This window comes from Macrotis lagotis, chromosome 7, assembly GCF_037893015.1.
Source record: "Macrotis lagotis isolate mMagLag1 chromosome 7, bilby.v1.9.chrom.fasta, whole genome shotgun sequence".
Classification (NCBI taxonomy): Eukaryota; Metazoa; Chordata; class Mammalia; order Peramelemorphia; family Peramelidae; genus Macrotis; species Macrotis lagotis.
In genome coordinates this window covers 77,443,569-77,731,926 of record NC_133664.1, presented here as the reverse complement: position 1 = coordinate 77,731,926, position 288,358 = coordinate 77,443,569, and the positions used below count along the sequence as shown (strand labels likewise).

The following is a 288,358-nucleotide window of genomic DNA, read 5'->3' as shown; positions in this document are numbered from 1 at the left end:
AAATCCTGGGGAATATAAAGAAAGGCATAAAATAGTCCCTGCTCTCAAGAAACTTACAGTTTAATGGGGAGACAGCATGCAAACAACTATGATCAAATAAGACATAGACAGGATAAACTGATGTTAATCTCAGAGGGAAGGCACTAAGATTAAGGAGGAAGGGGAAAGGTTTCTTGCTTAAACTAGGATTTAAACTGATATTTCAAGGAAGCCAGAAGGAAAGATGAGGAGGAAGGGATACTTGTTTCTTTCCTCTATCCTCTCATTTGACAAACTCATTCACTGTTATGATTTCAACTATTATCTCTAGGTAGGTCTTTCTCAAATATCTATTTCATATCCTGACATGTCTTGGGAGTTCTAAATTCATATCTCCTATTAACTAAAGCTTCTGACTTGACTCTTTGTGACACATTTATTACCACTCACCCAGACAATTGAAATGATTTTTTTTTGGTGTTTCCCACTTTTTCACCTTTCACTTCCTATTAGTCCCAGTTTTACTAATTTTACTTACCTGTCTTCTCTCCACTCTAAGTAATAATAACAATAATAATAATAGTAACTATTTCAATTTTCCATATACATTTACATATATTATCTCATTTAATTGCTTCTATAATCTCCTGAGTAGCTTTATCAAGTCTATTTTCTTCTTTCTTATGCATTGATGTAGTCATGTTACTCTTCTTTTAAAAATATTTGGATACTCTCAGCTTCCTGTTGAATCAGGTTCATATTTAAAGTCTGGTGTTTTAAGACTCAACTCTCTCCCATTAATTGATTCCAGTTTCTCTTTTCAAACTTATAATCCTTCTGTTCACATCCCCTAGCCAGTTTGAATGATAGCTTCTGACCAAAAAATCATGTATTTTCTCATTTCCATGAATGAATAAAATGAAAGATGAATGAATGAAAAAGCAATGATTAAACAGTACTATAGTAAATCTTGTACAAAAATTGAGTGTCCCCAAAGAATTTACATTCTAATCACAACAAGGATGGGATTCTAATGAAAGGCAGCTAGATAGTACAGTGGATAGAGTACTGACCTTGGAATGGGGAGATCAGGAGTTCGAATCCAGCCTCAGACACTTGCCACTTACAAGCTGTGTGGCTTTGGGCAAGTCACTTAACTTTGATTACCTTGCATCCAGGGCCATGTCCAATTGTCCAGATTCATATCTGGTCTCTGGACCTAGATGGTTCTGGAGAAGAAAATGAGGATGGTGACACAGCACAGTCCCCCTCACTCAAATCAAATTCATATCCTTGTCATGGCATCGCTTCCCCTGATATCATGGTGCTTTTGATCTTGACGGGGAGGTGATTGATCCAGAAATAAACCATTTGACAGACCCTTTCCAAAAACTGTTACTGTTTATTTGAAGATACTCCCCAGAGTAAGAGTTGTAAATAGGCCGACAGAGGGGCAGCAGGGTTGCATGTACTTCTGTAGGGTAGATGGTAAGATGACCTCAAATGTGAAATAGTTTAGTCTGCTCTGGTCTGGAGCCAAGTAAATATGACAAGATAGTCAAGTTTTCCTTTGCTCATATTATTCCCTGTCCTTTAAATGCCCTTTCTTCCCATCTTTATAGACTAAACTACCCATACTTTAAAGGCAAGATCTTCCAACAGGTCAGGATCTTAGTTAAACCCAAATTTTGCATTTTCTCCAGGGTTTCATACAGTGCTGCACACCTGGAAGGTGCTATGTAAGTCTTATTGAATTGAATTGATTTGAATGTCAATGCATTTAACTTTGTAAGAACACTTCATAGGGTTGATATGGATGACTAAACAGGAAGAGTGTCATGAAAAAAGCAGATATGCAAGTCCTTTTGATAATAATAGCATCTTTCAGTATGGGAAACTTTTCATATTCAGAACTCTTTCCTAGTTATAATATTTCATTCTCACAATAACACTATGATAGATGTATCAGTCAAACAAACATTTATTAAGCATGTGTAATCCATTAAGAATACAGAATCAGGGGCAGCCAGGTGGCACAGTGGATAGAGCACTGGCCCTGGTGTCAGGACTACCTGAGTTCAAATCCGGCCTCAGACACAATAATTACCTAGCTGTGTGGCCTCGGGCAAGCCACTTAACCCCATTTGCCTTGCAAAAAAAAAAAAGAAACCTAAAAAAAAAGAATACAGAATCAAAAGTTAAACAATCCCTGTTTTCAAAGATCTTACATTTTTGGTAGAGTAGACAGAAGAAGGAATCATTAATTAACATAAATTTTTATTTTTTACATAGATAATATTACTCGGAGGTTATTCTGTTCCATCATGGCTTAGAATAGATGTGAGCCTGAATTGTCAATGGTTAGGTTGGAAGATCATATGTTCTAGTAGGTCCTGCTAAGTTGGTAGACTTTCAGTGTTAGCTTTGAGATGAAATGGAGAACTGTTCAGCAGCTAGCTTCATCACCAGAAAGTAAATCTGTGAAAATAAAGAACTGAAGAAAATATTTTTAAAAGGGAGTGGAAGTATTTTGCTGTTTCAATGAGAGGATAAAGTCAAGAAATCTTTTGAGGTGAATTATTCATCATTATATAATCTTGGTAATTGTCTTAAGATGTGACGCTCATGTTTTCTGCAACATAATATTGCAGAATGCTCCTATTTCTGAAACAAAATATTTTAAAAAATTTGCTTAAATTCACTTTACTTATTCACTCTCCTCCAGACTATCCCTACTTTACAGGTAAGAAATTGAGAGAAGTGGGCATTTCTTTTTTTGAGTAGTCAAACAAGCAATTATTGAATGAAGATTTTCTTACTAGTTTTTGTGTTTTGCCCATGATGTCACTCTGTATGTTGGTAAAAACCAGAAAGGAAATAATATGTAAATAAGTTTGTCATTTGTTGAATTAAAATTCCATTGTTCAAGGACATTTTTCTGAGAAACGACAAATAGTGATATTGATTCGGTAGGAAACAATTGGGAGAATTTTCTGGAAAAGAAAGCAAGTGTTTTGCCATAATAAAAAAAATCCATAATCAGAGAAAAGCAAGCTGAAGTAAACCAGAGTGAATAAAAGATCCCCAGAAGTAATAGTAATACTTGGCATTTCATTAATAAGGCATAATTACAAATTACTTTATAATTTCAAAATACTTTATATTTATTTTTTCTCGTTTGAACTTGTAACAACACAGGGAGGTATATGGTTCACATATACCTTACTTTATAGATGAGAGATGCTTAAAGAGCTTAAGTAATTTACTTAAAAGTCAGATAAGTAGTAAATAGTAGATTCAAGACTTGAACCCATTCCATTTTCCCACTCCTCTTTGACTTCCTCACTTATAGATTTTTTTGCTTTTTCCACTATATAATGTTACCTTTTCACTCCCAAGATACTTTTCAGGGGTGCTTCATGGCCCATAAGTCTGTGAAAAGGACTACAATATATAGCTTATTTTTTTTTTAATGGGAATCCTTGCAGAGAACCTAGAAAAAATCTGGGAAAGTCCTATGAAAGAAGGTACAGGAGAAGATTCAAATTTTAATTTTATATATATATATTTTTTTTTTCGTTTGTTTTTTTTTTGTTTTTTGTTTTTTTTGTTTTTTTGGAAAGGCAACAGGGTTAAGTGGCTTGCCCAAGGCCACACAGCTAGGTAATTATTAAGTGTCTGAGGTCAAAATTGAACTCAGGTACTCTTGACTCCAGGGCCAGTGCTCTATTCACTGCACCACCTAGTCGCCCCTTAATTATATTTTTTTAATGAACAGAAAACTATTTCTTCCCCCTTTCCTCACCAATATAAAAAAAAATAAAAATAAAATTCTTGTAAGAGGTATAAAGTTAATTAAAATAAATTCTGGTATTGCCCATGTCATCATTTATCTTCTGAATGTCTGTCTTTCAAAGTTGCTTGCTGTTGCAATAGTTGCTAAGTAACTTGTTCTCCTGGTTGCTCACTTCACTCTGCTTCCCAGGTTTATCTGAAACTATCCTTTTTATTGTTTTTTATAATACAATGATATTCCACTGCATTCAGATTCCAATATTTGTCAAGTCATTCCTCAACCCAAGGGCACTCCCTTACTTTCCAGTTCTTTGTCACCACAAAAAGAGTTGTTATAAATAATATGTATATAAATACATAGTTCCTTTTCCTCTTTCTTTGATCTCTTCTAGGGATATCAGCTTAATAATGATATCACTGGGTTTAAAAGTATAGGCATAATATAGTAATTTGAGTGAAGAGAATAATTTCCATTGCTTTCTAAAATGACGATACCTACATATCTCCATCAACTGTGTATTTGTATATGTTTTTCTGCATCCCATGGAAAGGAAGTTCAGAAAAAAAGAAAGATGATAAGAGGAGGGAAAAGACAAAAATGTGCTTTGAGTTCTAGTATACCACTTGGACCCGAGTGATGATGGTAATAAGCTACCTGAGAAGATCTATCAGAGATTTCAGAGATGGTTCAGTTGCTACTGAAAACAGTTTCTTAAATTGCTCCTACTCCAAGAAGTCAGTATTGCCAAGATTATTGTTGCTTCATGGAGGTGAAGAATATTCCCTAAAACTGATTTTTAATATCCTGTCAAGAAAATTTTTCTATGACTTTTGAGACTTTTGTTTTGACAAATGTCTGCTATTAATTTTAGTTCCTTGCCATTTCTCTCGCATTCTATTTTAAATGGATGTTCTCCTGTTGGGAGTAAAAAGCAGAGAAAAGTGCTTGACCTTAGACGCAACCAGGCCTCTTTCTCTTCCCTCCCCACCTCATTCTCACTGCCATCTCCCCTCTTTGATTGCAGTACAACTTTCTAGAATCAAAGTATTAGCCTACACCTTATCCCAGGATGAGTTTGCAGTGTACAACATCTGAACCATACTGTTGGGAACCAAGGACAACTTAAACATGTGGCTCTACAAGGAACCTAAGAAAAAGACTACACCTTGTCTAAGGGGAACTTCTGAAGCACTCTGGAAAAAAGCTTTCATTTTCTAGGAGTTGTAAATGTGATGTAAGATTCTGTATCTATTTGGGGGAAGCGTGTCACAGACCTTTTTTTGATGGGGAGGAAAGTTTTATACCAATTCTTCCTATTGTACCACTTATTAATAATAACCTTTTCTGAAAGTTAAAATAATAAATATTTTGTTTTGTATGGCTATGATACCATATAATTATTTCTAGCTAGTCAAAGAGACATTTGGAGTAAAAAAAATGGAAGGCGGGGAGGAATTATGAGCAGTGGTTTTGAATAGATGATGAAGCCAAATAAATACTAAGAACTTAAACATAGCCTTGAGTGCTACATATAAGGTACAACTTAATAAATGACCTTGTTCAAATTGCTATGTTACCTAGGCACACATTTCACTATGGTTGACCATAAAATTTAATAAGGTTTAATAAGGCAAGATGATGGGAAATGGAAGAGATGCTTTACCCCAAAGAGACTTGAGTTGGAAACTTCATTCCCATAACTGGCAGAGGCATATAGGGTCATTTTCTTTGCAAGGCCCTAAATAAATTAATACTTCATAAGTAGTGACAGTTTAATGGGCCATCTGACCTTGAGGAAAAGACAGGAACTCTGTTCTTGTGTAGTAAAACAAACACCAAACAACTTGCAAATAAAAAGCAGACAATTGGTAGCACACTTTTAAAAAGAGAAGCTTCTGAATTGTGGACATTTTAAACAGTCACTTGGGAACACATAAATTGTTTCTCAAGTACACAGGAATGCATTAAGGATTGCATTGCTTTGCATTGGGTTTGAAAACCCAATGTCAAGAAAATGGAGGATTTTATTTTGAGAACATGTATAATATTTGAATGAAATTTAAATTTCAGTTCCTTAATTAACTACCCTAGATTTGTGGCCATTTCTGAGACATATGTAATGTATTTGTGGTTTGTTTGTTGTTTTATGAGAAGAACATTTTTTTTAACAAAAAGAAAAATTTAAAGGAAGAGCCTTGAATCAGTCCTCAGCATTCATGAAAAGAGGAAGGTAGGTCTATCCTGATGATTCTGTATGTAGACTTCCTTGATGGTCTCCACTTCTACCCTGCTTCCTTCCCCTTAGTCATCTCAAGCCATTACTGCTACCTCCATGTAAGGACTGACAGGCAGAAGGAAGGAATACAATACAACTAAACTTTTTTATTTGTTATTCTTAGCAAAAAGATTCTTTGGGAAGGAGGTCAAACCCACTGTCTGAAATGATGTTTAGAGGTCATGCAATTTAATTTATCTATGCTATTCCTCAAAGTAGTCAAATACTGGTATGAGTGAACTGAATGTTATGGGATTATAAAATATCAAAACTTCTTGAATACTGTAAAATTAACTGATATTTGTAAAAACCATCTAATTGGTCTTCCCACCCCTTAATCTCTGTCTCTTTAATCTATCTTTTGAATTTTGCAAAATTAGTATTCTAAAACATAATTATGAACATATCTCTCACTTAATCAAACATTTTCTATGTCTCCAAGTTAAAAAGTAAACATCAGTCTGATGTTTAAAGTCCTCCATAAACTGACTCATACCTTATTTCATATATATTACTTCCCATTTACTCACTTCCTATTCTAGTTAAATTAGTCTGCCAGCTTCCCCCATATGATGTCATTTCCAGCCTCCGTGCCTTTGCCGGAGGGCTCTTTCCTGCCTGCAATGTGTTCCCTTTTTAACTTTCATCAGAGACCAAATAGCTGCATTTAATGGAAAGTTCAGCTAATCCTTCCTACTTCCATACTTTTCTGATCCCTCCAGTGATTAGTATTCTTTCTTTATTAATTCATGGAATTTAATTAACTTTAATGCTTAAAGTTTGACATATACTTTGGATTTCCATATGTACACCTTATATCGGTACAGAGGAATAATGGCTGCTTGAGGGTAGGAACTATTTCATTTTTGTCTTTATTTCTCCCTCACTTAGCATGATATTTTGCATTTGGGACATATTTAATAAATATTTGCTGAATATAATAAAAAAATTTAGCAATTTTATAAATTAATAAGGAAATATATTTTATATTTTATACCTGGCCTTCCTAAGGGCAAAAATTCTTGGTTATAGTACTATCAATAGTGCTATCAGTGAAAATGGGAATTCACCTGTGGCAGTCTTTCTCACTCAGATGAATTTCTTAGGTGGTGAAAGGCTAGAATTACTGAATGAATGGTTAGAGTGATTTTTCTGACTAAATTGGAGCTAATTAAGGTGACAAGTAAAAGGTTTGTGAAGAGGTTTTTAGAGTGGCAACATATTCAAAATAGAACTCATTATCTTGCTTTCCAAGCATTTTTCTTTTCTCTTCCCTATTTCTCTTGGAAGTCCAAATCTCCACTCAGTCATCTGGACTCCCAGCCCCTGGGTTATCCTTAACTTCTCCTGGCCCTCACCTTACATAATCGATCTATAGTTGCCTTATTTTTACTCTTACAAAGATATATCCCCTTCTCTCCACTCACAAGACCATGACCCTCATGCAAGTCTTCATCCTCCATATCCGGACCACTACAATATTCTGTTTAATATCCTTCCTTTGAGAATCCCCTTGCAACATCACCAGAGAGTGTCCATCTTTCTTTTGTTTGGAGATTTCCAGTGAGGGGGAGCCCACTCACCTCTTGAGACAACCTACTACACTTTGGGACAGTTCTAATTTTTAGGAAGTACTTCTTTTTTATGAAATATAAATATCTATCATTTCAATTTCTACCCCTTATTCTAATTGTGCCCTACAAAGACAAAGTGCCAACATGGGACCCTTAAATCTTTTCTTCTCCAGAATAAGCATCCTCAGTTTCTTCAAATGATCTTTCCATTCTATGATCTTAAGACATTTCAACACCCTAGTTGCCCTCCAGCTTGACAATGAACTTCCTAAAATGTGGCACTGAGGATTGAATGCTGTTCAAGATGTGGTCTGACCAGATCAGAATGTGAGTGCCATTAATATCTGGACTGTATATGATATGTCTCCTTTAATATAGACTAAGATTTTCGCTTTCTTAGATGTCAGGTCAAACAATTAGCTCCTATTGACCTTGCAGGTTCCAGATATTTCTTGAACAAACTTGATTTCTGGTTATCATTCCTCCATCTTGTACATCTAAAATTGATTTTTGGGAGCCAAATATAAGTGTCTTACATTTATCCTTGATCAATTTTATTTTTTTTTAAATTGCAGATCCGATCCATAGTTCTGTCCTGCTGGAATCTTTTTACATCCTGACTTTGTAATTCAAGGTATAATCCATCCCTTCCATCTCTGTGACATTTGCAATTATGATAGATGTGCCTTCATTCCAATCATTGATAAAAAAATGTTGAAAAGTACAGGGATAACGACAGATTTTTATGACAACATATTACAAATCTCCCTCTGAGGTGACAGGAAACCTAAATGACCATTCTTTGGAATTATTCAGCTAGGTACAAATCACTCTAATTATACTATAAGGCAAATGACTCCCAGTTTTTTTTTGAACCTAAAAACTTTAATGTAAAAATAATTTATGGACCCAGATAAGTTAATTGTTATATTACTTAGTAACAATTTATAAAATAATACTTTAAACATTACTATGAAACCTTTGTAATAACTCTAATGGTTTTCTAGATTTCACAGTATATATAGTTGGAAATATTGGTGTAGCACACATTTCTCTGTCTTACCCACAAGAAAAACAAGAAAGATTTGTCACACAAACTATCTCTTCAACAACTCATTCTGGAATTTTGCTCTATCTACCTGGTTCTATTAATTATCTTGTTTAACTATGTGTCCTGCCCCCAACTAGACCTAAGGGTATAGCTTCTCCCTCTTAACATTCCAAATTAGGGATGCTCTTACCTTAGGACATTCTAGAATATTATAATTAATAAAAAAAAATCCCAGAAGAAATCAGACTCATTATTAGTAGATGTTTTTCTCTTCTTTGAAAAATCAGATCATTTGCCCTTCTCTAATCTTCTAGCATTTTTTTCCCTTCACAATCTTTCAAAGATAACTTATGTTATGAATGCAGAGAAGGACATGTACATGAAATGCAGTGAAGATAGAAATGACAAGATTTGAAAACATGTTAGATATGAGAGGTAAGTGCCTCAGTTTCCTCAATTGTGAAATGAGAATAACAACAGCACCAACCTTGCAGGATTTCTGTGAGGATCCTCTGAGATAATATCTGTAAAGAGCTTAAATAACACAGTCTGACACATAATATTCATAATATAAATGCTTCTTCCCTTCATTTCCCATCTACCAAGTGAAGAGTTCAAATTGATATCAAGGTTGTAAGCCTTGGTGACTAGGAGGTGGTGATATCCTTGAAAGGGATAGAGAAGCTAGAATGATGGGGCGGAATAATGAGGGTTTTGGTTTTTGTTTCTTTTGGGGGGAGCTATAGAGATTGAGATGCCCAAGAGAAAAATAATGACGTGACAGTATACCTCAGGAGACAGACTAGAATGTAGATCTGAGAATGATCTTCATAGTGATGAGTACTAAATGCTGATAATTAAAGAGGAGTAACATGTGATGCACATGAATTATTTCTGCTATTTAATAAAAAACAACTTATGGGTGCTGATAATCTAAAATAATATTCTTTTTTATTTAATTGAATAAAAAGTATGAGCAGTCACCCATGATTAAAATAATACCTTAACATTTCCCCAATTGTAAATCAAAATCATGTGATGGTAAAATATTAAATTAAAATATTAAAATTCCCTAAAGAAGTAGTACTATTAAACTGTTTTTATATTTCCTTGTCATTATCTTCACTGATGAATCTATTCTTCCCCTCATTTCTTTGGAGGAAGGATACAGTTAATATTTCTTAACTTTCAAGACTCCAACCCAAAACATTTCTGATTGTTATAATTGTTAATGTTCTTTCCCTATTAAAATTAATTTGTATTACTATGTTTTGCTGACTGGTAACCTCTTTGAATACAGGGACCATTTTGGTTTTACTTTTCTCTCTCTGATGACTAGCAAACGAGCCAAACAGTAATTGATTAATAAATATTTTTTGAATTTTATTTGATTGGTTCTGACCTGGGCTAGGAACAGAAAGAATGATTTTATGAAAGTGTTGGTTGATTTTCTTAGAGTTATGGAAGAGAGGTTAAGCTTCCATGTCAGTAAATTTAGATCTCTCAGTAACTTTTGATATGAATGACTTCAAGAATTATCAGTCTGTTTGTCTCTTTGGGGATATAGAGGAACTAAAAGGCTCTTTAATCATTCTTTCTTTTCAGTAGGTAGAAGAGATACATTTGCCCTCTCAGAACATTTGTGAGGCAATCTAGACTACATGTCATTGTTATCCTAGATATACTCAGATCTATGTCTTCTTTTCAACCAGTTTCAGCAGTATAACTTTGTGCCAGCAAGACATGGGAGACTGAATAAGTGAACTGACTAAAGTTCAGCCCAGATAAGTCTGAGATAATGCTGTCGAACAATTTGATTCAATTTAACAAACATTTATTCAATACTTGTTCCATACTTGTTGGAGGCACTTGCTAAGAACTCAGAATATAAATATGAAAACTCATACAGTGCCTCACTTCAAGGGACTTACAATCTGTTGGGAAAGGGAGGGAGAAAATCATACAAATAAGTATTATACAGAGAAGACTGAGATGGGCAGCAAAGAGATGTGGTCCAAATATTCAATGAAAATGAGAGGACGAAATTTCAGTGGAGCAAGGTGAGGACAATCATAGAAGGAAGATGAGGGGAAATTTGTGTTGGACACAGTTCCAAAATTGATTAAGGTAGGGGAAAAATAATAAGCAGAGATTTGGAGAATTTTCCAAAGCAAGGGAAAAAATGCATTAATACACAGAGACAGATAGGTCAGGACTGGGAACAGATTATTTATCTATTTTTTCTTTTTTTTGGCAAGGTAATTGGGGTTAAGTGACTTGCTCAAAGTCACACAGCAAAGAAATGTTCAGTGTCAGGCTGAATTTGAACTTGAACTTGGATCCTTCTGACTCCAAGGCCAATGTTCTATCCACTATGCCACCTAGCTGCCCCGTTTTTTAAATGCCAAATGTATAAAGATGAATAATTTATTATTATTGGAAGAATATGATAGTTTGGAGCCAGATAATAATAGAGGGCCTTAAATGCCAATCTTTATAAGGAGGATTTTTTGTTTTTTAGTTTTAAAATTTTTAAAGGAATTTTCTTTGCATTATTTTCAAAGAAAAGTCACTGAAGATTTTGTTTAACAGTGGAAGTGATGTTGTCAGAACTGTACATAAGGAAGATTATCTTTAAAGTTGTGTGAAGGATAGTTTGGAGAATGAATGATGGAGCGGCTGGGTGGTGCAGTGGATAAAGCACTGGCCCTGGAGTCAGGAGTACCTGGGTTCAAATCCAGTCTTCCAGTCTCAGACACTTAATAATTACCTAGCCGTGTGGCCTTGGGCGAGCCACTTAACCCCATTGCCTTGCAAAAAAATCTTAAAAAAAAAAAAGAGAATGAATGAATAAATGAGCACTTATTCAGTTTTTGTTTTGTGCCAAATACTAGGAATACAAAAACAAGTAAAAAAAAGTTCTTAAGGATTTTAAATTCTAAGGGAGGAGATCATATATATATGTGATGCCCAGTGGGGAGGGCACTTTTGTTCAGAAAATTACAGAAATTGAGAGTGAAGCCATAGGGAAGTAGATTGACACACTCCTAGGAATAATGACAACTCATTCCAGGAATGGAAGGGGGGTAACAGGAAAATATAAATGTCTGGTAGCCAGGCATTTGGTTGGCAGGGTTATGGATGGTCAGAGAGAAAGAAGTAACCATGATTTGACTATTACTGTTATCTAGGTGAGAGGTAGTAAGGTACTGAAATTACAATTCTAGCATCATCAACAAAGAAAGGGATGGAAGTGATATATTTGCAGGTGGACTCAACATGACTTAGCAATAGATTAGATGTGGGAGTTGAAGAAGGAAGGATCAAAGGTGATCTGGAAGCTTCTGCTCCAGATGACAGGGACGATGATAGCACCTTTAACTAAAGTAGGGAAGTTGTAAAGAAAATTGCATTTAGATTTTAATTTGAGGTTACCATATTGAGTTTGAGTTGATTAAAAAATGTCCAGGTGGAAATAGATGTATGACAGGAGATGTGGGAGATGTGAGTATCTACAGAGTTCAGAAGAAGAAGAAGGAGAGAGAGAGAGAGAGAGAGAGAGAGAGAGAGAGAGAGAGAGAGGATGATGTTTTTTCCTTATCAGGGAGGTAATGCACATGAATTGAATTTGAGTTAGGGGGTGCTGCTAAGTCCCCAGTCTCACTTTCTCCAATAATCAGATATGAATTAAGATGAATGCAGATGGCTCTGAATGCAAGGCAATCAAGGATATGGGATGTTCCCAGGTTCCCACAGCTAGTCAGTGTAAAGTTTTTGAGATCAGATTTGAACATAGATAGATGACAGACAGATAGACAGATAGATAGATAAATAGGTGAGACAGAGAGACATAACTATTGGACCTATATAGAAACACTTAATTATTAAATCATAGGGCACACCTCCTTCCTTCCCCAGACAAGAGATTATGTAGATAAAAGAGAAGAGGACAAAGGACAACATCTTGGGAGTATATCCTTACTTATGGGGCAAGAAGAAGGATGCAAATGGAATCAAAGTTAAAACTAAACTCCTTGTTCTCCAGGGGATCCCATTCTAATGGGGTAAACAACTATGTACACAAAAGATACACACACACACACACACATATATATAAATAAAATATATGCATATAGTAAATTAGATACAATTTCAGAGGGAGGACATTAAGAATGAGAAGGAACAGGAAAAATCTATGTCGAAGGTGCATGTTGAGCTGAAGATAGAGATAAGGAGGGAGAACTTGGAAAAAATCATTCAAACAAAAAAGGAGAAAAAGGTAGGAAAAACTGTGTCATGGATGTCAAGGGAAGAGAAAGTGCAAAAAGTATTTTGATGTTTCAGAATGGTAAAGAAGAATGAAGACTTCCATTAGATACCTTAAAGAAGAGATTTTTGGTAACTTGAGAAAACTTTTGCAAAGTTGGAGATTGATGTCACATTGCAAGAGACTCAACAGAGAATAAAGTGAGATGGAAACTGTCTAGATTACTCTTTGTAGTGGTTTAGCAATGAAGAGGAGGAACAAGATAGAATAAGATTTTGAGGGGATAAATGGATTAAGAGAAAGATTTTAAGGGATGAAAAGTACCTTGATTATGTTTATGGGCAACCCAGAAAGATCCAGGCTATAGGAAAATAATGGTGATATAAAAGAATGATCTAGAGAAAGAATTCCTGGAGCAGAAAGGAAAGGAAAGGACAGGTGAAAGGTTTGAGCACATCTTTGTCTGAGAATAGAAGAAAAGGAAGAAAAGAAATAGTGAAGTCAAGAGATTTTGAGATATGAAAGAGGAGATGAGGAATCTTTTAATGCATGTTCTCAAGCTCCCAGTAAAGTAGACAGTGGGGACAAGAGGTGAGTAGAGAAGATTTGAAACAGCTACTGTAGAAAGTTCAATACAGAATCAATCAAAGATGTATAAAAAGAACATCATTTAGTGGTGAGAGCCTAACATGGGCTAGATCACATATGGTTCTTATCACAATGTTTTTGTAATTTCTTCCAGTATTCAGTGGTTTATGGATGGATCAAAAAACTGATGCAAGAAAGTGATGAAGCCCTGAGGCTAAACAGGACAGGAATAGCAGGGGGACAAGCGAATAAGAGGTTCAAGGTTAAAAGGCCATGTCTTACTGAATTATAAGGTTAAGACTGTGAAGGGTGAGGGTCTGAGATTATAAGGAGGACCAAGAGCTGAGCTAAGAGAAGTGAGAAAAGGGAAATGATGGAAGACCAGAAAGTTGTGATAAGAGAAAATAATCTCAGAGTTCATTAGTTTGGAAGTAAAACAATTTGAGTTGATGGAGAAATACAAAGAGTGGCCAAACATACCTTTAATGTGGTTGGAATGGAGTTTAGATCAAGGAAAAAGGAGTTAAAGAAGTTGATGAATTAGAGTGCCAAATGTTCAAAGGGCCATCAACCATTATATTGAAGTCACCAAGAATAATGATATAGGTGAACTACAAAAGGACCCTGAGTCAAATTTGGGAGTAATGGGGTAGGAAAGAGAATAGCCTGAAGAGATATGCATACATACATACATACATATATATGTATGTGTATCTTTTGGGTTTATATCTATATTTATATCTCTATCTATCTATCTATCTATCTATCTATCTATCTATCTATCTATCTATCTATCTATTTATCTATCTGTCTATATGTGAAAGCAAGAAAGATTTTGGACAGGGTAGTCCAGTTAGACAGTAGGAACTTCAGAAGAGGATATTGAGTGATTAGTTGTAGTGGTAAATGATGACTCCTTGGAAGGGGTAGATGTGGGGAAGACGGTATATTCATGAGCAGGTTTAGTATGAGAAGATGCTGCTTACATTGGAAAAGGTGACAAGAGATGATGTCTTCAAGAAAAAGTCAGCTTTCAATAATCTAATAAGTATAAGTTCAATAAGTATAAATGAAGAAATCTAGTCTCTCTCTCTTGCATCTTCTTCCTTATAGACTTGAAAGTGGCTATCTTGTAGACAGTTTTATTATGCCTTTGTAGCTAGCTGCTTTGTCTGCTATGTAGTCCAGTGCTCTCTCTCTCTCTCTCTCTCTCTCTCTCTCTCTCTCTCTCTCTCTCTCTCTCTCTCTCTCTGTGTGTGTGTGTGTGTGTGTGTGTGTGTGTGTGTGTGATCTGATGACCAAGGCAGATTTTAATTAGTTGCACAGAGCAGTCACTGGATTTTGAAAAAAGCAACAGGAGACAGATCACCAGGTCTTGGCTATCAGTTCTGACTTCCTCATGGATATTCAGTGTGTATCCATACCTAATAGGGTCTCTAAATGCCAGTTGCTTTGGACCCTGGTCGCTTCAAAGCTTAGACCCTGAATCAGGGAATTACAAGAATACAGGTTCTAAAAGAATACAATCTGCTCATACTCAGGTTAACAATTTAACTTTCCTTCAACACCATAGATGGGAGTTTGTTGGGAATCCACCCCACAATTCCCTCCTTGGATGAAATATCCATGAGTATATCTCTGTAAACAATACGTTCTCTTGGTATCACTCTGGAAGATAATTCTGACACATGAAAGTTGCCAGATATTCTCTAGAAAAAGTATTTGGTAAATTCTTTTTTAAATACAGTCCTAGTATTTTGACCTTCAGGTAATAAAGTAAGATGCCTCTTTTAGAAATGGTCCTTTATATCTGCTACTAATGATCTCTTTAATGTATTTTATCTAAATGATTCATGTTTATATTATGTCCTGAGGCAATTTTATCCTGAAGGATGTCCTTTCAAAAAAAAAAAACTAGAAATAAAATACCTACATTTCCTGGTGAAATGTTTGACCTAGTTTTTGAACTATGCATAAATAAAATTTTTGGTGATTTGTGAATGTATGCTTGGTGAAGAGGGGTTGAAACTGGATAAGGGTTTTAAAAATTACCATCTACAGATAATGAAGATTTCAACCCAATTTTTTTTAACCTAGCCATCACTTCTTTCATTTACTCATCTCTCTAGAAATGAAAGCTACATGATGGTATCTGGTTTTATAATGTTAGTTGATAATATTAATATCATTAAATATCACATGTTGAGAAGTAATTCTTTCATAACCCAATGAAATGTGGTAATGTGAAACTTGAGAAATTTAGAGGAACAGTTTCCTCTAATCAGATAACCCATGTAAAGTCATCTATTCATTTACACTATAATTTGCAAAAGTTAAAATTTTAATAGTGATTTGTGGCAGACTTTTATTTCTAAAATTTTAAAAGGGACTTAGTGTAAGAGAAAATGGTAAATAAATGTTCACAAATTATTTCAGTTACATCCTTCACAGTTTAACTTAACTGCAAAACTCAAATGCTTACCACGTGATCTCTTGTTTTTCAAGTGCATGGCTCTCTGTAAAGGGAAGTAAAGGATTGAGTAATGAAAGTTTGAAGGGATAAATATGCACCAATGTGTACTCTAGTTGAATTACTATTTTATTAGAAAAATCTACAGCAATCATGCACACCAATCTGGCTTATAGCAAGACATGTGGTAGTTGAATTTTTTTAATTGTGTTTTTTCTCATTCAGAAATATTTAGAGTACTCTAATTAAAATTGTTCATAGTAAAACAGAAAACTTATAATATAAAATAAATCTCATTAAATAAACGTATTATCTAATTTGTGTGAGGCAGGGACATAATTTTCCTCCCTTTATATTTTGACTGTATAAGTGAGGTGATTCTTATGAATTAGTACAAGATGTCACTTCCCCAGTTGCTTTGTATACCTCCTTAAACATTAAAAATAAAGATGTGCCATCTGTCTCACATCATGTAGGCAATCCAAAATGCTTACTTTTGTTTTCTCGGTATTAGTGAACATATTATAATGCTCTGGTGATACGACATAACGAAGTTTCTTTTCATTTATTTCAAATTAAAAAAAAAAGATATTTCATGAGGGTTATTGATGATCCCATACCACCACTAACATTGACACTTCAAGAGAACTGAGCAAGAGTGGTTGAAAGGTAGAATAGGGAGAACTCTCCCTTGTACAAAAGACAAACACATTTAAAGTTTTGTTAAATAAGGCTGAAAGAGAAGAAAAAATGGAAAATAATAACACAGTTAGCTCCAGATTAAAAAGTACTTCACTAAGTGAAGACTATGGTCTTCTGAGCTGTAGTCCCTTCCCATAGCAGTTAAGCATTTAGTCACAGGTATACTCATTTCTTCCCCACCGGTCTTTCACATCTGGCTGAAACCCGAGGTGTGACATTACATTGGTTCTTTGTGGATCTGAGGACCATTCTTGCAGGTCTGGAAAGGAGCTCATACTTTCATTGCAGAAATGACTGTTACAAAGAATAGAATGCTCTGAGGATAGATAGTATCAAAGACCAGAGATTATTTAGGAACTTCTCCTTTTTTTCATTTCAAATTCAAGGCAATTATCTTTCACAAAAAAAAATTAACAACCACAACAAAAAAAAAAAAAAGGTAAATGTTTGAACTTGTAATCTAAATTTCACCCTAGACTTACAGACCATGGAACCATCAATTTTCAGAACTGAAGGGGAACTTAGTGATTATGTCATCCAAAACCCTCATTTTATACATGAAGAAATTGAGTCCCAGCAGTGTGAAATGACTTGTGATAGAAACAATGCTTATTGAATAGTCCAATTACATAGCTAGTGTTCTAGTGAAGCTAATAATAAACCAGGGCCTCAATATTTTTTATATCATGGACCCTTTTGGCAATCTAGAGAGGTCTGTGGACCTCTTTTCAGAATGTCATTTTTTTTTAACTGCATAAAATAAATAGAGTTATAAAGGAAACTAAGAATCCCAAAATAGTTATCAAAACATTCTTTTAAAAACCATGTTCAAGGACCCCAGGTTAACAGCTTTGGGACCAGAGACCCCTTTCTTCCTTTTTGCTGTGGGTGTATTTTTTTTTTAAGGTTAAGCAAGTAACCAGAAGTGGTATATGTTGAAATGTCACCCCCTTCCCCAAATAGCACTCTGATTTGCCTCTTCTTTCTTGCATAAGTTTTTTGCAATCACCTTCTTTGAACATAACTTAGTTCTTCAGTGCAGTCTTTGTATGACAAACTGGCCCAATCTTAATAGCAGCCCTTTATTTAGATTGTACAGTCATAGCGATTCCACTATTAGTCATCCTGATATGTACTTCAGAATGCAACACACCCAATGAATACTGGAAAAAAAATTTAATCTGCTCTCAACGCTCCCCTTTCTTCCCTACCCCCACCCCCTCCAACTCTGTTCCAATTTCTGGTATTTTTAATAGCAGTTGTAGACAGGCAAAGATTTGGAATTTCTTTATCTTGGAACACATTCCAACTTCTCCTACCTACCATTTAAAGTAAAATCCAGCAACCTAAGTTTAACCTCTGCCTTTTTCACACTCACATTTAGCAAATCAGATAATTTCAATCTTCATTATTTATAAAATGATCCATACTCTTTCCAGAAATGGGCTAATTTAATGTTTAAATTGAGAAATTTCCAGTCTATACATTTTCTCTGACATCCTACAAACTCAGTGCCAGAAACTGATAGTGATTTCATTCACATATCACATCACTAGCCTTATTCTAATTTTAGACTCTTTAAATGATGTCTGAATTTCCACAAATTTATGTAGTATTTTAATTCACCAGAACTAGTATTTGGGACAGCTATAATTTAAATCTTGTTGGAAAATGTTTTTGAAAACATTGATACTATTTAATAAAAAAAAAAAACCATGAACTTTTCTGTAACTGGTGCTGGTTTTTCAAATTAGCCTGAAAATAGTATTTGAATGAATTTTATTGGGTAGGAGATTTTGTCATGCCAGTAAGGGAATTGCTCCCAAGTCATTAGTCAATGCCCATTCCACCTTATACAAGGTGTGGATGGTTCAGGAGATGAATGACTACCCAGTCATCTATTATGGCTTAATTGGAGCAAGAGGAGTGGTGGAATGTAAAGCCTGCTCCATGGAGGATAGTGAAAGGAATCAGTCCACCAGCTTCTTCGGGTCCAGATGCCTCCACAGTACATTTCCCTAGTTTGAGTGATGGGGAATTTTTAAAAATGCCAAGTGTTTTCCAACAGTGGCCCAAAGCCAGCTTGTTGTTTTTGTCAGTCTTATTAGAAGTATATAGTGTTTCATGGGTGCTACCAGGCTCTTCCTTCTCCCCAGATTCTGGGATGGGATAAGCTCAGAGGAAGGGGTGTGTGTTTGTGTGTGTGTGTATATATTTGTTGTATATGTGTGTGTGTGTGTGTGTGTGTGAAATTATTTTGTGTTCCCTATGTCATATTTACCAAATTGGAAGCAGGGCACAATTAACACAGCAGGAATTAAAAGAACAAAAACAAAACAAAAAACAAACTAGACCGGAGTTGCTGATAAGAATTTTTTTTATGTTATTCCAATAAAAAATACATTCATACAGAAATATAACAATCTTGCAAAAAACAATTTCAAATAAAATCTTGTAAAACAAAATTTTACAAAAATCTTACAAAGATTCTTTAGATAACAGGGTGCTTCAAAAAAAAGAGAAATTTCACTAATAGAAATTTTTTTAAATTTCAAGCAAAAATTTCAGCTTGATTGAGGCTCAGTTATCACCTGAACAGAATGTACTTCTTTATGTACTTGCTTATTATGAAAATTACAGGCATTGACATATATGGCACTCAGCTCCACCCCATTCAAACAACTCTGATGGTATTTCGTAAGTGAGACAAGCCAGTGCAAGGGTTTTTTTTTTGTTTGTTTGTATTTTTTTTGCTTTTGTTTACCTTCTTGCTTATCAGGATTGTTATGGCTAAGCAGAGCATGGCCAAGAAAAGGAGTTCTCAAACCCAGCAAATCAAATTTCTGGATTTTGAATTACCAAAAGAAAAAAAAAAAGTGCATTTTCCCCTTAAGCAAAACGAAATGAGTTATTTAGGCAAACGTATTCATCCAAACCAGATAAAAACCAGTTATGTGAGCTCTAGTCATCACTCATTTCTCGGAAGATCAAACAAAATACTAGCCAAGCCAGACTTAAATGTATATGTATATATTACCATATATATACACATACACACACATATATATATATATATATATTTTTAAAAAAGTATCCACACCCAGAAGCAAATAGCTGGATGAAATATTAGCGGTCAATGTTGTAATATGCCAATTTGGGAAAAGTTTACTGTTTGAGAGAATGCTCTGAAGAATCTACATGTTGGAAAAAAATAGATTCATCTCCATACAAAGTGAACAATAACAAAAAAAAAAAGATCCACAGTAATCAGTTTACTGCTCAATCTTCTAATGAGCTAGATGCTCAAAAAAACAAAACCCTTTGGTGGATTTTGCTTGAATCTGACCAGTATGCCAGTATTCAGCCTATGCCATTCTTGAACGGCCAGAGAGTCACTCACTGATCCAGACAGCCAAACACAGTCAGCAGACTGGCCCAGACTCCAGGCCAACAAAGCCTTTAGCAAACCTTTAAACAGAAAAGAATGCCTCCAAAAAAAGAGATTGTAGTTTCTGTGTTTTTGCCTCCTTTATGGCCATATTGAAATATTTCTTCACAGGCTGTGGAATTTTTCTAGCTAAACATTCTAATTTCTCCTTTTTTTAAAAAAAATATTTATATATTATCTATATATATATATACACACATACACATACTGTACACACAAATATACATACACAAGAATTCTGCCCACTTTTTAAAAAAGTATTATACTTTCTGAATTACCAACAGATAGCTAGATATATATATATGTGAAATTTGTGCCTTCTAAGCAATACATTAACATCTTCTTATACGTCTGTATCTTTAATATGTGTGAAAACTTGACATATTAAATACAGTTTGGGGTGTGTGATCTATACAATTGTTGTGCAAGGTCCATATAAAAAAGTCTGAAGATGGCAGAGTTGGTCAGGAATTCAATTCGTGAGTGTATTCCACTTGTAACACTGACAGTCAAGTTGGCGAAAAGAGCAAACAAATACTGACATAGTTGAGGGAGGTTTTCGTTTCTACATTTGTCTTGGTGAAGGAGGACCTCAGAGATGTGTGTGTGTGTGTGTGTGTGTGTGTGTGTGTGTGTGTGTGTGTGTGTTCGGTATTCTACATTGATACAGTACAACGCCAGGTGAAAAAAGAGCCTTAATAAAGCATGCATCACCCATACCCCTGTATGAGACCCCCCCCCACAAGAGAAGGTCACTTGCATAAGGCACCATTATTAAGGTCAACAGTGCATTAACAGCTAGAAAACCAGAAATTAGTCCTCAAGGCATAAATAAGAGAAACAGCTGCATGAGAAATCAGTTTCTAAGCTACAGTGGTTTTATCCACCCAACAGAAATCTTTTTTTTTTTTTTCAGGTTCCATTCATTATGTAACATTAGACCAGTGATTCCCAAAACCCTGGCTTGGTGAAACTCCTCCCCCCCACAATGTATACAATTATCTCACAGGGAGGGGTGGGGGGGGAAGTATCATAAAAATTTTCCAAATTAAATTGAATTTCTATTAAAAAAATAATAACAATTCTGTGCCACCACTGCACTTTTTTGGGGGGGCCGAGGGAGTGTTGTAAAAATTAAATAAGGACAATAACAAATAAAATAATAACAATAATAACAAATAATAATCATAAAAAGGTGTTACAAGTCCAAGATGGCTGGGAATCACTGTATTAGATCAATTGTATCTTAGCTGCTCTTTAACTGGAATCAAAATTGCAGTCCTGATTAAAGAATGGAAAAGCATAGAGTTCCCCGGAACCATGCATTATCTTTGTATTATAATGAAAAGTTATAGTTGTGTTATATTTGTAAATACACAGCTTATACAATGGATTACAAATGAGCTCTGTAGCAAGTTAAACAAGCTACCTCACACATTGCACGTTTAATAGCTGCACCAAACACCCAAAGCTTCTCTCATCCAGGAAAGGGGGCCTCCCCCTTTACCCCAATCTCTACTACTCCGGGGTCCTGACTTCCCACTCCCGCCCTCCATTTTTTCCCCCCTTCTTCTTTTTTTTGTTGTTTTTGTTTTTGTTTAAAAAAAAAAGGTGCAGACCCTCCCCCCCAGGAAATGATTGGTGGTCGTCCCATCTTATGTTATGCTCCTCACACACAAAACATTCAAACTCAACTTTTTTCGTATCTCTTGCAGCGAAGCCTACCACAAGATTAAAAAAAAAGTATGCCTCATCATACAGTCATGAATAGATCCTCAACATACAGTCAGCCCAATCATTATCATTTTCAGTGCACATGCTCACGGCAAAGGCTTACTCAGAAGGTTAGGTACCGGTGAGTGAGTCCGGGAAAACCCAAACCTCACGCACCACGGTGGCGATGCCGCTTCTGACATGACTTTATTAGCCCTCAAAAGACCTGCAAGTTAGAGGTCCTGGAGGCAACTGGGTAGGGTGCAAAATGGCATGCTTTTTTGGCTGGGACACGCATCCCTCCTCACAAGGCTGTCTCAACCTTGCAGCCGCTTAGCCCACAGGATTCACCTCTTGACCCATTTCAGAGGTGCCTCTTCATGTGAAGGGCCAGGTGGTCAGACCTGGAAAAACACCTGCAAGATAAAAACAAAACCAAAAATAAAATATAGATTTATGCTGCATGTTCTGTGAAAAACATCAACAAAATAAAAAATAAAATATAAATTCATGCTGTATGCTCTGTGAATCTAGAATCTAACGGTATCTCTCAATCACCATTCTGAGAAATGTGAAGAGCATCCTGATTCATCAGAATTTTATCCACGGTACCCTAGATTTTCATTTTATAGGAATGACAGTTGTTGCTAACCTCTGATCTCTACTTCCAGTTTGGTGATTGAGCACAAAGTCCTTAGGGATGCTCTATCTTCATCGTTTGGTATGTTGGGAGAGGAAACATGCTTTAAGATGTCAACTGGAAAAGTATTACATTGCAGCACAACGATCCTTTGTTAGGCAGCTAGGAGGTGCTGAGTCAGGAGAATAGACAAAAGTTCAAATCCTGCCTGGGATACTCACTAGCTGGGTGATACAAGGAAGATCATTTAACCTCTCTCAGCCTGAGTTTCCTCATCTCTAAAATGGGGACAATAATAGTCCCCCGACCACTCTGGGAGGTTGTGAAGACTAAATGAGAAAACATATATAAAAAATAAATTTCTAATCTTTAAAAGGGTTGATGAGTGCTAGCTATTATCATTATGATGATGAAAATGATCAATTTTTTTTTGAGATTTTAAACTTTAAAGACTTTGAAGATCATTCAACTTCTTTCAGCCTCAGTTTCCTCATCTGTGAAATGAGGACAATTATAACCCCACCACTCTGGGTGGCTGTGAGGATTAAATGAGAAAGTATTTGTTAAAAAATTTTGTAATCCTTAAAAGTGTTGAATAGGTGCTAGCTGTTTGACATTATTATGATGAAAATGAACAATTTTTTTTGAGATTTTAATTTTTCTGGAAATACCATCTGGATGCAGACCAAAGCTTACTATTTTTAATTTTTTAAATGTTTCATGTATTATAGTTTTCCCCCTCCCTTTTTGATTTGATCCTTCTTTCACAACATAATTAATATGGATATCTATTTGACATAGACATGTATAACATATATCAGATTTCTTTCTGTTGGGGGGAACAGAGGAAGAAGAGAAGAGAGAAAAATGTGAAACTCAAAACCATACAAAAAATGATTGTTTGCAAGTAATTAGAAAAACAAATAAATAAAAAGATTTTAATCTTTGAAGACTAAGGTCAATAAAAATACTGCTGGTAATGAAGAATAATATCTTTACAAGTGAAATTTCTTTAAGACAAAAAAAATGGGAAGGATTTATTTAGGGTCTCTTACTTAATGCACTGAAAAATTTTTTGAGAAGTAGTCTCCATTCACATACCTGTCACAGTGAGTACATTTAAAAGGCTTGGCACCCGTGTGCTTTCTGAAATGTCTTGTTAACTCATCGCTTCTTGCAAAACGCCATTCACACCCTTCCCATGAGCATCTGTAAGGCTTTTCTCCTACAAATGAAACACATCATTGGTCAACTGTGACTTCATTGAAATAAAGATAAACACAGCTCAGAGTAAAAACACACAACCAAGTCCCCAATTCATTCATGACCAAGTTCAGAGCTTCCAACAAGATGCCTTGGGCAGTGAATCCTCAAATACTTATGGTTAAATACGAAATCATGGCAATAAAAATCAACAAGTATAATTTTTGGTGACCTTCTTTTAGTATTCTAGCAGGAACTTCAAATTTTGGCAGTCACAATAATGAAAGTTAGCATCTATAAGACAATGCCAGAGATTGGTCAAATACTTCCAAATACTTACAAATGGACCTGACTCTACCTCCCTACCCACTTTCCCCATGGAATGGGAATGATCCGTTTTCATTGCATCTTCCTATTTCTCTTCAAAATTCAATTAAACTTGAATAACTTTTTTTTGTAAAAAAAAAAATCATTTCTCAAATCAAGTCATGACTGAGAAGCCATCTGTTCATCAACAATGCTACCAGAAAATGTTAAATACAGCACACTATTTAAGAGTAAAACCCAGACTTGAATGTAGTATTAGATGAAAGTGTCCTGGGAATTAGGAAGCTTCTATTAGAGTCTAGTCTCTAACCAGCTGAGTGACCTTGAGTGAGTAGTTTTGCTTCTCTGCGGCTCAGGTTCCTCATCTATAAAATGAAGGGATTGGACACAGTAATCACTAAGGTCTTTTCCTATTCTCAAAAGTCAGATTTTCATTCTGATTGCTAATGATGTTGTTAGTCACTTTTTTCTTCCTTTTCTTTTTAAAATTCTGAATTAGGCTGTATTTAATTTACACTAAAATATACTGTAAGAGTCCTAGTCAAATAATAAGTGGTTGGCGAATGTGTTTTGATTGGTTTAAGTGCAGTCATGTCAAGCTCTCACATGTACCATAAACAACAAGTACAGTATGTCACATCAATACAAATGTACACTATAAGGCTAGGACACCACCTGCTCCAGGCTCTTTAATTAATTAAAAATGAAGCTAAAAGGAGACAATTTAAGACTTCGTCCAATTCTTGTATATGGAGAACGGAATAAGAGGCCCTCAATTAGATGAATGAGAGGTGGGGGTCAGGGGGAGTAGAGGAGAATGGCAGCAGCCAGGAATAGGCTGGGGCTTCCTGTGGGCTTAATTTGAAAGCCTGCCATTCATCCACGACAATCAATCAGTCTTTTAAGAATTCGATGCTGTCCTTTAAAAAGATCCAACGCTCTGCTGAAAAGAATGAGGAAATGATGTCTTGGATGCTGGTAAACCTCTGGTGTGACTACATCATCTCCCAAGCTCTGGGCTCTCACCCAGAACTTGTGTAATGCAGTGACAACATGAAAATTCAGGGTATTCCCTGTTGGTGACCAGGCTTAACTCCTTGGGTCAACTGGGGAGGGGACTGACCTGTATGAGTGCGCTGATGTGCTTTGAGATGCGAGCTTTTGGTGTAAACTTTCCGACAGCCATTGAAATGGCACCGGTGGACTCGTCTCCGGCCATCTGGAGAGGCATCGCCACTGACTTTCTCACCAGTCTTGCCCACTGTCCCCGTACGAATTTTACCCGGTGAATGCAATTCACCAGCCATACAATTCCACAGTTGAGAGGAAGGTTCTCTGCCCAGTTCTGGGGAAGAAGGAGGAGTGGAAGTGACAGAAGAACTCAAATTTCCTGAATTGGCTAAGACTTCACTTATTGGATCAGAGGTAAATTTAGTAGTAGGTGAAAGTTCCTCAGTGCTGTCAGATGATTCACTGCTCACATCTGAATTTAAGCTGTTGGTCTCTAGGCTCTGACTGATCGGACTGTCCTCTTTAGGACTAGAAGAAATTTTCAGTTCTGATTCTTCCTTTTTCTCCCGAGCCAGAATAATTTTGGTCCACAGATCTTCTTGGCTTTCAAATTTAATATCCGATGCAGATACACAGCAGGGCTCACTCTGGAGGTACCTTTCCAACTCTAAACAGGTCTATGCAAAAATGAAAAAAAAATTAAAGTCAGATCAATTTATAAATACTAAAAATGGAAGTGAAAGTAAATTTTAAAAACCATGCAAAAAAAAAAACCCAACACCCAACCCAATCCTGATACTCTAAAAACCAAGATTTAAGAATCTTTTTTTACAATTAAGAAATCATTGTAAAGGCAGAAAATGGATATTACATTAACTGAATTTCAAAGAACGGGGCAACAATTTAGAAAAGCTAAAAGATGAAACTTGGCTTACTTAGCTTTTCAAATATTAGACTACAGATTCAAATGAGTGATGATCTCTAGGCTGATTTTTATTATTGTTACTGATGTTGACATCTCTAACGAGTTTCCCAGCAATCTAGACACACACACACACACACAAACGGCAAATCAGCTTCCCAAACAGACAGGTTTGACCAGATTATCTGCCATTCTAAAGAACTGTCTTTATTAATAAAAGGCAAAGTCATTCATCCTACACATGCGCCTAGCATACATTCATCCAGCCTAGGACAGAAGCACTCTACTGCATCCAGCAGAGTTTGACAGGCTCACTTAAAAATGGAGTTGACTTGTCATAGCACAATGCCACATTCTGGTACGGTGGCAGCTAGCTGACAATCTGTATTCCCGGAGTTGCCGATAAACCACCCATTTCCTGTGTATCAGAGATCTGGTCGACTTTCAAAGAATGTCATTTCAAAGTACTGGCCCATACACACACACACACGTCCATACATACATAGACACACACACATGTAACTTTAACTACTTCTATAATGGTCAGAGACACAGGGAATATCACCAATAGCAGGAGACAAGAGGGAAAAAGTTTCAGAATAGTAATATGAGTTTGGTAAAAAAAAAAAAAAGGATGCAAAAGGGGAAATTACTCTCAGGCCCTGCTGGGAGTCCCACAATGAACAAGAACTTTATCTACTGGCCAAGAGTACAACTGTATGAGTCATCACTCTATTTCTTTCACGCAATGCCAAAGGAGACTTCCTTTTAAAAATCTGACCAACAGCCAAGAAAGTACTCTGTTCAAATATACATGCAGTGTGACATGTACAACGGTCCCCCCTCCCCAGCCCCCAACAACCAACCTTTCAAGTGGCTACAACTGCCGAGATCAGCATCCCCTCTCCCCACCATTTCAAACTTTCTAGCCACTGGAAAAAAAACGGTAGGAAACATTTTAGGATTAAAATGGTTTTTTTTTTTTATTTCTTTTTCCTTCCCCTCTTCTCATTTCCACTATTGCATGTCCATATTAGGTCGCCTTACAGCCGATGCTACTTGGTTGAGTTTCTACACCAAATTCTACTCGATTTCATCAACCTAATTCTCCTTTTGCCATTCTTGTAGCCTTCGAAGCAAAGCCTATTTCCAAAAAAAGAAAAAAAAACCCCAAAAAACAAAAAAAAACACACATTTCACTCTAGAGAGATATATTGTAGTATAGATTGCTGCTCTTTCCCCCTCCTCCCCCTCTTTCTGACTTGTCACATGCCTACTGTGAGCAAGCAAGCAAGCAAAGGGGGAAAATCATCCCATTCTACGTACACCTATAATTAGACAAGCCGGTGCTACAGTGCATACTAAGACACAGCAAGGAACAGAGACAGGGGGAAAAAAAACAACATCTTTTTATGGATCCTTCAAGGAAAGAACATGTATGGAGATCTAGTCCAACTTCCATAATGGAGCTGATTGGGATTCTCCATGAGGGAGATGAGCCTAGTGTGGCTCTCGGGGAGTTTAAATGCCCCCCGACGGCTTCTGGGGGCCAGGTCTGGCTTTGTGCCCAGACCCCAAATGCCTGAAGGAAACTACTTAGATCAGTTTTCAATGGAGCTGATATTTTGAGGAGGAAAAAACACACACATGGGGGGGAGAGAGGAAGAATTACAAACAATTAAACCGGACACGTGAGCTCCGAGCCCCCCCCCCCCTTTTGTATTTCATTTGCTAAAAAAAGCCTCGAAATCCAGGAGAAAGCCGGCGCTGACAGACAACAACAGAGCCTCCATCTAGGGTTAGAGACAATGGGCGAAGAAGCGGGGGAGTCTATTGCGACCAATCCAGAAAGGGAGGAAAAAAAACACCAAAATGGAAAAAACAAAAGCTTAAAAAAAAAAAACCGGGTGCCATTAAGAAGCCCTCCGATATTCTATGCAAACTAAGACTGAAGCAATTAGCAGCACTGGCTCGCTGTCATATGACTGACAAGCCGCTGCTCGGGCAAATTCATGTTTTTTTCCCCCTTTTTTTTTTTTTTTTTTTTTGGCTGATCCACAAGGGAAGCCAGTAAGAAAATCAGCCGAGACCCGGGCAAATCTTGCCGAATCCTCCAAAAAAAAAAAAAAAAAAAGGAGGAGGAATTGGTGATCGAGATACGGAACAAAGCTGGTGGGTATTCGGAACCAGGGAGGGGGAAAAAAATCTGTCTATAGGATATGTATTTCAGTTTTAGAAGTATTCGCACACACATCAACACACACACACACACATACACACACACCAAAAAAAAAAGGCAAAATAAATTTTTTAAAAAAGCCCTAAAAAAAAAAAACCCTTGGCAGTAAAGGCAAGTTCATATGACAAGATCCAGCTGTGGAGTTTGGACCCGGTACAAAAGCAGAAAACTTCTGCCAAGGGCTCCGGGGACGCGGATCGAGCGAGGCAGGCAGAGTCGACAAGATCCAAAATGGCAAAAACACTGTGGGAACGACTGATCCTACGGCTCCGGTCCTACCGAGAATGACAACTCCCCTTCCGAACGTGAGATGCCCTCAAAAAGTGGATTCAAAAACAACAGGCATTTTGAACAAGATATTAAAAAAAAATCATAATTAAAAAAATTCCCCCAAACATTTAAAAAAAAAAGAAAGCTATTTTATAAACACATACAGATAGGCAGCTTCAATCACACACATTCTTAATTTTTTTTTCCTCCATTCACTCCTTTTTTTTTTTTTCCTCAGTGCACCGGAGACACTAGGCATTAAAAAAAAAAAGCTCTGCGCCTTGTAATGAAAATCCCTATTTACCTGTTGCCAATATTCTTCCAGGGATGGTAAAGCTGAGAAGTAACCAGTGTCATGCACAATCTGGAGTTCCTGGAAGATGCTGCACATTGGGAGAACATCCATGTCTGGTTGGAAAATAAAGTCAATTCTGTTGTAAAAAATAGGGAGGTGTGTGGTCTTGTAGTCGGAGAGATTTAGAACTCTCTCCCGAAATCACAAGAGCCAGTCCCTGCAGCAGAGGTGAAAGTTTCATGCAAACTCAATTGCACAGCAATTAGAAGCCTCCGATTCTGATTCTCCCGGATCACAGAGACTCGCTCAGGAGCCTACACAATATTTGCAAACACTGAACTGACTGCAAACGTAACCCCTGCAAAACTTCCCTATTCAAAGCTCTTCTGCCAGCCTCTTCCCCCCTCCCTCCTCCTCCTCCGCCGCCTCCTCCTCCTCCTCCTCCTCCTTCGGCCTTGGCTCCCCCCACTTCTCCCCTCCCCCCCCACGTGATCGGCTCTTGCGCCGGCTCCGCCAGCGGCCCAATCGCCGTCCGCCCGTCCTGGAAGCCGCGCGCCTATGATGTCAGCTCCGACCAGTCGCCGCCCGCGGCTCATGGCCGCCCCGCCTGGCGTGACCGAACGTCTCCGTTACGGCCCCCCCCATTGGAGCAATTCGAAATTTCCCCGAAGCTGATTGGCGGGCGGCCGTGCGGGCTATTTTTAGCAGGGTATATAGGGCGCGGGCTCCCGGGCTGCCCGAGGAGTCGGTGCGCCGCCTTCGCTCCGCGGTGCCGGGCCCTTCAGTGCGGGCCGCGGCCGCTGCGAGCGCGGCGGAGCCCCCGCAGCCCGGAGCGCCCCGGCGGCCGCCGCACAGCGCAAGCAGCCGCGGGGCTCCGGCCTTGGGCCCCCGCGCCTCACCCCCGGCCCCGGCGCTCGGCGCGGTGCTGCACCGAGCCGACGCGGCCCCGGCCTCCCGGGGACTCCGCTCTGCCTCGGCTCTCGGGCTCCCCTAGGGCCCCCGCCGGGGAACCGCATCCGCGCGCCGCGGCCCCGGCACGCGCGGCCCCGGCTGCCCGCGGAAGGCGCCTGCCGAGCGGCCGCGGCCCGCTCCGAACCCCGAACCCGCGCCTGGGCGCCGAGCGCCGGGCCCGGCCGCGGCCGCCTCCGCGGTGCGGAGAGTCACGGAAGGCCGGGCCGCCCCGCCGCCGCGGCCGCCGGGCCCGCTGCTCCCCGGAACGCCTGCGCGGCCCCGGCCGGCGGGAGCAGGGAGGGCGGGCGCCGAGCCGCGCCTGCGGCCGAGCCGGGTGGCGGAAAACATGGACGCGACCCAGCAATGCTACTTCCTAAAGTTAAAGGAAATGCCTCATTCTTCAGTTTGTATGCCCCCCAATGCAAAAACCGGTTTCTATTAGAGGGAAAGACCATTTTGATGACATTTGTTAAGGTATAGGTACTTGAATCACTAATGTATGATATAGACGTGTAAAACATGTGCATACATGCATGTACGTGCACCCATGCATGTACACACTTTGCGCACCACACTCCGTACATACATGTACATGCACACCGCAATGCACATGACATGCATGTGTACATGCCATGCAATATAATATACATATATACATATAAATGCACATTATACATATGCTACGTACATACTATCAATCTGTACATGTGATGCACCTATAATGTGCACACATGCAATGCTATACATATATAATATACAAATCATACACATATACACACTATACATATATAATATATACATACTACATATATGCATAGTATATGCATGTTATGGCATGTACATGTTATCCTCATAAATAATATATACATATACATATATACACTGCGCACATAGCATGCACACATACAGGTGTAACGCATATTCCATATACATAACATGTGTGCATAATATACATGCACATGTAATATGAACATGCCATGCATGTATACGTGCTATACACAACATGCAATATTCCACATATATGCATATATGCATGTATGCATGCTATATACATATGCACGACACTATGCAATATAATATACGTGCTATGCATACACGCACATGCCATGTGCGTTTATACATGTATTATATACATATTATACACGTGTACATAATATAATGTATACATATATTCACTTACATGAAGGATGACGGGAAGATTTAGGTTTCCAGATTTTTTTTATCCCTGCATATTCCAAGAACAATCCCCCCACCCTCTCCTCTCCAGACCTACCTTAACTGGTGGGCTTTCTAAATGAATATGTAAACAGCAAAAATGTTACAAAAGGGAGCACTCAGATGATTTTTTTTTGGTAAAATTTCGGCTAGAGATGATTTTTTTTTAAAAAAGAAAAGATTTAAAGAATGTGTGGGTTTTAATAACACACCAAAAAAAATAGCTATTCTCTAAAAAGACTTGGAAAAAAGATCAAAATAGACTGGTAGCTTCTGATAATAAAAGCTGATACTTCTAGAGAACGCTTTAAAGTTTGCAAAGCACTTCATGTAGCTAACCTGATCCTGACCCAATAACCCCATTAAGGGAAGACTGGTGTTATGATTCCCATTTTACAGATGACTAAACCAAGGCTCAAAGGTTAAGTGACCCCCCTCCGTGGTCATGCAGCTATGCTATCTTGACTTCAAATACAACACTTGAACTTTCAGTGCCAGTTATCTTTCCAATACTAAGAGCCCAGGAAACTTTGGTTTTTATAGATTAACTCCAATATCCCTACTCTTTTTTTTTTTTATTAATTTTAACCATTTTTGCTTTATAAATATAGAGAAAATTGGGCAATAAATTTTTAAAAAAGGATACAGATTTAAAATTCTTGGTTATCACAAATTTTGTGTTTAAAATAACTTTACAGAAAAGACAAAAGAATAAACATACCTTATATGCTCTATAGCTTTGAGAAACAAATTTATATCTGGTTTTGGCTTAAGCCAGATATTCAAACATCCATTTTTTTTAAACTACTATAATTCAAATCCAAATACCAATTAAAATTTTGAATTATTTTAGTAATAACAAAAGAATGCAATTTTATTTTTAAAAAAATCAAAGTAGACTAACTTCAGAATAATGATTTGACACACTCAAATTATTTAATATAGTTGTCATTAACAATTAGAATGGGAATTATGAAATTTCAGTTGTAAGCAATTATATAATTATGTATAGGATGGTGAAGACCTGGATAGATAACATTTCATGTGAATAAGACCTGGATTTCAGTGAGTACAAGTTTAATATGAGCCAACAGAACAATATGTCAGCTAAAAAGCTGCTAGAGGTTGACAAATAACAGCATGTCTAGGGGAAGGTGACCAGAATGGTGAAGGCTCACCAAACCAAGGGAGGATGAAAAGATTTAGCTGTCTTCACCTATTTTAAGGGCTGTCAGGTTGAAGAGGGATTAGATTTTTTTTGCTTAACTCCAGAGGGAAAGCAACTTTCAGTTCAGTTCAAGGAAGACCTTTCCAACAACAAGACCCACTCACAAAGTGAGTGGGTCACTTTGGGAGGTAATGAGTTTCCTGTCCCTATTTAAGGTAAGGATTAGGCTAAGCGATTTAGAAAGTGTCTCCCAAAACTGAGATCCTATAATTCCATAATACATTCATCTATCCATACACTCATCATTCATTCATTCATTTATTTATTTATTTAAAATTAACTTTAAAAAAAACACTTCTCTTCTTCCTAAATCCCCCAACTGAGAATGAAAAACTAAACCAGTTTCAAACATGAGCTATAATACTTTTTAAAATGATTTTTAAATTGAAAAAACCTGATATACCTCATTTCTATATACTTAAAAAAAAGATAAATGACATCAGTATTGAAGAATTTTATTCACAAATAAAAATGTTTTTCATAGGGTGTTTTAATATGGTATTAAAAACTCTGGGAGAATTATAACACTTAATGGACACAATATAAAAATGATCCCAAATAGATTTATATAAAATTAGAAAATTCACTGTCCATCAGGCCTTCAAATAAGATATTGTAACTGGGATACATTAAGAAAGAATATTTTATTAATGTATAAAAAACATTATTTGTATAAAATGAGAATAAATATTAAATTGAAAAAAGAAAAGAAAATTTAATTTTGGGGTAGCTGGGTTGCACAGTGGTTAGAGAACTGGCCCTGGAGTCAGGAGTACCTGAGTTCAATTCAGCCTCAGACACTTAATAATTACCTAGCTGTGTGACCTTGGGCAAATCATTTAACCCCATTGCCTAGCAAAAACTTTAAAAAGAAAGAAAATTTAATTTGCATTTCATGATCTTAGCTATTTGTTGCCAGTAGTTTATATATATTTAAAAAATTTCATTGTCTGGGGTTAGCAATATCAATTTGTAATTTGTAATCATGAAAAGGTCTTTTATTTTCCTAAAGGGGAAAAAGCAACGGACAAACTGGTGAATTGGACCTCAGCATTTTTTTCCCTAATCAAATAAAATCTATATAAGTAATTTTCGATGGAAAAGAAAGACTAGTTAGTATCTGTTAGGAAGTATTAGGTGAAAATCCAAATAGCTTGCCATTTTCAAAACTTTTGCTGAGGCAGGAATAAGGAATAGACGTAATTTCATCAATACAGGGACCTTCTAGTATCAATAAAGATCAGTATTTTTTTTCCTGCAACATTGAGTTTTTAGAGCAGTGCTTCAAACACTAGTGACAAACACAAAAAGAAATGCAGGTCATAAATCTGTGGGTAAGGATCCCTTTGGCTCACATATTGACTTAGTTTTAAAATGTTATCTTAATAATAGCCCTCAAATGTTAGTTATGTTTTTTTGTGTTTTTATTTTGTTAAATATTTCCCAATTACATTTTGTTGTGCTTGGAAAATTTAGGTTCACATGTAGCTCAAGGACTGTGTGTATGATGTCTCTGGCTTAGAACATAGAGAGGTTAAACGATTTACTAAGGGTCACCAGCCAGTTTGAGTCAGAAGTGGGACTTGGATCAAGGTCTTCCAGGATGTGAAGCCAGCCTCAGTCTACAACACCTTTGGTGAGATTAGATTATAATTGCCTATGTTCCTCGTGAAAGCACCATCTATTTCTTCCTGAAGTCATGTGGTCTTCGGGAGCCAAATAATATGGATAATTTTGTGTAATATCAATCATTATTCATTTAAAGAAAAATAAAATTTATCTGCAAATATCCACATTGAATTTTGATTCTTAAGTGTTTTTCCCAGTAGGTAGTAGACCCATAGTAGTAAATTGGAAGGAACCTCAGAGGTCACCTATCTAATCTTTGCCTTAGTTGCCCTACTTTATTTTTGCTTATATTTGCAACCCCAAATATTTTTTTTTCCCTTCCTTCCTTCTTTTCTTCCTTCTTCCCTCTTTCCTTCCTTTGACACTCATTACATTCCCTGATTCTGGTTCTGCTTGCTTAATTGTCTCCAGGGATGATAAATGACTACCTCCGGAAGGGTCCTGGTTTTGGACTGTTCTAATTGTTGGTCACTTCTTTGAACTTAAAGTGATCAGAAATCTGTTTCTCTGAATCCATGGACCCAAGTTCTGTCCTTGGGCCTTTGAATAGTAAAAGACAGCTCTTCTAATTTTTTCCTAGGTCAAATCTAAATAGTTCCTTCTACAGAACCTCTTGTGACAAGTTTTTAAGTCACCAACTTGTAGACATATTCCCATGTGTCGGTGTCCTTTCTAAAATGTACTTCTTTGATACCTCACTAGACCTGTAATGTCATCATTTAAGGTACTCTCACCAATAGTGCAGATAGTAATTCTGGGAAACTTTTGCCCCTCTTCTCTTAGAAATTCCCTAGGGGTCGGGGTGGGGGGTCCCACTGAATGTGTGTACTTTCTTATAGCTATCTTGATTTTGTATGTATACTATTGGAATGTGTGTCTTTTAATTATTAGTTTACACTTGCTTTAGCTGCATGACTGGCCCAACTCTTTTCCTAATTACATAAATTCTCTGATGACAGTCTTTAAGCCAGACTTATTTTTTGTTCAATTCTAGGCTGTTCATAAGGGTGAACAGTCTTCTCACATTCCCCTATACCTACAACTTTACTTCTTCAAAAACTTCTATTCCATGACACCTAAAAATAGAACATTTACAGAAGAATATTGATATTAAAATGATGAGTTTCTTAACCCTCCACCTCCATCAGGAACTGAAAGAACTCTTGAGAACCAGAATTGGGAAGCACTTCATCATACCCCTACCAATCTCACTGTCCCTCATCCTCTTGCTTTTTCATCTTCTCTCCAACCATAGTTCTGAGAAGAGTAATCTGTTTACATTCCTGGTTAGGGATTGTTAGTCAATTATCTCTGTAGAATTATCATTTTATCTGATTCCTCCCTGGCCATCAAATTCCCCTATATGTCCTGACTTCCCCATCAGAATATAAAGTCCTTAATAGCAGGGTTTGTTTTGCTTGCTTGCTTGTATTTTTATGTCCTATTCTGAACATAGTACCTGCCCATAGGAAGTGCTTAATAAATGGTTTTTCATTCATTCATTTATTCATTCATTCATAGAAATGGAAAAAAACAAAAGATTTGTCAGAAACATTGAGTATTACAAACTGGCTGGGGAGTAACTATGTAAAGGAATATATTATTAGTCTGGAATGAAATTGTAGTTAGATTGCAGGGGTCTTTCAATATCATTGTTTGCAGGAGAAGCTTGATGTCCTTATTTTTCAAAGGCAAAAACTTTCTTTCTGTTCAATTCTTGATCAAGTTCATTGTCCATACACAATATCTTTCTGAGGAATAGTTACTTAGTTGGATCAGTTTTTTAGGATCTCTAAGTGCATGTTATAGTGTAAACACTAAGTATTCTCCCTCTACTTCCCTTTCCCTTCTCCCCACAACGCCCCCCCTCCCCCCAGTAAAAAGTTGGTGATCTTTTTGTTGTGATTACAGATCTCACTTGGGGATTTTTAATATTCTGGGGCTTGAGGTAATCAGCAAACACAAAACACACAGAGAGTCCTCTCATCTGTAGGGATTCATTCATTTAACTAGACTCTTAAGTTGTACATTGTTCAGGACACATCTTGTATTATGTCTGATTAAGATAATCAAAGGATCATTGAACAAAGTTAGCTAGCTGTTTTTTGCTTCTCAAGGAATCTTTATAAGATTTTGACATTTAGTCTTTGGAAGCATATTTCTGAAGCTGAAATTTTGCAATAACAATTCCAATGCATTTTATTTCAATTAACAAACAATAGGCAGCGAGGGAACTTGTATTTTCCAGATTTTTCTGTCAATTACTTGCCTATAGAATTGCTATATAACATAGAATATTATTAGGGAAGGTCTAACTACTACTTTCTCAAACATTATTCCCTTAATGTCTGTGTGTATTATTATTTAGATATATGCACACACACACAAATATGTACACAAAATTTTGTTTTGAGTGGTGAGAAAGTAAGCCTGTAAGTCTGTTCCTCTGTCCTTTCTCCTTATAAATAACAAAGTCCAAGAACTTTTCTCAAGAATTCTCAAGAATACTTCCTTTTCGCTTAGTTGCATATAGTTTCTTTTGGCTTATATTTGCAACCCCAAATAATTTTTTTCTCCTTTTTTAGATGGCTTTAAGAATCGATCCCTTTATAAGAAAAAGGGGAAAAGATCTACATGTACAGAAATATTTAGAGTAGCTCTTTTGGTATTGACAAAGGATTGAGAATTGAGGGGATGGTTATCAATTGAGGGATAACTGAACAAGATGGAATGGAATAGTATTGTGCCACAAGAATGACAAGAGACATTTTTCAGAAAAACCTGGAAAGAATTACATGAACTGATGATGCAAAGTGAACTGAGTAAAAATAGAAGAACATTGTACACACTAACAGCAATATTGTACAATGATCAGGAATACAATGATCCAAGACAATTCCAGAGGAATCTTGATGGAAAATGCTAACCACATACAGAAAAAAAACTAGTGGATTCTGAATGTAGATATAAACATACTGTTTTCACCTTATATTTTTTCCCCTCATTTTGGTTTAGGTCTTGTTTTATAATATGTTTAATATTAGAAATGTTTTACATGATTGCACATATATAATACCAGATTGCTTCCTATTTTAGGGAGGAAGAAAGAGAAAGGAGGGAGAAAATTAGGAACTTAAAATTATTTAAAATGAATGTTAAAAATTGTCATTACATGAAGTTGGAAAAAATTAAATATTTAAAAATAAATAAATACCAAAAACAACAAAAGAATTAATTTCTCAATATTCTCAATTCTGTGGGTGACATAAAATGGGACATCTAGATCTTAAGATATATTATTTGCAATTTTAATTTTTTTCTCTTTCCTTTACTTTATCACTCATGTGGTATCTATATTTTTTGGGGGGGTATTATGTTTATTCTTAAACAAGAATATTTTAGTAATGTATAAATAAACATCATTTGTATAAAATAATAATAAATAAATATTTTTTTTAAAAGATAATACTTGGAATTGTGATATAACCAGGGTAGCACTTAATGAGACTATCAGCTCCCTCATACAGTTCTTTCATAATGCAGCCTAAGAATATGTGTTTGTTTTGTGGCTGCCACATTACACTGTTGAGCTTGCATTTCACTAAAGCCTACAGGTTTTTTACATAAAAAATGTTGCCTAGACAAGTCTTTTTCATTCAGTGTTTGTATATTTAATATAGTTTTTTTAGGTTTTTTGCAAGGCAAATGGGGTTAAGTGGCTTGCCCAAGGTCACACAGCCAGGTAATTATTAAGTGTCTGACTCCAGAGCTGGTGCTCTATTCACTGTGCCACCTAGCCACCCCGATATTTAATATTTTTAAACTTAATTGTGAGATTTTTAGGGTTTTTTTCCGTAATATCATTAAATGTAGCTCATCATTTCAAGCCCTTCAGTTCTAATTTTGTCATCCAGGAGATTAATTACTTATTCCAATTGACATCATCTTCAAATTTAATAAACATGTCAATGGCTTAATATAAATCACAAATTTAATTTTTTATATTTATCTATTCATTCATTCATTCATCCATGTATTTATTCATTTATTTATTCATTCATTCATTTGTTTGTTTGTTTGTTTTGCAAGGTAAATGGGGTTAAAGTGGCTTGCCCAAGGTCACACAGCCAGGTAATTATTAAATGTCTGAGGTCGAATTTGAACTCAGGTCCTTCTGACAGGACCAGTGCTCTATCCACTGTACCACCCAGCTGCCCCTAAATCACAGATTTATAAAAATGAAGAGAATACAGCTTTGTACAATCCCATAAAAACATCTCTTATTTTTGGTGAGCTCCTTGAGAGTAGGAAATATTTTGTTCCCTTTCTTTGATTAGTTAACATAGGACCTTGTAGAGAGTAGTCAAATAATAAATGATTGTTGACTTGTTAGTGACTTCTTTTAGGCCCTGGGATCCTAACTTGGGGTTGGGAGGGTGGTAGTTTTTGAACTTGGATAATAAAAATTGTTAGTACTTTTAGTACTAATTTAGTACTTGATGGTTTACAAAGCATCTAATAACAACTTTGGGAAATAGTCTCCATTTTATAGATGAAGAAAAAAGAGATTTAAGTGATTTGCTAAGGGACATACAACTAGGAAGTTCTTGAGGCAGATTCACACTTCTCTTGACTCAAATCTAAAGTTGATTTAGTTGTTTACTTTGGTGGTTTTTCATATATGTATATATTTGTATATATATATATGCATGTGCATAAGTATGTATGTTTATACATGTGTGTATGCATACACTCATTCACTTCCAACTGAAATTTAGCATTTCTTCCAAACATTTAAAAATATTATTCTAAGAAGGATTCCATAGACTTAACCACACTGCCAAAGGGGTCTGTGAAACCAGAAAAAAGGTTAAGAATTTAACTGCTGCTCTTAATGAACAGTCTTTAAGTGTGGCTGAAGTCTTTTAAATATAGAATCATCTAGCCCACAAAGACATCTACCATGAAAGTCTTTGTCAACTATAAGGCAGAGGAGGATACATGTTTAGTTAGTACAGGAAAGCATATTTTAGTTCATTATTTTTCAGAATTTCCAACACTTAGAGCTCTCCAATAATGAAACAGACTGTATCAGGAAGTATGTACTAGAAAACACTCCAAAGTTCATCGTCTACAGATGGTAGGATATTGGTATTAGTTTCATATATGAATGAAAGTATATATATATATAGTAAGTTGTTAAGTTTTGTTTTAATAAGAATGAAGTAACTTAGTTCTACTCTGACTACTATTTTATTAATACCTCTTTCAATTTTCAGTAAAAAAAATCTGCAAATTAGGGATAATGAGGAAGGGTTTATGGGATGAGATAGAAATCTTTAAGCTGTTTTTAGTTTTTGCTATTCTTTGAGACATAGAAGCTATTATTATAAGCTTTAGAGGCTGTACCAAGAATACCAAATACATTTCAACAGTAAGCTAAATAATGTCTGTGTTGGGATGGAGTGTGCTCTCTAGCCTACAGACTGGAAGTCAGTTATTTTCTTGGCTCTCAGCACCAACTTATTGCATATCCCAGGGCAAGTCAATTAACCTCTCAGTGCTTCACTTTTCTTGGTGGTGGTGTAAAGTTTAATGTGTCAGAAAGTACTTTGGAATCTATAGATGACAGGAACTGTGGAAGGGTAAAATGTTCCCATTTAATTCTGATCCTATTTTTAGTATCTTGCTGGTAGCGCTATTTGAAACTTCATCATTTTTTTTTCCTATATAGCTTTTTTCTCTGTAGGTATATATAACTTAAAAAAAATAACAACAGTTACAACATGATTTATATGAGCTGTAAAATCACTCTGATTAAAATGACTGCTTATGTTAAGAATAGTTGAAAGAGAGAAAAAAACACTTGTCAGTTGCTGGTTTTCAAGACACAAAACAATCAGTTTATCTGCCTTATATAAAGTGCTAAATATATTCATTATTAACTTTGGAAACTATCGCCTGAAGAGAAAATTATAATGCATGATATTTGAAGCTTAATTTGAAAGTCTCTCCTTTTTGAAATAATGTTAGAAAGATCTGATAGAAGTGGGAAAATGAATTGTTTCAGAAAACAATAATAAAGAAATATAGCTCTGATGACTCTATGTCATGGATTTCCTGGGACAGCACTGATTTCAAATGTTCTATCTCACTTTCTCTATAAACTATCAACATGATCCAGAAATTGAAATATTCCTGCAAGTAATTATCAGAAGGAATCAAGTCACTAAGCAATACAGTTAAATGGTCAAGTTCTTCAGATGCTCTTTTGTGTGAAGAGTTTTGTCCTGATTTCTTTTTTCAGTTCTTCCATGACTATTGCATTCTGTGTCTTGCAACTATACTGGACTACCAACAGAATATTGGTATAAATAAGTTGGACCTTTGTTTATGAGAGAAGCTCAGGGGCTCCAAAGGAACTTTGCAGTTCTCTAAAGTCAATCTAACCCATTCACCTCCTGTTTAATACTTGGCTCAACCTGTCCATGTTTGTTTTCTGTCTCAGATATACATACTTATGGATAAGCAATATGGGCTGTCCAATCAAACACATGTCCTAATATGACCAGTGGATATTTTTATCTACCTTCTGTTTCTTTATTGATTTAGAATTGAAAATTAATAACAAACAGGGCAATGGAAAGGTACATTTTGTATTTGAGCAGGCCCCAACATAAAACCAATGAGTAATTTCAAAGAATAAGAGTAAAAGATGCCACAAGGGAGATGTATGGAAAGAAGAGAAGATGGGTTAGTCATGTGATAAGATTGGACTATCTTGGGTAGATATTTAAAATTTTTCGCTGGTATCTCCATGATTCAAGAGAGGGAGCAGAAAGTGAGGGAGACCTCCAGTGGATTAGTAGACCCTCTCTCCAAGGCACAAACAAAATTCAAACAAGATAAATAGGTACTGGATGTATTTCAATCTGTATGTGAGTGGTAACATTCAAATTGATGAAGTCATGGGGCTATTTAAGTATTGCATTGGTTATGTGAAGACCAAGAACACTATTGGATTTATTTAGTGACATTCATGACTGCCCAAAAGAGATTAGCCTAATAATTGAATTATATAGAGACTGTCTATTGTCAGAACAACCATGATTCTAGAAATCTGATGGATGATGAAATTATCTTACCTACTTACTAACAAAAAGGTGATGGATCCAAAACACAGAATAATACATATAACTTTGAATATAGCCAGTGTAGAAATTGTTCTTTTCCTTGACTATTCATATTGGCTATTAGGACTTTATTTTCGTTATCTATCTATCTATCTAATCTATCTGTCTATCTATCTATATGTATATATAGTTGGGATGCAATAGGAGGGGGACAGGGAGAGGGTAGCTAAAAAAAGAGAAATAAAAGAAAAAGTATAATTTAGGCATCATTTTTTTTAAAAAAGTACAGAAGAAAACTAGAGCCAATAGAATTACAGATAAGTAGGACAGTTTTGAAAATTGCTAATTATTATATCTTTAAAGAAACCAAACTATATCTATCTATATCCCTCTATATTAGTAAACTTGTTTCATATACAAAATCCAAATTGTCTGTTATAATATGATCTTTTTGATATTTATTAATTTTTTAATTATAAAAAACAATTCAGATTATGACATGCAGTTAAATGATAAGGTCACTGAGTTAATCCAGTAGTATCTTAGATTGGCACCACAGGCTGGGTCCAGAATTATTTAGGAGAAGAAAAATGGGTTGGATTACTTTTTAGAAAATTGCACAAAATTTTTAGTGATCTCAAACTATATTCTGATATAACTTGTCTCTTTGTAATACCATTATTCTTTGCTATTTGACTGTGAATCAAGGAACCATCAGGATTTCTAAAGAAAAAAGAATTCTGAGTCAGAAAGAAGTAGAGATATTCATGGTGGTTCTTAGTTTGCATCATATTACTAAGTAATGTCTGCACATGTGAAGTATTGGGCAAAACATCTTCAAGTTAGTAGGAATATGACTGTAAAGGGAAATAAGCTGGTCACGCAATCTGACTTCTCAAGGGATGACAGATGTGCAGCCTTGGTGCTGCTTTGGTATTCAACCACAACACAAGCTAAATTACTTAGCAGAAAGTCTTCATTGTATTGGGTGAATGGTCAATAGAGAATTTTTGGAAGGCCATTAACTTGAACCATTGGGTGAGAAGGCATCAATAAGCTTCCCTCTATACCACTGAAGCATCCCAGCATTGCTGAGATAATGGCCAGTGAATTACCAAGTTTTCCAAAATTGAGAATCACAAAAGATTTTGAGTCACAAATTAAAGAAATGTTATAATTCATAGAAAACACCCATGCTTTGATCATATTATTCATAATTAGAGATATTTTTTCTGTAGTAATGTATATGTACATATACATGGTAAGAAGGATAACTGATTTGACATTCCTGATTATAGAGTCTGCAATATCTTGCTACGTGGACTAACAAGTCAGAGAAAGAAAATACTTGATCCATTCAAAATAATGGCCACTATCTGCAGGGCAAAGGACCAAAGATCAAGAATCTCAGACAGTTGCATTTCATTCAACCCTTGATTTCTTGTGTGTATCCAGTGAGGTAAACTATTTCATTAGGTCTCATTTTTATTCATTTACAGATTGTGGTCTAATCCTGGAAAGGCTGACATATATGATGACTTGGTGATCACATCAAGTGACCTCAATGTTCTCATTTGTAAAATGGGGGAAGTAGTATGAGGCAGTGAAACAGAGGAGATAAAAATGTGCCTTTGGAATGAATGAAGACATATGATATCTAAGACATTGGTCAGCTCACTTCTCATGATCCAAACATTTGTTTTAAAACTATATATTATAGGGGCAGCTAGGTGGCTCAGTGAGGGGTGGCTAGGTGGCACAGTGGATAAAGCACCGGCCCTGGAGTCAGGAGGACCTGAGCTCAAATCCAGCCTCAGACACTTAGTAATTACCTTGCTGTGTGGCCTTGGGCAAGCCACTTAACCCCATTGCTTTGCAAAAAACCCACAAAAAAACCCAACTATATATCATAGAAGAAATGAACTTCAGACTCAGTAGAGAGGCAATTTCCACACTGAAAGGTTTCCTATGCCAGTGAAATCACAGGTCCAGACCTGTAAAGCTTAACTCATAGGATTGTGGTATGAGGAACAAATGAAATAACGAATGTAAAACTATGTTGTTATTGTTGTAGTTGTTATTTTATCTTCATTATTCAGGGTTAAGAATTCAACAGTATAAATATTCACAGATTGCATGATATGTACACAGATACACATTATAATTTTAACCAGCAAGGCTGATTTTTTAACAGACTTTTAAGTGAATTCATCAATTTATCTGTTTTCCCCCTTTTTTGAAGACAGGATTTAAATGAACATAATTATGGTTGTCAGAACTAACAGGTCAGTAACTACCTTCAGGACTGGCATGAATCTTGGAATCAGGAAGCATAGCCTTGTCAAATGAGCTAAGGGCTTAAGAGTTCAAAGGGATCCCGAATCCAAGTTCTGCCATTTACTACCCATGCGATCTCTAGGAAGAAACTGAGATCAGTTTCTTTTTCTATAAAAGGAAGAGTTTGGATCCCTTAAGTTTCCTTCAGCTCTTAAGTCCTATGACAATGCCTATCCATCTTAGAAAACGGTTTCTGTTCATTATCTTGTAACTTAATAATAATTTTACAGCTCAGTGTTAAACAACTAATAAAGCAGGAATAAACTCTTAACCATTGAAAATAAGTGAGCAAAATATAAAATTAAACTTTTCTTAGGCTAAATTTGTTGGCAAGATAATCAAAACTGTTTTTCAAACTAGCAACATTCAGTCTTTATATAATTTCATTATTAGACAATACTTCAGAAGCCATCCATTCTATTTCATACCTAAAAAAAAAACCTCATAAAACACACATGAAAAGTATTCATTCACATTCTGCTTAAAGACCTGCAATGAGGGGAAGCTTACCGCCTCAGGAGTGGATCAGTGAGCAGCTCTAATAGCTAGAAATTTTTCCTTACATTAAGGCCAAATTTTCGTCTTTGTTCATTCCATGAACTGCTTCCATATCTTCCCTATGGAATGCAGTTAAGTCTGAACCCTGCTTCATGTGACAGTCTTTCAAACTAATCATACCTTCCCTGAATCTTTTCAGTAAAAACATCTTCAGTGCCTTCAGTTGATCTTCATATGAAATACATAGGGGGTTCTCCATTCTAATTATCCTTCTTTGGATGCTCTCTAGTTTCTTTCCTGAAAGGAAGGACATTGGTATCTGAAATGTCCTTCCCAAAATGTGGTGTCCTGAATTAATAATACTTCTACAGTAGTCTGACCAGGGTAGAGCCCAACAGCACTCCTACCTTCTTTTCTAGAAGCTGTGCTTCTTTTAATATAGCCTCCAATTGCATCCATTTTTTTTGTGTGTGTTTTTCTTTTAGCTGCCATACTATACTACTGAATAATATTAAATATGTGAGCCATTTATCCTCAGATCTGTTCTTTTTTATTTGTAGGAAGGAATTTTCTAAACTGGCAGGGTTTTTTTAGAATTTCTTGGTTAAATTCTTCCAGTAAAATCCCCCTATGATGTCACATGGTGGGTGATCAGAGGAGTTCATTATAGTTTTTTTAAATGTAATTTAAGCCTCTGAAGCTTATCATAATAAAAAAGGCTTTGAATATGGGGCTTGTGGTTGACACAGTTTCTCTATCTGACCAGAGCAATGTTTGGAGAGGCTTATCCCTAGAATGGCTACAAGCTGATGAATTTTCCTACCACAAGTGAAGACTACTGCTAAGTCATTGATGGTTTATGATCTTTATGGTAGTAGCAGTACTCTGAGTCCCACAATTAAATCTTTGATCCTTTCTGAAGTAAGCTGAGGTTTCATTGATGCCCACTTTCTTTTCCTTGAGAAGTAATATACACTTAGCATTGAAGGATTCCTTATTTTTCATTTTATCACTTACAGTTTGGTGTCAGGATGGGTGTCAATCTAGCCATTCTTAGCTTCAAAGCCTTATGGAATTATGGCAGAAGTTCTGGAATCAGAGAAACTCAGATCTTGCCTCTAATAATTAGTCCCTTTGTGAGCAGGGCATATTAAAAGAAGGCAAGTTGGACTAGGGGACCAATAACTTCCCTTCCAGGTTTAGTTCTCTATTATCCTTATATAGACATATAGTACACAAGAACTCTTAGAAACTTAACTGTGGATCTCTTAACCAAGGGTTAGTCTGGCATGATATTAAGCTAATTACTATTCAGTGGTTTCAATATTGAATCAGAGAAAGAGTTAGGTCATGACCCATTAAAAATCTGCCACATATAAGATATATATGATATTATCAGTTCACTTGAACCATGATCATACAAAATCCAGATGTCTCCAAATACAAGATTTAAAAAAAATTTTTTAAGGGGAAAAGTTCAGGTTTGAGAAGTGTATTTTTGGATTTTATATTGAATAGAGTAAGGAAAGAAATCTTAATAGAGTTTGTCACTAGCTAAGATCACTAATTCTTTTTAGCAAATTATCAAATAATATAATTGATAGTTTTTCAAACGTTAAAGTTCTATGTAAATATTTAGCTAATTTTTTAAAGTAATTTTCTTAAAAACAGTTTACCTTTTTGTTTAATTCACAGTAGTCATTTTCCAGTATAATTGTATGTTTATCTGAATCATTTTTTTTAAGATTTTTTTTTTCAAGGCAAATGGGGTTAAGTGGCTTGCCCAAGGTCACACAGCTAGATAATTATTAAGTGTCTGAGGCTGAATTTGAATTCAGGTACTTCTGACTCCAGGGCCAGTACTCTATCCACTGCGCCACCTAGCCACCCCTCTGAATCATTCTTGTAACAGAGGAAAGCAGTTAAGCAAAAAGGACCATGACCAAAGTGACCATGCTTGATGACATATATCAAATCCATGTTCAAGGTTCCTTACCTCTCAATAGAGAGGGAAGGAGATGTGTCTTTTCCAAGACTAAGACTAATCATTGACAAATGTGATGTAAAAGCTGTCTTGGTCCATGAAATCTAGTTTCTGGTATTGAAGAATAATAAATGAATTCACTTTCAACTTCCCAAAGGATATAAAATATATGTATAAATATAAGTACTTGTGATATGAGCCTATTTTCATATTTATAACTTTACAGTAAAATAGAATTCAAGTAGCCTCTTTTTGAGAAGGAATTGATATTACAAGTATGGCTATAATAGACCAAGAATTATATTGTCCACATGATATTGAAGGACATTCTTCATATAGCATCTTCAGATATGCACTCTCATGTCTGGATTAATCTTGTCAGCCTCAGATGTTTTGAAGTTGAGAATTCTAGCATAGTCATTCTGAACTTTTTGTGTATCTATCGATCTATCTTTTTCTTTTCTTAGATTTTTTAAGGCAATGGAGTTAAGTGACTTGTCCAAGCTAGGTAATTATTAAATGTCTGAGGCTAGATTTGAACTCAGGTCTTCCTGACTCCAGGGCCAGTGCTCCATTAACTGCACTACCTAGCTGCCCTTGTGTCTATCTTTAATAATAAAGTCAACCTAGGATGATCTGAAATTCAAGGTCAGATGTAAATCACATAGGTGAAGTGATTACAGGTAGAATGGCTTCCCTGGATGGCTATGGAGTTTTTATAGAACGCATATAGATCAAGACAATGTTCAGTTGTTCCTTTCAGACACTGTCAATGTGTTGACACAAGTCAACCTCACCTCTCTGGAATAGCATTTTTAGGGTGATGTCAATAAAATATGAGATTCCCAGAGGTAAGCCCAGGATATAAGGATAAAACTACTAGATATTCTCTCCTTTGTCAAATCTACTATTGTAATGTTACTGTCCCTTCAGTAAAAGAAAATATTCAATAAAAAATGAGTGTATCAGAGACACAACTAGATTACCTGCCCAATACAGAACAATAACAAAAACAACAATAAAACAATTTTTCGGGGAAATACATTTCAATATCCCAGGGATCGTTGACACTCCATTCCTTTATCCCCCCACCATGGCATCTCCAATCTTGTTCCCAGAAGATCATACAATTATTCTAAAAACAATGTCTTTGGATGATGCTTTTTAGAGTGATTTCTGATAGTATTTAGGAGAAAGCAAGGCAAGGGAAGAATGCCAAGATTTATGATCCACTAATTTAGTGGCAATTGAGAATAATAATCCTTTATTTATGTCACTTTTAGGTTTTTTGAAGTACTTTTCATAAATTATCTTATTTAATTCTCCCAACAAGCCTTCGGGGTAACTATTTATGGATATTGTTTTCTGACTATACTGATTATACCAATTATACTAATAAAATATTGAGATTTAAGTTAAATTGAGACAAGTAATTTGGTATACACAGTTAGGAAGTATTGGGGGTAAGAGTCTATTAGAGATCTTTCTGACCCTAGGTCCTCTGTACACTTTTTTTTTAGGTTTTTTTGCAAGGCAAATGGGGTTAAATGGCTTGCCCAAGGCCACACAGCTAGGTAAATATTAAATTTCTGAGACCATATTTGAACTCAGGTACTCCTGACTCCAGAGCTGCGACACCTAGTCACCTAGCCACTCCACCCCCTGTATACTTTTTGCTAACCCATTCTACTTCTCAGTATTAAATTGCTAAAGAAACAAAAAGGAGAACTTGAGTGAAAAGAAGTATGACCATGTTAAGGTTTTGTTGATTGTATTTAAGATTTAACTCATTTAAATTAAATTAATTGTACTCATATATGTCAAACTCTAGAAAGAAGATACTTTTAACTTTGCCCCAATTCTACTATATGCTCACAATAACCAGCATAGGATTACATTTTCTTTTAAATGTGACAATTATCACAAATCTCTCAAGATTTAAATATTTGAGTAAAATGGAAAACTCTTTAAGTACAGTTTCAAAAATTCAAGCTAAATCTTGAATGTTGTAAATTGTATTCTCAAAAGTTCTACTGTTTTGTGGTATCATTTAGAAGGATAAAAGAAAAATTATGTCACGCTACCTTCTTTTTTTTTTGTAAATGTAAGAGCAAATGGGATTCTAAATCCAAGCTGGCCATTAAATGGCTCAGCCCACTCAGCTCTTTAGAGCCCTGGATTGCCTGTAAATAAATGATGGACACTGATTTATAAATAGTACAAAAAGTTCATCCCACTTCAGAATCAAGTGGTTCTGGGAGTTCCTGGGAGTTGCCAGATTAGAATCATTGATAATTATCAGGTAGAATGTAATCTGGTAGCTCTGGAATCTCAGAAACTTTCATTTGGGGATGGGGTGGAGCTTGGGAAAAACTGACAGGACAACAAAAATATAGAAGAAAAATATAAGATGAAGTTGAAGAAGATACTCTATAGATTATAAAATTCTGCTAGTCAGAAATGTAATTTGCTTCTATCTCAATGGTCAATGGTTTGAGAAAATCTAGTAAAAGTACATGGTTAATTTAGGTAAGAGATTTAGCTTTAGAAATTTGAAAGTATTCAGAATTTTTGTAAATCAGATAGAAAAATCCTCTACATAACCTAGAAAAAAATCTCTTTGTACTGAAATAATCTCACTAATTTGTCTGTTTGGGATGAATGTAAATTAAGTTTTCTTAAAGTTCAGAATTTTAAAATTCAATTTAATAGACATTTATCTACTGTACTTATTTGTCATTAGTGACATGAGTAGATTTCTAAACATACAAGATTGATTTGACAGCATTGTGGAAGGGCAGTAAGGAGAAAATGGAATTTATATAAGGTTGACCCTATTTTCAGAAGATTGCCATTTGGTACATACAAATTATGGAAATGCAAAATAATACATGATTAATACATGAGAGATGCAAGTGAAGTGAAATCCCAAAGAGCAAAAGATCATTCATTTCTGACTACAGGAATCAGACATTAATTGCCTGGAGAAGAGAGTGTTCTTGAGTTGGATGTAAGGGAAGGATAGAAAGTCAGTAGGCAAAAAGGCTGGGATTAGAAGAACAATTCAAGCATTAAGAATGTGAGTAAAGGGAGCATCTAGGTGGCGCAGTGGATAAAGCACCAGCCCTGGAGTCAGGAGGACCTGAGTTCAAATCCAACCTCAGACACTTAATAATTACCTAGCTGTGTGGCCTTGTGCAAGCCACTTAACCCCATTGCCTTGCAAAAAAAAAAAAGAATGTGAATAAAGATAGAAAGATAGGAAAATGCTACTTGTATGGGATTCTCAATAAATAGGCTGACTGGTATTTGGAGTATTTGGAAGGTAGCTCATAACGAAATATAGTTGGAAGAATAGGGAGACTCAGTTTTATAGAGGACCTTAAATGGCAGGAAAAGTATTACTACCCTGAAGTTAGTAGTAAGTCTTTAAGAATCTTGGAGCCTTTTCCAGATTTCAGAATTAACAAGATTGATTTGATAGCATTATGGAAAGATAATTTGGTAGAGGAAGAAACTTATGGGTATTGCAATAGGTGTAAGTATTCAGATGGTATTTGTAGGACTAGAAAGGAGGAGACTTATCCAAAAAATAATGAAGACTTAGAATTGATAGGATGTGACTGGTGATTAATGTGGGCAGTTGAGGGAGAAGGAAAGAATTAAAAAAAAGTGAAATGATTCTGATGTCTCTAAGATATGCCAGGCAGTAGGGGAGGCAGTGCTGGTAGGTCTTATTATTCTGGAAAAGCTTCAAATATATTCCTGGCCACAGATGATGCTTGCTTTTCAAGGACCAGTCTGGCTGAGTATAGACAGTGTGCTCACCAATAGAATGGCTATGTGGTAATGAATTCTTTGGCTACAGAAGTCTGTGAAAGAAGAAAAGTTAAAAAATATCATCCCTGTGTTGTCTCGTCCTGCTTAATCAATAGCAATTGCAGAGTAGTAAAAAAGGGAGGTAGAAGTTATAAGACTCACACATTTTTTTAGACTGTCTACAGATATTAACTCAGCCATTGGTATTCTATATGTGGGATCCTTATCCAGTTACCATTCAGTAGACATATTATTACATGAACTAAATCATATCAATCTTGACATATTCACTACAAATGAAAGCATAAGACAAAGGGAAGTCACTGCTAAATGGAAGCATGGTTCACAGGTTTTTCTTGGAGAGGCAAATATAGCAGTTCACAGAGTTGGTCTTATTTTTTGTCCAAAAACAACAAATAAGATTATTTGATGGGACTTTTGTTTCTATTGCATTGCCATCCTTATTAATATCTGTAAAAATATTGCCACGAATATAATAGTAACATATGTTCAATCTTTTGCAGAGGATGAGGAAATAGAGAAAGCCTATGAAGAATTCCAAAATAAACTAAGATTTTCTTTAATGTTCAGTGGAGATGGAGTATAGATGAGGAATGCAAAAAAAATTGAAAATATAATTCATCAGTGAGAGGCCAAATGCCATAATATTTTTAAGTATGAATAAAATTAAGTATTCATACTTATTTTGAGAAGAGTCAAATATTAGACATAGTACCAAATGATTGCCTAAAACTTAGTAAATTTAGTTATGTTTTAACAGTAAGGAAAAAGAGTGGTCATCAATATGAAAATCATTAACAAATCAACTGTGTGGATGCTATCAAATCACTGACTTGCTATAGCTAAAATAAAAATCAATATCAAATGCTAAGAAAAAATGAAAAGAAGCTACATCACTCAAATGGGGCAACTCTGATCCAGTTCTTAATGGGATATAGTTGGAAGAACAGAGTTGCCTAATTCTGTAGACCTTGTATGGCAGGAAAAGTTGTTTAAACTTTTTTTTTCCTGTAGGCAGTAGCAAATCCTTAAGAGTCTTGAGCCTTTATTAGATTTCAGAATTAACAAGATTGATTTGACAGCATTGTGGAAGAAGGATTTGGCAGAGGGAGAAAATTCCATTAGGATGATATTGCAATAGGTGTAAGTGCTCAGATGGTATCTGTAGGAATGGAAAGGAGGAGCCTATTCAAGAGATAGTGAGAAGGTAGCTCTAACTCCAAACTGTTGATTCCCCCAAAATAAGTAATGAATAGAAGAATGGATGTAAACAAAGGTGATAGCTATTTCTTAAAAAAGTATTACCATTGTAAATCAATTGTAATGAAATCAAAAGAGGCTACATACCACCTCAGCCAATAACACTTAATCTTCCTGCCAAGAGAAGACCTGTGGGGTACCAGAAAAATATTGTTTTAGAATATAAAGTCATTTGTAAAATATTATAAAAGAGAATTGTGGAAAATACAAAGCAATATTGCCTCATAAAACTGGAAGACACCATGAAATGGAGGAGGGTAAATTCAAAGAAAGTTTGGTAAGGGATCCAACTAAGTCACATTACTCTAAGGATGAAACTAGAAGGAGGGTAACAAATGCAAATATGGAAAAGATCTGTAAAGATTTGTATAACAAATTCTTATTATTTCTCTCTAAATCTTCCCCCGCCCACTTCTACCTTTTTCTATTACTGCAGAGGGCAATATCATCCACTAGTTTCTCCAGCTCACATCCTTGGTGTCATCCTAGATCTCTCAGTATCTTTTACTTTCCATAATCACAATCTTTTGCCTTGACCTGCTGAATTCATCTTTGCACTATCTCTGGAATGCATCCCTTCTTTCCTCTGACACTGCTCCCATCCTAGTGCAACTTCATCACCTCATACCTGAGCTATTGCCTGAGCTATTGTTGGTGGATTTGTCTGCCTCCAGTCCATTCTCCATTTAGTTACTAAAGTGATTTTTCCTTAAGTAGAGATCTGATCATGTCACCTACTCAGCAATCGTTGCTTCCAAAAGAAAATACAAAATGCCCTAGTTGGCATTCAAAGTCCTTCATTCCTTAATCTCCTCCTCTCTTCCCAGTGTTCTTAAACCTTAATCCCTAACATATATTCTTCCATCTAATCACACTTTCCAGAACAAAATACTTTCTCTTGATCTAGGCATTCTCCCACCTGTAACCCTCTTCCTCTTCAACTCCAATTACTGACCTCCTTGAAGTCCCACCGAAAATTCCACCTTCTACAGGAAGTCTTTCTCACCTCCTCTTATTTTCTGTGTCTTCCCTGTTAATTATTTCCTATTTATCCTGTCTCTAACTTGTTACTCTAAATTTATTTGCTTGCTGCCTCCTCCATTAGACTGCAAGTTCCTTGAGGTCAGGGACTCTCTTTAGCCTCGTTTCTATCTCCAGTGCTTAGCATAATGACTGGAAACTAGCTGGTGATTAATAAATGTTTAGTGACTGATTGATTGAACTACCATGTTTGGACTTAACACCAGTCTCCCATTGAACAGCATGAAGTAGAAGTGCACATGTGTCTCTCTAAATACATGACTTTTTATTCAAAGATAAGATGAACAAGATTAAGAAAACTCAGAGATCTGCTCTGCTGATGATTTTGAGGGTTTTGAGGAATAAATTCTCAAGGTACCTAAATAGAGAAAGGATGGACACCAACAATTTTGGGGGAAGAAAAAGTTCTGATGAAAAGTGACATTAAAAGTTTTATGAAAAGTGATCAAGAGATCATTATTAAGTAAGCATTGATCAATATAATTTTTAATCTTTAGAAAATTTTTATAATTATATGCTATGGGGGCGGCTAGGTGGCGTAGTGGATAAAGCACCGACCCTGGAGTCAGGAGTACCTGGGTTCAAATCTGGTCTCAGACACTTAATATTTGCCTAGCTATGTGGCCTTGGGCAAGTCACTTAATCCCGTTTGCCTTGCAAAAAAACCCTAAAAAAATAATAATTATATGCTATGCATATAGTTAAGATTCTCTTTGTTGAAGGCTTTATCAAATTATATTCTATCCCATACTTACTACCTCTTTACAATCACCTCTTTCCAATCACACAACTGACTGATAGTTACAGAAAATATAAGATCCCATGTGATTATTACTTATTTATTAAAAAATCCATCTGATTCAATAGAACAAAATGCTATTTCAAGGACTTTTTTTTTCCAACCATGTATCTTTTTGACAGATTATGAAAGCAGTAAAAGATTCCTTGGAAGATGGAACAAATGGTTCTGATCTACAATACTTTGGTTGTTAAGATCAGGAAAGACATAAAATGGAGCCCAGAGTTTTGTCACCACCAAGGGAAATGTCTAGAGGAGGGTCAAAAAGGAAGAGCTCTGTCTCTCCTCCTATACTTTGCCAATCCATTCTTCTCTCTCTCTCTCTCTCTCTCTCTCTCTCTCTCTCTCTCTCTCTCTCTCTCTCTCTCTCTCTCTCTCCCCCCCCCACCTACCTACTTACCTATCATGTGCTCTTCTTAGTGCTTTTATTTGTTGATGTTATCATACTGATCACAACAATCCCTGTAATACTACAGTCTCTCCTAAATGAGATTCTTAATCATTCAAAAGAGTTGGGCTTTCTTTTCATACATGGGGGAAAAAGACACAGGGAAAAATTCCCATGGTCTAGACAACGATAAGTAGTTGGCTCAACAACTCACAGAACTTGCTCTTGAATATTTATAGTTTGGAATGACATTAGCTGCAGGAGGCAACCTGGTCCAGAATTGAACAAGAAAGTGAACTGGATGACTCTAAAGAAATGTGCCTTGTCTCAATGACCTTAAGCTTCTTTCTGAAACATGTACCTTTATTTTTAATGACAATATTTTAGAGTGTTACTATATAACTGAAAGTCATAATACAGCACAGCCTCCAAAGAATTGAAGTTGTGGGTCACCCAAAAGGCAATAGAGAGGCACATAATAAGTGTGAGCTGTTTGGAACCTATCACCATTGAAAAATTGCCCTGGAAAAACAGCCTAGAGCAGGGGTTCTTAACATAGGGTCTTTTAATTTATACAGTTTTGCTTTATTAATATTTTGGTAATGAGTTCAATATAATGTTTCCTTTGTAGTCCTATGTCATTCCTTGAAGTAGTTAGAAACAATTTTTTTTTTCTGAGAAGAATTTATAGGTTTGACCATATTGCTAAAATGATAAGGGAAAGGGATCGAGTGTTTATTAAGCACCTTCATATGTCAGACACTCTGCTAAGCTCTTTACAAATATTATCTCATTTGATCCTTCAAATAACCCTGGGAGTTGAAGTTATAGTTGAAGAAATTGGGATTGAATGATTTGCCCAAGGTCACCTGGCTAGGAAGGATCTGAGATAAGATCTGAACTTGGGTCTTCCTGACTCCAAAGTTCTAGATACACTATACCCTGTAGCAGCCTCCAAAAATGGACCATGACATACATGGGCTAAAGAATGCCATTAGAGGACTACATGGCCAGAAAAGGGTGAGCCAGCACTACCGAAGAATAGTCTGGATGCCCCATTGTATCCAAGCAATGTTGTTTGTTCTTCCTTCACAAAAAGGACCTTGACATCAGGGAGGTGATACCATGACATGCATGTGAATTGGATTTGAGTCCAATAAGTTGCAAAGTCACTAGCCACGCTCTTTCCTCAGCTATCTGAGTCCAGCAGTTAGATATGGATCAGGACTGTTGGAGAAGGCCCTGGATACAGTGGGAGACCTGGCTCTTTTTATAAACTAAAGTCTTTAAGATCAATCAGTTTCATTGATTAAGGCAGATAAGAAAGATATGAAGAGGAGTCAAAAGAAAATCACTCTGGGCGGGGAAGATCCTCAGGATTTCTGACCAAAACAGAAACAATTGCTATTTGTATTTACTCTGAAGTTAAAAAAAAAAAGACTGACTCTCCAGCCCTGGTGGAGGATTTATCAGAAGATACAGAATAAGATTACATACCTCAAAAATGATGGATGGCCAGATCTTCTGTGCTGGAAGAAATACAATATTATTCTAGAAAATACAAAGACAAATTGAAAAACATCCCTGCCTTCAGGGAGTTTACATTCTAGAGAGGGAGATATAATATGAAAACAGATAAGTAAATACACAATAATTTGAGATTGCAAAAGGCACCAAAACCCAAGGGAATTAGGAAAAAACACCTGAATTGAGCATTGGAAAGTATCATAGAATTCTAAGAGGGAAATGAGGAGAGAATCTATATACAAGGGATGGAAGCAGGAGAAGGAACACTGTGTTTTATTACTGTGGGAATGAAAAAGGAAGTCATTTTGCATGGAATGTTGAAAACTTACTGTGGTAGACTTAGAATGGAAGAGATCTTAAAGGTTTTGTCCAGTCTTCTCACTTTACAGAGGAGGAAACTGAGACTCAAGGAGATTGGGAAACTTTCCCATGATTATACAGCTAATAACTATCAGAGGTGGTCTTTGAACCTGTCTTCTTGTCTCCATGTCTTAGAGTCTATTATCCAAAGTGTCATGCTTCCTCTAGTCTAAAGGGTAGTGGTGTGAAATAAGTCTGTAAAGGTTGGCTGGACTCAGATTGTAAAGAGCTTTAAATGACAAGGTGAGGAATTTCAATTTTTTATTCTTGGGATATGATGATTCAAAGCCTTGGGACTACAAATTTGGTATCTGAGATGATGTGTTCTATGCCAGTCTCCAGAGAGAGTAGAGGATGATTAGAGAGAAACCACTGAAACCCAGAGCAGTGGAAAATGATTATGGTCACTAACACTTTTTTGCACTAAAGAGAGAGAATAATGTTCAAATGAATGGAATGTGACAGACTTTCTATAATGGTATATTTGATATTTTGGATATTTGTTAGCGATGTATGAGCTAATGCCATTGTAACTTGGAGCCTCCATTGTACTCTAGCCCTTCTGAAGGTGTTGGAAGTGTTTTTCTTCTTCAGTCATTGGGGGACCCCTCTCAAAGGTCAAAGAAGGGCCATGTCTGAGATGCTTAAGCAATTCTGCTCACCAAAAACTAGAAATAAAAACAATCTCAACCATCCCAACCAATTAAAGAAGACCGATGTGCAATCCCTGAGTAGAAGAACCTGCTGTCTCTGTCTAAACTCTTCCCTAGTGTTTAAATATGGTTTCTTTAGTTTGTGCTTTCTCTCAAGGCAAAAGACCAAGGTGAGAGCAGACTGAAGGGGGAAAGAGATCTGTGTTTGAACTATGTCTTATATTCCTTGTAGTTAGACCATCCTCTGCTTAACCTTTCTGTCAGCTTCAGTTTGCAGAATTTGACTCTGCAAAACAGGGAAAATATTTTTTAAAATTTGCAAAATACTTGCACCATCCTTGTCATAGTATCCCAGGAAAATGATTTGTAAACCCTAAAGTACTTTACAAATGTTTGGGCTATGATGTTGGTAGAGAGGCTGGAGAACATTAGATGTTAAGATGACTAAGCTTACTAGTATGCACTACTTTGGGGGTGGGTTTTGCCTTTCAGTCCTGTCCAACTCTTCATGACCCCATTTGGGTTTTCTTGGCAAATATACTAGCGGTTTGCCATGTCCTTTTCTGGCCCGTTTTACAGATGAGAAAACTATGGCAAACAGGGTTTAGTGACTTGTGCAAGGTCACCCAGCTAGTCAGTATCTGAGGCCACATCTCAACTCAGAAAGATGAGTCTTCCTGACTCTTAGACTTGAAACTCTATCCAATGGGCCACCTAACTCCCTTCCCAGTGTTGGGGTAATAGTGGCAGCAATAGCAGACAGGTGTTACACTTCACTTATGCTAGGGTTAGCAACACCTGTGAAGGGAATAAAGGCTGTATGAGCAACCTTTGCTTAAACCAGGGAGAATTTAGCTGTATACAATGGATTTAACTAGAAATGTTGTTGGAGCCCCTAGAAAAAAAGTTACCACTTCCTACATTGTTTAGCATGTTGGCTTGAAGGCAAAGAGACTGTCTTTTGCCTCTTTTTCTCTTTTTGTATCTTCAGGGCTTAACACAGTGATGGGCACATTGCAGGCACTTGATGAATGTTTGTTGACGAAGAGGCATCACATCTTTCATAATGTCTTTAAACACTCATTATTCATAGGAAGTTTACCCATCAGCAGCATTATCAGCAGATCAGTTTTTATTTTTTCCATTCTTACTGTTAATGGAAACTTTTGTATCCTCAGATGCATTAGCTTGACTCATGATCTTATGTGATCTGTGCACATATCCTTCTATCTCCTATTTAAAATTTCATCTTATTTTCCTGACCTAAAAGGTTTTTTTGAAAGTTGCATAAAGGATTTAAAAGTACTCTTCTCTAAGAGTTACAAATAAAAAGACTCCAAGTACCCTTCTAAAATCCTGGTATACATTGACTTGTGGGCTCTCCTCAGAGAATACAATAAATTAGTCAATCCATGTCATTGTACCTTTGGAATCTGGCAGCCCCAAAATGAGTAGTAAGGTAGTATAGTGGATAGAATACCTTGCCTAGAGTCAGGAAGGTTCATCTTCCTGAGTTTGGCCTCAGACACTAGTTGTGTGACCCTGGGCAAATCACTTAACACTATTTGCCTCGGTTTCCTCATCTGTAAAACAAGTTAAGAAAATGGCAAACCACTGCAGTATCTCTGCCAAGAGAACCTCAAATGAGGTAACAAAGAATTGGACATGACTGAAATGAATGAACAATAACAAAACCCCAAATTGGCACAACATAGTTCAACCAATCACAGACTGAGTTTCAGAGGAAGAAACTCAGAGTAGAGTAGTTTTTCTAAGGTCAAGCAGGTATTAAATAGCAGAGTTGGTATTTGAACCCAAGCTTTCTGATTCCATTGCTTTCTGCTATCTCGGCATGTTTACCTTTGCCTTGTATTAGTAGACAATAGTAGACAATCTTGACAGAATTCTGACAAGATTCAAGAGGTTTGATTTTTTGTTTTGGTTCATTATTTATTCATTTAAGATTTATTTATTAGGGAATGATTGAGTAGATGGCAAATAATTGACTAGATTTGTCTGTCTTTAGATACAGCATAATTGAAAGATCCTATGAGTAATGTACTATTTATAACATTGTTTTACAAGGTTAACTTGTTGAAATGCAGCATCTTGTTAGTAGTTAAATCCTGGAACTGTCTAGCCAAAAAAGAAATGCATTTTTGAAATAACATGTTGTCACGCTCCTGTGAAAATGTTAAGGTATGACTGTCAATATATTTAATGGGTATCATACTGCAGCTATTCGAGCTGCTGTGGTGTGAAATCATAAGTCACTCCTCTGAATCGAGTCTTCTTTACCAGATGGCAGACCAGATAGCTGTTTTCTTAATACTTTAAGGTAAAATATTACATGACAGAACACAGGAAAACATGCTACTCTACAAAGCAAAGCGACGAAATCTGTCCTTTTGGAGTCTGAAAATTATAAAGAGATCTCCATGTCACAGGGGAAATGATGAGGAGTAATTGTGGAAATGAAATTCCCAGTATAGATTCTGGTGAACAAACATTGTCCTGCAAATTTATATGTAACCCAGACATTTTTTTAAAAGAGGAACTCCCATTTTCACACATCACAGATATAATTGCTTCAATTCTGAAGATGTGACTACCACATTATGTTTTTGGAACTGCCAATTCAGAATACTATCTGAAATATATATATGGATGTGTGTACATATTCACAAATACATAGGTAAACACATAGATTATGTATGCATATATATATATATATATATACATAAATGTGTGTGTATAAATTTTATGCACTTGAAATAGATTTGTGTATAGTGTGTCAGGAACAGATAATTCTGGCATTGTTGCTCTAGCAGGAAAAAAAAAAAGAAAAAGAAACTTTCTTTAACTCTATCCCCAGGCCTACATAAGATAAAATGGTGGCATTGTATTATTATCAACAGGCTTGCATGTGGTACATATTCACATCATTTTAATGATAGGAACCATTTATGCTTCCTCTATTCAGTATTTAAAAATACAAAACTGACCATTTCAGCTGATAAATGTTTATTGAAAGAATTTGTGGAGAAAAAAAATATTTCCAGATATAAGCCCCTGTTTTTTTTTGAGTATGAGTATATTTTAAGTCACTAAGAAAGTGTGCTGCAGTCTCACTGGAATGATAAAGTGAATTTTGTTTGATTTTATGGGGTTAAAAAACCTGAATTAGTAATCTGGAAAATTAATTCTGAGTCTCAGTATTAAGGATTTAAAACTGGTAAGGACATTAGAAGACATTTTCTTCAACTCCCTCCTTTTTCAGATGAGGAAACTTAAGGCCTAAATGTTAAAAGACTCGATTAATAAGGAACTATCACTGCCTTAGCTGTATGACCTTGAACAAATCACTTAAACTCTTTGAGTCTCAATTTGGTTGAATTAGTTGTCTTCTGCAGGTCCTTTGAGCTCTAAGTATATGAAATATTTAAAAAAATAAAAAAGGGTGTCAGCATCTATAAGATGAGTTGGATGGATCAGAAGATTTCTAGAATTTCTTTCCAACTCTAATTTAACATAGTAACAACATGTTCCATTTATATAGTGCTGTATCTTTTTCAAAGTTCTTTATCCAAATTCTCTCACTCAATTCTAGCAAAGACCTATGAGTTAAGTAGAAACAATTATTATAACCCACATTCTAACCTCCTAGAAAATCATCTATCTCTCCCACCTCTTTTTTCTATCACTCGGATCCCCACCCAACCTTCAGTCTTTCTTCTCAACCTCAATATACTTTATTGGCTTCAATTCGATTTGACAAGCATTAATTAAGCCCCTATCATGATGCTGTAGATGCTGGGGATACAAAAGGAATAAATACACAAAGGTATGTCTACTTTTCAGGTTTTCATTAAGAGGAGGAAGCTTTTCCTGATCCTTAAATTCAATGTCTTTCCTCTGTTGATTATTTCCAATTTCTAACGTATTTAAGTTGTCCGTACTTTTTATTTTTTGGCATGTTGTTTTTCTCAAACAGACTGTGAGCTCCTTGATAGCAGGATTGTTGTTTATCTTCCTTTGTATACCCAAGGCTAAGGAAGTGTTTTATAAATTTTATTAACTAACTGGCAAAGAGAAATAAGTTAAGAAAATTCTCAGTACTCAAAATACTAAAACAATGTGATTTCATCATTTGAAAAGTATATGGAAAAGATTTAAAAAGTAAATACAAAATAATTAGGGGAAGGGGTGAGACTTTTAACAACTAGTGGGATAAAGAAGGGCCACATGGGGCTGAATTTTGAGGGGACCCAAGGACTTTTGTCTGATTTGTCAGATTTTTTCTGATATACTGATTTGTCAAATCCAGTGATCCTTCCCTTTAAATCACTTTTCTTGGCCTTTCTTTGGCAATTGACACTATTGATCATGCCTACATTGTTCCTTGGTTTCCCTGATATTGTTTTCTTCTATTTCTTCTACCTGGCTTCATTCTTCTCAGTCTATTTTGCTATTTGTTTTTTTCCTTTTTTAACTTCCTCCTTCCTCCTACTCCCCCATCCCCCACCCTCCAATTCCAGTCTATGGATGCTTTAAAGACTGTCTTCAGTCTTCTTTCTTTTCTCCATTTTGTCCCTTGGCAATCTAATTCACTCAGTCATAATCTCTATGCAACTTTCAAAGCTCTAAATCTATTCCCAGTCTCTCTTCTGAACTCTGTACATAGAAAAAAAAGATGTGCACATAAAATATGTCTCTGAAGTGTTTTTTGAATGGGAAAAAAATGAAATTCTCTTCCTCCATTTCCATCTGCCAAGGAGACATTTCCACTAGAATGATCCACTGACATTTACAAGTCAACAAAAGTGAGCCTAGCATATTACAGAATCACAGAAATGGAGTTACAATGAACCTCAGAAGTCATCTAGCCTAGTCTGTAACTGAAGAGAAATCTCCACCAAAGCATCAAAATTTTGCCTGAGTGCCACAAGTGATGAGGAAGCTACCACTTCTTAAAGTAGTCCATTTTTGATAGTTCTAATTCTTTGAAAGTTTCTCCCTTCATGAGCTAAAATCGCTCTACAATTTTCATCTATTTCTTCTGATTTTATCCTCTGAAGTCAAGTCAAACACATCTAATACCTCTTCCTATGATAGCTTTTCAAATACTTGAAAATAACCTTCACATGTCCTCCATGAATCCTTTTTTCTCCAGGTCAAACATGTCTAGTTTCCTCTACCAAACTGAATGTGGAGATAATAACTATAACTTCACAGAATTGTTATGGGAATCTAATGAGATTATGTATGGAAAATGCTTTGTTGACTTTAAAGTTTTATATAAAATGCTAGTCAGAAGTAGTGGTGGTAGTGGTAGTATGGTAGTAGCTAGTGGTCCCTAAAATAACTGCTTTAATGAGACGGTATTAATGAAAAATTGAAAAAGAAGGACTGTGTTTGTTCTGTTTGGTCTTTGAAGGCAAACCCAGGAGTAGCAGGTAATTGTTGTAAAGAAACAAATCATGATATGAGGAAAAAACTTCCTGATAATTAGAGCTAGGGTAATGCAGAAGCCAATTGTTAAATTTTCACTGCATTTACACCTTGGAAAATTGACAAATGTTAGAATCAGGATTTGATTTATTTTTTTTTAATTGTCCAGACCCAAGAAAATAATGGAGAAATATGTAGTTAATAATGTAAGCTAATTTAATTAAGTTGGGGGGGGTGCATTTCTTCTCCCCCCCCCCCTTTATTAAATATTTACCAGACAACCCTTGATCAGAGCTGTACAAAAATGAAATGAGGCTATTTTGAGGTTGAGTTGGGGTGGAGTTCTCCCTTACTTAAGATCTTCAAGTCAAGATAGAATGACTACTCTTTGGGTATATTGTAGAATAAGTTCTTGTTCAGATTAGGGGTAGATTTCATGGCTGTCCTTTCCTACTCTCTTAGAGAGAGCATCAACAAAAATAGGTTCAGATCTGATGGTTTTTATTTAACTTATTGTGTGCAACCTTGAGCCATTCAAATGTTCCTGGGGTTGCATGAAATAATTATATTGGGTGTTTTGAAAAATTTCCCTTGACATCTCATTTACAATATGAATTTGCACTATCTATTAAAAAAAAGCAAGTAAAGGTTGATTTCTACCTAACACCTGTCAGAATGATTATACATTCCAAATTAATACAGTCTAAAATAATTAGAACCTACTATCTTTCAATCCTTCAAACAACAATTTATCTCATCAATTACTAATATTCAGTTCCTAGTACCTATCCAGATGTTTCCTAAATGGCCAGGCTTACATGTCTTGCGTTGGAATATCTTAATTTTTAAAAACACATAGGATTTATTTTTTTTAATCTTCAGTAATAAAGAGATTTGATCCCACTTTAAAAGCCTTTCAAAGAAGCAGTGACAAAAAGCTATGCTTTGCTCTCTCCCTGAAGAGATGTTTATTATTTGAAAAGAGAAAAGGGTTTCTATAGGTCTTCAAAACATTTAGAAAATCTTCTAATGTATAAATCATCTTTAATCATTTTTTTTCCTTCAGTGGAGAGTTATTTGAAACAAAACAAAACAGTTGCCTTGTGACATGTTGGGTTTTTTTTTTTTAATGACCTAATACAACTGAGTAAAATATATGATCTGCCGTTGCCAAGGCTGAGTCACTTCCTGTTTCAGTAACAAGAATGTCATCAGCTAAAGGTCTCTAAGCGGGACAGTTTGTCAGTGTTTGTATGGCTTTGTTTGTCCAGGTTGTTAGAAAGTTCAGAATGAAAACAAACTCATTGTTCTCATTCCAGGAGAGAAACTTGGAGTGAATAACTGGTGGCCAGCTAGGTAAATGTTTATTACTTTTGTGAATCTTGATGCTTCATAATGTAAAGCAGAATGCACTAACAGCAAAAAATAAGTCTGTAATTGTGTGAAAGGACTTAAGAAATTACTAATATTTTCTCTGCTCTGACCCAGGCTTGTTTCTGTTTCTCAAAAGGCTTGGAACGACTTTATCATGGTCCAGTGGAGAGGGCACTGAAAACTTAGGCGATAAAGGAGCAGTTTGGAGTCCAGTCCCTAGTTTTATTATATCTCCTCCTTACCCCGACTACCTTTGGGCAAGGTACTCAAACTCTCATTCCTCACCTGTAAATAGATGGCTTCTAAGGGTCCTCCTAGATCTAAAATGTTGATTCTCGTAAACAGCTTCTGGATTTTAGTTCTGGATCTGCCAGTAACTGGTTGCGTCATCTCAGCCCTATCATATCACCTCTCTGGGCTTCAGTTTCCTTGTCTGTAAAAGGAAGGAGTCAGGGGTGGATGACCTTCAAGGCCTTGCTGAAATCCTACGAGTCTTGCCCCATCAATTTGGTCTCTTAAGTCTTCTTTGGATGTCATCTAGTCAGATCCAGCTAGCTAGTGGATATATACTTTAGCACTTGTCCCACTGCCTATGTTTAAGTGGGTTATTTTTAAACAATTGATTTATGTGACTTATTAGGAATGTATTTTTTTTTTTAGGTTTTTGCAAGGCAAATGGGGTTAAGTGGCTTGCCCAAGGTCACACAGCTAGGTCATTATTAAGTGTCTGAGGTTGAATTTGAACCCAGGTACTCCTGACTCCAGGGCTGGTGCTTTATCCACTGTGCCACCTAGCCGCCCCAGAAATGTATTCTTAAGGACAATGGTCAAAGCTCATAGGCTCCCTTTGTTGGAGCTTCCTCTCAACTCAAACTCTAGGTTTCCAGACCCTTCCCCCACTTAAAGTTAGTACAGAGACAAATCCGTGTTCTCATGACATAGCTCCAGGGGAATGGGAAAAAAAAAAAAGATCAGAGCCCTTGTGGTATGTTATCTTTGTGAATCTCAGAAGGTAAGCTGTCCGAGTCTAGGTATTTACTCTATAGAGAGGAAGCTCAGGGAACATTCAGGTACTTCATGAAGGAAGCAGGGCTGGTGATTCATTAGGTGTGACACTCACTTCCCTTGGAGTCATATTGAAAGAATATCCTAGTATAGGGATAAGGATTGGCCTGCTCCTGGAGCAGTTCTTTTGGGAAGGGAAAAAAAAAAACTGAGTCACTGTCGTATTCAGCTTTTTAAAATTGCATTCCATATTTAGAAATGTACAGGCATTAACCCCTCTGCCCTTGCCAGACTTTCACAGAGAGAAATTACATTGCTTAGATCCCATTCTCTCATTGTTTCTTAATCTTCCTCTGCTCTAAACCTTAAAGGGCACCTCATCACCATCATCATCATCATTACAAAGGTACACTTATCAGGTCTTTCAGATACTTGTGGGAGGCTACATTGGGCACTATACAAGTGAATGAGCCAGTGGACTTGTGCCCAATAAAGGCTTTAAATCAATTGTAGAAAATGAAGTGCTTGAATATCTACAATTCCTCCCAGAGCTGCTGACAGTAAGGCCTCATCTGTATGAGTAGCATGTGAGCATGGTCAAATGAGGCAGGACTGTAATATCCAATCTCATTCATCATAGTCCCTGGCTACAGGGAAGCTGGTCCTGCTGTGCCTGTGCTTGCTCGTATCCTTGGGTCAGTTTTGGATTCAGAATGGGAAGAAGCAGTTTAAAATAACTACTTTGCCACCGAAATCCATAACTCAGGTGGGTGACTAGGTCTGGTATCCAACATGGTATCCATGATATCTGAGGGACATGTTTTTTTTGTTAGCTTTTATAAGACTGCCACATCTCCAGTGCTGCTGTTTTCATTGCCTTAGTTGGGTCACTGACTTTTAACCCTTAGGATCCTTTAGTTTTTTCACCTGTTCACCCAGGGCCTTACTTTCCTCACCACTGCACTACCTCCTCATCTATATTCTGCTTCCTTCTAGGGGTTGATTTCATGAAGAAACACAGCATGGACCAAGGGATTTGGCAGCTCCTTTGTCAGCACAACTTTATCCAAAGAGGTCAGATTGTCCTCTGTTCCTTGAGATGAATTTGTATTAGGTGCCAGAGATAAGCCTCTTTGGTCTTAAAATTTAATTTTTCTGAGGAAAAAAAAACAACCATGAGATCATGTGGAACAAAAGTCATTAATGTCACCCCTCACCTTCATACCTAAAGACTACTCTTAGACAGATTAGATTTTTAGGTGCTCCTGTATAGAATCTAGGGAATTTAAATTGTACACCAAAAATGTCTCCAGTCACAGTTTCTTGGTTCATTTATCAAGAGCTGGGTTAAGTTTTTAATGAAGTTTTGAATTTAACTCATTTAGTGTAATCTTGCTCTGATCTCAAATTTGTGATTTGACCATCTCTGAGACACATCAGAATCATTTGAGTCACAAGAGCAACCCTATGTGAAATAGCCTGGTCTCTCTCAAGAGTTCTTTTGGACTGGGGATGACCTGGAGCCTGAAAAAAAGGATTTTCTTGGCCTGATTCAATCTGGCTGACACATAGCCCCCAAGTCCAGAGCCAAAGTATAATGAATATTGAAAGCTATTAAAACAGTTTCTTATCCTAATAGAAAGGTAATTAATTCGAGATGCAAAATGCACACTCATTCTTGGATATGGACAATGTGGGAATTTGTTTTGATTGATTACTCATATTTGTTATATAGAATTTGATTTTTTCTTCTCTATTATATGAAGTTTGGGGAGATGGTAGAGTAGGAAGGAGAAAAAAATGACCATTTGTTAATTGAAAAATTAAAAATAGGGGCAAGTAGGTGATACAGTGGATAGAGAGCACTGGCCCTGGAGTCAGGAGGATCTAATTAAAGCTGGCTTTATGTCTAATAATTACCTAGCTGTGTGACCTTGGGCAAGTCACTTAACCCCATTGTCTTATCCCCCCCCAAAAAAAATCCCAAAATGAAGAGAAAAATGATGAAGGATTAAAAAAATTGAATAGTCCACTAAGTAGAACCTCTCATCCTTCAATCCCACCAGATGACATGATTCTTCTACCACCATTTAAATTTGACCACATTACTGCTTGCACATGTCACCTTATTTTAAAACCTTCAGTGGTCCCTCGTTATCCCTAGAATCAAGTTCAAAGTCCTTAACTTGCCATTATAGCTCTTGGAATTCTGCCCTCATTTTATCTTTATTTGCCATTTCTGCCCTTCATGAATCATCTGCTTTGCTTAAACTGTCCTACTTTTTAAAATGCATCCTGTCCGTCCCTATTTGCCTTTGCTTAGGCTACTTCTCCTTGTATGCCCCTTTTGCCCTGTCTTCTTCATAGCTAAGTTTCCTTCTCTCTAAAACAAGTCACTTTAGTCCTAGCCTCCAGTAAAAGAATCCTAGAAGGGGGTTTTTAGAGGTTATCTATAACCTTACCCCTCTGGGTCACTGAAATATATAATGATTAAAAAATAACTCATATTTATAAAGCAAATCAAATATTTATAATAAGTGGCAGTATGGTGTGACAAAGATAGTCAACCAGGAAGATCTGGGTTAAAATGACACCTCTGATACACACTGACTTGATGACACTGGTTATATGACCCTTAATATTTTCATGTTCTAGATAGAAGGTCCAACTTGTGGCTGCATTGGTGTTATAACACTCCTTAGTTCTCAGGAACCAGATTAAAATATGATTAAGAAATATTTGAAAAGATAAATTTAGATATTTAAATAAATAAAATATAATATAACATAGACAATGTTAAAATGTAATTTTTTAAGTCAATATTGTAGCATACTGGGTCTTTTAATTTTCTATTTGAATTTTGCACCACTTTTCTAGGCAACTGTCTAAGAATATAAATTGCAGAACTTGTTCTCCTTATTTGTTCCTCAGTATAGGTTTTTTCCATATTGTCATATGTACATTCTCAATTAGCCCACTAGCTATCCAGCAGGGACACAACCTTTCTTTATCAGTAACTAATACATAGAAAATACTTGATAAATATGGCCAGATCAGGATAATGATGACAGTAAGGATAACAATCATTCATTCATTCAACAGGCTTTTACTGAGTACATGCTCCTCTCTGGGTAAGCCTCTGTGCTGGCCACAGAGAATACAGAGAGGAAAAAATAGTCAGGTATTTATGGACACAAACTTGCCATCACCTGTGAGATTTGGTATGTTCCTATTACTGATTCTAAGAGGTCACTGTGGATATTAACTCATCAGCTCACATCTGGAAAAAAAAAAAACTCTTTAAAAGATTTGTGTGAAAAGGGATAGCACACCAGGTGCTATTATTAGTATTTGAAAATTAGAATCTGGAAGTTCTTTTCTTGGCAGGCTGCTTGTCTCTGGGCATCCAGGTCCTTTTGCCAGCACTGCTGCTTTCTGAGAGAGAGAGAGAGAGAGAGAGAGAGAGAGAGAGAGAGAGAGACTGACTGACCAAAATGAAATATCCTGACCAATGATTAGCAGCCCTTCTGCTGTGGTTACAGCCTCTGTTTCTATTTCTAGTGACAATATTATTAATTCTGGATTTGTTTTTCCCTTGCTGTCTATTTTGGCTCAGATTTGCTCAGAATGTGATGGTCGGCTCTTCTCAGAGCAGTTCATTGCCAGTGGGTTGTTGATGATAGCTATTTTCTGTCTAGTTTGGGTGAAAGGTCTACCATTCAGTGAAATTTATCCATCTGTCCATCCATCCATTTATTTGACTATTCAACTATTTATCCATCCATTGATATATCTATCCTTTCATCCATTTAGCAAATGTGAAGTGCCAACTACCTGCCAAACACTGGGCTAGGTTCTGGGGATACAAAGTCCAAAAAAAAAAGAGTCCCTGCCCTTAGGGAGCTTACATTATTCTTTGTGTAGCTGTGGGTTTTCCACAAGACAGTGTGAAGATAAGACTTTATTTTGGAATTCACTGACCCACAATCAACAACTCCACAAAAATGGTGGTTTCCTTTTTTTTTTTTTTTTTGAGAATGAAATCATAAATAGAATGTAGCTTATTTTAAGCAAATGTTCTTTACTACTTCTGACATTGGCATTTCAGAACCCTGGCTGATCTATTTATTCCTTTTGTTGTACAAATGGAAAAGCAGCAGCTATTTGAACTTCTTCACATTCAAACTGCAAATATTGGCGGGAACTTCAAGTAGAGGTAGCTTTGCCTGCCTTAGCTTCACAGGCCACTTTCTGTTGTGGTTTCACCATATCCTCTAATTCTGGTGTGTGATGAGAAACTGGCCACCTGATTGTGGAGATACCCGATAAGTTAATGTAGGCCACTCTCTGCAGCTAGATTTTCCTGTGATATCAGAACAAGATGAAACAATATAGATCAGGAAGATTCTTTTAATCTCTTACTTGTACAATTGAAGAAATGACTTGCCCAAAGTCTCACAAATTGTAAAACTAGAACCTCAGACTCCAAATTCATCCAGGGCTCTTTCTACCACACTATCTTGAGCAAACAAATAAAGATTGAGTTTATTGTGGAATGCAAGGTCTGTGAAGGTTTTATTTTTTAGTACTGCCAGCCCCTAGCATATAGTAGGTGCTTAATAACTGTTTGTTGAGTGATGCCATTGATTGCTTAGTATATTACTGCAAGGGGGAAAAGGGTTACACCCTTAAAGGCAGCTGTTAGATCAGAAATTTGAAGGCAAACAGCAGATATTTAAAGACAAAAACATAAACCAGAATGGGTGGAATTTGAGATAGCCTAGATTCCTTTATTGAGGTCTCAAGATATAGAGACCCCCCCCCCACAAAAAAAAGTTTGAGCTAACAGCAGAATTAGTCAGCATTTGGAGCTATCCTTAACCAGGGCTGGCAGGACATCCTAACAGTCATTCATAGGTAGATATGACCTTTGGTTCTAGCAGTTGGCTTTCAATTCTGGGAACGTGGAGTCCTTAGTTACTGGGAGTGGGAAGCTGATGTCATTAAAAAGATATTACCATGCTTTGAAATCAGTAAAGGTGTTCAGAGCTCTTTTGTGGTCTACTCACTGCTGAAGAATGTCTCTAAATGGCCACTGGCACCCCCCCCCCCCAAAGACATAGATATTTGCAGAGAACCTATGCTTCTTTAGTTAATACTACAGTGCTAATCTTCCCCCCCCCCCTTCCCCACTTGTATCTTCCCTAAAAGATGATGTTCAGAGTGAAATTATCCAAATTTAGCCCCAGCCCAAGATTAAGTCTTTTTTGGAGTATTTGAGCTGTTATATATCCATCCATTTGCAAACCATAAAAGGGTAAAAGAAGTTATTTCCACTTGAAAAGAAATATAAAACTTGTGAACAATTCAATTTGAGCTGCAGTTATTAAGCACCTATGGATATACAAGGCAATGGTTCAGAATGACCAAAAATATCTCTCTACATGAAAATCCTCAACTGCCTCCCATTCTAAGCTTTGCTGAGTTGAATTTCTGGGCTAATTTTAAAACTCACTTTCGGTGCTTGGAAAGTCTTAATTACTTTTTTAGTGCTTTTTGTTCACCACCACACACATATTTGAAAGTTCTGTTTTTATTCTTAGCTGAATTTCGCTACATCTTAGATGAAAAATAAATAATAAAAATCAAGACTTTTTTGTTTGGTAAAAAAAAAAAGAAGTTTTATTGACACCTTTTTTTGTTGTTACATCACAACCCTTACTGAACATATCCTTAAGCCAATTCCCCTTTCCTCCCAAACCTGGATTGAACCTTTCTTTGAAACAAAGAAAAACCAGTTAAGCAAAAACAACAGATATAGTCACCAGGGCTAGTCATTACTAAGTACATTTATATAAGCTTTCTTTTCCTAAATTCCTCTGTCTTTCTGTCAAATGATTGGAAATAGTTGAACATTTCAGCTTCTGTTCTTGAGGCCATTATTGATTTTTCAATTTCTTAGAGTTTGACTTGCTTCTAGTAATCTTTTCATTAAAGATAGATGACTTAGTGAATAGAGCTTCCTGGAGTCAGGAATGTGACCTCAGACACTTACTAACTGTGTAATTCTGGGGAAGTTATTAGCTTCTGTCTGACTCAGTTTCTTCATCTGTAAAATGAGATTAATTACAGCATCATCTTCACAAGTTTGATGTGAGGAGGAAAAATGAGATAATAATGGTAAAGTTCTTTGCAAACCTTAAAATACTATTATCATTTTTCTAATTATTCTTTTGATACTACTTATTTTGCTCTGCATCAAATCTTACCAACCTTCTCCCAATAATCCTCTTGCTTTCTACTCTCTAAAATCACTTTTTTTTTACCTTTGCAAGCTGCTTGTACATTAATTTTGGCTAGGGATGTAAAAGTCTTCATCTTAGTGACTGAAATAAAACTCTTACTAATGCAGAACCTTTTAAAAATAGATGTATAAACACAAGTAATGATTCTGTGAAGCATGCCAGCAAATGCATGGCCAACCATGTTATATTTATAGGACTCTCCAAAGTGTATCGCTCTCATAGTGTTCCACACTACTCAAACTTTTTATATGTTCTAATAGAATTATAGTGTTTGGGTTAAGTGGGATCTGCACATTTGTATCGAAGTTTGTACTTTTCAGAGCACTTCTTATATCCATTATCTAACTTAATCCTCAGATAGATGATCTTCTTAAGTAGATGTAGGGAGGCAAATGATATGGACTTATTAGATGAATGAAGAAACTGAAGCACAAATGTTAAGGACCCCACCTGAGACCTTCCAGTGGATGGAGAGAGAAATGGGGCCTAGAACTGGCCTCTCCAGATTTCTTTTTTTTTAAGGCTTTTTTTTTTTTTTTTTTTTGGAAAGGCAATAGGGTTAAGTGGCTTGCCTAAGGCCACACAGCTAAGTAACTTTTAAGTGTCTGAGGTCATATGTGAACTCAGGTCCTCCTGACTCCAGGGCCAGTGCTCTATCCACTGCATCACCTAGCTGCCCTCTTCCTCCTCCCTTTTAATCTCAAAAACTGTAACTTCTACTCTTTAACATTTCTTTGACCCAAAAGACAGTTTTGTGTCTATCACTTTAGATTTCTAGGTATATTATACCACACATATAGTTTTCTTGCCACTACCTGAGTCACTCTTCAAAAGGCAAACTCTTGCTTCTGTCATTTTCTGGTTTAATTTGTTTGTTTACCTTTGTTGAGGTCATCATTTAAATTAGGCATTTATCCTATTGACTTTGTGGATAATTGTTAAGTTAGGATTGCCACCAGAGTAAAGGAACCAGACCAAAAATGAAGCCTGAATTTGGTATTTTAAAGAAGCTTATGAAGTTGGTTCAAGATTTAATCATCACCTTAAAACATTCATTGACTTCCAAGGACTTTCCAAATGAGAAAGTGAAACTGATGGGAGAAACATAACCCAGGGCAAAGTCAATTATTTCCATTATTAAAACAAAACAAACAACAAAACCAAATTGAAAGAGTGGGAAAGCTTTGAAATAAAAGTTAGCCCAGCTTTAAGAAAACTTAAACTTTTAAAAAATGCAAGCAACAAAACCACTTGCATTAGTAGGTGATCTTGCATATCATTAAGTACCTATTTGTTTTGGAAGAAATTACTGCACTCTTCCTTTAAATAGCAGCTGACAGCTCTTAAGTTTCAGCCAAAGTGGACTGGCTATTCCCAGAATTGAGAGGAAACTCAACTCTTTTCCTCCTCTAAGCATTTGTGTAGTTATTCTTTTATGTTAGAAATATACTCTTTTCTCATCTTCTCTTCTTAGAGCTCTGATCTTCCTTCAAGACTCAGCTGAGCTGTAGACTTCCTTGATTTCCCCCTTTTTGATGTTCTTCACTAGGAATATATCTGGACTTTTTCACCCAGAAATCTCCCTTGTCTTCATTACTCACTAATGTGCATTTTACTTACTTATAAACTTAGGGAAACCCTCCCTAAAAGATATCAACTTTTGAGAACTGAACATGAATCATTAGTAATCTTATCTCCAGTTTCTAGCCTAGTTCCTTGCACATAGTAGGCATTTGATGAATAGTCATTGAATAAGTGAGAGCTGCTGTTGGAAACAAGAAAAAACAATTTCAAGTCACATAATTTTTGTGTGATCCTATCAAACTCACCTTCTACTTGCTTTAGCCAATAAGATTTTAAGTTAATGAGAAAGCAGATTGGCATCCAGGGGATTCTTTACCTACAGCTCTATATACCAGTGAAATCATAGTTCCATTACTGGTGATGATGAATAAATAACTAATAGTATAGATACATGAATGCCTTTGATTAAGAAGGTCATATAAGAGTGTTGATTGAAAAAAATGAAATGTAAAAAAGAAAAGAATTGATTTACAGATAATTTTTTGGAAAATGTGTTTAATTTGCCACCTGTGCAGCCAAAAGCAATGTATTCTTTAGTAATCAGTGCTAATCTTTCTCTAGCAAATGTTTCACTCAAAAAGAGTTTTAAATTGGGTGCAAATCCATAGCTAGCAGTCAAAGTTAAGGTGTCAACTCAAATAAATGAATTTGTAAACCTCCCTTCTGAGGTGTGTGTTGGATTTGTTAGTACCTTGTCCTGGGACAATTACAATTTAGGACAGGACACCAGTCAAAATAAGCCCTAAACCTGTGACCTAGGATCAGTCTGAATTATTGAAACACTAGTTATTCTTCATAGGTCGAATAGGTGGTTCAGTCTTAGAGTCAGGGAGTCTTTGTGAATTTAAATATGGTCTTAGACACTTAGAAGCTCTGTGCCCCTTGACAAAGCACTTAATCCTACTTGCCTCAGTTTCCTCAACTGTAAAATGAGCTGGAAAAGGAAATGGTGGACCACTTCAGTATCCTTGCCAAGAAAACCTTAAAATACGTCAAAAAAAGTTGAAAATTGAAAATCAATGCAGCATCAACAGTTATCCCCAGAGGCCCAGCAGCCTGTCCTTTCTTTTCTATGAAAACTTCTCCAATTTTTGTTGCTTTTGCTGAACTGCAAGAGATCTCAGAGCTTGTGCCACGAACTTTACAATTGATTTATATCTTGTATTGTTTTCTAATTGTTTCATGAATGTTATAGCTGTTTCCAAACCAGGCTCTAATTATCTTGAGGACAGAGCTTTGTGAGTTCTTTTTCTATAATCCAAATACATAGTAAGTGTTCAATTTGCTGAGTTGAATTGATAGAACAATTTGTGGATTAGCAATTTCTATTGATTTGAACTGTGTATGTTGCAATTAAGATGGTAAAGCTAAAAGACAGAACTCTTGCAACTTTCAATATGAGAGAAGAGTATTCCATCCATTCAATCAAAGAATTACTAAACTGTTAGTGCTATGTGAAAGGAACATAGCTGATAAAGTCACAAATTATAGTTCTCTTTACACTTCCATTTCCATACATAGTTAAAAAAATAAACTATTTTACATAGTTTAAATAATGCCTGTTAACTTTATTGTTTTCTCATTGTTTCATGGATATTATAGCTGTTTCCAAACCAGGCTCTAATTGTCTTGAGGACAGAGCTTCGTGAGTTTCTTTGTGAGTTCTTTTTTTATAATCCAAATACATGGGAAGGATCCAATTTGTTGAGTTGAATTGATAGAACAATTTGTGGATTAGCAATTTCTATTGATTCGAATAGTGTCTGTTGCAATTAAGATAGTAAAACTAAAAGACAAAACTCTTGCAACTTTCAATGTGAGAGAATACTCAATTTCTTTATTGGACAAATTCATAAATTATGGTTTTCTTTACACTTTGATTTCTATAGACAGTTAAAAAAACTATTTTACATAGTTTAAATAATGCCTGTTAACTTTGTTTAGAGATAGAAGCACTGAAAAGTGATGATTAATGCAAGACTTGTGAAATTCAGATGCTTATAAAAATATTTTTGTATTTGTTTATGTTCTCTAGTGCCCCGAAATCAAATACTTAACTCAATTAGCTCTGAGAATAAAAATATTCCTTCCTGCTTTCAGAAATTTGTTATACCTCCCATGTTTAGCCACGAGGCAAAAAGAACACAGAACTGTCCTGGTGCTCTTGCTAAATAGGGACCAAACTATCCACTTGGGGAAGATGCAGTAATTAACTTTTCTTCCCCAGGAACCTTGGAACTTAATTATCGAAGGACAGAAAAGTTCTACTGTTTTGCTCTGAGGAGGTATGGGAAAACAAGGAGGAAGGGGGAAATTTGAACTGTATAAATTTAGATCTAGAAATATTTGTGCATCTCTGCTCAAGTGCTTAGAGCTATCCTGAATCACTGGGAAAATAGGGCTATGATCCCCTGCCCTAAAGGAAATTGTGGTTTGAGAGAGTAAACCTCCATATATTAGAGGTTAAATTATAAACTCCTCATAGAGTAAAGATCTCAAAACTGAAGTTGATTACAAATTCTAAGGTTTTACCAAATGTCATATAATTTACTAATAGTGATTTGCATTTACTTAGCACTTTGTTTATTATAGGTTCATTATTTTGTTTGACTGTCAAATTGCAGCTAGATGGCAAAGGAATAGGGCATTCACTGGATCTGGTACCAGAAAAACCTAATTTCAATCCAGCTTCAGATTCTCATTAGCTGTGTGACCCTGGATAAATCACTTAACTGTTGTCTGCCTCATTTTCCTCAACTGTAAATTGGGAATAATAATATCTACCTTAAATACTATTAAAGCTCTAGCTAAGTGAATTTTTGATAGTATTGATAACATTTTTTCCCATTTATACATATATATGTATATATATATATATATATATATTCATTTGAGACTCACTCAAGGGTATTGTTATTTTTATTTTGTTGTTATTAAGTCATTTGTCAGTCATGTCCCACTTTCTATGATCCCATGTGGGATTTTCTTGGCAAAGATACTGGAGTGGCTTACACTTTTTTTCCCTCTAACTCATTTTACAGATAAGGAAATGGAGATCTAGGCAGGGTCACACATAGAAGTGTCTGAGGCCAGATTTGAACTCTGGAAGATGAATCTTCCTGACTAGATCTGGCAGTCTATCCATTGTGCAATCAAGCTGTCTTTATTTTAAACATCTAATAAAACAAACGCTTGAGAGATAAATCCACTTACCTGTAGTCTCACAACTGGGCATTGTGAACTCAGGGCTTCCTGTCTCCAAGTTCAATTCTCATTAGGAAAATTGGATTCAATGATTTTCAATAATACACCTGTATACCTCTTTTTCTTTTGTTTTTCTTTGATATACCATTCTCAACTTCTAAATGAGCCTCTTCTCACCAGCCTAAAGTATTCACAACTCCAGTAGAAAGAACTTCCATAAGGAGTATCACAATGAGCAATTCTAGTAAGAATTATGGTTATTTCAAGTTAAATTGATTTCCTACAAATAAGATGAAAATTACGTATAGGAGGTAAGAATAGTGTTGAGTAGATAAGGAACTAAAACATCATGAGCCTAACATATAGGAGACTTAGATTTCTCTCATTCTCCAAATGATCTGATTTTATTTACAAATATTCCTTTTTATGTTCAGTAACCTTTCTGCAGAGATCATAAAATGCAGGAAGGAGACCCTCTCAAGGAATTTGGTCAAACTTTCTTTTTTTTTTCAGATGAGGAAACTGAGATCCAAGTATGTTTAATTGACTTGTTTAAAGCCATATGTCTAAGTGATTGGTATTACTAAGACCAAAATTCAAGTCTTTGGACTTCTAAATCCAAACCTTTTTACTTTTATGCTATTATCTAAACTGGATATTTTCAATATTTTAAAATGGTTGGTTGTAGAAATGATACAGTCAACCCCAAATATTTTGGGAATAAATGAATTGTTAACCCCGTCTTCTATTTAAAAGAATAGTTGCAAGTTCCCCAATTCAAAAGTCCCCAAACTTGAGTTCAGTTAATTCACAGAAGGGACACAGCATGAACAATTCCAAGGCATGATTATGTTCCCTGTGCAGTCATTGAAGCCTAAACCTGTCATTTTGCTCAAAGTCAGATCTGGCTGTATGCCCACCAGGTCTCTGGTCTCCAAACTTACAACCAAAATGACTTGAAATCACAGGCAATAATAAAGCTTTATGTATTCTGGGAAGGTCATTATATGCATATTTAGTGATTACTTTCTTCTAATTTCTTACTTTCCCCAGATTAATCTCCTGGCACTTTACCCATCTTACCCTTCAAACACTATCCCAGATAAAGGACTAAAGTGACTAATTAGCCTCTGCCCTGTTGGAGTCAGGTAGACCATTCATAACATTTCCCAGTTTCATTGGCACAGATAATCCAGAGTTGATCATAGAAAGTTGATTGAAAGACCATGTCAAAACAGTAGGGAACCCTTTCTCTAATTCTCCATTCAAATAGACTTAAGAGGAAAGAAAAAAGCATTTCTATAATGCCATAAAATTAGAATCTGGCCTCCAATACTAGCTGTGTGACCTTGGACAAGTCACTTTAACTCTTAATCTTACTTATCTGTTTCCTCCTCTGCTAAAAGGGAATAACAGCACCTCATTGAGTTGTGAGAATTAAATGAGATAGTGTTTGCAAATCACTTCACAAACTTTAAAGCACCAAATAAATGTTAACTCTTTGTAATTTATAGGTGAAGCTGTGTGTTTGTGCATGTGTGTGTATGAGACTAAAAACGTTTAGAAATAAGGTGGACAGTCCTTTGCATATTATCACACACCTGAAGATGATGTTTTGCAAAGCAGCAGATTTTAATTTGATTGAAAGAAAAATTACCTAATAATTTAAAAAATTTATTTAAGGCAATGGAGTTAAGAGTATGCTATCCAAGGTCACACAGCTAGGCAATTATTAAGTCTTTGAGGCTGGATTTGAATTCAGGACCTTCTGACTCCAGGGCTGGTGCCCCTAGCTGCCCCAAATTTCCTAATAATTAATGCTATCCTGGAGCAGGAAAGGACTTTCTCTAACATGGTGGGCTTACATTCACTAGAGGTCTTTAAACCAACACTGTGCACCACTTCTTGAGAATGCTATAGAAAGGAGTCAGGTACAGGCTTGAATAAAGAGACATCTTAGGTCCCTATCAACTCTGTTACCCTGAGTGATTTGTTACGTGGTTATAGCTTCTGCTGGACAAATTTGTTTTTGCCCTAACTTGTCTTGCCCCTAAAACAGGATGCATTTAGGCCTGGAGTCAAGAAGACCTGAGTTCAAATCCAGTCTCAGGCACTTCCTACCTGAACAAGTCATTGAACTGCCTCAGCCATCAATTGGAGATAATTATATAATCTATTATCCAGGACCATTATGAGAATCAGACAATCAATTAGCAAACCTCTATTAAAAATACCCATGTGTATCAGATACTATACTAAGCCCTGTAATCAGATGTGTTAATGTTTGTTAAGCACTTATCGTAGTACCTAATACTTTTAATAAATTTAATTAATTAAATTTAATTTAATATTTCACATTTAATAAATGCTTGCTCCCTTCCTCCCAAGCTCCATCTGCCTGGAGAATTGAATAAGGACTCCCTACTATTTTCACATGGTCTATCCATCAGACTTTCCATGGTCAACTCTGGATTATCTGTGTCAATAAAATAGAGAAGTATTATGGATGGTTCCATAATTGTGATTACCTAAACCACCAGATGGATCCATAGTTATATATTGTGTAAACTGTCCTCACACCTCTCACTCATTCCAGTTGTCAACAGATCTGGAATTGCTTGAGCTACAAGGGGAAGTAGACCTCAAATTGTTCCAGGTAACCCACAAAAAAGAAAAAGCCACTGATATATAAGGAAGTAAGGGTTTACCCTCTGTTTGGAATGACTTTAGTTCCTTTGTCTAATGAAGCACATTCTAACTTGGTGACCTTCCTTAAAATGTCTGAGATTCTAACAGCTTCATATTATTGGAGGAAAAAGAAGGCAATGTGAAATCATGTAAAGAGAAGTATTTGAGGTTGTTTAAGCCTCTGGGAAAATTTTGCACCCTACTGAATTAATTAGAAAACCCACGAATGGGGCATCTGCATATCACCCTAAAGTAAGAAAGGAGAGGCAAACTTTCATCTTTTTTTTTTTTTTTTTTTTGCTAAGGTTCCTGGAATGTTCCTTGTAGTTTCAATCTCTTGTGAGAAATTTGCTGCAGGTATAAATAATCTCATATTTAATTAAGGGAACCCATATGCCACTTTTGTTTTGATCATGTGATAGAAGCCACTATAGTTATTACAAAGAACAGTTATGAACTAAGATCCTAAGAATTCTCCATCTTGTCACTTTCTTAACAGGAATGTTTTGGAAGAATAACCATATGGTTGCCTCTTATGTCAGATAATGTTAATTTTTTGAAATGTGGGTGTGTTGAATCTATTTGCTGCCACCTGCCCCAGGTTCAACTTAGAATCAGTGGGAAGGCAGAGTGTGGTGAGATGCAAAGAGTGCTATAGTATTTAAAGGACCTGGGTTTGAATCTGAACTCTTGGAAACTTGATCAAATTTCCTCCCTAGTCCTCAGTTTTCTCATCTGTATAGTGAAAAAATTTGTCTAGTTGGCCATTTAGTTCCCCCAAATCTCTAAATTTATGATTTCTCTTGTCCCCTGTAGAGTAGCTCTTCCTCCAGATTTTCCTGTTTCTTATCTGGCCCCCTTGGAGGCCTCAGATTTCCTCTTTCCAGTATTTTTAACTTTTTTTGTCATAGACCATCTATGCAATTTGAGTTTTTGTATTTAGAAGGTAATGCATTGATCTTTTCAAAAGAAAATATTCATACATACATATATATTTATTTAAATATAAATGTACACACACACACACACACACACACACACACACATATATGTATATATCTTTTTCGGGAACTGAATCATCAATATTATTATCTCTTTACAAAAGAAAACTCTCTTCCCTGTAAAATGAAGCAAAAGCTAAAAAGCTACTAGGAAGAAAACTCCAGATATAAACAAAGAAATACACTCTGCATGGGTCAGGCAGGTTCTAAGATGTATTTTTTAAAATGATGTTCATCAATAGATCTATAGTATCCTCAAATGGAGGAGTTATTTGTTTTCCAATACAAATCAATCTCAATGTACCTAGAAGATTAGTAAATGGTAGTTTATGTATTTTAAAAAATCAGACTCTGATTTTCAGTGGCAGTCTACAATACCAATGCTGATCCAACATCATATTCTTTTTGACCTAAGTATTTAAATGAATGGTAGTAGGCAGGACAGGAGAGAAATAAGAGTTAGGCCTCAGTTTGGCATACAAATGCCTGTTTATTTAATGGAATGTTGTTAAAGTCAGTCAGCCTTCAATTTAATATTCTTCCCCAGAAGGGGAAAAAAAAGAAAGTTTGCTTAACCCAATTAATCTTGTGGCTTGTGTTATCATATTCTTAATTTTGCCAATCCCTTGACTTTTCACAGTTCAGCATTTTCTCTGAGTTGCTTATTCTCAAATACGTGCACATCATTCATACAATCTTTTCATGTCCTTTCAGCTAAAATTAAAATTAAAATTCTGCATTAGAAGGGAAGAAATCTTTCTCACCTTTCTTCACTTCCCCTCTCCCTCTTAACCTTACAGTTGCACAATTCAGTTATTCTCAGATCCTCTATAGCAGTCAGAGAAAGTTCTTTGAGTAAATCTTCTATCTCTTGCTCTCATTATTCAAATTTTGAACACTTATTTTGGTCAGACACACTTGTCAAAGGCATGGTAATATGAGTATTAGGTGAAAGAACTACACTATTTGGTCTAGAGGAAAAAATACAAGGTACTTGAACATTGTCTTCAGATTTTGGGAAGTTTGTCTTCTAGCTCCAGGGAGGAAAATTAGGGCATTCAGACAGAAGTTACAACCACTTTAAGAAAGAATACAATTAGAACTGTCCCAAAATGAAATGAGCTGCCCTGAAAATTAACGAATCTTTTATCACAGATTCAAACAGAGTATGATGGGTACTTATGATGGTTATTGGAGACAGGATTCATTCATTCTGGTTTGAACTAGTTAATATACAAGTTACTTCTGATGTTAGATTCTGGGTAAGCACATTATTACTTTCTTTCTTTCTTTCTTTCTTTCTTTCTTTCTTTCTTTCTTTCTTTCTTTCTTTCTTTCTTTCTTTTTTGGAGAGTGGGAGGCAGGAAGAAGAGTTGGGAGGGATCTTCATAGATCTTCATTTCCTCTGTAATTTCAAGAATTAAATGTATCTTAAATTGCTTCCTGGGGCTCAAAAGATTAAATGACTTGCCCATGGTCATATATTCAATATTGTCAGAGGTGAATGAAATCCTAGATCTTCCTAACTTTAAGACTCTATCCACCAACTATATTGTATATATTTCCTTCATAGTCTTTACATATAATAAATGGCTTCTTAAAATAGTCTAGTACTTTAAGATCTTTAAAGCATTTTTTTCCTGATATATTTCATTTGAATTCATAAATATTGGTAAAATTTGAATGTAAATTCTTAGTCATATTTGAAAGGTAAAAATGAGCATGAATGAAGTCCAATAATTTTCAAAGCATTTGTTTTCATTTATTTGAAGTGTCACTTCCATTTTCTTACAAAAGGGTCTAGATACTAGTTCTCCATGAATAGAATTCCAGGGCATATAGTAAAAGACCCTATTTTCTGAGAATTTACTATTACATATTATACCATTATATAGTTATATAATTATGATTATATTATGTTTATTAAATATATATTATTGCATCATAGATTGAGCAACAGGAGAGACCCTGAATTTTAGGTGAGTTAATAAAGACCTGGAAATAAGGTAATAGGTAGGAAAACCAGGATTGAAAATCAGGCCATCTAACTCCAAATTCATTATTTTCCTAATAACCACATGGCCTGTTTGCTATTATCCACTGTATAACATGCATGTAAAAGGCACATTTAAGGAACCATTATAAATATCAAGTGACCTCCAAAATAGCTACCTTGCCAGTCTTTTTTCTTCTCCAATTACTTTTCACACAGATCCCAAATAAATGTCTAAAAAATGTTGGAGTATATCACACCTCTGCCTTGAACCCCCCCAAAGGTTCAATGACTCCTCATTTCTCATAGGATTAAATAGAAATTCTTCTATTTGTCATTTAAATCTCTTCACAATCTTGTTCTAACCAATCAGTCCCATTCTGACCTTTACAAAAACTGTCTCTCATATCTAGCATGCATTTTTTTCCCTTCACTATTGCCTTTTGGAATCTCTAGTTTCCCTTAAAATCTGGCATAGGTGCCTTCTTCTCCACAAGGTCTTTTCTACTCCCCTTAGTTGCTAATGCTCTCCATATCCATAAAATACTATGTATTTACTTATATGTGGACATGATGGTCCTCCTCCCTAGAATACAAGCTATTTGAATGTGGGGACTATTTTCACTTTTTTTCTTCAGATTCCTAGTGCTTAATATGATGCAAGTTACACAGCAAGTGATATTTAATAATTAACTGCTTATTAAATTAAAAGGAGTTAAATGGCACAATGGATAGAACAACAGGCTTGGAATTAGGAAATCTCATCCTCCTGAATTCAAATTTGGCCTCAGACACTTACTATTTGTGTGACTTTAGGCAAGTTACTTAACCCAGTTTGTCTCAGTTTCTTCATCTGTAAAAATGAGCAAAAAAAGGAAATGACAAGCCATGTCAATATCTTTGCCAAGAAAACCCAAAATGGGCTCATGGATAATCAGACATGACTAAAAATGACTGAACAAGAGCAACACTGACGTGAATGGAAATGAGTTGAATTGCAACTTTGAAAAGAAAGTCTAGAAGCATAACATTAAGAACTTAAGACAACCTCACCCTCCAATATGGCCAGAAGTTGGAAGTTACCATTTTCCATCATTCATAACCATTACCCCTGTTGAACATAAAATTACTTGTTGTATTTTATACTGCTCCATATATATATATATATATATATATATATATATATATATATATATATATATGAATGAAAATTGGCCATAATTAACCAGGCAAGCAATTTCCTGGTTCATATAGCAAAAAGGTCCAAGAGCTAATGGGTATGAAGGTACCATTACATATAAGACTTAAATCATGTGCTAATCAACTGGGTTGATGATATCATATTTGTTAGGTATAACAATATAGGTGCTGAAGGGACTTTGGTCATATATCCTGGTATCAATTATCTTTCAACAAACATTAACATACTATGTATAAGGAGCTGACAATCTGATGGGAGGAAGAGTAAAGTGATAAGGCATACATAGTAGGCTCTCTTTACATGAATAAATATTAGTGGAATGACTAGATATCAGAAAATTTAATAAATGTTATATTTATGTATTATCCAAGGAGCCACAGATTTCATATGGCTATTTGCAAATAGTGAGAAGATGTATTCAGGGTGGCTTCAATGTCTTCATAAAGACTGCCTTCTTTTTCTCACCCATCCTTATCTGTCCTGGTTTGAGTAAGAGAATCTTAGCACATCTCAATCACCATTCCATGCACCAATGTAGATGGACAACTCATTTGTAATCTTCAATTGCCTGAGACTAAGAAAGGGTAGATGAAAAGACCACAGTCATGAAATTAGTTTCTATCAGCAATACAACTTGAATCTAGCCGATTCTGACTCTAAGACAGGACCTTTCTCCTTTATGTTCTTCCACTGCTCCAATTACAAATGGAAACTGGTCTTTGCTACCAAAACATTCCCCATCTCATGAAAGTTTGTATATTTGTTCAGTTTGTACTTTGATCACAAAAATAAATCAGTCACAATCCACGAGTTCTATGTTGGTACTTGGCTAATTTTTATATAGATATAAAATTGACAGTACCACATAATCTAATGAGAGATTGGCCCCACATCCATTCCTTTGAGTTCATTTATCATTCTGTACTGGAATTGCATTTATAAAATGCCCAGAAATTTGCCTCCTCTCTGCCCTATCCAACATTATAGAAAGAAGCAGGCCAGTTTAATTTTACCAGCTCATTACAGTTAACTTGAATGTTTCCTGTAAGAGAAAAAAACAAGAACTGATGACTTATTACAGGAGTTTGGAATTGAGAGGTTGAAAAAAATACACCAAAAGCTTAAGTATCCACTTTGCTACATATCCTTTTCTCAGAGAAGAAAATCTAATATGTCCACCCAGTTGACCATGGCAAACATGGTGCCTTGTTTCCAATTTCAGCACTGTTCTATTCCTCCATTTAGGAGTAACTAGCTGGTAGGTCAGGACCTATAAGTAGATCTTGAAACCTTACCCAGGGGGTTTACACACTGATTCGCCCCTGTCTTGTTCTCCAGTTGCTTTTCTATGGCACTCCTTCTTTACTACATTATCAGCACTTCTTCCTCCCCTGCTTTTCTACTCCTCCTTACCACCACCCCTTTCCTTTAACCCCAGACTTTGAGGAAATAAAAAACAGTTCCTCTTACCAAAAAAGATTGGCCACTCCTGCTGTAAACACATTTATGTGGAACAAATAGTCAGTTGCTCCATGAAGGGGTTCACAAGGATTTATTAATGGAAATTAAACATAGCACATTAAAATATTTCCCCCAGAATACTTCTGTCCCCTCCACTCTTCACATGATGACAGGGGGTCCTCTGCCAAACACTGTTACAATATATCACACATCCCCGTTCTATGTTATTGCTTACTTAACTAACATTTGCACAATTGGTGGTTAAACATTCCTTTCAAAGTGGATTTTATCTCCAAATATTTTTATCTTCTGGGTAAATATATTTCCCAGCTAATTATTGGTGCCTTTCATTTGCCTGAAAACATTTACTTCATACTTTGGAGTTCAGTAGCTCGAGTAACGAGATCATATAAGTTGACCTTTGGTGCGTTTTTAACAGTCTAAGTTTGCATTAAGGTGATGAGATTTCTTAAGTTTTCACAGTGGAACTTTCAAGTTTATTCATGTGATACTTGGCAATGTGCTGCTAAACTTTTAACAGCAAAGTTACTTGGATCTTTCAAATGACTGTTTAAACGATCGACCTATATGGACCCAGCTTACTACATTGTTGGTCATGTATCAAAAACATGCTTAAGGATAGAAAACCTAAAAAGTTAATAGCTACCCCTGGAAGAAACTATTTATGCCTGTTTGTAAACATGCATGCCTCAGAACAGTTGTTAGCCTCTTGCTTTTGGTATGGTCCCAAACAAATGCTACATTACTCCTAGCATGTTACCTTCCAATCTTAAGTAGAACAGAATACAAATAGGAAGAAGAGAATAACAGTTTACAGATGTTTCCTAACAATGTTTTATTGACCCTTCAGTCAATGGTCCGGCTAAGGAGAACTTCCTGCAAACATCTGAGGTCATCATAAAAAAGTTCAGAGAAGGATACTAGCTGTGTCAGAGGTTTCATGTTTTAGAGGCCATAGTGCCTTCCTTCCACTTCTCCCCTCTCCAGGAGTAAATTAGTAATTGAGGTCAGGGCTCTCTGGGACAGAAGCCATTCAAGTATTAAGGGATGCTGTACAAATTGATACACCAAACACAAGATTTCAGAGAAATATTAACTTGGTGAGAACTATAAATTCAATTCAATTCAACAAGCATTTATAGAACGCCTATCACGTGCAGGACACTGTTTTATGCTTTAGGGTTACAAAAGCAAAATAAAAAAAAAGTCTTACCCTCAGGGAGCTTTAATTCAACTAGACTTGACAGATCCATCTATTTTAGCAATCTGTATTAAAGGAGGCTTCAGGAAGTTGTGCACACTGATGTTAACTTTAAAGGTTAAGTATATTCATTTTCCTTAGTAGTCACTTATGGCTCTGGCCTTCATAAATTTATCCAAAGTCTTTTGGAATCTTTTTATATTTCCTGTCTGCAACAGCTCTAAAGGTAATGAATTCCATAAATGGTGAAGCAAGACTTAACTTTGTTTGCCCAAAGTATTTCTGGCCTATGTCTCTAAGACTACCCTCTCATCAGAATATTTTGAGATGTGAGACGTGATGAACAAATACAGATTCACCTATCTAGATCATTCTTGATTATATAGATTTCAGTCATGTTCCTTTTGTCTTTCTAGGGAGGAAGGTCTTAATCCTTTTAGTCTGTCCTCCTAAACTACAGATCATTAACTGGGTCATCTGGCTAGAGAGGATGGACCCAAGCAGGGGGCCTCAAGACTAAACTAGTAATCTGCTTTACCCTCATTCTAATTGGAACCTTGAGTCCATGAGTTAGACATTCTGCCTCAGCATTTACACTTTGCTATTGACAACATACTCCTTCTTTCTCCCAACCTTCTATTTCCTTAATCTTTATCTGAATTATTATTCTCTGCACAAACTCTTCCCTCAGATTATCGGCTCCCTTACTCTCATCTTTTTCTAATTGAGGCAAAATTTCTCCCAAATCAAAGCTAATCCCAACATATACTAGCCTTTTCTATAGTACCCTTTGTCAATCCCTTTTTATTATTAGAATTTCCCTTTATCTTCAATATTTTCTCTAAATGCTCCTCCCTTCTCAAATTAGCAGAAAGTTGGCTTTTCCAATCACAATCTTGGAATCATTTTTCAAATGGAGACAACTTCTTTCATTGTTCAGTGGGCCAAGAGAACATATCTAAATAGCTCCCATCCTGAATTATTTAGGCTAAACAACCTCTTATCTTTTGATTCTAAGTTTCTTTTCATTCCCTTGGCAGCTGTTCCATAATCCCCTGGTGTTTTCCTACCTTCTTATATGATAATCAATGCCTAATTGGGATTTCCTTTCCACACTATCCTCTGCCCCATCCTCTGATGACTTCAAAAGCCATGTTGCTGATCCTTCTAATTTCCTGGCCATATAGATCCCACATTTCCTCAACTCCAAAAACATCTCTGTTCTACTCCAGGTGTCTATTGATGCGGGCAAATCCAAAAGGCACATCTCTTGGAACTGCCCTACCATCAAGAAGTTGAATTTTGCCTTTTTTTATGATCACATTCTACCTTTTCTCTTATCTTCCTCTGAAACCTACCAAAGCTAACTGTCTTCTTTTCTTTATCTTTACCCTAATTCTTGCATCACTTGCTTGCCTGCCCAATTTGGATCCTGTGGTCAACACCTTGGTAGAGAATTACTTCCCTCAAACTTTCTGTCTTCTTTCTGTAACATTCAGTAACTTCTGACATTCACTTTCTGTTTTCCCAATTCTTCAGAAAGCTGTTGACTATATCATTCACAAATTCCTGAGATATAACTTCAATTGAGCCTTCACAGTTTCCTGATAACCCCCTCATTCTTCTCTTATTGACTAACACATACCTTATAGCAGCTGTTCCAAGTCTTTTGTCTTTTTTTCACAACCTCAACTCTAGCCTAGATACTCTCAATGTCAGCAGATGACCTTATCTCTTACTTTACTGAGAAGATTGAGTCACAGATCTTGGGCTGGGAGGAATGTCAGAGGTCATTTAGTCCAGTTCTGTCATTTTACTGAAGAATAAATTGAGGTACAGGAAAGTTAAGTTACTTGCTCAGGGTTGCACAGGATGATATTTGAACCCAGGTCCTCTGATTGAAGCATATTGTTCTTCACTTATTGCTCTTCAAAGCATCTGACTTCATCTCTATTTCTTTTTTCTTCTTGTCTCAAAGAGGTGGTCTCTCTCTCTCTCTCTCTCTCTCTCTCTCTCTCTCTCTCTCTCTCTCTCTCTCATAATACCTTCACTTGGACCTTGATCTCTTCGATTTCTGTCTCCTTAGCAACATCCATCATTCTCTCTCCTTTTGATAATAGCAATCTCTCATTGTTTACAGACTCCTTCCTTTATGCTTACAAATAACACCTAAGTATCCCATCATAAAAATGCCTTGATATCCCCTTGCAAGCTGCCATCCTCTCACTCTTCTTTTTCCCTGTAATACTTCTAGAAAGAATAATGATACTTGCTAACTCTTTCTGAATCTGTTTTCTTACCATTATTATTTATATTATCAGTACCTTACCATTTTTACAGCTTTAATTCAGTTTTTCATTATATTTTCATTCTTTTTTTTTTAGCTTTTGCAAGGCAATGGGGTTAAGTGACTTGCCCAAGGTCACACAGCTAGGTAATTATTAAGTGTCTGAGGTCAAATTTGAACTCAGGTCCTCCTGATTCCAGGGCTGGTGCTCTATCCACAGATCCACCTAGCTGCCCCCCTCATTATATTTTCAAATATAATTTCATTATATTTCAAAATAACAGTGTAATTGGTCCTCCTTCCCCAACATCTTCTAGTCTCCCTTCCCTATTGGTCATTCTAGATGCTACTTCCAGATCAGTCTTCCAAATGTACATCCTTAATCATTTGAATTCACTGCTCAAGAACTGTCACTGGTTCACTTTCACCTGGAAAATTCATGTTAAGCTCCTTAGCCTAATAATTAAAGCTTTCCAGAATCTGGTAACTCCAACTGTAAGGGGTCTTTCTTGTACGGACAAAGGTTGCACAAGATGAAAAAGGCATGGAAGAATTGAAATCTTTATCATTAGAGAGAATGTCTATACTGCAGAGATGATATTGGCAGCCAGAAATGTGGAGCCTGGCAAGGCTCAAGGGGTAGGCAAGGAATATATTGGAAGGGAGATCAATCAGTCAATAAATATGTAAGTTCCTTGAGGGTCAAGGTTGTCTTTTGCCTCTTTTTGTTCCCTAAGTACTTAGCAGAGTGCCATACATAGTAGATGCTTAATAAATTCTCGTTTCCTTTCTTTTCCTACTCTGGCTCTGGAATTTCACATTTCCCCTCAACTATTCTATCTATAATTCATTCCTACTGGCTTCATTGCTATTTGTTCCCTGAACTTGACCTTCCTTCTCTGCCTTTATATGGACTGCATCCTCATATCTAGAATCCAGCCTTTCTATGCTTCTGCTTGTTTTGATTCCTGGTTCCCTTCTATGCTCAGCTCATGAGCATCTCCTATGGGAAGGACTTTTCTGATCCCTTCAGTGGTTAATGTTCTCTTCCTCCCTAGAGGATCCTGAGTATTGTTAAGTTTCTTGAAGGCAGAGGCTATTTTCTACTTTTGCTTTTGTATCCCCAGAAGAGCAGGATCATTTGCATAGTAAATCCTTAATAAACATTTGTTTGATTGACAATTAATATGTTAAGAAAGGATTCCGACCTAGTTCTCCTGAAGTCAAATCTATCTATCATATTACTTTGCTTATTATTGTTGGTACAGTGGATAGATTTCTGAGCTTGGAATTAGGAAATGCTGAATTTAAAAATGGTCTCAGACACTGTACTGTGTGACCCTGGGCAAAACTTTTAACCTGTTTACTTCAATTTCCTCATCTGTAAAATAGACAAAGAATAATAATAACCTTAAAAATAATATTACACAATATTAAACAAAGGGATGTTATAATAGGATAGTATTAAAGTATATAAATTTATATTTATAAATATATTTAATTACATAATAATAAAAATCACATTTTATATGCCATACAATTGAAATAATATTTTATTGTATATAATATGTAATATTATATATATTATCAATTATAGTATTATAGTTATTGGTTGAATTCTCAATATTTTAGAATCTGTATATGAAATATTGGGATTTGTCATCTGATAACTTATCAAAGACAGTGAGCTTCCAATATATAAATCTATTAGGAAGTATCTTACTATGCATTTGGCCAAATCCTAAATTTCTGCAATAAACCATTATATTATTACAATAGAAAGAACCAGTGGACTCTGGAGTCAGAAAACCTGCATTTAAATCTTGTTGCTAATGCTTAATGTCTGTGTGAACTTGAGCATCCATGACTTAATTATCTGTAAATTAAAGGGGTTGGACAAGATGACCTCTGAAGTCAAATCCCATTCAGTAGTAGTTTTAAAATCCTACAATTTTATATGTTATAAGCTTCATGCATAATCAATTTTATCACCTTCTTGTAATTTTAGGCATCAATAACATGATCCTGAATGGTTATAATAAACCCCTTTGTTTTTATAAACAAATCTGAATGACTTAGTCATTTGTTTGGTATATCTATGCCTACATATTATTGGTTGAGTTCATGTGGTTACAGTCCAAGGAGGGTCTTTTGATTCTGTTCCTGGATTTTAGCCCTTTTATGGATTCTGTTTGGAGGAAAATCATTTTCAGCCATATTGACAGATCCAGTGACATGTTATCTATTGACAGTTTAGACTGTTGTTTTGATGAAATAATGTGTTTCAATCATATTTCTTTTCTTCTTTTTTTTAAATCCATGTTTATCATGTACCCTGGGAATATCTAGTAATCCTCCTTTTTTTTTCTATGAGGAAATAAAATCTTTCTAAAGCTGCATTATAGAGAAGAGTATTGCATTTTGTTTTCATTATAAGAATTTTTTTAGATTTACATTCCCAATCTGTTATTGTTCATTTTGTAATTCAGAAAATATATATGCCAAAAAGTAATTGTTTTAAATGTGTTTTTCTCTTTGATTTTTGTAGTTTTAAACTGGTTCTATCATGCTTGACTCTTCATGACCCCTTTTGAGATTTTCTTAACAAAGATAGTGGAGTGGTTGGTCATTTTTGTCTCCAGCTCAATTTAAAGGTGAGGAAACTGAGGTAAGCAGTGTTAAGTGACATCCCCCAGGTCATACAGGTAATGCATCTGAGACCAGATTTGAACTCAAAGATGAATCTTCCTGATTCCAGGTCCAGCCCTCTATCTACAGTACCATCTACCTGCCCTGGGTTTGATTTTACTAAGTCTGGATATTTTAGGCATCACTTTTTTTTCTCCATAGTTTTACATTTGAATATTTCCCTTGGCATTATAATCCCCAAGGTGAAGACCCTCCCATGTCATTTCTCTGTGCAAAAACCTTCAGGGGCTCTCAATTCTTTACAGAAAAAAATTACCAACTCATCACTCTAGTATTTAAGGTCCATCATAATCTACTTCTAGCCTTTCCATCTTTATTTCTTGGTACTCTCCTTTGTATATTCCATGATCAACCATTCAAGAAATGATAATTAAACACCTATTATGAGCAATGTGCTCTAGGAACTAGAGATACAAAGACAAAAATATAATATCTCTGCCTTCAAGGAGCTTGTATTCTATAATGCTTCAGGTAAATTGGACTACTAGCTATTTCCAGGTCTGGTCTTGCTCTCTTCTCCTTCTTGCCATCCTCAGGCCTTCCTCCAATTGATTAGGTTCAAAGTCTAAGTTGGGTGTCATTTCCTCTATATTCCTAATTGAAAGTCATTCCTCCCCTCCTCAAATTTCCCTGAAACATTTTGCTCTCACTTTTTTTCCTTATCTTCTACCAGGGATTATATTTATTTGTAAACTCTTTGATTGATCAACCAACTTCTTAAGCACTAAGTAGCTAGCAGGCCTGGAGTCAAGAAAATCTGAAATGAAATCTGACCTTAGAGACTTCCTGTCTGCCTCAGTTTCCTTATTTGTATAATGGTGATAGTAATGCCACCTCCCTCTCCCCTCCCAACCAGGGTTTTTCTGAGGAACAAATGAAATAATCTTTTTTAAAGACCTAGTACAGTATATGGCATATAGTAGGCACATAATAAATGCTTATTCTGCTCCCTCCTTATCATGTTTGAGCAATGATCTAGGTGGCAAAGAACTGTTCTTTTAATGTCTGCTCCTGTTATTAAATATTTTTTTAATCAATTTAGCTACAAAAAGCACCCATTAAATATCAACTTTCAAATTTGTATTTATTCCTACACATCAATTATTACATTGTTTTCATAAGTAACTTTTTTTTTTTTACTTTGAGATTCTCAAAGAAATGTGTATTGAAAGGTCAGATAGAGGGGTAGTGCATTTTGCAACACAATGATGTTACAGGTAACTCCTAGGCACTGGGAATTTTAATTGCTATACAACCTTTCTTCCCAATGGGCAAACCTTATCTCCGAATATTTAGTTGGCTAACAAGCTCCAGGATTCCATGAGATATCCCTTCCCCTCCTCCTTCCTCCCCAACTCTCTTTAAAGTTAACTGCCTGACTCCTAAGAGCAGGATTCCCTTTGAAAGAATCTAAAGGTAGCTTTGGCTTCCACAACAAATTATGTAAAATCTTTAGCTCTTCTGCTTTTAGACTTCATAGCTGGTAAACCTTTGTAGAGCCAGTGGCATAAAATACTAAAAATAAATTTCCATGCATAGGGCAAAACAGGCATTGCTAGTGTTTGGATTCATTGAATGTATTCCTTGTTCAGGCATTTATTTCCCTTTTCTTTGTAGGGATTGAGCTCTGGGCAATATTAATAAAATGAGAACCTGCATTTGGGTAGGAATTATACTCTTAATATTTCAGCTGTAAAGAGTGAATGACGAATAAATGGACATTTCATTCATGGATGTTACTGTGTGCTAAGAAGAATATTTATCATAATTGTATGTTTGACAACTTGGAATGGATGTTATTTCTTTCCTTACCATCACCCTTTCTTTTAGCTCAAGGCTTTGTTTAAAGAGAAGGAATGCTAAGCATTTTTATTTTAATCAGACACAGTCTCTGTGGGAAATTCTGCCATCCTTCCCTTGGATCTCTCTCTTTTTAAAATCAAAGTGATGATGTAAGCACTATCAGTGGCACTGATTAGATAGTTGGCCAAATGTGGAGATCAAGCCGAAGTTACAGTCCTGTGATCTTCAAAGGGAAAGGAAGCCTGGATAAAAAGAAAGGTATTGTAGCGATGAAAAGGTGCCTTGTAATTGGAGGAGAAATTAGGTCAAAACAGAGACTCTTAAGAACTATTTTTTCCTGTTTCAGTCTTTCTCTCCAATTGATTAATACAAAACTATGTTAGAGAAGTCTTGACACTGAATCTCAAAGGATAAAACTAAGTGTGTCATTTCGGCAGTAGACTTTATTATCTTTGGCTTTTTTAAACTAATGGTATCTATAAGAGTGGGAGTGGAGAGCTGCATTAATCAGTACAAATATTTTTAAAATGTATTCCATCTGTTTCAGATCCATCAGCTGCTATACATTCCTATGGGAGAAGGTGGCTTCAATTCTACCTTAGAATATTGAGACAGGAATTTAGTGAATTGATCTCTTTGATATTCCTAGTTCATAGATAATGGTTTACTAACACTTAAGCATACTTAATACAGAATATATATTTTAGTAATCCTATATTTTTAGGTGTTCTATACTAAACATAGCACACTGGAAAGCTGTTCAATAATTGCATATCATTTTGATAATGATTTTAATCCACTTTCTTAAGAGACATCATTTGAAATACAAATTTGGTCTTTCTGATAATGTCATTACTTTTGAGAGATTTGACAGTTACATTTTCCAAAGAAAGAAATGATTGACTTGAATATGAGCATGAAACTCGCAATGAAACCTAAATTAAATTCTCTCCCATTTAAAAGGAGAAGTAAAACTGAAAATGCACAGTAACTCAAAATTTATCTTTCAGGGAAAATGCCATTATGTGTATGACCTCAAAAGTGAACATAACCAATTTCAATTAAATGACATTTTTTTAATGAACAGAAAGCTATTTTCTCTCCCCCTCACCTCCCATCCCCCTTGGGGGGGGGGAACAAAACATAAATTCCTTGTCCAAAATATGTAGAGCCTAGCAAGTCTACCAGTTAAGCCCTAGTCAGAGAGTACCTGAGTTATAGAAAATTCCTTGAGACATTGATGACCTCTGTCATATGGGCACTCATTGACAGCAATATGTTTACATATATACATATTATTTATGTACATATATAAAATGTATGTGCATCTGTTTGTGTGTACATTTATGTGTATGTATGTATGTATGTCTCTATCTGAACCCTAAATCCATTACCATATTTCATTATTCACTCTCTGGAACTGCAAATAGTCATTGTGTTGATCATAGTTCTTACAGCTTTCATAGTTGTTAGTCTTTTCAGTGTTATTATTACAAAAATTGATATTCTGGGAGCGACTAGGTGGTACAGTGGATAGAGCATCAGCCCTGGAATCAGGAAGATCTGAGTTCCAATGTGACCTCAGATACTTAATACTTACTTGGCCACGAGACCCTATTATCTTGCAAAAATTTTTGATTTCCTGACTTTGCTTATTTCATTTGACCAGTTAAGCCCTAGTCAGAGAGTACCTGAGGTATAGAAAATTCCTTGGGACATTGATGACCTCTGTCATATGGGCCCTTAGTTTTTGGTTCTCTTCTGCTGTTCTGGATGGGTCCCTTCCTGCCCTATCCTGATCAACTTTGTTTAGAATTTAAAGCCATGTGCCTTATATTCCAGCAGACAAGTGCTGACAATGATCCAAAATAGGTCTTAATAACTCAAGAAAGAACCTTTATACTCCAAGAAAGATGTGAAGTAATTCAGTCTTCATTTCATTTTTCATTATCCTGAGAAAATCAGTTCTAGGTGACCCCTGTCCTTTGGGGCATACTTTGGCGCATATAGAGATAAATAACCTCAGCTTTTGCAGTTTCCTTTGGCGGTCATAAAATATTCAAGTTATACGATAACAATGAAGTACAGATGGAGTCTGCCACCTGCATGGTGTAAAATATGTCAATGTAGGATATTGGTAACATATAAGGAAATTTGAAGAGTCAGCTTTTACCCATGTTTACATGCACATCTTATTTCTTCTCCACTAAAAGCCTAGCGGTTGACCCTGGGTTCTTGAAGTGAAGATAGTGCTGGTATGTCCTACCAAAGAGCAGTCTTTCAGGATAGATGTAATGCCAGATTATAAGGAGTCTAGTCTGTTTTTTTTTTTTTTCATGATTAGCCTGGTTGAGTTTAAAAAGGCCTATCACCAGAAGTTTTACCACCTGATGGTTTTTTTTGGGGGGGGAGGAGGGAGAGAGAGAATGAGAAGGAGTGAACACAGATACTCACCAAGACCATATATGTAGGCATAGGAGAGTTGTGAAGTGGCAGAGGTGTGCTGGTAAATGTTTAACAACAAGCTTTCCTCAAAAAACAGTTCTTATGCACATTTTAAGGTTTAATTTGCTATTATTAACATCTTCTCTATCACTTTCTTAAATCTAAACAATCAACAACACAATAAATCAAGCCCAGATTTAGCTGATTTTTTGAAGTGTTAAATGCTCAATCTGAAACTGTAACAACGCTTGGAAGCTGACAACAGCATGTCTCTGTATGATGATGGAAGAAATGTCCCTGTGAAATCATGAATATGAACTGTATCAAAATAAGACATATGATAGTTTGATATCCAGTCTCCATGACTCAGACCTAAGCTTGAGAAAATAAACTCTTACTTGCTTAAATAATGACAACTCTCCATTTTAAAGGCATCAGGGTTGAAACTGACTTGATTATATCTAGATGATGTTTGTCCTCATTCATCAGGAAGGTGACACCATGACAAGCACATGAGTTGGATTTGAGTGAGGGGCGTTGTGCTAAGTCACCAGCCTCACTTTCTCCTCCAGAGCCACCTGGGTCCAGTGGCCAGCTGTGAAACAGGACCCCTAGAGATGACCCTGGATGGGAGGTAATCAGGGTTAAGTGAATTGCCCAAGGTCACACAGCTAGTAAGTGTCAAGTGTCTGAAGCTGGATTTGAACTCTCATCCACCTGACTCCAAGGCTAGTGCTCTATCCACTGCTCCACTAGTACTTGGTGTTTGTTCTACTTTTAATGATTCACTATCTCATTATATACAGCAACTGTACCAATCCTTTTCCTCCTTCTTCCAGACATACCCCTTATATTTAAAGCGAATGACCTAGCCTCTTACTTCATTGAGATAACTGAAATCAATCAGCAGTTCCTCAAATTCCCCATCCTTAGTTCTCAAAACTTCTCAGCAACATCACTAGTTCTTTCCTCTTGCTCTTTTCTGGTAGAAGAGGTATTAGTATTTGCTAACATTAATCTGTCCATTATGCCCTTTGACCCATGCCCTTTGACTTTCTCCAGTCTCTCCTCTAGTAATCAATATTGTTATTACTTGTCCTTTTTCAAAGTGGACCAATAACATCATGGGGTGATGTTTTACTTCATGCGTGAATTAGATTTAAGTGAGGCAGAGTTGCGACAAACTCTTCAGTTTTTTTTCTCTCATCCAGACTCTTCCACTGAACTCCAGTGACAAAACAAGTCAGGATGAATGATGATGTCCCAAGATGACCTTGACTGCTTCGATGTTTGACCCAACTCTCAGGGCTCCACAGTGTCTGCTTCAGTTGTTTTCATGGTTGGTGGAACAAACTGTTTTCATCTGCCCATTCTACTGGGGAAGCTGTGCTTGGGGAGGAGGGTAGACAGTTTACTAATTCACAGGTCCATTGGTTACTCTCAACCTGGGTTAGCCCATCTGCTGAGATGGTTTACTAGGGTGTCTATGCTGTTCGAACTACAGCTTCTTGGAGTCACAAGTGAGAATTGAGCACCAGGGTGGACCTCAAAGTTGAATAAGCAGCCTAGAAAATGACTCGGCCAGCTGTGATGGTCTTCTTTGAACTTGGGATTTAGATTATATAGTTTAATACTCTAAAAAAATTTATGGAGATATTGAGTCACATAAAAATAAGCCCTCTATGAAATGGCAAAGCCAAGAGGCCTTTCAGGTCATGTTGCTTCATGCGCCATTCCTTAGTACACTGAAAAATCACTAGGCAAAAGGGCTAATATAGTTCACCCAACTTGAAGAATTATTTTGGAACATCAAAATCAGAGGAAGTCAGCAGTACCAGTCCTTTTGTCCCCTCTTGTACTTTATAGAAAAGGGAGCGTGCTAAGTCTAGGGGTGGCAAAAGACCAACAATAATAGCTTCATGTTTAGATAGCTACATGTAAAACATGTAGATTCATATAAATAAAAAAAATGTGAATTAAAGGAAAAGGGAAAGACTTGAAAAAGGTAACACTCTCAAGATATCACTAAATGATATCTCTTTGAATTTAAATAGTTCTGCCAAGGTAGTCAATAATCCAATCTAATATTTAGCTATAATCCACTTCAAAAACTCTGGAATCATGCTCCTTATACCAGTACACTGAAGCAGGATGCTATCTAAGGGACTGCTAAGTGGAAAAGTAGATAGAATACTGGACCTGGAGTCAGGAAGACTTATTTTCTTGAGCTCAAATTTGCCCCAGATACTTCCCAGCTTTATGACTCTTGGCAAATCACTTAACCCTGTTTGCCTCAGTTTCCTCATTTGTAAAATGACCTGGAGAAGAAAATGGTAAACCACTGTTTATATCTGCCAAGAAAAACCCAAATGAAGTTGGACTCTGAACAGAAAAATGATTATACAACAATACCTTAAAACAGGATCTTAATGGGTTTCTGTGATCAAAACAAGCAAATATCACCTGGTACTTGAGTACTTGAGATTTCCTTGGAATGAACCCGTAAAGCTGAATCTACATAATTAGTTAAGTGGATCCTGATTGTATTATCATTTCTGCTAGAATATTTAGGGGAATCAGGAAGGACAAAGAACTCAAGACCTTTTTCCAGAAAGTATGGAGGACAGAGGTAAATTTTTGTTAATCTGTTTTTTGGGTTTTTTTTTTTTTTAGGTTTTTGCAAGGCAAATGGGGTTAAGTGGCTTGCCCAAGGCCACACAGCTAGGTCATTATCAAGTGTCTGAGACCAGATTTGAACCCAGGTGCTCCTGACTCCAGGGCCAGTGCTTTATCTACTATGCCACCTAGCCACCCCTGCTTTCTTTCTTTTTTTTTCTTTTAGGTAATTTTTGTTAATCTGTACAGAACATTTGAAGTTTGCCTTATTGTCATAGCCAAGAAACTAATAATAATAATAATAATAATAATTAATAATAATAATAAAACCCAACACTTATATCACTAAACATTTTATAATACTTATCTAATTTGCTCCTTACAGTGACCCTGGGAGGTAGAAACTATTAGTGTCCCCAATTTACAGATGAGGGCACTGAAGCAGAGGTTAAATGACTTATCCAAGGTCACAGATGTAAAAAGTATCTGGATCACATTTGAACTCAGTTCTTTCTGACACAAGGTCCAACATTTGAACTCAGATCTTTCTGACACAAGGTCCAGCGTTCTACCTACTTTTCCACTTAGCAGTCCCTTAGATAACTGCTGTGCCCCAAATTCACACTTATTGAAATGAAATTAAAGGAATTCAAAGAATTCCCCAGGTTGCCGCAGAGAATGAAGTGAATTCTGCGAGAAAAATGTTCATAAATTTGACCCAGAGTTCTCACTACAGGGTGCATCTCTCAGAGAAGTCATTGATGGAAACAAAGTTTTGAAATAAAGGTCTAAAATATACTAGAATATTTACAGAAGCATTTTTTGTGATAGCAAAGTGGATGACTATCATTTGAAGAATGGTGGGACCAACTATGGTGTATGAATATAAATGGAATACTACTGTGCAATCTGAAATAAGTAATCTGAGGGATTCAGAGAAACTTTTGAAAGTTTGTATGAACTAACAGGACATGAAATAAATAGAATTACAAGAAAAACATATTCAACTGCAATTGTGTTAATGAAAAAATTGCTAAAAAAAAGAATTGAACTCTGAATAACAAAACTCTTCTGCTAGGGACCATGTGACAAAGACTGTTTCTTTTTTGAATAGCTGTGTTTTTTTAATTAAAGATTTTATTTATTTTGAGTTTTATAATTTTTCTCCAATCTTACTTGCCTCCCCCCACCCCCCAACAGAAAATAATTTGTCAGTCTTTACATTGTTTCCATGTTGTACATTGATCCAAATTGAGTGTGATGAGAGAGAAATTACATCCTTAAAGAAGAAACATAAAGTATAAGAGATAACAAGATCAGACAATAAGATAACAGTTTTTTTTTTCTAAATTAAAGGGAATAGTCCTTGAACTTTGTTCAAACTCCATGGCTGAATAGCTGTGTTTGAATACTTAGTGATTCATATTGTATAAAAGACCATTAAATAATCAATATTGTTTTGATTTTAGAGTTTGGGAAAAGAGAGAAGAAATGCTGGTTTTTTTTCATTTTTTAAGATCTTAAGACAATAAGTAAAACCATGGGATATTCAGGAATGTGTATTTTCACATACACATACACTTGTATGAATGTGGTACAAAACAATATAATTTAAGTCTAAAAGATGCATCTATTCTAACTCTCATTTTATGAATGAAGAAACCAAGACACAAAGAAGTTGAAGTGACTTGGAAAAGGTCACCAACAATAAATGTAGCAGGTTCTCAAATGCAGGCCTCTAATCTCTAATGTCTGTATATGTATAAATCAAAGTGTCTCCCAGTACTCCTTTCCAAATAATAACTACAAATCTTGCTGAAAAAATATTTTTCTTCTGTTTTTGTACCTTCATTTTTTTTTTTGTTTTGTTTTGATTTTTAGGTTTTTGCAAGGAAAATGGGGTTAAGTGGCTTGCCCAAAGCCACACACCTAGGTAATTATTAAGTGTCTGAGGTCGAATTTGAACTCAGGTCCTCCTGACTCCAGGGCCAGTGCTCTATTCACTGCGCCACCTAGCTGCCCCTTAGTTCATTGTTTTAATCAGCCAACAGTCATTTAATAAATTCTTATTATATGGACTGCATTTTAATAAGTGCTGATAGAGAAAAGGCATATGATAAGATGTAGGTTCTCCCCTCAAGTAGTTCACTTTTAGGTGGGAATATGATATCAACCAAGATAACTATAGCAGATAACAAGATAACTATAACAATATAAATATCATAGACAGAAAACAAATGAGGAAAGTGCTGTTAGAAGAATATAAATAATCGAAGATCAGGGATATGTCTGTTTTTATCATAATCAAAATCTGAATTACTATTATTATAATATGTCACATAGTTATTTTAATAGTAGTCTGTTCTATACCCTACATTTGTATTGAGTATGGGAGAGGGGGTGATCACAAGGCAGAGAATATGGCAGCCAGAGAAACATGGAAACAAGACTATGGGTCCAGAAACCAAACAACTACATATCTCTCTAACTTTATGAAACCTTATTGAAAAGGGTTCTTTTGGTATATTCAAATATAAGACAAATTTTGTGTATTCAGAGAAATGGAGGCTTAAGTGAATCAGGTAACAAACTTAAACAATGAATTACTTCATAATCTTTCCCTGGTAGTTGCTTTCTCTGATTGGTTGGTTCTTTCCAGAACTACCATTTCAATTAAGAGAAACACTTAGGCAAGCCATATATCTATTCCTCTCCTGGCTCTCCCTTCTTGACTAGATTTTTTCCTACTAACCTCCATTTAGAAGAATTTCCCTCTTCCAAGCTACCCATTTCAGTTTTCATTTATGTTTCCTTCAATTAGAATGTCAGCCTCTTGAGGGATTTTCTGCTGTATTTATATCTGCACTACTTAGTTCAATACTTGTTGGTACATTTTAAGTACTTAATTAATATTTCCTGACAACACATCACATACTTAGAAATCTTAAAGAGCAACAATGACTAAATCAGATATGTAACTGAGAACATTTGTGATACAACTGTTTAAAGAATAGAAACTATTCAGGAAGAACAGGATTTTAGGGGAATTTCCTAAACCAGGGGTCAATACAGTTTTTAATACCAAGATTTTTTTTTGTCATTTGTGAACCTCTTAATATGTTTGACTTTTCTCTTAGCCAAACAATCATGCTTGAAATTGAAGTGAGAAAAATCTAAAAGTTCTGGAAAGTATCACAAAACCAAGGGTATGCCCGGGAACTTGAAAAACACTTTTTTAAAATAATAGTCAATAATCAGATCTCTTAGGTACTATGTAATTCAGTTGAATTGAATTTTTCTTATTATTTCTTCCTGGCTTACTCCTTTATTTCCCATAGTAATATACAGCAATGCTTAGGAGTTTTGAGGATTTATTCTGCCTCCTATTACTTTGCTTAAGTAACTATTCCTCTCCATTCATTTCTTCTGTGATCTCTAGATTTTCTAAGTATAGCATCACATGTTCTGCAAAAAAAAAGGAAAACAATTGCTTCTTCCTCAGTATTTATATGTTTAATTTCACTCTCTTGCCTTATTGTCATAGTTACAGTAGTATTTCTAAGCTAATGTCAAATAACAACAGAGGGGAAAATCTTTTGTGTTATCCACATTTGTAATGGAGAAAAACTAGTTTTCTCCTTTACAAATAATGCTAACTCAATTTTATAAATATATATATATATATATACATACATATATATATATATATAGGTATAGATAGATAGATCATATTAATGAAAGCCCTTTCTATGCCTTTGATTTTTTTCAACATAAATAAGCACTGTATTTTGTCAAATAACATTGACTTAGAATGGAAGGGTATCTGGATTATTTTCATTAGGCATAGAGATTTTAAGTAAAAGAGACTTACCAACATCCTCCATGTAAGAGATGATAACAGGGAATGGATTCAATTTATTTCCAGGAAAGGAAGTTATTTCATGTTATATGTGAATCCTTAGAAGGATGAAATATATCACATTAGTGGACTATGGAGAGAGAGAGAGAGAGAGAGAGAGAGAGAGAGAGAGAGAGAGAGAGAGAGAGAGAGAGAGAGAGAGAGAGAGAGGAGGGTATTGTCTTCCTCATTCATTTTCCTATGACAAATATGGACTTTAAGATACCATGTTAGATATTTTCCTTGGAATAAACTCTTATCAGCAGCTATTTTTCTCTGCAATATGGCCAATGCAAGCTATTTCTTCTACTATTTCTTGTCACCCACAATCAGGTACAAATTGGTATCCATTTCCTTTCAAAAGGATGAGAGGACCTCTGCTTTTTCAGAAATATAAGACAGAACACATCTCTCTACATTATGAGTAGTATATTGTAGTGGACAGAATTCTGGATTTGAATTTAGCTCTGGTTCCTAACATTTACCATTTGTGTGACCATAGGAAAGTTTCTTATTCTTTCAGATTGTTACAGATTAATTAATACAGATATTCAAATTAATTATGGTTTCCTCCATTGCAAATAGAAATATTTATATTTTTGTTAGGCTCCGATGAGATAATGTCTATGAAGTATTTTATAAAACTTAAAAAACCATATAAATTTCAAACAGTATTATTGTGCATGGTATTATTGCATGGTAACACACAAATTCAAATGTAGAGTTAAGAGAGGAAACAATCCTTAAAAATGTAGAGATAGAGATAACTGTAGGACAAATTTCTGAAGAAATATATGAGTGGTACAGTCATAAAATTCCTGCTTTGCAGTTACTTTACCAAAAAGCTGAAAAAGGAAGCCCGTCAGGTCACCAGTGCCATTGGAATCTGATGTTAGTGAATCTGTCCCTGGACTAGACACTCTTAGTGATGATCAGTTAATGAGAACTGGTCCCTATTGGGGTCTCAATACCAACACCAACATGGAATAATTAACAGGGACACAGGTTGGCAGGAATGGCCCCTATACATCATTAGATTGTGAACTCCTTAAGGGGGTTCTTTTTTGTATCCTCAATATGTTACACCATGTCTGGCTTATAGTAGGTGCTTAATAAATATTTATAGAATGATCGACAGCCATCAGAACAAACCATAGAAATCTGGATATGTATCTTCAGTCTGTGGCTCAGCACTGGTGCTTTGTATTTAAAAAGAAAAAAAGTAGTTAAGAAAAAAACAATTTCATCGATTCTAATCTATCACAGAACAAAAGACTTTTCCCTGTTAAGTCTTCCAAAGTAGTATAATGCAACTATTGCTTATAAATGATTTCTGTATCGAGAATAATATCAATATGGATTTATTTACATTTTAAGTGCACATTTATGAACTGGCTACTATTTTCTAGCCACTTAGCCTTAACTGCCCTGTTGTGCTAAAGACAGAGGGCAGGCAAGATGAAGCTAGAAAAATTTATTAAGTATTCATTATTCCTATCCACCCCCCCTTCCCCCCCATTGTAGTAGTTTTATTTGGGAAGATCAGCTGGATATTGTAGAAGCAAATATTCTGAATGGGGTCAGCTTTCAGGATGTTATGTCAAGTTCATTACTCAAATGGATCTTTCTCTTATATTTATGCTTTCATTATTTAAATGCAATGCCTAGATTGAATTATAGGAAATGTTTCTCATTATAATACTGTGAGAGGTATAGGTTCATGTAACCAATGTTTGAAGTATGGCTGAACAAATTGTAGTATATGAATGCAATGGGATGTACTGTACCATAAAAATGATAAATATGAAGAATATAAAAATACGAGAAGACATAAAGCAATATAGAGTGAAGAAAGCAGATTCAAAACACTAAAAAACAACATAATTATAATAGTGTAAATTATAATTTGAAACTTTGTTGTGAGCATTCTCTCTAAATCATAAATCATAATCCATCTTATCCTGTGGGACTCTTGTTCCTATTCTCTTGTTCATGCCTCCATTGAGAGGTTCCATCTATTGTACCAGGAACCTTTTATGCTAATGGAAAATCTGGGCTGTCTTCTTTTATCCCCCCATCTTACTAGGTGTCTGGCACTCTTCCTTTACTTGTCATATATTTCTTTAATAAAATCATTTATGCCACTTCTGCACACTTTAAAAATATTTCTTTTATTTTTTTCAATTATACATAAACAAAAAATTTTGACATTAGTTTTTTTTTTTAAAAATTGAGGACCACATTCTTCCCTTCCTTCCTCCCCTTCTGTTTGAGAAGGCAAACAACTCAATATAGATTATACATGTGCAGTCATGGAAAATATATTACCATATTAGCTATATAAAAGTAATTGTTGACCAAAAAAGACAAGAAAAATAAAGTTTTAAAAAAGTATGCTTCAAACTGCATTCAGACTCCAGCAGTTCTTTCTCTGAAAATGGTTAGCATTTTTCATCATGAGTCATTGGGAATTATCTTGTTTCATTATATTGCTGAGAACAACGAAGTCATTCACAGACGGTCATTATCCATATTGCTCTTACTGTGTGCAGTGTTCTACTAGTTCTGTTCACTATTTTGCATCAGCCCATGTAGATCTTTCCAGGTTTTTCTGAAAGCATCCTGCTCATCATTTCTTTGTACAATTCTTCATTATCATTAAGTTTAGTGTCTACTTATACCTACTTTACCTGAATTTGGGGGTGGATGTAATTTTAATTCTTTGGAGATTGTGACTTCCCTGCATCATAATCATATAGCTTCATTGAGAAAATAGTAATAAAGATGGTTAGGGCACAGATTGGAAGGTCACTAAAATCAGTGTGCAGTTTACCCAAGTGCATTCTGGTCCACTTTCCTCTTTCTATTTAATTTTGGTTCCAGTTCAATGTTAATCTAAACTGGATGTCTAAAATATATGTACTATTGGTCAAACTCTATGGGTTATCTATCCATTCTATTTTTCCTATTAGTTTAATTATGCTGAAGACTTTTGTGTGATGCTGACTTTCATGTAGAAGGCTCTGCTATGTTCTGAAACTTTATGTGATCAATATGGTGGTATCTAAAAACAAGAATATTTGAAGTAATTTGCCTTGAAGAGGTAATCTTTCTTCCCATTAGGCTGTGAACTGACATCCTCGGTTGAGAGGGGTAAATATTTCTGCCCAATGAATAACTTGATATTTAGAATCAATATCATAAAAAGCTATTTATTGGTATACCATTAAAATTTTACTGTCTTTTGTTTTTACATTACAGTTCTTTTTAACATACTCCCCTTTAATCCCATTGAACTATTAAGTACTTCCTTATAAGAAAAACTAACTGATGCACAGTATTTGGGACAATCCATATATGTAATTCCTCATTGCTATATTCAAGATAAGTGAGGCTTGGTAAGTAATCTGCTTCTTGGGACCAAGTTTGGTTATTAGAATTATTCAATTTGACTTCCTTTTAGAGTTTTAAAAAAATACATTATTGTAGTTTTCTATTCCTCTCATTTTGCTGACTTTATTCTGTATTTATTTTCTTCATATTCATCATTGTGAGGCAAAGTAATTTTCTCTTACATTAATGTTCAACACTTTGTTCAACCACATTCAAACATATGGGCATCCATTTCATTGGTGCATCTTTCAGAAGATCTTGTATGATTTTTTTTTTGCAAGGTAAATAGGGTTAAGTGGCTTGCCCAAGGCCACACTTCTAGGTAATCATTAAGTGTCTGAGGTCGGATTTGAACTCAGGTACACCTGACTCCAGGGCCGGTGCTCTATCTACTGATCTTGTATAATTTTAACATATTTCCCATTTTGTGTATTAGAACTTTTGCTGTATGATTATTGCTTTACTAAAATAAAAAAATTTTAAAGTCACCAAATAATAAGCATAATGGGAGCTTGAATTCAATTCACTTTTCAATTGATAACTATAGAGATGTTTTGCTGTAAAATCTACTTATCAAGAGTCTGTGCTTTTATAACATAATCATGAAAGCCCTCATTGCTGATTATTAATATCAGAATTTTATAATTTTAAATTGTTCTTAATAATATAAAAATTATATGAGAAAATTTATGGTAATGTTTCTCAAACCTTTGAGGGATAAAGCAGAGAAAGAGAACTATAGATCACTAATGAATTTTGACTATGAAACATTAAATAAAATTTTTCCAGAGTTAAGAATAATATAAAAAAGAATCATTATGACTAAATTAGATCTATACTGGTGATGTAAAGTTGTTCTTTCAATAATAGTGAAACAGCTTAATTAACCCAATTAAAATACAGTAGCAGAATATAATTACTAGATGGGTAGGCTTACTATTCTGAATACCTAGGTTCAGATTTTTGACACTTCCTAGGTTTATAACCCTAGGCAATTGATTAGCTTTATATATCTGTGCCTTAGAATTTATCTAAAAAGTTATGTAGGGTATTCCCACACTGGGTGATCATTTTGTGATTGAAATCATAAATTGTTTTCATATTTATGTTATCCTATAAAAAAACAACTATTCCCCACTCAGATGATTATATCAATAAAACAATTAAAATATTGTGAATATAGCCTATTTATCTTGCCAAGGGCCCTAGTTAGCAAAAATCTTTCCTATTTCTCTTAACAGGCCATTTTAGCCCATGTATCATATGTAACAATGGAATAATTCTGTATTTTAGATGACCATTCTTGAATGTCTAGGTACCATCCCCGATAAAAATAATGACTGTAAGGAAAAGTCACCTCAGATAATGAAGAATATCTGAGGTCTACTTTAGAGAGGGTGATGACTATAGACCCTTTAATGTTGTGCCATTGACTCAAAGTTCTGCCTTGTAAATGGCCAATTTTAATCGCCACATTAAAATGAATTCTGTGACATAATAGTAATGCAAAACTCCATTTGTTTTACTTACAATAAACAATCTGGTGATTTGTATTAAGGTAAAAAAACCACAGAGATATCCTTATCAAAGTTGTTCCCTAATGTCTTAGAAGATTTCCAGTGCAAAGTCCAAACAGAAAATGAGTTTCTTATGGATATGGATTCTCCAGATAATCCTGTTTACAAATGTAGTTATGGTGAACAGAAAAAAAATTACCTACTAACCTATATGGAAAAAAGTCAAGTGGCTGAAGAATGAAGCCTGTGTTATTACATGAAATGCAATAAGTTGTTCGTTGAGTTAGTCTATTGGTACATAATGTTTGACTAAGCACTGCAGATGGACAAAAGTTCAAAATTGAGCAGGAAGAAGAAAGTAGTGAAGATCATATTTCAGAAATACTGTAATAACTGTAAAAAACTCAAGCAATTCCTTGCTGCAAAAACCTAGCTTAAAAAAACAAAACAAAATAAACAAAGACAAACCCCCAATGCAATGGTGTTCTCTCACTGATCCTCTGAGTCTATGAATGATAGAGCACCACTTTCTCAGAATTCAATTTCTAGATGACTCAAAAGGCAATGGAAAGAGGCATGACGGTACACAGAGAGTGTTGCAAATTACTAATGATTATTTTTGTCTAAAGAATTATTACTTTTATGTGAAAGAAATCACTGAAAACATGATGACAGGAAGTGGGTAGGTCCTGTACTGGGGGAAAGGGAGAGAGAGACAGAGAGACAGAGACAGAGAGACAGAGAGAGAATGATAAGATATGGAAAGTCAATATCAATAAAAATCATTTTGAAAGGGATAAACAATGAAAAAATGCTTCAAATCACTAATAATTAAAGCAATATAAATTAAATGAAAGCAACTCTTGAGGTTCCACCTTACAATCATCAGATGGAGGAAGTTGACCAAAAGTTAAAATTACAAATTTTGGAAGCGTTATGGGAAAACAAACATACTGATGTCTTGCTCATGGAACTGTGAATTGGTCTAGTCAGTCATGGTAGCAACTTGTAACTGTGGCTCAACATTTACTAAACAGAGCTAAACTAAACCTCTGACCCAGTAAAAACACTATGCTGCTCTCCTAAAGAGATAAAAGAAAGAGGAAAAGGTCCTATTATGTACAAAGATGTTTATAGCAGTTCTTTTTGTGCTGAAAAAAAAAACACAGCACCAAAAAACTGAAACTAAGCAGGTCCCCATCAAGAATGATTGAATGTGGCTTACACCCAAGAAGAATGACTGAATAAATTATGACACATGAATATCATGAAATACTACTGCATTATAAATATAACTTCAGAGATACTGGGAAGGACTTATATAGGCTGATGAAAATGAAAAGAACAGAAGCAGGGGGACAATTTGTACAATAATTTCAGCATTTTAAAAAATGGACAATTTTGAAAAATCTTTATAATTATAGTTAGTGCAAAGACCAATCACAATTCCAGAGGTCTCATGATGGAATATGCTATCCACTTCCTGATAGAGTAGTGAAAGACTCAGAATATATAATGAAGCATACATTTTTGGGCATGGCTAATGGGGAAAGTTTTTGACTTTACTTTGCTCATTGTTTTTTTTTTAGGTTTTTGTAAGGCAAATAGGGTTAAGTGGTTTGACCAAGGTCACATAGCCAGGTAATTATTAAATGTCTGAGGTCGGATTTGAATTCAGGTACTCCTGACTCCAGGGCCAGTGCTCTATCCACTGCACCACCTAGTCGCTCCAACTTTGCTCATTTTTAATGAGAATTTTCTTTTTCTTTATTTATTTCTTTAGTTTATTCCAAGTGAATAGAGGAAGGAAGTAGAAAGGTAAACAAAATAAAAGTTTGATAATTGAAAAAAATGCCTTAATTAAAGGGGTGGTGATAATAGAAATGGGTAGTCTGAATGTTGTTCTGGTACTTGAGAATTATTTAAAGACATATGATGAAGTTCCTAATTCTCATTATATAGCATAAATCCTCTCTGTCTATCTTTGTCTCTTTCTGTCTTTCATTTTCTCTTTTCCTCTCTTTCCTTACATCCTTTCCTTCTCCTCCTTCCTTGCCCTCTCCTCCTCTTCTTTCTCATTCTCCTTGTCATCATCATCATCTTCTTCTTCTCTTCTGTTTTCCTTCTTCTTCCTTTCCCTTCTCCTTCTCTTCTTCATCTTTAAGTGCACTTTCACCTTTTTAGTCAGCCAAAATCTACAACCCTGAGTCATTCTGATTCTTCAAATCAACTCCCATATCTAAATACTGTCAATTTGCCTTTCATAATAGATCTTATTTATATTTCCTTCTTTCTTTCCGTCACCAGCCTAGGTGAAGGCCTTATCAAAATCCTTTGCTTGTACTATTGTAATTGACTCCTAATGGTTTTTTTCTCTCTTTAGGCTCTCCCCTTTCTAATTTATCTTTCATAAAAACTGACAAAATAAACTTCCTAAGTCACAGATCTATCCAGGTTGATCTGCTCAAAATCTTTTTAGGGCTGCCTGTTAATTCCAATACCCTTAGTCTATCATGTAATTTCCCCCACAATCTTGAATCCAGTATATTTTCCTAACTTTCCTTCTTATTACTTTCCATATGCTATATTTTAGTCAAAGTGGACCACCTGCTGTTTCCAGAACTTGACTTGCTATCTCTTGACAATATTCCTGCATCCCCCTATGCCTCAACTACACTTCCTACTCATTTCTTTCTTCAAATCTCACCTTATTGAAAGGAAAATTCTTTATTTGGGTTTTCACTGTGATCCACATGGCAAAACTCAGGACCAAGGGGAAAAAGAGTTTATCATAAGTACATCAAGATAGCAATACCTTGATGGACTGATTACTGAAGTTCAGCTATGGTTTCAAGATTGGGGCCTTGGCAACTTTTGTATTGAGATAAAGACAATTCAGATAGGTCAGTATCAACAAAAGAGGTTGGGCCCTGGCATCTCAGTTCTTTCCTAAGAAAATGACAATTTGCAGGTGGGGGGTACAAATGTCACAGGTAAGAGTGATTTGGCTACATAACAAATATTAGAGGATTGAATAACACCTCCCCCAACCCTGATTGACAGTCAGGGCTGAGAACAATGGGTCAGCATAGCTTTCGGTCCTACCTCCCTGATGAAACCTTTTCTTATTTTTCTGGTATACCCCCAGTGTTTATAATGCAATGTCATCGACATAGAAGACACTAAATATAATGAACACCTGTTGAATTTAATTAGAACCAAGGCTGTAGATGCCACCAAAATAACATTCTGATTAAGTCAGATGTGGTTGCTTTTTGTCAGAGAGATTTATTGCCTACTAGAAATTTTCACTGAATTAACTGTGAATCGAATATTATGACAACTAAATGTGGACATAACACTTTTTTTCTGTTTAAGTTACATTCTACTGAATTAAAACTTGGCTGAGGGAAAAAGCCATTAATTAAAAGTCACAATTGCTGGGTTCAAATCTTATTCTTAAACTCTATGACTTTGAGCAAATAGCTTCCTTCAGGGTCTTAGTTACTTCATTTGTAAAATGCACTAGGGGTGGCTAGGTGGCGTAGTGGATAAAGCACTAGCCCTGGAGTCAGGAGTACCTGGGTTCAAATCTGGTCTCAGATGTTTAATGTTTAATAATTACCTAGCTGTGTGGCCTTGGGCAAGCCACTTAACCCCATTTGCCTTGCAAAAACCTAAAGAAAAGACTCAAAAATAAAATAAAATGGACTAGCCATGATCCTGATGATTTTTAGGAACTTTTCTAATCTACTTTCTGATCTTTTTTATCCAATGTAGTGAATGAATGCTAAGCTAAAATCCATACATGATATATCTTAAATATAATCCTTACAGATTTTTCCTCCAGGGCTGTGTTTTATATACTTAATAAAGTTTTCTTGTATGAAAAATGAATACTGTGCAAGGCAGTTGAACCTTTGTTGGTTATTTTAATGTGTGAATTATTCATCTGGAATGCTAAATTTAGAGATTCTGAGAATGTGCTTAATTTAATAATTAATAAGTTGTCAAATGCTTATTAGCCCTGTGAATAGTTTAATAATGGTTTGTGGCTATAAAATCTTAATAGCTAGCTAAATATATTGACCTGTTCTATAAGATTAAACCATTTTTCAACATTTTCATTCAAGAGGTTTAAAAATAGTAAGCCTCAAGGGAGAGTTTAAATTGTAGAGGGAAAAAAACAAAACTCCAAAATACAAAACAAAACTCCGAGTTCCCCAACATGAATCCAAAAATTATGGGTGTTGTTTCTTTTTTTTTTCTCAGAGAAATATTTTCTGTATTTTCTAGGTCCTTGGTGAATTTTGTATCTTAATTAAAGCAAAACAAGTCATTATCAGTTAAAAGCTCATCAAAAACTTGTATGAGTTTTATGGACCATTAACAGCAGGGCCTGTTGTCCAGACAAGTGTAATCAGCAAACCAAGTTTATAAATTGTTGAGTAGAGACAGTGGGACAAAGATAAGCCATTGTTTAAAATGTAGATATGAGTAGAGATTTCATTTTTTATGCAATACAATTCAGCAGGAAGTCACAGTTGCCTAGCTTGGTTTTACCTAGTTACTGCCATTTATTTTTAATATTCCTCAAAGCCTTCGTGACACTTACTAAAATAGAATGGTGTCTAGGCAGCCATTAATGTACTGGTATCTTGTTTCAGTAGTTAGTCTATTTTAAGGTGCTCCAGAGAGACTTATTGTAGATGTAGAAATCTACTGGATCCTTTGAAAGTATGTACCATTTAATAGACTTTAATCCCGATCAGGGATTTGCAACATTTTTATGTTATAGTCTATAAATTTGCCAAAATGGAAGTACAAAATTCTATTTAAAAAATGTTCTGTGCTCATTTACCTCCCAAAGATTCATACCTACTTCTTTTTGTTTGTTTGTTTTTTTAGTTTTTTTGCAAGGCAATGGGGTTAAGTGGCTTGCCCGAGGCCACACAGCTAGGTAATTTTAAGTTTCTGAGGTCAGATTTGAACTCAGGTACCCTGACTCCAGGGCCTGTGCTCTGTCCACTGTGCCACCTAGCGGCCCCTAAAGAATATTTTTTGAACCAGTATTACATCCTTTTCTTCTGGAGGTAGGTTTTATAAAAAATTAAATGAACTGATATTTTTCATAGGATTTTAAAAACATACATGTAGGAATTAGTATCCCATCTTAGTTTTACAGAAAATATCATTTCTGCATTTCCTGGACTTGTTCCATCTGTATTAAAAATGAAAATTGGAGCCACTCTCTTGTCAAGTTTGCCAGTGTTCTTGCAATAGAGAATAAGAGTTTATAAATTACCCAGGGGAGAAATGCCATTCTCAAAGAACTTATGAGAATCATAGGAAACATATCATGTTTTCCACAGCCTTTATATTTAAATTTAAATAAACTTTATGGCCAAATTCTATATGTTTTTGTTGATAATGTATGTAGTGTTATTTATTTTTTAATAGGTTAATTACAATAGATTAATCTGTGATCTATAATCCCTCTAGTTTTAATAGTATAGAAATAGAAATATCTCAAGTTATTCTGAAAAGAACACAGTGAAGTGGATATTTGATTATATTTAAATATATTTCAGGCCTGTAACCAATTCTCCCTTTCTCCCAACCCGTCCTATTTTATTTAGAATGATCCATGTTGGCAGCCTATATTGATCTCAGGCACTAGTGAATTACCAAAGTGTGTGCTTTGCCTACCCATTTCAATATTCCAACGTGCTACAAAAATATTCATATGTTCTCCAACAATGAACATGGCAACCCATTCATATTTGCCCATCTGTTGTGATTTACTTTCATGTCCTCCCTTAAATTTACCACAAGTGAAATAATAAAGATAAATTCTGGATAATTAAATCTGAAAAATCCAAACAACACCCCCTACACCTCCCAACCAATTCATTTGTATTACTTTAATAGTTCAAATTACTCAACTACTTTTAATGTAGGAAAAAAAAACAAAGAACAAAACACAGCATATTCAATTTTCTAAACAGAAAAACAAAAAAACCCTCATTTTTCTTTCTTTTTTTAAATGATCAAACAGTATTATATAATCAAAATGTTACTCTATAATTCAAAATTCTTTTTCAATAATGTGTTTGATCATAAAAGGAACAAACCATGCTTTTCAATAACCTGTCTATTGAAAGGGAATGAACATTTATATCATATTTATGTGGCAGATACTTGTTGCAAATATTATTTCATTTGATCTTTACAACAGCCCTAGGAGATATATTTTCAATTATTCCTGTCCCCATTTCACAGTTGAAGAAACTGAGGTTAAGTGACTTGCTCTGGAATGCACAGAATCTAGTGTACTGTACCACCAACTGCCAAAAATATCCTGCTAGAGATGCTTTGTCACTCCATGGAAGTCCTACCAATTCACTTTGGCACTTCTTTTTGTAGATGGAAGAACTGACTGGTACATTGACAGTAATAATAGAAATTCTGGATCACAGATCGCAGAACCAAGCAAATGGTTTTAGGGACCACAAAGTAACATTTTTTTTTAAGACAAATGAAAAAACTAGACCAATTCTTTGTCAGTCATATGATCTAGGACTTAGGGTCCCACTTCAAATGACTGATTATCATGTTACATGTCTGTTAAGGAGGGTCATACAGCAATAATATTTTCTTCTGCAGTGGTTACTTTGGCCAATGAGTTTAAGGATTTTTTTATCCTTCATAATTGATGATTTAAAACTTTGAATTCATTAGAAATTCTCAGTTATTTCTCATTTTCATTTCTGTTTTGGTACAGTAGAAAGACCACCACTTTTTAAAGTTGACCTGAGCTTCTGATTTCACTATATATATAATCTTGGACAGATCCCTTAACCACCCTGGACCTCAGTTTCCTCATATGTAAAATGAGAGAGTGATATTCTTCTAGTTCTTGAGCTATAATTCTATGATTCAAGGCCTGACTCATGTGCAAGCCATAGGGCCAGACTCTGAAAGAAAAAACAAAACAAAACAAAACAAAACAAACACATTCCTCAGACAATAACTACCCTCAAGAATTTACATTCTTCTGGATAACATTAGGTCCTAATGTTATCAAGATCACATTACTGAGATACTAGCTAGTATCCTGATTTGGAGAGATTCCATAGTTTTTAATTCAATAAGATTACATCAGGTTTGGAATGTATTTAGAATCATGCTTGTACTAGGGTATAATTCAACTTCCCATTTAGTGCAGTTTTATCAAAACATATTTTAGGGACCTGACAAAGTTGAGATGATACACATAGGTGAAATTTTGGCAATTCTCTTAACCAAATAAATATTCTTTTGATGAGAGGCAATGTGATATGGGGAAGTGCTGTCAAACATACCTCCTAAGTACATCCAGAACCAGATTAAATCCTGGATTAAGAACCAGATTAAAAACTGGAATTACAGGAAATAGCAAATAAATAAAAATACAATTGAACATCGGTAATGTTGGTATGTGATTTTCTAAGCACCAATATAATTATCCTTTTGTATAATTTAGTGCATAGTCTTATGCAAAGCCTATTTCCCTTTGAGTCTGACACCATTGGTCTTATAGATACAGCCCTGGCCTTCAAGTCAAGAAGTCTAAGGTTTGTTGCTGACTCTGACATTTAAAATATGTATTCAATTCAGTCATGACCTCATTTAGGGTTTTCTTGGCAAAGATACTGGACTGATTTGCCATTTCCTTCTCCAGCTCATTTTATAGATGAGGAAACTGAGACAAACAAGATTAAGTGACTTCCCAGGGTCACACAGTTACCAAATGTCTGAAGCAAAACCATTTATTGCTTTGCACGTGATAATGAAGTTGGCAGAGGTTAACTGACTTACCTAGTACCAAACAGCGTATCAGTATCTAAGGTAGAATTTGAACTCAGATTTTCCTGGCTCCATGTCAAGTACTCTAACCACTTGGCCTAAATTCTTCCTTTGACACTTATTGGCTATTTTCATTAGATGCCTCAATATGCTCCTCTTTATAACATCATAAAAGTAGTTATCTTCATAGAAGATATCTGTTAAGCTCTTCACAAACCCTCAAGCACTATAGAAATGCTATCTATTGCTAGAATCACTTTCAAATCAGTAAAGGAAACTGGACCAAGTCCCAGGAGTCATCTCTAAATTATCAAGCTAATAATAACTCTAGCATTTATGTATTGTTTTAAAAGTTGCAAAGTGCTTTACCTATGTTATCTCATATGGTCCTAATAGGGAGCTAGTTGAAAATTCAAGGAGTTAGAACAAGAGTAACTTTCCAGTACACCCTTCTCAAAATTCAATTTAATGGATACAGCTGGGTAACCAAATAGCAGTTATTATCAGAGTGATGCAGGGAAATGATGTAGAGAATTATGAATGTAGCAGAAACAAAATATATAATCTGAAATGCTGCTAAATCTTGTTAAATGGGAGGAAGTTCCCCGCTCTTGAGATGTAAAGTGATCTCCTGTTGATTGTATCCTGCTTATCTTGTCCCCATTTTCCCCTTCACTTAACCTTGGTCTAGATGCTGGCATGACAGGAAATATGTTGAACTTGGGGGTCCAGCCCCTTGGGACCGGAAGGACCAGTGTGTAGCTTGACATTGGAGAATACCTGGCCCAAGATGTAGGACCACTCCCCAAGCACTGTGGGCCTCTCACCATGTGGTCAAGGTTAAACCAACTCCCATGGCTGCCTGCCCCCCCCCTTCTCTCTTCTCTCTTCTCTCTTCTCTCTTCTCTCTTCTCTCTTCTCTCCTCTCTCTTCTCTCCTCTCTCCTCTCTCCTCTCTCCTCTCTCCTCTCTCCTCTCTCCTCTCTCCTCTCTCTTCTCTCCTCTCTCCTCTCTCTTCTCTCCTCTCTCCTCTCTCCTCTCCTCTCTCCTCTCCCCTCTCCCCTCTCCCTCTCCTCTCTCCTCTCTCCTCTCTCCTCTCCTCTCTCCTCTCTCCTCTCTCCTCTCTCCTCTCTCCTCTCCTCTCCCCTCTCCCCTCTCCTCTCTCCTCTCCCTCTCCCCTCTCCTCTCTCCTCTCTCCTCTCCTCTCTCCTCTCTCCTCTCTCCTCTCCTCTCTCCTCTCTCCTCTCTCCTCTCTCCTCTCCTCTCTCCTCTCCTCTCTCCTCTCTCCTCTCCTCTCTCCTCTCTCCTCCTCTCCTCTCTCCTCTCTCCTCTCTCCTCTCTCCTCTCTCCTCTCTCCTCTCTCCTCCTCTCTCCTCTCTCCTCTCTCCTCTCCTCTCTCCTCTCCTCTCTCCTCTCTCCTCTCTCCTCTCTCCTCTCTCCTCTCTCCTCTCTCCTCTCTCCTCTCTCCTCTCTCCTCTCTTCTCTTCTCTCTTCTCTCTTCTCTCTTCTCTCTCTCTCTGTCACTCTGTCTGTCTCTCTCTTCTCTTCTCTCTTCTTTCTCTCTCCTCTCTTCTCTATTCTCTCTCTCTGTCTCTCTGTTTGTCTGTCTCTTCTCTCTTCTCTCTCTCCTCTCTTCTCTTTCTTCTCTCTGTCTGTCTCTCTTCTCTCTTCTTTCTTCTCTCTGTCTGTCTCTCTTCTCTTCTCTCTCTCCTCTTTTCTCTCTTCTCTCTGTCTCTCTCCTCTCTTCTCTCTTCTCTCTCCTCTCTCTCTCTGTCTCTGTCTGTCTCTCTCTGTCTCTGTCTCTCTCTCTCTGTCTCTCTCTGTCTCTGTCTCTGTCTCTCTCTCTCTCTCTCCCTCCTCCCTCCCTCTCATTCTCTTACTCAGACCTCAGACTTCACCTGGACTATCCTCAGGGTGCTTACTGATTTTCTTACTAATTTTGGTCTGTGTACTTTGTAACAATATTTTGCCATAATAAAATCCTGAGCAGTTTTAATATCCCAGAGAGCTGCTGATTCCTTCATCTCTACAGTGACCTTAAATCTTCTCTCTTCCATCTCTGAATCTTTAATAATCGACAACAATAGTATCTGTGGATTGGCAGGCTTTGGGAGTGCAACTTGGGAAAAGAGCCAATCTTGCCTCAAGTCACAATCATCTTGCCTGCCTTAAGTCACGTCTTCTGGTCCTGGAGGAATGTAGGGCCAAATGACAGTCTTCTGCATCTCCCTTCTCACATAGCTCAGACTTACCTTGGCTCAGAGGGGTCCTGGATGAACCACTATGACAAAATATCTTCATCTTTTCTGAGCAGTCAATCTGCAGAAAATCATAGCCATATTTTATCTAGGTTTCAGCTAAGACTTTGAGAATGGTTTTCACTAGGCCTTCGGGATTAAATGGGGAAATAGGAGATAGATGATTTTACATTTAAGGAGATATGAAATTTTAGAATGTCTAGGCTTAAAAACGAGCTATTAATGTATCAATGTCAACCTGGAAGAAGTCCTTATAAGAGTGGCTGAGGAGACTGCTCTTGTCCTTGGTCAATTCCACATTTTTTATTAATGACTTCCAAGTCATAAATAATACATTTATCAAGTTTTCAGATGATGATGATGTTTGTCCTTTTTTTGAAGAAGACCATGACACTGAGGCAGCTGATGCCATGACAAGCACATGGATTGGATTTGAGTGAGGGGGTGCTGTGTTAAATCACCAGTCTCACTTTCTCCTCTAGAGTCATCTGGGTCCAGTGGCCAAATATGGATCAGGACAACTGGAGATATCCCTGGATGAGAGGCAATAAAGAATAAGTGACTTGTCCAAGCTCTCACAGCTAGTATCAAGTGTCTGAAGATGGACCCTCCTGACTGTCAGATGACACAATATTTTGAACATATATTATATTGGATTATAGATAGAATCTACAAATATTTAGATAAGCTATAATTATGACCTAAATCCTGTGAATTCAAAGAAATACAGCATAAGGAAAGTATAATACTTCATACACAATAGGTACTCCATAGATAATTACCAAATTAACTGTCAAATTAGCTATGGAACTTCATGAACTCTAGGCACAGCAAATGGAATGACTATGTAGCAGTCTGAGTTTATTATTAGGTTAGATGAAATTATTATCTCAATTGTATTCATATATTTTAGACATGGGAATTTGGTCAATTCAAGGAGAAAAAGCAGCTAAATGAAAAATAGAGGTAGCACACCAGGGTAGAGACTATAAAGTAATGCTGTTTAGAAAAATATCTATAATAATTATTCATTCTTAGGGTTTCTTCCCCTAATTTACAAATGTGTTTGTGTTTGTGTAGATGTATGTGTTTGTGTGTTTTGGGGCTGGTGGTAACACAATTAGCACAAATATTTTATTTCCATTTGAAAGAATGAAGCTCATTGAGTTTAAATGACTTGCTTATGGTGGTAGTTATAATTGGCACTCAAAATTTTGTATTTTGACCCGAGTCTTTTCAAGATGTTTCATGAAAGGCAGTGGTATACTGGATGACATACTGGTATACTGCATAGAAAGTAACCTTTAGGGTCAGGAAGATCTAGGTTCAAATCCTGCCTTTGACACCACTTTTTGACCATGAGAAAGCAATTTAATTATATGTCTGGAAATAATACAAACAAAACATTTAAAATTTGATGTTTCATGAAAGACTGGATTGACCTAGAAAGACAGCATTTATACTTGTTATCTCCTATCTAGTTTAGTTTCTCCCCCGTCCCCCTTAATTGGCTTTTATCAAAAGACAGAGATGGATAATTGCTTAAATCTTTGCATTTCCCTAATTAGTTGCATTTATTTACATTTTTTGTGTTTCTGCTGTTTAAAGTGTTATCAAGTGAAAAAAATTTGCTGGTATCTTTGTTGCTGTAATGCTTCAAATATCTTTCTTTTATTGAATTCCTATCTTCTTTAATTGATGGTTAAGCTCAAGTTAATAGGGTTTTTTATTTTGTTCTGTCTCAAGCTATTTTGCTTTTTGAATTATGTTATTCCATTCCTTTCTTCAGTTTACTCTTTGGGTACGGAAAAGTCTTGTGTTGTTAAAATTAACTTTAATTTAAATTTGAAAACCTTTTTCTTGGCTGCTTGTAGAATGTCATTTGTCATTGAAACTCTGTGGCAGTTTTTTCCCTAGAGACAATCTGTGGATTATTGGATTGGTACTTTGTTTTCTGAGATCAGAAATTCTGGGAAGTTTTCTTGTGAGGTTTCTGCATTATAGCTCTCAGGTGGTAGTGGTTGTTTTAAATATTATTTTCTTCTGAGAGACCTAGGATTCTTTTATTGTCTCTACTTTTATGGTCTTCAAAATCAATATATTTGTTTGGTTTGTGTTTTAATGTTACTATTTGCTTCTCTTCCTTCAGATTGTCTTACACTTCAGTATATTTGAATTCATTATGCATTTTTCTTGACTTTGGAAAGCTTTGTTATCCCAGATTCAAGTTTTGCTATGCAAATTATTTCTGTTGTGGAAATCATAAATTCTGCCATTGTTTCTCTCTTTTTATTTCTCGCAATTTTTTAATTTTTCTGTTGACCCATTCTGGAACCTCCTGCTGCAGTTCCATAGTTTCTTGGGAATTCAAGATTCTGTGGTTCTTCAGATGCTGTTGACTTGTTATACTTATTCAGAGACATTTGCAGCAATTTAGATGTCCTGGATGTCTTCTTCCCTTTTATCAGAAATATCTTCCCTGTTGATGTATCTTGGTATTTAACTGAGTTTTCTTCTTGAGATGTTTGGTGGTTTTAGTCTTTTTTTCTCTTATTATTTTTTTTGTCTTCTTTCTGACTCCTATTTTAATGGCAGGTCTCCTGAGAGAATAAATCTGAAAGATATCTCAACCTCTTTCCATATTAAGGAAATCACATTTCATTAGTCTTAGTCCCTGCCCAAAGTGAGTTCTGGAGAGATAGAATTAGATCTAGTTGGATGCTAGTTCCCCTTCCTCTGTCCATTGTAGCTCTGTGTGAGTTAGGACTCTTTCTTCTAGATAAAAGGCAGTTAAGTGATGAAGTGGTCAGAACACCTGCCCTGGAGTCATAAGGATCTGAGTTCAAATCCAGCCTCAAGTACTTGATACTAGCTGTGTGACCTTGGGCAAGTCACTCAACCCTGATTGCCTGTCATCCAGAGTCATCTCCAGTCATCCTGATTCATATCTGGCCACTGCACCCAGATGGCTCTGAGGAGAAAGAGAGGTTACTTAGCACAGCCTCTCCTCACTCAAATCCAATTCATGTGCTTGTCATGGAATCATCTTCTTGATGTCATGATCTTCTTTGAGAATGGAGGATAAACATACCAATTTAGAATTATGTTCCAGTTTTCTATTTTACTTTAGCTTGAGTGCTGTGATCCCAAGTCAGAGTTTACTCTCTCTCTTTGTAAATGGTCTGCTGAGTTAAGGTCTGCTTCTTAATTCCACAGAATAATTTAGGTAAGGGCAGAGGCAGATTGTGGTAGCAAATACAGCAGAAGAGAGGGAAATTGCTGAGTGAATTTCCCTGTCAGGCCATGAGGGACTGTGGAGAGAAGGGTATGCTGAGTAAATTAGGAATTACTATTCTCTGCTTTTAATTCCCAGTTAGAATTCTTGGTAATTTGGTCTGTGGTGATAGTTGTAAATCTTTTAGTTATGACACATAATTTTTCTTTTGGGGAATTTTTGAGAGTTAAGTGCAGCTTGGAAAATCTCTATTGTAGTTCCCTCCCATCTCTCACCTTCATGATCCTGCATAGGAGTCATTCCTATCACTAACACCACTCATTTTCCCTTTGGTGGATTCCCTCATTGAACTTTCTTTGTGTATCTCTTATATTCCTATCGTACTCTAGTTTGCATTATAGGTATTTTTGTACATTCATCTTTCTATTCTTCAGTACTTCCCAAGACACTGATGATTAATAAATACTTATTGGATTGAACCAAATGAATTAAACTGAAATGCCTAAGCATGAAACTGAAAATATATCAGTCAGTGTTTCAATGACTTCCTATAAGAAGAAGAAAAGAAAAAGAAAAACATCCTATTGGGGATGAATACTATTGGGAGATTTGAGTGTAACCTCATGAATTGGTTAAAGACCTGATCAAACAGCAGTAAATTTTATCTATCTACCATTTTATTCACATTCCCCACTTTGTCAGTGGTAGTGTTTCTCATTCTAATGAGCATCAATTGCCTCAGGAAGTACTGTGAGTGATGTTTCCTCATTTATTAAAATACTTACTTGCCCATAAGCTAATTCATTTCATGCTGGCCCTATGGGCCTGTGCTAATTTGCATGGTTTTTCAAGTGAGCACCATAGTGGGTGTTTCTCCATTTGAGAATATTTTCCTGTAGAAGGAAGATTTATAAGATTAATCTCTACTCTTGCCCCTTCTAAATAACTTTTCATATTATAGGATGATTTCAAAGTAATTTAACTTAGGGAAATCTGGCCAAAGCAGGAGAGAGCCATATATTTCATTACAATAGGTCCATATGGAGGGAAAATATGGCTCCTTTGGTACCTGAAACATTGATTTTACATGAAGTATTAATGTAATGCATGCACTAGCCATTTCAGCTTAGATTCTGTAGGCAATAGTGGTATCAGCATATAACTGAAAAATTACCCAGTCAGTAAATCAGAGATAGGAAGCAATTTTTGTTCATTAAACTAACAAACCAACCCAAAAGATAAATCCATAAGGAAATCAGGCATGTTATACTTTATCAGATTGTGCATTTTTTTTAACCCTATTCGGTTTGCTTATCCTGAACCTGTCTTCATTTTCCTTTAATTTGGTTTTCTAATGGATAGGGGGAATTATTATGATCTTTTGGTGGTCTATGTTCTCAAGTCTATGATATAATATGATAGCAGAAACATGCTACAAAGTCTTGAATTGAATGAACTCCACATATGTATCCTAATTTAAGTTTTCTCCATGACATGATTTTCTTGCCTACTTACAACCAAAAATTTTAATTTCAGAAAGGATGTAGTTGATATAGCTCCTTTAACATAAATTTCAATTGTGACATGCCAAACATTGGTGTTAGAAAATGTAAGGTGGCCAGTGCTAAAATTATAACCTGAAATGGTGTTGAAATTAGAATTCTTCCATTAGAAGTAACCAGATATGTGTTTCCAGTAGAGGAAAATGTACAGATGTGTGTGTGTGTGTGTGTGTGTGTGTGTGTGTGTATAAAGTGCATACATAGCATACATATACATATATAATTATTTTGATAAGGTAATATTAATGAAAAGGGAGTCATATTTCTTCAAATAAAAGTTGTATCTATATCACAGCTTTCCAGGGGCAACGTAATAGATTTTCCTCCTGTGTTGTTTTTATTAATATAATTGTTTTTTTCTTCTTGTGGAGAAGTTGAAATTCCATAAGAAAATGAAAGAGAAAAATGGAGCTTTTATGATGAAGTTTCTCACAACTCCTAGATATCTCATTATTTCAAAACATTTCCTATTGGGCTCAAAATTGAAAACATATACCACTGAAGAGTAGATTGCTCCAGGGATTAGATTGTTCCTTGCCTTGTTTTTTACTGTTTTAGGTTGTAATTTAGTCTCCTAAAATTATTCTGCAACTTTTTTTTTAATGAAAGAGCTAGGTAATTAATGTACATATAAGCATCCTTCTCTCCTGTCAATCTTTATGTTTGACCTAGGAACTAGACAGAAGATAATTTTCCTTAAGGATCTGAGAGAGTAGCATTTTTTTGGTGATATTTTATTTTTCCAGATACATGTTATGAAAGTTTGTCAACATTCATCCACATGCCTATGCATATTTTTAAATTACAAAATTTCATTCCACCTTCCCTTCCCACACCCCTCCCCTCAGAGACCAACAGGTTAATATTGTGTTAAACATGTTTACAGATTAGCCATTTTCAATATGAAGAATTAGGATTAAGGGAAAGAAATACATAAAATAGTTTTTAAAAAGTGAATGTAGTATGCATCAGATTCTGAAGGATATTTTTGTTTTGTTTTGTTTTTCTTCCTCTGGATGGGGATAGCATTGTCCATAGCAGGTCTAATATGGTTTTCCTAGCTCTTTGAACTTCAGAGAGCAACTACATCCATCAGGGTTAATCATCTCACAATGTTGTTGTTAATGTGTACTTCTCTTAGTTTTACTTCCTTCACTCAGCCTATGATCCTGAAACTCATTCCATGCTTCTCTAGAGTCTGACCATTTATGGTTTCTAATAGAACAATAGTATTACATAGTATTCATATACCATGACTTATTTAGCCATTCCTCAATTGATATTCAGCCCCTTAATTTCCAATTCTTTGCCACTACAAAAAAAGAGCTGCTATGAATATTTTGGAACATGTGGGACTTTTCCCAATTTTTATGATTTCTTCTGGATATAAACCTAGAATTGGAATTGCTGGGTCAAAGGATATGACCAGTTTTATTGCTTTTGGGGCATAGTTCCATATTGCTATCCAGAATGGTTGGATCATTTCACAACTCCACCAATCCTTCCATAACCTCCCCACAGTTGATCATTTTTCCTTTTTTTGTCATTTAGTCAAAGTGATAGGGGTGAGGTGATATCTCAGAGTTATTTCAATTTGCATTTCTCTAATCAATAATGATTTGGAGCATTTTGTCATATGATTATATAAAGCATTAATTTCTTCATTTAAAAACTGTCTATTCATATCCTTTTATTATTTATCAATTAGGGAATGATTTGTGACCTTATAAATGTGATGCAATTCTCTATATATTTTAGAAGTGAGACTTTTATCAGAACTCCTAGTTGTGAAGTTTGTTTCCCAGCTTTCTACTTTCCTTCTAATTTTGGTAGTATTGATTTTATTAGTGCAAAAACTTCTTAATTTAATATGGTCAAATCATTTATTGTGCACTTTTAATGTACTCTATTTTTTGTTGGTCATACACATTTATGTGTACATTTATTTTCTATAGATCTGATAATGTTTTTCTTGGTCTTTTTATTTATCTATGGTGTCATTCTTTATGTCTCAATCCTGTACCCATTTTGACCTTATTTTGGGATAGGGTATGAGATATGGATCTATGCCTAGTTTTTGCCAAGCTATTTTCCAGTTTTCTCAACAATTTTTTTTTGTCAAATAGTGAATTCTCATCCCAGAAGCTAATGTCTTTGGGTTTGCCAAACAACAGATTACTGTAGTCATTTATTACAATAGTAGCATTTTGGACACTGGAATTTTCATTGTATTAGGCCATTTGGAAAAAGGTTTGACTGGCTCTACAAACTTTGCTGCTGAGGAGATAATAGTTTGTGGATGCCTTTATCTCAGGAGTTCTGAACAGCTGCAGTAGAATTAAAGGTAATCAGGTGTTCTTAATAAATCTCAAACCAATAGGATGAACACCTGGAAATGGAGGACCTACAGAGCTAAGGAAGAGAGAAACAATCCATGTTTGGAATTTATGTCAATTAATAGTGAGGGGGAAGGAGGAAGATACAAAGAGAGAGGAGGAGAGAAAGCAAAGAGGGAGATAGGCAGACAGAAAACTTTAGTACTCATCAAATATTCCCAGTCCATTAAACAGTTACATAATCTGTGACCAATCTCAGAGTGAAAACGACCTTTGGCCTATTATTTGAGATAAATTGTATCAGCATGATTTTTTAACTTGCCTATAAATTAAAGTAAATGATGCTATTAAAAATTATTTACTAAAAGAATAAAAATCTATATAGTAAGTGGAATTCAAGAGAAGGTTTGAGGTTTCTCTATTATTTTTATTATATATATTTTTATTATATATATTATATTTTTATTATATATTCCTATTCCTTAATTCATTTAGGAGAAGGAAAGTGAATTGGATTCTGTGACTAATGTGAACCTTGTTGACTTGATTGCCCAAACTATTTCCTAATTGATATTCTAAGTATTGAAGTAACCCACAGCAAATTAGTGCGTTAGCTCCTTTTCCCTTTTCTTCACTGATCTGGGGTTAAATTTTTCCTATGCCTATTTTTTTGCTATATTTATTTGTTATGCCCAATGCTACTGACATCTGGCAAATGGCTAGCATATTAAAAAATGACATTGAATATATTGAAAGAATCCAAATATTAATCCATTGGGAACCGGCTTGTTTAGCAGCCAATTAGCTTCCCTGTCATTATTCAAGAAATACTTTTAATAAATTTACAAAATATAAAATTAGAGTACAATTCAATAAAACAATTATCCTAAATTCATCTTTTTTTGTTTGTATTTTAAAAAAATCTCCAGCATCTAACTGCTTGGAGATACTAGGCCCTTAATAAATATTATGGAGAGTATATGAAAGTATAGGTAATTCTAGTAATTTACAGTAAGTTACAGATTTCATTTTATCTTTTTTCTAAGAAATGGCATCAAGTATTTGTTGCCAAAGAAAGATGCTCTGTGAATTGGTCACCAATGCAAGGTGGTCTTCCTCATTAGTGGCAAATAACCAGAACTATCAATATTCCTTTCCCCTCTGCAAGGAAGCATAATCAACATTCTTTGCTGCATTCTTGTTATATATGTCTCTGAAATTAAAATTCTTGAGGGTACAGTGCAAGTAAGTTTTATTAAATCCATGACATATTTATTGAACATCTACTAATCAATAATAATAATAACTGACATTTGGGAAGCATTTTAAATCTGTAGCCTTAGGCTGTTTAGATCCAGGATCACAGAGACTGGGGAAGATTCTTCCTGAGAGAATAAAGAATCCTGGAATTTGACTGCTTATTGGGTTTCAGGAAAACATGTCTTAGGATTCCAAAGACTTCAAGGAGGGAACTTTCACCCAAATGTAGGGACACTAGATAAGGCAAGGGAAAAGCAAATGAATGAGCATGCAGCCTGCACTGAAGGAAGAAAGAAGATAGGACACAGCAATTGTAGCCAGTGACTGAAATCAGGCCAAACCCACTGATGGTGAATTCCCATCAACAGCATTTTCTTTCCCTCTGATTCTCTCAGAGTTCAAGTTTCAATCAATCCCTTTCTTTGGAAATCTCTTACAGATAGATGGGAAGGTTTTGAACATTTTTTGCCATTTCCTATTGCTAATGTTATAAGGATATTCATAATGATTTTGTCTAAACCTGCATTCACAGGTTGAGAGAGGGAAAATTATCATGGGAAAGATTTAAAAATCTATTGTTTTTATTCCGGAGTGGAAGCTGAGCCAGAGGGGAAAAAGTTTCTGTAATTTTACTAATTTTCTAACTATTTTATAGCACAGTTAGAGGCAGCTAGGTGGCATGGTGGGTAGAGTGAGGACCTGGAATCAGGTAGGCCTCAGTTCTAATTCAACTTCAGACAAATCACTTAACCTCTATTAGCCTTAATCCACTGGAGAAAGAAATGGCAAATCACTCTATTATTTTTGCCAAGAAAACCCCATAAAGGGTTTTACATGACTAAACAACAATAATATTAAACAGTATGAATTTGCTGGTAAGTCACAGCATAGGTCTATGTGTTGTTCCTGATATGTCATACCTGATAAGTTATGTACCCATCTAAAAATATCCATATTTGAGCCTCATATTCACTATATGGTACAGGTAGTATAGATCTTATTCTTCCCCTTGCCTTGAGGAAGTTAACCCAGACCAGTTAGTGACTTATGTTTAAGCAGCTAATAAGTGTCAAGGGCACTTTACTCATTATGTTACTTTATATCAGTCATGTGAAGAAGTATTCAATAAATTATTGTATTATGGCACAATAAGGAAATGCCCTCTAATATCTTGAATGGAGAAATTAGATGAGACAAACCATCACTTCCCCAGTATCTACTGCTCCTATTTGTAGTTTATTTTTCATGACCTAGTACCAATATCCTTGTCTTCGAACTGCTGCTACAAGCTCCTTTCCCTGCTTCTGCCCTTGCTCTTTGAATTTGGTTATCTTTGAACACTTGTCTGATTTGTCATGACAACCTATCGATTCCTATTAACATGGTCTATTTCTTCATGAAGGCTTTTCTCCTTAGCCTTTGTTCAATGGTCCATCCCACTGTGTAAGAAGTAGGAATTAGAGTTAGCTGGTGTCCAGCAATTAGAGGGAAAGGGGTACAAAAGAGGTTAGCCTAAGACAGGATCATAGCCATCAAGAAGTTTACAATTTATTTGGGGGAAAGGCATAAATACAATGAAACAATAGGGAGCTAATATAGGTAGCCCAGATCACAATTCAGAGCTTGGAGAGATCTTCATAAACTTTAATAATTAGAGAATTGGTTCTAAATAATTGATCTCTTTTTTACCCCCTTTTAGTTGGAGAGATTTTTACATACATTCAACTAGAGAACATTACAGGGAAACATAAAAGCAAGTGCTTAATTTTATGATTTACACCAGAAATACAATTTCTTTCTACCCATATATCCATCCTCCCCACTTGACCAAGTCCCTTCTATAGGCAATAAAATTTTAAACCTATCTGGTGTCTAGCCAATATGGGTGGGAGGGTTGAGACGGAGAGTAAAAAAGAGATTTGTTTGTGGGTTTACTCTTATCTGACATCATTAAATTCTAATCAACGACTGTGGCATATACAGTAGCCACCCTTCAATGATTTAGGGGGATATATATACCCCAAATATGTGAAGACTTCCCTTGGTCATGAAAGTGGCTGAAACAGGCACAGTGGAATGCTTAGAGCTTGATCAGACATTGAAGATGAAAAAATCATCCACTGCTACCCAGACCACTGATAGACATCTTGACGTTTGTCTTGCCACTGGATTTTGATGACTCTGGAAGATAAAGTGAGGTTTATGACTTCGTGCAACTCTGCCTCGTTTAAATCCAATTCACTCACTAGTCAAGATATCACCCCATGGTGACATTGGTTCTCTTTGAAAACAAAGGATGAGCACCAACTGTTTCAAAATCATCCCATTTGATATTCATGTCTCCATTCTTACCCCTGCCCCCCATCCATCTTTCATCAGATTCCAAAATAATCTTTTTAAAGGCTCAAGCTCACATGTTTTATAAACTTTAGAGGCACACTTTTGCCTCTATGATACAGCACAAACTTTTCAACCTGTCATTTAAGGTTCTCTACAGTCTCAATCTAATCTCTCTTTCCATGCACACTATGTACCAGTCAAACTGGAAGTTCCTTGAATTCAACATCCTTGGGGGAAGGAATTTTGTTTTGGTTATTCAAGGTAACCACAGAGCCCAGGAAATTGGCTTGCATAGGTAATATATTCCTGAAAGCTCTCTTGCCCAAGTCTCATTGGTTCTGGCAGGCTGGGTTTCTGAGGGTGTAATCTAGCCTAACACTAATTTCCAAGCCCTCATAATACTGCTTCGTATAAGCAGTAAGTAAATCAGTTCTTTATAAGGGATATTTACTTAAATTGCATGGCAAGATCAGTAATTAAAAAATATTTTCCTATAACATTAGGAGAATACTCTCACACAAATACACTCAGTAGTCTGGTGGAAGGGAGAGAGGAGGACTGGTGACAAAACTAAAGTAATAATAGTAGCAAGATACATGTATATCATACATAAGTGGCCAAAGCAACTCAAAAATCTAGAAACTGCAGGGCCTTTGAAAACCTAGAATTTTCTCTCTCCAGAAGGTTGTCATGAGCTCTGCAGTGGATGCTGTAGGACATGGTATCATGAGATGCTTCGCTGGGCAGGCTCCTGGAAGGTCGTAGTGTTTCTGTGGGCCTGGAAGCTCAGCTGGGTCTGGTCCTACCACAGTGTAGAGTTTCAGCTAAATAAGCCATGAAACTGTTCCATGGCCAAAGGCCATTTTAGCTGGAGGTCTCTCCATCTCTAGGAGCTGACTGTGCTGGCGACCAGGATCAGGTGCTGCTGCACAGACTGGACAATTGCTGGACATTGCCTATCTAAAAAAGCCAGGAAGGTCACTCTGCTCCACGTTGGATGAGACAAATTCCTCAGTTGCTAGTGTCTTCTCTAGACCCAGCATCTCTGTGAGATGGATAGTCATTGACGTTGGGCTTGCTCTTCGGTGGGCTGCTGACTTGGCTGGAAGATATGATAGTTGGATGGAAGGTGACCGTGTTCTTTGCAGCTCAAGTGCCATAGTGCCCTTTTAGTTAGGGCAATGACAGTTTAGTGCTAGCCTAAATGCCTTTCGATTTCTTTAGATCCTGAGTCATAAGATGTGAGAAGTCTTCCTTCTCTTCTTCTACAATCGTTACCCTCATTAGCAACCCTCTATTGCCTTAGGTAGATGAGTTTGAATGTAGTAAGTCCTATTTCCCATGCTCTTTTGGGGATCTTATGTTGCTCAGGAGGAAGGAAGAAAAGTATGAATATATTATATACTCTTGAGGCAAGCTCCTTATTCCAAGGGCCTCCTTGGACTCTTTCTAGGGTAGAGAATATCTATTTTTCATTTTCCTCTTTACATTTCTATGTCATTGTCTTTTTAGTCTGGCAGATCTACAGTCTTTGCAAAAATCTCAATGGGATAACCTCACTACCCTTATTTATAGTAGACACTTAAACTTTTTTTGATTTTGAATTTAAAATTGAGTTAAAGAGCTAGACTTGAGTCAGTTTTGCTACAACTTAGATTTGTGACTCAGAGCAAGCCATATCTTAGTATCTGGTCCTGCATACTTTCATCTATGAAATAAGGATTATACAAAATAATCTGTAAATATCCTTTCAGTGTTAAGGAAAAAAGAAAGATAGAGGTTGAAAAATTCAAAAAGGGGTTTATGCAGGTTAATGGTATCAAACTCAAAATAGAAATGGAGGTCATTAAACCATACACAAGGATCTAATGATTTTAAAAACCACATATTAACATTATCTATGTCTATTTTTATTTATTTCTTTTAGATATTTTCCAATTACATTTTAATCTAGTGCAGGCTGTTGGAAATGACCTGAGAACTACATTTTTGATGACTCTGATGAGACCTGAGGAAATGGAAAAATCTGATCCATAATATTGAAGACTGGCAGCAAGTTTAAACAGAGAGGCAGCAGCAAAGTTAGAAGAATGATCCCAAAAGATCAGTAAAGAGAGTTAAGGTATCAGGTTCAAGTAAATTCTTGGTATCTGACTCTGTCTGATCTGCCTTTCCTGGTGGGAGTCAATCACATAAACAGACCAACCTAGAGGTTTGCAGATGAAGGCTATTGAAAACATCTGACAGAGTGGATGTATATGCAGGGGTGACAAACAAGTAAAGTCTTTGCCAGAGGAAGTTCAGATAATATTGCAAGAAATTCTTAAACCAAGTAAAATCAATAAGTAACTATTCTTTGGGTAAAAATTCAGCTTAGATATTAGTGGCATTTATTTCCGTTTGAAAAAAGATATATTAGAGTACCAAAAAAAGAGCAGTGTGTGTCTGTGTGTTCTATTTTTTTTTTTGCCCAAGGCCACACGGCTAGGTAATTATGGTCGGATTTGAACCCAGGTACTCCTGACTCCAAGGCCGGTGCTCTGTTCACTGTGCCACCTAGCCGCCCCTAGTGCGCCATTTAGCCACCCCAAGTCTTCTATTTTTATACTTTCTGTAGAGAGTAACACATGGTATTTCTACTGAGATTGGTACATAAAGAGAGGAGCAATATTCATCCAAATTGAACTTAATGGGGAAAAATATTTGATACATGGTAAAGGGAAAAAATTAATATAAATTATCCTTATTTCCACCCCACCCCCACTCCAGTTTTGGATGGGGGGAATTTTAAAATAATGAAATATTTAAATGGAAAAAAGGATACATAAAAAAAAATCAAATTTATCTAACTCCTGCTTCCCCCAGAGAGGAGCATTATGATTTTTTTGTGGATATTTTTTGAGGAAGTATTCTACATAAAACTAATAAATAAATTTAGAAAGCAAGAAAAACACATTTGGCTGGTATATATAAACTTGTTCTTTGTCTCTCACGGGTGAAGATTATTTTCATGGCATTTTTTATGAATTCTTGAGTTAGGCTAGTTTGAGTTTTAATGATTTTATCAGTTTTGTCACATTTCACATACCTGTTTCCCCATGAAGAAGTTAGGTAGTATTATAGTGTTTGCTGTTCTCTTTTTGTGATGTATTGGCATCCAAGTCATCCATGTCCCTTTCTTAACTTCATGACTACATGGATCAGTTGATAGACTCAAGGTTTTGGAATTAGAAAGAGTTGAGTTCAAATGTGGCCTCAGACAACTAGCGGCTGTTTGACCTTTGGGTTAGTCTCTTAATGTTTTTCAATTTCAATTTCCTTATATGTAAAAGGAAGTGAATCTGATATATTTGAAGGGCCCTTCCAGTCTTTTGAACCTATTAAACATGGTACAGACCTATCTTTTCCCAATCTGATATTCATTTGGGTTTTGGGAATAGGGTTTAAGTGAAAGACACTTGGATCTCTGAATTCAATAGTTGCACTTAACTCTATATGTCATTTCTAATTTTAAAGGAGTCTTTTTTAAGGGTTGCTATTGTAAAGACTCTTAAACTATAAATAGCTCGCAATAACTTCTTCATTTTTCTCTGGTCTATTTTCCTTTGCTCAGTTTGGGAAGCAGGATTTCGGTTTGGTGTTTAGAATTGAGAAACTAGGTCACATATATGCAACAAACATATTTAAATGAATTTAGAAAGATTACTCATGCCATAGGGTGTGTGATTATAAAGTAATGAGATTTATTTTATTTTTTTAACCAACCTGTGAGATCATAGATCATAATTAGAAATTATGCAGTCACAGAATCACAAAACTTCAGAGATGAAAAGCACTTTTATGGCTATTGAGTACAACCCATATCCAAGAAAAAAGGAAAAAACCCAATTCCAACTACAAATGGTCATCCGATTTTGTATGAAAGATTTTGAATGAGGTCACCACTTGCAAAGTCTCTCCTTTCTAATTTTGGATGTTAAGAAATTTTTCACTCTATCAGCTATTAAATCTATTTCTGTAACCCATTGGTCTAGTTTTGCCTTCTGAGTCTAAACACAAAAAAGGCAGCTTGATCTCTACCATGGAATAGCCTTTCAAATATTTGAACATAGATATCTTGTACACTCAGAGTAATCCTTTTTTCCAGGTTAAATGTTCCCATTTTCTTTAGTCAAGCCTTATATATGGTATGAACTTGAGGTTCTTCATAATATGGATATTGTCCGATTTATAAAAATCTTTCCTAAAATGTGGAGCCTAGAACCTTAATCTGTACTCCAGATGTGGTCTTATCAGGGCAGAGTACTATGAGACTATGACCTTCCTATTCCAGAATTATGCAACCCAAAAAGGAATGTATTAGGTTTTGTGGTTGTCACATTCAAGCTTGTAGTCCATTGAGACTCTTAGATTTTTTTTCCCCAGATGAATTACTAGCTAACTACTTGTTCTCCATCTTGTACTTATGAGGTAAGTTTTTTAAAGGATAAGAATATTACATTTATTCATCTAATTAGACTTAACCCAATGTTTTATCCTGCTAAGATTTGTTGGGGGTAGAAGTGTGAGATCCTGATTATTCTGTCTAGAGTGTTATCTATTCTTCCCAGGACTCGTGGGAATACCTGCTGTGACAAATTTATAGAAGTTTATTCACAGACATTGTATAGGATGGTAAAATGTGAATGGATCATGATCTGCTTTTTTAGATCGAATTTCCAATATAGATCCAATGGAGCATTTGTTTTATTTGCAAATGATAAGGGAAAGGCAGGAGGGAATTAAGGATTCATTAAGTTCCTCCTATGAGGGGGACACTGTGTGAAACATTTTACAAATACTATTCCATTTATTTATTTAATCATTCATTCATTCATTTATTCATTTGTTTATTTGTCCATTTATCTATTTAAGTCAGGAACAAAAGTATTCAACAGAATGGGACTAAGCATGGATTTATAGAGTATTAGACATTTCCTTCCTAATTGGCACCAGGGCATTCAATCACTTCTCTATTCATGGAATTGTTTTATCACTTAGCCTACATCTTTCTAACTTTTCCAAAATAATAGAACAAGAAATTTCAAATACTCTACTAAAGTCTAGGTAAGCTATAGTCCAACCCTTTAATTTTATGGATGAGAAAACTGAAGTCCAAGGAAGTTTTTGACTTGCCCAAGATTGCACAGGAAAAATCAACATTCCATCCAAATGAATTTTGTTCTTTTCAAAGCAAGTCCCCTTAGAAGGCTATTCTATGATTCCTGGAAAATAGTTTCTCACCTTTGTAAGAATCCTGCCCTTCCATTAAGTCTCCTCTCTCTGGTGACCCCAGTCACTGGAAGATCTTTCTTTTTATCCATCATAGTCCATAGTGTTCCCTACCCTGCAAATAACCACACACACTTATTTAGATGTAGGTGTATAAATATATATGTATATTAATCTGTTTACATATTTATTCATTCATTCTGCACTATTCTATGCTCTAGAAATGCAAAGACAAAAATAAACCATTCCTTACTTTTTTTTTTTTAGGTTTTTGCAAGGCAGTGGGGTTAAAGTGACTTTCCCAAGGCCACACAGGTAGGTAATTTTAAATGTCTGAGGCTGAATTTGAACTCAGGTACTCCTGACTCCAGGGCCAGTACTCTATCCACTGTGCCACCTAGCCACCCCAACATTCCTTACTTTTAAGAAGATTGTAGTCTCTTAGAAGAAAATATCATATCCTCCTGCTAGAATTTAGGATTTTTGATGGAAGAGTTGGTTTTATTTTTGTTCTTGTACTCCAGGACTTAGCACAGGGTCTTGAATATATTATACATTAGAGCAGCTTATTGGAGTATTAAATAATATTTAAACTATTACTCAAAATGGTTTAAAAATTAATCTTTTGGAATTTGAATTTGTGTCACATTTTGGGCAATGTCTTCACTGCTGACAAGTCTTTTTCCTTTGGAGATTGGTTGCTTTCTGGAAACAGAAGTCATTTGTGATACCAAATAAGTAATAGATGACTTTTCTTCCATAGTTAATAAATTGGATCACTTGCTTTTAGACTTAATAAAGTCCAAAGAAAGATTTCTTAAAATACATATTATAATGCAATAATAGAACATATAGTTTAAGTAAAGGTAACTTTGGGGCAGCTAGATGACACAGTACATAAGAGTGCTGAATCTGCATCAGGAAGATTCATCTTCTTGAGTTCAAATGTGGCCTCTAACTGTGTGACCCTGGGCAAGTCACTTAAATCTTGTTTGCTTCAGTTTTCTCATCTGTAAAATGAACTGGAACAGGAAATGGAAAATCATTCCAATATCTTTACCAAAAAAAAAACGCAAAACCAAAAGCAAAATCCAAATAGAGTCACAAAGAGTTGGACAGAACCAAAACAACTGAAGAACAATAAAAGGTGACATCTATGAAATAATTATTTATGCTACTATGGGAACCACTTTTATGAACTCAACTAAAAGGCATTCTGGTATGTTCTTTAAAACAATCTTATTATCAGACATTTTAATATATGTAATAGTATTTAGAATCTATTGTATTTGTGTTTTCATTGGACCTAGTAGTAATGATCAGATTGCAAAAGCAAAGAATAGACTAGAAAAAGAATAACTTCTTGAAGACAAAGACCTGTGTTATATTGCTTTGTGTCACGCATAGAATTGAGAACAAGACTTTGTTCATAATAGCTCCTCAATAAATATTGATCAACTGGATTATCTGCTACAGTAATGATATCTGAGTCATCATACTTTCCTGCCAGAAAGAAACTACAAAGCTAAAACTTGTCTGACAAGTCAAGGATTCATCAGTAATCATTTAACCCTAGAGTGTCTTCTTTCTGGAGATACAAACAGCATAAATCCTTAGATCACTGGAAGCCAATATTTTTTTCAGTTATTACATATAATGGATGATATTCTGAAACAAAAAGTTTTAATTATTATTATTATTATTAAATCAGAATTATTAAGTTTCTTTGTTCTTGATATTTTCATCCTTTTGATGAGTTTTTCAATGGTGGATACAAATCAAAATGTTGAATTACTGTCTCTGAGTTTGTAGCAGGGATCAGACTCTGTCTTGTTTGAGAAGGGTTCAGATATAGTAATTGGTGAATGTGCAGTCTTTCTAGCAATGGATGTCATAAGTCAGTTGATAGACATTCATCCTTGCAATCATCTGTAAATGATTGAAACCTGTAGTCTAGTTCTCTAGGCTGTGTATTCCTTAGGAATAAAAAAAATAAGCCTTTAGCGATGATGATTTTTCTTGCTATTTAGAACTTTCCAAAGGTAAATATAAGCAAATGGGCCTTAGATGATAAAAAATAGATAGATTAAACATAGAAGTTTGATGAACTCTGTATCTTTGTGGAGGGTGATTATTTTGATGTTAAATTGATAACTGACCTAAGTTAAAGGGATCCTAAATTAAACCACACAAACTCCATAAAGGACACCAACACTTGATATCAGTATATGACATGGTACTGGGTGTTTATCTCATAATGCCCTTTTTTTGAGGAGGTCTGAGTATTTCTATACACTCATGAAGAGAATTTTACCAAAAATGCATGCGATATTAAAATCCATTCTTGTGTCACCTGAACCATGCCAGGAAAAAATTTGACATAATCAACTTGTGTGTGTAATGTTAAGACAATACAAGGTAGGGCTTCATGTGACAAATTTATGGGAGGACATGCAGGAGAATTGTACAGGTAAGGATGGGTTGTGATATGCATCAAGGGATGAGGTCACAGAACCCTTGGATTACAAAAGAGTAATGACTCATTGTGGAGCAGAAGTGACCCTAGGGTCTCAAAGGTGATGCCAAATTAGCACAGACTCTGGCAGCCTTTACCAAGCTGGAAAGAATTCAAGGATGGCCTAGCAAAGATTTGTTGTCTGAGGACCAGGCTAACTAAATTCACCAAAAGACTGGCCCCTGGGTAATAAAGGTTGGGCCAAAGTACTTCAGGAAGCCAACTGCTGAAGTTCAAGAAACCATCTACTTGAACTTGTCAGTGGAAAGAATACCCATTCTGTTAAAGTCCTGGATGTTTTTCAAATTGGATTTGGATCCCATCTGAATATTCCTTTAGTTGAAAAGCTGTTGGTTGCCAATTCTGATCCGAAATATGAAGCTTTCTTCCTTTTCCCCCTCAAAATCCATGTTACCCTATTTCATCCTCTTGGGATGTCAAATGAGTACATTCTTAAGATTTTTATGAATGTGTTTGTTCTTTAATATTTAGTATTCTAACAGAGATTCTAATAGGCTGCATTTTAAAGAAAAATGAAAGCTAAATATTTCAATTTTATAAAAATGGCCAAAGAATTTTCCAAACTGACCCTCATCTGAGATTTACATTCTACCTGAGATCTTGCCTGCTACATCTATTGAGAAAAACTTAACAGCACAGTCAGTTGAATTAAAAACTTTTCATCTTGGCTGTGATTACACAATAGAATTAGCAAGCAATCTAGCTCTCCTTCTCAGAACAGACTCTTACTCACAGTGACGACAAACTGATTAATACAGAAACTGCTCTCACTATTGGTTTCTGTGACCAATGCATTAACCCCAGGCAGTGTCTGTCCGTAAATATTGATCTCACTTTTTGTCACACACTTTGCTTGTGACACCCTCTCTAAGTTTAACTACCCCAAAGATAGAAAAATGGCACTGGCTTTTTATTTGGGGGGGGGGTGAGGAGATTTAAGAAGGCAATCAATAGACTTGACAGAGTTGGTCTCTCATCTTCTAGATCTGAAGTGAATTTAAATATTCTTTTCTAGAGTTTTATAGTATGCTTTCCTGCAAATCTGTTTGCCACGTTCTCTGTGTGCTACTCTCAGGTTTCAAACTTCCCTGTGGATGAGAGAACATGCTGTTATTACTTTTTAATCTTTTTGGAAAACTTAGATGGACATTCATATCTAAATGGGTTAAACTTTGGCCAGCTCTGATAAACTAGGCTGTGTGACTCAGGAAATACTTTGGACTGGCAAATAGAACCAAGATCAGATTCCTGCGTGTGCAATATGTCTACATTCAAACACCACCCCTCTCCCTCACTTATCTCCCTTCCCCCCTGAGTTTTAGACAGTCTGCTTGTGGAAACTTTGGGTACCATGCTCTGAACAGTCCTCTATCTCACATAGAAGAACAGTGACATCATGGAGCTAGGGTTGAGTCATGCCAACCTGTGACCAGGCAGGCACCTTTCCAATCAACAAGACTGTTAAGAGTCTTGACAAAAGGACCTGGAGTTATTTGGAGAAGAGGGATCAAGGATGACCTGGAGTCTTACTCATGCCAGACTTCCCAGGCAACAGGATCAGGAGGCAGCCTGTTTTTTTCTTTTTGCTGAATTGCAAGATGACTTTAATGACCAAATGATTTAGCAAATATGAGTCATTTCCTCATTTACAAAGCATAGGAATTGTCAGAGAATGACTGGCTTACAGGGCAGGTAATGTTTCCTGCTGGGAATGAGCTTTTTTCCAAAATCTATACCATGAATATAAAATAGAAGTTTTTAACCTTGGATTTGAGAATTTAAAACAAACAAACAAATAAATAAATGCAGATATATATATACAAAGAAAATAATTTCAACATAATTGATTTCCTATGTAATCCTATATATTCTATTTCTTTCCATTAGAAATACCATTATTTTGAGATTTCCATAGACCTTATCACACTGCCAAAGTGTTAACACACAAACACACACACACACACACACACAAGATCTGAGAACTCCTAGTCTTTTTTTTTTTACTAGAAACACTTCAGAATCCTAAAATATGTATCATTGTTAGCTAATGTTAACTTTGGTATCTTTGGAACAGATAATAATCACCACCTAATATTAATAGTAATGATTATTATTTTTATAGAGATTTAAGCTTTGAAATACACTTTCTCTCTTCAGAGACTCATAAGAGGAAGGTATTGTAGATAAGTTAAAAAGATTCAGAGAGGTTAATTAGGATGAGTCCTAACATTGAATAGCTTACATCATAGCCCTTTCTTTCTTTTCCCCCCTGACTTCTGTCTCCTATGTTTTGTAATCAGACATCTTTGCCAAATACCTTACTTTCATAAGTTAGCTTGGAAAATATTTATTTTTAAAAATTCAAGAAGGCAAATACGTGGACCCAAAAACATCAGTGCAGTGCATTCCCTTGATCATCATCAAATAGCATATTTGCTTTCTTCTGGAGTCTTAATAGGACTTCAAAGAAGTGAAAGTAGGATCCTTGGGGGCTATTGCACTTTTCCCATTCATTTACAGCTTATTCCTTGAGTAAATTTTCTTCCCTAATGTGGATGTGCTATAGTTCCCTTCTAAGTAGAACAGTTATGTGTTATTATTTTTAATAGAAAATTCTAAATTGTGAAATATGACTCAAAGAGAGATATACAAGAATTAAGCAAATTTTTTGAAAAACATGTAACCCTGGTTGTTTGACGTGGACATCCTGGTTAGGACTAGTAAAAACACTTTGGTTAGGGCAGGCTAAAAAAAGAGTGAAATTCCAGACTTGTACCCCTAATCTACCAATTAGGTCATATATTTTCCTTCTCTTCCATCAAAGCCAAAAGGAGAGTGGAATTCTGTCCTGTCCAGAGACATATAGGTAATAATGATATCTGACAAACTTAGCAGTTTGGAGGATAAGGAAAGGGAACAAGTATTAAACAAATTTCTATTATTTGCTTAAACCTGGAGAAGAACTGAGTCTCATGGTCTCAGGCTTTATTCTTAACATCAGACACTTACCCTGACCCCAATATTGTGATTCATTGAAAAGGAAGGATGAATAATAATCAGATCACAGACTAACCCATTCACCATTACTAGAAAGACAGAATGAGTTCTTCCTATAAGTATTTTCTAAACAGTCTTAGCATGCTAGAATATTTTTTTCTGCTTTCAACATCTTTATATAAAGCTACACTTTGTCTTATGTTTTAGAGCTCAACTAAATCTTGACATCTCATGGAAAAATAAATATACTATATGTATGAAAGTGGTGGGTGGGATACAGGAGTAGGCCACAGGACTCCCTCATATGTGTGCCCCCCCCAAAATTATCCTAATTTTAAAGCACTCTGTGAGTCAGTACTTATTCAAAATCATTGATCATGAATTCCTCCCTTTATATTTAGGTAGAAGATATATCATTGCAAATCAAACAAAAAGTCAAATAGAATAGAAAATAAAGTAACAAGAAAAGATTCCTTCCAAGAACTCAGAGGGTAGACAACACTGGTGGAGGAGTCATATGGGTGGCATGTGGGTGTGCTTAGATACATGTGTGACCTAGACATATTCATGTGGGGCAGAGAGAGGACATTTTTGACCAGGGAATACATGGTCAGAACAACTCTCGTCTACCATGATGATAAGTCATCATTATGATCTCTGTTACTGGATATTCATTTTTGGGTAAGAGGTCAAGTTTTAATGGATGTTTATTGGTTGTTTTTTAATGGATTGCCAGTACTGGGTAAGATAATATTGGTAAAGACCTAATCAGAGATAATAGCACATAGTAGAAACTTAATAAGCGCTGTTCTCTTCCCCACCAAGCTGCTATGTAATGTCAGTTATTATCGCAATCTATGTGTCTCTGGGCAAGTCATTTGGACCAATGAAGTAGGTAAGAGATTAAATTTGGGGAGGAAAATGTGACTCAATTTCAGAGAAATTTTTAAAAAAAGGACAATCTCTAGATTCAGATACCAGTACAGTTTCTAATTCTTTCTTGTAGGAGATTAAGGAGCATCATTGAATATTAGGGAATAGGCACAGTATAAAATAGACACTGTAGAAAGATAAAAACAAGGTAGTTGGCAAGACTAGTCAACGTAAGTAAGAAAAGATAAGTTGAATAATTAGAAGATGAAGCAATTTGATAGAGAGGGAGGAAGTGGGGCAGTTGGTGAAGTAGATTGGAAATTATAAAAACCCAAAGGGAAGGAAAAGTAAATGTTGGGGAACTATTGAAATAAAGGAAAAGAGATAAAGATAAAGAAAAAGATTGAGATTGTCTTTAGTAATATTTAATAATAATTAAGCATCAGATGTTTAGGGAGGGATAACCACCCTCAAGTGGTTTTAAGGAAAAACTCAATGGAACTTAGGGGAAATTGTATGATGATCTGTATTAGGTCTGCCATATTTCTATTTCTATCATAACTTAAGGTCTATTATCTGTGGTCCTCATGTAGGCTAATCTTCTTAGAGAGTCAGTCTTGAATAATAATGCTTCTCTATATTCAAGAATAATTGGGAGAATGAAGAAATTATACTAAAAATTCATTGGGAAAAGAAGTGAATTCAAGTTGAGGAGGAAAGCTGACATGTTGGGTAAATGGAGAATAGAAGAAAAACAAAAGAAATGGAAGAAAGAGGACTTGATGAGGTGATCCATGATGGACTATTGCTTGCAAAGAATATGGATAAGTAAAATGTGTTTGTGTGTGTGTGTGTGTGTGTGTGTAAGAGTAGCATTGGGCAAGAAGAATACATGTATTCCTATTATCTGTGATCCTAGGCTCATGGAAGTTCATTATAAGAAAAACCTCATCCTATAATATCCCTTCAATCTTGGTACTCCAGCCTATCATTACCTTCTGCAACTGGCCATGAACTCAAAAACCTCCGTGTAAGAAGGGAGCTCAGAGGAGACATCTCATTCCTCACTGCTTTACTCTGTGATTTCTCTGATTTCTCCATCATGCTCCTGCATCAAGTATCTTCCTTGGCATCCCTTACACTTTTCAGTTACTTTTTGTTTGTCATCTTCCCTTGTTGGATTATAATGGAGGCAATGTGATTGAAGGCAGGTACCACCTATCTTTTTTGTTATTTGTATCCCAGAACTGAACATGATGTCTGGTACGCTGATAAAAGTGTACTATATTTACTACAGACTACTTGTGCACAAAGAGGACCTGGATGAGGACTTTGAGAAGCAAATGTGCCACTGAGGCATGTTATATAAAATCAATGATCAGTATTTTCAATTATCCAGATTATGTGTAAACACCTTTTTGACATACCTTAATTATAATTTTGTCTTTCAGAAAAAATACAGATGAAATTTTATTCTGTATTTGATTTTCACCAACAAGGAAGAACTAATTGCTGGTGGGGGTGGAGGGGAAGTGACCATTCCATCCTAGAATTGTGATAGAGAAGAAGAAATTTGGACATAGTCTGACATTTAGCCTCAATTTTTTTTGAAAGCAAAGAATTCATAGTGGGGGAAATACCACAGAATCCCATAGATTAAAATGCTTTAGGAAAAATTAGCTTAGGTGATCCGGGAGATACTCATCTACTGAAATTGTGGAGATATAAAGGAAACCAATTACAGTTAAAATGAAAAATAAGATTTTTTTGGAAGAGAATAACTGGATACCCAGGAAACAAATTAGACAATTTCCATTTAAAACTCACAGAAACAATATTTAAAAAGATGGATATTATTTTGGAATTATCCCATAAAAATCATATCAGGAATGCTGGACAGTTCAGGATGAGTTAAGGCCAATGAGAGAAGTCAAATAAAGTATGTATGTGTGTTTGGGTGTTTGTGTGTGTTTCTACTATAGTGGGAGAAAAAGAAACTCATAAAAAGGCTCATATTTTATCTTGGGGTAGACAAAAGAGTGACAAGTGATGAAGGCAAAATTGTTAAACTCTTATTTTTGAATACCTGGATTCATCTTATTTTGCACAAAAGAATGATATTAATACTGGAAACAACAGAACAAAAGTGACTAAAATGATCAGTCAGGAAGTCAATCAATACATTTGTTAAGGACCTACTGTGTATCAGACATTGTGCTAAAAGGGAAATGATACCCAAGATAAGTGAGGCGAGAGCAAGGTCACAAAATCTGCAAATTCTTGACTACTAAGATTGATATTGATTCCTGAAAATTCTAAAACCATTTAAGAGGTAGTTGATGAACAGTTAGGAAGGGAAACATATAAAGAATCATCATAACTTTATCAAAAATGGGTCCTAACAAAAATAATAATTTCTTCTTTTCTGGCAGTTAGATGTAGTTTACCAAGATTTTAGAAGTTTTTGATAAAATACCTCATAGTTTTCTTGGGTAGAAGATGGAGTGATAATATAATCAGATGAATATAGAACTTGTTGGATAGACAGTTTCAAAAAATATTTGTTAATGGTTCAGCTATCAGCTTGGCAGGATGTCTCCATTGGAGTGCCCCAGGGAGTTGTGCTTGGTCCTATGTTTTTTAATGTTTTTATCAATGACTTGGATCAGAGATGTCAAACACGGGGCCAGCAACATTTTCCCAGTGTATTCTGAATCAGATTAAAATGTAACTGGGAAATTTTTGGAAAAAATAAAAATAGAATAAAAAATAGACATTATATTTTAAATTTGTGTTTAGTAAACAGGGATTCATATATATATATATATATATATATATATATATAGAGAGAGAGAGAGAGAGATGAGAGAGAGAGAGAGAGAGAGAGAGAGACTAGTGACTCCTATTTTGATGCTAGTGACTTGGATAAAAGCATGGATAATATGATTATCAAATTTTCAAATACACTCCAGGGAAGAATAACTAACACAATGGAAGATAGAATCAGAATCCGTAAGAAACTTGACAGGTTAGAGTATTGGACTAAATCTAATATGATGAAATTCAATAAGGACTAAATATGAAGTCCTGCCCTTGGGAACACAAAAGTCACCTTCACAATTATAAGATGGAGGAAGCATGATTAGAAAGCAATTATTCTGAAAAAGAAATGGGGGTGGGTATGAGTGGACAATAAATTTTGTATGAAGCAGTTTTATGGTTTTACTGACAAAAGAGTTAATGAAATATTTTCTTTGGAGGTCAGTGAGGTTAAGTGACTTCCCCAGGATCACACATTTAGTAAATGTTTGTGGTCAAATTTGAACTCAAGCCCTCCTGAGTCCAGGACTGGTGTTCAATCTACTACACCATCTAGCTGCTCCAATTTATTGAAATCTTAACCTGTATTAAGAGGAAAAATGTTCAGAAGAGGGCAGAAGAAGAGGCTTTGAATGTGTGACATGAAGTTTATTTGAAGGAACTGGGAATATTTAGTTTAGCGAAGAGAGCTCAGAACTCATGTAAAGCTATCACAGGGGGGTGAGGAAGGGAGGGATTAAATTAGTTCTTTTTTGTTCTCAGAAGACGCATGTAAGAGCAGCAGGTAGAGGATACAAAGAGGGCAATTTAGAGTTGATATAAGAAGAAACTTCCCAATAATCACAGCTGTCCAAAAGGGTTGCCTAGAAAGGAGGTGGGTGAATCTTTCTTAGAGGTCTTCAAGCATCGACCGGATAATCACTTGTTGGGGGTGTTCTTCTGAGTTCCTTTGGTGTATGGGTTGCCCTAGGCCACTTACATACCTCTCAACTCTCAGATTTGATTGGTTAAATTGTATCATCTAGAAAAATGGGGCTATTAATTCCTATCCAACTAAAGCCAGGGTGCTGATGCAGAAGGTCTCTTCCAGCCCCAAGATTTCTCTCCACTTCTGTGATTCTTGAACAGCTATCTTCACAAGTCCCTATTTCTATAACCTCCTGCAATCTGACTTCTATCCCAACAATCCTACTGGGGGAACATTATTAAAAAAAACAACAACAATGTAATCCAACAGAGTACCTTCTATACACAAAAAACTAGATGATCTCATCATCTGCAAACATGCTGTAGCATCCTATGGAAGTCCTGAAAGACAAAGGAACTTTCCCATAGGCAGTATAATAAGTTTTCATCAGAGGGAGGATTTGAATCTGGGGACTCTAAGATTAATCCTCTATTCTTATCTATATCTATTCTTATCTGTATCTATATTCTATATCTTATGGTAAGGAATTGTATTTTTATTTTAAAAATCCTCCTTAGCATCTGATGCCTTGCCTCAGTAGTCTCTCAATTAGTATTTGTTGAATGATGGTCCTAGGACATAATTATGAAGTACCCTAACAATCTAGAGCAGTTTACTTAACTCAACTCTGGGACCCAGGGTGCACCCAACAACTACATCTATTTAAGTGGTAAATTAAGATAATTACCCAGCTAATTCAAACTTCAAAACCCCATCCATACCTTTTAAAGACATTGGAGGATAAAATTTCCCTCTCCTCACCCCAATTGATCTAGATAATCAACTCACTTCTACTATTTCAATGAGATATTGTAATCTGGAACCTACAGGTGATATCACTATCATTTTCCTTTAAGATATCAATGTTTAGTGAAAAATCGCATTAAATAATGAATCCTCTCAAACCCTCTTTGACCAGGGTATTCCATTCTGTACTTTTGCTTGAGAATTATTTCATCTCTTTAGGTTTAAGAAATGTTCTCTTAGAAATAATTTTTTTTCCTTGTTGCAAAGTATTGCATTTTTCACTGTGTCTGGAATAGATTTAGAAAAGAGAAACTGTGCTCCAGGCCTTTCTATCTAATGTAGTGGGACTATTGTACAATTAATGACAAAGCAGTGGACTTATTAGGGAGATAAGAGGAGTGTCTGTAGAAAGTGTAAAAGACTGGACAGCTAAGAAGTGCAGTGGATAGAGTCCATCCCTGGAGTCAGGAGGACCTCAGACACTTAATAATTACCTAGCTGTGTGACCTTGTGCAAGTCACTTAACTCCATTGCCTTGCAAAAAAAGAAGTACAAAGAATTTGCTCTTCCAAAATTTCCCATAGAAATAGCATATATATAGAAGTAAGTTAATTATAAGAAAACTATTGTTCAATTTCATTTCTAAATTTTTTAAATTTTATTGATCCTATGCTTAATTTTTGTGCAGCTTGATTTAACTGTTTTTAACCTAGAGGTCACTCCTACAAAACAGAAAAAAATCATTTAATTTTTTTTTTTTACTAGAAATTGTCCTGGGTGACTGTTGTACTACTAAGCAATGAAAGCCAGTATTCAAAAGTCTATAGTCTTAGCAAACCCAACCCCCACAATTGAAGATGTTTTGTTCTGTTTTGTTTTTAAATAAATGCTGACTTTCCATGCTTATATACAAGTTGCCCTAAATTACTTTGACTTCTGAAGGAATAGAAAAGATTAGTTCAGAAAGAGTATAACTTGCTTACCCACTGTGACTTGAGAGTATAACTTTACTAATGGAGATGTTGGTCAGGTTGACAAAAGAAATTAATAATTTTTCTCAATAATTCTGGCAACTTTTAAACGAAAATATCACTTTAACATTTAGAATCCATTAAAGGTTTCATAGCACCTTATATCCACACTGTGAAGGACCTTTCTCAGTTTTTTTTCTCCCTTCATCTCCCAGTTGCACATGCTTTCACTTCTAAAGTTATTTTTTATCTACTCTGCATTTATAATGATATTAATTTATTATTAATGTATTAATTTATAATGATATTAACTCTAATCAACTCACTTAACCCTATTTGCCTCAGTTTTCTCATTTGAATGATAGAGCTAGAGAAAGAAATGGCAAACCACTCCAGTATCTTTGCCAAGGAAGCTCAAATGGGGTCATGAAGGGTAGATCATTAATAGACTAAACAATAACAAAAAAGCGTTTATGTAGCATTTTAAGGTTTCCTGAGCATTTTATAAATATTACTTCATTTTGCTGTCCATCATTTATTTTTGAAGAGGACCAATAACATTAGGAGGATATTCCTTGACTTGAAAGAGAATTGAATTTGATTGATGCAGAACTATGTAAAGCCATCAGCTTCACTCTTACTTCATGCTACCTTTACAACAACTCTTAAGAGGTGAATGCTGTCATTATTCCCATTTTACACATGTAGCAACAAAGGCATGGAGATGTTATTGATATGTCCAGGTTCACACAGCTTGAAACTGTCTGAGAGTGGAATTGAACTCATTTTCCTCACTCCTGATTTAGTGCTCGATCCACTTTATCACCTAAGTGTCCTTACATATCTTGTCTTACACATAGTCATTGCTCCATAAATGATTGGTGATTGATTGAAGTGGGTAATATAGAAATTAGCCCAATTTTCCTGATAAGGATACTTGCCCCAAATCACTTGACCAGTGTTTACCAGTTTTCTTCCTTACCTAAGCTTCAGTCTTGTGTGCTCTGTGCATTCTCTGCCCAGATCACTGATATACAAATAGTTTTATTTCCTTCACTTTATCTAGGTCATGGCCCAAATTCTCTGCTTGATATTGCCAAAGAATTCTTGACCAAAGTTTCAGAACAGATCTGTACAATCTGACCCATTCAGGTAATCCCCTTCTGTGAAATGGCAATCTGAGAAGACAAGTAATTCAAGAAACTTGTATTGTGGTTACTTTATGACCAGTTTCAATGAAAGGGTTCATGAGAAGTACTCGTTTCAAGGAATTTATAAGCTGATGAAGGGGAAAGAACTAATGATTAGTCAAATTCATACACTATCAAAAAAACATGCAAATAAAAAGAACAAATCTGAAATTAAAGAAGGAAGGTGTCAACTTGGTAGTTTTAGCTGGTAGATATTATGAGGCACTTAGTTAACAAAATGGATAAAATTCTGGACCTAGAGTCAGGAAGAACTGAGTTCAAATATGCCCTCAGTCCCTCATTTAGCAATGTGACCTTGGAAAAGTTCATCAATGGCTCTGATCCTCAGTTTTATCTGTATAATGGGGATAAATCTTTACCTCTGAAGGTGGTTGCAGCAAAGAAAAAAAATCAAAACAAAAAAGGCTAGCATTTATATTGCTTTTTTATAATTTACAAATCTCTTTATAAATATCATCTCCTTTGATTTTTCACAATTGGAGAATGAGTTAAATGATTATTCCCATTTTACATCAGAGGAAATGGTCAGTGATAAACATTGCCTGATTCTTTCTGATAAAAGAATCCAGTCTACCTGACTCCTGGTTCTTCTCTCTGTCCACCATGCCACTTAACAATTCTATAATGCTTTTAAGAAAATATCACCAGGGGCAGCTAGGTAATGAAGTGGATAGAGCACCGGCCTTGGAGTCAGGAGTACCTGGGTTCAAATCCAGCCTCAGACACTTAATAATTACCTAGCTGTGTGGCCTTGGGCAAGCCACTTAGCCCCATTGCCTTGCAAAAACTAAAAATACACACACACACACACACACACACACACACACACACATCACCAGAAAGATCTTTATATATTTAACTGAAAAACAAAAGTAACTATCCAAAGACAATCATGTTGATTCATTTGAAAGTAGGAAATTTACATTTAAATGGTATGGAGTGGGAGGGAAGAAAGGGCATGGAAATGTTATTCAGGTAAAAATTTCTTTTAAAGTATTAAGATGGGGGCCACTTAACCCCATTTGCCTTGCAAAAACCTAAAAAAAATTAAAGTATTAAGATAGTTTTGAAAAATGTTCACCTTTTCCCCCATAAAAGACCTAATAACAAGAGCTTTATCTTTATAGAATGTCTTAAAATTCAGAGTGCAGTTTCAGTTTAAAACTTAAAGGTCCTTGGTTAAAGGCTGCCCTAAAACTTTTGGAATTCCAGATATAACATTTTACTAATCATATCTCATCTGAACCTCACAAAGATTTTATGTGATCAGAACCATGATTGTTATAAGTTCATATGACTCATCAGGATTTTGAATCAATCAATCAATGAATCAATAAAGATATTCTAATCAGTCACCTGTTAATGTGCCATTCATTGTGATGTGAGCTGGAGATCAAAGTCGGTTCTCACCCTCAAGGGCAACTATAATTTAGAGGAAGGGGTCAACATACAAACAAAATGTATGTGAAGAAAGGTATGTACAGGATAAATAGGAAATGATGAAAAGAAAGAAATCACTGGAATTGCTACCTATAAAAGATAGGATTTTGGTTGGAACTTAAAGGAACATGGAGGTCAGCAGTTAGAGTTTTCCAGACATGGTCAAAGAAAATGATTGGAGTCAAGAGATGAAATGTTTGAAAGTTTGCTTAGACCTGAAGACAGATCAGATTAGGAAAATCACTTTGATTTCAGCATGGAGGTTGATGGATTGGAGTGGGGAAAGACTTGAAGAATGGATAGACCATAACGTTAATCGTGTGAGGTGATGAGGGATTGTCCCAGAGAGGGAGCAGTATCAGAGGAGAGAAGATGTATCTAGGAGACATTGCAAGGTGAAATCAGCAGTCCTTGGCAACAGATTAGATATGAGAGGGGGGTGAGAGATGGGAAGGAATCCAAGATGACATCAAGGTTGTGAGCCAGAGAAACTGGGAGAATGGAGTTGCCCTCTACTGGAGAAGGTAGGAGGGGGTAGTTTTTAAGAGAATAGATGAGGTCTCTTTTAGACATATTGAGTTTGAAATGTCAGATGTCTGAATATCAGTTCAGGTCAGCAGAAAAATTGGGATGGGTTAGGTAGATTATAGAGTTATCAGTATAGAGATAGTGATTAAATCCTTGAGAGCTGATGGGATCACCAGGTGAAGTGGTAGAGAAGCAGAAGATAAAGAGAATCCAGGACAGAACCCCGAAGGACACCTAAAGTTAGGGGTTATGACCTGACGGAGGTTTTAGCAAAGGAGACAGAAAAGGAAAGATCAGATGGGTAGAAGAAGAACTAGGGAAGAATGGTATCCCCAAAATGTAGGGAAAATAGAGTATCAAGGAGGTGAGAGTGCTCAATAGTGTCAAAGGCAACAGAGAGGTCAAAGAGAATGAGACCTGAGGAATGGCCATTGGATTTGGCCGTTAAGGTCATGAGTAGGTTTGAAGAGTTTGGAGGAAAGGCAAGGTCAGAAGTCTGATTGTAAGTGGTTAAGAAGAGCGAGGAGGGGAGGCTAAGTGGTGTAGTGGATAAAGCACCGGGCTTGGAGTCAGGAGTACCTGGGTTCAAATCCGGTCTCAGACACTTAATAATTACCTAGCTATGTGGCCTTGGGCAAGCCACTTAACCCCATTTGCCTTGAAAAAAACCTAAAAAAACAAAACAAAAAAAAAGAAGATGGAGGAGAGAAAATGGAGGCCCCAGTTGTGGATGACCTTCTCAAGGAGTTTAGCTATAAAGGGCCTTGATTTTGTTTCTGGTCACAACTGTCAGTGGTAAGATGCTAACCCAGATCACTTCTAATATCACTGTCCCACAAGATCATCTCATGTTTGCATTATAATCTTGGGGCATTTCTCTTTTTCTTATCATCAAACAGGGATTCCAGGTGTCACAGCAAGTTGCCAAACTCTACATTCTGGAAATCATTAAGAAGACTTCTGTTTTCTCTCCAGCACAGAAAAATGAGACTGAAGAAGAGGGTGGGGGGGGTGGGGGCTGGGGAGGATGGGAAGTAGGATGGAATTCAGTACAACACACCCCGTATTTGGTACAAAGGAAACCTAGATAAAATAAAAATTGACCCTTCTCTCAAAGAGTTTGCAGTCTAACTAGAAGAGGTGATGTCCAGGGCTGGAATAGAAGAAATGAGTTTGAATTTGAGCTAGTTTAGACATGGTAGTCTAGCTTTTAAAAAGATGAGCTCCTAAACTTCAGCTAGGCCAAATGGTGGGAGAAACAAAATACCTTCTGCGAATTGTTCTCTAATTTTTGCCAAGCTTCTTGTGGAAGGAAGCAAAGTAAGCCTGAATTTTTCAATAACAGAAGGGCATAACTATCTGGAATGACAAAATGTCTTTAAGCACTGCAAAGTAGTGAGTTTGTATTTGGGATTTGCTGCAGACACTTGAGATGGTCACTAGCTCATAGGGATTAAAAACAAACAACCTTAGGAATGACTGAATTCTTTCAGTTAGGATCTTGTTTGGGTAAAGTTAGGTGAACAGGAAAGGAAAAAGAAAAACAAATGACTGAATAACCTAATGTGTTTCTTCTCTTGGTCTTTCTCCCTTTCCCTCTCTCCTGAGAGATAGATAGATAGATAGAGAGATAGAGAGAGAGAGAGAGAGAGAGAGAGAGAGAGAGAGAGAGAGAGAGAGAGAGATTACATTGTTTTTGAGAAAGTTGGGGGGAAAACCTTCAAACTGTCAATTCAAAGAACTTTTAATTCAGTGGGAGAAAATCAGTCACATCTGTTGTTTAAAGTGACAATCTGATTAATTTATTTGGGGATCAATTTAGTCATGACAGTTGATATGGTAAACACAGGTTTTTAATCATCAATGTGAACACTGAGAGCCAGAATCCCAGGTATGTTTTTTTGAAACTCCTCTTTAGGAACTACCTGCAGAGTTTATCTGCGGTAGAGTTATTTAAATATTCCAAAGAATCAGATGTTTGTGTTTTAAAAGTGGATTTGAGTTTCAGTCTTACAGCTGTTATTTTCCAGGTGATATTATGGTAATTGGGTCAAGTCCCAGGATACTACAGTGAAAGTCATTGTCACATAAGAGATCAATCAATCCATATCTCTAGAAAAAAGCAAGTGGATGGGGAAAAACATAAACAAAAACAAAATGGATAAAGAATACCTTTTGCCAAGGCAGCCCAGTAGTGCAGTGCATAGAACACTTGCCCTGGAGTCAGGAGGACTTGAATTCAAATCCAGCCTCAGACACTTAATAATTACCAAGTTGTGTGACCTTGAGCATGTCACTTAACTCTATTGCCTTGCATAAACAAAAACAAGAATATTTATTGCCCATATTTTGATATACATTCTGATGGAAACCAAATTAGTCAATGCTGAATATCTATAATAGAATCTACATAAAAATATATATATATATATACATAGCTATCTTTATATCTAGCTAAATATTTGTCTATATAGGATAGGCATTGCACATGTACACAAGCTGTGTTTATAATGATTAGAAGGAGACCTGAAAACTGGATTGCTTTGGAGGAAATTGCGCAGTACTTTCAATAATTCTAATCCTATCAATGATACAAGACCCCATCAACATTCTCCACCAATTCTCTCTGGTCGCAAATCAGGAAATGCTAGGATGTCTGAAGAATTAGAATTACATATGGAAATGTGTTTTGCATAACTTCACATCTATAATTGAGATATCACATTTCTTGCCTTCTCAGTGGGGTGGGGGGAGGGGAAGGAGAAAGAACTTGAAATTCAAACTAAAAAAGAATGCTAAAAGTAAATAATAGTATATATAAAAAATTAGAATGATATTTGATCTACAAGGCATACAGAAATGCATGATGGTAGAAAAAGGCACATGCTTAACATGGACCCATACATGAGAAGTGATGGGAAGATCCTGGGCAGGTAGTATCAGAAAAGGAGACTGGGTCAGTCATGAAGCCAAGGTGATAGATATTTGATGGATGGACCCTAATAACACAGAAAGGGTGGCTTTGTGATTGCTATTAGTAAAGAGAGTACACGTATTGATGAGACCACAGATCCATTTAAGTGTGGGAGCCAAGTTTCTCTGAGCTATGTCTGGTCAATGAATTAACTGAGTAATTAATCTGGGTAAAATTTTGAGAAGACTAAATTATTCCTGATTCTTAATAAATGCTTGTTAATTGATTGAAATTTTCTTAAATGGTTTGTAGACTGAGTAAAGAAAATTTTTTTTCATTCATTCATGTATATACATGAATATGTAACTATCTGGGAGGCATCTTATGGTTGATAGAGTGGTGATCTTGAAAAACCTGAGTTTTAGTTGTAGTTCTGCCTGATGTTGACTCTGGACAAGTCACTTAACACAATTGCCTCATCTGTAAAATTTAAAGAGTAGTTGTGAGAAGCAAATGAGAGAATTTTCATGTTAAAATCCTTAAAATTCCCTATATATTTTTAGCAATCATTATTATATTGGTTTTTAACATTTATAAAACATTTTGTTGTTGTTATTATTCAGCCCTTCCTGACTCTTCATGACCTCATTTGAGTTTTTCTTGGCAAAGATACTGGAGGGATTCACTATTTCATTCTCCAGCTCATTTTATAGATGAAGAAACTGAGGAAGATAGGATTAAGTGACTTGGGGCTATTGGGGTAGCTTTATAGTTACCCAATAAAGCATTTTACTCTTACTTTAACATTCGAGACCCACAATAACCCCCGTGGAAAGAGGTACTACAGGTATTACTCTGACCATTTTATTGATGAAGAAAGGAGAGATAAAGTGGTATAGTGACTAGAAAGTTTATCTTGGAGTCAAGAAAGTCTGGGTTCTAGCCCCGCCTCTAACACATTTTGGCTTTGGGACCCTGATAAATCACTTGACTTATCAGTCTACTAGGCCACTTTGTAAAGATAATAAATTGCCAAGAAGGGGTTACTCTTCAGTGAAAGAGGAAATTCCTTGCTAAGAGTTCTCCAAAGTGATGGAATTACATGGTCCAAGGAGAACTGATGTGGAAAATGAGACTCAAGTTGCCCAAGGTTACCATAGCTTAGTATATGTGGGAGAATTTGTACCCACTCTTTCTTTGACTCCAGTCCCAGCACTCTCAGCCCCCTTTGACCAAAGACAGCAACACTTGTACAAGTGTTTAGCTTCTCATGGTGACTAGAATGGGATAATGTAAATCAAGGATTCTTTAAACCTGGAAGTTGATAACTGCTATTTTTATTATCGTTATCCTTAACCTCAATCTCTGACTTCTTGAGGTGGAAATTCAGCATGGAAACTCCCTCCCTTGAGCAAAAGTTTATAGTCTTAGAGAGTTGTCTCAGGTTTTGAAAAATTAATTGACTTGCCCAGAGACTTTAAACTAGGACTTTGAATTCAGGTCCTCTGCTCTCCAAGAAAGATTATTTTTTTTTTTTTTACTACATCAAATTGTCCTCCACCATCATTATCATTGAATTCAATATTGGGTTCTTTCAATTGTGTCTGACTGTTGATGACCCTATTTGGGGATTACTCAGTGAAGATCCTGGAGTAGTTTGCCCTTTCCAGATTTAAATAGGTTGGATGACTTGCCCAGGGTCATTCATTCAGTAAGCATCTAAAGTTGCATTTAAATTTAGAAGTTGAGTTCAGGTCATCATCATCAATTTGAAGTGGCATATACATACATACATACATACATACTATCTATATGTGTGTATATATATATATATATATATATATCTATAGTGTGTATATATATATATATATATACTAATATGTTTTTAAAGTATCAATTTTATTACTTTAGCATTGTATTTATATATATATATATATGTGTGTGTGTGTGTGTGTGTGTGTGTGTGTGTGTGTTTATATATTGTTCATTGGGTTCTGTTGTTAGACATTAACTTTCACTTAATGAAAATTGAATTAATTTACCCAGTGCCATGAGGACTTTATGCTAGAGTATGAGTCAGAGATCATGTTATATTTGGTTCAATTATATCCTAGTCATTTGAGCTAATTGAGTCAAATGATAGTGTCACAGGACTTACAGTAAGTCCAGAGATTTCTCTTCTTCTGTTTAAGCTGCTCATCCTCAGCTGTCAACATTCAGTTTCCAAGCCTAATCACTGCCATTCCCCCATGAACACAAACTGCAGCAGCTTTCACTCCACATGAATGTCAGAATTTCCTTCTGTTTGCTTGGAGCCTCCATCTCCGGCATCCAGCCTGGTTTTGGGCTTGGGGTTTTTTTTGGTAGTACACTTTCTCCAAATTTCCTAATAATCCCCCTGCTGCTGATAATTGGAGCCTGTTGCCTCTTTTTTTTTCTTTTTTATATTTTCCAGCCTTGGATAACTGACTAGCAATTTGATGGGGATGCCAGTGAAACCTTTTCTTTATGACTCAGCAAGTGTTTGTGTGTTTGTGTGTGTGTGTGTGTGTGTATGTGTGTGTGTGTGTATGTGTGTGTGTGTGTGTGTGTGGTGAGGGTGGGGGACACTTCCTTGCAATGACCCCAGTCAGCCAGGTTCCAATATGCAGTCAGCTGCAAGTTGGACTCTGCACCAGAATACAAAAGCGTGTGTTGCATTAACACCAGAAGCTATTAATAATTCTTCTCTCACATTACTGAGACTTTGGTTTTGAAATACAACATTAATAGCACTTGTCTCCTTGCCCTAAGCAGCACTTAGGAGGCCATGATATTTCCATGTTTCAGAAATGATACTTTTCTATAAGAGGACACATTTGCCTTAATGATTAGACCTTTTTTAAAAAAAGACTTTTTAGCCATATATGCAACCGGATCTGTCTTTCCTAAAAAAATTGATTTTTTGTAAATCCATCCATGTGGACAGATCCACTTTCTAAACAGTGAATGTTAACCTTTTTTTGTGTGTCATCAAAATCTAGTTGAAGATTAGGGACTCCTCTGAATAAAGTTTTCAGATGCAGAAAATAAAATGTATAGGTTTATAAAAGAAACCAGTTACAATGAAATAGTTATAAAAGTATTTTTTTAAAAATAAATTAACTGACCCCAGGTGAAGAATCCCTGCTGTAAACCTAGGGCTAACATGTTTTTGAGTTAACCAGAATCCTATAACCTTGGGTGCTTAATGAGACTTTGCACAGGAAAGGATCTGAAAGGGTATTACAAAGCTCTTTAGTTCCCAGGTGAATCTCAGTGACTCATACATACAGAGAAGGAGTTGGAACCCTGAGGCATGACCTGATTTTCCTCTAGATCATGTGATGACTGTGAAAGGTTTGGGAAGAAAACCTAGCTCTCCTAACTGAAAATCAAATGCTCAGTTTACTGGACTGGCAGTCTAGTCTATGGGGGAGATTGTTAAAAAAAAAAACTCCAAAACAAGTAAATGAAAATATTGCATGGCTGAGCCATAAGGCTCCACTTCTCTTCCCTAAAAGTTGGTAAATGGATAATCCTAAATTAAAGACAGTACTTTCCACAGGTATCATCCCCCCAGGGTGTGGAGATAGGAATGGAGGTAAATTCAGGAAACTATTTCAGTTCTCAAAACTCCACCTACCCATGAATTTGGAGAATGTCTGATCCTATTCAGAGTGTTTTGAGCATGAGGTAATGGATTCGAGATGACTCAGGACATTGTTGTTCAGTCTTGTCTGACTCTTCCTGAACCCCATTTGGGTTTTTCTTGGCAAAAATAATGGAGTGGCTTTCTATGTCCTTTTCCAGCTTATTTTACAGAGGAGGAAACTGAGGCAAGCAGGGTTAAGTGACTTGCCCAAGGTCACACAACTTGTCAGACTTGAACTTCCTAATTCTATCCAGGAAGGCCTGGGTTCAAATTCAGATCATATTTTACTGAGTGTCTATGGACAGACAGATCAGCTAAACTCCCTCAGACTCCTCATTTTCCTCTTCTGTAAAATGAGGAACTATCTCTAGTAATTATCACAATTGGTTATTGTAAGAATAAAATGAGGTAATGCTTGTAAAGTGTTTTGTAAATCTCACAATGAGGTAATGTTTGTAAGGCTTTCATAAACCTTAAAGCACATTATAAATTTGCCAAAGATTGTTTATTATTATAAATTTATTATTAATGGTTTATAATGTTTTCTCCTACACTGGATGAAAATGATATTCAATCACAATGCCAATTTAAAAGTAAAAAATTTTACAATTTTCTTAGGATTGTGGAAGTCTCTAGTTAACAAGGTAGCAACAACATTGAGAGCTTCTTTTGGTTTTCTTCTGTGTGTTAAAAATTATTTTTCATTAGTATTCTTTGCTTTCTTTCAGTATAAAATCACTCAAAATAAATACCCTTCTTTGTTATAAATAATTGTTATCAACTCAAACAATTCACCATATTGGCCACATTTTTAAATACTTTTCTCTTTTTTCATGTATAGTTCATCACTTCTCTGCCAAGTGGTAAAAGACATGCATCATCATACTTTTTGGAAGTCATCAGAACTCTTTAGTCAGAGTTCTGAAAATTTTCAGAGTTGTTTTCCTTTATCCTTTATTGTAATCCTACTATAAATAATTTTCTTGGTTCTGCTCATTTCATTCTGGGTTAGATCATATGCATCTTTCTAAATTTCTCTAAATTTATCATTGTTTCAGAACAGGAATTTTCCAATGCAATCATATGTCCCTGCTCACTTATGCATCACACTTTGTCTAACCATTGCACCATTGATGGGCACTCATTTTATTTTTAGGTCTTCATTAGTGCTGCTATGAATACTTTTATGCATATAGATCTTTTTCTTTTGACTTCTCTGTGGGTAATGCCTAATAATGAATCCACTTATTCAAATGGTATTGACTTTTAAGATGAATTTCCAAATTTTATTCCAAAATTGTTATACTAGTTCCTGTTCTAGAAACAATGCATTAGTGTACCTACCTTCCCCTAGCCCCTTTGACAATTGTAATTTTCTGCTTTTGCCATTTTCACCAATCTAATTGACATAAGTTAGAACCTCAGCATTCTTTTCTGTGTCACCTCTTAGTGACTTGGAGAATTTTTATATGGTTGTTGATGGCTTGTATTTCTTTATTTAAGATTGTTATGTTATCCTTTGGCCATTAATGAATTGGGTAATCAAGTCCAAATATATTCATTCTGTACATTTATTGGACATCTATTATATGCACAACAATGTACTAAGTATTATGGGATCCAAAAGAAATGAACTCTGTAACAGCTCTTCTAGAACTTAGTGAGGGAGGAAGATAAAAATTGACAGATATAATCCATCAGTCAAGACAGAATATGATGAATTATCCAAATGGTAGTACAAACAGGAAGTACTATATGACAGCATTTGTTCTGGATTAGAATGATCAGGGAGGGGAAAAAAAGGAAAATCAAGAGTCTATGTTTATACACTGTGTTAAAAGTTTTACAAATATTATTTCATTTGACCCACAAAGCAATACTCCAAAGATGATGTTAATATGCTCATTCTACAGGACAGAAAATTGAGAGTGACTTGCCAAGAATCAAACAACAAATATATGGCTGAGATTGGATTTGAACTCTGGTCTGGCAAATATCAGGTCCCATGACCTATTCATCATTTTACCTTTCTTTCTATCTGGAGGAAGTGGAGCTTAGGACTCTGAAAGAATTTGGAAGGGCTGATAGGAAGGGGGAGGATAAAGTTTTAGTGAAAAGGAGTCCACCAAAATATACAGCTGGGAGATCAAAATGATATGTTTGAGGAGCAGTGGGAACCATGTTGGGGCAGAAGCATAGATATACTTTCATTAGATTGTAGTTTGGGACTGATTCATTATTCAAGACCACTGTCTTTCCATTCTCACTAAATGAACAACTTTGGTGTCATCCTTGATTCCTCCCTTTAATTTACTTCATATTCCAATCAGTTGCCATATTTCCTAGAGATTCCGCCTTTTTTTTTCCTGCTTCCTCTCTAGTTTAGGCCTAATCTCCTTTCACCTGAACTTCTACCATAAATTTCTGATTTTTATCATGCCTTAAGTTTCTCTCCAGTCTAATCCACTTTCCATAGAGCTGCCAAATTGATTTTCCTACAGTATAGAGAAAGTATCTTACCATGTCACCTTTCTTCTCAATAAACACTCATAGTTCTCTCCCTCTATAATCAAATATAAAGTCTTCTATTGGACTTTTAGATCTCTTTACAGTTTGACCCATCTTATCTTTCCAATATTCTTATGCATGACTCCTCTCTATGAACTCTTTTGTACCCATATGAATAGACCTGCCTACCACACTTCACATAAAATCCTCCTTCAGCCAGGAACCTGGTTTTGCTCTTTCTTAGTGTACTTCCCCTCTTCCCTTCCACCTCTTAGAATCCCTTAGTTTACTTCAAAAAATGCTATCTTCTCAAACACCACCCTCTTTAGGAACATTTTTCCAGTCTCTCCTATTTACTAGTTCCTGACTTCTAAGGTTAGCTTTTATATAGTCTATATGAACCTTCTAATACATATACTGCCTCTTCCATTAGAATTTAAGATCCTTGAGGGAAGGATTATATTTGCTTTTATCTTCATATCTTCAGGATACCAGTGCCCAACATATACTAAATGCTTAATAATAAATTCTCAAACATTGATTATTTTCTGACCTTCTTGTGTGTGTGTGTGCGTGCGTGTGTGTGTGTGTGTTTCATTTTATATTCAAATATAATATTCCTAACTTAGGAGAGAAAAATAAATTTTTAAATTGCTTAAATATGTTTTATTCCAGGTTTAATAATATTAATGATAATGAAATTAAAAGAAAACTTTAAAAAACATAATCTTAGATAGAATACTCAGGACATGGGGAGATTTAAAAAGACAAATTGCTCAGTACAGTGAAAGCCTCTATCACTTAACACTATTAAGGCAAATGGGATTTTATTCATAAAGATGAAAACATTTAGAACCACTTTGTAGAACTTATTTAAGCATTAATACATTTTCAATGATTCAATCCCAAATGAAGTATAATACCTTTATTTAATAATTGACTTACTTTTCTTTCAAATATAATTTCTACCTGCTTTTAAAAAAGATTTTTCTGTTAACTCTTTCTATGAATATGTAGGCATAAGAACCTGGTAACTTGTATTGTGAAATATCAGATTCCATATTATTCTTCAAACAGGTACCTTAATAAAATCTTTTACTTTCAGCTTTTTATCTCTAATTTCATTGTGTGGAGAACAGCATCACCATAGGTTTTAATTTCCTCTGAGGAAGTTCCTAATATGTGAATCAAAATACCAAAGATATTGAGATAAGGAGGTAGAGTGAAACTACAATGGAAACTTTGCTCACACTCTTAGTAATCAAAAGTTAAAGCTTCCAATGTACTATTAAAAAGAGTAACTCAGAGTTTCCAAGATTCCACCTCTTCTTGGGCACTGTATTATTGATGAAAGACATGGCAAATGACTCAGTGTCCCTTCAGCTACTCAGTTAACTTCAGAAATACAAGATCATTGTCATGTCAAAACTGCGAACTTGTATGGCAAACTGCAGAGCAAAGAGTGGTTAGTCATAGCTCACATCTCTCGACTTCAGGCAGCAGAGGGAAGATCTTCCTCAGCCATATGTACTTTTCTTGGTTGATTTTCCCGGATTTTCTAAGTTTACCATTATATCATTCTTCAAAGAGTCTTGATTTGTTTGTTGCCTTACTGTCTTTTCAATTCCTTCAATTTCTTTTCCTCTCTTATTGCTGAAGTCAACATTTCTTGTTTGTTCTTCTGTCTTGAAAAAGACTATGATATCAGGAAGGTGACATCATGACATGCAAGTGAGTTGGATTTAAGTAGGGGATGCTGTACAGAGTTACCAGCCTCACTTTCTCCACCAGAGTCATCTGGGTCCAGTAGTCAGATATGGTTCAGGACTACTGAGGCTGACCTGGAAGCTAGGAGTCTCTTTTTCATGGTCCCAAAATAACCCCAAACAAAACAAAATAAAACAAAACAAAACAAAACAAAAAAAACTATCTGGAGAAAACTTAATTAGATTTTTCTGTCCAAATAGAAACAATTGCTGTTTGCAATCACTCTGAACCAATCAGGACTCAAGCAATGACCTAAGATTCATTGTTGGCCAATCAAGTAGAGACAGACTTGGGGCCTGTAAGCCCAGGAAATTGCAAAGCACCCATAAGTATGAGAAGAAAAGGAGAAAGACAGGAAGGGAGGAAGAAAGGAAGGAAAAAAGAGGAGCTGTGTAGCTCAATATACCAGCTGTGGAGTTACTCCTATTACTCATAGAGATTATTGCTTTTTCCTTCTTTCTTGAAAAAGACCATGAGGGGCGGCTAGGTGGCGCAGTGGATAAAGCACTGGCCCTGGAGTCAGGAGTACCTGGGTTCAAATCCGGCCTCAGATACTTAATAATTACCTAGCTGTGTGGCCTTGTGCAAGCCACTTAACCCCATTTGCCTTGCAAAAACTTAATAAAAAAAAGACCATGACATCAGGGAAGTGTTGTCATGACATGCAAGTGAATTATCAAAAAACAGCAGTGATAATGAGCATCCATGTTTCGTCCCTGATCTTATTGGGATGGCTTCTAGTTTATCCCCATTTCAGATAATGCTTGCTGATGGTTTTAGATAGATACTACCTGTCATTTTTAAGGAAAACTCCATTTATTCTGAGGCTTTCTAATGTTTTTAATAGAAGTAGGTACTGTATTTTGTCAAAAGCTTTTTCTGCATCTATTGAGATAATCACATGATGATTGGTTTTGTTATTGATATGGTCATTTATGTTAATAGTTTTCCTAATATTGAACCAATACTGTATTCCTGGTATAAATCCCACCTGGTCATAGTGTATTATCCTAGTGATACATTGTTGTAATCTCTTAGCTAAATTAAATGAGGAAAACTGATCTATAATTTTCTTTCTCTGGTTTGACTTTTTCCTGGTTTAGGTGTCAGTATCATATTATATTATAAAAGAAATTTGGTATTATTCTTTCTTCAACTAATTATCCAGATAGGTTATATAGTATTGGAATTAGTTGATCTTTAAATGTTTGGTAGAATTCACTTGTAAATCCTTTTGACCCTGGATCTTTTTTTCTTAGCAATTTCCTTGATAATTTGTTCAAGATCTTTTTCTAAAATTTAATTATTTAAGTATTATTTCTGCTTTTGTTAATCTGGCAATTTATATTTTTGTAAATGTTTATTCATTTTACTTTGACAAATTTATTGACATATAGTTGGGCAAAATACTAATTCTTCCTTTTATTTCTTTTTATTAGTAATTAATTCATTCTCTTTGTTTTTGATATTGGTAATTTGATTTTCTTCCTTTTTTTTTAATAAAATTAACCAAAGGTTTATCTATTTTATTGTTCCCCACCCAAACCCTTAATAATTAATTCAATAGTTTTCTTACTTTCATTTTTATTAATATTTCCTTTGATTTTCAGAATTTCTAATTTAGTATTTAATTGAAGATTTTTGATTTGTTGTTTTTTTAACTTTCAAAATTATATGCCCAATTCATTGATCAGCTCTTCATTTTTATTCATATAAGCATTTAGAAATATAAAATTTCCCCTAATTACTACTTTGGCTGCATCCCATAAATTTTGGTATGTTGTTTCAATATTGTCATTCTCTTTGATGAAATTATTGGTTGATTTACTGTTTGACCCATTCAGTCTTTAGCTTTAGATTATTTTGTTTCTAATTAATTTTTAATCTCTTTCCATGGCCCTTTATTACATGTAATTTTATTGCATTATGCTCTGAAAAGGATGGATTTACTATTTCTACCTTTCCACATTTGAGTGTGAGGTTTTTAATGGCCTAACACATGGTCAGTTTTTGTATAGGACTTCTATACTGGTGAGAAAAAAGTACATTTCTTTCTATCACCTTTTAATTTTCTTCAAAAGTCTAACATCCCTAACTTTTCTAACATTCTCTTCACCTCCTTAACTTCTTTCTTGTAGATTTTTGTGGTTGGATTTATCTTGTTTAGAGAGGGGGAAGTTGATATTTTTTTTATCTTTTTCTTCCTGTATCATTTAAGTTCTCCTTTATGAGTCTAGATGCCATACCACTTGGTGCATATGTGTTTAGTCCTGCTATTACTTCATTGTTTATGGTATCATTTAGCAAAATATAGTCTCCTTCCTTGTCTCTCTTAATTAGGTCTATTTTTTTCTTTTGCTTTGTCTGAGATTAGTATTGCTTCCCCCTTAATTTTTTTTTTACTTCATCTGAAGTATATTATATTTTGCTCCAGCTTTTTACCTTTACTCAGTGTTGTAGTTCTCTGCTTCAAATATGTTTCTTGGAAACAACATATTTTTTGATCCTTAATCCTCTCTGCTATTTGCCTCCATTTTATGGAATAGTTCATTCCATTCACATTTACAGTAATCATTACTATGTATTTCCTTCCATTTTATTCCCCCCATTTATACTTTTCTCTTTCTCCTTTCACTCTTTCCCTCCTTGACAGTGTTTTACTTCTAATCACATCTCTCAGTCTGCCTTCTCTTCTATTATCATCCTCCCCTCTTTTCTTTTTTCCTTTCCCTCCTACTTTCCTTACCTGAATGTGTATGTTATTCCTTTTTTGAGCCAAATCCAATGAGAGTAAGATTCAAACAATGTTCACCCCCCTTCTACCCTGCTCTACTAGGTCTTTCAGGCTCTTCATATGATATAATTTTCCTTGTTCTCCTCCCCCTTTCCTTTTCTCCAAGAATATAATTTTTTCCACCCTTTAATTTTTTTTTATCATCCCATCAGTCAGCTTATATCCATACCCACTCTCTAAGTGCCCTTCTTCTAACTGACCTAATAGAAAAACAGTTTTTAAGAGTTACAAGGACTGTCTTTCCCTGTATGTACAAAACCACTTTAATCTTATTGAATACTGTATTGGTATTGTTATTTTGTTTTTTCTTTCCTGTTTACTTTTTTTTTAGGTTTTTTTTTTTTGTAAGGCAAATGGGGTTAAGTGGCTTGCCCAAGGCCACACAGCCAGGTCATTATTAAGTGTCTGAGACAGGAGTCAGGTACTCCTGACTCCAGGGCGGGTGCTTTATCCACTGTAGCACCTAGCTGCCCCAAAACAACTTATATTTTTCTTTTTTTTTAGGTTTTTTCAAGGCAATGTGGTTAAGGATTTATTTGTTTTGTTTTTTTAGATTTTTCAAGGCAATGGGGTTAAGTGGCTTGCCCAAGGCCACACAGCTAGGTAATTATTACGTGTTTGAGGCCAGATTTGAACTCAGGTATTCCTGACTCCAAGGCCAGTGCTCTATCCACTGAGCAACCTAGCCGCCCCTCCTGTTTACTTTTTTTATGTTTTACTTGAGTCTTGAATTTGAAGACTGAATTTTCTGTTTAGCTTTAGTCTTTTCCTCAGAAAAATTTGGAAGTCTCCCATTTCTTTGAACATCCATTTTTTCCTATCAAAGAATATGCTCAGTTTTACTAGGCAGTTGATTCTTAGTTATAATTCAAGCTCTTTTGCTTTTCAGAATATCATATTCCAGGACCTCCAAGCTGCTAAGTCCTTAGTAATCCTTATTGTGACTTCTTGATATTTGAATTATTTCTTTCTGACTACTTAAAATGTTTTCTTCTTGATCTCATCTGGACTTTGACTACATTATTCCTTGGAGTTTTTATATTGCAACTCTTTCAGGAGTTGATTGGTGGATTCTGACTTTTTCCCCTCTGGTTCAAGGATATCAGGGAAGTTTTCCTTAATAATTTCTTGAAAGATGAAGTCTAGACTCCTTTTTTTGATCATGGTTTTCAGATAGTACAAAATTTCTTAAATTATCTCTCCTGAATTTGTTTTCCAGGTCAGTTGTTTTTCCAATGAGGTATTTTATGTTTTCTTCTATTTTCTTTTGTTCTCTTGATTTTGTTTGACTGAATAGTGATATCTCATTAGCTTCCACTTGCCCAGTTCTAATTTTTATGGAATTATTTTCTTCAATTAACTTTTGTACCCTGCTTTTCCATTTGGTCAATTTTACTTTTAAAGAAGTTGTTTTTTCCAATGGATTTTTTTCCATTTGACTAATTCTATTCTTTAAGAAGTTGTTTTCTCCAATCAATTTCCTTTTCCAAGTTGTTTATTTTTTTTCATAATTCTTCACATAACTCTCATTCTCTTCCCAATTTTCCTTCTACCTCTCTTACTTGATTTTAAAAATCCTTTTTGAGTTTTTTTTTTTAGATGTGAGACCAATTCTTATTCTCATTAAGGCTTTGCATGTATTCATTTTGGCATTGTTGTCCTCTTCTGTGTTTGATTTTTTTCTCTTATAGTATCTTTCTATGATCAGGTTTATTTTCTGATTTTTTTCCTCATTTTTAAAAGTTGGGGTGCAGGGGGAACTGTCCCAAGCTTCTTGCACTGGAGGCCAGTGTTCTGGTCATTGACTTTCTGTGTAGGGGTCTCTGGGCCTCGTGGCTTGGCCAATGCACTATAATGACCTGGTCTAGTCACACCTGTTGTGCTGTGTTCTGGATTGGCTGTTTGTCTGTTGTTGTGGGGATTGAAGCTTTACAGATGACCTGCTATACCACTGACCTAATGAACCAGGACCATGAGCCTGGGTTGCAAATTTGTACAGTGGCTAAGAGCTTCCCACTAGCTTATCCTGTCACCACCTACTACAATCTCCTTTTATCCAAGTTGGAAAATTTTTCTACTCCATCTTTTTGTGAATTATGCTATTCCAGAATTCTTTTAGAGGCTTCATATAGTGTTATTTGAGAAGGAAACTGGGTAGAGTTCAGGCAGTTTCTTAGCTTCTCTCTGCCATCTTGATTCTAACTTGGGATTTTTCTTTGAATGGTTTATTGTATGGTTGTGATAGTTTGATTTATTGCATTTTATTAATGTAATTAGGAACATGCATCACATATAATTAAAAAGATAAGGAAAATAAGTCACAAAATGGATCGGAAATGTTAAAAATAAACAAAAGAAAAACCTGTATGTTTTTGAATCTTATTGTATGGAAAAACATTCAGAAAAACATTGGGAAGGATTATATGATATGATGTGAGAGCAAAGAAAACAGGATATACCCAATGACTACAATGATGTAAATATTAAACTAAGCTAAAATCAGATTATTTATAAAAATCCATTTTGATTCAGATAAAGAGGATATAATATGTATATCTTTCTTCTTATCCATGAAATGAAGGTACCAAAAATACAGAAGAAAAAAATTTTCTCTAGTCTCTACTAATTCTCAAACATCAGCTCTCCTCCTCAAAGAGGTTTTATGATCTACTCAGAGAGAAATTACAGCCATAGGACCAAAAACTAAGAAGTCGAACAAGGTGATAACCTTATGGAGTAACAGGGAGGATGCTAGTACATGGAAAGGCATTCCCTGTTGACCTCCACAGTCCAGAAAGACCCACAAATGGACCCAGAGACTAGTATGTTCAGGAATTTTCCTTCTCCACAGTAGAGATTCTTCTTGATTATTCACCCCCTCCCCTTATCCCACTATTAAGTTGGACCAAGGAGTATATATCAAGTCTAATCAGCCCCATGAAGGGGAAGGGAAATTGAGCTCTCTTCTTCCTGAGACAGTCATAAGCAGGGGAGCCCCAAAGGATCAGAAACTCTATGAAGAATAAATCTGTCCAGAGCAGCTACCCTTAACTTAAACAGATCTGTAAAAGAAAAAGAAAAAATGATAGAAGCTGATTTAGAACAGCCAGGGAACTAAATAATGGAGGATACCTATAATGAGATCATTTGTATGACTGATCTGAGCCTGTAGGAAAGAGGACTAGTATCCACCTGGGCTCAGTTCAGTTCCTGTTTTGGGAGAGGAACTAAGGACAAGCAAAAGTAAAGGCCTAAGGAGGAAGGAGGATAAGACAGCATTATAAATCAACCATGGGACAGCAAAGTTACAGTGAATACAATCCTGCACTTTAAATCAGGAAGACATCTTTATGAGTTCAAATCAGGCCTCAGACACTTACTAGCTTTGTGACCTTGAGCAAGTCACTTACCCTATTTGTATCATTTCATCTCTAAAAGGAGCAAATCTTTTGCCAAGAAAACATTAAAATGGGTTCATGGGAGTTGGAAACAACTGAACAATGTGGTAGTAAATTGACTTTAAGGGGAGGAGTTATATAAGGTAATATAAGGAAAAAAATATCTACAAGCACTAAAAATGTCAAGAGAAAGAAAACTTAATTAAAAATGTAGAGTATTAGCAGACAAATTAATAGAGAAGATAATAAAAGTAGATAGGAAAATGAATGTTATTTGCAGTTGTTACAGTCATTTTAGCAAAAATATTGGAGTTGTATGCTATTTCTTTCTCCAAAACATTTTCCAAATGAGGAAACAAAGCAAAGAGTGATTTGCTGAGAGTCACACGGTAAGTATCGAAGACTGAATTTGAATTCAGGTCTTCCTGACTCTTGTCCCAATCCTCTCTGACCAGTGTGCTACCTAATTTCCCAGGAAAATGATTACCAAAGCATAAAAGATTGCACATGTTAAATAATGATTAAATTTAAACTCAAGGAACACCTGATGACACATAAAACCCTCATAGTTTCCAAGGAAGCATGGAACTATGGCACCATATTCCATAATGGTTTAGAAAAAAAGGAAAATCAGCAAATTGAGAAAAATTAGAAGTGAACATATGGTAATTTATGGCCTCCTCATGATAAAGAAACTAAGATCCATAATAGTATTCTCTCCAATAAAGTAAAAGAGGGACAGTAAATTGGGCATAAAAATATGCTGAGGTGAAGGATACTCTACAAGAAGAGAAGCAAAAATCAAAAATGAACATATGATCTTGATGCAACAGAAATCTCTTGATCTATAAAACAGGATGAATGGAGAAAACTGGGGGCTTCTCAGAAGAACTTGACAAGTCAAAAAGCCTGAATATCATCGTTCAAAATCACAACAAGAAAATGACTCAGAATGTCTGAATACTGAAAAACAAAACACCAAATAAAAGAATCTATAGATTGACTCTAGGAAAAACAAATCAAAACAAAAAAATCTAAAACACCAAACCAACCAACCAAACAAACAAAACGTTTTTTAAATTCTAATTATAAACTAGGAGAAAGACCTTAAAAAAATCAAGGAAAGGAAAAGAAGCGAGGGGCTCTGGGATCAGAATGCAGTATTTGCTGTTAGACTTTATTTCTGTTCAGGACAGTTTTGCTTAACAGTTTTTCTTTTTTTTTAATTATAAAGGATTCAAATGAGAAGTAGAATCATGTCACTATTTAGACATCTTGTAATAACTCTCTCCCTTCTCCTTTTCCCCTCCTACTAAACACTTTACAATTATTATTTCATTTGATCCTCACAGCAATTTTCAGAAGGTTCCATTATTATCCTCATTTTGTTGTTTTCATTTGTTTCGATTGTCTCTGGTTCTTTTTGACCCCATTTGAGGTTTTCTTGGCAGAGATGCTGTAGTGGTTTGCCATTTTATTCCCAAGCTCTTTTTACAGATGGGGAAAGTGAGGCAAGCAGGGTGAAGTGACTTGCCCAGGGTCACACAGCTGCTAAGTGTCTGAGGTCAGGTTTGAAATCAGGAAGATGTTTTCCTGACTGCAGTCCCCTAGCTCCATCCACTGTCCCACCTAGATGCCAGTTAAAATGTTCCCATTTTAAAGATAAGGAAAACAGGTTAAATGACTTGCTCAGGATCATAAAAAGTATCTGAGGATGTATTTGAACCCCAGTCTTACTGACTCTAGACCTGAGTTCTATCCACTCTAGCACACCTCTCCTTTGAAAGAGAGATTTAGTTTTGTTTTAACAAAGTTCTAGAGGGCAGAAAGAAGTTGAAAAGAGACAAGCTTAGATTTAACATAAGGAAACATTTCCTAATAATTAGAGTGCCCCACAAGTCGAAAAGTCTGCCTCCTGATGTAATGAGTTCCCCATTACTAGAGATTTTCAAACAAAAACCAAGTGAATGACCTCTTGGGGAATATGTTGAAGATTGGATTTTTGTTCAGGTAAATATTGGAATAGTTGGCCCTTCATGTCCCTTTCAATTCATATATTCTGTCATTCTGTGAAATGCTCAAAAGCTTTTGGGCTAATGCAGCTTTATCTAGGAAAGCAAGACTCACTCAACAATGATAATAATGACTTAGAATTACTGCTTTTTGATTCATAAAGTACTTTCCTCATCATTCTCTGAAATAGGTTCTTTTTTTTGGGGGGGGATAGACCTATAACTTCATTAATTTGGGGATATCCTCAATGAACATAACTGCTTCTATCAGTGCAGATTATTCTATAATTTGTCTTAGTATATAGAACATGTTACTTCCTTATTAGAATGTAAGCTCCTTGAGAGCAGGGGTTGTTTTTCTTCCTACCATATTGCCTAATTAGTCGTAAATCCCACTACTCTCAGGGGAGCTCAATGTAAAATTTCCTTTAACATAGAATATCCATTCTTTGAAGCATCATTTACAAGAAACTTCTATCAGGCATCACAAAAATCTGACCCTCCCACAATTCCTATAATATTTACTATTTTCTTATTTAGATCACTGATAATTTTAGGCACACCTATTTCTATATTCCTTTAATGATTTTTTTTTATTAAATTAAGGTGAACTTTTCATTTTGCTTTTCCTGTGAAAACATTTTACACAATTAAATGTTTATTTGCTGCCCTTTCTATCTTTTTGATTCCTGATTCTCAGGAAGACCTGAGTTCAAATCCAGTCTTAGATATTCATTAGCTGTGGGACCCTGGGCAAGTTACATACTATCTGTCTGCCCTAGATTCCTCATCCAAAAACTAGGGGTTAAAATAGGAGAGTGGTTGGAAGGAAAAGATAATATTTGTAAAGTGCTTTTAAATGCTATAAATGCTTAAAGTACTATATAAAAAATTAGCTAGTAAATGCTCTCTATTAAAAACAATAGAATGGATTCTCACACATACATTTTCAAAATAAATTCACTTTTCAGTTATTTTGTTCAGTCATATGATTGTATCTGACTCTTTAAGTCCCCATGTGGGTTTTTCTTTGCAAAGATACTAAAGTGATTTGCCATGTCCATCTCCAGTGGATTAAGGCAAACAGAAGTTAAGAGATTGCTGAGGTGAATCTGAAGTCAAATTTGAATCCAGGTCCTCTTGACTTCAGTACTCTATCCACTGAACCACTTAGTTACCATCTTTTTAGTAAATCAGATAATTTAGTAAATTAGATAATTAGGTATTAACATCTTTTTAAAAGATATTAATAGGGGCAGCTAGGTGGCAGAGTGGATAAAGCACTGGCCCTGGAGTCAGGAGTACCTGGGTTCAAATCCAGTCTCAGACACTTAATGATTACCTAGCTGTGTGGCCTTGGGCAAGCCACTTAACCCCATTTGCCTTGCAAAAACCTAAAAAATATATATATTAATAAATGACCTGTTAATTGCCTTCAATTATTTATTTCCCACCTCTACCCCATAGCCACACAAATATAAGACCATCTGCCTTTGACATCTATTAGGTATATGACCATGAATGAGTTGCTTACCCTACTCCTCTCCAAGTACCCCTTTAAGGTTAGATCATAGCATGAAATTGTTGATCTGTATCACTGAAGAGAGTTTCCAAACTGGGACCTCCTCATATAAATAAAAATCACAAGATCTGATCAGAAGAAAAACAAAGCAAAATATAGTATAAATTCAAGCAAACATTACATCAATTAGGGTGAAATTACAGGAGGATTCTGTTTGGAGCAGATCAAAGAAAAAAGTTCTCTCAATCATAGCAGCCTATATGTTGTGACCTTTACCAATTAAGGGGAATACAAGAGACAAGGAGATTTTCATTCAATTGATATATAGTCTGCTGGGATGAAAATATTGCTTATATACACCTGCTTATATTCTCTGACTATTCAGTACAGCTAGGAATGCTAAGTTATTACCATTATCATCATCATCACCTTTGAAAATTAGATGGTACCAGTTAGGGAGCATTTCTGTGATGCAGTAATGTTTGGGCTGCATTTTAATTAAGTCAATAGGGAGAGTGTTTTATTGTACAATAGATGTGTTCCTATGGTCATTGAAATTTAAAATCAACTATTCTTTTAATCTCATAATTTTCCAATGTATTTACTAAATACTATGTACCAAATTCTTTTTAAAAAATTCTACTCTTTTAAGGTAAACAATGGAAGACAGTTAACTGTACGATCACTACAAATTTGCAATCAAATAATTGGAAGATAGCTTGTACTCTGAAATATTAGAAGCAGTCAGTGGAATAAAAAATGTTTTCATTATAATTTCCTGTTAATACAGACCTTCTGAGAGTTTAGGTCAGAGTATAGTTTAGGACATGATGAGAGGTAAGAAAAAGTAATAGAAGATAATAGACCATGTGGCTATTTCTGAAAGTAGCTTGGAAATTGCTTGCTGACACAGAAAAGAATAGAACAATGCTTCTATTACAGGAAAATACAGCTTCTTTTTTCACATTTTTCTTAGAATTCATATGTCAGTCTTACATGCTTCCGCTTTTCTGGTATCGTTATTTACAATAGTATCACTGTTACCATAGATATACAGAATGTCTGTTTCCATAGCAACACAACTGGGCTTCCTAAACAAATAAGTATCATAGTGTTAATCTTGTTTCACTGTTATTGCACTAGGTTATTAGATACAAAACTCAAAAAATAATCTAAGCTGTTTGAAAGTAGGTGGGTTGGTTTCATTGCTCAGTCCTTTAGCTATTAAATTCCAGTTTTATATTAAAATATATATCCATTTGAAAAATAGCAGGAGTTTGCATAATAAACATGATACTGATTTTAGTTGCTGGTTATAAAACATTGTAATTTAATAAGACCATGTTCCAATACATAGGCGCTGTACATGGACAAGCTTATAAGCTCTCAATTAGAATGACTGCATTTCAGTTGGCCCTGCAGATTTCCCCTTTTTTTCCTTCCCCACTCCATAGATTTCTAATGTCATATCTAGCCTCTCCAAAAACAATATTTTCCCCTGACTTTTTTTGCATTTTTTAATGGTTTCAAGCAATTTCCCCTGATTTGACTGCCCCCATGGAACTGAGACACAAGTTTCAAGCTTTCATTTACTTCAAAGAAATTTTACAATTTGTTTGGTTTCCTCCCACCCTGACTGAAACAAAGGAGAAACCAGTTTTCAGTATCTTTCTTCAGTTTTCTGCACCTCCAACCCCAATCCTGTCACTACATTAAGCATTAATGTGTAGGTGGTGAATAAATGAAATATTCAGTTGTTTACTTTATATATATATATATATATATATATATATATATATATATATATATATATGTATTAAAAGGGGGAATTTGAATAGATTCATTCTCTTTGAAAGAAACTATTCAAATGATCAAAAGTCCCATACTAATTTCTCATAATCAGTTATAAAGATTTGTTGGAGAGGTCTTCATCTGGAGATTACAGACTTTTTGTCTTATACTTTGACCCATTTTATTAGTATTTTCAGAAAAGATACTTTCTCTTTCCTTTTGTAAGAGCATGCTGCACTTGGAACCCAGCTCCAAAGGGGATTTTTAAACTTGATTTCCATTTTTGTTTCCTTAAGTAGGACTCATATAAAATGTTCAGATTAATAATTTATCATATGGACCAGGTTATACTGACTTAGAGAGAGTAGTGAACCATGAGTTCATGTACTTTGTATGTGTTTATATGGTGTCAAAAATCTTGGCTATTTGTGGCCATTCGGCTCCAAATGCATTCAGTCATCTGGATATTTGCCTTCATATGGTTGTATAATCAAGTTGCCTGAGTTTTTGCTTAAATTTCTCAGATAATTAGGAGGCATGCAGATCACCTGATAGTTTACCCCTTTAATTCCAACAGAGACTGTCAAGGAATAGAGGATGATCACTAGTATCAAAGGCTGTAGAGAGGAGAAGGAGAATAAGGATTGAAAAAAGACTATTGGATTTGGAAACTTTTGCCTCTGTATTGTCTCATTTGGTGATCTCATCTGTTCCCATGAGTTCAATTATCATCTTTTTGAAGATGATTGGCACATCTTTGTATTGAATCCTAGGAACTATCCCCTGAGCAATAGTCATACATCACCAACTGCTTCTTGAACATTTCAGACTGGAAGTCTCATAGGCATATCAAACTCAACTTGTCCAAAATACAACTCATTATTTTTCTCCTCAAATGATCCCATCTTCTGAATTCTATTATTATTATTATTATTGTTATTATTATTGAAGTTATAACTTTACCCTCAGTTGCCCAAGTTCACTCAATATTATCTTCAATTTCTTACCCTCATTGACCCCTCAATTATTTCTCACTTATGGGAATCTGAAGGTTCAAGACTGAATTCCCTGTTGTCCTTGAGTGATTGAAGCTCTTTCTTTTCTGTTTAATCTTTTTCCACCAAAAAGAAACCCACTTTATTTATTTTAGGTTTTTGCAAGGCAAATGGGGTTAAGTGGCTTGCCCAAGGCCACACAGCTAGGTAATTATTAAGTGTCTGAGACCAGATTTGAACCCAGGTACTCCTGACTCCAGGGCCAGTGCTTTATCCACTGCACCACCTAGCAGCCCCGAGAAACCCACTTTAAACAGTAGAATCAAGAATGCATCTCAAGAATGCATGGTCATTGCCAATTGTGATGGAGAGAAGAAAGAAGGAGTAGATAGGAGAGTTCTAGACATGAAAAATTTTAATTTGAGGTTTTTGTCTTAATTCTTTCATTATTTTATAATAGATAGGTCACCTGACCTCCTTTGAACCTGGGCTTCCTAATCTGTAAATTAAATGGGTTATCCTTAAAGATATCTCCAGGTTTCTACTCTTGTAATCTATGATCTTTTCTTTATGTTAAGACAGATTAGACCAGTAGCAGTAACGAAGCAATCCAAACTAAGTGGACTGATTTGTATGTAAAATTTTTGGAAAATGAGGGTCCATTAGTGAACAAGTCAACTAGTTGTATTAGAAATGATAATGGCACAGTTAGACTCAATAGCAGCTGCTATTGGAGGAGATATTCCTGTCTATAATGGATGAGTTTTTGATGAGATCACTATTAAACATTCTCTCAAATTCAGAATACAATAACTGCTTCGGGAATCTCCAATCAAGTGCTCTTGTATCCTTTCCATGGAGGGTTATGTTCCTTGGCTAAAATCACGTCCTCTTAGAAGGGGGTAACAGGGACTTTCATTTTGCTGTACCATTGACATCATATTAACTAAGGAGAATAATGGTTTTACTTTGTAAACCTCAACCTTTCCTGAGGTTTTCTTTCAAAGGGGAAAATTTATTTAAAAGGTCTGAAGAACTCTGATGGCAGGGCTTTTTAGGGGAATTTTTATGGGTTTTCCATATTTGTGACATAAGTATAAGGAATTGCAGGACTTTTAAGGAAGTAAGCAGAAGCATTCAGTTTAGCAGCCAATGCTAGATAAGTCGATAATAAATTATATTCAAATAAAAATAATCTATATCATTAACATTTTGATTATTTTAGCTGACAATAGGAAGTACAATAAGATAGCCCAAGGATGAATCTAGTCTTTTTTAGTACTTGTGTTTATGTACACACACAAACACACACACACACACACACACACACACACACACACATATACACCCTAGTCAAATTTCATTTGATCAATGAAATAACAATATTTCAAATGGGATTATAGATTTAGAACTGGAAATGACCTCAGAGGTCATCTAGTTCAGTTACCCTATTCTTTGAGATAAGGAAACTGAGGCATAGAGAGGTGTAATTACTTGTCTAAGACGAAACAAGTAGTAAATAGAAGGACTGAGATATTGTCCAAGTCCTCTGACACCAAACTCAGTAATCTTTTCACTATACCATACTATTGAATATCTACAAATGAAACTAATTCTAAGGAAAAAAATAAGTTTAAAGATATAAATACATTTACATTATATATTTAAGTTAATGTATAAAAATAAATAGAATACTCATTCTATTAATATATCTACACATATGAATTTGAATTCAGACACTTGCCAGCTATGTGATCCTGGCCAAGTAGCTAAACCTCTACTTGCCTCACTTTTTGCATGTGTAAGATGGAAATAATAATAGCATCTACCTGCTAGGGTTATTGTGAGGATCAAATGAATTTTACTTGCTAAACTCTTAACCCACTGTTATCATTTAGTAAGTACTATATAAATATTAGCTATTATTATTTTATGATAATCTTTTGCAAAATATTCAATATTGTATAATAATCTATAGTGTATATAGTAAATTATTTAATAATACACACACACACACATATATATATATATATATGTAATATGAAACTCATATATGCATCTCTATGGATATATGAAACTATCAGGAAGACTCTTCCTGAAACATGTTGCTACCTTTTTTCCCTTTGATTATAGAGAGTGAATTCTATAGGGATCAATTAAAAAAACACCAAGTGTCTAAACATCCATGGAGATTGCAGGGTGTCCATGAACTTGGATGGGGAATAATGATGTAGTAATTTTTCTTAGCCTATAGCTAAAATTTAGCACATCTTCAAATTATATATACAGGCAACATATCACAATAGTATTAGGCTTCACTAGATTATCAAAGGAAACCTTGATATAAAAAAAAAGACTAAGATCTCCTTAACCTTTTAGATCATTTCTAGTATCATGGAACAACCTTCTCTCTTATGGTCAAGGATAAGAATTTGCCTCCATTTATAAGTCCAGGCTATGCCTGGGAATGGACTCCTGCTGTAACAGAAAGCATTACAAAAGTCACTGCTTGAATCCAAGGATGGACCTCAATTATCAGACTTCTTTTATTCCTTTTCCATCATTCTGTTTTGCTAGTTTTGCCCTTTCCAAAATATCCACCTTCTTCCAATCTCTGGAATCGGTACGATTGTATATTTTTACCTTCCTAATTGGATCATTTTGTTTGATTTTTTTTTTTTTAGTATTTGGGTTTCTTTGTTCTGGTTGACTTAAACTCACAATGATTTTGCTATATTATGTCCTAACTTAACTTTATTTGGCTGACTACAATCCACTACCTTCTTCTAACTTTCTATTAATAGACATATCTCTACTCTTGACTACTCACATCAATCAGTCAATTAGATCTTTCATATACCAACCATTGAATTAAACATTGGACATACAAATACAAAAGTAAGAGTTACTGCCCACAGAGAGCTTATATACATCTGGGATGATACCACAAATTCACAGATAACCAAATATAAGATATATAGGAAGTAAATATGATGTGATTTTCACAGCTGGGGTTGGGGCAAGAACACTAACAACATGAGAGATCAAAAAAGGCCTCTTGACAAAAGTGACTTTTATTATAAGTCTTGACAGTAGCTTGTGGTTCTAGAAGACAGAGATAAAGAGGAAAAAAATAGGCATGGGGGAAGAGGGATAGCCTATCAAATGTATTTGGTTTGGTACCTACCACTCTGACTTTATCATCAACTTCTGGTTCTTGCTCCTGGGTACAATCTTATAAACAGATCATCTTTTATTCTGCACTTCTGACCTCCCCTCAGCTTTTCTTGTCCTCTATCTTCTCCCATCACTCCCAACCCCAATAGATAATTGAAATAAGTAAAGAGCTTTTCCCCCCTTTCCAAAGTAATAGAAAATCTGTGTAAATGAGACAAACTTTATTATTTGGTCCTATGAAGGGGCAAATTAAAAACTGATTTCAAAGCTTGACTACATTTAACTGAAAGTAATGCAGCACATACCTATCTCAAAGTACACTATGCCCTTCTTCATGTTGTTAATACATCAAAGAACTGGTTTTATTCAGTGTAAGAATTCCATCCATTAAAGCAGATTATCACTTAGAATTTTAGAAATTTTCTTGAGGCTCCAAAATGTTACACCATTTATCGATAGTCATACAGCTTATAGGTGACAATGATGATATTTGAATCAATGTTTTTAATGATTCCAAGTCTAGCAATCTATCCATTACACCAAACTGTTTTTCATTATCAAACTACTCCAGATTAATCAAAGAGACAATACAATTGTCTTCATCTTCTGTAATTTACAGAAGTTCACACTGAGTTTCTTGAAAGCAAGACATACAAAATTACCTTTCAACTTTCAGTTGAGATGACAGGGTATATTGCAAAGGGGATAAAATTCAGTGTACTCTGAGATATAGAACCTTCATAAATGTGTGTGTGTGTGTGTGTGTGTGTGTGTGTATTAAGAACAAAATTACCCATCAGCAATTTTGGGGATGAAACTGTATTTAGGGTAAGTTCTTAGCTATATGGAGAAAAGAAAAGGGGAAATTGGTCAGTTTTGTGGTTTAATTGATCAGTGTAGGTAACCAACAGAAACAACATATGCCCTTAAATTGATTATATAGATGGTCATTTGGGCGATATGTCATAGCTGTATAGAAATAGAAGGAACCTTATAGACTGTATAGTCTAACTCTCTTGCTTATTTTATATTACAGATGAAAAAAAAAATAAAACCCATAGTTACTGAATAATTTGCCTCATCACAGTAGTATAATGATGAGGGCAAATTTTGACCCTAAATTGTCTACCTTTACAGTCAATACCAAACTGCCTCTTAGCCTTTGCTGGTTGGACTCTGAAAATCTGATATGGAGATATCCGTGGAAGATCTCTGTTACCAGATGGATGGACACTTTTTTTTCAACCACATTTTTGTTCAATTTGGAAAACATGCTGTCTATTTACCCACAAATTGTTAGAGTTACCTATTTATGTATTTATGAAAGGGATAGAAGCTTTGGAAGGATTGTTAGAAGGTACACAATATTTCCCGTAACTGATAAGATAATTTAACATGTGCTATTATTTTATGAGTTGCTGCCTTCATAGAAAAACCTGATTATCAGCACATTCCATTCTGATTTTATAAGCTTGGTAAACACTCAGCAGACCTAATACTTTTGTATCATGTTAAGGTCTAGGATTCTAGAGAAAGCATTCTTTTTCTCAAGAGCTTAATAATCACTGTCAAAGGTCCCGAGTTTGTTAAATGCCTAAGAAGACCAGACATTTTGAAAGAGTTCTGATGATATGGGCATTAAACAGTTCTTAAACCCTGGATTTAAACATGTTATGGAATTCAGACAGTAACTAATTAACTAGGCCAGAAGGCTACTGGGAACGAGGGCCAGGGGATTAATGGATTTGAAAAAGTGAGATATAATCTTTAGTTTTGTTTTTCTGATACATTCATTAATGGGAATTTGTTTTATTTTGAGATGATTCAACTAGTAAACCACTGAGGACTTGCTCCTGGAAGGGGAAATAATGCAATACTCTGTTGAGTTTAGAGTTATAGAGTTCAATCTATGAGTTCAAGTCTTGCCTCTGCTGCTTACTACTTGAGGGTCTTTGGACAAGTTAATTAATCTCAGTTTCCTCATCTGTAAAATGCAGAGGTTAGATTAGATGACTAGTCAGATTCCTTTCTAATTCTGAATCCTTGATCTCTCCTTCGGGTATTTATAAATTTTAGTAATTTCTAAAGAGTACAGTAGAGACCCAATTTAGGGGGATAATTTGAAGTTGGATAGAGTGGTCTAATTTAGCCTATTCTATGCTCCTTTGGTGGTCACATTTTTGTGTTCATTAGATATGATTTTTTTCAATCACTTTTTTCAATCACTCAAAAAATTTTTTTCAATCACTTGATAATCATAAATTCTACAGAATAGAATCATATAATTATAAGTAGAAAGAACCTTGGAAGTCATTGAGTTCAAACTCCTTCAGTTTATAGAAAAAAAACAAAGAACATATTTTTGGTAGTTATTCAGCACCTTTTGTTTACCTTAACAGCAACAACAACAATAATAATACTATTAGACAGAATTTATAGGTGCAATTATCACACCCATTTGATAGATGGGGAAACTGAGACTGAAAGCAGTTTGATGACTTGCTCAAGGTCACACAACTGAACGTATTAAGGCAGAATATGAACAGAGATCTACTTGTCTCTATATCCAGCAATCTATTTACTGCTCTCCTTAGATATCTAAAAATAGCTTAAAGTGGATGTGTAGACCTTTGGAAGAAGGTTGAAGTTTTCACTTCCTTTTCTTGTATTCCTTTTCCTTTTTGATACTTAACCTGATGGCATTGCAGTTTCTGATTAGCCTCCAAGTATCTAATAATCAAACCTGTACATATTTTTTAAAGTGTGTTTTCTTTACCCCCTCCTGATTTGTTCCTCCCTTGCAGCTACTTTCTCTGTCAACAATTGTGGTCTATTGGAAACTTTTAGAGGGGTCTCAGTTTGAGCAATGATGGAAAGACTAGATAGGAGCATTTAATCTGGCAATCATTATAATTCGACCCCTTCTTGGAGTAATCAGATAAGTGAGCCCTATTTGGCAATCACATTTGTCAAAGGAAGGGTAATTAGTGTACTGTTGTTCCATAAGGGCTGTGAGAGGCAACCTAAGAAAAAGGGAAGCCTGAGATTCCCACTCTCCAAACAATGTTTCATCTGATTGGTATGATCATTTTTAAGATGGATCATCTTGTACTTAAGAGTGCAAACACCTAACCCTCTGTGTACCAAAACAAAAGATACTACTACTACTACTACTACTACTACTACTACTACTACTACTACTACTACTACTACTACTAATAATAATAATAATAATAACCCATAAATAGTTAGGTGACTTGATGATTAATTATGTATAAGCCTGTCAGTACTTTTCAACTGGACTCAAGTGGGTACCCCCCTCAAAAGTTGAGATCCTTTTTTTTCTGCCTAGTTCAGGATTTCTTATCTAGACTTTTGACTAATGGGTACAATATTGGTCTGTGCATTTCTGAGTGTATTCTGGGGACCTTAAGGATTAACCTCAAGGATTAACAAAGATAGCAAACAAGTTTCTGAACAGAGGTTGAATTCAGATTCATTTTCTTTCATTTCTAGTAATTACTTAGTGGAGGAGATATTAATCTGATCCGAGAGTGCTCTGCTTTGCCAATTTTTTAGTTTGAATTCCCCAAATTTTAAAATCTGGGCCTAAGAACTAGCTACACATGTAAAGAGAATAAGAATTCAAGATTTATTCTGGGGAGACAGACATCTCATCAGTATATACAGTCCATATAGATAATTCATGGCCTCTCAAATCACATTTTATTATCTAATAATATTTTGAGGTTGTTGAAATTTACCTGATTATCAAAATAGATTCCTTTCCCTTTATTCATGTCATCTATTTATATTAAGAGTTTTTGCATTAGAAAAGTTCAGTCAAAGGATTAGACTGCTCTACTAACTTGTAAATATCCTACTTTATATAACATTGATGAAAATTAAATTTAAAAAATAAAGAAAACTCTAATACACCAGAAGGAAATGGGTTACTTAAAGACCTAGTGAATTTTTTGTGAAATAAATTATTTTATTATTCCCCAAAATAATTATAATTGATAATTTTCTGTTGTTTTCCTCTCAAGATATTTTTAACCAAAATTTATTAATTCAACAAACATTTAATGTGTCTCTTATTTGCAAAGTTCTGACTTGGTAGACCAAGGTACAGAGGTTAAAAAAAAAAGTCTTTGCCCTCAAAGGGCTTACATTTTCACAAAGGGAAAGGAGAAGTTTACACACACACACACACACACACACACACACACACACACACACATACACACACACATACATATGTTGCAGAAAATTTTAAAAAGAATGAAAACATTTTTAGTTGGAGAGATGCTGAAGATAGCCATGAAGTAAGAGATATGAACTGAGCCTTACATATATCTTTTTAGCAAACTCATATCATTACAGTGGTCCATCTCTCCTTAGTTCAGATTCTTTCAGATGGAAGTTAGAATTCAATTCTTTGTTGTAAGTCTAGAACTGTATATATTGCTCCATCTTTATCATTTCTTAACCTTAATTCAATTCAAGTTTCAATTAACTTTTTGGCTATAGTTTGCAGTTCACTAAACCCCTCTATCTTTTTCAGACAAATTTTGCTATCCCTGGTTCATTCATGATGTATATGTTAAATATTTTTTTAACCCAAGTGTAAACCTTTAGATCGACCCCTATTAAATTTTATTTTTTATTCTATTTATCCCATTGTTCTAGTCTGGGAAAATATTTTTTTGGATCCTATCATTCAATGTGTGAACTATTCTATTCCTATCAGTTTTGTGACATTAGAAAAGTTGATTAATATGCCATCTATGCTTTTAGCCAAGTCATTAATAGAAACAATGATAAACATGAATAAAAGATTAATAAACAGCACAGTGACAAAGATAGATCCCAGTCCACAAGGGATCTCTTGCCAATGACGTCATGCCATTGATGACTAACTACTCTCTTGACTCTGCCCACTCACCCACTCATTGATTAAGGGCCTCCTATATGGTAGATTCAGGGCTAGAGAGTGTGGAGTATAAGAACAAAAATGAAATAATCCCTTCTTGATTAGAGTTTACATTTCATCATGGGGGAATCATGTTCATACATATTGTGTATTTCTCCATGCATAAGACGCACCTTACTTTTGGGGCCCGAAATTTGAAAAAAAATTATTATTATTATTATTATTATTACATAAAAAAGTTATTGAACCCATTTTATTCATTATGAAATTCAAGGCCCTTCTACTCAGAACTTTCAGGTATCTTTTGGCCAAGTCTGGTGTATGGACACATGCTTAGTCCATTCCGTTTCATGAACCTGAAGCACTAGTTGTGTCCTCCTTTGAAATCAGTCACTTCTTTTTTGTCAGCTATTCTTGCCTCCTGCCTCCTGCTGAACAATCTCGATGGACACAGGAATTCCAATGGCCCTTTGCTTTTCAATTCCCTCTCAAAATCAGTCCATTTGACTGACTTGCCTCTCAGGTTTCTTCTTCCCGTAGCCAGTCTCAGATTGTTTTCTCAGTTGGTGGAGACCCAGAATGATTTCCATTCACTTTTGCAAACTGGATCACTTTGAACATGAATTCAGCACTGGAGTGGCAAAACATAACCTAATATACTGGCAACAAATGCAAAACAATGAGCACAAAGACACATGCAAAAAAGCAGGAAATGTAAGCTAAAAAATCTATAACCACTGTATAAGATGCTCCCAGTTTTTAGGTGCCAAAGTTTTCAAAACAGGGTGTATCTTATACATGGTAAATAAAATACATGGTAAATAAATACATGATAAATTCAACCAGCTCTGAATCCCCCTAATTGTGCTATTATGGAACTCTCATCTCACCATCTTTTCTCCAAGAACAGAATGGTAAAATCTAGGTAAACTATCTACAACCTTTCCTTGATCTTTCAGTTCATAAAACCTGTCAATAAAGAAAATAGAATTATAATGGCATGACTTATTCTTGTGGAAGTCATGCTGGTTCTTTATGTTCATTACTGTCTTTTCTAGATATTTATTAATTGTATTAATCCAGTTTTATTTCCTGGTTCTCCCCCTCACAAGCTTTATACTTTATCAAAGTAGACCACTAGCTGCTTCCTGAAAGTTCATTTCTTTATGTCCTGTTCTTTGAATATATATGCTCTCTTCATCCCTACCCCTCATAAACCCTTTCCAGAGTTGTTAGGGCTCTATTCTATTTTGTAGTAATACTTTGTAGAACAAAATATTCTACTTTGGACTTTGTTGTTACTTTTGTTGTTTGCCCTTTCTTCTTGAAGAATACCATGACATCAAGGAGATGATGCCATGACATGAAAGTGAGCTGGATTTGAATTGAGGGGGTTGTGCAAAGTCACCAACCTCACTTTCTCCTCCAGAATTATCTATGGCCAGATATGGATCAGGATGATTGAAGATGACCCTCATTTTGTATTTCTTTTTTTTTTGGGGGGGTTGCCAGGTGATGGGGTCAAGTGACTTGCCCAAAGTCATACAACTAGGTAATTCTTAAGTGTCTGAGTTGGGATTTGAACTCAGGTCCTCCTGACTTCAGGTGCAGTGCTCTATCCACTGTGCCACCTAACTCCCCCCCCCCCTTTGTATTTCATAGAATCTTTCTGGTTGCTGTTACTCTCCTCTCTCCTCCAGGAGAATGTAAGCTCCTTGAGGACAGGGGCTATTTTTCTTAATGTCTGTCTACCTTTAGCACAGTAATTATGCACTGCATAAAAAGACAGGTAGTATGGTGCTGATAGAACCTTAGATGTGAAGTGAAGATATTTGTCCTTCATTCTTGAAGAAGGCCTTGATATCAGGAAAGTAATGCCATGACATGCTCATGAATTGGATTTGATTGAGGAGGGTACTCTGCTAAGTCACCATCCTCACTTTCTCCTATGGAACCATCTGGATCCAGTGGCCATATATGAACCAGGATGATTGGAGATGGCACTGAATGTGAGACAATCATGGTTGAATGACTTGCCCAAGGTCACACAGCTAATAAGTGTCTGAGACTGGATTTGAATCAGGTCCTCTTGCCTTCAGAGGCAGTACTTTACCATCTAGCTGCCCTAGTCATGGAGACTTGAATCAAAATCTTACCTCTAGCACTTAATGGTTGAATGACTCTGAAGTAAGTCATTAAGTTTCATATGGTTTCTATATCGATAAAATGGAGATAATAACACCTACCTCACCAAGTTGTTTTAAGCATATAAAGATAAAGTAAAGCACTTTCCAACCCTAAAGCACTAGCTATTATTGATAAATGCCTCTTGACTTGAATCCAAATCATATATAAATATCTATATTTTGAATGAGATGAACCAGAAAGCCAACCTGTGAGGAGAATTTAAGAGACTTAAAGGCATTTAGGATTCAGTTGTTCAGTACTTTGGGTCTGTGATAGTGGTCTCATTTGGAATTTTGTTGGCAAAGATACAGGAGTAGTTTGCCAGCTCATTTTACACTTGAGAAAACTAAGGCAAAAAGAATTGAGTGATTGATTCAGGGTGATACAGCTAGTGTCTGAGACTAGATTTGAACTCAGATCTTCCTACCTCCAGATCCAGCACTCTACTGTGCCACCTAGCTGACTAGATTAGTGCTCCTCATGAGCCTCAATATGCAAGATTTAAGAGTTAGATTTATGATTTAATGCAATCTAAACATAAATTTCATCCCTCAATGACATTCCTGACAAATAATCATTCAGCTTTCGTCAAGGACTCCATTATCTTCTAATTCAATTTATGACAGGCATATTATTCTGAAAGATCATCAAAATGACTTATTGCCCTGAATAATCTCATTGTCTAAACAAAATTTTAATCTCTCTAGGCTTCATTTTCCTCATCTGTAAAATGAGAGGATTGGAGTAGTTGTCTTAAGGCAACCTTATTATCTTTCCTCCAGAAGGCAGTTCCTTTTTTGACTTAGCTATTTTTTGACTGTGGCATGAACATTTACCCAGTTGGGCATATCCAAAATATTGACATCATCTCTGATTCTTCATCTTCTGTATACAATTATTTAGCAAATCCCTTTGATTACAAACCCACAACATATTTCTATCTCTGCCCATTCCTCTATATTCCTACTGATACTACCCAAATACAAAACTTTGATTACTACCCACCAGGACTATTACAATAATTTTCCAACACAGCTAGTCTCATATAGCATGAGAAAAATGAAGTGGTTGCATTAATAGAGTTCATACTAATCAGAGTTATAAGGATATATAAAATAGGGTATTTGAATTGACTCATTGGAAATATACAGTGTGAATTCAAATAATGTGGATTCAAAGAATGATACTACTTTCATGAGATTTATTATTCCCAGTAATTGGGTCAGTCCTCTCCAATTATCTTCCATTCCATTGTTAGTCAAGTTTATTTTTCCTTACTCATTTATTTTTCTGCAAAGAAAATGGAAGTGAAAAATAAGGTAAGAATTACTGGAACTTGATCTTTACCTTTCCATTTCAAGAAGGCTCATCAACTCCCTCTTGCTTATGGCGTGAAAATAAAATTCCTCTGACTGACTTTCAGAGTCCTCCACTACAAGTCAATCAGCAAACAATTATTAAGCTTCTGTTGTCATGTTAAATATTGCAGATACAGAAAAGGTAAAAAGAATTCATTTTCTTTTGGTTATATGCTTGCCCAAATGGACTACTCACTGTCCACATGATATGTTCTCTGCCTCAGTCATAATATCTTGAGATAAATGTCCTTTATAGAGAATAGTTTGAGAGTGGTTGGTATGGGAGCCAAATTGGAGACCTTAAGGAGAAGGCTAAGGAGGAAAAATGCATTTTGAGGAATGGAAATAGCGGATGTGATAATGATGGCGATGATGATAATGATGATAATAAACACAGTAACTAACATTTAGAGATACTTACTATGTACTGGAATTAGGCTTAATACTTTACAATTATTATGTCATTTAATCCTTATAAGTTAGGTGCTATTATTATCACCATTCTACAGATAAGGAAACTGAGGCAAACCAGAGGTTAAATGATTTACCTCAAATCATGTAACTTGTCAGAGTTATTCATACAATTGACAAGTTATATGAATACTATTCTTGGTTTTATATATATATATATATATATATATATATATATATATATATATATAGAGAGAGAGAGAGAGAGAGAGAGACTATTCATTGAAAGGAAAGGAAGAAGAGAGAGAATAGTAGCTAGAGGAAGAAGGAAGTCTAAGTGACTTTTTTAATTTTCCAAAAAAAAGGAAATCTTTGCATGTTCCTAAATAAAAAAAAAAGGAGCTAGTAGAGAGAAAAAGACAAGGGATGCCAGGGAGGGAGGGAATAATGTAGGAAAAAAGGTCCCAAAGTGGTCAGGAAGACACAGATTGAGAGATTAGTTCTGGGGAAGAAGGGTGGAGGAATACCTTTTCTCAGGAGGCCAGAGAGAAGTGTAATTGTAGAGATAGCTGTTCCAAGGTTAGGCTGTTCCTTTTAAATGAGTCAAAAATGCTCAGGGAAATGTAATTCCCTTCCTTAGACTTCATCATTCATAATCTGAAGTCAGTTGGTTTGGTTTTTATATGAACTGTCCCAGGGTATATAAACTTAGAACAATAGCACTAATAATTTCACTTGGAGGACTCCATGTAATCAGAGTTGTGGCACCTGCAGGCCTGGAAATTAAAGACAAAGGAAGATTCCTTACCAGCCAATTCCCTTTAAAGTCATTTTGACTTTACCTTATTAAGTTAACATTGTTAAAATGACTTCAGAGTTACTGGTCACCTTTCTGAATTGTTGAGGGTCATTTGATTTTTATTAAGGCAATTAGTTCTTTTGTCATTCTCCCCCCCCCCCCACCCCAGACACACACAGTTTACTTATTGAAAGGGAAATGTAAAATCCATTGTGGTCACGAAGAATTATATTAATAGCCTTTGGTTTTTCCCAGAGTGCACTAAAAACTCTCACCTTTACTCAAGTTAAATTCTGTGATCCCTTTATTTTTTAAAATTTAGATGTAAAAAAATATAAAATAAATTTTAAAAATTTAAAAATTTAACTGTATTTGTTTATTATTCCAACTTCATACTTCATGCAAAGATAGTTTTCAACATTCCCTTTTTTGGTAAGATTTTGAGACCACATTTTTCTCCCTCCCTCCTTTTTCTTCTTCTTCCCCTTGAAAGCAAACAATCTGATATAGATTATACCTATATAAGTATGTTAAATATATTTTCGTATAAGTCATTTTGTGAAAGAAGAATCAGAACTAAGGGAAACCAAAAGCCATTAGAGAGTTAAAAAAAATAAAGAAAGCAGAAAACACATTTTTTAAAAATGGAAAACATGTGCTTTGGTCTGCATTCATATTTCATAATTCTCTTAATCTGGATGGTATTTTCCACTACAAATCTTTTAGAATTGTCATTGAGATGAGCAAGTCCATCACAGTTGATCAACACGCAATGTTGCTGTTAATGTATTGATTATTCTCTAGGTTCTGCTCACTTCACTCAGCATCAGTTCAGGTAAGTATTTCCAGGCTTTTCTGAAGTCAATTCACTCATGATTTCTTTTAGAACGATAGTACTCCATGACATTCATTTACCATAACTTGTTCAGCCATTCCCCAATTGATGGGAATGCCCTCAATTTCCAATTCTTTGCAACCACAAAAAAAAACTGCTATAAATATTTTAGTACATGTGAGTCTTTTCCCCTTCTTTATTATCTCTTTGGTATTCAGACCTAGTTGTGATTTTGCTGGATCAAAGATATTCACAGTTTTATTGCCCTTTAGTTGGAGCAGTTTCTATGATCTCTTTAAACTGCTCTTTTGTTATCTGCTCATTTTACAGAAGAAATAAAATAGCATGACAATGAGTTAAGGGCACAACAAGAATGTTTTCCTAGGATCATTGATGATGAGTCTGATGGGACTTTAGAAATCATGGATCTCAGTTTCTTAATCTGTAAAATGAGGGGTCAGGGCTTCATGGCCTCTAAAGTCCCTTTTAGCTTTAAAACTGATGCAAACTTTTCATTTTTATAGATGAAGAAACTCAAACTTAGAGAAGATACGTGACTTGCCCAAGGTTGCATAAGTAAAAGATAGTAGGGCACAACTTAAATCTAGGTCCTCTGACTTCAGATTCAGAGAACATTCTACATATTTCTCTTCTTCCTCCTAGCTAAAAATTATATTCAGTTGGGTTATACATCAGTTAGAGTACTTTGTCTGGAATTTGGAAGGATCCCTCTTTATGAGTCCAAATTGCCTCAGTTTCCTCCTCTAAAATGGACTGGATAAGAAAATGAAAAACACATTCTAGTATCCAACCTGAATAACAAAATTTATATAGCATTTTAAGGTTTGTAAAACACTTAAAACAATTATTTTATCTTATCCTCACAGAAATCCTGCTATTATTCTCTCTATTCTCTCTCTCTCTCTCTCTCTCTCTCTCTCTCTCTCTCTCTCTCTCTCTCTCTCTCTCCAGTTAAGGAAACTATCTGATTTTCTACTTTTTCTACTTTTTTCATACTGCTTAGGATATGTACCTGGACAGGACAGAAACATTCTCATACATTGAAGGTCAAAGGGGTATTAAGTAATGAATTATTGGAACCAATCTCAACCCTGCAGTTATAACCTACTTCCTCCTCCCTCTTCCTTACTGGAGTTTCCAAACAGGTCCAGTTTCAGTTGTGATAAGCATCACGCATGCATTAACATATTTAAAGACTTCTTTTCAGTGATAACAGTATCTTGATGACTTGTATGGCATTATGTACACTTTCTGAAGAATGGTTTGTGATTTCAATCTCTATTTTGCCCACCAGAGTTTTGTTTTTTAATTTTTATTTTCATCTTTTTAAGATTGATATTCACCTTTATGCTGCTTGGGTCTTTAAAGGGACCAGGAAGGTTTCATTTTAACTTTGAAAGAAAGAAACTGATGCTAACAATACTTGCCCCAGTGCAGAAAGAAAACCAGTATTTTTCATTGTGATTCTTTGCTCAGTTTTAAACCCAACTAATATTATCACCCTTTGGAGAATCTGTTCTTGCTTCTTTTGAGTTATTTTAGCAATGATACTTTAGGTAGAGGGTCAGTACATTCTCATTATCTTTAAACATTATCTCCCAGAATTTCTTCAGAATTTTTCCCTTGAGAAATATAAGAAACTGCCTTTCCTCCTACCCTTTCCCTATTTCTCCTTTGATAGGGAGAAGGGGTGATTGAGTGCTGAGGAATTTAAAAAAAAAACCCTTAATTCCCAAATAAATCCACTATTCTCTCCATTCTTAAGCATTTCAATAAACCAGGGTCTCAGATCCCAACTTTCAAACTGTTGAACTTTGTCGCTGCTCTGGATCAGCTTGTCCTCAGTTTGGGGGAAGGGTGGAGGGGAGGAGGGGGAAAGAGGAGTGGTGATTGCTTTGAAAGTGAGAAGCTATCACAAACAATAGGAAGAAAGTCATGCCTCTGGGGCCTGAGAGTTGATGTAATAAGTTGCTCAGTTCATTGGCTGAGCCTGCTTTCATTAGCTAAGTTTCAGGGAAAGTTTTCAGGGGAAGGGAGTTCTGTGTAAACTAGAAGCATTGCCAGATCATAAGCTGACCAGTTAAATTGATCTTGTATTAGCATTTTTCTAATTTTCCATTGGACTTTTCATTAGAATAGATGACACCCAAAGCAGTGTTTCATGAATATTCCCTACCTCTATTCCCATCACAAATTCCCTTCTCAGGGTCTTTCTGTAACTAAATGTATATTGAACAAAGTAATTTGTCTTTTTGGAATGCTTTTCTGAGATCAGCTGCATCCACATGGAGCAAATAGATAAATGGGTCACTTATTACTGACGTCAAAAGGAATTCCATACTTCAGATTAACTATGCACAGAGTATGAGTGAGATAGGAAACAGACCTGTGATTAAAATTTTAAGTTGGATTAGGTCATTGCTAATGATGGCAAATTCTAATACCAGGAAGAAATAAAGAGAATGGCTACATTCTGAAGGAAGGCCTTTAGAGAGTCATGTAGATGGGAATCAATAGATTATTTTTGATGATGATGTTTGGAGTTGTTTGAGGTGTGTATATATATGTTTGCAGGATGGAAAGGCCCAGGGGACCATGTGGAAATGATGAAGGCAAATGATAGTCTTCCCTAGTTTCAACAAGCCCCAGGCTAAAAGCAAGAAATCATAGTCCCAGAGAGAATTCTCACTACAATCTATTGAATACTTTCTATTCTATAAATGATTTCCTACCAGGAGTACATGTATTTCCATCAGTGTGAAAAACTTGTCAAGAGGGGACAGGGCTAATTATATAATCATTTCTGAAATACTCTAAAGGTATTAGTGTTAGTAAATAATATGCTTATAGACCAAGTTTTTATGTTTTATGGAAAAACAATGAATTTTATTTCTTTTTTTTCCATATGCATGAAAAATTATAGAACTTCCTTTCATTTTCAAAATGGGGTGCACACAAGTTTACTGAAAGCTAAGCTATACAAGGGCAGAAAAATGTTTACTAGTTTCCGGGAAGAAATGGTAAAATACCTCAGGGACCTGGTGAATAATCATGTCACTCATTTACTTTCAATATGACCATTTATGAAGTAATTTTAACTACTTCATTTTATTGAACAACCTTATTCTCTCATATTTCTTAGGAATCATTACATTGAATGGGAAAGGATCCTGGCAACATGGAATACTCCACCTTCATTGGAGAAGCTCGATAAACTGTACTAGTCTCCAGGAGTTTGGTCCAAATTGAGGAAAACTCATGTGAAGGGGGAGTAGAATTCAGGAATGCTCTTCATCCATTGTACTCTTTTCACATCAATGTGAATATCTCTCTTTTAACACCCTCTACCTCTCTGACCCCCTACCTACCACCACCACCATCAGCAGTAGCTCTCTAGTCTGAATTCCTTAGTCTTTTAAAAAAATGAACTCATTTCTGAAAGTGGAATTTCATTCATTCAGAGTGCTATATTCAAAGCATTAAGCAAGTCCCTTTAAATTGTGAGTTTCTTGAGCACAGGGACTGTTTTTTTAAAAAATGTTTTTGCTTTTCACTGTATCCTCAATGTTTACCATAGTACAAAATAGGTGCTAATAAATTCCTCTTGACCTAGGAAGTCCAATGCTAATTGCTGGCTGTCATGATGTTCAATCCTGTGATTATAATGGCTTTTAAATCTAGTATTAGGAGGTGCCAGATATGCACTAAAATAATTACCAACTTTTGTTTTTACTTTGGGTTTATCTTTTCTCAATAGTTATAGCCGATATCCATCACAACTATTTGGCTATGTATCTTATCTTTTGCCTTTAGTGCAATACAATAAGGATTAAACATGTTTTTTATTTATTCCTTCATTCATTTATTCATTTATAAACAGAATTGCAAAATTTGAGTGAGTAAACAGGCTTTTATTAATGGCCGCTGTGGTGGCAAAGAAGGGTAAATAGAATCCATGCCCTCAAAGAGCTCACATCTAAATTGTGGAGTCAGACATGAAAACTAACTAGGTACACACAAGATATACAGAATATAAGGATGATGATCTCAAAGTGGAAAGAACTTGTAGCTGGGAGTGGTTTGGAGGGAAGGGATGGTGGGATGTCCTGGTGAGAGTAACTTCTAATGGAATGAAGCCAGGAAAACTATGAGGTAGAGGTGAGGAGAAAATTCTAGGTGGTCCTGCCCTAGACAGTGATAGACAAGTTTGGAAGATGGGAAAGTTTGGGGATAAAGAGAAGGCCATGCTGTAGCCATGTTGAGTTTGGGATGTCTATGAGACACCCAGTTTGTATCCAAAAGGCAGCTCGTAATGCAGAAGTGAACTTGAGCTGGACTTGTATGTTCAGTAATCAAAATGATATTTGAATTCATGAGAGCTAATGAGATCAGTGAGAGAAATAATGTAGAAAGAGAAGAGAAGCAGATCTATGAATCTCAGTGGTCTTCTAATCCAATCCGTAGACAAAAGGAATCCCTTCTTATTTCTTTATGAAATCTTTCAAGAAAGGAGTACCCACCACTTCTGTACTCCCTCCTTTCCTCCCTTGCTTCCTCTTTCCTTTATTCTTTCATTTATTCTTTCCTCCTCTCCCTTTCTTTCTCCTTTTTCCCTTCCTCCCCCTTCCTCATTCTCTTTGTTTCCTTCTCACTCTCTCCTTTATTCTTTCTGACTGTCTCTATCTCCCTTCTTCCTTCCCTCCCTCAAAATGCTGTTTTGGCTCAGAAGACCCGGTCTTGACTCCCCAAATTGCCAGCTGTGTAGTATTAAAAATCACTTCACTTCTCGGTTTCGTTTTCCTTTCTGATAAACTGGCTTCACAAAATGTATGTTAGTTCTCAGAGTTGTGAGAAAAAGTATATAGAAACATATTTGTGTTCCATTTCTCACTGATGGCCACCCTCATAGGTATAGATGTGATTGAGTGGAAGGAACAATGTCTCCTGAATTTACTTCTGGTCTTGCCACTTCCTAGTTTTATTTTTCTTGTTTAGTGGTTTCAATCTTTGGCAAAGATACTGGAATGACTTATGTTTTCCTTCTCTAGTCCATTTTATTATATATGAGGAAATGAGGGAAACAATTAAGCGACTTGTCCAAGGTCACATAACTAGTAAGTGTTTGAGGTTAGTTTTTTTTTTTTTTGCAAAACAATGGAATTAAGTGGCTTGCCCAAGGCCTCACAGCTAGGTAATTATTAGGTGTCTGAGGTCATATTTGAACTCAGGTACTCCTGACTCCAGGGCCAGTGCTCTATCCACTGCGCCACCTAGCTGCCCCTTGAGCTTAGATTTGAACCCAGGTCTTCCTAATTCCAGACCCAGCAATCTATCCACTCTTGTCATCTAGTTGGTCCTACCTGTATAAACTAAGATAAATCACTGAACCTCTTTAAGTTTCAGTCTCTTCATCTCCAAAATAAGAATAGTATCTGTCTATAACTCACCCCACTGAGTTGCTTTGAAGAAAGCTCCTTGTAAATAAGGAAGTGTTTTTATAAATATTAATTATCATTATCATCATGCCATCACAAGAGATGTGTGGTGTGATGGAGTCAATAGAGAGCTGGCCTTGGAGCCTGGGTTTAATTCCTGCCTTTTGACACATCCTTGCTGGGGGACCCCAGGAAAATTCCTTAATTTCACCATTTTGTAGGGAACTCTGTACGACTGTTAATTGCAGAGAAGATGCTGATCCATCTTCATAGAGGGACTTTTTCATTTGGGAGTTCTCTAGATCAATGAAATCACAGATTCAATCTTTATTTTTATCCTATTATCATAATGTTTTGATCCCACTCTGAATTAGATGTTCAATAATTTTTTTTATTGAATAAATGAATGCAAGATAAATGGCAAGGCAAACGGGGGGATTTTTTTCATTTATTAAGGAAGGTGGATATACATTGACAATAAGAGAAAGGATGAGATTCATCTAATTTACTGTAAAAATTGTATTTACAGATGAAATGCAAACAGATTAACTGAAGTATGGAGTTCCCTTTGATGTCAGTAATAACTGGCTTGTTTATCCATTTACTCTATGTGAGTGCAGCTGAACTAAATGAAGCAGTCCAAAATCACTACTTTGTTCAATATACAATTACCAAGGTTTAGACAGGATCAGTTATTTTTGATCCTATCAAAATCTGCAACTGCCTTTATCATGGTACAATGAAATACCTCCAAATCCTCTTCTTAATGGAAAGCCAGGGATAATAGCTTATAATGGATTGGTTGAGATTTTAGGGCACCGAGGTCATACTTAATGCCAGTGAGCTTATTTTTACCATTGGCTTTTTTCCTTGGTCCTGTGGACAATTTACAACAAACTAGGCAGACATGTTCCATTTTCTCTCATTTCATTTCATTTCCAGGTTCCCAAGATCATTATGAGGCAACTGCTTTGGAGGAATTAGGGTTTGCATCAAATGAAAAACAAACTCAATTTTTTGGTCATAGCTTGAAGCTGATTTTTTTTTGAGGTTTCTGTAATAACACTTTAAAAAGAGTGGTGTTTGTTTTCACACGTCCAGAATCTGCTTTAATTTTTATAAAATAGCTTTCTGCTTAACAGACCTGAGCTCCTACTTCAAACTCCCCAGGAAGAACTGCTTTCTTTGAGTTCCTTGTCTGATTTCCCAGATCTTGGTGCTTAACTAAGATTGATGCTTCTTTCCCATGGGATAAATTCAATTTTTCACATATATTTTGGTATACCACATTTTTTTGTCCAGAAAGAGTGTGTGGTTCTTAAGATCTCTATGTAAATTGCACCAAGGGATTCATTAGTGTGTATGGAAGAAAAAAAAAGCTTTGCCTGGGGCCAAATGAGCTTAGATATCATTTCCCCAAATGATTCTATCAATCTCTCCATGTTCCCCTTTTTGATAACTATATTTTTTGAGGACAATCAGATCAATTTGGCAAGATGATTAATCTACATTAGCTGATTAACACGCATGCTGAATTTGAATATCAGTGAAAAACTCTTATAAAACCGAACTTCACCCTATTCAATGTATAACATTTTTATAGTATTATAAATGTTTGGAGTTGAAAGGAAATTTGGAGATCATCTGTTTTATAAAAGTCTTATTTGTATAGACACACACTGAATCTCACTGAAAAATCAAACATTTACCAAAGGTTCTGTGGCTCAGATCATGAGAGCCTTTTTTCTTTTGCAAAATTATGACAAATTGAAGAAAGTAGATCAGATTATGTAGGTTTGACCTAACATTCATTTTGAATATGACATAGAGGTAATGAATAAGTTTTAAGAGATCAGATCTGATTGAGAGATTGCCTAAAAAACCACAGTGGTTAATAACATTATTCATGAAGCAACAACTAAAAACATTCTATAGAAAAAGAAGAGCAAGAAAAAAATAGCTGTTTGATGAAGCTTTAGAAATAACTGAGGAAGGAAGGAAAGTGAAAGGGGAAGGAGAAAGAGAAAGATATATTCAAGTTAATATCCAAGTGAAATCAGATTTCCAGAGAATAGCAAGGAGAGATAAGGAAGTTTTCTTAAATGATCAATGCAAAGAAATAGAAGAAAACAATAAGATAAGAAAGACATAGATTTCTTAAAGAAAATTAGAAATATGTAAAATGAGCATGAGAAAAGATAAAAATGGGAGTTATTAACAGGAGCAAAATAGATTAAGTGATGACAAGTATATACCGAAGAATTATACAAGAATGATCTTAACATTGCTGATAACCAGCACAGTGTGGTTACAGATCTAGAGCCAGATTTATGGAGAATGAAGTGATGGGTCTTTGTTTTGAGAACATTAAGGATAACAGAGTTGTTAGTATTCCAAGTGAACTGTTTAAAATCCTAAAAGACAATACTGTTAAAGTGTTTCATTTGATATGCCAGAAAATTTGGAAAACTCAACAATGGCCACTCGAGTAGAAAAGATATCTTACATTGCAGCCAAAACGGAAAGTTCTGCCAAAAAATTCAAAGTATTGAAGAATTATGCTCATTTCTTAAGACAGCAAGGTGACGTTTAAGATTCTACAAACTAAGCTTCAGTAAAATGTGAATTGAGAATTTCCAGAAGAGCAAGCTAGTTTTCAGAGTCAGATGGAGTCTAAATGGTCATGTTCACTGGATTATGGAGAAAGCAAAGGAGTTCCAGAAAAATATCTACTTCTGCTTCTTTGACTATACTAAAACCATTGACTGTGTGTATCACAACAAAACATGGCAAGTCCTCAAAGAGATGGGAGCACCAAGTGATTTTGTTTGTCCCTTGAGAAACCTGTATGGGAGACACGAAACAGTAATTAGAACAGAATTTGAAACAACTGATTGGTTTAAGATTGGGAAAGAAGGCAAGGCAGTATGTTCTCACCTTATTTATTTAACTTCTATGCAGAGTACATCATCTGAAATGCCATACTGGATGAATCAAAGTCTGGAATTAAGGGTGCTAGGAGAAATATCAGCAATCCTAGATATGCAGATGATACCACTCTGATGACAGAAAGTGAAGAGAAATTAAGAAGCCTCTTGATGAGAGTGAGAGTATAAAAACTGGCTTGAAGTTTAACATTAAAAATCAAACCAAAGCAAGTCAAGATCTCTGTGATTCTATCACTTACAGGCAAATAGAGGGAGAATAAATGAAAACATCAGAATTTATATTCTTGGGTTCAAAAATCATTGCAGATGGTGACTGATACCATGAACTTAAAAGATGTTTCTTCTTTGTAAGAAAAGCTATGGTCAATCTAAACAGCACACTAAAAAGCAGAAACATCACCTTGCCAACAAGATCAATAGAGTCAAAGCTCTGATTTTTCCTGTATTAATGTATGCCTGTGAGAATTGAACAATAAGGAAAATTGAACAATACAGAATTGATGCTTTTGAATCGTACTAGTGAAGACTTTTGAGAATCCCATGGACCACAAGGCAGTTAAATCAATCAATGCTTAAAAAAATTAATCCAAGAAATTTATTGGAAGGACAAATATTGATTGATGTATAAATACTTTGGCTAAATAATGACAAGATAGAGTTCATTGGAAAAGACCCTGATGTTAAAAAAGATTGAAGGTAAAAGGAAAAGGAGATAGCAGAGGATGAGATGGATAGATAGTGTAATGAAAGCAATGAACATGTGTTTGGAACATCTTCAGAAGACAGTAGAGGATAGAAGGCTCTGGCATATTATGGTCCATGAAATCATGAAGAGTTGGACTTGACTGAATGACACAAGAACAACCATAACCACCACCACAACAATAACAATGATAAACAACAGTATAGCTAATAGGCACTGGAATCCAGACTTCAAATTTTCATTTATGGTTATATAGTCATGTTGACTTATGGTGTAAATTTAATTTTATTTCTGTGGATTAATGATTAAGAAATAGAAGAGAATAGAGGTGAAATACTTGGAATTAAGGAGAACTACATTCAAATCTTGACTTTGATCACAGTTGGATATATGAAGTTGGTTAAGGTTTTCCTCTAAGTGTGTCAGATAGCTCTTTCCTATTCTTAAACTATGGTTATTTGAAAAGTTGCTTTTGTGGAAAGAGTTTACACACTGAGAGATTCTAACTGAAAAATAAGAGATTTTGAACAAAAAAAAAGAAAAATTGATTATAGAGTGATATAGATTCAAAGTTTAAAATTGTTTTTGATGTTTCACTGTGACACATCAATCAAGATAGAGCAGACAGTCTCAGCATTCTTGTCATCTGGCTACATAAATACTTGATTATGCCATTATGACAGTTGGGCCAGTCACAAAGCCAATCAAATCTCTATTTCTCAAATGATTTAGCTAATTAAAAAAAACAAAAAAACCCAAACCTGATACAGAGTGTGATATTATGGCCTAAGGGTAGAAATATAGGAAAAATATGAGTAGGAGTAAACAGTTTTGTGGTGTTTTGTCATCAACGAACTCTGCGACCTTAAAAAAGCCTTGTAGGCACCTACCTAACCTAACAAAACTTTGGTAATGTGCCAAGTCTATTGAGATCAGCACATTTGATGATAGTGAAGAAAATGGTATTCATTCTCAATTATCTAGAGAGTATGTGCATCACTAAAAGCTGCCAACAATCTCATCTTAACAGTTAAATTCTAAATCCTCCTTTGTGTTAATCATCAGTACTAGAAAAACAATTGAATTTCCCTTGAGCCTAGCACAAAGTTTGGAAGTTATTTATTGGGAGCTGCTTAGCAAATATCCATTCCATTCAATGTAACAAGCCTTTATTAAGTCCCTACTATATGTCAGTGTTAAGCATTGATGAAACAGATGGGAAAAAAATAATGGCATAGGATACAATAAGTGAATACAAAATATGTACAAAAGTCATACAAAATGATTTTGGGGTGGTGGAGCTGGTGGAGAATGTAAACAGCTTCTGGGGAAATCAGGAAAGTTCTTATTTTAAAGGTGATATTTAAGCTGACAGGTTCCTGGTGAAAATTTTCATGAAATTTGATAAATTAATTAAAAAAATGTCCAGTCCTGTGACTTCATTAGTAATGGAACCTTCAGTATGACAACTCTCTCCAAGGAAGCAGATTAGCAAGAAATCAACAAATTATAATGATAGAAAGCAGTTTTGGGACATTGAAAGATTAAGTTACTTGTCCAGAGCCACAAACTTGTATTACAAGTATAAAGAATGAAACCATTCCTACTCATAAAGAATTTATTTTCTAATGGGGGAGAAAAGTTCAAATATAAAAATAGCATAAATTTAAAATGAATAAATGCAAATGTATACATGGAAAGTAATTGACTAAGAATGGTTTGAGAGATCACTAGAAATTGTAGGGATCAGGGAGTCTCTCAGAAGATGAGGCTGGAGGGGGAGATTTTAAATCTGGTCTTCCTGAGACCAAGGTTTCAATCACTACTCCATTCTTTTTTTCAAAAATTTAATTATCAATTTTAAAACTTCCATATTAAATTTCCATATTAAAACTAAGCAGAAATATCTGCAGGCATTTTACCTGATCTGATCTCTTGTTTAGGTGTAATCTTTTGTGGCAACAATAGTTTCTTTACCTCCTAACCTATTTTACATTCCTTTTAGAATCTGAAATGTTTGAAACTAGATCCTACCCCAATTGGCTTCCAGAGGACAAATAATTTAGTTCAACTCAGAGCTGTAACTAGGGCAGGGCTACCAGGGCTTTGTTGAAGGACAAATGAAATTTAGAAGGCAGGGACAATAGTTACACATCTTCAGGCACATGGGAAAAACTGAATTTATTTACCTAGATAGTTGGGCAGCTGGGCAGTGCTGTTGTTAAAGTGCTGAATCTGGAGTCAGGAAGGCTCATTGTTCTGAGTTCATATCTGGTTCCAGACACCAACTAGTTGAATGGGCTATTCCTTTAACCCTGATTGTCTCAGTTTCCTCAACTGTAAATGAGCTGGAGAAGAAAATATCTTTGACAAGGAAGCCCCAAAACCTCCACAAGGATTTGTACACAATTGAAAAATGATTCAACAACAATATTAAGGATAATTAAACTAGGAAGCTATCAGATCTTATACCAGGTGAACCAAATGCAAGGCTATCTCCTCAGAAGTGGCCTCAAGGTGTAAAGGTTTCCATCTGAACTGAAATGGTTTTAAAATTGCTATTTATTGCTTAGTTTTAACCAAAGCACCCATCCCAGTATTTCTGTAATCCAGCATACTCCTGATAACTATCTATTATATTTATTTAATTCTTGTTCAAATGTTTTTCTATCTTTTAGAAATATCTAATATGAAAAACTCTTGGGAGGCAGTGCTCATGGTCATTTGTTTTGGAAATTACCTAGTTTAGGGATTTTCATAGAATAAACTTTAATGATAGTGGAAATGAAGATGACCAAATTTTCATAAAAGTACTGAGTACCATAATCATCATCATTATCACCATCCTTAGTGGTGATGGCAATATTAGCATCCTTATTATAATATTCTAGTATGGAGATGAGATTCTTCTTTCAATATTGTTTGAGTTAAGGTGTCTGGAATCTTTTACAATTCTGGGATTATCTGATTCTATAATTTCCTATCATCTATGACTGAGTTGTTAGAGCTCAAATTATTCAGTAGAAAGTGTGTGTATCTATGTTCATGCTCACAAATCACACATGTACATACAATACATGTAAATGCATGCATATGTATACACATGCTACACATCAAACATAAACACACATATATTATATGCACACATACCTTCAGAGTTTTATAGATTTATTAAGATTTGTGTGTACCACATTTCCTATTAAATTGTAGCAAGATATTCCTGTGTACTTTGTTACTACCAAGTTTATTTTGTGGCTAAAACATTTTCATTTCATTCTGCCACTTCAAAAAATAGTGCTTACTTTGTATATTAAATAATTGCCCTTGTCATTTTTTCTAAAATTCAGTTTTCAAACATTATATTTCTCTTCCAGTTTTGATTTCTCTTTTACCACAAACCCAGGGATCCATCTTACTGCTATCATTATGACTGCTGCTTGCCTGTAGCAAAAATATCACTGGAGATACTGGCCATATTCTTAATAGGATTTCAATAGGATGGAAATTAGGAGAAACTTAGTGAGTTTCAAATATGTCCATATTTTACATGTGAAAATGCATGATATGAAGTTCATTTAAATTAAAGAAAAGGTGATAGTCATACAGAAAAAACTGACTTATCCTTGGATAACTGTACTTAGAGTTATAGAGAATTTGTGAAAGAAGTTTAATGTTTCAATTCAAATGGTAAATATAATACTCAAATGAATCAGGTACTCTGTGTGTGTATGTGTGTGTGTGTATCTAATAGGACAATTGAATTATCTAGCAATTTTCATTCATTATCTATTTTATTTTGTAAGTGTAGACTTACTCTGGACTAAGAAATATGGTTTTAGTAGAAGGGTTAAGTGTATTTAGAAGTTATGATAAAAAACATAATAATAGCTTGTATTTAGATAACACTTTAGGATTTACAATTTTTTTTACAAATATTTTGCAAACATTATCCATTTTATTCTCAAAACAACCCTGGGAGGTAAGTACTATTGACATCTCAATTTTACAGATTAGGAAACTGAGGCTGAGAAAAAAGATATGCCCATAGTCTCACAGCTAGTATATATCTGAGGTCAAATTTGAATTCAGAACTTCTTGACTCTGTGATGCAGCATGGCAGCAGGCAGGAAAAAAAGTAATCATTGCTTACATTTATGCATGATTTTAAAGTTTACCTAATTATTCCTTTGATCCTTATAACTATTGACATTGAGTACAGCAAAATATTATTACACCTGTTTCATGGCTGAAGAAACTGTAGACCCAATTTCTATGGTCACAGAGCATCAGATGGGAAGCAAAATCTGGTCTTTATGACTCAGTCTAGTACTGTTGACAAGGCTACTCTGTTTAGGACAAAAGTCAGTTGTACAGACTGTTGATTCAAACAAATATATATATTTCTTGGTAAGTGGATAGAGAAAATTAAACTATCTGGTAATTTCTTCAGATTCTATCTATCTATCTATCTATCTATCTATCTATCTATCTATCTATTTATCTAAATATAGATAGATAGCTATAGAGCTGGCTTGTGCCTAGAAATATGGGGTCCATAAAATAGTCAATTTTGTCTTAAACATTGAAGATGGAGCTATAACCCCCCCCATCTGAAAGTAGTTGGAAACTGGGGAAAAATTTTTGTGCTTTGTTAGAACAAAATTAAAGGTAGGAAGCTCATTTTTTGTCAACCAAGAAATAACATTTTAAAACTCATCATTCTTTAATGAAAAGAAATAAATATTTAAGAATGAAAGTCTTTTCAAGCAATTAATCAGTCAATTACTTCTGTTTGAGGAGAACAATTCTTTGAGTCATAAACATCAGGAATATGATTCAAATATAAGCAAATGTGAATAAAACTTAAGGTTCTCATAATTAATAAACCAAGGGCTTTTTACTTACCAATTTAGAAGCACTTGAAAACCATAGCCTAGGAAGCATATTAGTGGCAGGAACTTAGTGATTTCTTGTTGATTATCTATAAAATAGAAGCCAATCTGAAAAACTTAGTGTTGTAGGTTCCCAACCAAACCTCTGAAAACTAATCTCTTGGTGGGAAGTAGAAGACCCCTGGTCTCTATATTGGTTTCCCTTTCTTCCCCTCACCCCCATCAGATGAATATGAACTTTAGAAAATTAGAGCAATTTTGGACTTAATATTGGTTTGTATCTTAGTCCTAGAAGCATCCCCAGAGCAGTAGACACTGTATCTTCATCAGGAACCTAGGACAAAGTAGATATACTGAAGAAAGGCACCTTCATGTCTCTGAAAGAAGCTTAGCAGAGAAACTATAAAATGCCTAAGGGAAATTTTGTGAGCATCCTATAAATAGGAGAAAACGACTTCCAACAACCAGGGTGTTGCAATGATCTTTTTTGTTACATGTGCTAAGATTGAATCCACTTTCTTCTGGATAGGATACTTCTAGTAAGACTGTCTCTGACTTTTTGGGGGGGGGTTGGCGAGGGGGGGGAGGAAGAAGATATTTTGTATCAATGGACTTAACTAAGCTACTTTAGTAAATAGCTAAAAGTTCTAAAAGCTAATTAGTTAAATAATTTATTAAAAGAAAATAATTAAGAGAGAAACTTGACAGTAGGTTTATGAGCTATAGCTTCCAAAATACACCCTTAATCCCTCTGTGAAGCCCCTATAATAAGGCTGTGGATGGATTTGTCAGACACCCTTTGTAGGCCCAACTTGATCATTGGGAGGAGGGTTGGGAGGAACAGGTGCCTGGGACAGAAACTATATGTACTACATATAGATTTTTAAAAATTAGATCTGATATTATTAGAGAAATATTTATGTCAAATAAGTTCTATTCCTTTTTAAAAGTGGAATTTTTAAGTTGTATCAGGGAGTTTTAAATGGAAGACTTTTATCTTTGGAATAGAAATCATCATTATGATGTCACATTAGATCAGTTGATGTTTCAATACTTCAAAGGTTTCTTATTTCATCAATGTTGTTTCTAGTTCTGTGATTTATAAGGTCCCCTTATTTAATAACTTGTTAGTTCACAATTGAGATCATTTAACCTCAAACAGTAGATCCATCCCATCAAGCAACAAGCATTTATTAAGAACCTAATACAAGGACCAATGCTAAATACGTGAAAATCCAATACAAATTTGGAAAAAGTCCTTTCTTTCAAGGAGTTTACATTCATCTAACCCTCTCAAATTCTGGATGGAGGCCTGGGTTTGGACAAGTGGAAATAAAAACCCTTAACCTAATGGATTATTGCTTCAATCACCTTGCTATTGTGATATTGTGATAATTTCAGTGCCAATTTGTTCATACTATTGTGTAATTGGAGATTAATCATGACACAGGGAAAAATTTCTGATCACACAGGCAGGGAGCCATATGTTCAAGTTTCAATTTTGACCATGCAAGTTTTCTTAAAGTCATTTAATTTCTCTGTGTTCTCTATGTTCTCTAAGATTATAAATTGAAGGACATGATCTGTCTCTGTAGAATGAGTTTCTTCATGTAGAACGTTCTTTTGTCAAATAAATCATGGGTCTAGTCTCTGTCCAATATCCTAGTGAACCTATGTAGCAGACACCACAGATATTGTTACCGATTATCTCCCAGGTGCGGTGTAGATAAGGAAACTAAGAATGTAATTAAGTAACTTGTCCAAAGGCACACAGACAATAAGTGATAGAGGCAATACTTGAACCCAAGTCTTCTTGATTTTAAACTCAATCCTCTGTCCACTATACCAGAGCATTTCATAACCATTCCTGATCTGGTCCAACTTATTGCCACATAATAACAAATCATTGGCATAATAAGACATTGTTGTAATGCCTACTTCACATGCTTCATTAGCACCTGTGCCACAGAACAGCTAACATTTGTGCTTTCAGGTTTACAAAAATCATTATATATATATAAATATATAAATATATATAAAATATAAATATATATAAATCAAACTAAGATTTTCAGTTTGTTCTTTTCTAAGGTATAAATACAAAACCTGAAAAGTTAACAATTTGACTTCTTTGAGCCGGTATGAACTGGTTCAGCAAATCCCTGGGTATTATCATTATCATTATTATTATTATCATTATTATGTTTTTGCAAGGCAATGGGGTTAAGTGGCTTGCACAAGGCCACACAGCTAGGTAACTATTAAGTGACTGAGGTCGGATTTGAACTTGGGTACTACTGACTCCAGGGTTGGTGCTCTATCCACTGTGCCACCTAGCTGCCCTCATGGGTATTGTTATTATTATTATTTCCATTTTACAAATTAAGAAATAGACTGAGAGAGGTTGAATGCTTTGCTCAGGGTCACTCAACCACTAAGTATTTGAGGGAGGACTCAAACTTAAGTCTTCCTATCTAGGTCCAGGTGCTAGATGACAAGGTAGATAGAGTGCTGGGTCTGGAGTCAGGGACAAGCAGCTTTGTGAATTCAAGTCTGACCTCAGAAACTTTCCAGTTTACCTAACCCTGATTGCCTCAGTTTCTTCATCTGGCATATGAGTTGGAGAAGAAAATGGTAAAACACTCTAGTATTTGCTAAGAAAACCCTAAATGGTATCATGAAGAGTTGGACATGCCTGAAATAACTGAATAGTAACAATAAAATTTCTATCCACTGCATTAAGCTGCCTCATATGTATCAGAACAATAGCTTGAAATGCAAAGTATTTCAAAACCTGGTACTTTGTGTTAGTTAGCTCATGTTTATTTGTTTGTTACAGATGGGGGAACTATTACAGAGAGCTTTTGTCACTGGGCAAAGGTAAAGTGATGGATGACTCTCAGATCTGAAATTAGAATTCATTGTCCTTTAGATTTGAAGTGTCCCCTGTGCATGTTAATCTACAGGCAGGATAATTAAATCAGAATATTTTCTATGATCTTGTGATTCAGAAAAGACAGGCTTGACATGTTCTGGTTTCTCTTTGAGTATTCTCCTTATAGATACTGATGTTTGTACTTTCAGTTTACTTTTCTTGATATCTATGAACTTGGGAGTCTTCTTGTCACTTCACAGTCTCTAGTTAATTAATTGTAAAATTTCGTTTAAGCCTGTCTGGAAAAAAAGATCTTTCATCTCCCTTCTAAAGTCAATTTCTGTTTTTATTAGCACTGATCAGGCCTCTATTAGAAGACAACAGTGATGGAGAAAGCTAAAGTCAAAGTAACATATGTCAATTGGGTAGGAGTATACAAAATGATGCACACATTGTGTGAGGTGAAGGGGCAAAGCCTTTATATAGCCAATAATGAATGGGGAGACAGACTCATTTTCTATGGCTTGTCCTATTAAAAGTCTATACAAAATGTAAAGCAATGTCTCCATGTCTACTCGGTAGGAGAGGCCATAATACTCTTAGTTTTTAATGATTATTATTAATCATATTATGTTTATATATTTATTATAGTTATATTTTATATTATTATATATTTATATACTTATATTATATTTCTAGTGTACTTTAAAGTTTGGAATTACATTAATTTTGAGATAAATGCTACTCTAGGTAACTATGCTGGCTTTGGAGTTAAAAGACCCAAGTTCAAATCTCAGCTCCATTACTACTATATGACCTTAGATAATTCATTTATTTTCTGTGAATCTTGGTTTCCTCTTCTGTAAAATGAAGTAGCTGAACCAGGCAACCTCCAGTTCCTTTCCAGAGCAAAAGCTATTGTCAGATTCTCCTATGGACTGGGTGTCAGGAGGTTTAGTTAGAATTCTGATTCTGATACTTGCAACCTGTATAGGATCATCTGATTGGAGTTAGATAGGAGAAACTTCCAGTTCCAGGGCTTCTTATCTTTTCTGTACCAGGAACCTTTGTGATAGCCTGGTGAAAACTATGGACCCCTTCTTGGAATCACATTTTTAAAAGATATTTTAAAAAAATATAGTATTACAGAGGAAATCAGTAATTCTAAAATGCAATTATTAAAATATATTTTAAAAAAATTATGATTGTGGACCCAGAATAAGACTTTCTTCTGTAGTCTAAGTCTTTCATTTTATAGAAAAGGAAACAGAGATTTTATGCCTGGCTCAGGTTCACCTAGGCATTAGCTAGTAGAACTGGTATTTGTATGCAGGCTCTCCTAGTCCAAATCCAATACTTCTATCACATCACACTGCTTCCCAAGGGCTCTGAGTCTCAGTTTTTCCATATGTAAAATGGGGATAATGATTGCTTTACTACCTCATTGGACCATTTTGAGGAAATTAGATCTGAAAACACTTCAGAAATGTGAATTATATCATGATATCTAAGTTGAGTACTAAAATAAACCTGTGAGGAAACTCAAACTGTTATCCTGTTTTATAGATGAGGAAGTTGTGTAAAGTCATGTGACTAACCAAAGTCACACAGCTATTAAAAGTCAAAGTCAGATCTACTGCCTTTTACACCTGGGCTATCATCACTAAAGGGTTGGCAAGTCCAAAAAATGCAATTAACACCTAAGAAGTATTAACATTTTGACAGAAAACATCAGTGACTGCATCTAATTGTTTGTTGCCCTTTATCACCACTACACTGATGTAATGAAGGGTTGTGAAAAACCAATTGACTCTTTTGACATGGAAGTGAGGTACTAGAGGCTTAGAATGAAGCATATGTTTTCAGATGTGGCCAGTGCTTTGACTTGTTTTGATTGACTACTCATTTGTTACAAAAGAGAGTTTTTGTTGGTGGAGGGACTTCTGGGCAAGGGGAGAGAGAGTGAGTATTATTAGAGATGCAGAAATAAAGAACAAAGCATTAATAAATATTAAAAGCATACTGAAGAAAACAAAAGTTTATAAAAAGGTATAGATGGGGTAACAGATTTACCAACTTGTTAAATTAAATATACACTTAAAATAAACTATAAAAAAAGAAAGTCATGGTTTTGTATGCAGTTCTTTATTTTGTTCTTTGTTTATCGAAATGTTTTTATTCATTGGTGCTTGTTACCATCATCATTTTTTAAAGTTTTTTTTCAATGACCAGGAAACCTATTGGTTTTTACCAAATACAATCAATTCAGATTGTTTTAATTTATTAAGGACTTAACTTTTTTTAAAATTTGAAACTTGTATGGCTCAAGTAAATAGTGAAACTAGTTTGAGATGTTTTCTCAATGTGCACTTGGGAAAACAGATCAGTTGTAGTTAGGGAATACAGAGATTTACACATAACCAAGATGATGAAGTCAAATTACTGCTGTCCACTTATCAGACACATCTTCCTAATTTACTGGTCATGCTCAGTGTGAGCTGCCAGTTCAGTTCTATGAAGTAGCTAAGTTAAAGAAAAGATGGAAGCAAAGATAATAGTGTTTGGAACAACAGTTCAACTAGAAAAGAATCAGGGCAGCACAAGAAACAGGGAGAGGCTAGGAATGTACATATTATCTATGACATTTCCCTGATCGACCAGTCTAGTGACCCTTTCACAAAAGGAAATTAGGTTAGTCTGGCATGAGGGCATGGGGATAAGAATCATGAGCAGGATTTTGGCTTATCTTGGTAAAGAAATTATGGGTAGAAAACCATGTAAAAGAAGCCCTGTGAATGGAGATGTAGTAACCAAAGCAAAGCATTCAAGAGGATTCCATCTTGCAAATGATTTCAAAATTCTTTGGTCTTGCAAAAAAAATGTTGTTTGACAACTTTGAAAACCTGAAGAAGTCTGATCATTGCAATGATTAACCACAATTCCAAACTATTGATGATGAAGTATGTTACCTTCCCCCCCCTGTCAGAAGTGATGGATTCAAGATGCCAAATGAGATACCTATTTTTTTGTCATGGACAATGTGGGTATTTGTTTTGCTCAACTATGCATATTTGTTACAAGGGTTTTGTTTTTGTTTCTTTCCAATATGGAAAGGTGGGATGAAGAGAACAATGCTTTTTAATTGAAAAACAAAATAAAATTCTAACACAAATACCATTAGATTAATTGCATTAAGACCCAGAGAAATAGATTAGTAGGCATTTATTAAATATTTACTATATGTCCAACACAGTTCCAGGTGACATACATATGTTTGTGGGACAATATGTAAAAGATGTATTAAATGTGCTCCTGGCCTTGGATACTCTTCTATAGGGTAGGCAGGCTCAATTATGCATCAGAAATAGAGTACATAAAGGATAGCTTTGAAAATTCATGTAAATACTGATCTAGAAGAAATAGTAACAAAATTCATCTGTAACAGCTAAAGGGCAAGATTAGCAAGGGAACTTATGAAAAAAAATGTAAAGGAAGGTGGCCTAGCTCTACCAGATCTAAAATTATACTATAAAGCAGCAGTCATCAAAACTGCCTGGTACTGGTTAAGAAATAGGGTAATGGATCAGTGGATTGGGAGAGGTTCAAAAGAAAACACAATGAGTGACTACAGCAATCACCTATTTGATAAACCCAAAGACATCAACTTCTGGGATAAGGACTCACTATTTGACAGTTGGGAAAACTGGAAAATAGTCTGGCAAAAACTGGGCATAGATCCACATCTCACACTCTATACTAAAATAAGGTCAAAATGAGTACAGGATTTAGACACAAATAGCGATACTATGGATAAATCAATAGACCAAAAGATATTCTATCTGATCTATGGCAAAGGGATAAATTTATGACCAAACAAGAATTAGAGCACATTATTAAACTGCAAAATGAATGATTTTGATTATATTAAATCAAAAGATTTTTGCACAATAAAATGAATGCTGCCAAAATTAGAAGGAAAGCAGAAAGCTGAGAAACAATCTTCAAAACCAGGAGTTCTGATAAAGGTCTCATTTCTAAAATATATAGAGAATTGCATCAAATGTATAAGATCACAAATCATTCCTCAATTGATAAATGGTAAAAGGATATACAGTTTTCAAATTAAGAAATTAAAGCTATATATAATCATATGAAAAAAATGCTCCAAATCACTATTGATTAGAGAAATATAAATTAAAACAACAATGAGGTATCATCTCACACTAATTAGATTAGCCAAGATGAGAAAAAGGGAAGATGATCAATGTTGGAGAGGCTGTGGTAAGATTGGGACATTGATGCATTACTAGTAGAGTTGTGAACAGGTTCAACCTTTTTGAGGAGCAATAAAATTGTTCATTCCTTTTGACCCAGCAATTCCAATTCTAGGTCTATATCCAGAGGAATAAAAAATGGGAAAAAGTCCTACATGTTCCAAAATATTCATAGTAGCTCTTTTTGTAGTAGCAAATAATTGGAAATTGAGGGGATGGCCATCAATACTTTGGGAATGGCTAAACAAGTTATGGTACATGAATACTATGGAATTCTATTTTTCTAAAAGAAACCATAAAGGGTCAGACTTTAGAGAGGCATGGAATGAATTACAGGTTCTGATGCTGAGCAAAGGGAGCAGAACCAAGAGAAAAACATACACATCAACAACCTTGTGGGATGAACAACCTTGATGGAAGCAGCTCCTCTCAGAAGTTCAGAGAGCTAGGACAACTCTATTTGACTGGTTTTGGACTATATTATCCCCAACCAGAGGAAGAAAAACAATTCAAAACAAAACACATAGAAAACAAAATAACCCTTCTGAATCTGCTACACTTTATAAAAATTATCTCTTATGTATCTTTCCCTTAATCCTAATTCCTCATACTTAAAATTACTAATTTGTAAACCTGTTTAAAAATATGCATGTAAAATGCTAACTGACTGTACCCTGCTTAAGGGAGGGGGTGGGAAAGGAGGGTGGAGGGAAATTTTGTAACATGTAAATATGCATGTGTATATGAATGAAAATAAATAATTTTTTTAAAAAGAAAGAAAATTCATGGAGAACTACCAATTAACTAGAAATAAACAAATTATACTGAAATTTAAAAAGAAAAGGAAAGAAGGTAAATTACTCAAATTACAGGGTAATAACTTTGACTAAAATTCATGGAATGATTTTTTTTTTATAAAATTTTGGGTTTTGGAACTTAGTAAGTGCTCCTTATAAGTTAGCACAGGGTCCATGAAGAACAGGTTATTTCAAACTAATTTCATTTCCTTCTTGGACAAGGTTACTTGACCAAAGGAACAAATATATAGTATATACAGGAATTTCAAAATCACAGGATCAAAAATTTCAGAGTTCGTAAGAAACTTAGAAATCATCTGGTCCAAAATCTAATAGAGTGGCGGCTAGGTGGCACAGTGGATAGAGCACTTGCCCTGGAGTCAGGAGTACCTGAGTTCAAATCTGACCTCACACACTTAATGATTACCTAGCTGTGTGACCTTGCGCAAATCACTTAACCCCATTTGCCTTGAAAAATACTAAAAAAAACTCTAATAGAATAAAAATCATATTTATAATGTACTTGAAAAGTGCTGATACATTATCCTTTTGAAAGCTTGCAATTGAAAAGAAGCCACTACTCTAGAGGCAGCTCTTTCTACTTTTGGATGCCTCCAGTTATGATTTTTTTTTCCATTTCTTATACAGTTTAAATTTATTTCTTTGGAATGTCCACTTATTGTTAAAAACTTATTTACATTAGAGTTTATTTTGGACTTCCACTATTCCTTTCCCCCATCTGTTGTCAGTATTCACTCTTTCCTCAAATGATCCTGTATATAAGTATTTGCTTACCAGTTGAACTCCCCCAACAGAATGTAAGCTCCTTAAAGGCAGGGTCTGTGCTTTGCTCACTTTGTTTTTGCATACTCAGTACTTAACATGCATTGCTTGAATGGAGTCAGTGGTTAATTAATGTTTTTGAATTGATTAAATTATGCTGAGTAAAAACAATTATTGGCAATAGAGATCCAACCTAGTTGATAGGGAAACCTTTTCTAATGTCACAGGTATGCTGGAAATACATGCTAATTCGACTAGACTCCTTCCAAAGAAAGATACATAACTAGAAGCAGCGATGAATGAGAAATAAGTGTTGTAGTTCCTGACACATTTTACCATGCCTTTATGTTAATTCTTATCTGTTCTATTCAGGATGGATATATTCCAAGATTTCTGAAGTCTTCTTTCCTCAGATGTGTGTATTTATCCATAGTTTTTCATTCCCTTTGATCATGTAAGAATGAAATAATCTCTACTTACCTGAACTAGTCTGCAGTTGGATAGGTCTGAGTTCCTGAACTTTAGTTACCTGTGCATTATCATTTCCCAGAATTAGAATGAGATTGGGATTTAAAGGTGCCATAAATTGAGTGTCATTTTCTTTGTATCCTCTATGTGTGTGTGTGTGTGTGTGTGTGTGTGTGTGTGTGTTCTATCAATGGCATGCAATTAATTAAACCCTGTAGTTTATTTCTAGCAGTTTGAGACTGAATCTTTATGCTTGGAAGTACTGGATTCTAGTTCTGAAGAAGAAGACATCAGCAACTAAAATGGGGAAAGAAATCAATGAAATCAGGAAAGGGTTAGAATGATTGAAGTATGTGGGATAGAAGAAATGATTGATTGTGGGTCTTGATGAAGGTGAATTATGGGATTCTATTTGCCAGTGCTTCTTTTTCTTCTAGTTTTATCAACAACTTCTTTGACTACTCCCTAAAGCCCTAAATAATGAGAATTAAGATACAGAAATGTCAGCTTGAGCCAATGGACTCAGATTCCCCAGAAGCAACATTTCCCATGAGGGCCTCCTAGAAAGGGAGGCAGGATTTATTAAATTTCTTTCAGGCTTGTGGACTGATTTTCATTAGCCAGGCTACCCAATTGCCTGCAGGCTTGTTCTGATTTCTCTTTGAGACTGAGCTCCCAGTTAGATTGTTTATTTTCCAAACTTGGATATAATATTCTAGTGTTGACTTTGTTAGAGACTCTTTCTTTCTTTCTTTCTTCCTTTCTTCCTTCCTTCCTTTCTTTCTTTCTTTCTTTCTTTCTTTCTTTCTTTCTTTCTTTCTTTCTTTCTTTCTTTCTTTCTTTCTTTCTTTCTTTCTTTCTTTCTTTCTTTCTTTCTTTCTTTCTTTCTTTCTTTCTTTCTTTCTTTCTTTCTTTCCTTCTTTCCTTCCTTCCTTCCTTCCTTCCTTCCTCCCTTCCTTCCTTCCTTCCTTCCTTTCCTTCCTCCCTTCCTTCCTTCCTTCCTTCCTTCCTTCCTTCCTTCCTTCCTTCCTTCCTTCCTTCCTTCCTTCCTTCCTTCCTTCCCTTTTGTCCTTAAAACTAAAATTACTGGGTAGCTAGGTGGCACAGTGGATAGAGCACTGGCCCTGGAGTCAGGAGGTCCTGAGTTCAAATCCAACCTCAGACACTTAATAATTATGTAGTTGTGTGGCCTTGGGCAAGCCACTTAACCCCATTGCCTTGCAAAAACTAAACAAACAAAAAATAAAACTAAAATTACCAAATGTCACTGAACTTTAGTTTTCTTACCTGTAAAATCAGGTGAATAATTCTTTTCTCTTTAGACTCTTGTAGAATTAAGTCATTAGCAACTAGTACCTTGAAAACAGAAAGTATTAGGCATCTACTAATATCCCTTCAACATTGGCTACTATAATTAAGGTTGGGGATATTTCCTTGCAGTATCAGGCAATACCAAATTTTAGGTTGTGGTAGTGAAGGGAGGAAGAGAGGGAGGTTGGGAGCAAAGAAAAGAACAGGCCAACATCTAATCCAAGGGAGTAATGCCAATAAGTGGCATTATCCACACAGTATTTATAGAAAGATGCTACATTTCAGGCAGGCCTGTATGGGCATCTGTGGCTTTTGGTGGTCTCTGAAACTTATGGTTCTAGGTGAGTGGAGAATGAATAACTCTTCTTTGTTTGAAGGGAGGCACCAAGTGGGAAGATGTTGCAGGAGAGATACTCCCCTTCTCAAACCTTTAAAGAATATGAGGGTTCATTGATTCTAGTGTACCTGTAGAATATGATCAAGCATATCTCTTTTCTGATTCCTTCCTAATACCCAGGAGAAATAGGTGGGTATTATTCTTGGCAACTAGTGCAGAATGTTCAAAAACAGAATGGGCCGCCTCAAGAGGGAGGGAGCATTTTCTCCCTAGAGATCTTCAAGGGCAATTAGCCCAGTGTTTAAGAGCTATGTGCCAGAAGTCGGGAAGATTCATCTTCCCGAGTTCAAATCTGGCCCTCAGATACTTCCTAGCTGTGTGACCCTGACCACTTAAACCTGTGCCTCAGTTTCTTCCTCTATAAAATGAGCTATTGGAGGAAATGAAAAACTACTCAAGTATCTTTTCGAAGAAGACCCCAAATGGGGTCATGAAGAGTTGGACACAATTGAAACAAATGAACAACTATAGAGTTCTCCAAGCAAGAACTGGATGACTCCTTGTCAGGTTGCTATAGGAGGGATTCTTATTCAGGGATAGATTAAACTATATCACCTCTGAGATTCCTTTCAATTTAGGCCCTGTGATTCTGAAAAGACTGAAGTACCAGGTCAGGGAGAGAAGGGATTGGTCGTTAGGAATAAGTCTAGTCATTGGAACAAATAAGGGAGACTTGAAGCTGACTTGATGCTAAGCCTTGAGATTTGTATTTTGCATGCTCAAAGCCTGGATTGATCAAAGAGTCCTTGGTGCTTTGACTAATATAGCCTACAGATATGGATTACATGTTCTCCCCTGTGGAGGGAGGGAGGTTAATGATTCTTTTCTTTCCAGGACTAACCTGTTCACCTGTATTTTCTTATGAACTTCCTACAATCTCTGGAGGTATGAACACACAATAATCCTCTCTCTCCCCTCCCCTATTTATTTGATTCCCCTTCCTTCAGATATCCATTAGGAATTTTGGTCTGGGAAAAACTCCAATAACCCCTAAAACTTTTCACCTTTTAAACTGCTATGCCATTTTTCTTTTGCTGTAATATTTCTGAAGAAATTGCTTTTCTTCATTTGCCTTTCCTTCACTTATATTGCCTTCACTTCTTAACCTTCTCCTAATCTTTTCTTGCCTACAATTTATTTTATATTCCTACCACTTATTGTTTAAAAATCAGCAATTCTACAAAACAATGCCGTTTTCAAGGGTGTCATTCTCTTTGGCCTCTTTGGTGCATTGGAACTTCTCCCTTGAAACTCCCTTGTCTCTTGACTTCAGTGTCAATGTATTCTTCTAGTTTTATCTTATTTCTCTGATTAAACTTCTTTGTCTCTTCCCCAGATGCTTTTTTTTTTCAACTAACATTTCCTAAAGGAGAATTCTTGACCTTTCAGTCCTTAACACTTGACTTTTCTTTTTCTATACTTTCTTCTGGGAAATATCTGCTCCCATGATATCAATCACTTCCTTTGTGATTAGATCCTAAATATAAGAAAATATCCTTAGCATTGACCTCTCTCCTGATCTCTAGTCTTTATCTTCAACTATCTGCTAGATATTTCAAAGTTAGTTACCTTGAACTCCATAAATCTACAATGGAATTCATCATCTTCCCTCAAAACTGGCTTCTCCTTCTGTTACTGTTACCACAAACTACATTCTTATAATCATCCATACCTGAAATTTTGGAGTTATCTTTTACTTCTCTCTTGCCCTAGAACTTGTATCCAATCAGCCACAGGATCCTATAACTACTCCCCCTTTGTCTATCACCTTGATATCTTCTTCACTGTCTTCAATATTACCCCCTTGCCTTATCTCAATTCTTATTAAATTAAATTAAATTATAGGGTTTTGTGTCTGAGAACAGTTCAACATATTATTAGTTAACTTTTCATAATTCTATTTCAGATCTACCAACTAGGAAGAGAACATGAAAAGGGTCTTTTCTTCTTTATTTATCTAACAGTTAACATGCTGCTATACTCTTAATATTTGTTGGTTAATAAATTAATATCTAGGTACAGTATTGCATCAATTTTTGATATGTACATTTGATACAATTTGATTATAATTTTGTACTGAATCATGTGTGTGTGACAGTTGTATTAATCAGTATTACTCTCTTTTATGTCCTTTTCATTCCAACCAAATTTGCCTACTAACTGTTCCCTATATACAGCATTCTATCTGTCTTTCATGTCTTTGCAAAAATAGTCTCTTCAGCCTGGAATGTACTTCTTCACTTTTACACTTCTACCTCACAGAATTTCTTTTTCTGACCATTTTCTCCCTCATTAGAATATTTCACATTAGATTGTATATGTTTTTACTTTATTTGTGTACACTTTATTTTACTTTTTTTGCGTATACTTTTTGTGTAAAATTTTTGTGTATACTTTTTTTCCCCTTCCCAGTAGAAGGCAAATTCATTGAGGCTAGGAATTACTTTGTTTCTTATCTATGAAATTCCATTTGAATTTTTTGGCACATGAAATTTTTGGCACAATATTTTGTGTCTCCTTAGTAGGTACTTAAATATTTGTTGAATTGAATTTAATAATACATAATAATAAAACCTTGGAGTACTTCAGTACTAATAGATCTTAGGTTCCAACACGATGGGAAATTTGTACCTGAAGTAACACCTGGCCTTTAGAGCAGGGGTAGGGAACTGCTGGTGCAACTGGTTACATTGATCTAGTGTGATTAAGGCATCTGCAGGTAGGACTTGAAATACAGTAAATGTAGGACCTTTTCTTAGCAATAAACTAATTATGTTTGATCAAATATAGCCCATGAATGATGCTATAAATATCCAAATGGACCTTAGCAGAAAAAAAAGATTCCCCACTCATTCTTTGGAGGTTAGATTCTCTTTTCCTTAAGAGGAAATAAAATTGCCCTTTAGTCCTAATTGGTTCAGAGAACTAAGTCTGAAACAACTGACATAACTCCTTGATCACCTGCATACCCAAAACTAGTAGAAGGGGCATGCTAGGGGAACATGTCTAAACAATGTCATGATAAATGGGTAGGCAAGGAAATTGCACCCCACTAAATTAAGGCTATTACCTTCCTGAATATCCTTTCTATGATATGATTAAGTAAACTTTCTTTTGTAAAATGTTGAATGGTCTATAAGTGTCTTATTTCATGTTGAACCTGAACCACTGGATCAATCTGAATTCAGCCTAGCCCACAAAAATGTCTCTATGGGAGATATAATGATGTAATGCACACTATGATGTGCTGCCATTTCCTTTACCATTTTTTTGTCCTTCTTCCTGGTTCCCACTCTCTGCCTCCTTCCTTACTATAATGCAAATAAAGACCTAAGAGTTGACTGAATCTACATAGGTTATAGCTAAGTAGATATGTAAGGTTCTGGTTTATACTACTTTTGAGCAATTGAAACAATGCTCTGTTGATGCAATCACCTTGTGGAATTCAAAGCATGTATAGGTAATGCTTCCAAACTACTAAAACCATAGGTAGTCTTTATATCATCTGATAAACTGGAACTGATAATATAGCTCTAAGTCAATAGCCAAAAAAGGAATTTTCATCTACCTTCATGACTTCATTCAAGTGAGGAGTATAGTATGGCTGTAAACTTCTGGCAGGGAAAGAGACCTTTCTCTTCTCATCTGGGTCACCAAACGTGGACTGCTGAGCACATAGTTCTGTTATTATTTTTATTTCTGTTCTGTCCTTTTATGCTCATCAATGTAAGTTAGTAGGAATGAGGTTTTCAAAAACTTTCCTAGGTCTCCTTGCCTCTTATTACAAATGGATATGAGACAGTGTCTAAATGAAGCTAATACCCAAAATAGATAATTAATTCAGTAATCTACCTACTACATAAGAAAAACAACCCACAAGAATGTATCATAATATTTTGAAATCAGCTCCCTTTCCTTTTTAATTCTAAGGTACTTTTATGATCATTTAAAAAGGACATCTCTACCACAGGCTTTTCCTTGACCAAGTTATAGGCCTGATGTTAATTTAGTGGAGACTTTCATTTATTTCATAAAGTTCAGCTCTCATTTAGGAGCTACTCTTTCATTTAAATATTTTTCTTGTTCTTATACTCAGAAGACTAGGATTTATAGCCTTTGGAAGTTTAATAATGAATCATACAAACTAAAAAAACTATAGGAAAAGGTAAATGGTTCAGTCAAGAACCAAGATTTCCCTAGCCCCTCTACAAAAAAAACTTTGTCAGAAGGAAAAGAACTGGAAGAAACTGTAAATTTTGATCCAAGACCATATTTTCCCTAAATTATCCAGAAATAGTGGAAAAAAGTGGTCCCTTTACTGCTGAGAGTTAAAATGGTCTTTATAGTATTAAAGTTATGCATAAAAGCTAACTGGTTTTGAGGAGGCTAGGTGGCACAGTGGATAGAGCACTGGCTCTGGAGTCAGGTGTACCTGAGTTCAAATCTGGCCTCAGACACTTAATAATTACCTAGCTATGTGACCTTGGGCAAGCCACTTAACCCCATTGCCTTGAATAAAAAAAAAACCCTAAAATAAAGCTAACTGGTTTCTGTTTAAGGAAGTAATTCTGTGATACCCTTAGAGGCAGGAGAGTTATAACTAAAAAAACAAAACCAAATAAACATGCAATATTTGAAGAGTTCCTTAGGCTATTATCAACATACAGGGAAGAGGGCCTGCTTTTGTTTTTTTGAGGTAATTTCAGCCATATAATGGAGTTAGCATTGCTGGTCCTGTTGAACTGAGGTAAGTGTAGGGATTACAAAGGAAGTCAAGTCAGTTCCTTCAAAAAGCTTTTATGGTTCAATTGGGGAGACAAATCAATTAATCAATCAACAAGTATTGATTAAGCATCCATTATATTGGGGACACTGGATTAGGTCCTGGGAAGATACAATTATAAAAAATGAATAAATTTCTGCTCTCAAAGAGTTTCTATTCTAATGGGGAAATAGGTACATATACATTTAAATTTAAGTATAGTTGAGTTCAGAGGCAACTGGTTGACTCAGTGGATAAAGTACTAAGTCTGGAATTAGGAAAACGACTTCAGATGTGACCTCAGAAACTAGCTATGTGACTAGACAAATTACTTAACCTCTGGTTGCCTCAATCCACTGAAGAAGGAAATGGCAAACCACACCAGAAAACCAAGAAAATTGCATGGATAGTATGGTTCATAGGGTCACTAAGTATTAGACAAACTAAATGACTGAACAATAACATATGTGAATACATATACACCAATTACATACAAAGTAACAAAGCTTCACTATGTGCTGCAAGGTATTTTAGGACTAAGTATAACAAGGATTTTGGGGAGACATAGTAATTTCTCCCCTAATGTCTCCCATCAATCCCCAGTGGGATCAATATAAATTTGGTGGGCTTTCAATAGGACATTAAAGAATATCCTAGAAGCTGTCTCCTGATGAAATGAACTTAGATTTCACACGTGATGTGCATACTTACATGCAAATGTATCAGCTTGTCTATCCTGTCTCCCCTCTAATCCCCCAAAGTATGTAAAGTCCTTGATGGTAAATATTTCTGTTTTTGAGTACCTAACACATAGTAGATACCTGTGGTTACTGATTGATTGTTTGGAAGATGAGCTAGATTTGGACAGACAGAGGAACTGGGCTGTGTAAACTCTAAGGCAGATGTCAAGAAACAGAATTCACATTGTCAGTTCCTTGCTGTATATTTCTATTCTTCATAACTTCAAAAACAACATGTATAGAATAGATATCATCATTTTTTTTTGTCTAAGAACTGTCCCTTCTGATAAATTTTCTCTTTCACATGATTATTTTCTCTCCTCTCAGTCATCAGACTTTTAACTTTGACATCATCTTTAAATCCTCTCTCACTTTCCACACTCAACTAGTTTTCAGGTTCAGTTAGGTCAATTTTCTGAGTAACTCTGTATTAACCTCATTCTTTCCATTGTTGCCACCATCATTTGTTTGTGCCACAATTTCTTCTCATCTTTATGGTTCTAATGCTTCTGAACTCATCTCTTTGTCTCATCTATCCCTTTTCTATTCCATTCTTTGCATTAGTACTTGTATGCTATTAATAAATTGCATGGATCACATTAGTCCTCCTCTACAGAAAAAAAATCTTTTGTGATTTCACCTTGTATAACCAATAAGGTGCGAATAAGCTCCTTTTCCTGTCATTCCAGGTCCCCAATTCTACCTACCTTACCAACTCATACTAATCCCTGTCATGTATAGTGCATGCCAATTTGATCTGCTTCCTTTCTATTCCTTAATTTTATCTTGTGCTTTCTTTTTCCTTCATTTCTTGGCTCTTTTCATCTCCCTTGTATGAACTCCATCATCTTCCTTTATTGAAATGCCTTCTTTTTCTCAAAGCCCAATTTAGATGTTACCTGCTTCTTCCTTGATACCCTTTTACTTTTTGACTCTGTTAACCAGAGAACAATGTCTCAAATTTCTCATGTCACATACTTGCTCATGTCTTTTACCTATCATGTTATTCATTTGTGTGTATCCCTTCTCCCACTCATTTCCATATTAGATTATAAATTTCTGTAATTTAGGGTCTCTGTTGCAATTAACTTTGTATCCCCCATAGGCAGGCCAGTTCCTTGACTGTAGTAGGTGTTTAGTACTGTAAATGATAAATTAAATTGAACTAGTTTATCAGAAAGAACATGGCAGTATGGAAAGAGAATTAGACTTAAATGATAAACATGGAGTCAGGAAGTCCCGAGTTCAAATCTCTTTTCATATGCTGTGTAACCGTAGGCAAGTCATTTACCCTGTCTGTCCATCTTCTGTCTGTTTTATCATTCATAAGATGAGTATGTTAATATAGCATCTACTTTCCAGGGTTTCTGTGAGTCTCTAATGAGATAATATTTTGAAAGCATTTTATAAACCTTAAAGCACTATATAAATGTTAATTATTTATTATTATTAATTAGCATATCATACCTAAGACCTCTTCTAGTTCTGAATCAATGATCTTATAATAAAAGTTGAAATTAATTTATATGTATTTTTATTATGATCAAGACTCTGACCTAGGCAAAGGAATGCAAGATATAACCTCTGCCTTCAAGGAGCTTAAGATGTAAAATCAATTAATCCACCAACTTATGGTAAGTGCCTACTGTTCCAGGCACTTATGCAGGAAGACCTATGTATATAAAAATATAACCAAGGATATAATTGTTAAGAAATATAAAATAAATACATAAGGAGCAGTGCAGAAAACAAATATTGTAACAGTTTAGAGAAGTGAAAGGTCACTTTTAGCAGAGTTTATAATAGATAGTTTTTGAAAGAAAATGAGTCTTAAGCTGGGTCCTGAAGGATGGTCTAGTAATTGGATGGTGGAAAAGGTATTCTAGGTCTATATGCAGGTATGTATGGAGTTATCAAAGGAATTATGGGATTAATATTATATCATCAAGCCTCCATATGACTTGGTTTCCTGTAAGCATTACCCACACAAATATCTACTTAAAAAGGTAAAAGAACTACGTAGTTTGCTACTGGTGACACTGAGAAATCCAACTGTTCTTATTCATTGAGATAAAACTTTATGTTCATTCAGGATTGGGCAGGTCCAAAGGATATGTTGCCCTGTGGTCCTGTTCTGAAGATTAAGGAAGAGGAGGAGGAGGAGGAGGAGGAGTCAACAGCCACATGAGCAACAACAATAATAGCATCAACAAGATGATCGTGATGATGATGATGGTGGTTGGCATTCATTTGGTACTTGACATTCATTATCTCACTCGAGTCTCATTACAACCCTGGAATTTAGGCACTATTGATGAGGAAAGGTTGAGAAAAGTTACATGAATTGTTCAGAATCCCATACTTGTAAAGTTTCAGAGGTGAGATCTACTTTTCTGATTTTCAAGCTCATTATATTTCTGAGTATAATTGAACATATCTCTTAATAGGAAGAAAGTGAAAGGGGGAATCTAGAGAGGCAAATCTGAGATTCTGAATGTAGCTACAGTAAACTTTTAGTGGTTTCCAGAAATGGTAAATGTGTTTGCTCTTTCCCCCTGAGGAATTCATGAGAGTCTACTCCTCTCTGGTATGTCCTTCACCCTCTTAATCCTCTTTTCTCTAACAGATTGAGGATATCTCTGGAGATTTGGTACCCAGTTAGATGAATTGTGGTCAAGTGTCTCTGCCCAGTTTCTGCATCCAAAGGTCTTCCTTTAATACTTGAAAATATTTTAGAGGCTCAAATAAGCAAAAGTTGCTAATATTTATTAAAAGATAGAAGATTGAGTTTGTCAACTTGGGTTGGTCTTTCTGGAATTAGAAACTTCTAACAAAGGACACTAATGATATTTTGAAAAATAATATTCAATTGACCTATAACAAGTAAATGGGGTAGGTCAATAATTGAGACAAGAAATTGCAAAAAAAGAATGCATTTGTATTCCCAAGTTCACTTAGAAATCCAGATGTTGGGTTAACTGTCTCTTTTGGACTTGGGATTTACTTGTTTTATATTTGGTCTTCATACAGTGTTCTTGTGACCTTTCTAAATTAAGATCTATATTTCAGTGGTATTGTCTTACTTTATCTTTCTTACATAGCATATTTCATCTTTCTACTTCATGTTTTGAGTGTGCTTCCTCAGGTCTGTTTCCTAACTCCATAACTTCCCTGGCATCTTTTAAGACCTAGTTCAAACCCTTTTGAGGCCTTTCCTGTAAGTTTCTCTTCTTCCTTTGTTGCTATTGTTTCCTCTGAGATGACTTTCCATGATTTCTGTATCTTCTGTTTATATAGTTGTCTGCATATGATCTCTCCCCATTAGAATATGAGACCTCATTGAAGAAAGAAACCATATATTTATCTTTCTTTGTAGCTTTAGCATTTAGACCAATGTTTATTGACTGAATAACTAAAGAATCTTGAATCCATATTGTACGACCAATTGAAAGAATTGTGTAAGTTTTGATGGGAGAAAAGAAGACTTGAGGAGCTAAGTGGGTAGTAACTAGTTTCATGTATTTGTCTTTGACAAGTTTGAAATCATCTGGTCTGACACAGCAATGGCTGGTGAGACTAAAATTTCAATATATACAGGAACTTTTTAGGGATGAATCAATTAAGTGTTTGACCAAATAAAGCAGATGCATTTTTAAGCTGATAATTTTGTATGACCCTCCAATGATATAAATATCCAAATGACTCTTGGCAGAAAAAGAAGTTCCCTACCCCTATATTGAAGGGTAGAATCAGAAGCAGAGAGTGCTAAGTATAAAATGGCAAGTTTAAGCTTGACATCAGAGTGAAAGTTTTTAAAAATATTTGAGTGTCCAAAACCAAAATTGACTTTCTCTAGAAGTAGATCAGGAAAGGGGGGGGGTTCTCTTCTTGGAGATCTTTAAACAGAAGCTGGATGATAGCTTGTTAGCTATATCATAAGGGGGATTCCTCAGATGTATAGAACAGATTAGATATTACAGAGATTCTTCTGCAATCTCTTCTGTAATTCTGTGACTTGCCTAAGATGACATTCCTATTAAATAGTAGAATAAAGTTTGGAACTCAGCTATTCTAAGTTCTCATATTTTTTGAAGTCATGATAATAATAATAATGAACAATAACAACAGCAATAATTTACACAATGTCTGCTACGTGCAAGGCGCTATACTAAATGTTTTTATTAACATTATCTCATTTGATCCTCACAAATTAGGATCTACTAAATAAAGTGCCGCTATTATTCTCATTTTTTTCTGTTGAGGAACCGAGACAAACAGAAGTCAAATGATTACATGAGATCCCACAGCTAATAAATAAGTGGCTGAGACCTGATTTGAATTTAGGTATTCCTGACTCCGAGCTTAGAATTCTTTTCATGATCTTCAAATTTTTATGAAAAAAAAAGTATAGAGGTGGAAAAATAATGGGGATTTAGGGAAATAGTTAACAGCTCAAGTTTCACTGAAACATAGGATATGTGGGGAGTAATAGTTAAGGAATAAGACTGGAAAGGTAATGAGTTCAGAACATGGAGGGTCAAAGGAATTTGGAATATTGTATGGGAGATTATTAGGAAGGTTTATTATTAAACACTAGGCAAAATTCTTTTCAAGTTACCTTATCTGGATTATTTTCTGTCTTATTTTCTAATCTTTTTGTACACATACTTACTCTCTTCCATAAAATGATAATCTCAAGTTTCTGTCTTCTTCCTCAGGTGCTGGTCAGTTCTAAGAAAATGAACTACATAGTTTATAGTTTCAATTAGTTTTTTCTAATAGTGTCTTCATCAGTTTAGTCTAGGGTCAATTCTTATCAGTAATTACCATGGTTATCAATATGATCAAGGCAAGAAAACAAGTGCTTATTATATTATGTGAAAGGCAATATGCTAAGTCTTCAGATACAAATACAAAGCAAAAATAAAATTAGTTGGGTAGAGTGGGCTAGAGCTGGAAGGCATGGGAAAAATAACAACTGAGGCATGGAGTTAAGGGGAGAATGAAAAGATCCATTCTCTAGATTTCTCCCCAAAATGGAGACCCCTGATGGAACAGATGAGTTTAGGACAGTTCCTGAGATCTTTCCTATTAAATACAGATAAAATTAGACTAAGAGAATGTCAATGCAGAAGCCTCTACTCACCAGAAAGCTTTCAGTCTGCAACTCTCCAAGGTTACTTGAAATAATCTAAAATTGTATAATATTAAAGAATAGTGTTCCTGAAGAAATATTTTGGTCTCATTTTTGCAAAATTGCCAGAAATCAGAACACCATTATCTTAAATGTAGTTCTGATTTTTAAAGAATAATTAATTGTCCTTTTCTTCCAAAACATGTGGAGGCTGATGAGTAGGTATTGGTATTGCACCAAGCATTTATAGGTTATGGGCCTGAATATTTTTATTCTTTCTATTTCTTAGCATTTAGCAACTACCATAATATAGCAGTATAAGCATAACTTCCAATCTAGGACTTCTGACTTTGCTTTCTTTTTTGAGATACTGATACATAAGATCCTGAAAATAGTGTATCTGTATACATTTATTAAGTATAACATTTATTATATGTGCTAGGCAAAGTGTTGGGAGGAAAACAGATAAAAGACATATCCTGCCCTCAAGGAGCTCCCATTCTTATGGAGGAAACAACAAACCAGTGTATCGAAAAAAGCTATAAGCAGAACAAATGAGAAATAATTAAAAGATGGGAGGCACTAGAGTTTAGAAAAATTAGGGAAGAGATGTGATCTTCACAACAACCTGTGAGATAAATATTATTATTATTATCCTTATTATTTGTATTTTTGAAATGAATTTAAATGATTTTTCTAGGATACCTGGTAAGAATCTATAACTGGACTTGAACTCAGGTCTATTTCATCAATTAATGGTTTGAGCAACATAGAGATGTAGTCAGTCAAGTAATGAATTTGAACTTGAAATCAGGAAGATCTGTGTTCATGTCATGTCTCTGCTGTTTCCTAGCTGTGTAATCAGAACACAGCACTTACCCCCTTTAGTCATGGTCAGTCTCTCAGATCATGTGTGTGTGTGTGTGTGTGTGTGTGTGTGTGTGTGTGTGTATGCATGTTAGGGTTAGAATTCAGTTCTTCCTAACTCCAACTTCACCATCTACTTGTAATTCTATGTTTTATTGTTAAGCCTATATTTTAAGGCCTAGAAGTTGAGTGACTGAAATAACAAATCCTAATGTATAACACATAAATTGACTGCTTACATGAAGCCACTTTATTATGATTTTTCAATTCCATTTTGCCTGTATAGCCAGACATACCTTAAAGCAGTGAAAATATGCTAAACTATACAGGAGAATATTTGTGGGCACATATAAACTTAGAAAACCTCATATTCACATTATTTATGCTTTACTTTATATTGATTATGTCAAATACTTCAGGATTTCATTTAAATTTGATTCTGTACTTCACAGCCCTATGTTTGACAGCTTTGCTCTAAAGTACTATATACTTTGTGATTTATTTCATTCATTTATTTTTAAAATGCAATTCATAATTTATATTAATAAAAAACCTAGTTGATCTAAAATGCTAATCCAGTAGAAACTGCATATGGAACTATTAACATAGCTTTTAAAATATAGATCACATATATATAAATATATATATATTTATATATAAAATTTCTTCCATACCATCATTTGCAATTTTTCTAATTGTGTATTCCTTTATTTCATTAGCCTCATCCAAATTTTTACTATCTTTATCTTTCTACATATTTTTTCTCCTTCAAAAATAGATATAAGTATCAAGGGTAGATTGTTTATATCTTCTACCCTTGGAAAAATTTCTCTTATCTTTCCATTAATCATATATTATCAAAACTAGCATGATGAACATGATCATATTGAATACTCAACATCCAATCCAGGGACTAGAAATCTATAGTATTGCTTACTAGGTATAATAATAGTTCTACAACATGCAACTTGTCACTTATTATATGTAAATCTGGACTTATTTGGTTGTTGTGACACATCTGTGGCAAAATATATATCATGAAAACAATTCTTCCAGTATTTACCCACAATTTAAACTAGGGATTTGTCTTAATAGTTTGATCACAGAAGGTCATTTTTCAGTAGTGCTCACATATTGCTAGAAAAAAAAATAATTCAGACCTGGTGGACCTGCTTTATAACAAGTCCTCCAAAACTGATAAAATCTTCGTGGAGATGATGGTTGATTTGGCAGAGTTTTTGTTGTTGCTGTTATTGTTTTGGGTTAAAAAAAGGGAAAGGGGGGAACCTTTGAGCAATAATGAACCTTATATATCTTCCAAGATTTCAAACAAGAAGCCCTAACACTTCATAGCATTAAAATTAACATTAATTAAATAGTTTAAAGGGTAAAAGTTCTCTAAATGCTTCTGAACTGTTAATTCCTCTGGTTTCATTGTTTCTTAATATGTCACCTAAATTTAAAATAAGTGGTTTAATTTAAAAAATATAATTGGCTATCTTGTATTCTGGGGTAAATATTCTAGAATAGTCTCCCTTTCCAACTTAAAACAACTCAAGATTAAAGATATGAATTCACTGGGGAGTGACCTAAGGGTCTGTGCTCAGGCCTGAATTTTCTCTTAGCATCTGTGATGAAATACTGGTTTCTAGAAAATGCCTGTAAAATATTGTACTGGCTGTTGGGCCATGCTTCCAACCAACCAACCATGAGAACCATTATAAAGATAAGGAGATAAGAAGTGGCAAGTAGTTACATGAATTTGAGAAATAACCAAAGAGTTTCTTTCCTAAGGCAGAACAACACAAAGGAAGGTGGAGGCCTTGATTCTGTCCCCTTTCTGCTATCTTTCATGTCTCCTGGTTTGTGAGCTACAGATGACAATCTTTGTACTGAGTTTCTAGGGTGTAATTGTTTCATTTAGAGATATGTTGGAGAGATTGAGGGTGGATCTTGGGAAAGGGAGGCATGGTGACCTGCTAAGGCTGAATTATCTGGCTTGTATTTTTTCCATATGCAGATATAAAATATCTGACTCTATATGGAGATATTCAGTCCAAGAAACAGAAGAATATACCACTTGAATTTTTCCATCAGAATGCCCTGGAAAATAAAGGAAGGTTTTTTTAGTTGCTTTCCCTGATATTTTTCCTACAGTTTTAATTCAATAGCTATTAATCATTCCCTGTGTATGTAGACCACTCTGATGAGCACAAAGAGACATAAAGCAAAACAAAGAATCAGAAAAATATTAGATGTATTTGGAGGTGCAATTGTGGTTCAGTTTAGCTAGAACAGAGCTGTATTGTGGGAGACCTTGAATTTCAGATTAAGGATTCTGAATTTGCTGTATTAACAGGGAACCACTGAAAACTTTTGAGCAGATTAGTGATATGATCAGAAGGAATGACATGATCATAAGGATGATAATTATGCTACGTTATTTAGTCACATCAGACTAAATTTATTTCCTTTTCTTTTTTTGGTAGATAGATCCAGGAAATTCTGTAGCTAGCATGTTTTCATGACCCCATTCTTTCTTGGTTCCACTTCTACCTGCCTGAATACTCCTTTTCAGTCTCCTTTACTAGATTAATATCCATAATCTGCCTTGGGTCTCTTCTTCTTTCTCATCATTTTCCCCTTTTTGGCAGTATTGCAAATTCCCAAGGATTTATTTCTTATCTCCACGCTTCCAAAATATACATATCCAACAATAGTCTCTTCTGAGTTCAGTCTCACATCACCATTTGCTCACTGGACATTTCAAATTGTATGCTATTGTAGTTGGCTCAAACTTATTGGTCCAATACCTAAACTCACCCCTCCAATTACTCTTCTGTTTCTTTCGCGGATTCCACTATCCTTCCATTTTCTCAGTGTCAGAATTTGGGAGTCATTCTCACCTCTTTGTTCTTTGTCATCTCACAAATCCAACTAGTCCCTAGCTTGTTAAGGCCAGCTCTTCAACATCTCTTAGTCACTTCTATCTACTTATACAGGTACTACTCAAGTTCAGGCCCTTAATACTATTTTAATAGTCTCTGATGTAGTCCCTGATGTTTCTTTTTCTTTAAATAATATTTTATTTTCTCCCAATTAATATCAAAATACATTTTTTAAAGTTTTGAATTCCAAATTCTATCCCCCCTCTTCCCTCCATCCTCCCATGTGCAATCATATTTAAAATATTTTCATAATAGTAATTTTATATAAGATGATTTGAACAAGAAAGAAGGAAAGAGAAAGAAAAAGGAAAGACAAAGAAAATACAATGCTTCAATCTGTTTTCAGATAACTTCACTTCTTTCTTTGGAGATGGATAGCATTATTTTTTCTATCACAAGTCCTTTGGTATTTTCTTGGTTCATTGTATTGCTAAGAATATTTTGGCCATTCACAGTTCTTCATCATATGATTGTTGTTGTTACTTTATACTACCTTCTGTTTCTACTCACTTTACTTTGCTTCAGTTCATATGTCTTTCCAAGTTTTATGAAATCATTGTACTTTATCATTTCTCCTTTCTGTTTTAAATCTCTCCTTTTTCTAATCTATCCTCCATATATTTGGTAAACTGGTTTTCCTAAACAACAGGTCTGACCATGTTTCTTCTCTTCTCAGTTAATTGCATTGGCTCCCTATTACCTCAAGGATCAAATATAAACAGCTGGTATTTAAACTAGCCTTTTAAAAAATCTTCACCTATAACACTTTATCTGCCATTTTATTGTGCTTTGGTACTGAGAAACCTTCATTGCACCAATCACACGCTTACCTTCATTTCTTAAAATTTTTGTTTTTTTCAAAATAGTTCAAATGCCACCTCTTACAAGGAACCTTGCTCAATTGCTTCCAGCTACTCGTGTTTCTCCCTTCTCAATTACATTATTTTTTGTGATGCATAATTTTCTTTCCTGATAAAGTATAAATTCCTTAAAGGCAGGAATTATTTTTGCCTTTTCATCCTTAGTTACTATTCCAATATTGAATAAGTATTTAATAAACATTTGCTGGTTGATCATCATAGTATTTAAGTCTAGAATATTTATGGAAAAGATAAAGAAATGTGGACTATATAAAAATAATAGGTAGCATTTACAATATTTTCAGGTTTGCAAAACACAAATATTATCTCACTTTATCCTGCCAACAACCTTGGGAGATAGGTGCTGTCATTTCTCCCAGTTTGCAGATTAGGAAACTGAGACAGACAAAAGTTAAATAACTTGTCTAAGGTCCCACAACTTATAAGTTTCAGAGGCTAGATTGGAAATTGGGTTTTCATGACTCCAGATTCAACACTTACTTTATAATCATGTTTCTGGTTCAGATGATGCTATAGTAAATTGGGCTTAAAACTGGTGGAAAGGTCAGACCAAAGAGGTCCCTGAGAGGCCAATGAAAGGCTTTAGAAAGTGATTCCAGCAGAATGCCCCAGGAATTTCTACATGTTTTTCGCTGTTTACTATTTTTTTCCCAGTGACTTGGTTAAAGGAACAGAGGATGTGCTAATGGAATTTGCCAAAGGGTTCACTTGCCATTTAGTCCCAGTCCTTTATCATAACTTTGGGAACCTCATCATCTTGCAAGATCACATCAGCCTTGGTACTTACATTTCATCTTTATACTTTCATTACTTTCCTCTACTTGGAAGGCAAAGTACAGGGCTCCTAAGTCAGCCATCTATTCATTTCCTAACTATATACCTAAATCACAAAACTTTTCTTCCTTCCCCTCCCCCAATGACTGTCCTTCCAGTTTCCTTTCATGCACTCAATTTGCTCATTAGATTGTGGTGTCCTTGAAGGCAGGCTTTTTTTCTTTCTATATTTGTATTTTCAGTGCTTAGCACAGTGTCTGGTATATCTCAAGTGAATAACAAATATTTATTGGTTGTCTGGATTAAAGTAAGGATTCAAAAAAATTTGGACTAGCTAGAACATTAGGTTTAATCAAATATGATGAATTTAATGGGTATAAACATTGAGTAATAAATAGTACAGTCTCTGAAGAGTTGAAGTTTCAATCACTCATAGGTTCATACAGATGTATATGTGACCATGAACAGACTGGAACATATTACAAACAAGAAAATACCTAAGAGAAGCTGTGTAAAGGATATCATTCAAAATTTCCCATGATAGTAAATGACAATGGACCGGCAACATAGGGAGAGAGTGAGGAACAACTGATGGACAGGCCACACATACCTTTAGTATTCTTGTGATGTCAGAGAATATAACGATATTGTTTAGTTGTTTTTTTAGTCATGTCTGACTCTTTGTAATCCCATTCGGGTTTTTCATGGCAAAGATATTGAACAGGTTTATCCTTTTCTTAGTCAATTTATTTTACAGATTTGGAAACTGAAACATACAGGGTTAAGTGCTTTTTCAGGGTCACACATCTAGGAAGCATCTGAAGTCGATTTGAACTCAGGAAGATGAGTCTTTCTGACTTCAGATTCTCTACTCTATCTACCACCTGAAGACCCAAAACATAATGGGTGGACTTTTTCTGGGTGATGATGTTTGTCCTTCATTCTGGAAAAATATCATGACAACAGGGAGATGATGCCATGACAAGTATGTGAAATGTATTTGAATGGGGGGGGTGGTGGCTGTACTAAATCATCAGTCTCACTTTATTCTATGGAGCATCTGGGTTCAGTGGTTAGATATGGATCAGGATGATTGACTGCAAAGCAATCATGATTAAGTACCTTTCCCAAGATCACACAGCTATTATGCATCTGAGATCCTATTAGAACTGCAGTCCTTCTGTGCTCTACCCACTGCTCCATCTAAGCTGTACAGGATAAGCAGCCATGGTTAGGTTGTAATCTATATTACTGGAATAATGCCTACATTTGTGAGATCACAGATCTTTTGAATTTTTGAGGTATAAATGTTAAATTGTACACTAGGGTTTAAAGAATCAACTTTAGTATAAGATGGGGCTACCAAGTAGCAAGGAATTGACAGGGGATGGCACTGGGTCATTTGTGGAAATTGCAAAGAAGCAAATTTAGAATTACTATCAAGGAAAACTTCCTAATCAACTGAGTTGACCAAAAGGAGAATAGGCTTCCTGAGCAGCCTAGTAAATATATTCTCATTGTAGGTCTCCAATTAGACATGGGATAGCCCCTTTTCAGGATGTTGTTGAGGTGAATCTTACTCAGGTCTTTATTGGACTTGATGGCTTCAGATATACCTTCTATCTCTGAAATTCTGTGAGTCAAGGGCTTGACTCAGGAGGATAAGTCACATGGCTTTATTCCATTCAGTATTTTGATTGATCATCTGTTAAAAATTATTAAGAATTTGTTGATTCGGTCTATGGATGATAAGAAGTTAAATGGATTTATTAATATTCTGGAAGACACAAATATGCTTTTTAAAATGATTTTCCAGTTGGGGGAAAACATGATACTGAAGGAGGATTACATGAAAAGACCAAGGCAAGGTAATATAATTAGCATTAAATAACAATACAAATTCAGGATGAAGAAGTATGGCTAGGTATAAAGACAGAAGTAAAGGCCCTGAGGATCATAACAAACTCTCAGCTATATTTGAATAAGCCACATAATTCTGTAATAAAGAAAGAAAAACAGGAAGCATCATTCTGGAATGTATCAAAAGAAGCATAGGTCTGCTATACTTCAGGAAGCAATTCTACCTCAATTGTCTTCTTTAGTCATATCATTAAGTTATTATGTCCACTTTCCATCACCAGATTTTATAAAGGATGTGAGGGAAACTGGAAATGGTTCAGAGAAGAATGACAAAAATAATTAAAGGAATGACAAATAGATACTCTGAGGAAACATTAAAGGAATAGAGCTTAGTTAATTCTAGGAAAATAGAAGGATAAAGGAGACTAGATTGCCTGTTCTTAAGCTTTTAACAGTTTTTAGACTGGGGGGCAGGCGGTCATCTCTATTTCTAGAATATCTAAGTTTATGTGAGTGAAAAGGAAGTTCCAATTACCAGCATGACTTTATCAAGAACAGGTCAAACCAGGTGATACTTCCTTTTTTTGATCATTACTAAATTGGAGGCATTTTAAACTATTCTTAGGGAAAGGTGGAGAGATATGGAATAGATCATAATATAATTAAGAGGATTCTGATCTTGCTGAACAGTCAGACTCAGAGAATAGTTGGTGATAGTTCAAGTTAGCTTGCAAGATGATCTGTAAAGGAGTGCCCTATCAATCTGAACTTGGGCTGTTTAGCATTTTTTTTAACAATGACTTCAATATTGTATAGTTTGCAGGTTTGTCAGATAACAGGATCCAAAAAATTGCAGCCAAGCTATAACATTGAACTTAAAATGAAATGAAGTAGAAATAAATGTAATAAATGTAAAATCATGCTTGGATTAAAAAAAAATCAGGGTACATAAAGTATGATGGGATAGTAGTTCATCTGGAAGACAAAGTTGGGGTTTTATACTGATTTCTCCTACCCTCCAAATCTTCCCTTTAGCCAATTTTTACATTGCTCTCCAAGGCACTACATCCTTCCAGTGCCTCAGTTTCATGATCTCATCCTGGACTTTCACTGTCTCAGCCCATATATCAGTTGTTAGTTCCTGCCATTTTTACCCTTACAAGATATCTTGATTCTCATTTCTCTCCATTCAATGAACTGAGTAAGTAGAAGGGTGCTCACTGAGTAATCACTAAAGTCCAACCCCGCTCCCACACACATACACACATATGTATATGTATGTGCTACCTCCTCAGATTTTTGCAATAGTTCTTCTTAAGATAGTCCCAAAGCACTAATGATGTAGTATACTATCCACTGCCAGAGAAAGATTGATATTGACTGAATTCAGATTGAAGCATTGGTTTTTTTCACTTTCTTTCATTTTTTTTTCTTTTTTTTTTTGCCCAAAATTACTAAGAGGGAAATGTTTTACAAAATTGCACAAGTATGATCTGTACTTGATTGCTTGCTGTCTAAGGGGGGGAAGGGAAAGAATTAGAGTCAGAAACTCAAAAATTTAAATAAAAATGTTAAAAATTAAAAAAAATAGTTCATTTTAAGCATTAATTGGTCTCTCTACTTCAGAGTTCTCACCACTCCAGTCTATCCTACATACTGCTGCTGAAGTAATCTTCCTTAAGAGCATATCGAACCACATGACTTCTCCATTCAATCAACTCTAGTGGCTTTCTATTGCATCTAGGATTAAAAAAATAAACTCCTACTTGGCTTTTAAAGCTCCATCCGATCTTTCCAGTCTCTCTGGATGTTATTCCCATATTGCTATGTAGCTAAATTTGCCTTCTCTCTGTTATTCTCACACTAAACGCCATCATCTGTCTTGGTCCCTTTGACACTGGCCTTCCTCCATGGCTAGAATGCACCTCCTCCTTATTTCCAATCTTTCTTTAGGCATTAAGCCCTTCCTGGTCCCCTACGTGCCAGTCTCCTCCCTTCCAAATAACTTTGTCTTTGAGTACTTTGAATGTGAGTATATAAATACTTTACAATATATATTTTATAAGCCCTTTCTGTATTTTCTGTTGGTGCATAAACTTGTTGAGAAGAATAACAATAGCAATTATAATAATGAGACTTGTATCCTCATCTCTTTGAACAAGAATTGGCAAACATTCATCTGTATGACTGTCTCTAACATCTCTCTTTCTCTTTATTTCTTTCTATCTGACCTTTTATTTAGCTCTATAAGGTTTGTAAATGCTTTACAAATATCTCATTTTATCCTCACAGTATCCCTGAGATGTATTATACCCCCATTTTACAGCTGAGGAACCTGTGGAAAATAGAGGTTAAGTGATATTTCCAGGGCCATACAAATGTCCAAACCAATGTTCTTACCCATTGCAATACCTAACGACCTTCTTCATAACTGCTTAGTTGACTGTAAGTATGACATAATAACAAAGATGATGATGATAGCTAGCATTTATATTTTTGTACTGTTTATTTCTGTTGTGTCTAACTCTCCATGATCCCATTTGGGATTTTCATTGCAAAGATATGAGAGTGTTTTGTCATTTCCATTTCTAGATCATTTTGTCAGATGAGGATAGTGGAGCAAACAGGGTTAAGTGACTTGCCCAGAGTCTCACAGCTTATAAATGTCTGGGGTCAATTTGAACTTAGGAAGCTGACTTCTGGCTTGGTACTCTCTATCCATTGCATCACCTGGATAACCAGAATTTATATAGAGATATTATACCCTAGATATTTTTTTACAAATAATATCTTATTTGATCTTCTCAACAACCCTGTGAGGCAGGTACTATATAATCTCCATTTTACAGTTGAGCAAAATGAGACAAACAGAGGTTAAGTAACTTGTTCAAGGTTACCAAGCTAGTAATTGTATGAGAAAAAAAAATAAACTTAGATCTTCCGATTTCTCAGCTCAGCATTCTATCCGTTGTGCCATCTGGCTACCAATGTTGCCTCAATATGAGTCAGCAATATGAGTGGTAGGCAAAATGCTAACATGATTTTGGGTTTCTTTATTAAGCAGTCCTGCATGACAAGGGTCTGGGAATAAGTAGTCCCTCTGAACTCCTGATCAGACCATGTCTTTAGAATTATTTTCATTCTAAGCATCATAGTTCATCAACCTGTACAACTCCTATGACTCACCTTTATTATACCCTCATAGTCATACAGTGAGGCCTACATCCTTGATCTCACCATCATTCTCAAGTATGTCTATCACTTTCGTGACCAAGAACTGTGAAATTCTTTAACCTGATCACAATCTCCTATCATTGCATCTCTTTGTGCTTCATTTCTTCCCCATCCCTCACTACAAACATATATAGCCAAGGAAAAGAAAAGTCCATTTTGATCATGCCAAAAAAAAAAATCTCATTCTGCACTCTGAATCCTTCACTTCTCTATCTGGATAGCACATTTCATTCATTAGTCTTCTGGAACTGTGATTGGTGATTTACTTCTATCAGAGTTTCCAAGTCTTTCACAATTATTGGTCTTTAGCATAATTGCTGTCATTGTATAAATTATTCTCTTGGTTCTCTTCGCATCTCCTGTATCAATTCATGTAAGTCTTCCTTTCAAAGTTCCTCTAAAATAATCCTCATTATATTTTATAGTTTCTGTCTCTCTTCTAAACCTATTTATCTTCACCATCACTTCTAATTCTTCCGTCTCTCTTGTCACCTTAAATTTGGTTTCACTTTCCTTCCTTCCCAAACCTGATGCTTAAGTTAACCAGTCCATATTCTCACTGTCCTTATTCTTGATTTCCTGGTCACTGTCCTAATACTACTCAGTCCTTATCAAACTTAATACTCCCACCATTTTCCTTTTCTTTTCTTATTTAATCACTGTTGGATAGGCCTGAAGGAAGCTAATGACCTTTCTTACTGGGTCCATTATGAATATATATATCTCTATATATGTATATATGCATATATATACATAATGTTCCTATATGTATTATTGATTATTAATTGAGTTCTCTCTGCTTCATGGCAGACCTACACTTTCAAAATTGGCTCTCTTTTGCATTTTATTTAGAATAATTGCTACAAACCTCTTCTCTGTCAAATAACCCACACAAGTCCCTGCTTTTCTACTTAGTCTCTCTCATTTAATCTCTCTCTAACTTCTAGTTCTTTCTCTCTGGTTTACAAATAAGCCCAGGTTCTTCCTCTCCTCCTGCCATCATTAAAATAACCCAACTTATTTGATGCCACCATTTCCTTAAGCTTGTGGTTTATAGCTAATCTCCCTTTATGTTCAAAGTCTTAAGAAGAAAAAAACTGTCTCTTCTCATTAACTTCACATCCTTCCTTCTCATTTACTTTTCAACACCTTGCCATATAGTTCTGACTCATCACTTAATTAGAAACTGTTCTCTCCAAAGTTGCCAATGATCTCTTAACCTTTTTGGTTCCTATCCTTCTTAGCTTCTCTATAGGATCTGACAGTAGTATCGCTCTCTTAACCAAAATACTTCTCCTTTTAAAGGGATTTTGTGATCTTTTGCTCTCTTGATTCTCCAATATGTCAAGCTTCTTCTCAACCTTCTTTATTGGATCATCATACATACCCTTTCTCTTAGTTACTTAGCTGTGTGATTCTGGACAAATCCCTTGACTCAGTTTCCTTATCTGTAAAATGAAGATAATAAGAGCACCTTCCTCCTAGTGTTGCTGTGAAGATAAAATAAAATAATTTGTAAAGTACTTTGGAAAACTTAAAACACCATATAAAAAATACTGTTGTTATGATTAATTGGAAACGTTTCCTACAACTTTGTTCGGGGCTTTCTCTTTTTCCTATCTTTGGTGACCACCTAAGCTACAGCAAGCTCAATTATCTCCTCTATGAGGATGATTCTCAGGTTTAGATACATTTAACTTTATTTTTTTTTTCCTGTGTCCTAGGCCTATGTCACCAGCTGTCTGAGGGACATGTTGAAATAGATATCTAGTAACCATCCAAAACAAAGCATGTCTAAAACAAAGTTCTTTTTCTTTTCTCTGTCCTCATACAATCCTTCTTATTAACTAAAAGCAAATAACATTTCCCTTTTTCTTTTTCTCCAAGTCTCTTCACTGACAATTCTAGAACAAAACTTACATAATGCTAGTGTTGTATATTGAAGCAGATAGATGGCTCTGTGGACAGAGCATTGGTCATAGAGTCAAGATCAGTTCAAATCTCATCTCTGATAATCATGTGATCCTGAGTGAATCATTTAACCACTGTTTGCCTATTCCTTTGGAGAAGGAAATGTCAAAATCACTCCATTTCTCTGCCAAGAAAATCCCATGTAGGTCACATAGAGTCAGATAGGATTGAAAAAGTATTATATATGCCACAAGTAGATGACTGATATTCAATATTTATCACCATTGGGGGTAGCCAGCTGGTATAGTGGATAGAGCAGCAGCTCAGGAATCAGGAGGACCTAAGTTCAAATCCAGCCTCAGACACTTAAAAATTACCTAGTTGTGTGGCTTTGGACAAATCACTTAACTACAATTTCTTGCGGAAAACAAAAAACCACAAAGAGAACAAAACAATATTTATTGCTATTATTCTTCCTACCACTTTTTTCCTGGACATTTAATTAGTCACACCCTGTTACAAAAATTAATTCTTTTTAATTAGTTAAGGGGCCTCAGGCCAACTTTGTCCCCTCCTTGATTTTATATTAAAACAAATTAGTAACACAATCACAATAATTCAGAGCCAAGAAGTAGGAAAATTCTTAACTTTTAGGACAAAGAATTGCCTCTTTGTCACAATGTAAATTCATGCTTATTTCTTATTAATCCTTGACCTTTTTGTGAACATGACAATATTTCTGATTACAGGAAATATTTGGGCCAAAAAGCAAAGCAGAGTATGTGTTATGCTATAGTATCTGTTAATGGACATACACAGAAAGGTAGGTATGACCACCATAATGGCATATGCTTATAATGACTTGATCTCTCCCTTTTCTCTTGTAGTTCACCTACTTTCCTTCTCCCATCAATTCTTTCCATTTTAACTCTTCAGATATTTTCCTTTGTTTGTGGATTCTGGCTGATTTCCTAGTAGTTTTGCTTGGATAATGGAATGAAATGAGACTTTCCTAAAACATTCAGTAGTTAGCAAAGGAGGATTTATTTAACCACAGCATATATAGTATATTCAACAAGATAAAAACTGCACTAAAATATAGGTAGCCCCTTCCCCTTATATCCCATTTTTATATGGAAATACATTTGGTTAGCCGGGCAAATGTGGTAACTCACATGGTCTTGGGGCATCTTCTATGTTTCAAGTTATTCTAGCTCTACGTGAATGAACATTTTCCTTAGGAGGAGAACAGGATCAGAATATAATATATTTAATCAGAATCCATATCTGTCAATAGAGATATAGCTTGAGTCTTAGTAGACCTGGGTCGGTCATATCTTTGGGAAAGCCTTTGTCATTTAGGGAAAGAAGTTTCTTAACCTACATAGGGTGGGAAGACCTTGGTAGATATTAATCCTATTCTACTTTTCCTTCTCTGTCTTTCTCCCTTGCAGACTATGAATGTCCCTTTAAGAACTCTCTGGTTTGATTTATGTCTGCCTTCCAGGCCAAAGATCACAAAAGTCATTAATGCATCTCAGATTGAGAGGGCATGTTATGTTAGTTCTTCAGAAATATAATTTCCAAGATTACAATTCATTCTCAATCCCTTTTATATTCCCTTTCTTTATCAAGTTCAAGGAAATTATAAAGAAATTTAAGTTGTAAAAAACAAAATTCCAAAAGAAAGGCTAGGGGTGGGGATAGGAGAGACAACAATTTTGTATTTGTGTAAGTGAGAATTCAATCTTTTGATAAATGTCAATTTGTTCGGATTATGTCATAAGAAGTATTGCTGTCCATACAGTGAGGTCTACTGTAGAGAAATCTAGGCCTAAGCCAAGAAAACTTGGGTTCAAGTTTCACCTCTGACTTTGGGATTCTAGACAAGTCACTTAAGCTGTCAATTATTTAGTCAATGGTGTCATAACAAAATAGAAACAGGCTACTAGTACATAAAAATCCCTGCTGGTCACCTATTGATTTAGAAAATCATATATTAGCATTATCTCTGTTCTGTTCTATTTTTATTTATTTTTGTGAAATATTTCTTATTTACATTTCATTCCAATTACACACTCAGGAGTACTGAGGACATATTGCCTCTTGCTAGTCTAGTGTTTACCTATGCATTAGGTAACTCTCCAAGACAACAATTGATAGAGAAGGTGTCAACCGGCATTGCAGAAGGGATATACTCATCCCAGCATAGGCTCTGTCTGTATAACTCTGATGGAAAAGTCTGAGACCTAAAATGATTTAGTATTAACTAATTTCCCTTTTTTTTTTAATTTTTTGAAACTTTTTGAACATAAGTAAGGTGCTTTTAAAGCTCTATAAAAACCAGGCTCATTTAAAAAAAAATCACATCTTAAGACTCCTGCCTGTTGGTTAAAAGATGCACATACTTTTTATTAATTTTGTTTTTGTTCCTCCCTTATAAATGTAGAGTTGTTTCCCCTGACCCCTGTCACATTTAGTATCATCATCAATGAGAGAAAATCCTGGAAATCCTGCTATAGCTTTTGTTTCAGATCTGGCCACCAGAGCCAGGCTTTTTAGAAATCCCTCTGCGCCATTCTAAATAGAAAGCTTCAGTGGTCAGTTAGACAAATGGCTGAGCATTATAGAGTATGTCACCTATTGTTATAGCCGCAAAGATATCATCCTCACATAAAGACAAAGGCTTAAACTCTGCCAGGGCTCCAAGCTGAATCAATAGTTGGTGTGTGGTATCTCACTAAGGAGAGCGAGTGAATTAGGTCACTCCAAGAATGTACCTACGCTTCTGAATCTCTGCCATCATCAGAGTGCCAGAAATGGAACTGAGCACACACCATATGCAAATAGAATTAGCAGCAACTTTGGTTTTCTGGCTCTTTAGCATAAATGTAAAACAGGCATTTGATAAATAGCTGTGAGAACAACCATCCGTATAAATTAAAGGGAGGGGATGAGTGCAATGATTTGTCCCTAACTCCATTTCCCCCCCTTTGACTGTTTTGCTTTTGTCTTTGCATTCCTCTTTCTTAGCAAAGGGCTTTGAGCAGATTAGGTTCTTGATGTTGGTTAAATTGAATTGAATACCTTCAATGAAGAATTCATGTAGGGACTCCTGCTCTGGACCTTGTCTGATTACCATTGCTCCTCTCATTTTCTCCCCTCTCAAGATGACTATAAGTATTTTGCCTTTTAGATAGCCTGGCAGAATGAAAAGAGTTCTGGCCTCTGATTCAAGAAGATATGGGTTCAGGGGGCAGCTAGGTAGTGCAGTGGAAAGAATACTGGTCCTAGAGTCAGGAAGACCTGAGTTCAAATATGACCTCAGATACTTATCAATAATTCAGCTGTGTGATCTTGGGCAAGTCACTTAAACCCATTGCTTTGCAAAAACAAAAACAGAAACAGGTTCTGCCTGGTCCATATTAGGCCATGAGAATATATTTCCAGAATTGGAATAACAAACCAGGTTTAATGCTCCTAGAGATTAAAAAAAAGAAGAAACTCATCATAAAATAAAACCAAAGTCCTTTTTTTTTTTGAAAGAAAGAACAAGGGAAAAATTTAAATGCGAAAAACCATCAGAGGTATATATATGGTAGAGTATCCAGGATAAAAAAGGAATAAAAATTTGCAGGGTAGAGAGAGGAGAGACATTCTGATAATCATAATTCCTGTGATGGTGACCAAGTCCTTTAACTTCTCAGGCTCACAGGTAATCCTTAACTATATGTTTCAGAGAAAGTTCTGATCCAAATTTGATAGCATCAATTCCTCTTGTACTAATAAAATTGCAGAGGTGATTTAAAAAAATAAACTTGAATTTTCTTATCTGTGTGCTGGTGCAGTGGATAGAACACTGGCCTTGGAGTCAGGAAGACAGGAGTTCCCTAGTAAGAGACTTACTAGTTGTGTGACCTTGGGCAAGTCACTTCACCCTGATTATCTCACATCTAAGGCCATCTACAATCATCCTGATTCATATCTGGTCACTGGATCCAGATGGCTCTGGAGGAGAAAGTGAGACTGGTGACTTAGCCCAACACCCCTTCACTCAAATTCGATTCATGTGCTTGTCATGGCATCACTTCCCTGATGTCAAGATCTTTTTTTGAGAATGAAGGACAGACATTATTGTTATTATTATTGTGTCTCACCAGAATATAAGCTTCTTGAGTATAGAAACTCTGTCATTTTTATATCCTTGGGGCTTAACTCAGTGACTGTCATAGAGTTGGCATGAAATAAATGTTTCCTGAATCAAAGTGCCAAACTGAATTTAATTCCCAAAGAGGGACAAAAACCAAAACAGCAAACTATTATCCTAGATGTCAATATTATTGTGATTATTTTCTTAAAGAAACAGTTTGATTCTGTTAAGCATTTAGTATCTAATTTGCCATTTGAAGTTGACCAACATAAATCCACATGGCTCCTCTACCTGGGTTTCTTCAAATTCTAGCTCAAATCCCATCTTCTACAAGTTGTGTAAGGATTAAATTGGAGAAAATCAATAGAAGGCTTTCTATTGATTTTCTCCAATTTATTCCTTGTACAATTTGTACGTACATAGCTGTTGCATGTTGTCTCCCCCCATTAGACTGTAAACTACTTGAGAGCAGACTGTCTGTTGCCTTTCTTTGTATTCCCAGTGCTGAAGAAGGAAAGAACAAGGAATAAGCATGTATTGAGCACTTACTATTTTTCACGTTCTATTGTCTATATTTTACAAATATTATCTCATTTGATCTTCACAATTTCTCTGGAAAGTAAGTACTGTTATAATTTCCATTTTGTAGTTGAGGAAACTGAGGCAGACAGTGGTTAGGGACTTGCCCGGGATCAGACAATTAATAAGTGTCTGAGTCTGGATTTGAACTCATGTCTTTTTGACTCCAGGTCTAGAGCTCTATCACATGTACTACTAGCTTAGTTCCGTGCCTGCACATAGTAGGCATCTAATAGATACTGATTCTTAAATGTTTGTGGACATGGAATCATCTTTAAACAGTGGAAAGAAATGTCAAAGAATAAAAACTTTGTAGTTTCTGTGGTTTAGGAAGATGTGACTTCTGGTAGTTGCTTTCATTGAAGATGAACTCCACAGGCATTTACATCTAAAAGAATCTCCTAGGATCTCAGGATGACTGCTTTTGGAGACACTATATTTTTAAGATGTCAAATATATTTGAAAGTCTCTCCATTCTGCCACCACATCTCTCACATCAAGTCCCTTCCCTGCACTCACAAAATCACCATCCCTGTACAGATTCTCATCATTGGTCTGTACTATTCTAATAGCCTCCTAGTTGGTCATTCTGTCTCTAACCTTTTCTTTCCTAATCTCTCCTTTACATAGGTAATCCCACAATACCTACGGATAGTTCCAATTCCTGTCCTTCCAGAAGCATGAATCTTACCCTGTTCCTTGGTCATAAGCCCAATAACCAGTATCAATGACTCTGCACTTTTGAGCTTTTAAAAATTTTTTATTTATTTAAGCTAAGTGACTTGCCCAAGATCATGCAGTTAGGTGATTATTAAGTGTCTGAGATAAGATTTGAACTCAGGTCCTCCTGACTCCAGGGCCGGTGCTCCATCTACTGCATCATTTCACTGACCCAAAGCCCTATCTTTTTGAGGTCACTAACCTTTTCTTCCCTAATCTGTCTTTTACAAAACTGTCAACATAATCTTCCTAAAGCCCAATGTGATTGTTACTACCCTGCTCAAAAAATTTCTATGTCTTCTTATTGCCTCTAGGATAAAATACAAGCTCCTAGGCTTTCATTCAGTGTCCTTCACCATCTGGTTTTATGCCCTCCAGGCATTGCCAAGATAAATGAAGAGGTGTTCCCTAAATATTAAATTCCACATTATGCCCCCCCAGAATTTCATAGAAACTTCCCACAGGGACTGTAATATACTCCTGGCTTATCTCTCTAGCTTTCAAAATGCTAATTTTCCTTCAAAGCATTTCATTGAAGGAAAATGAAGATTATATGGAATAATTCACTTCATCCTTACATAATAACAACATTAAAATAACAACCACAAACTACATATTTGAGCTGTTTATTTATCATGACATAGATGTATAGCATTTCTGTATCACAGCTTAATAGTCTGTGGAACAGTCTTGATTTGATTGACAAAGTTCATCATGAGATGTCTCAGAATAGTCCCATCCATCTCCTTAGCCTATTCTGTTTCTCTCCCAATACTTTATCTCATGGTCCCAACTGGTCTAATTTCTATTCCTCACCATCTGACATAAACCCTCCATGAGATTTTGTCTACTGTGTCCCCATCATCTGACAATTCATTTTTAATCTTTACTTCCATCAAAGACTTGTATGAATTGATGAAGAGTAAAGCGAGCAGAACCAAGAAAACAATTTGCATTTAACAACAACAGTGTAACAATGAATAATTTGAAAGTATTAAGAATTCTCAAGGCAATGGCCAAACATGATTCCAGAGAACCAGTAATGAAGAATGATCCCTATCCTTTTGCAGAAAGGTAATGGACTAAATATGAAGTATGAGACACATTTTTGGATATAATCAATATAGGTGATAGTAGAATTTGTTTTGCTTAACTATGTTCATTTTATTAAGAGAGTTTTGTTTCATTTCTTTTTTCCTTTTCCCCAAAAAGAGGAGATAAGTGGGGAAAAGAAAATAAATGCTCTTTCATTGAAAAAAATAATTAAAAAGCAAAACAAAATAAAACCTCTACTTCCATTCACTCCCTCTTTCTGGACCCATAGAGAAATATACAAGGTGATAGGTAGAAAGGGAACTTTCAAGCTTCTCAAGAACATTTGTCTGAATAATTCTGGAACTAAATGATCTTCTGAAGTGACTAGAGAATATATCAATTGTTTGGTTACCTTTCTATCCTTTCCTTTTAGGGTCCTAAAGTTTTCTACCTCATGATAGTGAGGTCTTATCCAGGGCTTAAGATTTGTGATAAACTCACTGGGGGTTGTGTACTTTGGACAGATATATCTTACACTCATTTAATCTCTGGGGCCCCATGGGATTAACACATAGTTTGGAACTGACTGTAGTAGAATCTTTTATGTAAATGTAAATGTGGGTAACTAACCTTTGATTCTAAAAAGAAAAAAACATCACCTCATCCTCTGAATCTGGCTGATTGAGTAATTAATGGACTAAAAATGCACATTACTTTCCTGATAGATCAATGTGTTCCTGGTATTTCAATGAAATGGAATAATGATTTAATTAGGCATCCTCTACAGAAACTCAGTCACTCTTAATATAAGATTGGTACTGTTCTGCAAATTTAAGTAAGTGGGACCCCATGCCCTTTGCGCATTGCAAAAATTGAGCAAATTATGTGGAAAACAAACAGCTAGCAATTTTTAAAAGCTGTCCTATGGTACCCTGCTTTTCTAGACAATTTATTAGATTAGTTCTTCACACTGGGGGGTTTAGAGGAAGTCAGCTTTCATTCTGGTTCTGTCATTTACTTGTGATAGCATCTTGGATAAGTTATTTAACCAGTGCTGTCATCTCATAATAAAAAGTTCCAGGCATACGATCTCAAAATAGAGAAGACAGATGCCAATTGGTACATCAGAGAGAGACGTGCTAATGTATTAAGTCTTATTAGTGGGAAGGCTGGAGGTTGCTGGGAATATACTACTATGTTAGCCTAACCTTTGTCACCCTATCTTTTGTTCTTGAAACTCCAGGGTTATGTTAATCTCTTCTTTCTCCTTTTCTCTTAGTTAGATGGTTCAGTGGATAGAGCACTGGCCTTAGAATCAGGAAGACAGGAATTAGAATCCAAACTCAGACAATTGACACTCACCAGCTGTGTTACCTTGGACAAGTCACTTCACCCTGACTGCCTCACATCAAGGACCATCTCCAGTAGTCCTGATTCATATCTGGCCATTGGATCCAGAAGACCCTAGAGGAGGAAAGTAAGGCTGGTGACAACATAACACCTCTCATTCAAATTCAATTCATTTGCTTGTCAGGCATCACCTCCCTGATGCCATGGTCTTCTTCGAGAATTAAGGACAAGCAACATCAATTAGTTATCAAAATATGAAATGATGGAAAGAATACCAAATTTAAGATAGAGGTCCTGGATTCAAGTTCTAAGACCACCACGAATTACTATTGCTACCCACTTTCCTTTTTCCTCCAAGTTGCAATCTTGATTCATCTACCATGCCCCAACACTGAGTACCTTCCGATTTCCTCCCCTTTCCCACACAATTTAAATCCCTTTAAGTGCTCTCTTCCCCCATTAGAATATAAGCTCTTAGAAGTCAGAGATGGTCCTTTTCAGACTTGTATTTATAGTACTTGCACTTAGAAGGGCTTAAGAAATGCTTCTTAACTGACTGACTGTTGCATTTGTAACCTTGCAGACATCATTGTACCCTTCTAAGACTCAATTTCCATTTCTGGAAAATAAGACTATTGTGTTTGAGGTCGTTTTCAACTTAAATTTAAGAACTAGTCACGTTCCATATTTCTCAGAGGTAATGTGACATGATGGGTAGAAGACTTGCCCTGAAATTAAAAAAACTCAGCTTTAAGATTTTCTAGATGGCTGTTTGATCCTGGACAAATCTCAACATCTCATTGCCTTAGAAAATCCTCACAATCATAAGCTATATGAGTTGGTGAATGCCATTGTGGAGGGAGTTTCTACACTGTGGATTCATTGTATGTATACAAACCTTAAAATATATTATGAATGGTAGCTATTAAATTACAACATATGCAACTTCCCAAAATTAGCAATAATAATAATAACAATAAAGCCTGTTGTGTGCATTCCCTCCTCTGGAGGCCCAATAATACAACCCTAGTATAGGCCTTAAAAACTAACCACTTGGACTATTAAGATATATTCTTAATAGGCCTTTTTTACTTTCGCAATCACTTCACTTAATCCATTCTTCTTTTTCTTTAACAGAATGAACTTTCTTATTGTATATATTTTCTATCTCTAGAGGTACTAGATGGAAGTAGCCCTGGATTCTTAAATTTTAGGTTAACAGACCTCAAACTTTCACCAGCTTTTACCAGGATTGAAAGACTTTGAGAATGATACTGACCACAGAGTGTTGTCTGCTATCTGGGGATCAGCCTGGCTTAATACAAATAAATAAATCAAGACTACTACAGACCCAAAAGATTACTTTTTCATCTCTGTGAAGCTTCTGTAAGAATGATCTATGCATATTTCAAAAATAGACTTGATGAAAAAAGATGACAAGACAATAGACAAGTTTTAAACAGATTATTCTCTCAAAGACTTTATTCATAAATATTTATTATTCATAAACATTTATTACCAGCTGCGTTATCTTGGGTAAGTCACTTATTAAGTATCTATTATGTTCCAGATCAAATGCCAGGCTCTAGATATGCATAGGCAAAAATGAAACAGTCCTTGCCCTCAGGGATCTTACATTTCACTGGGGTAGTGAGTACACAAAGATAACTATAAAATTTTCTAGATGGTGAGCAGGAAGACACATAAAGGTTGCTACTCTTCAGTCATATTTGACTCTTCATTGCCCCATTTAATTTTTTTTTTGGCAAAGATACTGGAATAGTTTGCTATTTCCTTCTCTGGTTTAATTTATAGGTGAGGAAATTGAGACAAACAGGATCAAATGATTTGCCCAAGATTATACAGATAGTTAAGTGACTGAGACCAGATTTGAACTCTGAGAGATGAGTCTTTCTGATTTCAGGGCCAGCATCTATCCACTACACTACATAGCTGCTCTTGTACCTGGTGGGAATCCCCAAAGACTTTACTACCTAGGTTTTACTTTCACTAAACCTGTAAGGAAGCTAGAAATTCTAAGAGGCAAAGGTGAGAAATAGATTCTAAGCATGAAGGTCTGCCAAAGCAAAGACTTGGGAATGAGAGAGAGAGAGAGAGAGAGAGACCTCTATGCATCTAGGCAGCAGATTGACAGAATGTAATGTCAACAATCTACTGGATTGTGAAGAGCTTAAAAAACAGTCAGATTTAAAAATTAGGGGATCATTTTTTTCCATAGAGACAATAGGAAGACACTGGAGGTCCTTGAATTAAGAAGCACCTTGTTTAGATCTGTATTTCAGGAATATCCATTTGGAAATTGCATGGAGGATGGAAAGAGAGAAGAGAACCTGAACCTGGAGGGGAGACAGGGGAGATCAATTAGAAGGTTGCTTCAATAGTCCAGGTGACTTAAATAGTCCAAGGGCTTGAACTAGGATAGTGAATAAACAGATACAAGAGCTATTGTGGAGATAGAACTGACAGGATTTAATAATTAATCTTCACAGTCACACATTTTAGTGTGAACTATAAAGAGTATAAACTCCCACCTTCTCTTTGTTTGCTATCTACTTGGTAAGTGAAAGGCAGCTTTAAAGGTTTTACACAAAATATCATTACATATGGACTCTTGTTCAATGACTTAGTAAGAATAAAAAAAAAGCGTGAGGTAGCAAATAGAGAGATTTTTGCTCACCAAAGGGACACAGAAGATATTTTTTGGTGACATTGAAAATACTGAGTGAAGTTCAAATCAAAAAGGAATTCCCTAGTATTGAAGAAGTTTATGTTGCTCCTGCAAAGAATGGCTCGATGCCTATTGCTTTGCAATTGGCAATGAATCCCTTTATAAAATTCTCTTTTGTTCAGTTGTTTTTAGACTTTTTGAACTCATTTCGGGTTTCCTTGGCAAAAGATACTTGCCATTGATTTCTCAAGTTCATTTTACAGATGGAAAAACTGAGATAAATGAAATTCAAGTGACTTGCCCAGGGTCACACAGCTAATTAAGTATCCAAGGCCATATTTTAATTCAGGAAGATGAGTCTTCCTGACTCCAGGTCCAAAACTCTATCCACTTTGTCATTTTGGGCTTTATAAGGACCCCATTGCCATTCAAAAGTTGGTTCAGATAGTCAACAGAAATAAAATGGACCATATTTCCCAGCTGATGTTATACATTTGAATGGATTGGTCATTGGGCAGATTCAGCACTATATCTGATTTGAACTGATACTGCAGATGGATAATTAACTGTTCCCTAAATGCAACAGAAAGTAGATTTAACTGGATTGTTTTTGAGAAATTGCAGTATTTTCAGTGAGTATTCTCTCTCTCCACTGGGAATCTCATCTGTTTAACATTACCATGTTCCCTGGTCCTCTACCAGTTATTACTCTTTTGATGTATTAATGACTCGAGTTGGAATTGACTTCTTGAATGCTCTTCCAGTTCAGCACAAACCTTGGAATGCTCCTCCATAAGGGGTAAAAAGTTGAACACAATTTTGGAAACTGACTGATATTTTGAGAGTCAGCTTAGCTGAGTGGCTTATCACCTATAGGCTAATCAAAAATGAAATCCTTGATCATGAAAAAAATTTCCATATGTTATTAGCTCTTTATGGCCCCTTCAAAATCTGTAGTGATGGACATGTACTGGAAAAGGACAAAAATGTGTTAAGCACCATATAATTTTTTGATCATCCATTAAATATTAACTTTGTTGTTGGTATTCTAAATGTGAGTCCAGTGACTGATGAATGGCATACTATGGAAAAAAATGAATCATGGCAATTTGGCATGTGAACTATTAGAATCAGAAGAGAGAAGAGACTTGTAACTCCATGGAAGTTACAAATTATTCTTGGAGAAGCAAAAAGAGAAGCTGGCAGAGTTGGTTTTATTGCATATCCAATGCCAACAAGCAACATCATCTTGTATTTTACAGCTTATGATAAGTTGGAAATTTTTTTTCATAAAGATTACTATAAAAATATCACTTTAGCATTTGTGCCAAGATATGTTGTAGAGAATGAAGAGATAGTTAAATTCTATCAAGAACTCAGGAAGACCCTTAAAGCAACATTTTATGATGATACAATCCAACTCAAATGCAATGACCCCCATGAAGCTTTCTGCCGTACTTTGGATCAAGGTTCACATGGTACTTTCCCCATCTCCCTAATGCATTTATCATGATGAATTGTATATCATAAACATTTTTTATAATTTATAAAATTCACTCTCTCATTGCCTGTATTCAATCTGTTGTCAAATCCTATCAATTGTAGCTTTGCCACGCCTTTCATCTGCTTCTTTCTCTCCTCTAACTCTGTGGTCACTCTGGTGCAACCTCTCATTTCTCTTTGAGGTAGCTTGTGCAATGGACTAAGCATTTAGCCTAGAGTCCTTTAGACCTTAATCAAATGAGGCTCAAATACTAACCAGCTATATGACCCTAGTCAAGTGCTCTTATTATCTCTTTGTCTCAATTTTCTCAACTGTAGAATGCAAATAATAAAAGCAGCTACTTCCCAGAGTTCTTATAAGAATTAAATTAGATAATTACACATACTAAGCAATATATTTGTTTATTCCTTTACCTATGCTATTGTAGTAACCTGCTGATTATCCCATTCACTAAAAGTTTCTCCCTTCTCCAATTTATCCAGGGTAGGTCCCACCATATTCTTTCCCTTGCATAACTCCTATAGCTTTCAGTTTCCTCTAGGATCAAATATTAAAAATCCTTTGTTGGACTTCTAAAGCCCTGCATAATCTGGTCCTTTCTAATCTTCCATTCTTCTTGCATTTTATTCTTTCCCATATATTCTATGATGCCATGACCTCCTTTGCCATTTTTCATATTGGGGATCAACCAAAGCATGCATTTTCAATGTCTGTTTTTCATGAAGGGATTGCTTTCTTCTCACTTTTTCCTCCTAGCTTCCCCAGGTTTCTTGAAACTCAGATTAAAAAAAATATCCCAGCTTCTGCAACAACAACATTTTTCTTACCTCTAGGACCTTCCTTCTGAAATTTCTTCATTTACTCTGAAATTATCATGTTTGTAAATGCCAGTTTACTCTCCCAATGGATAGTGAGCTCCCTGAGACAAGAACTGTTTTTTTTTAACTTTTTTTGCATCATCAGAGCTTGGGATTTAAATGCTTGTTGACTGACTGATAAATTACCAGTAGCCAGAAAGTTTTCTGAGGAAATCAGTTATGACTTACTTTCTTCATAGCATGATATAGTGAGCCTCCTTGAAGGCAGAAGATTTAAAATCCTGATTTTGACATATAATAGCAAAGTGACATTAATGAAGCTCCCTCTCTCTCTCTCTCTCTCTCTCTCTCTCTCTCTCTTCTTTCATACTTTTATTTTATTTTTTCAATTGCCTGCAAAGGTAATTTTCAACATTCATCCATTTGCAAGTTTATGAGCTCTGCATTTTTCTACCATTCTCTCTTCGCTCCCCCTTCCCATGGCAGTGAATAATCTGGTAAAAGCTGCACATGTAAAATCATGTTTAACATATTTCTATTTTAGTTTTTTAATTAATTAATTAAATTAATTAATTTATTTATTTTCATCCATAGGCATAAGTTACAAAGTTTCCTTCCCCCCTCCCTTCCCCTTCTCCTCAGCATTGAACAATCAAGTTAGCATTGTACATATATATTTTGGATAAACATGTTTATATATTAGTCATTTTTGGTATGAGGAATTAGGATTAAGGGAAAGAGATACATAAGAGATAATTTTTATTAAGTGTTCATCAGGTTCTTAAGGATTGTTTTTCTTTTTTTTTTTTTTGTTGCTTTGTTTTGTTTTTCTTCCTCTGGATGGGAATAACAATGTCCATAGCCAGTCTAATAAACTGTCCTAGCTCTCTGAACTGCTGAGAGGAGCTGCTTCCATCAAGGTTGATCATCTCACAATGTTGCTGTTGATGTGTACATTGTTCTCTTGGTTCTGCTCCCTTCACTTTGTATCAGATCCTGTAACTCATTCCATGCTTCTCTAGAGTCTTACCATTTATGGTTTCTTATAGAACGATAATATTCCATAATATTCATGCACCATAACTTGTTTAGCAATTCCCTGATTGATGGGCATCCTCTCAATTTCCAACTCTTTGGGATGGGCATCCTCTCAATTTCCAGTTCTTTGGCTCTACAAAAAGAACTGCTTTGAATATTGTGGAACATGTAGGCTTTTTCCCATTTATTTATAATTTCTTCTGGATATAGACCTAGAATTGAATTGCTGGGTCAAAAGGAATGAACATTTTTATTGCTCTTTGGGCATAGTTCCATATTGCTTTCCAGAATTATTGGATACATTCACAACTCCACCAGCAATGCATTTATGTCTCAATCCTCCCAAACTTCTCCAACATTGATCATTTACCCTTTTTTCACATTTAATTTGTATTTCTCTAATCAATAATGCTTTGTAACATGTTTTCATATGATTATATATAGCTTTAATTTTATTTGAAAGCTGTCTATTCATACCCTTTGTCCATTTATCAAGTGAGGAATGACTTGTAACCTTATAAATTTGATGCAATTCTCTATATATTTTAGAAATGAGACCTTCACCAGAACTCCTAATTGTGAAGCTTGTTTCCCAGTTCCAAATTAGTTGTGTTGTGAAAGAGGAATTAGAACTAAGAAAGGAAAAAACCATGAGAAAGAAAGAAAAACATAAAAGAAATGTTTCAAAGGAAGTAATTTCTTTTTGCAAAGTGTTCTTATATATAACATACTAGAAAGATAATGCTTGTAGTACCCATATAACATGATTCTTATAAGAATCTTTTAAGAATGTTTAACATAATATCCCATATTCAAAATGTACATAATAAATATTTGTTGAAAGAATTCCATAAATGAGACCAGAGGTTGCAGAGAAAAGCTGTTTGATTGGTTAAATCATTAAAGAATTACAAGAGCACATAGGGAATTCTTTCATTTTTTGTTTCTTGTGGCAACTCAGGTCTGTGACACATCACATGACAATTACAAAATGGGAGTAAATGACTGAGAAATTTGCTCCATTCTGGAACAAGAAAATACATATTCCCTCTTGGTTCGCCATCTTTCAGCTTCCTTCTCTGGCCTGATTCTTTTAAGTCGTTGGAGGGACTTATGTCTCTAGAAGTCACAACTTTATAGAACCTAGAAAATGCACATACATATACATATACACACACACACACGTATATATATATATATATATATATATATATATATATATGTATGTATGTATGTATAGTAGATTCTCAAACAATCTTTGTTGAGTTTTCCCTAGGATTTATTTACATGACAATTCTTTAGAAATTGGAATACAATTTTCTGGTATAAAATTCGATATAAGTATTATTAGATTCTAGGCTGGCCTGTAACCTCCTCCAAGATCCATAATTTATATATATATATATATATATATATATATATATATATACACACATATATATATATTTTTTTATTGACAAATAATATGGGACATTACCATTGCAAATATAGAATATTCTAATTATCTTTGAATTTTAAGTAGTTTAATCATGTATACTCTCCATCTACTATCTTAGTCCTCCACAGCATTGCTAGGTCAGGGTTCAAGAATGTAGTTGACCATTGCTCTTCTTGGCTCTCTGTGGATAACCCTTTGAGGTTATGGAGTGGTTTATTTACTACTTTAGTTCATGAGTTCCAACTGTTGTCCACATTGATTATTAACAAATATCAATTATTCAATCAGACTTAACTTTTAGAATTAGCTATAAGTCATGGTAGTATAGTAGAAAATATTAGTATTTTGGGATATGGGAACACATTCACCTTTCTGTTCCCCTCCTCTCTCCCTCTCCCAAGGATAATGTAAGGTCCCCATAGAGTAACTATCCTAATTTTGTTTTTGTAGCCATATTGCTCAGCGTGGCTTCTGGCAGAGACTAGGAAGCAATGGGGGAACACTAAAATTTGTTTTTATTTTTTTAAATTTCATTTTTTGTTTTTATATCTCCTTTATTTCCACATATATCTTTGTTCTTTCCCCTCAGCAGACATTTATCCCTTATAACAGAACAAAATGGAATAAGAAAAAATCCCTATTCAGTTAAATAAATAAATTAACAACTTATTTTTGACATGCAATGTTCCACAATCCCATCATCTCTCCCTTTTTCAGGAATGGCAAGTAGATGTGTTTTATCTTCTTTATTAGGGTCAAGTTTGATAATTATAATTATACAGGATTCAGTTTTATCTTTGTTCTTTGTTCTATTTACACTCTTTTAGTCAATGTAAATATTCTTTTCTTGGTTCTCACAAGTGTCTTTGTAATTGGTATTGATGTTTCTTTTGTTTTTGTTTTGTTAGGCAAGGGAGTAAAGTGACTTGCCCAGGATCACACAACTAGGTGATTATTAAGTCTCTGAGATCATATCTGAACTCAGGTCCTCTTGACTCCAGGGATAGTGCTCCATCCACTATGACATATAGCTGCCTCCATGTATTGATGTTTCTTGAGGAAAAAAAGGCATGCATCATAAATTTCAATCTGAATGGGACTTTATAGATCTTGTTGTCCCATCTTCCTTTTTTTTAATAGATGAAGAATCTGAGACTCAATATGCTGGACTTGGCATAATACTATCAATATGAAAACAGAGTGTGATGAATTGGAGATGGGGAAAAACTGGAAGCAGAGAGATCAATTTGGAGGTTATTAGTCCAGGTAAGAGGTGATGAAGTGCTGAGCTAAGTGATAACTGAGTGAGTGAAGAGAAGGGCAAGATCTGAGAAGTGTTGTGGAGGTAGAAATAACCAAATGCCACAGTTCCCTTGGATCTGGGGCAGTTAAGTAGGAAGGAAGAGTCAAGAATGACTGATATTCAACCTTGATGGACTTGCTCATTCCATCAGTTCAGCAATAAGGGGCAATTTGGGGTTATCTGTGATGGAGAATACCATCTGCATCTAGAGAAAGAATTTGGAGTTTGAACAAAGACCAAGGACTATTGCCTTTAATTTAGGGAAAATACTGATATCTTTTTGTCTGATCTTGCTATCTCTTATACTTTATTTTTCTTCTTTAAGGATATGATTTCTCTCTCATTACATTCAATTTGGATCAATGTATACCATGGAAATAATGTAAAGACTGGCAAATTGATTAGGGGGAAAAGTTGTAAAACTCAAAATAAATAAAATCTTTAAAATGAAAACAAAATGACTGATGTTGAGAACTTGTATGACTAAACCGATTGTGCCCTCAACAGGAATAGGGAAGTTGCAAAAAAGGGAATCTTTCATCTCCTGGAACATATCACTGAAATCTTACTGGCTTAGTTGAGTTGTAACAATGCATTCCAAAGAGATTCAGAAAAGGGTTCCAAGGAGACTGGGGCTTGGCAATGGAAAAAGGCGCAGAGGGTCTATGGATTACTGTTATTCTAGTTGTACCTAAGGATCCCTGTGATTTAGAAAACCAAATAGTAACATTATTTATATTTTATTGTATTTTTATTTATCTTGTTAAGTATTTCCCAATTCCATTTTAATCTTGTTCACAATTCACTTGGGAGTATTGGACCTGGCTATGTGTTTGACACCTCTCCACTAATGATTCCACATTCCCAGGTATCTTTAAATCTGCCTGCAGTTTACTATGATTTTAGTAAACTTGTGCTTTTTCTTTATTTAGAGATAAATGAGATTGATGTTTGTTGTTGTTCAGTTATGTCTGATTCTGAATGATCCCATTTGGTATTTTCTTGGCAAAGATACTGGAGTGGATTGCCATTTCCTTCCTTAAATCATTTTACAGATGGGAAAACTGAGGCAAACAAGGGTTTCATGACTTGTTCAGGGTCACACAGCTAGTAAATGCATGAGGTCAAATTTGAATGTAGATCTCCCTGATTTTGGGGCCAGTGCTGAATCTACTATCCACCTAGATGCCCAACAGCTGTTCTTTCTTGAGCTAAGCTGCCAAGTATTCAAACTACTACCCTTTGATGGACTGACCACATTATTCAAAAGCCAAACATACTTTTGCCTTAAAGTATATTATGCAGAGAAATGTATCTCTACAAAGGTCTCTCTCAAGAGTCATTTGCATGATATGGGAGATGCTAGCAAAGGACCACCAGCACAGTGTGCCTGCATCAAAGATGGCTCTATGAGTGAAGCAGAATTGCTGTAGCTCAAAAGAAATGGGAGATACGCACATTTAGAGACATCTTCACTCCAAATGTTCATATGAACTATTTGTGCCCGACCTGAGGGAGAGCCTTCCAAGCTCATATTGGTTTAATCAGCCCCAGTCGGACACGCTGTACCTTAACTCCAACATACTGATGTCATTTTGATTCTCTTAGAAAACAAAGGACAGCAACTAGCCAACCAACTAAGCAACCAGTAAATGAGAGGAAAAACTAATAAAAATGATTATAAGATTCTTTGTACTTAGCACACCCCTAATAAAAATGTTAAGTAAAAATGATGCTGGTATCAGTTTAAAGTGACTTCAGCTGTTGTCTGAGGCACAGAAGCAATAATAATCTTTGCTGAGTGAAACTGGCTCAATTACAACTTAAGGTTAAAACAAGCCCCCAGTGTCTTGCCTTTTTACCATAGTGAAGAATACTAGATCTGCACCATTGGCATATAAAGATCAAAGGGGAAAGATCTAAAAATAAAGCCTGTTTCTCACATGACAGAACCCCTTGCTAGTGGAGCTCGGATTACAGTGATATGAGGTTAGAAAATATAAGAAATGTGTTAATATCCCAGATCTACTGTTCAAAATGCAGAGAGCTGGCAAGATCAAAGGGAATACTTGAGATTGATAAATCCATCTACACATCAAAGTCAGCAATTCTGTCTGATAGCAGCCCACTGATAGCCCCAGCTCCTTCTTTTGCAGATTTGTATGTAGCACCATGAATTAGAGTCCCTCCCACCCTTAGGATTACTTAAGGGAGTTTGCAAGGAGAGCCCTGCAGGACTGTTCTTATGACCTGGCGGTATTCTTAAAAGGGCCACATTGAATTTGGGAGCTCAGGACAGAGTGACCCTATGTTATTTCAACCTAACAACCTTTTTTTTTTTGTTAAATCTGGTTCATGGGAACTGTATGATAAAATATACAGTGTCTACTTAAACATATGGTATCCTGTTTTGAAGAATTGATTACCATGTAATAAAGTCTAAGAGGAATTCCACAGCAGATAAGAAATAAGGGAAAATTTTACTGAATACATTCTGGATCTATTGTAATTTTTAAATGTGAATTTTGACATCTGTATGATTTATAACAACTGCAATTATATGCATTTCCATGACTAATTTAAATATTTGACTTTAATGAGTAAGATATTAATTTATTTCATACCTTCTGGGTAGTGTTTAGTATTGACAAAGTTCTCCCATTTATATTTCTCCAATACCTGAATGCTATTTGTCTTCTTTGTTTCATTAACCAGAGGGAACATCTGACAGTCTTTTTTGCAGTTATGTGTCCACTGTTTGTTGTTAAGTGGATCTGTGATGGGTTCACATGCTGCTTTCTCTGCCATCTGTGAATTATAGTCTCTAATGACTTACACTTTTATAGTTAGCAGTTCTGTAAAAGATCAGGAGAGTGAGGTGGTGATTTTCTAGTTGTCGATCCCATCTGATTTCCAAGCTCCCTATTCGTCACTCTTCTTCACCTAAGGTGTTGCTGATAAGCAATTGTGTATGCTGTTCTCTTTGGTCTCTTTCCTGACCCTGCTGCATTATCAGGTGATTTGGAGAGGGAACCTGAATCACAGATTTACAGTAATGAGGAGCTTCTTCTTTCTCCATCTGTGATTATGTGACAGTCTCTATAAGGAAATCATAGATCAAAACTTTTTGTGTGTCATGATTCCCTTTGGCAATCTTGTGAAGTCTTTGGACATTTTCTAAGAATAATGTTTTTAAATACATACAATATAGAGATTAATAAGAAATCTAATTATTGAAAGTTTTAATTATCAAAAATTTCACAGAACCCATATTAAGGATCTCAGTTAATAATTCTGTTGGGATATTTAAAAAAGTTCACCCCAGGACATGCTCCTTTGACTTTCTTATGTTCAAACAGGATCTTGCTCCCCAATCTGTAACTTTGCTGAAAGACACATGTGGGGATTTTGGTCAAGGACGGAAAGGAAAGGGGAGGTAACCCTTGACTAAATAAATAGTAAAAAACATGGACATTAGTATATGGGTTAACTTTTGCATTCAACATCCATTGGAGACCTGGTACAGAAATGTAGTAAATTAGTACGTCCCATGCATAGGCTGCTATATGGCAGCCTCTGTACTAAGTGCTCTTTACAAATATAATCTCATAGGATTTGCTTCAACAGACTGGGAATAGTTTTCTACTAGACCTTAAATTTAAAAAATTAAAAAAAATCAGTTTTTTAATATGCCCAGAATAGTAATGAAAATTGATGGGGGGGGGGGTTGGCTGTGTATTGACTGCAGATGTAGTTATCATTTCTGTGCCAGAGAACATCTTGCCTCTAGGTATGTAGGTGACCTAACTCTTTATTTATATTGTTCTTTTTACTGTTCACCAGAGGCAGCTGTAGCGCAGTGGAGACAGTATCAAACGTGGTGTCAGCAAGATCTTGAGCAAATAAAATTAAGTGACTTGCCCATGGTCACACAGCTGGTAAGTGTCTGAAGCTGGATTTGAGCTCAAGGTCAGTTTTCTCAACTTGAATATGGGCATAATTATAGTTCCTCTCTCAAAAAGATTATTGTAAGGAACAAAGGAGATAATATTTCCATTAGACTGTAAGCCCCTTGAGGGCAGGTAACTTGATGGCACAGTTGATAACCTAACATGTCTGGATTCAGAAAGACTTCTTCATGCTCTGTGCCCCTTGACAAGTCCCTTGACTTAACCTTGTTTGCCTCAGTTTCCTCATTGTTAAAATAAGCTGGGGAAAGGAATGGCAAACTATTCTAATATCTTTACTAAGAAAATTCCAAATGGGTTTACAAAGAGTTGGATATAACTGAACAGCAACAACAATAACAATAAATGAGGGCAGGGTCTATTTTTGTTTTTGCCTCTTTCAGTATTCCCAGGGCTTGGCACAATGCCTAACGCATATTAGGCACTATCCAATTGCTGATTCCATTATGAAATCCTTTCCTACTCCTTATCTAGGATCACAACTATTAAAAGGGAGGATTATTTGACTCACCCTATACTACTAAGTACTCAGATATTGGTAGGAGTTAGCCTTAGGGTTATCTCTAGACTTAGATTTTACTGTTTAGTGAGAGCCTCAAGAATGCACACAGGCAGAAGCAGATGATGCCCTTATTCTGGCCTAGGAACATGCCAACCATGATGGATTAATGTGAATCTATTCGACCCCTTAGAAGAAAGATAGAAGGACCACTTCATAGAACCCTACTAGATCTCAGCTTCTGCAACTGTAAAATGAAGGCGGAGGATTAAATGATCTCTCTGAATCATTTTAGATCTAGACTAATGATCCTCTGAACTATAAGGGAATGAAATTTTTTTTTTAAGCGAGTCTATGTTCATCAATTGGGCAATTGCTAAATTTGTTGTGGTACATGAATACTATTGAATATTATTGTTCTATAAGAAACCATAAATGATCAGACTGTAGAGAAGCACTGAAAGACTTGCAGGATCTGATCCTGAGAGAAGGGAGCAGAACCAAGAGAACAATGTACTTATTAACAATAACACCGTGAGATGATCCATCTTGATGGAAGCAGCTCCTCTCAGCAGTTCAGAGAATTAGGACAGCTGCATTAGCCTAGCTATGGACAATGTTATTCCAATCCAGAGGGAAAAAACAAAACAAAGCAAAACCAAACAAAACAAAAACAACCTTTCAGAATCTATTGAGCTTCATTAAAATGATCTCTTATGTATTCCTCCCCCTTAATCCTAATTCCTCATATCAAAAATAACTAATCTGTAAACATGCTTATAAAAATATGTATGAACATTGTTTAATTTACTATTCACCACTGAGGGGAGTAGAATGGGAAGGGAGGCTAGAAGGAAATTGTGTAACTTAAAAAATATGCATATACATAAAAATATCCATATACATATGGATAAAAAATAAATATTGTAAAAAAAAGAAAAAAAGAGAGTCTAAAGACATAAAAATAAATTTAAAAATCAACCTTGGATCTATCAACATGAAACTAGTCTATAAATAGCTTTTTATAAATTGTAACTAAAAATGTACTTGAGAAGCCTCTCTTCCAAAATGAATAATTATAATATTAATAACTAGCATTTTTATGGTGCTTACTATTTACCTGTCAAAAAGGCACTTTATAAATGCTTTTTTCCTTCCCCTTTCCTCTCTCTTTTCCCTTCAATCTATCTTGTACACTATTGATAGATTAATTATCCTTAAACACTACCCTCCCTCTTTACTCTTCAGTTTAGTAATTTATTGTGTTTTCTTCCTCTTGGGGAAAAAATGGCCTCTAAATCTCTTTACATGTGGTATCTTTTGAGATGCTCCTTATTACCTTCCCAAGTGACACCTTCACTACTTCATTAGTGATGAGGAATACCTCAGTGTAATCTCTCCAATCCTCACCTCCTTGATTCCATATTAATTTCCAGTTTCATGTTTTGCTGGTTTTACCTATCTGTAACATTGCTTTGGCCTCCTCTTCATTTTCTTTTTTTCTTCACATTTTTCAGGATTAAAGTCCTACCCCTATGAAACATTCCCTGATGCCTGCGATTTTTCATGGATTACTACTCAGAAGACCTGGTTTTATCACATACACAACTATGTGACCACAGAAAAATCTCTTAACTTCTCCAGACCTGTTTCCTTATATGTATAATAAAAATGAATCAAACAAACAAATATTAAGTGATTATTGCATACCAGATACTGTACTGGATAATGTGGATTTGAAGACAAAAGTGAATCTGTATTTGCCTTTCAGGAGTCTATATTCTGAAAAAAAAAGAGAGAGAGAAAAGTGGAGTTAAAATTGTACATATGTACAAAGCACATACAAGGTGATAGGGATAGGCATTAGAGGACCATGAAAGGCTTCATTTAAAGGTGATGTTTTAATAGAATCAACCTGGGTGTTATAAAACCTTGGGTGGAGGGGAAGAGAAAATGCTTTCCTGGAGTAGCAGACAACCAGTCAAGTCACAGAGTTAGGAGATAGGAGCTTATGTGTTATATTCAGCAGTGCTATATAGTGCAAGGTGCATGTATATTTTCTTTTCAAGGACCCTGGGAACACCTTCTACTGTTAAACTCTGAGGACCTTTTCCAGAGAGATTTTTTTCCCCCATCTCTCTGCCCTGCTGCCAGTCCACCCCATGCCCTTAAAGGAACTTCAGTGTTCTTCCTTATTATCTGAACCAATTTCCAGTAAGACCTTTTATTAATTCATTTATGATAAAATAAAGATTTAAAATCTCCACCAAAGAATCATTTTTTTTCATTTTTTCAGGTTTTTGCAAGGCAAATGGGGTTAAGTGACTGGCTCCACCAAAGAATCAAAGGGGGAATTTTTTTTTAATGGATAGTTTCTTGGATAAAAGCCTCATGTCTCAAATATATAAAATCAAATTTATAAGAATATAAAAAGTATAAAGAATATAATTTATAAGAATATATAAAAACAATTGATAAATGGTTAAAGCATATGAAATGGTACATGGGTCCTTTCATATATGGTTATTTAAATATACACACTTATGTATATATATGTGATCATATGAAAAAATGTTCTAAATCATTATTGATTAGAGAAATACAAATTTCTGTAACTCAGATACTGTCTTATGCCTAGTAGATTAGCTAAAATGATAGGGGGAAGTGACAAATGTTGGAGAGGATATGAAAAAATTGGAAAACTTTCACTGCTGATGGAAGGGTGAACTGATTCCACCATTTTGGACAGCAATCTAGAATTACACCCAAAGTTATAATACTTTAATGTAATAATACCATTATTAGGTCTATTTCCCAAGGTGACCAAGAAAGAAGGGAAAAATACAGTATGTTCTAAAATATTTCTAGCAGTTCACTTTGTGTAGCAAGGAATTAGAAAATAAGAAGATACTCATCAAATGTGAAATAGATGGATAAGCTGTGATACATGATTGTGATAGAACACAACTGTGATGTAAGAAATAATGAGCAGGTTGATTTTAGAAAAAACATGAAAAAACTTGCATGAAGTATTGCAGAATGAAATAAGTAGAACCTAGAGAATGTACTATTCAGTAATAGCAATATTGTTTGAAAAGTAACCATGAGGGGTGGCTAGGTGGCGTAGTGGATAAAGCACTGGGCCTTGGAGTTAGGAGTACCTGGGTTCAAATCTGATCTCAGGCACTTAATAATGACCTAGCTGTGTGGCCTTGGGCAAGCCACTTAACCCCATTTGCCTTGCAAAAAAAAAAAAACCTAAAAAAGAAAAGAAAAGAAAAGTAACCATGGGAGCAGTTAGGTGGCACAGTGGATAGAGCACTGGCCCTGGAATCAGAAGGGCATGAGTTAAGATGTGGATCAGTCAACTGGGAGTGTGACCCTGGGCAAGTCACTTAACTCTGCCTTGCAAAGAAGAAAAGATAAGTAACTGTGAATGACTAAGCAATTCTAAGCAATATGAACATTTAAATTAAATTATAACATTGGAGAATTGATGAAAGAAAATGTTATCTATCTCCAGAAAAAGAATTGATTATGTAAGTATATAATTTTTGCTTTCACATATATATCTATCTCAAATGTTGGCTTTTTGGAATGAGGGAATGGGAAGCAGAGAACTTGGGAACTCAAAATGTAAATATTTTTTTTTTTAAGAATCATACCAAGAAAAATTTAAAAAAGATAAAAGAAACAAAACAAAATACACAGAAACAATGAACTATAGAGTTTAAAAACTGAAGTGTCAGTCTTCCCTTTAATCTTATCTGATCTTGTTTCTAGAGCATCTTTTGATTGGGTAGTGGACAGAGAATTGGAGCTGTCAGAAGAAATTGATAAAGTCAGCATTTCTCACCTGACCTAGTCCAACTGCCAGGTCATGTCCCTATGTTCTCAAGGTGTTGGTCCTTCATAGATAATCTTCTGCACCTAGGAAGGTAATCCATTCAAAGCCCTGTCTTCTATCCTGAACCATGTTATCACAATACTTGAAATCAGCAATAAAATCCAATTTCCATCAACATCAGGGTAAGACCAATTTAAACATATAAATACTGCTGATTGGTTGAGAATAAAAAAATGAGTAACCAAGTATTAAAAGGTTTTTTGTAAACATGGTCAAGCAATTGCTTTATTCAGCTCTACCTCATTTAAAGTAAATTTTAAAATGCCCAATCAAACTCCATCATAGGCCTTAGCCTAACTGCAAAAAAGTTCTTCAAATTGCAATGATGATTCATAAGAATTTTTTTTTTCTTTTTGGATAATCTAAAGAAACTTGGCCACATCTCAGGAAGCAAATATGGTAATCCAAAATACTTCTGAGAAACAAAGGCAGAATTGAGCTGTGACAGAGAAGGGAGATATCAACAATAGACATTCAATATCCAGGCGTCTCCAAGCAGAAGACATGGGGTGAGAGAAGTCCTAAGAAATGGTTGATTGTTTCCTCAGCTATTCTTCCTCTTCTACAAATATTATAGTATAATCTGCTGATTCATTACCCAAATGTTTCAGAGTTGTTCATGCACACACACACACACACACACACACACATCTATTTATTTTCTCTCTCTGTTCTCTGTCTCTCTCTCTCTGTCTCTATCTCTATCTGTCTCTGTCTCTCTTTCTGTCTCTGTCGCTCTCTCTCTCCTCTCTCTTTTTCTATAGGTGGAACTCTCAACTTCTATTTAAATTTAAAAAAAATTCCTAGCTGGAGGATTACAGCAAAGTGTGAATGTACTCTTAATTTTTCACTTAATTAAACTCCCTTAAGTAGAAGAAAAAGGAAGCAACCATTGTAAGGAAGCAACCATTGTTTTATCTCCTAGGCTTAAATAGAGTGCTCCAAAAACCAGAAAAGGAGGCAGCTTGTATTCTACTTTTCTAATACAGACTCTACGTAACTAGGTCTCCACCAGTAGAAAGCATGATCTTTAGGAGAGCACTAGCTAGAAGATTAGAGGATTAGCTGTCTAAGCTTATTGTATGGAAACACCAAGTTTGCCAAATTCTGTGTAGCCTCAAAGGTCTTTTCAAAACCCTTTAAATCTCCCTCTGATTTGAACAAATCAAGTAGGCAAAGAGCTTTAGAATCTAGTGATGGGGAGGGCAAATTCTGAGTTGGGATCTAGAAGCCCCTTAAGCTTTGCATGGCTTATTTGCAAAGCGGTTCCACCCTTAACAAAAACCTTTAGTCCTTCCAACCTGGACTCAGAAGTTACAGGAAACAAATGATGGGATTAATTTGGACCTTGCAGAGGGTTGAACTTCCTGTAAACTTTCTTTAGCATAATACTTTAACTATGGAATCTTTTGGTTTCAAATGGACACAGAAATCCTTCATATACGTGTATATTTCTTTCCTCTCTCTGATTTATTAAAAATATTCTTATAGTTGACACTTTTCTTCTATATTGAAAAACTTTATAATGTCTAATACTTTTCAGTAGCTTAGCAATTATCCTAGGGCTTGATCCTAAGCTAAAGACTTTTATTTAATGATCAATGTGATTGGTTACATTTTAATTTATGTGAAAATCCTTACATTTTTGCAGGCTGATACCTTTTAAGACTTTTTCCCCCATGCCTTGATACATGAGCCCTTCATAATGGGCAGAACTTAAATCAATTTAAATAATCTTCCAAATTTAATTATTCATTGTATATTTAGGAGAAAGGTAAGACATACACAAATTAAGTAAATTCACATATCTCATTCCCAACTGAATCTCCAATTTTGTCCTCAAGTGTACATAGATACATGGACACACTTATATAGTCATATATATATATATATATATATATATATATATATATATATATATATACAATAAACATATATTTTAAAGATTTTTTAAGATGCCTTTTGTTTTAAAAATACATTCATTAAAAAATATAGCCCATGTTTCTTTGTGAAAAAGAAAAACAGTTAAGCAAAAGCAGTGGATTAGCCTCCTGCTCCCCCCACCAAATTTTGTTTCTCTCCCAATTGGATAAATGGATGTTTCAAATGTTCTTCATGACAAGATTGATCACTAAATTTAGTCAGAGTTCAACTGCTTTTTAGTGTTGGTTTTGATGTAGTCATTTCATTGCATATATTTTCCTTCTTTTCTTCTTATTATACTCTATATTATTATATAAAAGGTTTTCCATGTTTTTCTGAATTTTTCCTTTCTACTGACACACTAATTATTTTGTTATTATATACTTTATACATTATACTCATATGGACCTCCATTTTGATACTTTTTTTGATATTGCAAAATTACATGCATTAAAATATAGACCCAATGATAATAGTTTTTAATAAAAAATAACAGTAATAAAAGCCAAAAAAGTATGTCATGACAGAATGTATCCCATCAGAAAGCAAAGCACAACTTTTGAATGAAATAAGCATTTGTATTTTTCTTTTCTAAAAATAATATTTATTTTTTTAACATTCATTTAAAAAATCTTCCAAATTCTTTCCCTTGCATGTTGCCATCTCCAACTCTTGAATAAGGCAAGCAATATCATATCCATTTTACTTGAGAAGTCCTGCAAAACATATTTACATATTGGTCATTTTGTGGGAAAAAAAGTTAAAAAATGTTTCAATCTGAAATAAACATTTATTGACTGCTTACTTTGTACTAAGCTCTTAAGAGTTTTTCATTTGAACTTCCTAACAATATTGATAAAGTAGGTTCTATTATTATCCTTATTTTATATAGGAGGAAACTAAGATAGATTTAGGTTAAAGGACTTGCCCAGGCTCACAGTGTCTGAAAGTATATTTGAACTCATTCCAGGTCCAGTTACTCTATCTGCTGTACCATCTATCTAGTTGTCTTTGGTAGCTTAGAGCTATGTTGGCAGTGAATATACCTATTTTGGTTCAAGATATCTCATGTGTTGATCTAACTGATCTTGTGAGTTGATCCACATGATCACAACAAGCATATTATTGCCAAATTCCCTCCTCATTTGGTTCTTGTTTATAACCCGTTAGTTCCTACAGCATCAATAGATAGATTCCTATTACTTTGTATATAGCTTTGAAAATGAACATTGTAGGAGTTGAGAGCAAATCAATTATTTTAGCAATCACCAGAATCCAGAGGTGATTTGATTATTTCCAAAACACTATGTAGAATACAAAAAAAAATAATGATCTTATTTACCATTCTCTGACCTCACATTCCAAATTTCACTTCCCATATTTGCAGGGTATTTACCTAGAAGGTTCTCCCCACTTTCTTTCACTGCTTTCAAAGATCAGATCAAATTCCACCTCCTATAAGAATTTTTTTTTCTGATTCACCCAACTCTTAGTGTTTTCTTGCTTCCCCAAATTACTTTTTGAACACCTTGCAAATATTTTTTTTCTTTTGTTCACCTCTTTACGTGTTTTCTCTCTCTCTAATAGAATATAAAATCATTGATGGTAGAAAATATTTCACTTTTGTCTTTCTAATTTTGTATATGTCTAATACATAGTAGGGATTTAAACCTAAATTGCTGAGTTGAATTATTTAACAAGCACATTCCTCAGAGAGCTCAGGACCATAAAGAGTCACTTTGTTACAGAGTACTGGGCTCACCCTGCTTGCTCAATTCCTCTGCATTCCTTTCTCTCCAGTCTTATTTTTCCTTTCTGTTTAATTTGGTCCCTGTTTCCACTTTTGCTTTGTATAGTTTCTTTAGTCATGCTGTGACAGGGTTTCAAGAAATGAAAGTCTAGCCGGCCCACGCTTCTCTTCAGGACACAGGATTGAGTGAGTGTATGTTAGTGGACAAAAGTGCTTTGACGTCAAAACTGACTTTTAAATCTGCCAAAAAAGGGCATTCTTGGGATAGAAGTCTGTGCTGTCACCTTCTTCTAGCTTCAGTTGGCTATTGACCATCTACATCTGCTCTCCCATCTCTGAAATTTCATTTTAAAACCATCAATACAGCAGCTGTGTCGAGAGAAAACAGTCTCTGAAATACACTCTTAAATCCCCCCCCCAGTCAATTAAACTGGAACGCCACTCTTCCCCATTAAGCTTTCATGCATCATATTCAACCAAAAAAAATGAGAGGGGGGAAAAACACTTTGATGGCAAAGAAATCTGATTATTTGAGATAAAAGAGGCAGAGTGCTGTTTCAATGGGGTGTGCAACAGTTTTTCTTTTTGAAAAAATAATGTTCTCTTTGATTTTAAACCTGCTTTTTGCAGTTATTTTTTTTCCAGTCATATTCCATGGGCTCTGTAAATTTACTTCCAAAAATCTGTATAATCATCTAATCACAGTCTGTTCTGTTTTCTCTCCTCTGATAAGCAATGACTTTGGAAACTTTGTCGTTTTTGTTATTTCTCCTGAGCAGCATACCCAGCTCTTCCATTTCCATTCCTTACACTCTATCGTGGGGTATTTGTTTACCAAATGTTACTTTTCTTGGAGCAACCCATTTTTTGAGGATTGTGAATGCAAAAGACTGTTTGAAGCTGTCAGACTTCATTTTGTGCATGAATAACACAAATAACTAGAAAATGACCTAGCTTGTTTTCTTCAGATTTAGATAGAAAAACGGCTTCCGGGCAACGCTGATGCCAATCCTTTCATGCCAAGTTTCAAGTTTCAATGCCAACTGGTTTTTACAGCCAAGTTGTAAACCTTCAGTAAACAGCATTTATAAGGAAAGTGCTGACACAACCCGAACCCCAGCACAAACAGTGCTGCTGTGAATTCTCTCTCACTACCACAGTTCTAGCAGAAATGGGGGTGGGAAATATGGGGACTTTTAAGAGCTCTTGCCGTACTGTGGAAAGTGTACTAGTGCCATTGGGTTATTTAAGTTTTGGGTGACTTATCTGAGACATTGCATACTGCCTTTGTCATCACTCCCAACTGGCCATGGGTTCAAATGAAAATGAGTAATCTTACTACTGATCCACACAGTCCCCCCAGGCCTTCCAGACAGGCCTAGCATCCAACCAGAAAGAGGGAATATTTGGCAATTCTAAGATACAGACCCTTTTGCCTCAAGAAGGAAACTGTTGTAAAATAAAATCTTTTGGATGGAAAATAGAACATTTCATGCTTTTTGTTTAACCAGGGACAGTGTTTAGAGCAATGGGAGTTCAGAGTTTGAATCCCTCTAGACACTTAACAGATGTGTGATACTTGACAAGCCTCTTTTGGTTTCAGTGTCTTTATTTGTAGAATGACCATAATAGCACCTATCTCTTAAGGCTGCTATAAGGACGAAATGAAATAATATCTGTTAAATACTTCACAAAGCTTAAAATACCACATAATGTTAGCTTAGTAACATAGGCTTTGAAAATTCATTTTTTTTCAGTGAACAAAATTATTTTTTTCTTTCTCCAATAAGTCCCACACCATTAGGGGAAAAAAACAAAATAAAACAACAAATCACAAGATTCTTGGTATTAATCTGTATAATCAAGAAAGCCAAATTCCTGTATTATCAGTATTCTAGAATTTGCAGCATAACCTTTTCCTAGTGCCACCCTCAAGTCTGTAACTCTCTTTCATCTATTACCTATCATCTATCAGTCTATCAATCATCTACTTATTATTTATCTATCTGTCTATCTGCCTCTCTACCTATCATCTATCCATCGATCCATCGATCCATCCATCATCCATTCCTCCATCCATTATCTAACCATTTCTTTCTTTCTTTCTTTCTTTCTTTCTTTCTTTCTTTCTTTCTTTCTTTCTTTCTTTCTTTCTTTCTTTCTTTCTTTCTTCCTTCCTTCCTTCCTTCCTTCCTTCCTTCCTTCCTTCCTTCCTTCCTTCCTTCCTTCCTTTCTTTCTTTCTTTCCTTCCTTCCTTCCTTCCTTTTTTCTTTCTTTCTTTCTTTCTTTCTTTCTTTCTTTCTTTCTTTCTTTCTTTCTTTCTTTCTATCTATCTGTCTCTGTCTATTACGTATCATCTCTTTTAATCTATATATCATCTATCATTTATTTATCTATGATCCATCTATTATGTCTATAAATCTATATCTATCATCTATCTATCTGTCATCTATCTATCTATATCTATCTATCTGTCTATCCATCTATCCATTATCTATCTATTGATATTCTAGTTCAGACCTGTCATTGTTTCTCTGGGAATTCCCTGGTGAAAAACTTCCTCTGTCAATATAGATGCCAATTGTTCTTGGACTTATAGTCTTAGAGAATTATTTGCCATGGGGCATTCAGTCACTTACCTAGAATAGCATAACCTGGAAGTTTCAGAGCCAAAATTCCATTCTAGGTTACATTGACACTGAGGTCAGCTTTTTTTTCCATGATGCCTCTCCTTACTCCAGAGAATTAAATTTAGTTCATTACAAAAAAAACCAACAACAACTATTAAATGTGTGTGAGGTACTGTGTAAGGAATACAAATATTTAAAACAATTATAATTTCTGACCTTAAAGACTTTATATTCTTCTGGTGGCATACAAAGTATATGAAAATCAATGCAAAATACTTAGATATAATTACAAGAAAGAGAGAATGTTAAAAATGGTGGCTGATAAGGAGGTGGACAAGGAAGAAGGGGAAAGTCATCACGTAGTAAGAGGCAATTATGCTCTTAAGAAGCCCAAGTTTCTTTAAGATGTGAGATAAAGAGACAGTGTGTTCTAAACACAGAGGCCACATGCAAAAAGAGTAGAGGATGTAGGGAATAGATTGTGTGAGTGATTGCAGTGCTTTGGACTTGATCTTACTCTTGAGAAAGAAATCAACGGCTTCCCTTTTCCAGGGTAGATAAATTTGCTCTTTTCAATAGAAAAGTAGGAACTCTTATGTTCAGAGACCATGTGGAGTATTTGGCCTGAAGTCAGGAACATCAGAGTTCACTTTTACCTCAGACTTAATATCTGTGTGACTCTGGACAAAACCCTTAACGTCTCTCTGCCTCAGTGTCCATACCTGTAAAATGGGGATAATAATGACACCTTCCTCAAAAGGTTGTTTGAAATAAGATAAAATTTGTAAAATACTTGCATTCTTAAAGTATGCTATAAATGTTATTGTTATTATTATAGCTGTATACTCTTCGATACTTTAATAATTTTAGAAGAATGACCCATTTATTCATTTCCTATCGCCAAATTGAGGTCCAGTACGTGTTTTTGTGTTATAATTTTTCTTTTGATTTTCAGATCAAGGAAAAATAATCAAGAAGAAGTATAAAGTCATTTGAAAATTAAAAAGAACAAATACAGCTCTACTTAGAGTCATGGTGAGGTATACAGGTTAGCAATAGCTTTGTCACTTAGTGACTGTGGAATCACAGTTTTAAGGCAGTATCACGTTCAGTGCCCTGAGAGGTTATATAGTCCAACCCTTTAATTTTATAGATGTGGATAGTGAATCTCAGAGACCTTTAAGTGATTTTTCCCATGGTCACAAAAGTAGTAAGTAGCAGAGACAGAAACTCTGACTCTAAATCTGGCTTTCTTTTATACACCACACTGTTCGATTGGGGTAACTATGTGCTGTGTGTTGGTGTTCATGTTTACTGGATTGAGAGAACCAGTTATTAAATTTCCAGTTTGACTACTTTTACCTTGGAGATTGACAAATGCTAAATCAGGGCTTGATGTACTGTTCTGTTGATTTGATTTAAGAAAATGTTGGAGAAAATATTAATAATGCACATTAACATAAAAGTACATGCTGTATATATATATTTTCCCCTCTGAGAATTGGTTGTTAAATATTTACCAGTAGATTACCATGTACAGAGTCATATGAAAGAGTCAGAATTTAGTAACAAATTAGAAAATTAGATCAAAGTAGACAAAATAAATCTGAATCATATTTTTTCCCTTGCATTTGAGCCTGTGTTTTCATCACTGGAGGGAACTGCAAAGTGAAGAAACTTCTATTAGTGGAGATCCCTAGCTATTTTGAAATTTATAATTTCAAAGAATAGCTTGGGACCTTGGAATATAGAGGGACAGATATAAATACTAGAAAGATACAAGGATAAAGGATAAATGATAAAGTATTTATTAAAAGATAATTATATACTAGTCATTGTTTGAAGTGCAAGGATAAAAATACAAATAAGTAAGATAGTTCCTGTCCTCAAGGAGCTTACATTCATTAGAAGAGAAATAATAGATATTGGAGAGCTGGAAAAGGGTTGGGAGAGGAAGGGTTAATGGAGCAAGTAAGGAAAAGGAATACAGAAATAGTCCTGGAATGAGTAAGGTGAAATATCTAAAAGTCCTTCTAAAGTGGTAGACTCTAGGAAAGTAGCCATCAATCAGGGGAAGAGGGTTCCAGGGTGGCAATATATTAGATGAGGACAAAGAGGGTCACTGACTCAAAAGTATCAAACCAGTAAGGATCAAAGCTTGAACTTGAATCTGAGTCTTCCTTATTCAAGGCCAGCACTTTATCCATTGATGCTCCTAGTAAATATGTAGCAGAACAATATTAAACTAAATTTCCCCCTTCTTTCTCTTGACTTAATTAAAAAAAATACCAGGCACGGTTTGTTGATTTCTTTATTGTCCTGAATTATTCAGATCACAACTCTCTATGTCACTTTGAAGGTTGGACACAGATTTTTAAGTTCTTTATGCTATTTCTCTGCTTATCAAATGAAAAAGCTCCATCTGGTTACCATTTCTAACTCTTAAAAGAATTTCATATAATCCTCAAGGTTAGTGTACTTAGGAAAAATATGTCTGGGAGCACAGAAAAATGTCTTGGAAAACTTGAGATTCCCTATTTCTCTTTGTAAGGAGTTTAGTCCCCTTGTTCTTTTCCATAAAAATCAAGGAAGGGGGGGGGCAGCTAGGTGGTGTAGTGGATAGAGCACAGGCCCTGGAGTCAGGAGGGCATAAAAATCAAGGAAATTTTCACTTCTTGAATAGACATACATATCTCTCTGTCTTTCTCTTTTTGGATATATCTATACTAACCTATGGGGCTCATCACCTCTTTAAATAAAAGTGTCTATATATATGTGCATATGTGTTGTAATGCAACATAACATAATATATATATATATGATATGATATGCTAGAATACAGAATAGTAGTAGTGCTACTTATGTGCCATTTATGCCAAAATTATATTGCTTCCAATTCAATGCCATTGGCAAAGAGTTTACAGCTTTTGTCAAGATGCATGACTGCTAAGATCAGAACCAAGCCCTGAGGTGGTAGGTTTAAAAGATGTAGTTATTACTGAACTAGGAATATTTAAAAAAAAACCTAGGAGTAATTCCTTTGTTTCTCCATTGTTCCTTTATAGAATGAGTTTGCTCAATTCGTATCATTGATATATTAAGAGACCCTTGACGTACTCATCCAATAACAAGAAAACATCAAAGTGAATCATGGGCAGCCTGGCTGCAGCCAAACACCAGCTCTTTCACATGCCCTTAGAATGGACTCTTGAAGCTGTTGGTCTCCAGAGCTGTTTAAAAACAAGTTCCTGAGGAAAGAAGCCGGAAAAGGGGTCTGAAAACAGTAGTAGGAAATAATCTCTAATGAAACAAAATGTTACCATCCTGCTGGAAAGCTTTCATACATCAAATGCAAGTTAAAAGGACAATTTGATTAACTGATGCTGATTCTTTTCTAATATTGTCTTTGAAAAGAAGTTCACAGCCATTAAAAAATAAAAAAGGCAGCAGGCTGACCTGAAAGCTTTAGAAGTTGAAGATTGGGCTGAAAGAACATTTAAAAGGGGCAGACTCTGTTATACCCATGCTTTTATGGCTTCAGATGAATGTCATATCAAAAACATCTCAAAAACAAAAATGCAAACAGGATAGGGAAAGAAGTTTACCACAGTCTGATTCCCTATGTCTATAATGGATATATTCTAGATTGTATGTGTAAATGCCTATATACAAGATTTAAAGCCTATAAATCATTCAGTTCAGTTCCCTTATTTAATAGATGAAAAACTCAAGACGCAGAGTATTTAAATGATTTGCCAAATTTTGCACAGGTCATAAATGGAACTGGGATGTGAAAACATATCTTATGATTTCAAATTTAGCACTGTATCAATTATGAAATCGACAGCTTCTGAAGACAGATAAAAGTGAGCAGGAATAGAACAATGTGTATAGTAATACACTGTAAGTAGTTGATTTTAAATCTCCTATTGATTGCTATCCTTTCCAAGCTCTGCATATGATATGTAGAATGTCTTTTCATTATCAACAGTGCCTATCAAAAATCTCAGCCGACAAAGGTGAGACAAAGTGTATCTCAGTGTAACTTTATTCTGATAGTCACTAAAGGGACAAGAAGATGTTAGGAGTGAAAGACTTATCTACATTTGTTATATCTTTCAGTTTTCCTGATAACAGAAAAATTATGTGGAGTTCATTTTGCTTGCTGTCATGGATCCTTTCAATTATTCGGATTTTGCTCACTTTTTCAAGCTGCAATTCATATTCTTTGTATGACCTTGAGAATTCATGAAGGAATGGGAATGACGTCTTCTCATCTCTGTACTCGAAATGAATATTATTGATTAAAATGTTTATTCATTCAGTCGTTTCTATAGCATAGTAAATAGGTATTGCCCCTAAAAGATTGGGATTGAAAAATTCAACCAGTTAGTTTGGACTATTCTCCTGTGTCCCAAAACTGATTCTCTTTTCCCCACAATTGAACCCTCCTTTGTTAAAAGAAAAAAAATGATTTAAAACTACCAATTCTGAGTAGAGACAACTTGTGTGAGTAGGACCTAGAGTTCCTATTTACAGGAAGACTTGAGTTCCAATTACTTATAATATAATTATAAAATGTCACTTGGTTTCTCTCTGAATTTGCTCAACTGTAAAATGTATGGAACTTAATGGCATGTAAGATCCTTGCCAGCTCTATAACTAGGTTCTTATGCCCATAACTGACATTGTATAAAATATTCTGTCCCCATAGAAGCACGTCTCTACCTTAATAAAGGGTTGTGCTCCTCATTCTTGATACTTCTCCACCACTCCATCACCCCCCCCCATCTTCAGCTACTGACAGTCATGAGAAATAATTATAATCTTGGGCCACCATCAGCCTCCATTCTGCCTTTCTTTCCAGGCTGATTGTCCAGTCACACTGGTCTACTCCCTCTTTCCCTTAAGTAATAGTCAATCTTTATCCTTGGGGTCACAAAACAGGCTATCCCTTATGTTCAAGGTGCTTCCTGACTTCCCCTCTGCCTCTCAGAATCTCTCACTCTCTTCTACATTCTACTGAGATGCTAGTTTTGGAAAATGACTTTTCATGATTCCCCACTCAAATCACTCAGGCTCTCCTTGATTGATCAACAATGAATCTCAGGCTAAGCCCACTTTGGTTTCAGCCCTGATTGGTTCAGAGTGAATGTAAATAGCATTTATTTCTATTTTGGCCAGAAACCCCCAAGGGGCTCCTCCCAGACTGATTTTTTCTTGGAAGTTGTGATTCTTGTTCTCTTTTCCTGTCTCTCTCTTACCTAACCTTAATGACTGAATGGGAATTGCCTCAGTCAAAAATGGACCTGGGAAAAATTTAGCTTTAAAAGGCCAAGGGCTCCCATCACATCCAGGGCCTTCTCCAGTTATCCTGATACATATCACTGAGTCACTGGACTCAGATGGCTTCAGAAGAAAAAGAGAGGCTACTGACTTTGCAAAGCACCTTCTCACTTAAAATCAATGGACTTGCAAGTCCTGTTATCACCTCCTGATACCATGATTAGAGAATGAAGAATAAATAACATGTTTTATTATCAGTTTTCTAGGATCTAATTTGGTTATTTATAATCATTCAGGGCTCATCTTTATTTCAGGGATATTTTCTTTACGTTGTTGCAGTCATTGAATTGCTTTTCTAGGTCTGTTTTATTTCATTGCATTAATTTAAACCTAGATTTCTACATTTATCTGAATTTCTTATTCATTTTTTACTGTGCATTCTGTGTCTCCATGAGGATATACATTATTCTTCCATTGTTGGAAGAGTAAAAGATGAAGACAACAAAGTAGCTGAAGCCAATTTTGTATTTTTGCCCAGTGGGAACGGGGAAACAACCCTCTTAAATAAAACTGACCCAGATGAAAATGTAATTGAGAAACATTTAGCAAAATAAACCAAAGTACAATATAATACAGATATCTTCAATATTTGTCTTTCTAAGTCAATACAGTCCTCGGGAATTACATGACCCCCCAAAATTCAATTGACTCATTGTAGAACTGGCTGAAATTAATTAAGTAGAATTGAAAAGATATATTTCTTTTTTGTAGTTGTGTGTGTGTGTGTGTGTGTGTGTGTGTGTGTGTGTGTGTGTGTGTGTGTTTGGGTAGACAGATAAATAGATAGACATAGGCAGCTAGGTGGCACAGAGAGCTAGGATAGGTGGGTAGGTTATTAGGCTGGGAGTCAAGAGGCCCTCAAGCACAGAATCACTATGAGGCAAGTCACTTAACCCTGTTTGCCTTTAGTTCCTCATCTGTAAAATGAGCAGAAGGAAATAGCAAACCATTTTCTTTGCTAAGAAAAGCCCAAATATGGTCACGAAGAATTGTTCACTACTGAACATGACTGAATAAGAAGGCAAACACATTTATACTTCCCAATGAAAAACATCAACTTGTCGCCATTAATTTATTCAAATCATTGAAATATTTCATAATTTGATTTTTTTCTTCAAAAAGCACTGACACTTTGGAAGATTTGTGATATTTGTTAGCTGTGGTTCTCCTCACTGATACACACTATAGTACCTCCATATTTCATGGACTACCTTGGAAGAAAACATAATTCCCTGATGGCCATCCTTCTAATGTGTAGCCTCTCCATATTTAGATAATTGATTATCCACTGAAAGACACATTAATACACAGATGGTTCATATTTAACATTTTATTTTTTTTGCTTTTGATAAGACCTCTCAGAGTTGATATTGCCTAGGAAAACTCAGACTCTTTTTTACATCTCAATGTGAAATTGAATTTATGCTTTGGAGCTTCCTTATTACAATCAAAGCTTAATAAAACTGTAATATTTAACCTCGTTGTTTCTAGCCTCTTATTTGGAACTGAAGTTTCAGTTACTTCTCTTTGGAATAAGTCAGGTAGCTTGACAAGCTAATTAAAACTAAAACCACAGGTTTACATATTTGCTCTTCATAGGTTGTTCCAAAAGCTTTGTGGGCCTAGAAATCTCTGAAAAAGAAGCAATCTAGCCTGATACTAGAGCCAAGATGCTTTTATTTGGTATATTTTCACTCACGAATAAGGAAACACAAGAACTTTACATACCCAGCTGCAAGGAAAAGGGGGATAAGGGAAGTAAAAGGGAGAGATACATAAAGGAAACAGTCAAAAGACAGGTAGCAATATAATCAGATCTCTGAAGGGAATAGGATATGTTTTCAAAATAGCCAAGGGTGGGGAATTTGAACCTCAAGTAAGATGATCTTTAGACTATGGTAGAAGGAAGGGGATTAATGATCCTGTGAGTAGCAGCCCCATCTGAAGGGCCACCCAAGTTTTACCAGTTATTATTCTTCCAAATCCAGTTCAGGGTCAACTGGCTCATGTCACACAGTATATCTGTTCTATTAATGGGATGAGGATTTTATGGATAGTCATACTCTTAAGATCAAAGATATTTTATTGGTTTCCACCCTCTTTGGGTCAGAGGAAAGGAAGAAGTATGACAGAACTAGATTAAATGAATGCATTTATTCAACTCCTCTGTCACAGGCACTGTGCAAACTTTATAAATATTATCTGGTTTAAGATAGCATTCATATTATGAGATGAAATATCTCAAGCAAGGAGGTGTCAGTCAGTGGGGGTGCACTGGTCATGAAAATTTATAGTATGGATGATTCTGAAGATGACATGTTTACCAGGACAGAAGGAAAAGCCATGTCTAAAGGATATACCCAAGATTACATTTATTGAGTTGTGTTGTGTTACAAACCAAAGGGTAAAGAGAAATTACAACCCTGGGATCTTTTCAGGGACCATTTTCTTTTTTAACAGGCAGTTTAACATTTGATTGAAATGGTATATTTGGAATTAGAAGATGAGTTCAAATCCTATCATACATTCACTAGCTGCATGATTTGGTGTGAGTCACCTAAGCTTACTCAGTCTTAGTTTCCTCATCTAAAAAAATGAGAATTATAGAATCTACCTCAGAAGATTTTCTAAATGAATCAAATAAAAAAAATGCATGTAAATCATTTAAACTTAAAAATGCTCTGTAAAGGTCAGGTTTCCTTATTATCTGAAAAGAGGAGATAAAACATGCTTGCAGAGGAGTGTAATTGAACTTCATTAGCTAGCTGACCTCAAGATCTTTCTCAATTCCATAATTCTACAACTCTAAAAATTTCAGGTACACACAAATCTAGTTTGTCATCAACAACAAATATTTATTAAAGACTTATTGAATGCCTGGTGCCATGGTGAACTACTTAATTATGAAGTTATAAAATAAATCTAGCTATTCCCTTAAGTTCTTGCTTCTACCAGAGAAGCACATCAGAAGCAGATGGTCAAAGAAATCTGTTCAATGATGAAAAGCCCTTTTACAATAAGGAACCATTCAGTGACTTTAACCTACCTTCTGAATTGCTGGGAAAGCAACAATTTGGTTTTGAGTTTTTATTCATTCTAAAGGCAGTTACTTTTGTTATTGCTGTTGTGCCTGGTATGTCAGACCCTGCCCCTGACCTGTTTCTGTATAATATGGTGATGATTTGATTTGATTTTTTAATACAGAAGACATAAAAAGAAGTGACCATTTGATGTTTGATAAAGGATTTTTTTCAGGAAGAATAAAAAACAGCAACCAAAAAAAAATTGAAAGGTAATTTCATCCATGGGAAACCTCATAAGCAAACTATCATAATAGAATCTTTATCAGGATGGATTGAAGCCTTTTCATTAAGAGTCTGAATCACATTTAGAGGCTTAATTTTTTTTCCAATTCTGCAATTCAATAGAATTAGCTGTTTCTACTTTCCCAAAAAGACCTGGAGAAGCTGCCTGCCAGGGTACAGCTTTCTGGTTTGAGCAGAAAGATCTGAAATCTGGGCCAGTGCAAAGATAAGTCTTTCATCTCCCCCAGTAGTTCACAGTTTGAAACATTTGGCCTTAACTTTTGCACCTCATCCTAAAAACAGATTTCTAGCTTGTGCTCATAAACCCAGGGGCCTGCAGCTACTGAGGGAACTGAAGCTCCTAGAGTAGTCAGAGACCTCATTAACTGTCCATGTTGTTTTCTGAACTTGTGCTCAAAGATCATCTCACAGAAGGCTTTTTGTGCCATCTCCCCGTCCACCATCCTCTCCCCCTGCCCCCTTTTGAAAGTTTTGCAGGAAAGTCTAATAATTCCAACCTATCCCATTGGAGTTGATGATTTGATCTGGAACCAGATCAAGGAATCAAGGCAGAAAGTAGTTTCAACAAAAATTAATGAAAGGAAGAGAAAGATGGAGAAGGAAGAGGTTATAGTCTGTTCTTTTTAATGGATTTCACAGACATTCTGTTATATTTCTAATGCAGAAAACCAAAAAAGTTGGGTACTGACATTCCAACACTGGACTAGTTCAGGTTTAGATATCAAATCTAGATTAATAACACCTCCATTATTCAACTGGATTATCTAAAGGAAATATTTACTTCTGAGTTGGCTTTCTCTGGGAGTGAGCATATTCCTGGATCATTTCCCTCATTTTGTTTTTTGGGTTTTTTGGGGGATGGATAGTACTGGGCTATACCAAAGTCAGTTTGGTTGGTTTTATTGTTAAATTTTCAGTTTGATTAATATATACCCCATAAATCTGCAATTGCCTCAAATCAGAGCTTGATTTGATTGACTTGACTTATAAAAGTTATAAGGAAAATGTGGATAATGTAGATTGAAGACAAAATTGTGTTCTGCATACAATTATTTTTTCCTTAGAAATATGATAGTTAAACATTTACCAGAATACTATGATAATAAGTCTGCTTTGAAATGGGTCTAAGTTCTTTTATTGATTTATACTGCTATATTACCCTGGACATATCCCTAAAGTGCTCTAAACTGCTCTCCAAGATTATAAGTTGTCAAAAAAAGATCAGCATTGATAGAGGGACTTTTCTGTCTTGGAAGTTCTCTAAATCAATGAAATGGGAGGTTTATATAATCTTAAAAAATAATCATATATATATATATATATATATATATATATATATATATATATGGGTGTGTGTGTGTGTGTGTGTGTGTGTGTGTGTGTGTGTGTGTGTGTGTGTGTGTGTTTCCCCTGAGAAGTTCCATGGGATGAGGGGGGAAGGGAGCAATTTCTTAGTCTTATTTCTAGCACCAAGTAGAGTAGGTATTGATAAATATTTATTGAATGATTTATTGATCCATCAATTAAAGTGGAAACATACCAATTTTAATAATAAACAAAGCAAAATGTGATCAGGAGAACAAATTTCTTTTCAGTCTCAAAATTATATCACCAATTACCAAGCAAATATAAATGCTTTGGGGTCAGTTCAGTTAAAAAACCTAATTAGATATTCTCTCTCTCTCTCTCTCTCTCTATCTGTCTCTTTCTCTGTCTCTTTCCCTGTCTCTGTCTCTGTCTCTCTCTCTCTCTCTCTTGCTTTCTTGCTCTCTTTTTGCTTACATTGTCATCTAGTAGTACAATTGCCTTTATATCTGTAGTTTAGATTTGAATGATTTGCATTTCATCAACATGGAGCAGATGGAAGGACAACTGCCAGAGGTTCACAAAGCAGATCTTGCAATTGGTCAGATGAAAAGTCAAACCTAAAACATCACTCATTCAGATATGAAAACTCAGCTTTTCTGCTTTAGGAGGGAGGAAACTACATTTTTTTTAGATAGGAATCACAGACTGACATACCCATATTCAACATGGGCTAATAAGTGAAGTGGAAATAATGATCTCAAATTCAGTTTTGCTGGAATAAATCTTCATGTCATTGTTTTATTTTAAACTAGCACAGAAATTAGAACATAAAATTCCCTGCTTTTGGGAAGATCAGAAACTATGAGATATTAGACCTTTAGTTAAATAGAAAAACAAAAAAAAGCATTTTCTAAGATGATCTTTGAGCAGAAGTTCAGAAACTCTTGATATTGCAATGCATTATGCTATAGACTTATTTCTTAAATTCCTGCATTTTCTCCACTTTATCTTGATTTTTTTAAACAATTTTTTCTGATAAACTTTATAGTTTCTTTCATTGGCTATATAGTCTCAGTTCATTTTATTACAAAATATTTTTAATAGAGAGATTTTGCTTTGTTATTGTAGATCAGATGAGAGAAATCAGTGTTTATATGATGGAATAGGAAATTTTTTCAAAGAACTAAAATGAAAAGTGTAAAATTAAAATAAAACCCTCATAACTGAGCATCATAAACTAAGTCTGACCTATTCTCAATCTGAGCATAGTACACAAACCACCAACAGAAACCTTTTTTTATATTTATTGATATTCACATTAGACTGATAAAAGAAAAGCAAATAATTGTTTCAAATAATTAAGCATCACCAATACATCTTAAGAAAAGTTATTTTCAAGAATATGGAAATTAACCTGATACTATTTTACAGTTTATTGAAAGGGCAAAGTGGTGGTCTCAATTATAGATTTAAGCTAAAAAGCTATTATTAGTTCCAATTCCAGGTTTGTGGTCAGCAATCTAAAGTATCTGTTAACAATGAGTACAATCTCATCTATAAAATAACAGTCAATATTAACACCACAAAATGTCTGTTAATACTTTAAACATGTTAAAAGTTGTTTTGTACACCTAATTCACTTATGTGAAAAGTAGTTCTTCCCTGTGCAGAAGGGATGAAAGTTTAAATCTCAACCCCTTGTCCTAACCCTCTCCACCAAAGATAGAAAGGAAAAAAAAGAGTTGAATAGGAAAAACAGTTCATTCAGATTAAACTGGAGTAGATAGCCTAGATCAACAAAATGCAATTATTTGAAGATCTCATTTATTCAGATCTTGAAATAACTCAGGTTGAGACATCCTTGTGGGATAATTTTAAAGTCTGTCTAATATTAGGGAGTGTGTTTTCTTTGACTATTGAGCTTCAAATAACAGGTTCTCTGGTTGTACTCCTTTTCCTATTGCTTCTATTCCTGCAATGCACTGTTTGTTCCATAAAGATGCCAATAATACTTCACACTGAACCTTTCCCTTGGGGGTCTTTGAGCAATTTTAGAAACATGTTTCATCTTCACTTTTTATGAATGTAGAAATGGAGACAAAGGCAGCTTCAGTGAATTCCTCAAGGACCATAGAGAAATCTGCAGCAAAACTGAGAAAGTTATAACCTCAACCTCTTTGTCCTCTCTTCTATTACAACATGTATTTTCTTTGACTAGTGAGATCATGAACCAGAATGAGAGTTTCTCTTTTCCTCATGAATAACTTGTAGCAATTGACTGATAAATAATTAAACATAATGAAATTTTTGACTTATACATGATCAGGTTGCTAAGTCCATTTATAAAATTTTTGAAAGTGAAACATTAAAAAAAGAACATTTCTATACTTCTACATCAGAATCCTAAAGGAGAATACATTATTTATTATAGAATTTATTATAACTTGCATTTAAGTATAGATGTATGTATATATGTGCAAATGTACACACACACATACACATATCTATTTCACTTTATTTTCAATATTATTCTTCTTTGTGCTTCCTTTAAACTATATTTTGTTCTTTTCATGCATTTAAAAATTTAAATGACTTTTTTAGGGAGTCCCTTTTACACAGGGAAGAACTGTTTTCCACATAAGTGAATTAGGTGGACAAAACTTAACATTTAACTTTAGGAATTACTCTTCCTAATCTCAGAACCACTAAAATATATCTAATTTAGTGTTTTGATAAGTAGGTTTTATGGTCATGATTAGTCAACTATCCTTATTAATGTTTTTCTTCTCTTTATTTCGTCTTAGTGATCTGTGATTTTATCTCATACCTTTTTTCCATCCTGTGGAACTCTTGTTCAATTAATTTCCCAAAGTGCTTCTTTTGCTGGGTGCTCTGTTGATACTGAAATGATGCTAATGGATCATGTTAGCCGTCTATAAGTGATTTCAGGTTTTTGGTACCTGATATCCTTTTCTGATGCTATCTGATGAGATCTTTTATGCCACCTCTGGGGGATTCTTTACTGGTAAAGCTTTATAGCCAACTCATAATCATCATGCTCTGCAACTTAAATTCTTAAATAATTTTGGCATTCTATGACTGACAGCCTTATAGCATCATTGAAATCAACCACTGTCATAAAAAGATGAGTTTTTGTTTCAAGGAATAACTTGGTGCTGTTAAAAGTATTAGAAAATTCCCAAAGGCAATCCAATGTTTTCTCTTAGTATCATTTGATTCTGAGTTCATTTTATTGTGCATTTTCAGTGAACTGTACTAATGGATTATCTGTTCAGCTATATATCAAAGCATGAATTATGGGAAGGCTACATTTACTTAATTTTTCCCCATGAATAATAAAAATGACAATAATAGATATATGGTGCCTGAAGGTTTGCAAAGAATATTATAAATGTTTTATCATTTGATCCTTATAGAACCTAGGGAGTAATACTTTTTTTTAACAAAGGTTTTTATGTTTTCCAGGTATATGCAAAGATAGTTTTCAACATTTATCCCTTTGCAAAGCTTTTGAGTTTCACATTTTCTTCTGTCTTCCCTTCCTTCTCAACTTTCCATGGTAGTGAACAATCTATAGGTAATTCATGTTCAATTGGGTTTAGCATAGTTCCATATTAGTCATCTTGAATTAACTTTAAGAACAGAAAAAAAACCATGAAGAGAAAGAAAGAAAATAAAAGAAGATTTAAAAAGTGAACATTGCATGATTTTCTCTGCTTCAGACTCATGTTTTTTTTTTCCTTTGGATGTGGATAGCATTTTCCTTAATAGGTCTCTCAGGATTATCCTTGATTCCTAAACTGCTAAGAAGAATAGCTTCCATCAAAGTTGATCATCTTACAATCTTGCTGTTAATGAGTAAAAGGGTTTCCTGATTCTATTCTTTTCACTTAACATTAGTTCATGTAAGTCTTTCCAGAATTTTCTAAATTCGAACTACTCATGATTTCTTAAAGAACAATAGTACTCCATAATATCCTTATACCTTAACTTGCTGAGCTATTCCCCAATTGATAGAGATCTGCTTAATTTTCAAATTTGTCACTATAAAAAGAGCAGCTATAAATATTTTTGTATATGTGAGTCTTTCTCCCATTTTTATGATCTCTTTGGGATATAGACCTAGAAGAGATATTATTGGATCAAAGGATATATATCTATATCTATATCTATACCTATACCTATATCTATATCTATACCTATATCTATATCTATATCTATATCTATATCTATATCTATATCTATATCTATATCTATATCTATATCCATATCTATATCTATATCATCTATATCATCTATCTATCTATCTATCTATCTATCTATCTATCTATCTATCTATATGTAATTTTATTACCCTTTGGTCACAATTCCAAATTGCTCTCTAGAGTGATTGGATCAGTTCACAATTATACCAACAGTTTAGTGTCCCAGTTTTTCCACATTCTTTTCAATATTGATCATTTTTTTTCATTTTAGCAAATCTGATAGCTATGAGGTAGTACCTCAGAACTGTTTTAATTTCATTTCTCTAATCAGTAGTTATTTGGAGCATTTTTTCCATATGACTATAGATAAGTTTAATTTCTTCATCTAAAAACTGTCCATTTCATTTGACATTTATTAATTGAAGAATGACTTATAGTCTTATAAATTTGACTCAGTTTTCTATATATTTTAGAACTGAGTCCTTTATTAGAAAACTAGCTGTGAAAATTGTTTCTGTTTTCTGCATTCTTTCTAATCTTGGTTGCATTGGTTTTATTTGCACAAAACCTTTTTAATTTAATGTAGTCAAAATTATTCATTTTGCAATTTATGATGTTCATTATCTCTTGTTTAGTGATGAATTTCTCCTTTCTCCATAGATCTATCATCTATCATCTATCCTTGTTCCCCTAATTGACTTATGGTATCACCCTTTATGTCTAAAGCCTGCACGCTTTTTCTACCTCAGCTTGGTATAGGGTATGAGATGTTGTTCTACGCCTAGCTTTTGTCATACTATTTTCCAGTTTTCCCAGAAGTTTTTGTCACATAGTGAGCTTTTAGCCCAGTAGCTAGAGCTTTTGGATTTATCAAACAGTAGATTACTATAGTCATTTACGACTGTTTCTTTTATACCTAATCTATTCCACTGAGCTACCACTCTATTTCCTAGCCAAGACCAAACACTTTTGAGACTGCCGCTTCAAAATAAAGTTTTGGATCTTCTATGGATAAGTCACTTTCCTTTGCATTTTTTATTAATTCATTACTAAATAATAATATTCCAGACTGTTCCTCTAGTGAGTTTTGTTACACTTATTGCTAACTTTGCAAAGTGATTTCTTTTGTTTGTTTGATTGGTATGGCATTTAATAAGTAATTTAGTTTGGATAGAATTGTCATTTTTATTATATTAGCTCCACTTGACATTTTCCTAATTATTTAGATCTGACTTTATTTGCAGGAATAATATTTTGTAATTGTGTTCATATAGTTTCTAGGTTTGTCTGAGGGAGCAAATTCTCAAGTATTTTATGTTGTCTTCAGTTAATTTAAATGCAACTTCTCTTTCTATTTTTTTCCATTTTGGGGCTTTGTTGGTAATATATAGAAAGACTGCTGATTTATGTGGGTTTATTTTATATCCTGCTACTTTGCTGTAGTAGTTCATTGTTTCAAGTATTCTTTTAGTCTATTTTCTAGGGTTCTCCAAGTACATCATTAAATTATCTGTAAAGAGTGAAAATCTTGTTTCATCATTTCTTATTATAATTCCTTCTATTTCTTTTTCTTTTCTTATTGTTAAGGAGATTATTTCTAATACAATATTGAATAATAGCGGTGATAATGGGTCTCCTTGTTTCACTGCTGATTTTATTGGGAATGTTACTAGTTTATCCCCATTACATTTAATGCTTTCTGATGGTTTTAGATAGATACTACTTATTTTATAGAAAACTCCATTTATTCCTATACTTTCTAGTATTTTTAATAGAAATGGGTTTTGTATTTTTTCAAAGACTTTTTCAGCATATATTGAGACAATGATAAAATTTCTGTTAGTTTTTTTATTGATATGGTCAATTATGCTGATTGTTTTCCTGATACTGCATCCCTGCATAACTAACATAAATCCTACCTGATCATAATGTATCATCTTAGTGATAACTTGTTCTAATCTCTTTGATAAAATATTTTTCAAAAATTTTACAACAATATTTATTTAAGGGATTGGTCTATAATTTTCTTTGTTTTTTGTTCTTTTGGTTTAAGTATTGGAACAATTTTGGTATCATAAAAGGAATTGGGCAGAACTCCACCAGCTTTTTAGTAATTAAACATGATCTTTAAAGGTTTGGTAAAATATAATTGTTAATCTATATAGTCCTGGAAATTTTTTTAAGGGAGCTTATTGATGGCTTGACCAATTTTTTTTTCCTGAAATGGTGTTGTTTATGTATTTTATTCCTTTTCCTATTATTCTGGGTAGTTTGTATTTTTGTAGGCATTTATCCATTTCACTTTTCCAACAGATTTGTTGGGATAGAGTTAGGCCATATACATCTGAATTGTTATTTTGATTTCTTCCTCAATGATGGTGAATTTACCTTTTGCATTTGTGATACTGGTAATTTAATTTTCTTCTTTCTTTTTAAAATCAGATTAGCTACAGTTATATCTATTTTATTGATTTTTTCATAAATTCAACTCAGATTTATCATTTCATTAGTTTTCATTTTACATTTTAGTAATTCCTTTTTTTGATTTTCAGAATTTCTAATTTCCTATTGTAATTGGGGGATTTTAATTTGTTCTTTCTCTAGATTTTTGAGTTGCATGTCCAATTCATTCATTTCCTCTTTCTCTATTTTATTTATTTATTTATTTGGAAATACAAAATTTCCCTTAATACCTGCTTTGGCTCCATTCCATAATTATTGGTATCATGCCTTTGTCTTTGTAATGGATGAAATTGTTGTTATTTCAATGACTTGTTGTTTGACCCTCTCATTCTTTAGAATTAGTTTAGAATCCTAATAATTTTTAGTTTGTTTTATTACTTGTAATTTTTTCATCATATGAGAAAGATGCATTTAAAATTTATCCTTTTCTGCATTTTATTGTGAGGTTTTTACAGCCTAATACATGGTCAATTTTTGTGTAGGTGCTATGTACGGCAGAGTAGAAAGTATATTTCTTTCTATTACCATTCAGTTTTTCTCCAGAGGTCTATCATATCTAACTTTTCTAAAATTCCATTCAACTTCTTAACTTCCTTATTATTTATTTAATTCTGAGAGAGGGAGATTAAGGTCCCCCACTAATTTAGTTTTGCTGTCTATCTCTTCCTGTAACTCATGCAGCTTCTTTTCTAAGAATTTAGGCCCTATACCACTTGATGTATATATTTAATACTGATACTACTTCATTATCTATGATACCTTTTAGCTTCCTTCCATATTCCTTTCTGGAACAGCTTGTTCAGCTTCACCATTCATCAACTGATGGGCTTTATAAGAATATTTCACAAAATTTCACAAATACATCTATTAGTTAGACCCACTTATGCTGGGCTATACTCCCCTTTTACCACATGAGATATATCTTTTCTGAAGTTGCTCCATGATATCTTGAGCTGAACTTGTTTCACTTTTTTTGGTGGATTCTACCATTTTAGGATCTCTTTAGAGGCTTCATTTAAAGTTACTTTGGGAAAAAACTTGGAGTTTCTTAGCTTCATGCCATCATTTTGGCTCCACTGAAAGTATTATTTTTGCCATTTTTTGAAGGAGGAAATTAAAAGAGGCAGAATTTAAAAGGTTTGTCTATGGTAACAGAGTTATTAAGTTTTGGACGCTGACCTAAACTTAGGTCTTAGTAATTCTAGGTGCTCTATGCATGGTATCACATAGCTGCCTCTGCATTGAACTCTTGACTATTTGCAGATCTTATTTACTATAGTCTGCATTGTTCTGTTTTGATGCAATTAGCAACATGTAGTTTTCAAACAGGAATATTGGGAGGACTTCACTATCTGTAGCACATCTGATTGCAATGGATGCAAAATGGCTGTTTGAATTAGTTTTTATTGGAAGTGATTTTTGTAGCCTTAAAACTTTTCCCTGTTAGCTTGGTAGTGGAAAGTTAGATTTTTTAGAATAACTAATTATACCCCTGAACTGCTTGTAACCTACCCTCCAATCAGGATGTGGATAAATTTAAAATTCCTTAAGTAGACATTGTTTATAAATAATATTCATGATTATGGCAAAAATGTTTGGAGGTGCTTCATTATGTTTTATGACTCATTACACAGTAGTGATCTTTTTACTCATAGTTTCAGTGGCAAGTTCTCATGAGCATCCTCATATCAAACATTCACAAATTTTTCTTAAAAAACAAATAAAACATGGGGGCAGCTAGGTGGTGCAGCAGATAGAGCACTGGCCCTGGAGTCAGGAGGACCTGAATTCAAATTTGACCTCAGACACATAATAATTGCCTAGCTGTGTGACCCTGGGCAAGTCACTTAACCCCATTGCCTTAAATAAATAAAATTAATAAATAAAACATGAGAAATATGCTATTCCTGTATCCCTCAAAATACTTCCTTTTCCTTTCATCTGAGTAATTTGCTGAAGTGAAATGAAGCTAGAAACAAATTCAGTTCAGCTGCTACAAATAAAAAATATGATCAAAGCAGATTTCATCATTGTATCATAACTTACTTTATCCAACATGTTCCTGTTACATGCAAACAATGAATCACAATCACTCAGGTCTTTAGCCCAGAAGAACACAAATGAACACTTGCAAACTTTCCTCATCAGCCCAGTGACAAAACAGGAAAGGATACCAAGGCAAATCAGTATGGCAGAGCCAATCATGCACCTTCCAGGTGACTAATGTTTCCCTTATAAACCCTAAACATTCTTACCACAATCTCCCCATACAGTTAACCTGACTTCATTACTACCACGCTATCTTCTTATCATTCTTGCCAGAGCCTTCTTTTTTACAAAATTGTGAAGATATGTAAATATTCTTGACATAGATGCTCACAGGGATTCACAAAGGCTATTTCAGCAGACAAAAAGCTCTATCAGGGTTTTTAAAGTCTAGAAAGACTTTTAGTATTGGCCCAGTGACAGAATGTGATTTCTATCATGGATCAAGCAAGTCAGCTTCATAGAGGTCCAACATCAATATATTGACTACAGTGATCCATGAAATATGGCCCTAAGTCCTCTGTAACCCTTTTTATTTTCCCTGTAGTGACTGAGGTTGCACACAAGATAATGGGGGAAATGCTAAGAACCATAATTTGTAGATAATCTCAAAGCATTCAAATAACTTTTGCTCCTACTAATGTAACACCTTTGTCTTCTGTTCAAGTAGACTATAACTTGCAGAGGAAGGTCTATAATAAGTGGATTGTAATATTATATGCCAAATTTGTAGAAGAACATAGAAAAAAGAAAGACAGAGGATAAAAAGACAAATATTGAGTGCTGTCTATAGCACTGGAGAGAATATTCAGAAATCCATTGAAATCTTTATTATCTGTCTATTTCTATCTGTCTATTAAATCTTACTTCAATGATTAAGAACTTCACACTTTACTTCATCAACCAATGAAGAATGCCAATTCTTTAGACATATCTAGATAATTTTAGGGTATTATGCTGGCCAAAAACATCATACCCAATGGATAGGCAGGTCCTTGGACAAGATAATAATCATGGTATCTATCACATAATTTAAAGTGTTTCCAGATAAGTAGACTCTAACAGGAGTCACACTCTAGTGACATACACCTTGAAAACTCAGGATCATTTCCATACCACAATGGCACTATAACATGTGCATGTATTCAAATTCATTTGCACTTACATTATATATATATATTCAATAATATATGTATATCCTCTTTTAACTAAATTAAAATGGGTCCTATATAACTTTTTGAAATGGCTGAATTAGTTTTTATTGGAAGTGATTTTTTTGTAGCCTTAAAGCGTTTACCTGTTAGATTTGTAGTATCTTAAAATTTCTAATGTCTAATAATTAAGAAAATGTAAAGTTAGTTTTTTTAGAATAACTAATTGTACCCCTGAACTGCTTGTAACCTACCCTCCAATCAGGATGTAGATAAATTTAAAATTCCTTAAGTAGACATTGCTTTATAAATATTATTTTTTTTCAGATTTTCTTCATAGTTTTAACTTACATTTTTAAAATGTATTTAAAAATCTCAGAAAGCTTTTGTCATATTATAGAATGAGTACTACTGGTCTTTGTAGAAGAAAAGTAAAACTTGATTTCTGGCTCAGACTTATTACTTGTGTGACCCTGAAAGAATCATTTTTATCTATGTGAAACTCAATTTCCTCATTTGCAAAAAGGCAAGAATAACCTCACTATTATCTACAGTATGGAACTAATATAATGTAGTCACTATTTCACTATGGCAAGTATTGCCTTAAATGATGCAAATTTTGAACCACTTCACAATTTAATAAATAGTTATAGATAGAACTGCTTTGGCAAAAAAAAAATATCGACTTCTACCCAACCTTCTGATGATAAGCCTCCAAATTGATCTGGGACTTTAGGGGACCATTACTATGCTGGGTCCTTATTCAAAGCATCTCTAGTTCGCTAGGTTTTGTTGGGCTCAGAAACCGTGGCTTTCAAGAACCAAGGATCACATCTGTGCCACCATGAGGCAGTGGCATGAAATTTTAATGTACAATAGTACTATATAAATAAGAGCTATTATTAATTTGTTGCTGGGTTTTCTTTTCTAATGCCCCATTTCCTTCTATTCTCAGGTATAAATATGTCCCACTAAGATATCAGTATTTCTCTTCAATTAAATGACAATAGCAAGTTTAGGTAAGTATTCTTATTTGAAAATTTAAAAATCATACCAGAAATAAAAAAAAGATAAATTTTAGAGTTTAAGAAAAAGAGGGCATCAATATTGCAGTATATTCAAGGAAGATACATTGGCAGTATAGTTGCTGATAAGCCTGGTGAAAATCAAAATAAGTATGCAAAGTTCTACCTTTTTTTTTATAAGAGAAGTCATGATAGGTACTAGAGGCTGCTGAGAATATACTCTGTAGAAATAGAGGGTTGACTGACAGACATCTGTTAGACTGCCAGAACTTTTAGTAAGGCTCCCTTAGTTTGCATATTAAGGGCTACTGAGAAAATTCTATATCATGGAAGAGGGCTCAAAATAGAATATAATTTTGATTCTGAAGACAGAAAGTAAATACTCAGTGAATCTAAAATCTTTCTTTTTATAAAAGTAAAGCGATGTGGATGAGTAATGATCAGCCACATCCTCCTTAAGTGTAAACCACTTCCTGAGAGATACATTTTTTAGAATTATAGCATTTTAGAGCTGGAGAGATCTTCGATGTGGCTTGGTTCAACGGTCTCAGTTTCCATAAGAGGAAATCAGGGTACAGAGGGGTCAAGAGACTGCTCCAGAGATCGCCATATACAAGATTACAACCAGGTCTTTGATTGAGAATTTTGAAAATGACCTTCCACTCTATCAAATGGACACCTGAAGTTAGGAGACTTGATCACAAAGCAAGTCATTAATTTGACTGGAACTAAAACCCAAATCCTTACTGCTCATCAGATCAATTATCTTTCTATAAATTGTCCTGCTAAATGGATAGATTTTAGTCAATTAGTTTTAAAGCTAGCAGCAACCTTGAATGAGTATTATCTATAATACATTAATGTAATCAGATTTCCCTTTTTTTGTAAGTTTTTGTTGGAATTTAACATATGGATGAGAATGGGGATGATATTGAAAAAAGAAAGGTATTTGCTACAGGAAAAAACAGTTTCATATGTTTTTGTTCCCTTTGTCCAGTCTAAACTTAGAACAGAAATATTCATTGGTCCAGGAGAGGTTCAAAGACAAGTATCACCACCCTTGTGCCTCATGGTCTACTGGTCATTTCACTGTTGATACTGGGATGAGGGAGAGTGGAGGGAGAAGGACAAAGTTCCTGAATAACTGAGTGAAAGATATGCTGGTTTGTACCTTCTCCAATTATGACCATGTCTAATAGTTGATCTACACCTGACTGAACCTTTCATCTTTTCTGAGTATTATTTTCCTACTCCCTCTCTTCTGTCGAAATTTCTAGGTAGGTCTCTGCCCTAAGCAAAAGAAAAAGAAGTTTGAATTTAAAGGGGGTCACCTTGAAAATGAGTGAACAGAATAAAAATAAACAACAGGATTAATAGGATGGGTTCAGGTTGAAGGAAATGGAGCTGATGGTTTTGGAAAATGACTTACAAAATGACTTTCAATGCTTATATAACCATCACTGCTTTAAAAGGCAGTCATAACAAAGCAATATAATTAGAGAAACTTGTGGAATTTATTTTCAAGTCTCTGCTATTTATTTTCAAGATTCAACCACCCTCTCTAAGTATTTCACTTACATAAAAAGGTTTATTAAATGGGAGACTCTACTCTGGGTGTGCTTATTAGGATGTGTAATGAATAAAAAAAAAGTGAGAAATCATGTTATAAAATTACAGTACAGTCAATCTGCATAGTAATCACTGATCCCTTTGCTATCTCTGTATTAAAAAGAGCTATTGTGTAATTTTTAAGGGCACATTTCAATTAAATATTTCAGGACAAATTTATTGAGTTACTACTTTATGTTTATTTGTGACAAATATTTGTGACAAATTTTAGATGAGAGTCTTCGTTCTTCTGGTGTTTACAGAAAATAGAGGAATATACTACATAAGCAATAACAATAATATTTAAAAAATCTATAATAAAATAAATCCATACTAAATCATCTATAATAAAGCCGTAAGACTAGTTTCTGTACCCCTTATCTGGTTTCATTAAGCTCTTTATTTTGATCTCTTTATAGATATGGAACATCATAACAGTTCAGATGGCTGAAATCTGCTGCCTTTTTTTTCTATTTGATCTTAGGAAGTTGTTAACTACTGATCAAAACATCCTAGACTTAAGCTCAGTATAAAAGTTTCTATGGAGATGGAGAGCACCTTTCATTATAAGGTCTATAGAATTGTTTTTGGTCACTGTATTGTTGAAAAATTCTAAGTTCATTATAGTTGATCATAATACAATGTTTCTCTCACTATGTATCATGTTCTCCTGGTTCTGCTTACTTCACTTAGTAATAGTTCCTCATAATTTCTTAATAGGCATTCCATTATACTCATAAACCACAGCTTGTTCAGTCATTCCCATTTATGAACAATCCCTCAGTTTCCAATTCTTTGTCATCAAAAAGAGTGACAATAAATATTTTTATATTTGTGGATCTTTCCCCCTTTTTATGATCTCTTTGAATTGTATTGCTGGATGAAAGAGTATGCCCAATTTTATAACTTTATGAGCAGAGTTCCAAATTGTTTTTCAGAGTGGTTGGGTCAGTTCACAACTCTACATTGGGGTCATAATTTTCCCAGATTCCCTCCAAAATTTATTATTTCCTTTTCTGTCCTATTAGTCCATCTGATAGGTATGAGGTAGTACCTTTGAGCTGTTTTATTTTGCAATTTTTATAATCAATAGTGACTTAGCATTTTTTTTATCTGTGCAAAGATAGATTTAATTTTTTTCATCTGAGAAGTGCTTGTTCATATGAACATTTATCAATTGAGGATGACATATTTTTATAAATTTATTTCTCTCTATATTTGAGAAATGAATCCTTTATCAGAAATGTTAGCTTTCTGTTTTGAAAGGAAGCATTTTAAAGTGCCGATTACATGTCAGTTTATTGTTTTTATTGCCTGTTTTATAAATATTGTCTCATTTGGTCTATGTGTTAACCTTGTTAGGTGGACTATTATCATTCCCATTTTACAGTGGAGGATGGAAGATAAATGACACATTCAGGGGTCAGGTAGCTAGTGTCTGAGACTAGATTTGAATTCAGTTTTTTTCTGACTCCTGGTTTACCTCTCTATTCATTGTGCCATCAAGTTATCTCCAGAGGGTGTAGAGAAACATGCAATTTCTTATTGCTTCTTCCAAATAAATGTTCCATATGCTCACAGTGAAAGGACTCCTTCCTGAACACATGTCACAAGTAATACTTGGGGTAATTGTGGCATGGTGGCTTAGTAGTTACAGGGAAAAACATTTGACTGAAGATAAATAAATGGAATCAGAAAGAGAAGAGATAATGTCACCAGAATACACTATATACCACCTAGACAGAAAGGAAAAGTAGATGAGTCATTGGGGAAACAAATCACAAATCTGACAAGAGGGCTAATATCATAGTAATGGAGGACTTAAATTTTTCTGACATCTACAATTCGCTTTCTCTGATAGAAGCAGGAATATGATTTTTTTAAAAATTTACTTTTTTGACAGTTTTCTTCTTTAAAAAGTTGGAGGAAGGAACAACAATAGCAGGGTTATTTTTGACTGACATTTGACCAAAATGGATGATTAAAATAGAAGTAAAATCAACACATGGGAACTTTTGGTGAAGGTGTCCACACTGTCTTAGAATTCAAGATAAACAAGAGAATGGGGTGGGATTTAGCTTATGTTTTGTGGCAAAGAGATAGAGTTTGAAATTTAGGCAGCTGTGCTTAATTTGTAAAATCACTGGCATCACTGTGGGGGGGGAGGGGAGGTCGAAATGTGCTCATTCATCTGGAAAGAACATTCCATTTCCAATAACTTTGATCCCAAATCAGAAGGCTCATCAGAGGGAATATTCTGAGCATCTTGATTATTATTGTTATTTTTAGAGTATTGTAAACATGCCAGATGCTTCAGAAACCAAGAAACACAAACATAAGAGCCATTCCCTGGGGAACTGCTGATCAAAACCTAAAGCATGAAATTGTAAAGTGTTAAGGCAACCTAGTATTATGAATGCCTGGATCATGCTTTTGACCTTTTTCCCCCTGTTGTAAATTGAGTATGACATATGCCTCTTGTCCTTTCCGGAAACAAATTCCAAAAACCATAATGGACTATATTTATCCTACTAAAAAAATCTTTGACAATATACCTTCCCCCTTCTAAGCAAATATCACAGGATTAATTGATTTTTTCCACTTTAAACATTATTCTTGTGCCAATCTCCTGAACTTACTTTGACGTTCACCTTGAAATTCATCTGCCCTTATAAAAAGACCATTTGTATTTGTTGAATTCACAACTTAATATGTAGGTGGAAGGAGGTTAAGGCATGAAAGCTCATTAAGATTTCTTTTTCCTGAGAGGACATAGCCTCTCTTGTGGAAACTGATGTTCACCCTTCATAAAATCAACACGCTTATGTATCACCAGAGTTTGGTATATTCAAAGGTAGGGGCCTCAACAGTTTATCTTAGCCCATATTCTCCTAGGAGACAGTTTAGGAAAACAAATGTAAGGGGGACAGTTTAATATGGAATTAGAATCTAAGTAGTTAGTTAATTAATATCTTATGCAAAGAACACAAAATGTTTTTAACAGAAGAAGAATCCAAATGGCAGTATAATATTTACATTTCTGAAATCTGGTCCAGCAGTTTGTGAAATCACAACTGCTCCTTTTCATTTGTTTGAAGGTTGCCAAGAAGCTTTTGATACTTGACCCATTAGGAAGGACACACACACATGAATGAATAACAATACAAAACAAAACAGATTAAAACCAGGAGGTTTATCTGGCTGACTCTCAACACCAGGCACAACTGATGGTCTGATCAATGCCAACAGTTAGTCCACCACCTCTCAATGATGAACTCTTCTGTTTGCTTTTGCTTATTTTCCTTAGTATATTCAGTTTCTATTATTTAGAGTCTAGGGCATTGAAATAGAAATATTTGTAGCAGGATTATCATGATATCTTTAGGAGATCTTGCTTGTTGAGCAAGAAAGCAAGTCTCTACATAATATAATCCTAGGCTTTATCAAATTGCTTCCATTGAGTAACCACTCCACTTGAATTATTTTGAGCCTGGGGA

The 288,358-nt window shown here is 35.2% G+C and overlaps 1 protein-coding gene and 1 long non-coding RNA gene across 4 annotated transcripts; one reads left to right on the top strand and one right to left on the bottom strand.

The window, feature by feature from the left end:
* Positions 1-16,551: 16,551 nt before the first annotated feature.
* Positions 16,552-29,173, bottom strand: KLF6 (KLF transcription factor 6). The gene is made up of 4 exons (XM_074193207.1): positions 28,780-29,173; positions 25,157-25,721; positions 23,605-23,728; positions 16,552-22,279 (listed from the first exon to the last, which is right to left on the bottom strand). Exons 1-4 carry the CDS (start codon positions 28,879-28,881, stop codon positions 22,228-22,230), a joined length of 843 nt encoding a protein of 280 aa, XP_074049308.1. The 5' UTR covers positions 28,882-29,173; the 3' UTR covers positions 16,552-22,227.
* A 33,127-nt stretch (positions 29,174-62,300) lies between these two features.
* LOC141492650 (uncharacterized) lies at positions 62,301-253,828 on the top strand. 3 transcript variants are annotated; one of them, XR_012470015.1, is made up of 4 exons: positions 62,301-62,420; positions 64,440-64,517; positions 251,529-251,623; positions 253,670-253,828. It is a non-coding gene; the product is annotated as an uncharacterized LOC141492650 (long non-coding RNA). The 3 variants fall into 3 exon arrangements; XR_012470014.1 differs by having other exon boundaries at positions 62,301-64,209; XR_012470013.1 differs by having other exon boundaries at positions 62,301-64,517.
* Positions 253,829-288,358: the final 34,530 nt, after the last annotated feature.

Coding starts and splice junctions, on each gene's coding strand:
- KLF6 (XM_074193207.1), bottom strand. CDS start 28,881: ATGGATGTTCTCCCAATGTGCAGCATCTTCCAGGAACTCCAGATTGTG. Junction 23,729..25,156: donor ACATCAGCGCACTCATACAG/GTCAGTCCCCTC, acceptor TTTCATTTGTAG/GAGAAAAGCCTTACAGATGC. Junction 22,280..23,604: donor AAATGTACTCACTGTGACAG/GTATGTGAATGG, acceptor TTTATCTTGCAG/GTGTTTTTCCAGGTCTGACC.